Source organism: Bombus terrestris, chromosome 8 (genome assembly GCF_910591885.1).
Source record: "Bombus terrestris chromosome 8, iyBomTerr1.2, whole genome shotgun sequence".
Taxonomy (NCBI): domain Eukaryota; kingdom Metazoa; phylum Arthropoda; class Insecta; order Hymenoptera; family Apidae; genus Bombus; species Bombus terrestris.
The window spans coordinates 10,200,623-10,488,980 of record NC_063276.1 but is presented as its reverse complement, the minus strand read 5'-3'; the positions used below and the strand labels follow the sequence as shown (position 1 = coordinate 10,488,980).

General features: G+C 31.3%; 2 protein-coding genes and 2 long non-coding RNA genes across 11 annotated transcripts in view; 2 read left to right on the top strand and 2 right to left on the bottom strand.

Moving 5' to 3' along the window:
* LOC125385534 overlaps positions 1-695 on the bottom strand; it is a 7,229-nt gene extending 6,534 nt beyond the window's left edge. Inside the window, exon 1 of the long non-coding RNA XR_007224922.1 lies at positions 1-695. This exon is cut by the window's left edge and continues 1,900 nt beyond it. This is a non-coding gene — a long non-coding RNA (uncharacterized LOC125385534).
* A 16,646-nt stretch (positions 696-17,341) lies between these two features.
* LOC125385531 lies at positions 17,342-27,676 on the top strand. Of its 3 annotated transcripts, none has more exons than XR_007224918.1 (4): positions 17,342-17,521; positions 25,279-25,460; positions 25,670-25,717; positions 26,713-27,676. It is a non-coding gene; the product is annotated as an uncharacterized LOC125385531 (long non-coding RNA). The 3 variants fall into 3 exon arrangements; XR_007224919.1 differs by lacking the exon at positions 26,713-27,676 and adding an exon at positions 25,812-26,269 and having other exon boundaries at positions 17,344-17,521; XR_007224917.1 differs by lacking the exon at positions 26,713-27,676 and having other exon boundaries at positions 17,360-17,521; positions 25,670-26,269.
* A 2,239-nt stretch (positions 27,677-29,915) lies between these two features.
* Positions 29,916-47,626, bottom strand: LOC100644661 (facilitated trehalose transporter Tret1). The gene is made up of 7 exons (XM_020867657.2): positions 47,523-47,626; positions 46,390-46,628; positions 44,480-44,733; positions 41,253-41,455; positions 38,538-38,736; positions 35,368-35,656; positions 29,916-30,762 (listed from the first exon to the last, which is right to left on the bottom strand). The coding sequence occupies exons 2-7, from the start codon at positions 46,460-46,462 to the stop codon at positions 30,365-30,367; spliced, it is 1,416 nt and encodes a 471-aa protein (XP_020723316.1). The 5' UTR covers positions 46,463-46,628; positions 47,523-47,626; the 3' UTR covers positions 29,916-30,364.
* Positions 47,627-87,830: 40,204 nt separating this feature from the next.
* Positions 87,831-261,415, top strand: LOC100647004 (octopamine receptor beta-2R). Of its 6 annotated transcripts, none has more exons than XM_020867655.2 (6): positions 87,831-88,480; positions 141,471-141,477; positions 192,096-192,136; positions 242,034-243,354; positions 245,464-245,694; positions 256,746-261,415. In XM_020867655.2, exons 4-6 carry the CDS (start codon positions 242,363-242,365, stop codon positions 256,834-256,836), a joined length of 1,314 nt encoding a protein of 437 aa, XP_020723314.1. In that variant the 5' UTR covers positions 87,831-88,480; positions 141,471-141,477; positions 192,096-192,136; positions 242,034-242,362; the 3' UTR covers positions 256,837-261,415. The 6 variants fall into 6 exon arrangements, with proteins under 6 accessions (XP_020723314.1, XP_003402376.1, XP_048264244.1 ...); XM_003402328.4 differs by having other exon boundaries at positions 141,471-141,535; XM_012318605.3 differs by having other exon boundaries at positions 87,832-88,480; positions 141,471-141,535; positions 245,464-245,719.
* Positions 261,416-288,358: the final 26,943 nt, after the last annotated feature.

Here is a 288,358-nt window from a genome sequence, read left to right as displayed (position 1 = left end):
GCAACCGCTCGTGGCCAGGGTCACGCAGGCCTTTTCCACGAAAGTATTCGATCGAAGGACCGACAATACATTGTTAGGTCTGTCGGCACTTTGGCTTTCTCGCGACATTGTTTATAGTTCGCCCGATATCTCTTAGGCCTTTCGTCCACGATACTACACAATCTTATTTTTATTTCGATAAACAGAAAGACTTCTAATGTTTTTAGAAAATGTTTAAACAATGAAACAGAAAATCGTGTATATCAATAACAACTCCTTTATATTTTTATTTGAGAAATACGATTGGACCGATAATGGCCATTTTATGTAAAACCTACAAACTTCTTAAAAAGCTTCTAAAAACCAATCACTAGAATGTCCGATAGAAATTAAAGAGCTAATTTGATCAAGGAAAAGTACATAGCATATGTGAGTTATTTTTTCCAATCTAATAACTAATTTCTTTATGACTTCGTACTTGACTCTGCACGGAATTTCACAGTGGATCATTTAATCGGAATCGTACATCAATCCCACTCGAAGTGGCAGTCCTCTATTTCCAGCGTCATTCATTTTGCGTCGTGAAAGGATATCGAACGTGGAAGAGGTCGCGGGATAAAGGTTGGTCCTCTAGCCATTCAGGCCACGAAACAAAGATTGAAAAGCGATACAGCCAGCCAGTTATGCTTTGACGTTTTCCAATTTCTGTACCCCTTCACGACAGGGGATTTATTGAAAAAAAAAAAAAAGAAAAACAAGGGCCATGATCTTTGTTTCGTTGAAGATGAATAACCAAAGTAATGATCGAAGCGTTTACATCGATGAAGATTAAATATACATATGTATATATCATTTCGTAAACCCAATCATATAATTTTTAATGCACCAATTGATTGTAACTTGTTATTTCATAGAAATGAAGAAACTATTTTATTATTATTTATTACATTAGATAGTAAGCATATTTACTTCTTTGCAATGGCACATTTTTTTTGAAAAATGATAGAGAATAGCGAGCGAAAGGTAATGAATTTAGTTAAATGTTTATGTGATCTTCAGCATTAGTCAATACTTGTATTTTCTTAAAATAATTGTACATGGCATCTATATTATATATATATATATATATATAATATTTCTGATATAATATCGCGAAATGTATTTCTAATCCCATATGTTCTGTGAAAAGATGAAAATATGTCACTATACAAATGTCATGTATTTTTCTTAACTCTACAATTTTCATACGTAATATTCTCTTTTATCATCTCCGATATAAAAAATATTTTAAATGAACAAAGTTAATGAAATACTTAGATGTATAACATCTTAATGTCTGATCATTATTTTTCGATAAGTAGGAACAAGATTCATATTCCGAAGACCGAGGTATAGAAACGTAATTTCTAACTATCTTTTTATCAAACTTATAACATGTACATTTCACACCAAGTGTATTTTCAAATTTTTTCTATGTCGAAAATCGATTAGTGAAACGATAATGTTGGACGAAAGCGCGTACATTATCCCATCCCTATGATTTCCGTTTGAACCCCAAACCTTATCTGAAAGCTACCTAATTACACGTAATCGCTACTTATCCTGTTACCATCAAATCCCTTAACCTTCTAGTTCCTCAGGCACCTCCAATGCTCATCAATATATCGATATCTACGAACCGGTAATTTGCATGAAACTTTGATTGCTTAACGTTGGCATCATCTTACGTTAACTTGCTCAGAAATGCGTTTCGTAAATTACGAAAGTTAAATCCGCTCATTAATTTATTCAATGATTTTCGAAATAAAATAAAGAGGAAAAATATGGAAAATCTTTAAGCATCTTTAGTGTATCAAATAATAAGCGAAAAGAATTTTAACTTCGGAAACTCGTATGTTTGTTGGTTTGACACGGTTGGAATAGCTTTTTATAGCTTTTTTTACTTTTTTTCCCTTAGCAATGCTAGGGTAATTATTTATTACTATTACTACCAGTTTTTTTATACCTTCCCAAGTAATAAAAGCTATGAAACTGTAAAGTACGAACATTATAAAATTATAGAAGCTATGCTTCAGGCTAAGAAATATGGAACTGGTGAAAAAGGCCATAAAAGTCATACTCTAAACTCTATAATGAAAATTATAAATAAAAATAAAACTATTAAAACTATATTGATTAACCCGTTAAGGACTAAGGGAGAGGCAACGCGTAAAAATTCCATAAACATGGTTAAAAAATATAAAGTAATTTACATATCATTTTATCACACGGTACGGAAAATGTATTAAAATAGTATATACTTTAAAAAAAGTTTTTAAAGAGAGTCCACTATACAAAATATAAATATAAACAAAATTTCTAAGATTAAAAAAAGTTCTTTGAACAATTAACCAATTAAAATACTTCCTAATCTTCATAAGATTATAAGATCTAGATGGATGAAACGATGAATAAAATAGTGATGAAAAAAATATTAGGCAAATTCTTGAAATCCTTTGTTATAATCACAATATTAAACATCAGAATTCAATGACGTGAGTTAACAGAAAAAATTGCGCATGTAACGCGATTATGATACTGCAATGTTAATCCTTAGTAGGTTAATGTATACTAAAATATCGAATCATATTATTAATACATATAAGTATATTTAATACATTTTTTGTGCAATATTGGAATCTTCTACATGAAAATTAAAAAAGTGTATTCATTTGTTTCGAGCATTATTTGGATCTGAAATATGTAATTTGTAATGGGTGGAAGTTAATATTTTAGAATAAAGTACTTACATAATTTTTTTGAAGAGATAAAAGTTGTCTGTTTGCAGATTTTGAAATAATATAGATAGTTCGGAAGATTGATATAATTAAATTTATATTATGGAAGGAGAAAAATTATTCTGCGAATCAGTATATAATATTTTACCTTAGAAATAAAACAAAATATATTTTGCACAGCATATGAAATAACTACGTCGATATAAATTCATTATTTTTTTAGATATTTCTAATACTTTTCATCAATGAGATATCAAGCTTAAAGCCTGGAAAAGAGGCATATTTATGGTAAAGCAATTTTTGTTTGTCTGTTTGCCGTATTCGTGGTAACTGTTGGGTTACACTTTTCTGTGGACCGATCCTTTTATCCACGTAAAGGATAACACGCATGTAAACAGCTAACGTGGAGCTCCTTTATCAACGTCTATACATCAAAACCGTCGGTAGTGTCTCGATAAGTGAAATATGGCTTATAAGTTAAAGCGTCTAGATTTGTCAAGCAGATAATTTTACCGACGAGATTTCTTCAAGATTGATAGGAAATATATTAGGTTGCTCGAACATGATCGAAACTTCACATTGTATTATTTCGCAAGAAAAGAAGTCAAGGAGAGTTTTACCGTTATTTGAATCGTAATATAGGTTGCTCTATAAAATATTTTGTAATTTTAGCTATTTTGTTTGTATATTGTTTTCCGATTTCCAAGTTGAGATACAGTAGAACCTCGATTTTTCGAACAGAGGTGGATTTATATTGTCCGTTTCGACAGCGGTTTGTGCAAAAAATACAAGTAAGTAATGTTTTGAAAATGTTTTGTCGTTGGTTATAAAAATATATAGAACAAAAAAACATAATTCCCAACTAAAAATGCAAGCGGTATCTTCGCTGGGTATATTTTCGACGCGGTCACGAGAAAACGCGTCAACGGAAGTCGTAAATTCTCGTTACGATTGTAATAATTGACACCACGAATAGATCGATCCCCTTATTTCGGTTAGGATAATAAGGGTGGTTGTTGTAGTATAACACTGCGATTAACAGGGTTATAAAATTTATATTTCCAACACTTAATACACCAATGAGTTACACCGTTACGTATGATATAAAGGGCGTAGACGAGATTTTGAGATACGACACTCTGAGAGATGAAGGCCCTCGTGTTGTAATAGAAGTAGCGATTGAACAGACTGAACAGACTGCCTCTTTGATCTCATGCAATTACGGAGGAAAGCTCGGTGTGGGTGTGATTTTTTTTTTTTTTTTTTTTTTTTTATATTTATTTATTAAAATTCACAATTTGTCCAATTTGGACATTTGGTGGAATTTTTTAACGGTTAAATTAGCATGTTGGTGGCTACCCCCAGCGGGGTACCATCCTCGTGTTTCTTAGGTTGTGTCCTTTATAAGGTCTGCTGGGTGCTTCCTTTTTAGTCTTCTGTCCATATTTGTGATTTTGTATGTTTCCGCAGCTAGCCGGTTTATGTGTGTTGCTATTCTTAATTTGTATTTCTCGGAGTATCTGTTGATTTCTTCCTTGACCGTTGGCATTCCCAGGTCCCTTCGTATATCTTCGTTTCTGACGTACCAAGGTCCGTTTACTATTGTCCTGAGGATTTTAGCCTGTATTACCTCTATTTTGTTTATATGGCTCATTGCTGCCGTCCCCCATAGTGGTATTCCGTACGTCCAGATTGGTTTTATGATCGTTTTATATATTTTTAACTTGTTTTCTGTGCTTAGTTTGGATTTTCGGCTTGTTAGCCAATGCATTTGTCTTCTTGTTTTCTGTATTTTTTCTACTATTGATTTGATGTGTAGTTTCCAGGTGAGTTTTTGATCTAAGTGGAGTCCTAGGTATTTGACATGCTTTGTTTGCGTTATATGCGTGCCGTTCAATAGGATGTTTGGTGGTGTCTTTTTCCGTAGCGTGAATGTAATATGGTTGCATTTATTGGGGTTTGCTTTTATTTGTTTTTCTTGTAGCCAATTTTCTATTTTTACGATGTGTTCTTGTAGTATTTTGACTGCCGTTTCTGGGTTAGTATGCCTGACTAGTATAGCTGTGTCGTCCGCGAATGTCAATACTGTGCTGTTGGTAGTTGTTGGTATGTTCGCCGTGTATAATGTGTATAGTATTGGGCCTAGGACGCTTCCTTGTGGTACCCCGGCCTTGATGTCTTTAACTTGAGAATGTGTGTCCTTGATTTTTATTACGAAGGTTCTGCAGCTTAGGTAGGATTTTATTAAGTGGTGTATTTGCTCCGGGAATTGTTTCCTAATTGTTTGTAGTAGACTTTCATGGTTAATTTTATCGAATGCTTTCTCTATGTCTATGAAGAGGGCTGTGCAGTATTCCTTGTTTTCTAGTGCTACTATTATTTCGTTTATAAGCCTGTGCATTTGCTCTATCGTGGAGTGTTTGTTTCTGAAACCAAATTGGTGATCCGGTATTAGTTTTTTTGTCTCTATTATTGGTTTTATGCGGTCGTATATTATCTTTTCCAGTATTTTGGAAAATACTGGAAGCAGTGATATTGGTCTGTAAGATGCAGTTTGGTGCGGGTCTTTGCCTGGTTTATGTAACATTTTGATCTGTGCTAATTTCCATGGTTTGGGGAAGTATTGAATTCTTAGAATTGCATTGAATATTACTGTTATTAGTCTTATTGCTTTTGGCGGAAGGTTTTTTAAGATTTTACCATTAATTAGGTCGATTCCTGGCGCTTTGTTGTTTTTTGTTTTATCAATTATGTTTCTAATTTCTTGTGCCGATGTTTTAGGTATGGTGTATTCCTTGTCGGCTGTGGTAGCAGTGGTTTGTGGATCCTCCTCCGTATGACTTTTGAGGTTGCTGTTGTTGGTAATGTGTGGTGTGAATGTGTTGTAGAGGTGGTTGGAGAATTCTTCAGCTTGTTCTTCGTTGCTTCTTGCCCATGTGTTATCTGCTTTTCTGATTGCCGGGACGGGTATTATTGGCTTCCTTATTTTTTTCGTGGCTTTCCATAGTGAATAGTTGGTGTTCTCGTGTGTGGAGAGTGTCCCTATGAACTTTGAGAATTCGTTATCGTTGTGCTCCTTTATTTTGTTTTTTATTTCCTTTGCAAGTTTGTTTAAGTGTTTTTGTTTTCTCGGGTTCTGTATTTTTGCCATTTTGCTTTTGCTTTTCTTTTTTCTTTGATTTTGTCGAGTATTTCTTGCGGGATTGTTATTGTTTGTCTGCTGGTTGGTTCGGGAGTAGTGGTTGTCCTTGCTGCTTCCTGAATAGTTGCTGTCAATGTTGCTACTGCCTGTTCTATGTGTTCAGGAGTTTTTAACGGGATGTTGCAGTTTATTTTGCTTTCTATTATTTCTTTGAAAGTTTGCCAATTGGTGGTTTTATTGTATAGTGTTTCTGGTTTGCTATAGTGAATTGGTTTGTTTCTGTATTCAATTATTATGGGTGTATGATCGGAGCTGAGCTCGAGGTTGGGTGTTATTTTTAGTTTATTTGTGTTTAGTCCCCTTGTAACTGCAAAGTCCAGAAGATCTGGTTTTTTGTTCAGGTCAGTCGGCCAATGTGTCGGTGTTCCTGTGGATAATATATTGAGGTTATTATTTCTAATGTATTTTTCTAGTGTTCTACCTCGAGGTGTAATGTTTCTTGATCCCCAGAGCGTGTGCTTTGAGTTGTAGTCTCCCGCTGCGATGTACTTGTCCCCTAGGTCATGGAAGTATTCTTCCCACATTTGTGTTGTTATTTTGTGTCGCGGAGGCACGTATACTGCTGACAACTGGAAGTGGTTGCTGCTAGTTTGAACTGTAACAGTGGTTGCTTGTAAATATTCTTTGTTAACTTGGCTGTGAAGATAATGTTTGATATCGTTTCTGACTATCACTGCTGTCCCTCCGTGAGCTTTTCCTGAGGGGTGTTTGGTATCATATATGGTGTAGTATGGTATTTTCAAATAGCTTTTTGTAGTGAAGTGTGTTTCTGAGACAAGTAATATGTCTATATTATTATTGTATATGAATGTTTTAGTTTCGAGGGCCCGTTGTTGTAGGCCGTTTGAGTTCCAGGCTGCTATTTTTAGAGTGTCCGTTTTTATTTTTTGCTTAGCACGTTTGTAATTAGTTGTAGCATGACTGTGATTTGTTGGGTTTGCTGTTTGAGTACTGCATTTTGTTCGCTTATCATTCTGGTTAGCATTTCGGTGTTCTTTATGGATTGTTTGAGCAGTTCTTTGATTTCTGCAGTGTCGTTGTTACTATTGCTGTGGTATTGGTTATGTGTGTGTGTTGGTTGGCTGGTTACTTGAGCATAGCTTAGACCACCAATGGTGTTGGTGCTGATAGGTTTGGTGTTTATTGCTTGCTCTGTATTTGGTAATGTTTCAGGTTTTGTGCTGTCATGATGGGCTTGTGTGTTAGTGCTTGTCCTGCTTCGTAGGGGCGGGAACAGTTTTCGTTGTAGTTGTTTTCTTACTTCACAGCCTTTATAGCTGGCTGGGTGGTTACCGTTACAGTTGAAGCATTTAACTTTTTCTATTTTTCCTGAATATGGGCAGTGTGCAGTTAAGTGATTTTTTGCGCACTTGACGCAGGCTGGGCTTCTGTTGCAGTAGTTTTTAGTGTGTCCGTATTGTTGACACCGCATGCATTGAGGTATATCTTTTTTGTGTCGTGGTGGTTCGACTGTTACTATTGTGTTTAGTATTTGTTTGATATCGTATATTTCCTTGTTATTGATTCTGGGTTCAAGTTCTATTAAGAATAGTGGTAGTGGTTGCTTAGTGTCGAATCTTGTTATATTGTTTATTGTTCTAGTTTGATGTCCAATTTTAGCTAACTCATCGCTTAATTTATGTACGTTGGTTTTAGGATGCAATCCTCTTATGACAATTTTATAGCTCCTTTCAGTTTTAAGCTGATAAGTGTGGTAGATGGCATTTTTTTCTTTTAATGCTTTTGTAACTTTCCTAAATGATTCTGGTGTGTTTGTTTGAATTTTTACTTGATCCAATTTTGTTTGCTTTATTGTGTAATTGTTTTTCTCTTCTAGGTTATTTAGTAGATCAATGAGCGGGTCTATTATTTGGGCCTCGACAAAGATTGGTGGTGGTTTTGTAATATGGTTTGTTTGGGTAATGGTTTTACTTACGGGGTCAGAGTCTATTTCTTCAGTTAGTGAGTTGAAGGAGTTACTTAGTGGTAATTCTTGCAGCCATCGCTGCTTTTCTGTGACTGGGTTTCCTATGGCACTTGTGTCTGTGGTTGTTTTACGTTTTTTGCTAGCCTTCACTGGCTTCCAGCTTTCATCCTGGTAGTATCCTTCATGTTCTGTATTGCTATCTTCCTGTCCCCGATGCTCTTTTGTTTCTTTTGTCTCCATGTTGGTTTGTTTGGTTTTTATATAATATGTTTCTCCTTTTGTTGCTATGTTTATAGTTGGTATCTGCATTGTTATTTTATTTCCTCCTCACTATCACTTTGCAGCACTATTACTTTGGAGCACTTTTTCACTATTCACTTATACCTGGAGAGGACGACCGTCTAGACACGTCCGTCCTCCTCGGCTGTCCGAGCAGGAGTGCGTGTGATTTTTGAGCGCAGAAAACGGATTCCTTGCTCACACTTTTCGTTAGTAAGGTGAGCGACAACGATCTGCGATGTCCATTGGTTAGTCGATATTAATGAGTGATGAGAGGGGACGGAACCTCCTACCAATGTTGCTAGTTGATGTCTTTGTTTAAGGGGAAACCCGGATTTTCCGTTAGGTACATCTCCGCTTTTTGTGTTAGGTCACTACCCGCTTTCTCCGGAATTCTTAAGTGCGCACAATAAACCTAAGGACCTTTCTAAAAACCAGCCGAAAACACTTCTAGGATTAGAAAGTCTTTCCAGGCAAACAGATTGATTTAACCATATGTGAGAACGATGAATTTAGAAGTTCAAGTTTATGGTGGGAGTTTGCTGTTGAGTGTCGAAGCGTGCAGATGTGTGTCTAGTGCCCTGTGAAGTTCTCAAAACAACACATAACGCCCATCTGTCGAAAGCGAATCTAACAAACCTAGCCAAGTATTCTCAAACGTGCTAGTGGAAAATCCAACGCTACTAATTTCTGATCCGAATCACAGTCTCTCGACTAGTTATTTCAAATTGAATTAACTAGCTCGATGATGGCCCAAACATCTTAAACGGGCTCTGCGGAGCTAAGTTATAACAGCGCCGCTCTTCCTCCCCCGTGGCAAAGGGGCAATACATCCCTCTTTACAAACGACCCGCACACGAAAAAGCCCAAACGCAAGCTGGAAGCAATCAAAACTAATGTGAACAAGAGTCAAACTAAACTACCAGCTGGCCAAGTGACCACCTACAACAGGTTCTCAATACTGGAGATTACAGAAGAATCCATGAACACGACCGAAACGGTAAATAAACTACATACCCAAAGAATTCCTCCTCCCCCGCCAATCTTCATTGACGATGTCATCGACATTCAAACAATGATAAAGTCTATCGAGAGAGATATAGCAAAATAAGCAAAATAAAATCAATACGTATAGTTCCATGGAACGCCAACGGTCTAACTCAGTACAAATTTGAATTAGAATTCTTCTTAAATCAACAACAAATCGACGTAATGCTCATATCTGAAACCCACTTCACCGACAAAACCTATCTCAAACTAAACGGCTATAACTTCTATCATACCCAACATACCAGTGGAAAGACCCACGGCGGCACCGGAATCATTATCAAATCCAGCATTAAGCATTACGAGCTTCCATTATTCCAGAAAGACTACCTTCAAGCTACAAACGTAGCAATAGAAGACTGCCATGGTGCAATCACCACTTCAGCAGTATATTGCCCTCCCAGACACTCAATTGCTAAAGAAAACTTTGATAACTTCTTTGACGCTCTGGGTAATAGATTCATAGAGGAGACTATAACGTCAAACATACCCAATGGGGCAGCAAACTTGTTACAGTAAGAGACAAAAACCTCTTGAATAGATTAATCACCAAGAATCTAAAACTATCTCACCACATATGAACCCACATACTGGCCCACTGACACTAACAAAATTCCTGATTTACTTGACTTCTTCATAACTAAAAATATCTTGCCTAGATATGTCCAAATCAACTCCTCGCCGGAACTCTTTTCTGACCATTCCCTCGTTATAGCGACAGTCAGTTCAGCAATAATCGAGAACCCACCTAATGGCTTTATTCATAACCAACTCACCAACTGGCAGCTCATTAGAGAAGTCTTTAATCACTCAACTTCTGCTTCAATTTCACTAAAAACAAAGGAAGATATCGAAACAGCTACAGAATTCTTAAACACGAGCATAATAAACGCTATCCGCTCCTCAACACCTACTAAGACTTCTATCAGTAAACACAAATATCCCCATTACATACTAAAAAAAATCACAGAAAAACGAAGACTAAGAAGAGTATGGCAGACCCATAGAACACCGGGCGACAAACGCAAACTAAACAACGTAACCAGGAAGTTAACCAAAATCATCAAAAAATATAAAAATGGCTGTTTTCAAAAATATCTCGCCAATTTGTCCCCTACAGCCGACTCCAACTACTCACTATGGGTGGCTTCCAGGAAACTCACGCGTCCCCCGCAAATAATCCCTCCAATTCGCTGTCCGCAAGGCGGATGGGCACGAAGCCCTAAAGAAAAAGCCAACCTGTTCGCTAAATACCTATCCAACATCTTTAAACCTCATTCCTCCAATATCGCCCCATAAATAACAGAATACCTGCACTCTTCCTTCCAAATGTCTTCTTTAGAAGGTACAGAATTAATTCATCGTCTGAATCCCAGGAAAGCATCGAGGCATGACCAAATAAGTAATAAAGCAATTAAGGAACTACCCGTAAAAGGGATTGCACTCATGTCTTCAATCTTTAACGCAATTCTTCGCCTTGAATACTATCCCAAAACCTGGAAAACGTCATTGATTACGCTTATCCTTAAACCCGGAAAACCAATACACGAAACTAGCTCCTATTGCCCAATTAGTCTTCTACCTACTATGTCAAAACTATTCGAGAAGTTGCTAACGAATCAACTCCTTCCACTCCTAGAGGATCTGAAAACACTGTCAGATCATCAATTTGGTTTTCGGAAGCAACATTCCGCAATAGAACAAATCCATCGAATAACACACAATATCAGCCAAACCCTTGAAAAGAAAAAATACTGCTCAGCAGTATTCCTTGATATTCAACAGGCATTCGACAAAGTATGGCATGAAGGGCTTCTTTACAAACTTAAAAAAATCCTATCACATACTTACTACTCCATCCTAAAGTTCTACCCGACCAAAAGACAATTCATGATTAAATACTTAGACGCCATTACCACAATATTCCCAATAGAAGCCGCCATACCCCAAGGTAATGTCCTCGGACCCCTGCTGCTCTCCATCTACACTGCCGATTTACCAATATCAACAGAAATAACTATAGCAACATTTGCTGACGACACAGCGCTATTAGCATCCCACGCCAACCCGATAATTGCCTCATCCACTCTCCAACGAGGTCTCGACTCTATGGAAAAGTGGTTCCATAAATGGGGCTTCAAAATTAATGAAAAAAAAAATCCACACATGTAACCTTCACGCTGCGAAAACAGGCCTGTCCACAGGTTTCCATTAACAATATAACAATTCCTAACAAGGACACAGTCAGATACCTGGGCATGACTCTGGACAGGAGATTAACATGGAAACAACACATCATGGAAAAATCGAAGCAACTCAGGGACAAACTCAAAATATTTTATTGGCTCATTGGCCGTCGCTCCAACCTAAACACGCAGAACAAAATTACTCTCTATAAGATCGTAATAAAACCTGTCTGGACATACGGCATCCAACTATGGGGAACAGCAAGTAATTCCAACATTGAAATACTCCAACGCTTCCAATCGAAAACGCTAAGATCCCTAATAAATGCACCCTGATATGTTACCAACGAAGTAATCCACCGCGACCTCAAAATACCCACAGTCAAAGATGAAATATATAAGTTTAGAGGCAGATATAACGCAAGAGTCAGCAATCACCACAACTCATTAGTCACCCAACTACTTGACACGACGGACCAGATCCGCAGACTAAAAAGAAAATACCCTTTAGATTAAATCCTTAGATCCTACTAGAACCAACAATACAAAATTATTATAAACCATGTCATTGTATCACGTCAAATGAAGTTACTGAAAATTCTTAACAAGAATTGATTGTAAATATTCTAACAAATAATAAAAAGAAAAAGAAGATGCTGGGTCCTTGGACCTATTGAGGGTCGGAAGGACATAACACAGGGCTTTTCAAGATCATTTCAAGGTTAAATAAGTATCGACATGATATGCTTCTCTGGAAATCCTACATTTATTCCAAACATTTTTTTTGCATCATCCATAGTTTTTGAGATATTTACGTGTTTCCAGAGGAAACGGACATACCGTATATGTATCTCCTTAAACAGATACTGAAATCTGTATTATTAATTATCACCACCTTATTCACTTATACATTCATACCTTTCTGGCAACGATATTTCTAGCGACGGCCAAAGGAACTATCCGCTAATCGTCGCAAGACGCTGATGGGATAGAGATGTTTACCGTTGCATTGCACCGTGGGTACGACAGAACATTGAAACGTACGGTTTAACGAGACTGTCTACGCGCTATTCGTCACCAACCGGTACGTCATGCTGCCTTTACGTGACAGTCCGTGCCGTATAGTATAAACCCATCTTAATTCTTACTCCAACATGCGACTATTATCCGAACAATATTGGGTGGTAAAAGAAAATAAATATTCTAAATATGCTTCTCTCTTCTATCATTCAAATATGCTTCTATCATTCTCTCTGTATATTCCTTAATTTGGTTCTCAATTCATCATCAGACATGTATGTAAGTGATGAAGAGATCATATATTGAGAAAATTAAAGAGAAATTTAACGATAACAAGAACAACGATGACCCGTGAATCAGAAGCATTCATATAAGCGCAAAAATAAGTCCGCAGAACTACTAATTTAAAGTAAAACTATTAATTTGTTATTTTGGAAAGATTGAAAAATCAGATTAGAAGGCCAAGATGAAAATAATTGAGACATACTTGCGCGATAAATTATCATTTTTCATATAAAACGCAGTCTCAATTACAGTTGTTGGATTATCCGAAAAATTCGTTTATCAGCTTTTCTGTAATTAATTAATTCGGATAATTGAGCTCTTATTGTATTAACCATAGAATCTTCTATATTTTTCACCACCTTGTTTGTATATTGATCTTCGATGTTTTAGAGATAAATATATACACTATTACATTTTAGGGAAAAGGGAATTAATTTCATTATTATACTTATATATTAATTATTATTTAACGGATCAAGCAATTTTCCTGACAGTTATATAATCGACGACACACTTTCGAAACAGTCTTTGTTCACAATGTTGCACGTGCAAGTACAAACGTCAGAAAAGCAACTCTCGCGCTTCCATTTTATTCATATTGCTTCACGTGGACCTAACCTTAAATATTCCTCTGTATTATTCTCATGATGCAGGTGTCGGCGGTAGTTCAACCACAAACTCGCATCGAACAAACGTTTCGTCAACTTGACCTAACTGTGCTGCGAGGCTTGTAATTGATAAACGAGCCGATCGTGCGAATATTCGCGACATCCCTCGATCTCGACGTAGAAACCGCCTCCATCGACCTTTGAACTCCAAGTATATACAAGAGACGTAACTTATGGCGATTGATATGTGGCTACAGGAGAGTTAACCCTTTACTGATTGATTCTGTATAATACATACGTTGCATATACAATATAGACGAAATATTTAACTCTAGAACTATCGATCTGTAACGCGCGTATTCAAAGACATTTTAGGTTGCATATTGGTAGAAAGTTGCGGAAGGGTTTGCAATAATTATTACTTCAAAAATATTTGATTACAAATTTATTTTATATTAAAATAATAAAATATACTTCATGGGGATATTTTCGAAACAGAGACAAAGCAAAGTGTTATGAGCGTTGAAAGTGTTTGTATAATAATAAATACAAATGGGTTTGTATAAATTTGTATAAATCCTATATAACATTGATTTTGTCCCTTCAAAATTAGCTGTGCAGAATCTCTTTATTATATAACTTATATACAAAAATTGAGCTTCTTAAAGTCATTATTTTATGATTTTATCTCGATCACCAACGAGTTTTGAATTAAATCTTGTATTAATTTGCAACAACTGAAATTTCATGCTTCGCTAAAACCAATTTATTACGTTCTACAAAAAAAGTTAATAAAGAATTGTATTACATAGAATAACTTCGTCTGTGCTAATACGTTTGTTCATTAGTCTGCACGTATGCATATACATATACATATATATAATCATAATTTTATTTCAATAAAAGCTCATATTTTTTAAATTTTAGCAAAAGCATCTACGGATATTTTTGGTAATTTCAAAAACAGGAAGTTTACAATTCGTCGTTTTGATAGATTTGGAAGTTCTTATTTTAAAGCAGCAAGGTATGTTCTTGACCTAAATACACTTTTGATTTCTTTAGAAAGATTGTGAGAAAAAGAATGTAAAAGTCAACAGAAGTACATAGTATAATAAAACGAACAACGCAGATATAAATAGCGATCTACTAATTTGTTTTGAGATAACAACAAATTATTACAGACCTCGAATACATATAAACGTCCATAAATCTCAACAGGAAAGGAATATTTTTCAACATATACGTATAAATGTTCTTACTTAAGTCAGAAAATAGATTTTGTTCAATGCATATAGTTCGTAGGGTCGAAATGATTAATCGTACTTACTAGCATAAATATTTGTGAGATTAAAATTTTTAAAATTCTTTCGATCTTAATTTCTTCGAATTAAATTGAAACATCAATTCCTATATCCAGAGATAATAATCACATTTACTAGTTAAATCTATTATATTTTTTAATTTATCGTTAACTCCGAATTTTTTCAATAAAGATAATGACTAATGATAAAAGCTGTTACATATACTTTTACTTTAATTTAATCATCAAGTTATTCAACAGAAGTAGGTTACAGTTATTATTCATAGAAATTGAGAATGTAGATTTTAGATGGAGATTCTAAATTATATGTATATGTATAACATATTATATTATATCGGGTTCACAAGAAATAAAGACTGTTTGTCCCTTTGAAAGATCTTAGTTAACAAAATCCTAAGATTTTAGCGGGTCCTCGGGCTAGCTAAACATATACTGTGGAGATGCATCGACATCTGGTAATCATCTTGCCCGAAGAATAGGATTTGTGTGTGGCGAACCTGTTATTAAATATAGGTTTGGGGTTGATATTCAATTGATCCACACTAATTGAATATTACTCTTTATATTTCACCTCCTCGTACAAAAACGTCTGAACACACCGGATACGCTTAGGCAATTAACACGTGATCGACTTCTAAGACAAAAGAAGTCGTACCAACTTAGATTATAGGAACTAGGGGTCGAAACTAGGGTTTACTGTCGAGTGTCGCTACAACTATTTCTTTTTAAGGAGAGCTATACAATTACTCTATGCCTCTATTAGATAAAAACGCTCATCCCGTGACCGCAGCTATGTTCGGCGACTAGTTGTCGCCTTGAGCCCAAGCTTACCATCACAAATCTCGGATAATTATAATCGAGTTCAATTATGCAGGTATCGGGGATTTTCCGAAGAATTCCGAAGGGAAGGCCCCGGTGTCCTTCCATCTCCGACATATATATAGAGAGAGAAATAATAATAATAAATAACAATACATATAAATAATAATAATAATAATAATAATAATAATAATAATAATAATAATAAAAGAAAAATAAATGAAAAAAAATAAAAACTATGTAAATACCATACAGTGTTAAAAGAAGATGTTAACAAATTTTTAAAATAAATTTATTGACAACTTTCTTCTTAATTTCGGATAACTAGTCATTCTTAGTTACAGGGGATTCGATTAATAACTTCTACAAATAGTAATTTAGCAACTTTATGACTTAATCCGATTTGACAGATACAAGGAGCAGATTAGCACAGAATGTCATTTTCTAGATCAAATTTCCGTCAGTCATTTGCTTCTTTCTTTTATTTTCAGCTATTTGCTAGTTTTAGTGGGCGTTCTATTAAACCAGCGCAAGAATTAGAAATGTTCTAGATTTTATCGGTAGCGAATCTTTTTTTCCATTACAGTGAGAGCAATGTTAAAAGATCTCTCGCAATTCAAATATTAATAGACTTAGGCAAATACAGAAAACATGATTTTTCCACAAAAAAAAGAAATGCTAAAAATAATTGGAAACTAAATCAAACTAAAATTTCTAATAGCAGTATCATGGACAAGTTTATGCATTATTTATATAATATATTTGAAAAATGATTATTTGAATAACATGTTATCTTATTTAGCTATACATCATTTTGAACTAGTTATGAATATGAAATGATTTTTCTCTGGATTATTTCATTATTTTGTATTTGAATAAATTTTGATTTAAGTAATTTATTAAATATTTTCTAATGCTTTTATATTAACATTTTAAATTGCGGCAGAAATACAAATTACCTTACAGTGCCTCACGAAGACAAACAAATTTACCACAATATGGATATTTTTCAAGAACAATTTTGAGTATATTATTTTGAAAATTTGATATTGTAAAAATTCAAGTAGAAATTAGTACGTCTAAATAGAATAACAGATAATCTCACCACAACCTTCTTATGTCAGATTACTTTTTATATTATTTGAATGATTTAATTAATTTAAGTATGAAATCATTCCAAAATGATTTATTTGAATTTTATGCAAAATGAAGTTACAGCAAAATAATAGCAAAATAATTAATTATTTTACATTGTTACTTTTTATTTCATTCCAAATAAAATGTGCCTAAGCCTGATTATGAATTTACATTACAGTTCTAATGCATTCGAATCTATAAACTATTATCTGGCTTATGTTATAATATATGTATAATTTATAGAATATATAAATCGTGAGAGCTACAGACACTTATAGAAATAGGGCAGTTGAAATTTCATTTTTTGCTAAACCATCCACTTTGATCATTTTATTCACAAACTCTAAATTCATTAAACGATTCATTCCTAACCTAAAATCTCAATCGACCCGTAAATCCATTATTTGCCCCTTGTTACACGTTCCTTGTCCAAACTTGACTCACTCAACCTTTTTAGTTAACGGAACAAGATAGAACAAGAAAAGCAGCATTCGAAGAACAAACAACGAAGAAGCACGGAGCGGGAGCTAAATAACAGCGGTGAGAACTTGGTCGAAGGTGGAAAAATTCGTGGCACGTCGGAAGCTGAGGATTCGATAAATTCATGGGCTTTCGAGGAGGGTAAATGACGAGGCGTGCCAACAGCGCGATGCTGGAATCGCTTGGAGCCGCGTGCGTGCTCGACCCGACGATAAATTAATTCTTGCCAGTGAACGACGCGATGCCTTTTGAACACACGCCAGTGGCTTGGATCGATTCGAACCACCCCTTTAAGGAAACGCTTTGAACTCACCTTCTCAGTAGGATACTAGACCATGGAGTGGACAGGTGTCGGATGTACATACAGTGTAGGACAAAATAATAAGAGGCTTTACATACGATGAGCCATTCAGAAAAGATATTGATCAACTCCAAAATTGAAAAATAAAGAAAGGTGATTATATTATAAACATTATTCTTTAAACTTATCTTGGACTTTACTATCTATTATTTATATCATCTCCTTACAACGAATTTATGGAGGTAAGTCATTTGTTTTTTACGGATCGAACATCAATCCTGTGAATATCTTAACATCAACCGGTTGGACATTGAAATTAAGAAATTGACTTGAAGTGGAGTTGACCAGTTGGTCTTCTGAGAAACTTATATGTAAAGATGAACACAATACGTTTACATGATGTAGAAGTATCGCGCTAGCTAAGATTACTAAACCAATTAAAATAAATCGTGTCAGACTTTGTTGTTTTTGGAAAGTGTTTGCCAGTATTTTTGATGAAATTAATGTTTACTTTTATTGAGACATGATTACATGCGATAGATCACAATTGTGGAACCTGTTATGAATATGTTATGCTTGTTATATGAGACACATTGTTTCATTAGTACTGTGATAAGATCCGACTATCGTGATTATATCGGTAATATTTGAAACAAATAAGAAAATGCACATACACAATACAAGATAATATATATATATTAGTAATATAAATGTATATTTCATAGAGGTTACAAAAGTACTTAAATAATCAATTATCCACTATATATGGTTATCTTTAACACTTATTATGTGTTTAATATAATGTTACATAATATGATCATAACAGCCATACACTTTCATTTCCTCTCCAATTTTTACTTTTCATTCATTTTCATTCATTTTATGAACATTTCATAAAAAGTCCATTCTTTTTCCTTCATATTCAAGTACTCTTTATTTCTTTCTTTTCTGTACGAACGTTTACTTCGTTGCAATTCGACGTAAAACGGACGTGATCTGTAGAATTCATAAAACGCGTAAGACAATCGAACGGAAAAATGTCGAATCGTTCGATGGAAGTTCTTAAAAGCGATTTTCAGTACCCATATCATGATGGATGAATACACCGAACCACGAGATCTGATGAAAGTTTATGAAATGTTGTTTCGGAACGACTGCCGGGCGAAAATTGATAAATCCTTGCTGGTAATTGCTATACTTAATCGTTGCGTGTTTACCCCATCAAAGATCGATACTGAATAGTTTAATCAACGATAAATTTGTTCTGAGTAGATGTAATTTAATTTGGTTTACATAATTAGAAAAGTTGAAGGAAGTAAAGTGTTGTGGTTTTACCAAACACGAAAAAAGTAGAAAAATTATCTTCTCTGTAGAAATGGAATCTAACGCAAATAAATATCTGTATATTAATATGAGAATTAGAATTCATTAATAAAATAAATTTTAAATACTTCTTGTTTTACTTTATTAAATGATTTTCTTTCATTTCGTAAATTTTTATTTCCTTTAATAACGATCATTGTGTATTAGAATTAAGGAGATAAATAAATATTATAATATTATTTTCAAATAATTAAAATATTTAACTCCACTTAATGAAGCCGTAAAAAATTAGAATTTGTTATAACGTAAAATTTAAAATACTTATTCCTTTACTCTACTAAGTAATTTCCTTTCATTTTATACATTTCAATTTTTCTTATATAGTCATTATATTCATATATAATAGCCATTACATAATTAATGAGATAAATAAATATTATTTTCTAATATTTGAAATATTTCTCTCCTCTTTCTGAAATTATTAGAAATATAATTTTAATTTTCATTACTTCTCTCAAGGCTATGAATTTATAAGAAATTTATAGATTCCTATAAATTCATGTATGGAAAAATATATAATCGTCAACTTATGAATCTATGTGTGTATATGTGCGCGCGCGCACGCGTGTATCGTATAAATACTTGTCATTCAATGTTTGTTGTAAGATTTTAATAGGAAATATATTAGAATAATTTTAAAAAATTATCTAATCCAGGGCGACACATAGCAAAAAATTTAAAATACACATATTGCCTATTTTCATCCATGGTTCGCATACGAAATTTCAAACTTAATCGATAAGAATCAATTAATATTTGACAATGAAAATAAAAACATGTTTCTAAAGTTCAAATTTGATATATATTATTTATTATAAAAAATTTACAGGATATCATTTTTCGATAAAAAATTTAAACAAAAATTTTTTCCTACGATCGACATTTTTCAAGATATTTAAAAGATATGCTTTTAATTTTTAACTTTGAAAGTTGTTTTTATTTCTTTAATATCGATGTTTGTAAATAAAGAAAGGAGAGTACCATTTTATTATTCATTGAACTCTGTGAGTAACGACTAACGAAACATTTCTCTTTGCATTATCTCTCAAACAAATTTTGCTAAAATCGGTACGTGTGGACTGACTATATTCTCTCGTTAGAACTGAAAGTGTTATATGATATACTAAGACATTTAATTTTTAGTAACTGACACAATAGATAAAAAATGGAAAGTATGAAACTTTATTATATTGGGTCGCTATTGGAAAGTTTGTGCCGATTTTCAATAGGTGGCTAAGGAGGATAGGTCTAAATATATCAGAATAATCGAAAACAAATGATATGTGTACATATTTTGAAAGGTGATATTTCAGGCATCTTTAGAAAAAAGTTTGATTAGGATACATTAATTTTTGTTAGTTTTATACGTTCTTAAATATGAAGGAAAACAAATTGCACTATAGGTATTTGATGCCGGAAAGGCAAAAATGCCACAAAAGTAGCCACTTCAAAAGCCGGTCTTTATCAGAATGTTATGCTCTGTGTCTGGTGGGACCGGAAAGAAATCCTGTATCATGAGCTTTTATAAAATAACCAGATGATAAATTTGAAAAAGTATTGCTCGCAATTAAACAAATTACAGACAGCAATTGAACAAAAACGTTCAGAACTGGCGAATCGAAAAGGTGTCGTGATTCATCAGGACAATGCGTAGCCTCGTGTGTCTTTGATTACTCAACAAAAGCTGTTGGAGCTTGGTTGGGATGTGCTTCCACACCCACCGTATTCACCAGACATTGTACCCTCAGATTTTCACTTATTTAGGTCATTACAAAATTCCCTTAATGGTAAAAACTTTAATTCTTTGAACGACGTAAAAAAATCACAGTGAAAAGTTTTTCTCCGAAAATGCTGAGAGGTTCTGAAAGGAAGGACTCATCAAGTTACGTGAAAGATAGAGAAAGGTTGTAGGACAAAATAGTACCTATATAATTCAATAAATGGATATCAGAATTTAAATGTGCTACGATTAAATTTTCTTTAAAAATCGGAACGAATTTTCCGAGCAAGCCAATAGAAGAGCTCGTTCTCAGAAATTCATGGATTATATGTTCTTTTGTTTTCTATCACGAAACAGGAGGGATTGTACAATATGTGAAGCAGGAAAATGAAGCGGAAGATTTCAAAAGAGAACATTATTGACAGTCACTGCTCACAGAGTTTAATAACTAATAAAATGATATTTTCTTCCTTTTCTTTCAACATTATAATGCTAACACATGATTGGCTATAATGTTCAATGCAAAAGAGTTTATTCTCCTGAAAATAATGGATCACCGATTCTGTTACCTTCGACTCTTTCGAAATTATTGACTTACAAATTATAAACGATCGAGAATAAAACTTAACAATGTTCAGTCCTCAAATCAAGTAGTAGTAGTAGTTCACTATCAAACTGCATATTTTGATAGAAAAAGAACATTTTAAACAATCTTCATTATTTTATATTATCTATGAATTCCATTTAAAGTTTATAAATGCTAAACGATATAGATATTAATGGACTGTTAATGTAATTGCATAGAGTTGTAATTTTTGGAATACAAGAGATTATATAGGGTGTCAGATTCATTTCATAAAACATTGTTAAGATATTCCGTGAGTAAAGATAAAAATAAAATGTTATGATCTTACACAGACTTTATGGAAAAGTTATAATAAAAATACGCATTACTATCGGGCTTGCTTTTTGTCCAATAAAACGTAGAGGTGTTGAAATGTTTTTCCATATGTAAATTTCTGGTGGCGTAATATCTGGTGATCTTAGATACCAAAAAACCAAACCACCTCGACCTATATCGTTGAGATTTATTCCGTTATAACCCAAAACCAATCTGTTAAAACAAATTTGTTGTCATTTCATATTTTTATTATAACTTTTTAATAAACCTCTTATGAGTCTATTTTAACATGACATTTTCTTCTTATTTTTATTTATAGAATACATTGACGTCATTTTGCAGGAAGAGAACACTTTGTAACGACTTAGGAAGTGAACATAACGTTATTCGTAAAAGATAGGAAATGTTCACGCGCTTGTGAATTTATGTTATCGTCAAGATATGCAAATTCGTGTAACTTAAAAATTCGCAATGCGTTAAATATGTAAAATATACGCGTATCAAATATATAATAACCATAAAAATAGGTGAAATATTTTTTTTCACAACATATTCCGGTTTATCTAAGTATTTATTTATATTCTTGCATATCTCTGCATAATTTTACGTAATTAAGCATATTTTAACGCACTACACATGGTTTATTATATAGAATAAATTTTACAAAGAACTTAGAAAAACCACTATCTTTTAACAATCTTACACAATAAGTGTTAAATCAAATCATATAAACTATGGTTTACCTTGATACGTACTGTGATTAATTTATACGTAGTTTCCTGTGCAGCTAATCTTAAGATTGCGATATTTTTAAAACGATTATATTATGGATAGAAAAAAATATTTGAGAAAAATTTAATGCTTCGAAATCAGTATATATATATATGAATATAGGAGTAATATATGATATATGAATGAAGGATCATTGAACCATATCAACCAACAAATATCTTCATCTTCTATAAGTACGTATGCCAAAAATTACTAGTGTAAAATTTATTTAAAATATGATTAATAAGAATTAATTTATTAAAATTGATATAATAAAAATTGAAAACTTTATTATGACTTGTAATTTACGAAATTATTCTAGCATACTATGTTAGCAAATATAAAGATGACAACGGTTCAATGGTTCAATGGTTCAATTATCCTTCATTCCACTTTAGGCACGTTACTATCTCCTTTAGATTGTTGTATGGAAGATTTACTTTTATTTGTCATTACACTGAAATAATTTAGTAAATTTCAAATTGTAATAACTTTTAAACTAACAATTTTAAGATACATTATGTGTGGCTACCCTAATACCTGTTTTGCAGAGGAAATAAAAATGCATCAATCCAGTGTATGTAAGAATATAATATCTATTGTATGTAGGAGGTCATGTTGCTTTTTTTAAATATTACGATGGACAAAAATACAAAAAATGTTTCAACAAAAATGTTTTATCATGAATCTTGTTATGCACGGGAATTTACTAGTATGAATTACTTGTAACTTATGGCTTTTTAAATTTCATTAGTAACAGTATCAGCTTAATTTTGCAAAAGTGTACTGTACGCTTACCCATATTAATATTCGAATATGCACACTACGTCTGTATTTGTTGCTTTGTAGAATTGTACAATTAAACGTTATTGTTAAGAAAACGTTATTTACTATTTAAGCTGCGATAAATGAGTCATATCCTCGTAAAGTAGCAATACGATATTTAATTTATCCTCTCTTATACAAAGCTATAAATACAAACATAATGCTGTATCTGAATATTTACGCGAGTAATGTACATATGTGAACCATTTAATTTCATCCTATAATATTCCATGTCTTCATCTATTCGTGGGTACAATACAGGGATAAAATAAAAAAATATATAAAAATACATCGGGCAGATCAAACTGTCATATTTCTCTAGAATTAACGAGGTTCTTGAATAATTAGAGTCTACGAAAGAACAAAGAACCGTTTGGTAAGAAGCAAACGTTCTAGTATACAGATACGTGCCTTCATGCAAGTTTGCCGCCGCTTTCACGGGAAGTTCAACATTCTTAATTACACGGGCTGTAGAACTTTAAAGACGCCGTTGGAGGTAAGCCCATCCTCCATAGTTCGCCGAGAATCCTAATTCTCAGGTAGACACAATGATCGCGTTCGCGGCATTAATTTTATAGGGGAACTTTCGTAATTTGACGCAACAACGTCGGTGAGAATGCGATAGTATCATCATGCTACCACCACCCTCGAAACTTAATATTACACTTCGTATAAGTAATACCAAAATTTGTCATTAAGCGGGATCCTCAGCTTTCGTTTCACTTGGATTACGTGCTATCGATTTATCGTATTTGAATTAGATTATTTTACAAGGTAAAACTTTCATCTGGAAATGGTATTTAATCTTCCGTAGACCGATTCACGATCCAAAGTCTGAACGAAATCTTACATTTAATTTTCATTTACAAAATTTTTACTTCTTTAAATAAAATTTTAACAAAAAGAGAAAGGATTAATAACAGCATGTAATCAACATTAGCTATATGTTACATATCAATGTATTTAGAATATTGGATTGTTGATTATACATTAGGTTTAGTAGATTGTATTTCGAACTGAAGTAAAGTTTAGTCTGATTAAGTTGTTAAGTTTGTCGTATTGTTACTTACAACGTAAGTTGTGTGACAAACAATCGTACACGAAAGGTTTTCTTAAATTTTTATAAAAATGCTGAATATCCAAAAAGACAGGCAGACATTATATCTTACACATAAACGTAAAAAACTGAGCCTAGAAAAATTCACAAACCGTCAGCGAAGATGAATGGATTACAGTTGACGAAAAAAAGTAGGTCACACATGTAAGTAGTAAACAGAAGGAAAACAAAAGAAAAGTAGAGTATTCACGATACGTAAAGAAATGCTGACTTTGCGTCTGCCGATTACTTCTGCTTGGCTGAACACGGCCCGGAGCGTGGACACCAGTTAAAGAGTGATATAACCGATACATTTTTCAAGGGGATGTGCTGTTTCCCGTTACGGGGTTGCAAAATCAGATGTAACTTGCTTCCTCGCTTGTTTTTACATCATATACTGCAATTACTATTACTGCAGTTAATACTGCAGTTACTATTGGGTTGGCAACTAAGTGATTGTAGATTTTGTCATTAGGAGGTATTGACAAAGTCCGTAAACACTTAGTTGCTAATCTAATACAATGTATAAGTTCGAATCCACTTCGAATATTCACGTTATTTTCAAATATAAAAAATTTAAAGAGTGAAACATACAACCTTTTAAAATAACTTAGTGTAAATAATAAACTGAATAATCAAGAGATATTTATTTATAATATAATTTCATTATAATCCAAATTTTAAACGATAATTGTAGATTAAAATAATACCATTTGTGTAAACATATCAAGGAATTAAAAATTATCATTTAGTATTAATCTAAAATAATAAGTTAAGCGACTTAAAAACATTTATTCATGATACGATTCCAGTATAATTTGAATACTTATGAAATACTTATGAAGTAATCATTACAGTTCCATTTACATAAACCTGTCCTCAACTAAGAGAATATTGTCCAATAGAATTCCTCGTATTTATCATTTTCTTCTTTTTATATTTGCGTGTAAAATTTATTTCTTTGGTTTGCTGGTATTGCAATGATTATATCAATTACTAACAATATCAAGTTTAGCTTAATTTTAAATCGTGTATTAAATTCATATTCGTGAACCAGGTCTATGCGAATTTTTAAACTGTTGAAGATTCAAAGAAATTACTATAATGATGCATATTCGAATAATTCCATAAATGTGAAATGCATGCTAAATGTAAGGAAAATATCTTCTTTCTGCCACGTTTCCTGTATTTTTGAACGGTAAAATTAATTACAGGACGAATATAAATGCTTCTGCGGTAATGCGAAATTGAAATAAATTAAGAGCGTTAATGAGATTAATGATAATGTATTAACAAAGCAAATTGAAAGGAAAGAATTAATTAAAGCTCGGCCATAAATAAAAGTCGAAATGAAAGTCATAGAAGATTTGAACGTATTTATAAAAAGTAACAGCAGGTAATTAATTTAAGAAATTGCATCATTTCTTTTCTGAATATTTTCTGTATTTTTAGATAGAAACTTCAGTACTTTTCAATAATATACTGTCCTGATATTTATTCTCCTTCTTTGGCGAAATTGAAATATAGAATTTACTGTAATTAATTTTCTATTGTTGCAATGACGAAAAAGGTTGGTAATAATATACTTCGTTTCATTCGTTTCAGATTCAACGATATAAAATTTCATATCTGCTCGCAAAAGAATTTTTCAAGGTGAGTAAAAAATGCAATTTAATTCAGTTTTTTATTTCAAATAATAGGATTATTTTAAATTTTGATTTTTAAAGAAGTTAAATTAATTAATTAGGGGAACGAAACAAAATATCGAAACTAATGAAACAGATCGATTATTTAATATAGGAGGCACTCTGTAGCAGATTGCAGAAACTATAGAGCGTCAATTAAATTGTAGATAATAATATAATTAAGGATAATAATGTACTCTAGACAACAAAGTAATAAAAACAATTAATTTGCATTTTAGATATTAACAGAATGTTAATCAATAATTCAAAAACAAAATGATATGTTAAATAATTAACGTTTATACGTCATTTTGAACCGATTCAATCGACAAAATTAAAATTTGAACAGTTTAAAACCACAAACGATGTATGGTGATAGATCTATTTAGTATCTCGTCTATGTTAAAATATTAGGTCATCCCATAAGTTCGTTCCGCTTTTCGAGCGGTTATATATGTTAAGGTTGTTTACATACCTTTCAGTTTCATGAAAAAATGTAATCCCCCTCTCGTTGTACAACTTCTTCCCATTTTTCAAGTGCATTGATCTCTTATCGCCGTATGTTTATAAATCGACACATGAAATGTATACACAAAAGTCGGCACGAACTTATGGGATGACCTAATATATTAATATCTTAACTGAAATTTGTTAAAGAAGTCGGTGAATAAATTAAATTTTTTAGAACGTCAAGTATTTGCATACTTTTTGTATTTTACGCTTAAAGGAATAGGATTGTGCTATAGTGTACTTATACTACATATGTACTACACATGTACTACATACTTAAAAATGAAAGGCCTATTTAAAGATAAGATTGATTATCGAACGGTAATGTTCCTTCATTTCTATTTACGATTAATGCAAAAAAACTTGACTATTGTTAGTTTGAGAAAGATTGTTAGTTCATTTAGACTATTGATGAAAATTCTTATTCTTATTAAAGAATATAATTATTTGCAGATTTTGACTTTTAAAGGGAAATAATTGGTTTTCATATCTCGTTTAAAATAATAGTGGGTTATTTTCTAGCTTTTATTTCTAAGGTATAAGAAAAGGAATATCAGAAACCTGGAAAGTGTAGTATTTCTAGCATCAAATAATTTTTTCTTATTTCATCAATCTTGAAAGAAATAGAGACACGAGAACAAAGAAACTTTGAATAGCAACCTCGTCATTAATAAAGGAACGAGATTATACACTGTCGGCGAATAGCATGAAATGTCTTGGATTAATGAAAGAAAATTTGAATATATTTCAGAAATACAACTGTATTAGAATGATTCATTAAATGCTTATAAGTACAATAAGCTGAAAAACAATCGTAAGAGTTAACCTTTTTACCCTCGAAATCGATATTGTGTATACGCAATTGTATTTGTATATGCTACTAATTAACTAAAGGGGAAATGTAAACTGTGTCCGATAAAACTCATTTTAAAATATAATACATTACGTCTCTCTCACGAAGCCATTCGAAAAATTTGTTTCTATTATGAATATCACACAAGAAATCATTTTTCTCAGAGAGTTAAAAGAATCGACCTTGAAAGGATTAAATAGTAATGGCATAATAAAAATTCACGTAATAATGCTTCAAAATATAATTAAATTTCACTTTATTTAAAATAACACCTAAGTTTTAAAACAATAATAAAGCATTCATTTCTTTAGATTTTGAAAAATTTAATATTTTGCTTGTATTGGAAAAGGTGAATAGAAAATAAGAAGGATAGAAAAGGCGTATATATGAGAAAAATAGAAGGCTATTGAAAGAAAACATAAAAGGAATGGGACGTAAAAATTTGGAGTCATGTTGCAGTCAAAGTTCTATGTGCCATTGCATATCAACATTTATTTGCCATTCGTACCATTCTATGAGTATAAATATATTTATGGTTTGAATAAAGTCATCTATTGCATTCAATGTCGTTGTCAGCAAATTTATACTTATCCCGCAACTTATAGATCAGTAAATTCAATTTTCAAATTATATAGAGTTCAAATTAATTACAGTTTCTGGTACTTGCAATTTGTATTATAAATTCAATCTTTATAAGCTATACTATATCGTAAGTAATACTATACTTTTTATAAATAATAATAACAAAAATTAATCTATTAATTGTACGATTAAAGTCACCAGCCATTATTTCGAACGAAACATTTTCCAATTCATATTTCCTTTTTACAAAAATAGTTTCATTCTCAGTTCCTTTTACTCGCTTATACATTTCGAAGAGACTGACGGAACATATAGATTTCGACGTAAAACTCGCGTCTCATATCGTCAATTACAGGCGTCGGGGGTAAATATAAAAGGGGCGCTTAATGAAATCGTTCAGCGACTCGAACGATCGCCTTCGCTGTGTTATTTTTGTCAAAAGGTTGCACGAGGATTCGTTGCATCTGTTTGCAATATATCAGATCCGAAACAAAATACGTCCGCGAATCTTCTTTGGCGTCTTTTTGGACGACGGCCAACAAACGCAAGCCATTCCATTCGATACAGAGCCCGATAAGTGTTCTCGTTAACCTATTGAGACCGTACGACTGACAAACTCGAGACCAGGAATCGAGAATATCACAATTCGAAACTAACCGTTGAATACGTAGTTGAATCTACTATTAGTTGAAATATATGTACTGCCTGATTGTTGTTAGACTGTGGGTTGTTATGTATTTACAAAAAATGTAAAAGCACAACAATACATAGAATGCGTATACAATACTAATACTAATGGAAAATATATAAGGTGTACGATGTAAGGATCAACATTTTTGTAGATACCTATTTTTCTGTCCTATGAAGCGTTCGAGCCACATTGATCAACTTTATAAGTTGGAAAGTACAGAAAAATAATGATGTGACAAACACTATTTTTTAAATTTACCTTGTCATTTATTATTATTTGTGTTAACCTTTTTCACAGTGTAAATTTATGAAAATAAGTTATTTGTTTCTTGAAAATTAAACATTAATGGTGTATTTGTATAATGAAATTAAGAAACTTAACAAAAGGTTAAGTTGATCAGTTTGGCTCTTGAGAGCCTTATATAATAACAAAAAATTTGATTATCTCTCAAGATGAAATTCTATTTTCATTTATATCAATCAATTATTATATAATAACAAAATCAATCTTTTTACAATTCTAAATAATGCGCTGAACAAAAGAACGAAACTGAAAGATGAAAATGAAAGTTGAGTTTATTATCCATTACAATATGTTAATGTTGGACAAGAAATTCGAGAATTTGTCAGAAATATTTTTTACGAATTGTTTAATTTACCAGTTTTCGATAAAATTATTGTATCGAATAGAAAGTCATTTTCGTTTATTTTCTCGTATTACAATTTACATTATCGGTACTTTCTGTTATTATCATTATTTCGTAGTATTGGCGTCGCAATTAATTAAAGAAAAAACTGAACGAGTTTACGTTGAACCGAACCGTATAATTTGAATAAATTCTATGAAGAAATCCAACAATGGCAAGTTACAATTACAAGCAAACAATCAAATAATTGCTTGCAAGTTTTACGATTCAGCAGCGTTCAAAGTAACGGTATGTAGTTCCCTCAGTTTGAAACGTTTTACGGCTTGAAGTGTAGAAACTAGAGAAAATACAATAAAAATGACGGGAATTGTTTACGTCATGCGTATTATCAACACTTCCACAGTATTTCTGCTATTTCTTGCTAGTTTATGTGCAAATGCTTTTAACACTTTACCGAATTTATTGCCGAAAGTTTCGTAAAGGTAAGATTGAGTTAATATATCTTTTTGTGCCAAAGGAGGCAGATAAGTAATTTAGGTCGCCATTAATTATATGTCTTTCTGGATGAAAGTTCAGTAAAATTTAGTGAAAAAAAGGAATAGAAAGAGATAGATATATTTTTTTATTAAAATTATATAGATACTGTTACAACGAAAGGAAGCAAAAATGAAGAAAAAATTGGGTAATTTGGATCATAGAAAATAGAGAAATATTATGTTAATTAATATTATACATTGAAATTGCTTCAAGCGCTTATAAAAGGTATAAAAATGGTAGAATTATATATTTTTAGCAATTTTTACGAAATAAAAAAATTAAATTATCGTTGGCCACGAGTAAGTAAATTGGAAGTGTAAAAGGCATGAAAAAATAATCCGAGAGTGTCAAATTAAACAGTAACGTCTTCGCGGTTTATTTGAACCAATAATTATTATGTGTCCATTATACATATTTTTTTATAAAGCAATCACCAGACTACGAATGTTTATGCATTTATAGGAAATCCGAAGATGCAGTAATACATATAATATATAAATATGTATAAAAATATCCGAAGTATAGTACTCATAATAATATCTAATGGGTGAAATAAATCTATTGAGTTCCGTTTCTTCAATTGTGTTCCTAAAACTGTAAAACTGGATAAAAAATCCGCAATCCATCTCTATTTGCTTTAATTACAAAATGTCTTTAAAGATAGTTAAAAACGCGTAATTTCTTGACCGAATCTGAATAAAGTACAAAAAAGGCGGGTTATCATCTTGTTCAAGATTCAAAATACGAAATACCACTGAAAGAAATCCTAATTGTAATAAAAATTAGAGAACAACTGTCAGGTTCTCGCTAGTTCTCTGTTAGACTCGATACGAAAGTTTTCTTGGATTTCTATTAGACTTTTGCCAGTGTTGTCTTTAGCCACGATGGCACAGAATAGGCCTGTTAACCAGCATATGGCGGCAGAAAGCCACATGACTTTCGTACCACCTAGGGAAATGATCATTTCGTCGAAAGTCAGTGTGGCCATCAGCGAGATTAACCATCCGAAAGCAACTGCAACGGAGACCACTGGTGTCTTCAGTTGTTCCGGAAGCGTGTCGCCTAACAGAGACCAGGAAATTGGTCCAAGACCTAGATTGAACGAGGCAAAGATCAGAGTGATCCATGTGGGCGACATCCAGAAGTAAATGTCGTCATTTTCGGGGTCAGCGTCGCGTAGGCTAAAGAACCAACCTGGAATAGACAGAAGAAAGGATGTAAAAAGTAACGAGATATCGATTGGTAATTTAATGTTGATTGTAGATTGTTTGTTACGGTTCGTTCAATCAGGCTGAGCTAAATTAAATACATTTGATCGCTTTATATAATACAACTGTATATATACAAAAAGCAATTTATATACAAATACTCTTATTTTCCACTGAACCATTTCTTTAGCGGATCATATAATTGCCATATATAGTGGCGGACAAAGAAAACTTTGAAATTGACACAGTATAAATTTTAGTAATTTTTGTACTATAAATTTGTTACCATATTGGGAACAGTCATCCATTTTACAGTAGGTATGTACTATATTTATTCATTAACCATATTAAATATAAATTCATGTTGTAAAATCATGGTGTTTATTTATACTTCCTGTTTTATAAACTTTCTTTTGTCCGCCATTATAGTATGCATAGTGTGGCAGAGCGCGTGATGTAATTAACCAAGAGATTATTTTAGATGTAAAAGTAAGTGGAAAATTTGAAATAAAAATGGTTCATTCGTTTTAAGATTTCAAACTGGAAAACTTGTCAAATACGTATGAACGTTGTCGGATTTGATTGAACGCAATTATACAATCGGAAGGAGGTTACTCTATATGCAAAAATAAATCGAAGACATAGAATAAAATTTTAGTATTTAAGTCTCATTTTCAAGAAAATCGAGCTCGAAAATTCTTCAAATACTAATTTCTATTAAGCGTGGCCAAGCTCGATTTTTTCGAAAATAAAGCATCAACCAAAGAGAGTTTGTTCTACATTTTTTATTTACTTTTGAATGTACAATAATCCTTCTCCGATTATAACACATATCCTGTCATATTCTGTATGGCACATTATGGATTTAAAAAATATATATAATACCAATACGTGTTTTAAATACTAAAATCTAGCTCGTTGATTGTTTTTTGTTGAATCGTGTTGACAAGTTGAATTGAGAAGAAGTATCATTTAACTGCTTCATGATTTGCTATACTGTGAACATATTCTAAACTTATATACGTGTATTACAACTATTTCTTTAAACAATCAATGGGTTTCCTCCTACGTGGATCTAAACTGTTGATTGTTGTTTATCGAACGTTTATAAGTCCCCAATTAAGTGCAAATAATATTTAAAACCAATATCTCATTTTTTATTTTTATAAAATTAATGGGCTTTTTGTTGAAAATAACAACGTGAGTTCTCGCTCGCCATCTATATGCTGACGGCTAGTTACAAAAGGAGTAACTAGAAGTTGTTCCTAGACACGGTCGATAGACCTGATCGATAGTTTTAGGACCTCTCTTGCCTTTTTTCTTTCATTCGTTTGTGACCCTTCTAAGTGTGTGCAATAAAGGTTTTTCTGCTCCGAGAAGTGTGGATTTATTATCTATATAACATAATAATAACTAACGCGATCCTACCTCTAAAACATAAAATAACAACACTTTTCCTTATACTGATTGTTGGATATATTTATTATCTATTGAAATATGCAGGATGATGCCAGACATTTGGTACAACTGGGCGACTCTACGTGAAAAAAGAAGTCAAAAATACTCGAAAATATAGAATACAATTTTTTCATATATTGTTTCGTCTTCAAGAAAATAGAGTTTGAAGATCTAATGAATAAACTTAAATTGGGCTAATTTGGACTGAACAGAAGTAAATAATCAACGTAATATTGTTGACTTATTTTTTTACGTAAATTCATCCACCTACTCGGTTGTACTACCGTCTGACCTTATTCTGTACGCGTAGATTACGGAATTCGGAAATATGGTGATGTATAACGATTGAATTGAATGTAGACAACGTCGAATAAAAGATATTCCTTTTTGGAAAGAATGAATATTTTTACCCCGGTTTTAAATTGTTGTAAGTTCTTTAACACGTTAATGAGTTGCGGCGAGGGTAAAGCATACAATATATGATTATCCAAAGAATATTTTTTTTAAATGGATGTCTTCATCAACATGTAGGTGTTTGATCATATACTTTGTATACTTGAATTGTGTGTAAAGAATGGTCAATTAATCTTAAAAAATTAATACAAATATTTAAAATTTTCGAAAATAATGTAATATTTTGTTTTCTAAATCTGTAATTGTGTTTAAGCAAAAGATTCTATTGTTTCCGATATTTAATTACAAAAGAGTACAATCTTGAACCATCACTTTAAATACCATTCCTGTTAAGAATTATATTCATCATTTTAAATATTCTGAACAAATTTTATAGCATACACAAAATAAGAGCATAACACAAAAGAATGAAAACGTATAATAAATATATTATATAATGGATACAAAAGCAACACAGAATACGGTTGTTGTTCAATGTCAGAGTTGAAATACGTTTTTTTTTTTTTTAATTTTCTATGAACGATTGAACCAACAATCGATACACGGTCTATTTTAATTTCTTAATACGCGTTGTGTAGCTTGCTCCGGAAGTATTGCAGAAGAGATCGTATTTTAAGCTGGACCGAAGCCAGCCAGCATCATAGATGCGACCATTGAACGAGTCAATTTTTCTTAAGAAACTCCATCAGCTATGAATAAATAAAATCACGCGGAACAATATTTATCAGTTGTATATTTATACCAAATAGGCTAAAACGATTTAAACGAAATTGTACAAGTACGTAATAAGCATCGATTATTCAAGGCAACTATTACTAATTAAATCACGCATCGGTCTAATTAATTTAGAACAAGTAATAATTATAGAATCGATCGGTGAAAATAACGTAGTGTGAATATGATTCATTCGGCCTTATATTATTCAGAGTTCCATTCGTGTTTTGATATATATCGAAAATTTCTCAATTATTCAATGAAAAGAATGACATATTTGATTCAATAAATTTAGATGATTCTTTCAGTTCGACATTTATTTACGATATAATATCGTATTGATAAAGCGTAATTGCATCCAATGAAAATAAAATTAATATGTAAAATAACGTCGAAAATTCTACATTATTAATTTATAAATTATCTTTTATTTATCAAAAATATAACAAATTATATTATCAAGTAGAATATTCTACTCTAAAAGGGGTAAGTATATACTGTGCAATAATTCATGGTATAGGTATAGTTACGGAAATTCTATGTTTCGAAATAAGAATAGTAAGAATAATTAGAATATCAAAAATGACAAAATTGTGTTGGAGGTTACGTTTTTGACAAAATCATGTTTCAAAGGCAATGTCACTTTACTACAGACAAATAAATAGATATATTTTCTAAATCTCTCTCGAGTCAGAAATAAGAAAAAACAAATAAAAAATACACAGGGCACATAACTTTATCACCTGAAATATTTCCGTTGTAATACAACATTTGAAAAAATGTTTTCTACAAAAGTTGCATAGTTTGACAAGCAGCAATGTATGATAAAAATAGTTTTATTGTGTTGAAAAAAATTAATGAGAAAAAAGATCAACTTAGTTTTTTTTTAAATAGAATGTTACATTTTGTTTATTTGCAAATGATAGCCATTTTGAAGATAAATTCAACAACCTATGTGTAACACTCAGTACTTTAGTGTCAGCGAATGTTATATATACAATTTCTATTTAATTTCATATACATATAGTTTCTATTTAACTTGTGGTAGCAACGGTAGTCAGCAGTGGCAGTTCTGCTACTTTAAAAGCCAGAAGGTTATACCAAAATGAAGTACATATTTGTGAAACGCCGACTTTAATGCAATGTGCGTGATGTGGCGAATATTTTTGTTTCAAATTCAAATAATTTTATGAGGAATATGATTATTGTAACAATTACAAACAATGATTTTTATTATTTTTGTCGTTTGCTACCTAAGTAACTCTTTGGTATCTAAAAATATACAAAATGAAAATGAAAATATTTATTCATTTCATTAATGGAACTGTTATTACTGTTATAATTAAACTTAATATTAATAATTTTCATGTAGATGAACTTCACGAAGTTATTTACAGGTATGAAGAGAGAGCAGATAGAAGAGGGTAGATAGAAGTATTTCAGCATGTATAGCAAGAAAAAATTTTGTTAGCAGATGTTGGGGGAGATTAACTCGAAAATAATGGATGTTTCAAAATCTTTTTTTTTAATTTAGTAAATAGAAGAAAACAATGTAATTCCTGTTTAAACTCTCTTTAACTATTTTTCACCGTTTTTCAGATACTTCTCGAAAGTTCGAAAGAAATTCAGAATTTCCTTTTTTTGTAAAATATCTTAAGAACGGTGAAAGATATCTAAGGAGAATTTAGGCAATTATTTTATTGTATTTACTAAATTAAACGTAAGTAGTAAATTTCGAGTTACTTCAATAATTTATCTTATGTATAAAGATAATAAAAAATATTATTTATCTAAGTGAAATAACAATAAAAATTAATTAATTACAACAAAAGAAGAATCAAAGTCCCGAAAAATTATCCCTCTGAATGAAATATCATGAATGGAATTACAATTATAAAGTAGTGCTAGTAGATTATGATATTTCGAGTAGCATGCATTACAAAATGCTGTTCTATCAAGGATATTTCCGATTTCGCTACATCATGCATTTGAGAATGGTATTTACCTAGCAATATAAGGAACAATCCCATGAGAAGGGAGGAGAGGGTGAGGAGAATTCGACGTCCAAGTACGTCGACGAGGAACGCAGCCAAGAGAGATACCAATATTTGAACGGCACCGATGACCAACGTCTGTTCGCTTCCGGTTAGTTCACCGGAACCGCTGGTGTCGAAGAGGATCAGGGCGTAGAAAATCATCATGTTGACGCCACACAAGTGTTGAGCCAGGATTACTCCAAAGCAAGTTGCGATGGAACGAAGTACTCGGCGATTTCTTACCAACTTCAAGCTAAACTGATATATCGAAAAAATCAAGTAATAATTACTTAATAATTAATCATAGAATTTAAAAATAATTCAAATCTTAGCATCGGAAATAGCGAGTGGTGTTATGCTCGAGTATGTTTGGATATTAATTTACATGAATAAAATGATTCATTATTATGAACTGAAATTAAAAGATTGCAAAAAATATATGAATAACTAATCTAGGAATTTGAGAGAGCAAGATATTGTAAAAATTGAGTCGCATAAATATATGTCTTATTTAGATTAGAAAATCTTCTATTGTTTGAGATTAATATACAAAGTCAGTTTTAAAATATCAACTATTTTTGTGACATATCCAATAATCTAAGAAAAAGATACTTGACATAATAATTAATTAGCCATGATTTGCATTTTCAATAATAAGTTAAGATTAACCTGATTTTTTTAAATAGCACTGTGTATTTGGGAAATGGATAAGATTGTAGCTGACGCCAAGTGGAATTCATCGATCTACTACACTATGACTTTCACGTGACCTCGACTTCAGAAACATTGGCTTAAATAAAATAATTTTCTATATTAGCGTTTCTATTCATTGAATTAAAGTTTCTGAAGTCAAGATCATGTGAAGGTCATAGCGCAGTACATCGTTGAATTCATCTTGGTGTTAGCTACAACTCTATCAAATCACAAATACATAGTGCAATTTGCAAAAATCGAGATGACTGACTTTTTATTAGAAAAGGAAATTTTGGAAAACATTTTTTATTGTAACTTGTAGCCAAGTCGAAGCTAATTAACTTTTCTTTCAGAGACATTTTTTTGTTAAATTATAGGAAATGCGACAAAAACCTGGTATGTATTCTTAACACTTTGACTGCCACGTTGATCATATATGACCGGTCATGGTTTCTCCTGTGACGCCACAGTGATCATTGATGACTGACGCGCTTGAACTTCTTACAATTGTAAAAATTGAATGAAAATCGAATATAACCGATAAATAGAAGATGCTTTGAAATGAAAAGTGCCCCATTAAACAATTAAACATTTTTATTAAAACATCAATAAAAAAAAAATGAGAACAAATCTTGCATCTAACAGTGCACTGTGTTAAAACACTTTAAATATAAATGTGGCTCATCAATACAATCTGGACAATAGATGGTCACCTTTTTGGTCCGATTCTTAGCAATTTTTGATCCTAATTGTTTAAAATTTTTTTTATAGCACTTTGCAAAATTTTCGTGTCAGTTACCCTTGCTCTTCTTTCTTCTGCATTTCGTGTCGCAACACTTGCCGAATAAGTATATTTGACGGCTCTGGTGAATGGCACTGTGTAACATGCATTGCGAGTGCCATTCTAAAAGCTGACACCTTGATTTTTGTTCTTGTTGCTTGTTTATACAGTATCATTGCATTTGAAATTGATGTATTTAACAATAACTCTAAAGCTAATTTCATATACCACTTGAGAGTTCTTCTATATGATGTAGAATATGTTATCATTTGATCAGATAAATCTATAGCACATTTTCATCTGTTGTAATCTACTACTACCATTAGTTTATTACAAACATAATTTTTTTTGCGGACCTCTACCATTTCAGCCGAATGTTTCGTCGAAATCATAAAAATGTCACGCTTGTCTCTCCACCTTGCTATTATATATAGAATGAACAAATACTGTTTACTAATATCTTCTACACGTTTCAACAATATATTCTGGACGTTTTGCTTACGACGAAATAACGAATGCGAATAGCTTATTGAAATAAACGAAGCTTTATTATAATATGTCGCTATCAATTGTTACCAAGGTGCCACGGTGGTCACCCGTGATCACCAATAAGATAAACGGTCCATTAGGAAAGAGTGTTGTCTTACATTATGAATTTATTATTATTTTGCTATTATATGCTTTGAATAATAAAAATACTCCCGTGGCGTCCTAAGCGAAATATGTGATTTCGGCGTGGCAGTCAAAGTGACTGTATATCTTGTCAAAAATAAACAAGTGTTTGGTACATATCGTATATACAATAGTTAATCATGAAAGTCTATATATATTTACCGAATTTTGCGTATCTCACTTATCAAAGGAACTAAAAAACTGCTGACGATAATTAATATTGGTACTTTCGACAATATTATTTTTAATTACATATCAATACAACTATCATTAATGTATGTCTGAAAGCAATTAGACAAGCTAACACATTTACCTCGCAAAAATGTTAGGATGAAACTACATCAGAAATGTTGTGTTGTAAAATATTTAATAGACTTTTACAATAAAAGTTATACATGCCCTGTCTTACGATTCCTTTAACGTATTAGGTTGTGATATTAAAAATTTGTATTTGTTTCAATTAACACCAAGGGCATAGCAAGCACTATTGACATTGACTTACAATATATTAATATAATATTAAGCTGATTTGTATGAGTTCATGTAAATAGAACAGATGTAAGTAATATCTGTAACATCGTATCTTATATTCTTTTACTTCGTCGTTTTTAATATAGGTGAAAATAAATAAATTGCGTTACCTTTTAACAATACGTGTTGTAATATGCCAAACAAATTTGTAGAACTGACATTTTTATCATAAATTTCAATACTGTATATAGATTTTTAACTAATTGTATATACATTGTGGTTTATGGAATCGCTAAAATAGTCGCAAATGTAATAAAGTCAAATAACAAAATATTTCTATCAAATAATGTTATTGTAATGTGTTAATAATGTATTAAAATTTATTATTTCTAAAAAAAAAAATTTAGTCGAGGAACGGATTGTGCCTATTTTCAACTTTCCACAAAAAGTAGATCTCAATCTATTTCATTTGTTATTCCACAAAATGATTGGCTTACATAAGAAGAAATCGATTGTTTGTACCTTTTTCGAGCTAGTCGCAAGAATGAGACGCTTCGTTTCGCTGATTTCGTGCTGGACATCGTAAGTATCGCCGCGATACCATCTCAAGGATTTTTCTGCATTGATCTCGTCGTTCCTCGACAAATAGTAGAGCGGACTCTCAGGTAATAATTTTACTGGCGCGATCGAAAGACACGCGAGCCCACAAATTGCGCTGTACCTTTACGAGAAAAAGAATTAATTTACATGTAGTTCTCAGAGAAATCGAACCGCTCAGATTAACCTTGATTTAATAAAACATGTCCCGATTGAGAGGAAGAAATCTTGGATTGTTTGAAGAACTAATTTGAAAGAAACAAGAAGAATTTATTTCTAATATTTTTATTATTGTTCTTGTGAATATACAATGGCTCGCAAAAGTATTTAAACATTGACAAAAACTTCTATGAATATACTACGTATGTTACACAAATCATTTTTAAATTTCACTTAACGTAGCACTGTAATAAGATACGACTATCATAATTATCGGTAAAATTTGAAACCATGTGAACATGTATATTGAAATTGTAAAATATTTATTGGAAGCATACGCAATGCAGAAATTCTCGAAGTATTTAAACAATCAATTATTCAATAAATTAATACGACACAATATTTAATGGAATCATCTGTAACACTTATTATGTGCTTAAGATGTCTGATGCATTTTCATATAGTATACTAATTTTTTACTAAATATATGTTTGTAGTAAATATTTTGTAACTCCTGTAAACATTTTCAAATTTGAGCAATATGCTTATGCTAGTTGTCTCACATTATAACGTTAAAAAATGCTAAAAGTAACCGGAGTGCTAGTAACCGGAGTTATTAATGCAACTTTAAACCGACAATTTAAAAGAAACCTTAAAAATGTTTTATTTAACACTCACAATTATATACATAAAAGTTTTGTATGTTAATTGTTCCAAACCTTTCTTGAGTCACTATATAAATTTGAACAAAATAGTTAGTGTAGTAGAATTATGGACACATTTTTAACAAAGTCACGTTCTAAAGATTCGACATTGATTAATTAATCGATTCGTTCATAGGTAATTAGTATTTTAGTTTACAAAAATTATTATTACTGAAATATTTACTGTGCCGGATATATTAATTGTATTTCAACCAACAAAAAGATAATATTAAAATGGATTATTTGACCAATTAATTAATCCTAATAATCATTATCAGGAAACAGACAATTAACTATTCATTTTTAGTAAAAAGAGGTTAAGAAATTAGTTTTTTTTTTTTTTTGTGCAGTAACGTATATAAGTTTTCGACAAACCGATTTTTTTAGAATTTTTAATATTTGAAATAATTGAAGAATAATTATTAACAGTTTCTATTAATAATATGCCAATTCTCTGATATTCATAATGAAATGCAAACATTTAGTATGAAGTATTAACTTCAACATGATTTCCTTGTTTATTTTCTCAATAAAAACAAGTTTCTATAAAATAATTTATATATTTTTGTGATTTATAAATATCTTATATATTTTAACGAATCAATTGATGTATAATATGTTATATTCCGAGCTAATAAAGTTATTCTTATGGTGTTTTGTGACTAAATTGCATAAATCGTGAAAAATAATTTGCATGAATAAACTTTAAAACGAATAATAAAGAAAACAAAAAATCAATTAACATTTTTTAAGCTCGTTCATCTTACAGTCATATATTTTTAAAGGTTTTTAAATATCAGATATTACGAAAATACTACACTTCCGAAACAACGTTGACCAGTAAAGCATAGCATAATTCGCATAATCGTGCGTTATATAATCGTGCAACTTAGGCTTCGATTTAATTAAACTTTGTCAATTAAAATCGCGAATAAACCACTTAATTTTACTTATCGCAGTGTTAAATTGAGGCAAAATGAAATTGCATCAATGTTACACAACTAACTACGTTGGAACGAGTTTTCATAAAATAGGTGAAAATAAACTTGTTGTAAAAAATATTGATATAAAAGGAATAAAACACTTTTGAATCATATAGCATTGCAGAGAATTAATTCTACCTCTGGCAATAAGTTTTCAAGCAAACGTAACAACATTGAACTAACTAAATCTACTGAAATTTGTGTATGATAAATATAAAGTTTATGTATATGAAATATAAAATAGAACGATATGAAAATAAAACATGTAGGAAAGTTAACTCAGTGATATGAAATAAAAAAATCACGATTTTCATTTATCTTTCAATAGAAAATAGTAAACAAACAAAATATTATTGAGGAAAAAAGTAATTCTGAATAGAGTTTTCGTTCGTGATATACAATAATCATTTGAAGACGTGCCAGGTTTTATTAACAATTATTTTCTTCTTGGTAATAAATGAAAATTTTGATTATTTGTTTTGTTGACCGATTAAAGTTCTCCCGCATTTTAGGTTTATACCATCAAATTTTACATTTTATACGCAAATTTTAGTATTTCTGGTTTACAAGTAGGTACTATCGCGTGTGATCGAAACTCTATTGCCAGGGATAGTGCACTGTTGAAAAATTTATGAATCAGCATAGTGACACAAATGTAATAACAAGCATGGATATAAAAAATTACTGATAAATGAAATGTAACGATGTCATAAATTTAAAAAAAGAATTATGCTAATTATAAAAGTATCACATTTTTTTTATTACAGATAAAATATTGTGTAATATTCGTATACCTCCACACAGTTTCAACTTCAGTGATTGCGTGAGCTACGTAGAAAGCGTACATCACACCACAGTTAATAAGAAGTTGAAAGAACGCGAGCAAACGCCCTCGAGTTTCTTTGCTTGCTATTTCGGCCACGTATATCGGCGTTAGAACACAGAATACACCGCCACAGATGCCACAAATAAATCTTCCAATAAGGAATAATACAACCTAGAAACATAATTTTATTAATATTGCAAACGTAATATCCCAAAAAGTTTGAAAGAAAAATATTATTTTATTGCGAGTTATCAAAAAGAATGATAAAACAAAGGATTTGGTGTACACATCTTCAGTGGTGTATGTACTATTTATTTCGAAATCTTTTTGCAATGAGTAACCTTACGGAAGTAAAACATTTGTTTATTGAGAATTGAATATTATTCGTGTACATATCGAATGAAATCAAGAAATTAAAAATGAGTTGAGCTTAGTTTAGCCTCTAAGAGGCTGATATATGAAATATGTACAAAATATAGTTTCAGTTAAATAGACACAAGTACCTATCCATATGTTTTCCACTGCCTATGCAGTATTCCATTTTATATAATATAGTTTTTATTCTTTCTTATCACTAAATTATTCCTGTATGTTTAGCAATTACTTTTATTTTGAACAAATTAAAAAGTTATTTAATTCTTCAATTTAAATTATTGTAAAATATACAACTCGTATAGTTGGAGTAATAATTAAAGTACTGTAGTATCGTTATTCATTAAGAATAATGTAGTATCGGAAAAGAATAGGATTAGGATAATTTAGATTTGTAAAATTCTCCTAATACTATTTATTTAAGATAAATAAAAATAACAGAGATTAATTGGACAGAGAACGATAAATGTTCACCTTGAACTAAACGCAAAAATCTTATTCTACTCAAATCACTCTCGCAACTCTATAACTCTAACAACTCGATCTCTTTACAACGCTAGCAACTCTACACCCCGCAACTCTCACTGACTCTCTCAACTCTACAACTCTAGTCTTCGGCTTCTGCACTCGCACGCTCTCGCTTCTCAACTCACACTGTACGCCTTTTGCATTCGTTCTCGCCGGCGTCTCAGCTAACACTGCCTTTAGCGTCTCTTTGTCTTTTCCCGTCCTATCGGACACGTGTCCCGAAACGCCCGTGGCCAGGGTCACGCAGACCCTTTCCACGAAACTATCCACTTGAAAGGACCGACGACACATTGATGTACCCGACGATGTCGTGGCTCTCGCGACATTGTTTACGGTTCGGCCGATATCTTAGGCCTTTTGTCCACGATACTACAGTAATTATAATTCGCCATTGATATATACGTTACGTTGCTATGATTATGTTATTTTAAGTATACTGTTGGCGCAATTGTGTTTTTGTTCTTGTGCGTCCCGAAGAAATAATTTATGTTAGAAGATATTTATATAATATTATATGATATAATACAAGATATTAATTTAACATTAAACCTATTATTTTTCTCCTTTTATTTCATGTAAATATACACGTATACGTAATTTTTTAAATATTATATTTGATATCTCTTAATTTCTTTTTCCTTATTAAAAATGAAAATAAATAAATTGTGTTACATTTCAAAAACATGTATCTTAATGTGTCAAAGAATTCGCAGAGCTTACGTTTTTTTATAATATTTTATATTTGAGGGCTATATTATTTGTTAGTAAATTATTATGCAAGAGGACGTAGATAATGGAATTTACAAAATAGAATCTTACATACATATTTACACAGAATGTCTTTAATTTATAGTATAAACAGTACCAGGTAGATATGATTCGAAATAGTATCAAAATCAGGAATTGCTAAATTGCGTTGAAAGCTTCACTTTTAAGAAAATTGAGATCGAAAATTTCGAGTACACGTGAATGTGCCAAATTTTCTACTAGATAAAAGTGAACAATCAGCAAGAGGTTATTTTACATGTGAAAATAAATCAAAAACATAGAATAAAATTGTTTTATTTAGAGTTATGTTTTAGAAAAAAAGTGTACACATCCCTGACAAAGTTTCGTGTTACTTGACAAAATCGATTTTTTCCAAAACGAAACTTGAAATGAAAAAATGTCATTCTACATTTTCGACTTTTTTTCGATTTGTAAAATAATCTGCCAATTGTCTACTCCCGTTCAGTGAAGAATTATTCAAATACAGGTACATTTGACAAGTCTTCAAAATATATCTTTGATTTGATTGATTTTCATCTTATTTTAAACTATAGAATTTCCTTAACTACATTCGTGTCATAAATTGTGGTCCACTCTATAGATATTTTCTTTTTGAAACATATCTTTCGAGCTAAAATTTAGCAGGTAGATTTCATTATGAACCCTTAACTTTTATAAAACTCGGAAAATTCCAAAACGCAGTAGTGACAGATAGTTCTCTTTGTTATAATAATTATTATTATATGTAAAACTGAAACTGCAAATGAAAATGATAAGAATTCCTCATGCTGAAGATTTATGTACAAACTACATTTAAAAAAACTATTGGAAATTAAATATTAAAGTAAACTGGCAACTTCTTTGATTTCTATCTTTGATCTTTATCTTTGATCTCTATCTTTGATCTCTGTGTCTATTCGAACAAGTGAAATTTAATATCAGAAAAGTGATTGTTCTTTTAGGCTACGGTTATATCGGATACCGTCGTATACGCCGTCCGTATACGTTCGTATATACACGAACAAACCAAAGTCTTCAAAATAAATGAAAATGGTTGTACTGCACTATCTGTACAATGTACACATTGGTCTTCTGATCAATTTGATTTCCTCGCCCGACTTCTTGCGACTAAGGATAGGTTTTTCGAACGAACGATTATTTCATTTATTAATTGTTCCTTTAGTTTCATGACGTAGAATATAAAACTATGTTTCAGAAATTATCTGATTAATTCAACAAATTTTGGAACAAGCTACAATAGTTTTCTTCTAAATTCCTTTTTCCTTCTTATAAAGAAGCCATTTTATTTTCTTGTTTTAATTTTCTATTTATTGATACGAATTTTTAATAAGAGCCTATCCAAGAAACAGTAAAAATTTGTTAAATCCGTGTCCAATACGTACAATGTGCATCACAAAACTGATCGGCCGAATACGCATCTAGTATAATAATATATATTATACTATATATCATATATAATAAAGGAATCTTTATTGCACTTTTGAAATGAGATCATCGTACACTAACCTTCTGTCCACGATGGCTGATTATTAGAATCCATGTGAGAAGAAGAACCGGCATCGTCCAGAACATGATTTTCGTTCTAGAGACTCGTCCTGCAATAAACATCATCGATATCGCTCCTATACAGATGCCACCATTTAAAATGCCTCCGATCAATCCGATTTCAGTTGCAGTGGCATCGAAATAATTCCTCAGTACAACACTAGCCTTTGAATTCCAACCTAGTGAGATGCCAAGCGCAAAACCACCCAGGGACGCTGAAATTTTACCAAAAAACACAATTTTCAACTCTCTCATTCCCCTTTTCTCTTTTTTTTCGTCCCTCAAGTTTTCTTTCCTTTCTTCCCTTTGTTTTCCCGTTCATCGCGCTAATTATGTGTTTTGCGGTTAATTTACTCGCGAATCTTGACAGGGACTGCATTCGTAAAAGAAAAATGTGTTTCTTTCTATCATTTTTAATTTTTCTACAGTCGAGGAGAAAAGGGAAAATTGGATAACGAGCACCGTGGGTTTTGTGCACGCGTGTTCCTTTGTTGACAAAGTCGGTTGTATCTGACGGACGTTAGGTGGTTAAGCATATACAGTTCTTCTCATGCATATGTTAAGTTTATACGTGATGAGCAGATTGCGGATGTTTATGTATTTATGCAAAATTTACTAAAATTATATAAATGTCACAAAATGCATGTAATGTGAAAAATATATGGAATATTTAAGGCAAGTTATTCGTAATAATAATTGTTATTAAATGAAGCGAATATTTATTTAGGTGCTATTATTTTAGTTAAGTCTACAAGAATATGAATTTGCATAATTCTCTGCAGTATAGTAACGAACTTGGAAGTCGTCTGGTATAAGTATGATAATGAGCTATTTAGTTAGCATGAGTTAAACTGTGAAATATGGAATTTCTTGTATTAAATATTAGAACAGACGATTCAATTAAGAAAACCGATTTACTAGTGGAAGATAAAGGGACATCTTATTCTTTATATAGCTTTTTTTACCAGAAAGTTTCAAAAGAAAATACGAACAGCTTTTTACAAATATTTACATTACTATTCATATCGTAACATACAATAGTAGATTTCAAGGAAATGAAAAACCAAAAACATAATTTGAACCACGAATAAAAAAGTTGTATTGTACAAGTTGAAAAATATTATAAAATAAAATGTACAATAAGATATTGCAATAAAATAATTATGTGTTTAATATAAGATCTTTATGAATTTCTCTAGCAAGACCAAATATATTTTTTAAAAAATGATCTTTCCTTATTCTTCAATCTGATGAATCATTTTACAAGTTACAGATTCTGTTATTTGTAATTCACAGACATGTGTCCATAGAGGCTTCTATATAAAGGTATAATATACAAAGTACCACAATTGTGATAAGTAAACAAATGAGGTATATCAAAATATATGCTAACACGTAGTTAGGTACCATATTGTGTGAATTCTTAAAATACCTATATAAAAATAAGAAAGAACTTAATTCTGATAATACATAATTTAATCATTTGTTCCTATCGTTATTTTTTCGTCTATTCCAAAATCTTTAATACAACTGTTAGACAGAGTATTTAAAAGTTTACTAACAAGTACGTATAATCAAAAATTGGAGAAAACAATACTTTCAACCTTTTTTATAATTTTTATAAGAAATATAAAAGCTATAAATAGTTAATAATACAAATAAATCTAGATAAAGAATTAACAACTGACATTTGTATTGTGAAATTTAAAGAATTATTTATTGTTTCGACAAATCAAATCAAGAAAACTAACTTTCAATGATTTAAAACAAATTTCTTACAATTTTAATAGATGATCGAAAGCTTCTTTAATTTAAAAGATTGTTATATTAGGAATTTGAATTTGACAAAGATGAAAAAGAGGTTAGCTCACCTACGAAGGCTCCGAGATATTGGTTTAATTTTCGGATCTCGACCAGGTTGTCGTTGATCGATGCGGTGGTCATGATCTGTTGAGAATGATATTTCTTTTTAAATAATTTTGCGTCGTCGACGATGGAAAAACAAGTCGGCTCTATGAAATGAGATCGTGGTCGAGCCGAGTTCCGATTTCGACGTGGCACAATATCGACTTGGGATCTCGTAAAATCAATCGTAGTCGCCGTTCGTTTTCTGAAACAAAACATAAATCGTGTTATGCCATTTGATCGAAGATTTAATCAGGGTTATATACTCGTGAGCAACAGTTTCTTCCGAAATATTTCAATAGTTTTTTTTCTTTTAATAACAGTATTTATTTACCATTTATACTTTATTAGTACATTAATATTTCGTCAATACTTTCTTAGAGAAAGTTCTATTTTTTCTTATTATAGCCACTCAAATGAGATTAGACTCCATCGAGGTTAATTGTTGATTTTCGAAAAATTAAACCGTTAACATACAAATGTACATACATAGAAGTTCATAGAAACTTACAAATTATAATATAGTATGACATATTTCTTATATTTCTTATATTGATTTGTTATGTTTTAGTATTTCTGTCATTGTCCTTCATTGTATTTTTTTCATTTTTTCTGGAAGGCAAAAGTATAAGTCTTTTCTTAAATCATCATCGACATTTCAATAAATTTTATAAAATTCTTCATCTAATATATTATCAATCTCTTTCGCAGGATATTTATTGCTTGTGGAAATTTCTATAAATAATTTCATATGCTCTTTACAATTATTCTTTTGTATTCTTTATGGGTATATATTATATTATATTATATGTATATACTTTTCAGATCCATATATGTTTCTCATATACTTTTATATTATATATACATATATTATTTAATTATCTTATGATATATATGTATATATAATATTATTTTTATATTATTTCCTCTTTGTTATACTATTTATGCATTTGAAAATATATTTATATTTGTTTACTTCAAACTTCTATTTGAAAATTTCTTTCTATTATTGTTATATATTTACTGTTTATTATTCCTGAATAACAATTGTGTATACTAGTGATATTGAACTTGTGTAATAAAAAGATTCCATATTTACCCGATTATTTTGAAGATTTGTATACGGAGATTCGTTTCGGTGCCTTTTAATAATGCGCAATATGGGACGTTTCATTCGAAAACAAAACGGTTTCAGAGATAATTATAATGATCAACAGTCGTAGAATTTATCACGTGATACTCGCGCGTTTGTATTATACGCGTACACACATATTAAAATTAACTGTGCTTATGCGTATAATTCATTAAAATTTATTTTGAAATTGATCGCCACTCCACAGTCCCACGTACGCGCGTGAGAACTCCATTAAAATTTATGTCAATGTCAAAACCCTACTCTACACAATTAACAAATACTACGCATTGCGTTGCTTGTATGCTTTTACAACGCAAGCGGAAAATTTATCGCTGACGATCGGATTTTTAAATTTTTAATCAACTTTGTTACAAATGATGCTAAACGAAAGATGTGCATTCAGTTAAAAGAGCGCTGGAACGTTTAACCTTGCATAATTATTTTATCAAATGTGGAAATATTATTTATAATTATCTTAAATTTTAGTGAGTAAATTTATATTGTATTTGTTTGATTTATGGCGTTTTATGTAGGGTGTTACGTTCAGTTCTAAATAATATAAATGTAATTCTGTCAAGTCGCTCATGATCTTAGTGGTCAATGCGACTATAGATCTGAAATAAAAAAAATTCTAGACAATGTCGTTCTTTGAGATAAATTTTTAGACACGGTTTTAAGAAAAGTGTACTATTTATCTATTGCGATATACAGAACGCGACAAAACAAAAAATTACTCTACATAAAAAGGTAAGTTGAAAAACCAAAATAAAATTTTGCCATTCGGAGCTTCGTTTTCAAGAAAATCGAATTTGAATACTCATTAAGTACATACGAATTTGAACAATCATGATTAAATCTGCATGGCATGACATGGGGTATTCTGCATGACAAAATAAGTCGAAAATGTACAATACAATTCCCTTATTCATAAGATCACATTTCCTAAAGAATCAGTATACGCGTTGTCAATGAACTTTCGAATTTGGCTTTAAACTAAACAATTGTATACTACATTGTATTGTATACTACATTAATTATGTTTACATATAGAATAATCTCTTGCCTGACTATATCACGCACGTGATATAATCTTGATACATCTAGTATTGTGTTTTGTAATATATATTGTTATTTATTTATTTCACATACGGGGGATTTTTATCTCATTAGTATACAAAGATTAATGTAAAATACATAGAAAAATATAAGTGTATAAAAAAAGATGTTTAAACATAAGATTTATGAAACTTTATGAATGGAATCCGGAATATATGAGTAGAACCAAAGAAAAAATCCAATACATTGCCAAATGTATTTACGACATTGCAGTTGTGATTAAATGACAATAAAATATAATCTTCAGTCTACACAAGCATTTTTAATCCATCTCTTATCAATACGTCTTTAATTTTTATTAGTTTTTAATTTTGAAATTGTTTATATATGTAATTGGACAGTTCTATTCTCGAAAAGTGTCAATATAGCATTAGTAAAACATATAGTAAAACATAAGAAGAATGCATTAATTTCCGAATTATTAAAATTAAATAAAACTATATACACATGCCATAATACAAGATAATTAGTGAGAGAAAGATTAGTGAATTATTATTGTTAATACATTTCAGTTAAACGGTTATTGAAAACCATTTTCATTAAGCGTTAGTATACAAAATTACATAAAAAGAGGAAAAAGAGTTTTGTTATAATTCATTTGGTATATTTCTCACAGCTGCAACTATGTCTAAAAATTCACCTTCCTGCAGCGTAGAGTATATAACTAGGATAAGTCATATTTATTTTCCGGTTGCAAATCTCGTTTTGTTTTCAAAAGTACTTTACACAAACTGTTACTAACAACACATATATATTACGCAAATGAATATTATTATAATTTCGTATAACAATATTTTTTAACATACATAAATTGTCCTACAGCTGTGTATCAATAGATATATATTATATCAATACAGGGTATCTCAGTATTAACGGTACAACCGTGGAGGAGATGATTGCACATGAGGAAATAAGTCGGAAATATAGAATACGTTTTTTACATTTGAGGCTTTGTTTTCGGGAAAATCGATATTGAATTTCCTCCGACTACGCATGCACTTCACTAAGTCGTGGTTCAATGGAACACGATACAAACTATATCCGTGGGTTTATGAATAATAATAAAATATGTCATTCTTAAGATTTACTTTTTTAATGGAAATATTTTTTAAAGTGCTGGCCATCATACTGCATACACAGGTGTGCTCTCCGAATTACATTTGGTACGGTAACTTGGTGTCCGCGATCACCGGATTTGCCACCCTTTGATTTTTATCTATGGGATCATATTAAATCAACAGTTTATTCCGAAGACAACAAAAGTCTCCCACAATTAAAAGCGAGGATCATTTTGGCCTACGAAGGACGAAAAACCAAAAATACGTAGAAAAGCGTGCATGAAAATTTAATTCGGAGAATATACTTGTGTATGTAGTATGGTGGCCAGCATTTTCAACAATTTTTCCATTAATGAAATAAATCTTAAGAGTTCATGCTTTATTATTACTCATAAATCAACGACATATAGTTTGTATCGTGATCCACGATAATAATCACGATAAGAGTAATCCAGGTTTAACCACGACATAATCAAGTGCATGCATAGTCGGAGGAAATTCAAAGTTGAATTCCTCAAAAATGAAGCTTCAAATGAAAAAAATTTATTACATATCTCCGACTTATTTTCTAATATACCTCCACATTTGTACCATCAATACTGGGACACCGTGTATATTATCAACTAAGATGGTTGAAAAGTGATTAGTTCGATTAAAATATTTCAAGTAAATATCTTTACTGAAGGAGATGGTTAACTGCATTTTTATTGTGTTTGTTATTAATTTTTCATTGTTTTCATGGAGCTGAAGTTAATTTTTAATTATTGCTGTACAATTTATTGTTCCCTCTGATTCAATGTTTCAGGTTTTTTTAAAGAATAAAATGGATGCGAGTACTATATCTTACTTCTTACAAAAAAGTGAAAGAGACGCAAGGTAGATAAACGTAATATGACCATTAAATTATTTACCTAATATCTTTTTATGAAGAATAATGAAAGGATTCGATTCATGCAAAAATAAAATATATTTTATTTGTTTTATAATAATTATGCAATTACACGATGCATATACAACTTTACATTTGTAAAAATATTCTGTTTAAACCATTCCTGTTTCTTCTAACAATATCCTACTATTGTACTGTTCGCTGTGCTTAATCCGCGAAGGGGAGTCACGAACGACAAAGAAAATGATTTTTATTTTATTAGTGATCCAAAAGATATAAATCTTTCTGAATAATTCGATGTAAACTTTTTAAATTCCGAGTACAAGAGGCACATAATTTTTAATTTTTTTAATTGATTTAAATAAATCTCTGCTCCATTTTCATCCATTTTTATACATCGTTTTAAAATCTAAAATAGCAAATCAAATACAACTTTTTACAATGATTCTTAACACATTATCAGAACTTATGAAAGGAAAAACTTTGGGAACCCAGGTTGAAAAAATCAATGTTCATAGTTTTTCAATAACACTTTATTCAAAATTCAAAATATAATTATTTTTCTAAAAAATTTAAACAAACATTATGTTTCCAATTTATTCACTGTTGCATATTAACTAAGTACTTAGCCAACGAAAATTTAATTAAAAGAGCTTCAGTGATTTGGAAGAAAATGGGTCATGTAGCAAGAAATTTTCCTATGTTAGCTGGTTATGTGTTCCCTTAACGTACGCCTCTCTAATGTTACATAAGATGAAAGCTTCGGTTTTTGCAAGAAAAAATGCACAGATGCAACCTTCTACAAAATATATTTATTTAATACAAATTATTTTGTCTTATAGTAAAAACATCTCATTACGTTGATAAAGTGTTCAAGTTTTTAAACAATTTATAATATTTACTATCCTACGTTCATCTTAGAAACGCTTAAAACTCTAAAGGGTAGTTAGGTTATCGAGCTTTCTTCGTTTGCACAGAAACAGTTCATGCGACAGGAAATAGAAGATTGGCAAGCAATTGGATTACCAATTACTCTGCGCAGCATTTCCGTGTACGGCCTATAGTTTACAAGCAATTAAGTGGGCCGCACAACAGTAAATGCAAACCCTTGATTATACTCCATTTATCAACGCTGTGCTCTTAACCAGAACCCATCAAGTCGTAGGTGTGCTCTCAATTGGCTCACTGGATGCAGAAGGATTACGCTTGCCATCAGGATGGCCAATTATGTCGTCAGACTGACCACGTAGGTACTACGAACGTATCAACTCTGATTGAGACATGTCTGATAAAGACCGTTTTCTATCGATTTTCTCAAATTAGTTTAATCTTCAAATGTTGATTTTAGAATCTACAACCTAGGTACATTATTGTTATGACATTTCATCTATTTATTTAATTTTCTTAGAAAGTAAATAATTTGCATTCGTTAATTATTTAGTAATCTCCGGAATTTTTAATATCTTTATCTTCTTTTCCTTTCATTTTTAATTAGATTAAACCGCTGTGAGTTAATAATAGATTTATCTTTTGAAGTGAAACGTAACAGTTTGTTGCGAATCTATTAATTTCTAAGGATATTTCCAAATTTTCCTACGTTCCGTTTCTAATTTTTAAATTAGAAGAAATTGTTGCATATTAACAGTAAAGCTATGTCGCTAATCTCCTATAATCAGAATTTTAATTGCTTAAGAAAGACAAATATTGTAACACATTATAGTTTCTCAATTTAATCTGAAATTTAAAAATTCATAACCGTTACATCTCATTTAATTTTAATAAAATAATATAGTGCAGTAAACTAAAATGTAATAAATACAAATACATGAATATAAACATAAGGGTTATAAAGGGCTAATTAATATAACTAATTACATAGTATTTTAAATCTCGGATGCTTTTTATCATATAGACTAATTTTCCTCAAACAAATTCTGAAACTTTCCCAATCAGTTATTTTTATTTTTATCGCAATTCACATTTTTTATATCGAGAATAGAATAAAGTATATTCATATTATTCAAATACACAAGCGGAGCATAAATGTTTTTGCTCTTCTAACGTTCTAACTTATAAGTTGCTCCGTTCCATCCTGTTGTCGCTTTGAGCCATCAAATAAAGCCGTGTCGACGCAACCAATTTTCGCATCAGTGCCACTTCAAGATTATCGGTGCAAGAAGGCAATTTTATACCGGACGTCAGGCCATTTCTATGTGTTGTCTGCAAAGTCGCGCGACACCTGACGAAAAAGAACGCTTTAACCTTTAGGATTACTTTATCAATATACTCTTCAAAACAGACATTTGCTTGAATAACGAACGAGCTTCTCGATATTTTTGGCAAAGTAAATTCAATAAAAATATGTAAATAAGAAAATTATATTCCTTTTATGCTTATATAGGTTGTAAAATCTTTCTGTAATATCGTGCAACTTCAAAACAGTATATATAGATTGCCATTCACAAGTATCAAAACATTCATTTGTTATGTTTATTCAAAGACTCTAACAAAGTTTATTGTTGAAAATGACAACGTGAGTTCATGCTCGCCCTCCACATGCGGATGCGCTAGTTACAAAAGGCAGTAACTAGAAGATTGTTTTAGATGCAATCGATAGACTCGATCGATATTTTTAGATGCTCATTTTTTCCCTCTAGTCTGTGTAAGCACGTGCAATAAAGGCTTTTTCGGCTCAGAACGGTGTGATAGATTTATCCGTGCAATATTGTAATACTAACTAATGTGATCCTACCTCTGAACATAAAAATAACAACATTTATTTTACTTAATATACTCTATTATAAGATACATATTGCGCGAATGGTATATTAGATTTACAAACTTGATAATTGGCCTCTAAATACAGCATTACAAAATATTTCTAAAATATAAAATCATTATAAGGGAAAAGAGACAAATGTTTCGCTATCTGAGAATTCACTTAGTTTGATAATCATGACTTTCTATTAGTTGCTTCCAAATGTTGGGAAATTGAACAAAAATATTTACGTATTAAATTTCACGTAATGATTCCTAAAGAATAGCCGTACGATTAAACATACATACATATATATATATGTATCGTGGGCAAAAAGGCCTAAGATATCGGCCGAACCATAAACAATGTCGCGAGAGCCGCGGCATTGTCGGGTTCATCAATGTGTCGTCGGTCCTTTTAAGTGAATAGTTTCATGGAAAAGGCCTGCATGGCCACGGGCGTTTGCGGAACATGTGCGCGATAGGGCGGGAAAAGACAAAGGAATGCTAAAGACAGTGTTAGTCAGTTGAGAAGTCGGACACAGTGTTAGTTGAGAAGCGAGAGTGAGCAAATGCAGAAGCCGGAGAGTGTGAATCGGAAAGTCGAGAGCCGAGTATGATAATAAGACGTGCGACAATATTGTAATCAGTTCGTTGTTTTGAATATTATTTATTAAACCAAAACATCATTACTTGTCCGTCCTCTAAAGACCCGTTTAAGTTACTACATATATATGTCGGAGATGAAAGGATACCGAAGCCTTTCCTTTGGAACCTTGGGAAAATCCCTTAACATTATAATCTAGATTCTAATCATAGCCGTAATTAAGCAATTGTCGTCATTCAATCCGATTGTATTTGTTCGAGATTTGTGATAATAAGCTTAGGCTCGAGGCGACAACTAGTCGCCGAACGTAGCCGCGGGTAATAGTATAGCTTTCCTCGTTTTATAACTTATTGACTATTTCTGAGATTTGGGGATCGCGGCGTTGTTCCGCTAACAGCCAATCTTCGGAGATTTCGGTCAGATTGTTTTCTTTCTCTGTAACTTTGTTGATCGTACGGTGATCCGAGTCTACGGGATTCCGCAAAAAGAAGTTTACGTGGGCCATTCGTTTGCCTTCCCGATACATAATGTCAAAGGTAAAAGTTTGTAGGTAAGCATACCACCTGTAAACCCTGTCATTTAAATATACTTTATTACTGGATGCCTTCAAGGAGTTACAATCAGTGACGACAAGAAATTCCCGTCCATGTAGATAGTGACGAAAATGCTTGACGGCGTTTACAACTGTTAACGTTTTTAGTTCGTAGGAATGATACCTAGATTCCGCAGTTCTTTTACTGTAATATTCTACTACTCTATTTTTACCTTCAACCTTATGCATTAAAATAGCCCCATATCCCTCCGAACTAGCGTCAGTATGTAGTTTTATCGGGTAATTGGGGTCGAATATCATTAACACCGGCGCGTCAGTCAGGACGGAAATTACTTTTTGCCTTATTTTTGTATCCTATCTGTCCAAGTTATATTTTTGTTACCGGAAGTAAGCGCATACAGGGGTTTCATTGCCTGTGAAAATTTAGGAACGAATTTTCGGAAGTAAGAAGCTAAACCTATGAACTGTCTAAGCTGTGTGACGGTCGTTGGCGCAGGTAAAGAACTCAAGGCTTGTATTTTACCCGGGTTTGGACGAATTTCTCCGTTATGAATTACATATCCCAAATAGAGTATCGACGTCTATGGAAAAGAGCATTTAGACAAATTAAAAGAAAATCCGGTGTTTACGAGGGTATTTAATACGATGTCCAATCTTTTTAAAGCTTGATCTATCGAGTCGGCAGTAATTAGGACGTCATCCAAATAAACAACAACGTATGAATAAGCGAGGTCGCCTAAGGCATTGAGAATGGCCCTCTGAAAAACGGACGGTGCATTTTTCAATCCAAACGGCATCATTATGTACTCATATTGTTCGTCGAAATCTCATTTCACTTAGAAATTGGTCCGCGGTCTGGATATCTTTCTCAAGTGCTACTTGTTCAATGCGCTGATCATGTGGGCTCACTCGATGAAGGATGATAACGTTGATTACTTCCGCCATAGTTACATTTTGTCACTTCGTCTTCAGGAGGGAGCGGAGACGAATGGCAAAAGCTGCCATGTTTTCGCCCTTCCGTGGTTGTTCTCCGAATACATTCATTAGCGTCGAGGTTGCTGTATCTTTGCTATCAAAAAGCATAGTAAAGATTTCCTTAAATATTGGTCAGGTAAGCTCTTCGTCGGTTACTATTTGCGTAAACTAATGCGCTGCGGAACTCTTTAGAGCACTATTTAAAGCAGAAACTAGCGCGCTGTCTTGTAGAGAGTTGCTCTTCATAAGCAGATTAGCAGCAAGGCACCATGCGGCTGGATCGGCGCCTGTGATTTCGGGATTAAAATATGACAGTACTATTTTTATAGGTTTCGCACTCGGCTTCGGCGCCAGCGTCTGAATTAACTCGCGCATGATAGTCATATGCTCTTGCATTGTTATAACCGGCACTGATCCCACTTCTGATGTCGGGTTGTCGTTAAGATTGGGGTTGTGGGCGTTTGATGAATCTCCACTGGAATTAGCCATCGTTGTGGTACAATGAAAATAGAGTTTATTAACACAAGTATGGATACAACAGATTTGACAATTAATTGCGGCGATTAGGCACTCGTAACACTAATGACAATGGCCTCGGGTTTGATAACGAATCCGCGGTTAACGGGATGGCGAATGTATTATTTTCGTCAAAGTCTAAGTTGGACTACATGTTGCGGTGTCGCTGCGGAGGAAAACTATGATGGGGTGTGTCTAAGGGCACGAGATCATCGGATTCGAGGAGAAAAGTCTTCCTTCGGAAAGTGAGGGAAATTGACGTTGCTGTTAATTGGTCAATTTCCATGTTGGTCGTTAGAGAAAGATGCTTGCCGCCCTTGAGGGAAAGTTGATAGCGGGAAGCGTCATTCGTGAGAAAAATAGATTTCTCCTATATTCTCGTAGTTGGGACAAAGACTGTTTGTCTGTTTGAAGGACTTTAGTTAACTAAAATTTAAGATTTATAACGGGTCCTCAGGCTAGCTGAACATGTACTGTGGAAATGCATCGACATCTGATCATCTCACCCGAAGAATAGGGTCTGCGTGTGGCGAGCCACGGCACAGAAACCGTTGGAATGTTTACAGTCGCGTGCCGCTACAACTATTTCTTTTAAGGAGAGCTATAGAATTACTTCATGCCTTTGTTAGGCAAAACGTTCATCCCTTGACTGCGGCTACGTTCGGTGACTGGTTGTCGCCTCGAGCCTAAGCTTATTATCACAAATCTCGAACAAATACAATCGGATTGAATGACGACAATTGCTTAATTACGGCCATGAGTAGAATGAGAGATTCTAATGATAAGGGATTTTCCTAAGGTTCCAAAGGGAAGGCTTCGGTGTCCTTTCATCTCCGATATATATAATTATATATATATAATTTTGTATCTTTAATCGTGCGCCTATTATAAGATATACATATATAAATTATTATTATTATATTATTCATATAAATTATTGTTCAATTTGCGTAAAACCGGGGAATTTATTATTTCACGTTCATATTTTATAACAAAAGTTTCAGTTATTCGATTCAAGGTAGGATGAAAATAAAATTCTCTTCACGCAGGATGTGTCGAATCATTTCATAATCGAAGAGGACAATAAACAATTACGTACGATAGAGAGCGAAGCTAACAAACAATTCAATTTATTCGTTTAATGAATAGCTTTGCAATTTGTCGAAGAAGTTATTTAATTATTCTACTACTTCTATTCTTCGTTCTGCTTTGTTATTTAAATATCTTGTTGTTGAGATAGTTTTGTAACGTACACAAATATTCTTTTATATCTATTTTATCGAAGATTATTCTTTTGCACTTACAAATTTTCGATTTTTCGCATAACTTTTTAATACGTTCTTTTATCGAATTATATTTGGATAAAAATATTTGGATAAAAATCTTTAACTCCATAGTTCTACGTCGAACACTATTCAATTTTTTCAATTGTGACATTGAAATGTATTGATCTTATAGTGGTATATCAACCTAAATTTGTTACAAGATATGAAACTATAACAATACATTTTAATTACGAATAACATTTAAAAATAATATGTTAATTCCAGATACATTCGTGATGCCCATTTACATTATGTAAGTAAGTTCAAAATTAGATTCAAAGTACAATGAACATTTCAGCTGATGTTTTATACCTTAATAGATGAAGTCGATCAGTCGTTTTTTGTTCCCGATGGCGATGAAGAACGCGGCACAATAATTTTGTAACGAAACAAACTAATACGCTGTCCAAAGGTGAAATAAAGGTACAAAATCTCAACTCTCGATTAACTCAATTAAACTTCAACTACACAATTCGAATTATAACATGAATTGTATATATGAGCCATATACAGCAATTGTATAGAGCTATATTAGAGCAATTATGTTTTCGTCTTTTTTGTTGAGATAAAAGACTGTAGGAGGAAAAAATTGGTTGGGCGAATATCGTAATTCATGTTTTCTCCCTTCAAAGGAGATTCTATTCTTCCCGAGTTTTCAAGAGCCTCGATGATTTTTCAATAATGATGCCATATTTTCATCATCGCATTAGTATGGTTGATAAAAAACGGATAGTAAACATGTACATATTGCTCTTGAAATGACCTTGAGTAAAAATTTCATGATAATTTGGAATTAATGAATTTATGTAAGATATTAAGCATTTTCTTATTTTTGCCCAAAATTCTTATTGTTTTATAAAAAAGGTTTGATATCAGCTTCATCATTTTCAAGAACCCAATAAATTATGTCCTTAAGAATGAACTTCGTTTGATGACACTTTTGGTGTTATTAATTCTAACGTTTATAAAGATCATACAAATCGAAACATAATCCTTATCAAGGCAATCGAAGATTTCCCTGCCTTATTTGTCTCACTATCGTCGACTATCGTAACTAATAGTCAATAAGAAAAGATTGAAATGATGCTAATTTATGGAGACGTCGGTAGGAATTCTGTGGATGCACAGCAGCTTTACCATTGCTCCAACTATGATCGTACGTGCCAGATCATCATTCCACTGTACCATATATGAAAATGTCTCGGAAATAATGGAGATCATTTCGAATATATCTTGTATAATAATACAAATTTGGGGAATAAATAAGAAAATGTTCGATTTCTTACTTCCCTTTAAATTATCATGAAACTTCTACTCAATGTTATTCTAGAGTCAACTTCTATATTTTTGAAATCTTTTTTTTATTAGCTACTATAATACCGTGGTAAAAATACGTCATTATTATTTAAAAATCATCGATAACTTTGAGAACTCTAAAAAAATTACCTTGATGCAGAATAATTACGATATTCGCTGTTCCTTCCAAAAAGTGTTCCTCGTACATTTTTTTGTATCTGCACAAATAACAAAGATATAAAAGTGTACAAGATAAACGGAACATTTTGTATACTACTCTATAATTTTCCATTCTCTTGCATTGCCAATAACCTATGTAAAATAGCAAAAATAAAAATAAAGAAATATAAAAAAAATTGACAGTTTGATTCCACGCTTATTTTCATCAATATTCGGTCGTTTATTCGTCAAAGCGAAAAGCATCGTCGAAACAATAGCCGTCGACCAGTCATGTTCATTGTCGACGTTATTTGTCAGCATAACGAATATCATCGATGTCGATAGAGCAGATATCTCTCAACTGATGCTAGCTGTCACGCGATTTGCCGGCGTAACGACGCGTTTGCGAGGGACACCTGTCGTCGGCATGTACTTGCTTGCAAAACTATTCCTGTGGACAAACCGCGAAACGGGCATCCGCGTTATGCTCTTTTATTACCGCTGTCCTCGTTATGTTTTGTCCGGTGCACGAGAATGATTATAAACTCGTTGATTGCCCTGGTTGATCCTGATTCGACATTAAATTCGGCTACTTTCCGTTTCCGAACCGTTTGCCTGATTGTAATCTAGAACATGAGGCGTATTGGATATTTGAGAGAAAATGTTTGGCGTAATTTTGAAGCAAGCCCTAATCGTTTCGAGCAATGAATTTATAAAGGTATAAATCTACATAATTTAAAAAATCTATAACGATTGTGTAAGATAACAAGTATGGAGCTTTACGAAGTAGAAGATTCGAACACTCACCGCAAGGATCAAATTCCAAAGAGGAAAAACGTGAGGACGTAATGGGACAATTATCAAAGGGAGAAGTTATGAAATTCGTTACAGTTCATAAGAATAATCCAATAGCGATATGATTTTCTCATTAACCTTCCTGCGGCAGGTGTCTCTGGCTGATGATCAAAAGCAATTACGCTCGTGTAGATGACACAACGTCGAAAGAATCTCCATCCTATGACGTCCATTAAATTAACATGTTACTGGAAGTTATAAATGAATTTGTCATCTGTTCTCTGTCGGGACATTTTGTCACACGAATTATTATTATATTATTTCTTTATATCAGCGAATTGTCATCTCTGATAATTTGTACACTACCGCTTAAAAGATTGGATTCACTTACAATATTTATGATTTATGAAAAGAGAACGAAGAATAATGTAGTTCACCATGTCTTTGATATATTTATTAAAGATCTTTCTATTGTATCCATTGTATCGTCATGTTCGTATTTTATTTCCGCAAGCCCTTATTTTATTACTTTATTCTTCAATTGATATATGTAACTCCTGCGCAATAATTTACTTAATAATATTAGTAAATTGACACGTTGTAAATTGTAAATTATAGATTTCTCTTTTACGATCTTGCAATGTTATATTATATTTATAAATATAAGAAAAAAGTAAACAAGAAAATGATGAAGAAATAATTATAGGTTAACCCTTACAATTTACTGGTCTAAACCCCAATGACAGAATTTAGACTGAAATAGATAAAAAATCTCCAATTCTGTATAGAATTTGAATCTGATTTATTGAATCATTATAGGATATATATAATCGTTAGCACAATGGGTAAAAGATTGATAAGTTTCCAAAAAAACTCAATAACATAATAGGAGAATTAATAAAACGAATGCTAAAAGAAATTAAGGCAATGGTCGAAAGCGATACATAAATGGGAGATAGATTGTATTTTATTAAACATAGTTGGTCAGATTGTTATTATATTGAGTAGTATAATACTTTCGTCTACAGTTTTAAATGATCATAATTTTACAAATACTTTCGTCTACAGTTTTAAATGATCATAATTTTACAAAGTTTTAATTATTTTCTAATAATTTTTTTCGTTATATTTAATTATCTTTAAGTATTCTAACATTTACTTATGTATAGAGATATATCCATCTCGAGTAATTTCAATTACAAGACTTTTCAGTGCAAAATTATTCTAAAACATTTTAATTTATAAGAGACAATTAGCATGAATACAATCTAGATTTGAGGAAAGCGAATCTATCTAAATAAATGTAGATTTCGCTCAAAGTGTAATCCTTGCATGGAATTTAAAGTGAATACTGCATAAACTGTATAAACGCAAATCAAACTGAATAAAGATAATATATATGAGCTAAAACTAGATCAAATTAAACAATGAATGATAAACTCGAAACATCCTGATCCCATAATCGACATTCAACCCTAATTCAATTTAATTCAGTATTATCCTTCTGTACTATTCGATTTAGTACTATATAGAAAAATCCATAATCGAAATATATCGATTGCAACAACAATTTCTCATAATTTGTTGCGAGCTTAATTGAATTTAAACAAAGCATTATGTTGTGGGTTGTAGAAAATTTCCAATTTACTATAATTGTTCTGATTTTCAATCTTATTTTATACACGAGAGTAATAGATATAGTAATTAATAATGTAGAAATAATTTTTGGAAAGTTTTAAAGAACAGGGATATTATAAAGCATATTTATATGTATATTCAGAAATTCAAAAAGTAGCTAAATTACATTACTGCATAAAAAATGTCATTTAGAGATTCAGTCTTATTAATATTATAACTTGCTTAAAAAATAAAAATAAAAATTTATTTGATGCAACATCATATGATTCGCTACATTTCTATTCTTCTACAAATATATTGCTGGATAGTATAGATAGTTAGTTACGGAATTCTACATGCACTCGCCGCATTTTATATATCTAATTTAGTGGGAGAAAGTAAAAGCATATGTATTTTGTTATAGTATCCTATGTCATATGCTTTTACATGCGCACAAAATAAGTTTGAATTCGCTTAGTATATTACTCCATTTTCAGATGAAATTAAAAAAATGTAAATTTTTAGTTTGTGAAGGTCCTGAAATGAAATTATACAAAATTTCATTATATTCAGGTATTTGTAGGTCTATAATATATATATATAATTTTAAATATACCTTTTTTTATTACTTTATGGAACTATAATAAATGTATACATATACACTTTTGTAAACTTGTATTTTGTATTTTTGTACTTCTTCTGCTTAATATGTGTCATCCTAAAAACATGGTATCGATAAATATAACTTATTTTGAAATGAAAATTTCTAATCAATTTAAAAACCATAGGAACTAATACTTTTAATGCAATGAATACTTCACTCAATATAATCAACATTCTCAATATCTTTTTTAAAATTTTATAAATTTGTTAATTCAGTTTTGGGAACCTGCTACTCGTGGTCTTTCAAGGTAATTTTGCCACGTTTATATTCATAAAGAAAAATGGACCGAAAGCTGTATTTCTGTATGTTGCATTTTAAAAGCAAAACAACATAATTAAGAATGTCATGAAACCAGTGAGTCGAATAATATAGTATCTGCTGAATTCTTTCGAACGAAATAATACCCAAATAGAAACGATTGTCGAATGTTTTATAATCTAAAATAACTGAAATACGATTTGCATGAAAAGTCGCGTTTATCATACGACATAATAAAGGTTGAAGATGCATTAATTTAGAAGACAAAATTAAGATTGTAAGATATGACAGAAACGATCTTTGTATATATTTTCTTTTCTGCAGTAGATTAAATGATATTGTAACTGTTTAATTTTTGTTCAATATATTTCAATGTTTGAAAATAAAATATTCGTTATGTTATATAATTCTTATAACTATACTTGCAATTATAACGCAGAATAATTATATGTAATTAAATTTTAAAGTTATGAATCTTCTGGCAGAGACTTTTTAAGAACCATATAATTTTCATTTTAGAATAAATCAAGATACAAATAATTTTCATATTATCGATTTCATCATGCTGTGAGTTTAACTTCCGATTATCATTACAGTGCATTATCTAAAAAGTAAAAAAAAAATAACTTGAATTGCTTTTGTTATAAGCCTTCCAGTTACATTCGATCATCGATTCATTGAGCATTCATTCAGGAGAGAATATCACGTCATTTCATGAGTTTTATTTCTGTTAATATCTCTATCTAAAATTATAGAAGGGCATTATGTTCAATCATAAACATATTTTCTTTCCTTTTGTATTACTTGTCTTTAATTAAAAACTCTTGTTTATCCCTAATTTTAAAATTTATGTGATTAAAATTTTGTACATAATTCCCTTCTTGAAAACTCGAAAGTTTCCTTCACGTGTTCTTATAGCCAAAGATTTCGGTTATTATCTTTCTCTACTGCAAATCTCCTCAAAATTAGCTTCTATTAAAGATTAAATCTTCAAGATTAAACGCTAGTGACAAACATATAATAAATAAATAAGTATTAATAAAGAAATAATGACAAAATAATCCAATACGTTCACAGAAAATATGCAGCGCAGAAAAGGTGGTTCACAGTTAATTCAATTACAATGAAAAATCGAACAGAGCCAACTACAGCGAGCCAAAAACCGCATCTCCTGTAAAAGAAAACCTTGGATGCGGATTTATTCGCAAGTCAGCATTTCCCTTCAATGTTCCAACTCGACGACCTCCATCAATCGAGCCTCAGAATGTGAATGTACAACCTTTTCCTCTTCTGCGCGTGCATATTTACATTCCACGTGAAAATTTAAGAAGGCGGACCACTGTAAAGCACGCGATCGTCTGATGCAGAGTCGATTCAACAGCTGCGCTCGCGCAGAAATTTATGTGGCCGAGAAAAATATCCGTGGAAAGGAGGAAAGCGACATTTGGATGGCTCGAAATAAACGGTGAAAAGAAGGTTCCTGTTGCGTGGCAGCTGTTGCGGCCGTCGACTTGAATGAGGAAGTTTCGCCTTTTCCCGCGACCATTCACCAATTCTCATTGTGGTTTTCCAATATAAAATCGAGATAAGGTGATCGGAAGTACAATTTGCCAGCGAATTTTATCATGGCAGATTAATCTAGCATTTCAAATTCCATTAGGAAAAAATGCCGTTTCTCAAGAAAAACATAAAGTAGAGCCTCGATTATCCGAACCGATTACTTATAGAAAAATTGGATAATCAAATTTTTCGGATAATCAACCGACTGAAATTTTATTGTAAATGCGTTTCATATTGAAAATAATATAGATCGTTTACTACATCTTACTACGTACATATGTACTTACATAGTATATCTTAATCATTCTCTTCTTGATCTTTTAATCTGTCTTTTCAATCTCTCTAAAGTGACGAAATATATATGTTTTGTTTAAATCAGTAGTTCTGTAGGATTAACTTTCTTGCTATTTCACACCAATTACTGTTGTTATGAATGCTTCTGATTTATGTCCATCGTTGTTTTTGCTATTGTGAAATTTCCTTTTTATTCGTTCAATAGTTTCTTCATAACTGACATATCTAACGATGAATTGGAAACGATAATCTAATTGATATAGTTAAGCATATTTAAAATATCTATTTTATTTTACTGTTCGATATTGTTCGGATAATCGAATATTCAAGTAAGAGATGTTCGAATGTTCAAACGTTAAAACAGTTATAAACTGTTCGGAAAATCGAGATTCTATTCCAATAATACTGAATTTCTTCTCAATCACTAATGTTGTCAGCGAAACACAATACACGACAAAAATTCAATTTTCTTACTCGAATTCTTAAACATCTGATATCCATATATTTGCAGCGCTTTCGTGCGAGCAGCATTCCGAATTATTGATTTTTTCTCGGTTGAAAGCCGCAAAAGTACACTTTGCCGTTAGTCTATAAATTGTCGTTTTCTATTCTCGCGAGTACATGAATATTCACGAGCGGCTCGCGGTAGCTTTTTACTCGAGAAACTTTTTTCCTGACCATGATGCGGCAGACTAGAGGCCTGTTGACACTAATAAATATGTCAGCTGTTGATTAGGATTATACAGTCGTTTCTTTGTTGTTATGGCCGATTTTAGTGACCCGAAATGTAATTGTTCGATGATGCAACGAACGGTACGGCGACTGCTTTTTTCCCGATCCAATAGTTTTATCGTGGTCTCAGCTGTGATAATTATACTCATAATGTCGTTAGAGAAAATATCGTGGTCATGCACGATAATGCATGGATGCTGTTGCATAGTCGACACCATTAATTGTTTCTTACTTTTTATTAATAATTTGATATAAAATTACAAAAATACATTATGAGGTCAATTCCCAATATTCATTCATTTTCCATTACTTTTTCTCATTTAAAAATAAACTCTTGTATGCTTAATAAAATTTCTGCATTTTAGGATTTGATCAAAATTTTCCGATAAAAATTTTACGTATAGAACTCGCAAATCTATCGAATTAATATTTTTAGTTGTCACTGTTGTTTTATCTTTTTTATTAAATTCGCGACACTACAGCAACATACTTTTACAAAAAAACCATTCTACTAACCTGCTTGCAATTTACACTTATTAAAAATTAAATACTAATTAAGAAAATAAGTAACTAAAAGAGAATGTGGTTTCGACAGATAGAAAATAGTTCTTCATTGAAAATTGATTATGAAATAAGGATAAGACTTATGTAGCTACGTAAAATATACTACACTTCCTATAATACTTGATTCCATTGCATGCTATGTCTATTCCTAGATTATGACTATCTATATAAATGTATATTTTGATGGGAAATTGATAATGATGTGAAACTAAGGACTTTTTGGATTAAATCGCACTAATATCATATATTGTTGTTGTTGTTTTTTTTAGTTGCTCAAATTATAAATTACAAATTACGTATCAGTATAAATACATTTTTCTGCACAATAGGAACAATAGCACAAATGAAACTTCACAAGTAAATTTTATAAATTACGAATTAACTGACTATTTCAGGTTACTGCAACGATAATCATAAACAATTATTGAATAATTATAGATTAATTAGATAGATAGAGACAAATTACAAGTTATGTATTATAGAATTATATTGCTTGTAACTTGCATAATCGTAACAATTACTTGTACAAAAATTCTATAAGCCACGACAATTCAAAGGTTGCAGAATCATCTTGATGTAATATTCATTATTAGGGTAATATTAATAGTTTAACTTCTAACTTGTAAGATTCTAGAAATTATTTATGTAACAGAATGTTATACTCCTAAAATTGTTGCAGCTTATAGAATCTTGTTACAGAAACAGTTGTTACTATTGCACAAAGCACAGGTTAAACCACTAATATTATTAGCAAACTTCAGATTTTTAAGCAAAATGATAATAATATCACTAACTTCTATTAAATATATTAACAAAAATAATATTACTTAAAAAATGCAATTTCAATAGAGATGTGTCTCATCTACTAAATATTACAACGTATGCTTTGATTTTGATACCTTACATATTTTTTTATGATACGTACATTCTGCAAATTTTTGCTTCTGCAAAGTTTCCATAAATGTATAAATATCCATAGTCTGATTATGGCGCAAGATTATAACTTGTTTCACTGTGAAACAAAAAATGTTTGAGACTTGTACAATTTGAATACATAATTCGTATTCTCAGAATTTTCATACACAGCATTACTGCTAATGTAAATACACCGATACTAGTGAATCCTCTATATTTTAAGCACGTAAACATCCGCAGTCTAATTATACGTCGTAATTTTTGAAAAAAGTTTGCAACAAAATACAGTCCTTTTATCAATAACGTCGATTAAAAGTCATTATTCACTGGGCCACGATATCTCTTCCTTTCAAGATTGAAGCGACTAGCAAAGGACGATAGCATTGCAACGAGCAATTTCTGAAAGTTGGCAATCGGCCGTTGCTTCCTGCCAAAACGAAACACCAATATGCTCGAGTTTCGTGGCGATATATCGAACGGCGTTTCTCTGCTCGCGTTCTTTCCAGTTACCCTGGATTTAGAAGATTTAAAGGTTGCTTGAGTTATAACATCTCGTTTGCAAATTGTTTGTTCAATATTTTATAGAAGAACAAGAGCAACGTATGGAAAGTATATTTTAATTATTGTTGTGACGTAGTTGGATATTACTTTATTTTGTTAGATGTTCAAAATATGGGCCAAGGACGTCAAAACATCTCTACACACAGTAAGTGAACGAAAAAATGTACAAAATATGTGAAATATTCAAAATATAATATTTATTATAATATTGATAATATTAATAATGAAATGAGAAAATAATTTTTGACATAGGTTCCATTTTTTTAATTATTCATAAAAATATGAGTTTAAGTAAATATTCACAGTCTGCTTATGGTATTTCAGCAGTCACCAATAATGTGTACAAAGTATATTAAATTACATGTTTTCAAAACGATGATGGATAGAGCATAATGTAAACATTACCTAAGCAGTTCGGACATCCATCTTATCACAACTATATTATTTTTTGTGGAGGGCATTAAAATCTGCTGCTTATAATGAAATTTCTGCAACACTAGGTGATACGAAAGAACAAATTTAAAATATATGTGTCGCAGTATGAACTGCGGGGGTGCCATAAGAGTGCATGTAGAATGTGTGAATGTGATTGCATGTGTGAACATCGGACAGAATAAGGTAATTTAAATTTACATGTATCGTAAAAAGCAAGTCTTAATATGCAAGAAAATTTAACTTAAAGTTTTTTATTGACAAGACTTCTTAAATTTCTGGTAATTGAAAGCTTATACAAAAATTTATAGTTTTTTACAAATTCTGTTAGGAGAATCAAGTAGTAATTATCAATTTAGTAATATTTCAATATGTCTTATTGCATAAATTTATTATAATTTTATAATTACATTAAAATATGATGATTAAATTCTACAATAATTCGACAACCATGTCTTTGAACCTAACAAATTCCTTTCATCTTTAGCTACTTTATATTAAAAATATTTTCTTCTAGTCATAATATTATATTGAAGTCAGAAAATCGACAAAAATATATTTGTTAAAATTTGTTTTGTACGATCTTCATATATTATTTATATTAATATATGTGATATTTACAGTATTTAAAAAGATATATTAATATTGAAATCTCTACCGATAACAATTTGAAGAACAATACAATATAAAAGAGGCCTCTTCAATATTTAAGGAAATAACATGTTTACATCCATATTACAGCATTATAATTATTATATTTTATTTACATGTAAGAAAAATACTGATATCCTAACACCTCAACTTGTATATATTAATTTCACGTAATTAATTTCATACTTTGATTCGATCAATGAGACTTATACATATAATTCTCTTAATTACATACAATTTATATAAAATACTTTAATCGACAACTTGTCTTACTGGTTTTTGTCGTGACTAGTGGGTCATTGTCATTAATAAGACTGGGTGATAAGAATTGTAACCGTTGACAAGTTAGTGCCAGCGAAGAATGTTCTACTTATTGGCAAATGGAAACAGCAAAACAAGTTGTTTCCCAGTTATTCTAATAATAGCTGCTATTGATTTATTGTATACATAAAACATAGACTAAGCAGTCTCATATTCGATGCAATACCAAAAGGAAGATAGATTAAAGGTTAAGTTAATAAACTTTACTTAATAAACTATGGTAATAAATTAAATTTATCTGTATATTTTGTAAGACGTGTAATTGTCTTGATAAATAGAGAAAATTGACATTAGAGAATAACAGTCATGTGAGTGCGGATATTCATTTGAACTTTCCGATTTGGGGAATCGATTTCGATAACTAGCTAGCTGACTAGAAAATTTCTTTTGTTGATGCTATTAATTTGGTAGATGAGTTACGTTTTTAAAAAATCATCAATTTCTAGATGTCCATAAAAATTAAGCTTAAAAATGAATTATTTATTCAATTATATTTATATCATTCTTAATTGAAACAAGAATATTATAGAAAGTATGCCAATAGTTATAGTACAATCGGCAATAGTGCAATTCTGTGCAAAGAAACAAGTCGAAAAGGTAGAATACATTTTTCTTTGTTTTCGAGAAAATCGAGTTTGAAAAGTTGTCAAGTATTCTTAAATTTGGTTAATTATCGATTTGGTATGCAGGACCTGAATAACAAAGATAATGGCATATAGAAAGAATATTTTACTCTGGACCATCAAAACCTAAAGACTATTAAAGGTTAAATAAAAGAGAATAAATTTTTTCGTTGTTAAATTATGGAAGAATTGGTAATTTTCCATAACATTTTAAATTCTTGTCTAAATCTTATTATTTGGCTCTTATAGTAAATTGATGGCATGACAAAAGTTAAAAATAAATAGAATAGACTTAATGTTGATGAGCGTAAGATTAACTGAGTCGCTACTCACAGATTTTGCTCGTTTGCATAGCAGCACTGTCCAGGTTAAGCTCCTAAGCTTAGAGAGCTTTCTCCTCTCTATCCGGGTTAACATGGTACAGGAACGCCATAAAGTTAATGTCATCTGTGAGAAATACGTATTACTGAACATAATTGTCTCTTACCAAAATTTGTCGATTTCTGTCCCTTAAATATAAATGTATAAAATCTTTTTACATTTAGTAAAACACTAATTAAAACATTTAATTTTTTTAAGTACCAAAATACCTTTAATTTATACATTAAAGAGTTGCAAAAAGATTATTTTTCATCTTTTTAGCATTTATGTCATTATTTCACCTGAATATAATACGTAGTAAATGTTGGGAGAATAATTTATTTTAGCGTCTATGGTTACAAAATAGAAATAAAATCTTAAATCCGCTGTATCTACGTAATATGGAGACTTCGCTCAATAGATATTAATAATACGTGAATGTTATTAAAATACAGGAATTAATGGCAAACTAATGATCAAAAGCGATACATAGTATATTCTTTTGGAAGCAATAAATACATGCAAGATATATATAATATACACAGATTGAAGTTTTGAAGTTGTAAACGCAATCATCTCACGACTGTTCACTACTCAAAACAATGTTTCAGGCAAAACTTACCGTGTTTCAAGGAGAATATCGTGTTACGATCACAACTGTGTTCTAGGTGGACGTGTCTCCAATATTTCAAGGTGACTGACATATGTTTTCACTTCAGTAGACGTGTAGTCCGTTCAATGACGAATTCATCAATGTTCATCTTACAATGTCATTCAAGGTCATCTATTATTTTTCAGAACTTACCTTTACTGAAGTAAGTAAAAAATCTAGATTCTAGATAATAGTTCCATTCTCTTGAAAACTATAAACTTTATTTGTTGGTAAGCAACCCTAATACAATTCTTTATATTATTAAGAGTAGTCGGTTTCTCCCGACTAACTTAACCTTTCATAAAGCTGCAAAGAAAAGTCTAGGCTGTCAGGTTTTGGTGCGAAGGGTCCTCATCCTCTTTCTACCCAAAAATTCAGAAATCCAGCCTAACTATAGATATCCACTGTTCACAAACAAGAGTGACGATAAATCGCATCATTAGTGTGACTTAGATTCATATTTATTGCTAAATTGATGATATATTCAGGTATACCAAATCTTGTTGACGTTCAACGGAGATAAGTTTCGAATGAATAAATGACTTCGAATGACCTTCAAGGACCAATATTACAGATCGATGAATTCGTCATGAAATAGACTACACATCTATTTAGGTGAAAACATATAACTTTAATTAAAAAGAACAGAGGTCGTTGTAAAATGACAGGGACATGTCCACTCACATAAGATTTGTGACCATCGCAAGATATAAGTTTTGCTCGAAACATTTCTTTGAATAATGATTAGTTTAGTAGATAATATAATTATGCGTATAATGCTTCAAATAGAACATCTGTCATCTGTATAACGTATGAAATTTATATATATGTCGGATTGAAGTCAGGATTAAGGAGAGGGGCGTTTAATGAATTTTCATTAGGGTTGGCCATTGCCGCGATACAATGAAGAGTTTATTAGCACAGACTTATTAACAAGATTAGGCACTCGTAGCACTAGTGATAATGACCTTAGGTTCGAAACGAATCCGCGGTCACGGGATGATAAACGTATGTACTCGCACAGTTCAAGTCTAATTCTTTGTTAACTAAACGTGAGGTATTCGCTGATTGTAAGACAGTACTTTCACTCGTCAATGAGATCGCACGAAAGAACGACTCTCCGTCTCGATGATGCCGTCGAGGAAAACTATAATGGGTGTGTCTAAGGGTACGAGGTCATCGGATTCGTGGAGAAAAGCCTTCGTTCGGAAAGTGAGGGAAATTGACGTTACTGTTAATTGGTCAATTTCCATGTTGGTGGTTAGGGAAGGGTGCCAGCCGCCCTTAAGAGAAAAAAATAGATTTCTCCAAGTCCCCGTAGTCGGAACAAAGACTATTTGTCGGTCTGAAGGACTTTCGTTAAATAAATCTTAAGATTTGTAGCGGGCCTTCGAGCTAGCTGAACATGTGGTGTGAAGATGCGTCAACATCTGGCAATTGTCTTACTCGAAGAATAGAGTCTGCGTGTGGCGGGCCACGGGACGGAAATCGTTGCAGCGCTTACCGTCGTGCCCTGTCCGAAGTATTTCTTTTAAGGAGAGTTATGGATTTACTTCATGCCTTTATTAGACAAAACGTTCATATATATATATGTCGGAGATGAAAGAACACCGGAACTCCTCCTTGGATTCGCTGGAATACCGCAACTCTGTAACTTAGATTAAACAAATGCCGCACCGATTATTCGAGATTTATGATCATGAGCTTGGGCTCGAGGCGACAATCAGTCGCCGAACGTAGCCGCGGTCAAAGGGATGAACGTTTTATCTAACAAAGGCACAGAGTAACTCTATACCTCTCCTTAAAAGAAATAGTCGTAGCGATACGTGGCAGTAAATACTTCAATAGTTTCTATCCCGCGGCCCGCCACACGCAGATTTTGTCCTCCGGGTAAGATGATCGCCGGGTGTCGGCATGCCTTTGTGGCGTATGTTTAGCTAACGTGAGGACCCGCTATAGATCTTAAGATTTAGTCAAGCGAAGTCCGTCAAATAGACTTTGTTGCAACTACGGGAAGATAGGAGAAACCTATCTTCCACGAGCGTTGCCCCCCGTCAACAACCTCCCCTCAAGGGCGGCCAGCATCTCTTTCAAAACACCGATATGGAGATCGACCAATTAACAACAGCGCTAATTTCCCTCTCCTTTGGAACGAAAGCTTTCTTTGACGAATCCGAGGATCTCATATCCTTAGACCCACCCAATATAGTTTTCCTCGACGACATCGTCGAGACGGAGAGTCATTCTTTCGTACGATCTCATCGACGAATGACAGTGCCACCTTACAACCAGTGAATACCTCACGTCTAGTTAACAAAGAGTTAGACTTGAACTGTGCGAGAACATACGTTTATCATCTCGTGACCGCGGATTCGTTTCGAACCTAAGATCATTATCACTAGTGCTACGAGTGCCTAATCTTGTTAATAAGCCTGTGCTAATAAACTCTTCATTGTATCACGGTAATGGCTAATTCTAATGAGAATTCATTAAACGCCAATCTCCATAATCCTGACTTCAATCCGACATCAGAAGTGGGATCAGGGCCATACGTAACGATGGAACAACTCATGGCCATCGTGCGCCAGATAGCTCAGCCGCGAGAACAAAGACCGAGTGAAACATCTAGGAACGTATCGCTTCCACGTTTTAACCCCGAAATCTCGGGTTCCGACCCAGTCGCATGGTGTGCGACTGTTGACTTGATCATGGAAGAAAAACTTTTACAAGGCAGTGCGCTACTTTGTGCCTTGAGTGCCGCTCTAGAAAGTTCGGCAGCGCAGTGGCTTACGCAAGTACCTGCTACCCAAGTTTCCTCCTGGCCAAAGTTTAAAGACCGTTTCCTTACACGCTTTGGTGGGAAAGAAACAGCTGCCATGGCGCTATGGAAGGTGAAAAATGGGGCACCACTGGAGGGTGAAACCATGAGGGATTACGGTAGCCGTTTACGTTCCTTCCTGATGGCGAGGTGGGAAAGGTGTATCAAGGACGAGATAGTCAACGCTGCCGTGCTCCTTCAAATGGGTTCACTGGACCAGCGCATCCAACGGATGGCACTTACAAGCGATATCAAGACCGAGGACCAGTTCGCAAGTGAAATGGCAGTGCTCTCCTACCTGGTGAAGAGGTCGGCGTCTTCGTTAAGCAACTTCTCCGCGGGTCTTGAAGCTAAACGGCATAAGCCTCTCGACTCCCGACACTGTGGTAGACACGGACATAAAGCATCTGAGTGCCGCGAGAGGACAAGACTGGAGGCGGAGAAACGCAATCGAAAACCAGGGGAAAACCGGGCTGTCACGTCCTCGAAGGTGTCCTGCTACAGGTGTAACGAGGAGGGGCACATCGCGCCTAACTGCCCAACCTTGCGTGGAGGAAACCCTGCTACGAAAGAGGAGCGCCAGGTTAATTCCTGTGTGGTGGAGGCCCCGACCGGTAAATTAAGTCACCAGGATGAGTCGTTCCTGTTTTGCTTCTATTCCGAAGCCGAATGTTCATTAATCAAAGAATCGGTAGCTTCAAAATTTTCCGGCAAGAGAACGAGATAGTAGTAATGCAAGGAATTGGGAACACTTGCGTTAAGAGTACGACCCAAATTCTGTCCGCCGTATGTATCAGTGGTCTTACACTGGAGATAACTTTTCACGTCCTTGCCGACAATTACTTAAAACACGATATCATTATTGGGTGCAAAATTTTAAGCCAAGGCTTCGACGTACACATTACGTGCAATAGCCTCGATATTTGTAAATAGAAAACGGTTAATGTCTGTAATAATATCGCCGAACCTGCGATCGATCTCAATGATGTGGACACCGAGGTACTCGGCGACGATAAAGGCCGATTGATTTTCATTCTCGACAGATTCAAAAACTCGTTCATTACGGGTTTCCCACGTATCCGCGTAAATACGGGCCAATTAGAAATACGGTTGATTGACCCTAACATCACCGTCCAAAAAAGCCCCTATAGACTTAGCGAGGAAGAGCGGAGAATCGTACGAGAGCGAATCAGCGAACTACTTAGAGCTAACATTATAAGACCTAGCAATTCACCGTTCGCGAGTCCCATACTACTCGTGAAGAAAAAGGACGGTTCGGATAGACTGTGCGTAGATTTTCGAGCGTTAAATAAAAATACGGTCGCGGATCGGTACCCCCTATCCCTTATCGCGGATTAAATCGCGAGGTTACAAACGGCGAAATACTTCATTAGCCTGGACATGGCCAGCGGGTTCCATCAAATTCCTATACACCCCAATTCGACAGAATACACAGCGTTCGTTACACCCGACGGGCAGTACGAGTACGTAACGATGCCGTTCGGATTGAAAAATGCACCGTCCGTTTTTCAGAGGGCCATTCTCAATGCCCTGGGCGACCTTGCGTATTCCTACGTCGTTGTCTATTTGGATGACGTCCTAATTATTGCCGACTCAATAGATCAAGCCTTAGAGAGGTTGGACATCGTGTTAAGTACCCTTGTAAACGCCGGGTTTTCGTTTAACTTTTCTAAGTGCTCTTTCCTGAAGACGTCGATACTCTATTTGGGATATGTAATTCAGAACGGAGAAGTCCGTCCCAACCCGGGTAAAGTATATGCCTTAAGCTCTCTACCTGCGCCGACGACCGTCACACAGCTCAGGCAGTTCATAGGGCTAGCCTCGTACTTCCGGAAGTTCATCCCTAAATTTTCACAATTGTTAAAACCCTTGTACGCGCTTACGTCCGGCAATAAATATATAGCATGGACGGACAGGCACGAAAAAATAAGACAAGAGGTAATCTCCGTTCTTACCGACGCGCCGGTGTTAATGCTATTTGACCCCAATTACCCAATAGAATTACATACCGACGCTAGTTCCGAAGGGTTTGGGGCTATTTTGATGCACAAGGTGGAAGGTAAAAATCGAGTAGTGGAGTACTATAGTAAAAGAACCAGCCCCGCGGAATCCAGATATCACTCCTATGAACTCGAAACATTAGCTGTCGTAAACGCCATAAAACATTTCCGCCACTACCTGCATGGACGCGGATTCGTTTCGAACCTAAGGTCATTATCACTAGTGCTACAAATGTCTAATCTTGTTAATAAGCCTGTGCTAATAAACTCTTCATTGTATCACGGCAATGGCTAATTATAATGAGAATTCATTAAACGCCCCTCTCCATAATCCTGACTTCAATCTGACATATATATATATATATATATAAAATCTCTTCAATGATGTATCAGAACAATGTACGCTTCGTTGAGATATTAATCAGTTTTAGATATCATTGCTCGAATTAATCACAATCATCAAACGAACTGATGCCAATAAATTTCTTAAATAATAATATCTTACAAATGTCAATTATTTTATCACATATTAAGATTTAAAATTAAATTTTATCGGATGAATGATTACTAAAGCATAAAATAATTCTGAACCGTTCTATTAATAATTGGACCGTTTAGTTTAATAGTGGTATGAATCCATTTTTTAAAAAATTGAGAAGACGAAAAATTTGCATATACTTTAATATGAATTTTTTAATTATAGGCAATGTATGATTTAAATCTTAAAATATTTGTTTGTTTCAATGAATTGAAATTTCGTTAATAAATAGAATTGCATAATCTTTTATTGTGGTTTAAGTCCATTTCCTGTAGTCTTTACTTTGTTCAAACCATAGAGATATACAGATAGAATGCTTGAACCGATAGCTGAAAAAATAATATAGGAATAGAAAGGGAATGTTGCATAGAGACCTCTTGTGTCCTTATCTAATAACGCATGTACATTCATGTAGTAAATATGGAAGTGTAACGTTGATTAACGAGCAGTGTTAGTGTGCATGCTTGATTAAACTCTGACAGAAAGGACGCTTCTACGCGTGTTCTGCTTCTAATCTCGTGTCGCATCCACTTACACGGTAATATATGATTCGCGCACTCTATTTTGCTTTATATCTCAATGGTCCAAACCGTCGAGGGAAGCACCAATAATCAAACACAGATGATAGCAAATGTAACCTTAATCTCTGCATGTGGCATAATATTGCATGTACGGATGTAAACAAGTTTAAATGTGATTCAGCGATATGTTCATAAATTATTATTACATTTATTAAATTATTATTATTATTATAAATTACATTGCTTAGTTTGTTTATTAAATGAATGATAATTTTATTTATATCGGGTCGTATCGAAGTGCAAACCTAAGATTCAAAAAAGTATTATGTGATGTTTTATCTTAGTTTCTTTTCTCAATGGATAATCACGTATTAAAATTTGATAGTAAAACAGACGTGTTTATTGAGTTTAATATAATAACATTATAATAATTTTAATTTATTTAGCTTTATTTTATATGTTTTCAAATATCTTATAGATATTTATAAACAAAAGTGAATTAAAGCATGAAACATAAATTATAAATAATTTATATTTAGTGAATCGTATAATTCACTAATTTTGGATGTAATGCAAGTTCATTCATGACTCTGAAAAAAGATATTAGCCTAGTTAATTCTCAAAACAATCATTTGTATAATGAATTTATATCTACTTAAACACATAGAGACGTGGATATACTAAATGAATTTTACCAGGATTTTTTAATGGACGAAAACGTAAGCATTTCAATATTTCGAAACAAAGGAAAATGGACTTATTTACCTATATACCTATATTAATAATAAATTACATTCTATCAAACATAAGCAAATGTTTACATATTTTGGAGCCGTAGTATATATGTAGCACGTGACATGACGCTCCAAGTCATTAAATTCTACTCATTGAAATATTCTTTTCTGAAATTTCCCTTGTATCCTTCCTAATCTAGTACTTGGTCCAGCCATATTGAACGTTCTATATATTCTGTAAAAATTTCGCACAAGTAACAACATCCAAAAATGATTATATTTTACTATCATTCCTTGCCCAGGATCTAATACTGAAACATCCTGTACAATGTTCAAACAATGCTGGCTGTGTTTCGCATTCGCATCACAGCAAGACTACTTTATTGATCCCGGACCAGGACAGCACGTGACGGTGCCATTATCAATTCGTTGTGACCGATTCGATCGGTCGTTTATCGATGGAGAAAAATCGTCCGGTGTGCTCGTTAATTCGCTCTCTCGTCGGATGGAAATCGGTCGAACGGGGACGAGAGAATTGCATCACGATCGGTGCTCGCGCGTCGCGATTCAACTAGCACCAAAATGTAATTATGCGAAACTTAATTACAATCTGCAGATACGCGAGCTATTTGCCGACGTTGACACGTAGCCGCGGCTCACGCTGGCTGCGTGTCTGATAATTCGCCGAGATCGCTTCGACGACCTCCGATAAGGCCGATTTTCGCTGTGTGGTGCTGATCGTGTTGTTTATACATATAATCATTTTGAGGGAAATGGAGGTGTATGTTTCAACGTATTTCGAGGCTTGTTCAATTTTGCCGTGTTTTCTCTTTTGTTTGCATTTTGCAAGATTATTTGCGATTCGCGGGCGGTTGATGATATGAGTTGATGATTGTTGGTATAGTAGAACCTACAGTATTCTGATTCAAAATTAATGAGGAAGGGTTCAAACAAGAAAACTTTCCATCAGTATAGTGGGATATAGTAATATACAAATAATAGTTTTATAATTAGAAAAGAACCTTCACTTGTATGAACTACTTTACAGATAAAAAAGTTCGGATTAGAGATTTTCCGCATAATCAAACAAGAAGTGTTTAGCATTGAGTTTTACATACAATAGTCAAGATGAAAAGATGAATTTGTTTTGTATGCAATTTTATAAATTGTACAAAAAATCAAGAAGCATCTGCTTTGTTCAATTCCATTTATTTTTTCGTGAAATTTGTAGCAGATCAAACTTATGAATCATAAATTTTGTTTAGCAGTAAATCATATGATTTTTTCAATACCATTAATATGTTATATTCATTTTAAACTTCAAATTATTTAAACCTTATTTCCAAAGCTGTAAATACATGAAAATAAGGTGGTACATCTTTCTCACTACTGTCACTGCTTGTTTCATCCATAATACTTCTTGGCTATTATAATTTAATGTGTTTTGCGATATAATATCGTCGGATGAATGTGCTTGATTATTATAATTATTATCGAAGTGAGGAATTCTCCGGGAGAAAAAATGCAATATATATATTTACATAGAGTATTCTAACAGGAAATATGCTGTTCGGATAATACAACGTTCAGATAACGGATATTCGGATAAAGGAAGTTCTATTCCACACATGGTATTCAGTAATATTCTATGGATATAATTAAGCAAGAAATATTATACATACACGTATGGTTCATTTAAAACCTTCTTAAACAAATATGAAACAAATGTGAAATAAAAGTATGAAATACAAAGAAAACAACACTGTCGTCTCGAATTTCAACGTCACTCGACTTGTATATATTGTTAATTATCAAAAAGAAAGGAGCAGCGTTAGTACGCATGGTTAACTAGTACAAAGAATTGATTATTTCATTAAGATATAATGAAATTAAGATGCGCTACATAGGATAGTAAATTCAGTTCGTTATGAGTTTTGCACAAGTAGAAACATGAATATTTTTAAATGGAGTATTAACAACTAATAATTGTGTTAAATCTATTCTTGTCTTGTAATATAATATAGCGTACATTTGTTACTCTTCCCTTCATATTTCGTATTTTTATTTTAATTTTTCACGGATGCTGTAAATGATCTGTGTCTGTATTATAACATGTTTATGGTTGTACCTACAGAATATACTAACAAAGTTTGGTTGTTAAACGTTGAGGCATCCTATCTATAATTCAATTTGATATTGTAGAAAAACCTTCAAGGTATGAATAACTTACTTCATAATTATAGTATAGTGTACAAATTTATACTTATTTGATATAAAAAATCATTATTTTGGTAACAATTCCGAAAGATAATATCTAATATAAATGTAACTTCATTTTATACATCTCACATAAATGTTGCTGACAAATTAAACAAATTTCTTGCTATATACGACATATTATGTACTCTGTGCAAAAACAGAATAATTTCAAAGTTCGAGAGATGACGAAAGCAGAAGAAATTTACATTTGTGTATTGTAATAATTTATAATATACTATTGCTATTATATAAAACAAAATGTTTTCTACACTATAATGTAACCACACCGTTTCCACAATAAACTCCAAAAGCTATAATAAGATACTTCCAAACAATCCAAGATTTTCTTTTTACTTTACTTTTGCATTTACAACCCAAATAAGCTAAACAAACTCAAAAAATTATACATTATTTTGTACACTCTCTCTTTCTGTTCTCTATTTTTAATGGGTTTTTAGCTTACCTTTCTGTTTGCCTGTCTATTTGGGTAGAATTTTGTAAGCGAAATTTCACTTACTTCCCAACTAAAAAGCTAAAATTTAGATCATATGCTCATTTCCGATGACGCTACAATATAAATAAAAAAATTGATAATTTTTTGATTAGAAATAATTAGTCTGGTTATCTAAGGTGAAATCTAAAAAAAATCTTTTTATGCATCTATAGAGTTCAATTATTTATTGCCGGATGATAGTTAAAGCTAAGAAGTAGAAAATGAAATATATACATTGAAAAAGTAAGAAAAGATGGTTTTTATTTAAAAGTGTACTAAAAAGAAGAAAACAATTTTCTTAAATATAATAATAATATAATTACAGGGAAACCTGTATACGTTGAGCACACACGGTAATGATATAATAAGATATCAATCATCATAAGATAACACTTTAACTCATGTTACTAAAAATACAAATCCGACAAGCTCATATTAGTTCTAAAATTTTTAGAATTTTAATGCTTTCGGAGACCCTCTGTTTGATTAGATAAATCTCTAGTTATGATTTGAATCAAATATTCTTCCAATTTTACCTCCTCATCATTGAAGAATTGTTTTCCTTGGCTTTATTAGAAATTTGTTCATTCAAGAAGTTCGTCCAAGAGAACAGAAGAGATGTTGGCTAAATGGAAGATGCATCGCAAGATTAATGCAGTGAGCCTGTTAGATTTTTATTTTTAGTAATATGAGTTCATTAATTGACCGGTACCTTTATTATATGATTGCCGCGTGTGCTCAACATATATAGGTTTCCTATATATTATTATTAAACTCAATTACTTAATAATACCTAATTACGAATATTATTTTCTTCTCTTTAATGCGTTTGTAAATAAAAAACATTTTTAAATGCTTTGTTTAATCTATATATTCTTTCTATTCATTCTTTTTCGACAACAGACTCGTCGCTTGAAAAACGTGTGTGCAATCGGTTTTTCATGCTGAGCTCGTGTATGTTGGCGTTTATGGCCTTTCACGAACAGTAACATAATGCACATCATGGGGATCGAGTATCGTTACAAGTTCATCTATTATGGGAATCTCGATAATCGAACGTTTTCCCGGGATAAGTAGCGCCGAACGTTTGTTGTCAGCTATTGACTCGTGAGTACTAACAATTAATAATGGCGAATCCTTTGGATCTACTCTAGAAGCATTTCGTAGTTGTGGGGTTAAATGTTCCTTGCAATCCTTTGGAATGTCTGAGAATTTAAAAAATTATTATCGAATAAGAATTGGGATAGAATATTGTATGGATATTTATTTTCCATAGATTGTCTTTTTTGTTTCTTTATTTGCTTTTTCGACATACTACATGTTAATTCGTAAAAAAATATCTGTGATTCTTCTGTATTTATTTCTTATACAGAGGCTCACTAAAGTATTCGAATACTTGTAAATATCTTTTATGAATATATTATGTGTGTGATACGAAACATTTTGAAATTTCACTGACTTCGTAATGACATCCAACTACCATGATTTTATTGGTAAAAATTTCAAGGATTCTGAAAATCTACATACACGGTAAATCACCTGATAAGAGCTGAAGCTGAAATATTTTAGATACTATTAATTATATCGAAAAATGTTTCGGATAAAAGTTAAATGACTTCAAGGGAGGTATATTTTGACGTTACTAGATTCTCTGTAAGTATGTGTGTAGAGATCATGTGAAGGGCAATTTAGTTTTTTTCAATGGAATCATATATTTTTTAAATACATTAGTCGATGCAGCTTGAAATTATCTATACAAAATTATAAACCTATTTGTCGAGTAGATATGCCAGAAAATTATTGGTTTAGTAAATATTTTAACTTTTATTTTGTAAAACTTATCCTCAAATAGATTATCTTCATCAAGAGATTCACCATCAGATTTATCAATAGATAGACAATTCTCAATATTCCGCGAGACCATCTTTAACCTTTATTATATGCTTAAGGTGACCATTTATGTTATATAATAAGCTTTTATTAAATATACGTTTACAATAAATATCTCGTAATTTCCATATACAGTTTCAGTTCAGTTTCATATTTTATAAATATAATCATAGCAGTCGTGTCTCATTACAGTATTAATGGATATTTCGAAATGCTCTATATAACATACAATATATGTGTACAGATACAATTTTTCTATGGTAAATGTCTAAATACTTTCATGCGTCAGTTTAAATCATGTATTTTTATAACATTGATTTGATTGGGGTATTTATCGATTCAATTCACTTAACTATATATAATAAATTTCCTATATAGTGTAATTACATTCTGTTAATAATAGTTCGTATAATAGCTTTCTATTTGCAATATGTTTCTTTATTTCATCGATATATTTTAAAACTTTTGGCAGATGTAATATTTGGCTTGAATTTAATTTCATAATGGAAGAAATAAAATTAATGTAGAATGAATAATCTATTCTAATTCTGCAAATAATTACAACCGGGTCCTGCGTTGAAGAAAAGCTTAAGGATTTGTTTTTATAAAGATATTTTTCATAGTTAGTAAATATATATTTCCATTCCTTGCTTCAATCACTTAGGGACATATTAAAAAGGAGAAGAACTGTTATCCCTGATAAGAATATTAAGTGTATTGGCTAAGTTTTATTTTTAGTCCGATTCAATTTTGTCACTATCACTATCCGTAAGTGCTGAACGTAAACTGAAAACAAGAAGAATAAAAGAAAGAATTATCTTTGCTGTTTCTTTCATGTTGCTTTTCTAATCCAATTTTTAAGATTCAAGTTATTTCGAGCTTTTAAAGTAATTAGATCATTTAAATTGTTATAACAAAACACATAGAATTTGGAATTTCCATAACATATAGAAATTGAAATATTAAGATCTACATGTGAAATTTCGAAATATTATTTCATTTCATATAATATCATTTTTTAAATATCCTTTAACTGCTTAACAGTCAATTCTAATTTTTATAATCTATAATTATAGATTTCTTCTAGGTTCATCGAAGATATTGCTCTTTTCAATTTGGCTACGCTTATCTACTTATAGCTTTCATCGAAACGCTTCTTTGCATTTTATTTCCTTTCCTTTTAGCTTCTTTATATTATTACCGTATCTAAATCCCCGCAATTCCCCTTCTTTCTTGTTCATCTTCTACCCTTGTACCTTTTGAAAGTATAGTCACTCTTTTTCTGTTAAACGTTACTTTTTTCCCTTTGTTTCCATTAAATTTTTGCCTTTCATTCTAGATTCTTCTTTAGCTTATCGTACCCGACATCACTGTTTTCTTTACTGTATTCGTTGCTCTGCGGATATTCCCATATTTTTTATTATTGTTGTATTATAGTCTTGGTTTCTTTCAGATTATAGAATAGACTATTTGTTCCATTTTTCATTACTATATTAGTATTATTTCTACTTTCTCCTTTCTCTCATATTATTTTGTTCGTTTATTCTTTTCAAAGCTATTCTCGAATATTACAAAATTTCTTTTTCTTATCTTTTACGGTGCTTCTTTCATTTATTTTGTACAGATTTCTTTCCCACTGCAATTTTGTTTAATTCTTTTCATGTATTTTACACTTTTTTGATGAACTTCTATTATGTATTTTTTATTACTGTTATAACGCTGTTTCGTGTATTTTTCGTAAGACTAGGTATATTCCTTCAAGCTTTTATTGGCATCCTATATGTTTCTTTCTATCTGCCGTTTTAAGCTCATATTTGTCAAATATCACATCATCATAGGTTTCTTCACAGACGAGTTTCTAACTTAGCTATTCTCTTTTTTGTTTCCACAATTTTCTTCATATTTCTTGCAGTGCATCGTCTTTCTGATGCTCACGTCTTCGTATTCATTCAATGCATAAAAAGTTATTTATGCTAGTAATAAATTATACTAAAAAAAACAGTGCAGTACATTGAGTATGCATTTACAACGTTTCGAATATACCAGGTTGTGCATTAATTACCAATAGAGTATGGATATTTATGCATGTTAAATATGTAAGAAGCATATGACATGCATACATCTAACCTATGCAAAATATATCAAAAGTATACTTGATATCAATTTTAAAAATCGAATATTTTCTATAATACATTACTTATTTAAGAATAATTTTGTAGCCATTCTAATATATTATAATTTGCGTCGCAATAAATTTTAAGTGTTTTCTAAATTTACAGTTGTTTATTGTTGATATTTACATGTAAAATATAACACTTATTTGCCTTGTGATATTTTCAAAAAAATGATAAGAATTTTTAAAAGTATTAACATTCTTATTAATATTCAAGAAAACTTTTCGTATATTTGCTTATCAGTCACATAAATCATGATACTCATGTTAATCATGTTACTCATGTTAATGATACGATAAACTTAATAAAATTGAACTACTTTAGCTAGTAAACCTAACAGATGACAATCAGTGATTAGTTAACATTGATTACATATTATTGTTTTTTAGTTTTTTATATAATTATAATAAATTATATCATTTTGATAGGTTACGTGAGTTATTTGAAATTTTCGCGGCTTTACCTACCCCAAATTATGATAATGTCTCAATTCTATTTACACATACCGAAGTTGCATCTATCTTATTCATAATTTTTAAGTTTGACATTGATCTATCGTATAGTTTCTCGGAAAAATTAATTTAAAGAAAGCTTTCTCGTTGCCTGCCGTAAAGTGAATAACTTTGAGCACCGTACCGTAATTAAATTTATCGTTAAAAAAGACAACGCCAATAGAAATTTTTAATGAAATGAAAAATGTGTTGGATGATAGTACACCATTACATACTGCAATAAAGAAATGGATGGCAGAATTTAAACGTGATCGTACCAGTTTGGAAGATGACCCGCGTAGTGGACATCCGAAAACTCCATCAACAGAAGAGATTGTGAAAAAAATGTACAATATTGCTTTGTAAGATCGATGAATGGAAATTACCGAATTGCTAAGATTAAAAAATGAAAGTAATTTGAGTCTCAAAATAGTATGTTTTCATTTTAAAGCCGTAAACTTTTCAAAGGACCCTACTAAGTATGCCACATAAGCATGAAATATATAAGATATTTCTGTATATATTCTCAAACATAATTATATGAAATCTATGCAAAGTATTGAAGTGAAATATTAGAATCATGTAAGGAAAGTAATAAAGAAAGAAAGCAATATATATATATGTCGGCTTGACGTTAAGATTAGAGTTAGGGTTAAGGGCGTGAAACGAATCCCCATTTGCATTAGACGTTATCATTATGCAATAGAGGAGATATTTACTGGTGCAAATATGATTATGATAGAATTTGACAAGTAATCGCGATAATTAGATACTTGAGAAGCTAATGACAATAATCCTAGGCTCAATAACGAATCCGCGGTCGACGGGATGATAGATGTACGTTCTCACAAAGTCCAAGTCTGACTCTTTGTTAACAAAACGTGAAATATTCACTGATCGTAAAGACGTTACTCTTTTCGTCGATGAGATCGCACGAAAAAATGACTTTCCATCCCGATGATGCCACCGAGGAAAAACTATATAGGGTGTATCTAACGACACGAGATCCTCGGATTCGTCGAGGAAAGTCTTCGTTCGGAAGGTGAGGGAAATTGACGTTGCTGCTAATTGGTCAATCTCCATATCAGTAGTTAGAAAAGGATGCTAACACCCCTCTTCCCGTAGTTTGGACAAAGACTATTTGTCTGTTTGAAGGATTTTATAGAACTGAAACTTAAGATTTATAACGGGTCCTCGGCCAGCTAAACATATTGTGAAGATGCGTTGACATCTGGCAATCATCTTACCCGAAGGACAAAGACTGCGTGTGGCGAGCCACGGGACAGAAATCGTTGAAATGTTTACTGTCGTGCACCGTCCCAACTATTTCTTTTAAGGAGAGCTATAGAGTTACTTTATGCCTTTGTTAGACAAAACGTTCATCCCTTGACTGCGGCTACGTTCGGCGACCGGTTGTCGCTTCGAACCCGAGTTCACTATCATAAATCTCAAATAAATACAGTTAGATCGAATGACAATTTCTTAATTACAGCTATGGTGGAATCTAGATTACAGTATTAAGGGATCTTCCCAAAGTTCCAAAGGGAAGGTTCTGATGTTCTTTCATCTCCGACATATATAACATATAATAATAATAATATATTACATATTATATTATATATAATTTATGCATTATGCAAAAAGTATAGAATGAGGAACGTATAACAAATTTCTATGCAGGTTTCATTTCTCTACTCATTGTAGGAAATATATATGCATTTTAAGGAAATATATCGTCATTGTTATTAATGTTATTTAAAATCGCATTAACTGCCGAGATAATTAGCGACTACTCTATGTTAAACTCACCTGTATCTTGTGGCACTCGTGCACGAGGTTCTAGTATTCGAAGGCGCAGGGCCATCTGTTTCCGGCATTAAAACAGCAGTATTCTAATGCCTGAATGCGTACATGCAGAGTAAGTAGCAATCATTTTTGGGAATAGTTGGAGACATGTGGGACCTACAATATTAGGTAGATTCCCAACTGCCAGAGACTGTGCTGAAAGAAACCAAATACAATTACAAATAAGAAATGCACAAATATCAGAATTCTTGAGTGAAACATTCAATAATATTTCATAAAAACATTCAGTAAACAATCAGTAAAATTACAGTAGAATCTCACTTATATGAAATCTCTAATATCCAAGCACGTCTCGTATGTATTAAGCAGTTCAATGTAAATATACAACACGATGTTCTGTACAAATCAGTAAAGATTCAGCCTCTAGCATATTAACTAGTTACAACACAGTGTAATGTTGTCGCGACGAAAATGTGTGGTACTATGAGCGCACAACACAAATTAATGAAAGAACTTAAGAATGCTAAAAGTGCAGCGTTAACGCGATATAATGGTTTCCATATAATAAAACTTCTTTAATTAACTATGATGCTAGTATTATGTGTGCTTCAAATAACAAATTGGAACATAAATAGAATGGTAATGGTGACTATTTTAACATTTTAAAGCATTTAAGTTTTTAGAAGTAGGACTAAAATGGTACAAAGTACGAAAAGAATACAACTTTATCGAATTAAATCTGCTGAAAGAATTATGTGATTCAGAAACTCAACAATTTTCATCCAAAATCATATTTAATTTTGTTATTTGTGATTGTTATTATTAATGTCTATGTTTTTTAAAATACATAAACATATGTATAACTGTTCTATTATTGGAAAATTCCTTTGTCAGAACATCAATCACATGATCCTCGATTAATTCGAGCACCCAAATTTGTACTGTATGTACATCTATTTAAATAAAGCATACTAGAAATATATATTAGCAACAGAATTTGTAAAAAAGACATATTTTGATATCGATAGTTTATATTTCAAGGCGAAATATGATCGGAAATAATAAAGTGGTATTTCTGAATAATAAGTTGTCACTATTGTATCATAATTTTTCGATATCATGCCTAAATTAAAAGAAACGGTTTTAAAAGGAAGGCTTTAAGGATTTTGACATAGGCTAGTTTCACTGAATGAATCGTACATTCGTCGAATATTCAATGGTACATAAATTAGCAGCTCATTCGTCGAATATTCAATAGTACATAAATATTGGTTTTACATTGACGAAGGTGGACACTACTTTGGTACGAAACAATGTACTTAAATGCGTATTATATAAGAAAATTTACTATTACTGATAATTTTTGACTTGCAAAATTTCGCTCATAATATTAGTTCAACCGAGTGCAGGAAGATTTTGATCTATTCAATGTAAAATTATTAAATTATTAAATTATAGGAATTATTTGTGTAATAGAAATCTATGACCTAAAACCTCCATCTTCTTAATACAGCCTTTCGAAAATTAAACTAATCAATCCAATTTCTTACAAACTTCTCAATTTTATTATATAATAAGCAAATGTAATTACAAGTATTACACGCAATACAGCATATGAGAGTATATTAAATAAATAAATGTCCAGTTCTCACAAAAAAAATGACTTCTATAAGTTTATTTGTGATAAGATTGCATAAGCAACAGAGAAAGAAAATCTGGAACAAAATAATGATTCTAATATCATTATTTCTCTGTGTTTTCCAAGTTCTGATATTGATAGATGTTCCGAACATCTTAATTCGTAAATATTATTAGTACCGTCATATTATAGTTATTCTAAACAGTTACGCGTGAATTTATCTCTTCATTATGTCCAGATTTTATTTTGTTAGGGAGCATTATACATTTTTAATAATCTTATACATTTCAATAATCATAATTTTGTATTGAGAATAAGATTTAGAAGCATTAAATCAAACATCTGATAATTGATACAAAGATCACGCACGCCGAAAGTTACCAAGTTTTTGCGTAAAACGATTTTGATAAGTGAACAATATTTCGTTTGTATGAGCACGGCACTACAAATTTTCTTCCTCTGTTTCTTTTCTTCTCTCTTTCCATCCCTCACCAGTATCATCATCCATCTCCCTCTTTCTACTACCCTATCCCCACTTCGTTGCCCCACTCCAACCCCAATCGCGGCACTGTTCGTCTCTCTCAGGCGCACTTCGGGCATCTCCGTTGCTCAGCCACGCTCATTCAAGCCCGACGCGTTCCGAGTCGACTTGGCTCGATTCAGTCGCGGCCGACCCGCCACGCTGGGAGCTTTGTCTATTACGTGTATGTTCGTGCTTCCGTTCGACGCGTCTTTGACTCAGTTACGTCTCCTTCGTGTTCAACCCCCTTTTAAAAACGATTCTCGGAATTTCCCAATTTAAAACTACCCTCTGCACAAACCTAAACAAAAGAATTGTCCAAAAAGCGTAGAAAAGAATAATCGGTGTGTTAATTTATTTTACTCTCCCGAGTTTTCATCCTCTGAGAAGATCGTGAAATAAAGTTTCAAATATAGTTGACATTCACTGCTGTCCACAAGTCTCGTGCATCTTTAACCCGTGCATCTTTAACCCGTGCAGAAAAAGGAAAACAGGTGTCTCGCTCGGGGAATAAAAAGGGTGAACATCTGTTGGGTGCGGTATAATAAGGGTTTACGAAGCTCTCTTCGAGGGGTGTTTGAACGAATGAGTGTAGTGAAATGAGACGTTCAGGGTCCACGGTGTTTGCGGTGTTCGACCGACATCGCAACAAGCAGGGATTCGTGAACGGTGGTATTTTGTGAACCAGCGACGCGTGTGAAGTAGTGTAGAAACAAAGTGAATTCTCCTTCATACCGGTGTTTTCTGCTCTTCTAAGGGAATCAGAAAGTAAGTGAATTCATTCTCGTGTTTATCTACAGAACAGTAGTGAGATTACAGTTTTGAAATGTTTTATGTTATTACAAGACAGTCCTGTCGGATTGGAAAGCTTTTGCACTTTTTATGGGGCGCCTCAGTAATATGAAGGAAATACATAAATACAAACATTCCCGGGGGAAACGATAAATATTTTCATTCATCATTTAATCTAGAAATTTCGAAAGGAAAATTGTCAACAATAAAACTATCGTTAATTTTCACCGATTTATCGTATAGATTTAATTTTAGAATACAAGTGTTTATAATTTTATCGATGAAGCTTTCTTCATGTAGTACAAGTAATATATTTGATTATCGATTATCCAATTATATGTTAAGCTACTAACGAAACAAGAAATTTGTGATATTACGTTATATGAATAAAAATGTTTAAAATGTGAAGTATTATGAGCATAATAACTTTCACGATTAACGTTTACGAAATTTACAAAATAATGTTTGTGTCTCTAACGTTGAAGCTAATGAATTTTTATTTCCATGTAAGTACTTAATAATTATATAAATGTGACTCCTTTTTTCCTTCATTCGAAAGATTTTGAAATTTCTAAATGATTTGGTTCATGCAAAAGAAACTATTTTCGCGGATTTAGTGAAGAAGATTGAAATAGGAAACGGATAATATGTACATGCTTATTCAGTTTAATTGAACTACTTAGAGCAAAAGTGATATAAGCGATAAAATATTTAGTGAAACGAATTGTGGATAGAATTAAACTTTAATTTCATATATAAACCATAAAATAATTATAAAAGACATAATCCTTTAGATATCTATGAATCTTGCGTAGATACTGATTTTATCTCGCTTTCTTTTGCAGAAAGATGTACCACTATCTCTTTTCTAAAGTGCCCCACAATTTCTAAGAAAAAATGAAAAACAACCAATTATCACTCCGATAAAATAAAGATTAGATTACGTTAAGAATGATCTAAAAATCTGAGATTTTCTTATCTGATAAGTAACTGAATTATCAAAAAATCCGTTTTGGATGTTATATGGATGTTTGAGCTATGACTTTTAGGATTTAGATTTGTGTAGTGTTAAATTATCTGAAACGCCTGTTCAGAGGTGTGGTTAGAATATCTGGCTACAGGAAGGGTAACTGCAGGTTTCTACGTGATGTATTACGAATCTGCCATTGATTTATTTAATTAGGGAAAATTTGTATGAGTTACTGTGTTTAAGATTCCAAAAATATTAAATAAGCATGTTGTGAATGGTAATTAGAACACAGAAGATTTTAACTTTTGAGTCATTTATTGTGGATACGTACTTATCAGAGCTTCGATGATTTATGTTAACTGAGTAGGATTTTTACTGTCTATTTGTTGTAAAATTTAAATAATATAAATTGCTTCATTATTTTTATAGCATTTATATTCAAATCAGGATATTTTGAACTCGGAGCATTTTTACAGTTAATTTGCTTAAATTATTTAGAATGTTTAAAATCCTTTTCGTTATTTATTCTATATAATAATATTATTAGAATTGTTAGAGTCAAAATCATATGAAACTTTGTGGTTTATTGTCCATATGCGCAATTCGAAAAATGCCATAGATATTGAAAATTGTGCTTGAGATATTTCTAGTCCAGATGTTTTCGTTTCTATTATGAATACTATTTAGAGTTTAGATATGTGTAGTTTCGTCGTGCTAAATTTCTCCTCATTCGGTCGCTGTATTCAAAGTTGTGACGAGGTCATTCAAATTCGTAGAGCTTGCGTTATTTACTTTGAATTTGTTTCTAACATCTACTGCCTTCAAGGCTTTCAGTGTTTCATCCAGATTTATCTAAGCTTGAAATATACTTAAAATCATTCGGCTTTACATGTATTTTGTATTTCAAAATTTGTATATAATATATTACAAGTATGTATTTTTTGTTTTATATATGTGCGACAACTACATAAAATGGAAATGGATATGATTCAATGGTATTTTTTTTTAATAATTTTTAAAAATGTTCTATCCGATTATATTAGATATATTTGAATTTTGTTATTATCATTTGAAGAACGAAATGTATTACATAATATTGCTGTTTGGAAACATTTATATTTCCTAATGTAATAGGTGTATGACATTTATCAAGTATGGATATGAGTGAATAAGTAGATAGTAGTTATTTGTTCACGAATAAATTAGTTTTTCTTTCATTAGCGTATTACAATTCAAACGTTTCATGTTATTATTATTCGTAGTTCTTGTTCGTAACACTTCTTTTAGATATATTTAGAAATAAAATATTTAATATTCGGTTAAAATTCTTTAAAAATTGTATTGTGCAACCAATAATATAAAATAAATTATTGTATTTATTGTAGTTTGTGACACTGTATCTGAATAAAAAAATGTTTGAAATATGGCACGAATAGTTTTGTAATACATACATGGGAGTAACTTGATATATTTAAAATATTTTATCATATTTAGCGAAATTACGTATTTAAGAATTAAATTTCTATAATTTATTTTCCTTACCGACATTTTAAATATTCCCTTCTAGAAGTTATACACAGTTAAATATTCGTATATTTTACACATATACATTTCAACAAGTATTACTACTGCATTTATTCTTAACTATAGTTATTCTAATATCAGTATCTCAGTTAACGAAATTTAAAGTTTAATGATTAATTTTGTACATCCATCCATCTTATAGGTTAATTAAAACGAAGAAAAAATCTTATATCATGAAACATATTGTTTAGCAATGTTATCATTTTAGAGGAAAAATTATATCATATATAAATATTAAAAAATATATTAATTTAGCTATATTTATTCCTTCGTATAAGTATCTTAAAAAGCTAGAATATATTATGGCAGCACTTATACTTTTTTGTACCTTATTCCACTAAAAAAATCGTTCTATTTTAGCATGTACTTTGTTTGTCATCTTAGCTTCTAATTAATATAGAGTTTACACCAACAGCTAATTTCAGCACTAAAATTATGAACATTCGGCATGAAGAACGGACGAGATCGTTTTCACGATTTAATTATCGCGTTAAGGAACGGAGGAACGCAGGTTGGTCTATCGATCGACACCGATTAGAGGAATTGGGCTGTTTTAGGGAAGCTTTCCGTGAGAAATGTGATCGAGTTCTGACCAGTAATTCAGTCGCTGATGTGGAATTCAGCTGGTTTTAGGAATAGATCCACAGTGAAGACAAGTTTCGGTGGTAAAGCGATGAATCCGAACCATTCATTCGGTTTTCCAATGGTCGAAAGCTTTTTGGTCAACGGTTTGCCTACTGGCAGAGATGATTTCACGTCGAGGGCAAAATTTCGGGGGTACTTCGACGAATCGCTTAGTCAATGTGAAAGGTTTAATTTATTTCTCTTTATTGAGGGAGGATCGAATGAATGGGAACGTAAAATCTACAGAAAATTGAATATTTAAACACGTCTTACTATTGTAAATATAGATGTACTAAAAATAATGTAAAGTAAAAATATGCAATGATATACGAAAATATTCTGCCTAAGGGAATTCATACGTCTTCTTCGATAAATATGAGACGAAATAAAAGAGTAAAGGGAGAAGAGTTAGAAAATGAAAGAAGTGCCAAAGAAAATATATAAATATTTGATAAATTTTATTACATTTGACAAAGATATGCTCATCCAAGGGCTTTTATGCATCACTATCGATTTATTAAATATATAGATATATAAATAATGTTCTATCAGGGATGAAGAAACATTTGTCAGTAAAGAAAAATGATTCTGAATAGAAAATATTATGTAGACATATAATATTTGAAATTAATAAATGAAGAAATATCACTTTCAAAAGTATACAAAGTAAAGTTGCTAATTTTCATCGATGTCGATTTGTTTCGTTGACATAATAAATTCTTATTATGGAACTATTAATTGTATAAATATGATATGTATTTTATTCCATTGAATAGGATTTGAAATTTTTAAATGTAGAAGTTTGAATATTAAATAATTTGTGTATACGAATTATAAACAAAAGAATGAAATTTTGGCGGAATCATTACATATAAATATAATTTATACCAAGCACGAAAAGTTATTTTTACAAACTTGTTGAAGGATATAAAATGAAAAACATAAGCTGAATTCAATTTCTAGAAAAAATGGAAAATCTGCAATCAAAAGATCAATGAGATTAAAATCCATAGATCTATTTTATTTAACAACCGAATTACTGACTGCTCTTTGTGGAAAAGAAAAAAAATTGAATATTTCGTCAATGAAAAGTTGTCAATCAAGATTTCTGTAAAGAATCGAGTTTCATTCATTTTGTCAATTCAAAATTCTCTTAATTAAAAAATGAAGCGAATTTGATTTCAAAGGGAGCTGAATAATTTCACTGGAATCACGGAATTTTAGTACTAGTTGCAATGACTTTAAGTAGATTGATTCAAGTTGTTAATGCAGTTAGAAGGAATACGCACGTTTCAAGTGGAAGAACTATACGAGAATGAAACTCGATCAATGGTTCAATTTCAACGAGGTCAAATTGAATGAAGTTCGATTTATTAGTAGAAGCAATCGATTTTGCTCTATTTCTTGGAGAAAAAGGATTCGCAACGTCGACAGATTTCGAAACGCAATTAATTCTCGATTATCTCCCCAGATTTACTGAGTTCTGCCATTCTATGTTCGAAGCGTTTCTGATGTCACTAAGCGATATTTCCATTTTTATTAAAGAAATTTACAAAATAATGTCTATTGAGATTTCTATTATGTCGTAAAAATATTTATAAGGAAAAGGAAACGTTTTATTACCATATAGTTGAAATATTATTATAAATTCTTATAATGTAGATTTATTCAATTATACTTACTTTTTGTAATATTTGCATAGTTATTCTGGTGACATTTTTTAATTTTTATTTCGTTGCAACTCTATTTTTTAGTTGGCTTTAACGTTGCCTCAACATCCAAGATTTAAATTCGTTTGTATCTAAATCGGTAATTAAAAATTTTGTAATTTACAACCTTTGGCACAGTTCTGATGTGAATAGAGATCGTGTGCAATTTATTAAGTTTTTAATCTGAATTCTGTCTGAATTCGCTCTCAATTTAATAGGCTATTCATATTGTTCGGCAGATTCACTATTCCTCTCACAGCGTCGCATCGCATCGTAGTTTTTGCGTTCGTTGCATATGAAATTTTCAATTTCAGAAATATATAAGTAAATCATTCAGAATTCATGGTTATAAAGTGCTGTTAAATAATATTTGTATTACATATCAATTTGAAGTTTGAAGCTGGCAGAGTACAATATGGTCGGAATTTTACAAAGTATGTTACAGTAGTACAATAGTTAACCATAATAGCAATAGAATAGTTAAATACAATTTTTATAGAATGAAATTAACGCGTATATTTATTATTATACGAATTTATCAACTAATAATATATGAAAAAAATGAGAATGAATAAACACAGCTTTCAACAGATGCGAGAAATCTATAATTTATTGATGAACAAATTTATTGGTGGATTATAAAATACGCCAAAAAATTCATATAAATAAACGTAATTTTTAGAGAATACGAGAAACCTACGATTTATTAACAAATAAATTTATCAACAGAAAATGAAATACGAGTTAAATTAATATTAAAGCTCAGTTAATATAATATGTTGTAAGTACCGTATTTTATATATTGTTTCATTCCTTTGTTTTTCAATATTTCTGCATAATAAAAATCAGTTTGATATTCTATACGTAGAATACATTATCAGAATCGTGTTTTACCGTTATTAAATGAAACAAATTGTACCCCATCCTAAATAAGTCGCATGAAATTTGTTCAACCGGAATCGCGTGAAGCTTTATTCGAAATAATCCAGTGATATTTGCTTTTTAGAGGAAATTCCCGTCCCTCACTCATACGCGCGCATATTTTTCAGCCTGGAAACGTGAATTCATTCCTCGCGGTGCTTCTGAAATTATGGGGCGACGAGAATTCGAACAATAAAATTGCTATGGAACATTGAAACCGTATACGCCGTTTATATTTACATTTTGAGCTTCGTAGACGTCACAGTTCCATGGGGAAGGATTTCCGTTTATTTCTATTATTCGCTGGATCTTCCGTCATCGAAACAGTGAATTCGAAGTGTTTATTGTGTATTTGATATACAAATGCTTTGGTTTATCGTTTAAATAAACATTGAAGCTACAGAAATTTTCATCTATAATATATCTTAAACGCCTTATTGATTATTTTAAGACATTTTGAAATATTTGACTGTTCTAGGAATGATTTTGGACTAGTATTGTTGGTGGAAAAATACAATATTATTCATATTATTAATACATTATTTTCCCAGTTCAATCTAATATTATATAACATTGATACGTCATATTTATCAAGATTTATAGTAGTAGAAATGTGAAGAAATAATTAGCAAAGGGTATTTAAATCGTTTAATCGAGCAAGCAATTACTTGTAGAAGATTCTTGCTTTCTTTATTATATTGTGCATTATACTGTGTGGATCTTTTTAAAAATCGTTTTCGTAATAGAAAAAGCTTATAGTAATATTGTAGAATAAACAAAAATGCGAGATTCAAAATGGCAGATATTTTACAGTAAATTGCCGAAACATTAATTCTCACATTGCAAGAAGATATCTACTTTCCACTTACATAAAACTTTGAATAGGACTAACGTTCTTTTATCAAGGTAATCTTTTCAATCAGTACAACGGTTAGTCGTATAAAACGAGTCGTATAAATCGTTGAAATACTACCGGTTCAATTAACGAGTTTGCTCAGTGCCCGATTAAGGATGTTCAGCTGTAATTTTTTATTCCATTATAAAATTAAATTATATTGTTTTGACTTGCTGGTGGGAGTATTTAAGTTTTCATGATTTTAAAACGACTGTTTCGATTACCGATAAAAATATTGAAGTATTTTAGTAATTTATTTTATCGTTGAGCTTCTGATAATTTCAAATATAAAATTATTTTGTAATATTTGCTTTATAAAATATCAATTGCGCATTTGGGATTGAACAAGTTTAACCCCCGATAGGAAGAAAATAATATTTCGATTGTATATAACTGTAATACATGATAATGCAGAAATAAATAAGAAATAGGACCAATAGAGTAGCAAAATATAAATATATGACAAACAATTATTAAATTATTATAATTTTAATTTTATCATGAGTTAACAAGCAAACAATGAAAATATTGTAATATATTGAAATATGTAATGGATATTTAATGTCAAATTCTAATTACAGATCACAATCCGATAATTTTATAGCCTTTATGATTGTAATGATGCATGATTTCATAATTTCATAATCTTGTGCTTAAACCCCATAGACTCGCGGTTTCATGACTTCATAATTCTTATGGCCTCATAGCCTTAAGGTTTCATAATTTCATACCTTCACGACCCCATTGTTTTATAGTTTTCAGTTTCATGGTCCCATAATTGCTTCGTTTTAGAATCTCATAATCTCGTAATTTCATTGTTCTATTGTATAATTTCATACATAAGTCTACAATATTACGCTCAACATCGTCTCATAATTTTATAGTTCCTTATTTTTTTATAGTTTTATAATTCCAAAGTTCCACAGTCTTACAGTGTTGTAATTCAAAAGGCTCATAGTCTCGTAACCCTATAAACCAGCAGTTTTCAAGCTGTGATATGCATATGAGAAATAGTTGAGTGATATGTGGATAATAAAATGTATGAAATATACGCTATAAAAATGTTATCTAAAACTTTATGAATGTTCATTGTACGGTTGTCTCAGTATTAAATAACTATGGTAGAGTTCAGTTTAAGTATTCAATTATTTTATTAGAAATGAAATAAAAATATATGACATGAGTAATATAAATATATGACGGTAACCCTATTAAATGTATAGTCTTCAATTCCTACATACAAGATGTATCTTCCTTAGTAACACTGAAATTTGTTGTGGTTTTGGTTTTAGTGATATGCATTTATGAGATGGTTGGGAACCTCTGTTATAATCTCATGATCTCGGAATATACCTTATTGTAGTCTCCCTGGTTTGATGATTCTGTAATCTCATGGTACCATAATCCCTTTTCCCATTCATATTCCGTACGTCAGCAGGTGACGTCCAACTATCTCACAAGTCACATCGTCGACCGATGCCATCCTAATAGCGAAAAATGATGACATTGATTCGGTGTCGTGTCGGCAAACAATTTTGTTTACCGAGCGGACTCAGGAAAATTCTGTTTAGCAAATAAGATCGTATCACACGATGCGATACTGTTTCGCGTGACAACTGGAACAAGCGTTCCCAGCCATTTGTCCGAGCGCACCTGTTCTATATTTCTTTTGCGGCCCGTAATGCGGCAGTCGATGTGTCCTGTTGCGAATCATCGTTAACCTTTTAGCTGTGACCACCTCTAAATCGAAATTATTTTCCATGTGTGACACGATATTTGCGCATCAGTCGATCAAGTACATTAGAGCTGTTAAATTTCCCGTCACATTTGATGATCCGCGCAAACAATGAATTTTTTACAATGATCCAATCTCTTCTGAATTTATTATGTAACACGTGTGAATACAGTGATCGACATTAATATTCGGACACTCTCTGATACAATAAGCTATTTTTTGGACCAAACGACCTGAGTATTTTTAAGAAATTAGACGAATTAGTTTACTGGATGACACGTAACAGAGTCTTGAAAATATTTCAACTGGTTGAAATCGCAAGGGAAAATGTAAAAGTCTCTTTTTACTGCTTTTTTATCTGAGCCTGCGATGAAAATTTATTAAACAGTGCTTCTAAAATTAATTGGTAATATTAAGTAACAAAAATTACTAGTGAAATACTAATAAATAGAATACTAACAATATGTTCTATTATATTCTCCACGATAATTACTGCAATAAATAGCTTTGATGTGACTTTAATTTGTTTAATATGGTACCTTTTGATTTGGAAAGAGAAAGATTTATGAATAAAATGTTTGTGTGTCGTATTCTATATTTCTTAGGATTAATTTCAACTTCCTCAGTTATTGAAGTCTGAAAATATTATATGATAAGTGTTAGAGGTAAAAATTTTCAGTATAAACAAATACAGTTAGTTATGTTAATTTTGATATTCACATCGTTTATTATCTAAAACGCTATAGACTTTTAATTACCTTTATAAATCTAAGAGGAAATTAAATGATAAAAAATGTATAAAATTTGCTTAAATTTGTTTACTTGTAACACTATTCATAATATATTACTTTTGCATCTACATATGTACATTGTTTATTATTCGAAGTCTGTAAACAAGTTATGTTATGATGTATAATAGTAGCGACAAATGGTAAAACTTTCCAAGTAAATTCCAAGTTTTAACAACTTAATTATTTTTCTAAATATTCCAAATGTACCTGCATGTGCCAAACGTGCAACTTTTATTACGCTATAGACATCTTTTACGAATGTATTATGTGTATTATATGAAATATTTTGAAATTTTATTAACATCGTAATAAGATAACATGAATGTCAATAGTCAATTTTTAAAGAAAGCTGAAAATTTACATGAGCATGGTATTCATTGCACGTATACGATCTATTCAAAGTGTCAATTATCCATTATATGAATAAAATATTTTAGACCATTTGGGATTATTTTCAGAAATAAATGTATGGTTACAACAACTGTTCATGCTATGCACTAATCTTTTCTGAAACGAGTGTTCGTATATATGTAGTAAATAACATGTATTTCCTACATATATTTTCGAATTGGTTTCAAATTTTACGAGTATAATCATGACAATCACATTTCATCACGCTAATGAAATTTCAAAAAGTGTCATATTACACATAATATATTCATAACAATTTTCGTGGTAAGTGTTCAATTATTTTTGTGAGTCACTGTACATATGACACATTGAGAGCAAAAGTGCATTAACCCCAATATTCAGCAGACTGAGGTATTCGTTGATTAAAATAGATGAACAGAAAATATTCAGTGCAAGGACTGATTTCGCTACATTATTTAAATTTGATTTGGAAAAAATAAATTTTTCCACATTTGACTGATATTTAGATTAATTAATTAATTAGAATAATTAATGCTTTTATCTCACAATCAGAAAAAATATGGTTTTGCCTATTTTTTCTTGTAATACCTCATAGTTTAGTATTCTGTTTAGTATTCGGAACAATATTATAATCATTGTGAATATCCAAGCTTCTTAAAGCTTAAACCTTACCGTATTAAATACTTTCATTCGAACCTTCCTCTTCACGAAAACTTATGACTGCTAGAAAATTTCTGTTTAATGGAATACACATATAGCGAGGGACAAAAAAATCTGTGCAATTCGTTTATCGCAGGAATAAAAGGAGAAATATTTTCCATATTACTAAATATGTTCAAATGTTCTGTCTTGATACAATGTTACAATTATGTGAATCTTGTCTCATAATTATACTACATAAATACACTATAAATTATAATACCAAATAATTTAATTGACATTTGTTATTTTTATTCATTATCGAAAGAGTCTCTATAATATACAGTTAGATATTTTTTATTTATTTATATTTGGATATTTTTAATGACATAGTATACTCCAGCTATAGGTATATTTTTGTCTGGCACTATCATGAAATAAATTATAATAGTAACTTTTATTTAACGAAAATTTGTTTTACGGAACCTGTTTAGATTGCTTGGAACATTGTTTTCCTCGTAAGAAACATGGTGCTCTTTTAAAGTGGTCGATTTATCAAGAAGTTATCGTTGAAGAACCTCCTTCACAGCTCAAAATTACTGAACGTGTGGTATTTAAAGGAAGATCGTATAGACGATTTGGTGTAAGCTCGATTAAATCGACGTGACATTTTTCTTCGCCCCTATTGCCAACTTATTTCGCGCTTTCCACGCTAGAAGGAATAAATAAAACGCGCAATTCAATGTTCTTTGCTTCATTCAGTCAAGTGTGACGATGTAGATTACTTCTTTGAGGGTATTTCATCGATTGCAAGGTATTGTTCTCCTTTCCTACTCGTATAACAAGCCATCATGCCTTTATTTTCTTCTTTTTTTTTTTAGTCTCTGTCGTTCCTTTGAGTCTGTTCAGTGGATGCGGGAGTAGAATGGGGAATTGTAAGTGGATCTTGTGTTAACTGTACTGTCACTAAATAAAACTTGGAAATTTGCAACTTGTATTTTTTTTATAACATTCAACGTTTCTTTCATTTTTGTGAGACTAGATAAAAAATTTGTTAGTTAGGTTTAAGTATTAGGTTGTCCGAAAAGTTTCTTTCGTTTTATGACGAAATAACAGACGCACAACGTTTTTTATTTTATATTATTTTGTCGAATTATGTACGATCCATTTTGTTCTGTTGAGATAAATATCGCAACATTTCACGGACTTGGTTTCACGTTTGTATGAAGTGTTGTTTCACGTCTGTTTCACTGTTGTAAAAAACACGTTTGCGAAAGAAAGACACTTTCCAGACAACCTAATAGCTATTAAGACTGTTTTAAACTATTTTGGGATCATTTTTACGAAAATAATTGCAAATTATATTATGAATAAATACAAATTTTGTAATTAATAATACAGTTTTATTTGTGAAATGAATATTTTGATATAGCTTACATATTGTAGTCACGGTTTCGAGTTTTTGTACTTTTCTATGAATTGTTTTCTTTCTCGGAAAATGTTTATTCGTAGATCTTTTCCTTTCCTTTGTAAATCTTATTAATCTGAACAATGCAATATACCAATTTCTTAAGTATATGTGTGGATATAATTAACTCAAGGTTACAACTGCTAAACTATACATCTTACATTGTGTTTTTCCACTATGCGACAAACTGAAATTGATGTTGAATAGTACAAAATGAAACTCGAATCCCATTAGATACGTTTTGGTTTATTCAATTTTAAAAAATTTTTGAATTATCAACTATAGATACTAACGTTGTTTCTATAATACATTGTCTGTAAAATAATATATGAAATCTTTTTTAATTTCATTAAATTTTGTAGTTGCTGACACATGTAATAAATAAAGCTACATACATATATTGATTCTTATTGATTCGAATTTCAGATGTTTATTGATTAAAGATATTTGTATCTTCGATTGTTGATATAACTTCTTGAAAATGATTAAATTTATACACTTTACTGTTCGCGTGTGTTTCATCATTATTACAAAAAATAATTATTTAATTCAATAATGTAACCAGCAAGTGCACTAAAAGACTGATAAAATGCATCTTAAGCCATCAGATATAATAGGCAGATTTTCAAAGAGTAATATTAAAGTGATACATAACGGGGGAGGCAATAAGTTCATAATTCGCTGATAATTATCAAATCAAGAAAAACGGTTCTTCATATTAAGCCAAACAAAAGTAAAGAAGGGAGAAATGTAAGGTAATGAATGTCTTTTGTTATTCTCACTAAATTGTAATAAAATCGCAAATCTTCTAGCATTAAATACTTCATTATAATTTCCAAAAGGTCAGCAACATACTTAAATTTAATGATCTTCCATATTATATAAAGTTTCGAAACAATTCGAAGCTATTGCTTTAAACGACTCGTTTTACATTTCTCGATCTCAACGATAGTCCGACTGATTTAATGTCTCGTACCGTTCTTTTTTTCCCATTAGCCTCGAGGATGTTCTAGGATAGAGAAACGCGATTTACATTCTAAGACGTAGCCAAGATTGATGCACCGTGCAAGGTTAACGTAATTTCGATTGTGTAACGATATGTACATGTTATAAGTAAGAAATTGAAAATACGTACTGTGAATTAACTGATTTCAGATAAAAATGTTATGGATGTTTCAATACGTGTATTGAATAATCGATCGATAATATTTTAAAGTTCTATTTTTAATTTCTAACAAGTATACTAATAACTATAACAAGTGTACTAATAACTATAACAAGTTACCTTCGTAATAACACATAAATATTCTATTATTGCCATAATGAAATCTTAAGATTAATAAAAAAGTCTTTGGAAAATTCAAAGAGGCATAAAAAATTGTTAATTTTTATTACAGTGGTATTTTCCTTTTCTTTCTTTTGTCTTAATATAAGTATAATAAGATAAATTAGACATAACGTAACTATAATATTCTTCATTTATTTATGAAATTCTTTTATGTAATTAAATACTAACATCAGATTAATTGCATGATTATTAGCAACAGGATCGAATATTGTTATACTTGTTATGTTATTTTGTCAATTACTCTGATTCCTTTAATGAATTGAAGAAAGTTATGAATCTTGTATGAAAGTAATATAAATATTTTAATATAATTCATTTGTGTTGAATGTAAGTGTCTCTTCTATCAACGTAAATGTTTCGAAGCGAGAATATTCCACCAACGTTGTACATTCTCGCGACTCTTGCCGTATACTTAGCATTTTTTAGCTTTTGAAGTAATATATTTTCTGTTTTAGTAGTTAGTATTGTATGTTTCTATTTTTATGCTACTATACTATGTGGCGATATTGGAACGTAAAGTCAATGTCATGCCAAAGTGATAAAGGAAACATTGTTCAAATAATAGAGCATTGGGATGTTAGATGTTCAAATGCGGAAAGTTATGCTGTAATTCAATGAATTGCATAATTCCTGTGAGCTACGATTCAACGATGGAAAAAAGCGGAGAAAAACTGAGATTGTTTTAAGAAGCAAAAAGTCGACATTATCTCTAGCATTATGCATAAGCTACTAACGTATATCAATATAGCATGCACATGATAGATCGAATAGAGTAAAATGTTTGAGAAGCGAAAGAGTTTAACATAGAAATGTTTGAATAGTAAAACATTCAAATAGTGAAATATTTGAACAACGAAACATTAAATTAAATTATATTAAACATTAGAACGTTTGAATTTGAATCGAATATTAAAATAGAACTAGTAGATGTAATAAAAGATATAAGATACATAATAAAAATAGTAGAACTTTTAGACAGGATGGGCATTATTAGAATGAATTTTTATTCAAATAATTATACAGGTAACATGTTTATTTTATTTGTTATCTGCTTTGCTATTTTAACTTAAATAACGTTATTTAAATAACAATGTATTTGGAAAATAAACTGTTTGAATATTTGTTATTTTACTTGATATATAGATATTCTTTATTTGATTTCATCAAGAAAATATAAAGATATTTATCTATGATATACGGAATTCCAACTCTAAAGTTCTAATACGTAAGTCTAGTGTGTATATTCTTTCTTGAAATTCTTATCTTTTACGTTGGTTGATCTAATGAAATATTTCAATACACAGTTGTCCCTAAGGTAAGGATTTCATGCGAATGAATATATATTGCATATAAACGAAAAACAATTATTTATTTTCGTTTATAAATTTATTCGTTATTCTGCTTGGGATAATTAATTGGTCTTTTTATGTATTATTCCTCATTTGAAGTAAAAAGGGCCCAATTCCGCTGTCAGACAGTAGAATATTTACATAATGAAACGTCTGAACAGTAAAAGGTTGGAGAATTATCCGAGAAATAGGAGAACGTTCGACTGTGAAATTTGAATAATATGTAGGACATTTAAACGGTATAATATTCGAATAATAGAAAATTTGAATAGTGGAACAATTAAACAATGCAATACTAATACGAAAATATCAGAATATTTGATAACGTAACGTCAAAATAGTAAAACATTGAGATAATTAAATATTCGAATAGCGAAACGTTTGAACAGTAAGGCCTTGATCATACAGAGAGCGGCGAGCGGAAAGAGCGGCCAAACATGTGATGACAAAGCTGTAGAAAATAAATCAAACTCATAGATTTATAGGAAATAATTTATACAGCAACTGAGCGGCAGAGTTCACCTCTCGCCACTTTTTGTATGATCAAGGTCTAAGATGTTCAAATAATGAAATATTTAAGTACTGGAAGGCCAAAACAGTAAAACATTTGCACAATAAAATATTCAAGTAGCGAAGTATTTAAATGGTACAATATTAGAATAGTGGAATTTTCATATAGTAAAACGTTTCATTAGTGCATTACAACAACATCTGCATAGTAGAATGTTCGAATGGTACAACGCTCGAATAGAAGAACGTCAGAATGATAAAACGTTTGCATGGTATAACATTGAAATAATGAAATATTTGCTCAGTACAATTTCCAAATAGTGAAACATTATAAGATGTTTGGACAATAATAGATATTCGAATAGAAACCATGCCCTATTATTCTAAAATTCAAGTAATCCCTGTACTCTCCATTCACTTTTAAAATTTAATGTATAACCTCTCCCAAAAACTAGTGATTCGTTCAAGTGCGTAAGATAGGGCGTAAGTACGTAAATTGCCCAACTAAATTCGAACACTAAATATTTCAAAAAACAGACGCAGTACTCTCAAATAGATTCGAATCCTATGTGAGTACACCTATGTGAGTGACGAAAGAAATGAAGGAAGTAGGGCAGAGTGGGGTATAATGGAACACGTAACTTTGAATTGTAATTACAAAAAATCAGAAGGCAATAGAACCATAGGGTTTCAAAAGGAGTTTTAAGTTGGCATTAGGCTAAAACAATTAAACACTTTGTTAAGAAAAGTATTTGACTACGAAGGAAAATAAGATTTTTCGGATATCTAGGAATATCCGCTTTGCTCAAGTGGTCTGGCAAAACGGAACACTCATTTAAAACCATTTAAAAGTGCGAAACCTTTATTCTTATCAATTAAAAGCACTTAATTTATATACATACGTGTTTTTGTTTTGTTCTTTTATGAGCAAAAGTCACAGATAAATACATCATCTTCTTTCTCAGCATTGGTACAAATCTTACGGGCTCATCTTTGACATTCCATGCATTGTTTCAATTTTATGGGAAACTATGACAGCAATTAAAATTTTACTCTACAATCCAATAATTGCAAGAAATAATAATAAAAGCTAAAAGATATTTCTATTTTTTCGTATAGGTACGTAGACATTTCGTTTTCACCAAATGAGATATTTTAATAAACATTTAATGTCAGTGAACTAAAGACCAGGTAAAACATCAAATATAAAGATTACATAATTATAATATATAAAGATTACAGAATTCAGTACTGTACGTATTGTTCTAAATCTTAAAAATACAAATTAAAAAAGATGGCAGAAAGATCAACACAAAATAGAAAATTCGATACCGTAAATTTTTTCAATTCTATAAATTTAGTCTATTTCATTTTGTACTCCTTAGCTTTAACTATCATTCGACAATAAATAATTGAACTCTGTGGTTGCATAAAAAGATTTTTTCAGATTTCACCTTAGATAACCAGACTAATTATTTCTAATCAAAAAATTATCAATTTTTTTTATTTATATTGTAGCGTCATCGGAAATGAACAAATGATCCAAATTTCAGCTTTTTAGTTGGGGAGCAAGTGAAATTTCACTTACAAAATTCTACCCAGATAGACAGGCAAACAGAAAGGTAAGCTAAAAACCCATTAAAAACAGAGAACAGAAAGAGAGAATGTGCAAAATAATGTATAATTTTTTAAGTTTGTTTAGGTTATTTGGATTGTAAATGGATTGTAAAAGAAGTAAAGTAAGAAGAAAATCTTGGATTGTTTGGAAGTATCTTATTATATATATATATATATAAATCATATAATCATAAACTCCGAGATTAACAAATTATAACAAAAACTCAAAATAACGGCGAGGTTTTCGTTCCATACAGTAGAAAAACAGATTGGCGATATTTACCTACGTCCCATTTCAAAGCGTTGGCCATTCTTACAAATAGGGAACTGATATGTATCAAAAATTTAATTCATTACATTGCGATTTTCTTGTTGATTTCTTTCAATTTCAGCGAATTATATATGTATATATGGCATAACGTAATAATATATATATATTTATATATTATTATAAATATGTATTTATAATATAAACTTAGACTCAAAAATGTACACACACATACAGACACATATATAAATCATATACAAAAAATATATATTTTTTATTCTAGTAGAATATACTGGTGTTGTTTTACGGAAAAGAGTAAAGACAGTAAAAATATGTTACGAGTAATATTCGAACTCTCTGAAGTGAACCTTGGGTATCGGATTTCATTCGGATATATAACATTGAACTTAAATATTAAATTTCGTCTCATTATTAATTCTAACGCTCTTCTAACAAATATTTAGGCCAAATTATGGGTTACTATATATTTTGAAGATCATCCATAGTTTTCTTTTATCAATCTCAAACTGGGAAGCTAATCGCGAGAGGCATCGCTCTTTCCAATTAATCCGCGTGATTCCACGCTGTTCTGCTCTCGGCCATTCAATTTGCCAACTGGAACGATATGTCAATCATAAGTTTATTACTCCCAAGATTATTTCCCGGTCTCGCGATGAAAGGATACAAAAACTGGGAAAAGAAGAAAGAACGAAAAGATGCAGAAGTTTTCGCGAAAACGACTCAATGAACTGCATGTTATCGAATAATTACAGAGCTCGCGGAAACCGATATTGCATACGTATGTGAGTCATACTTCATGCGCCATTACCAGGGGCGGACTGCGACTTAAATTTTTACTTGGAGATTTTACTTGGAGCGATACGATCGGCCCTCCATTTTTAATTCATTAATTAAATTTTACGTAGAATGACCCCAAATTCCTATTGGTTCATCTGAAATTTTTTCAAACTTTTCGATGACCAGTCTACCCCTGATGTCTAGCATATATGTCTTTTCATTATTTACGACAATTAAAAAGAATTTACGACTATAATTTTATTCACACTGTTTCTGGTATAAAAATTAAATTGTACATAAAGCGACCGCAAATTTCTATCGACACATCGGCAATCTTTTTAAGCTTAGTAGTCCGCCCCTGATCGTTGCTGAATAATAAGTTGGCAAAACAGCGGTTTATCGCCGGTTGCCAGGCAAAGCTGACCGAATGGCAAACACGTGTCGAATCGTTCGACTCCTTCTCTGCCGATCTTTCAATTTTCCATTCTAATAAAAAGGGTTCTTTAGAGACATCTTGTATATCTTTGCATTTTGTTTTAGCTTCAATCTTCCTGTATTTCTTGGCTTTCTTACGTCTCCAACATACCTTAGATCATTAGATGGGTTCAGTTGGATTAAATTTTCGAGTTTGATAGGAAATATTATAGATCCTTTGGATTTTTTAATTTCTTGGACTTCTATATTTTACGGTTTTCGCATTTTGTTTTAGCTTCAAGAATTTTCTGTATTTCTTGGGTTTCTTACGTCCCAAGAATTTCTTATATTAATCCTCTGGATTCCTTGTTTTTCTAGATACCCATGACATTTTATATTTTTTGTAATTTCTTGAGTTTTAAGAGCTTTTTTCTCGTTTCTTAATCCACTAAGGATCAAGCAACGAAATAATATGTAAAAGTTACGTGAGCTGAACTTTACCAAGTAAACGTAAATAAAACGTGTCACGAATTAGAGGCAAAAAAGGAAGTTCTATGACTTGAAAGAAGAACAGTTTATCATTATATTACAAGATACTTCAATTTCTTTAAACTTTATAAAATCATAGGCTTTAAGCGGAAGAAAAAGTAGCAATGTAAAAATGTATCGAGTAAAGTTCTCAGAATTCCTCTTCGTAATCACAACACGAATTGAATAAAACTCATAATGTTAGTCCTTAGTAGATTGTGTCACTTGCGTTGCTAGAATTCTTTAGATTTTTACTAGATTTGGATTAGGTTAAACTATTCAATTAAATAAAAACTAAATCTTATAGATTTTGTGGCTTTATGTATATCTGTAAAATTTACATTTCTGGAATTTTCCGGATTTTTAGAATTTCTAGGATTCTTTAAGAAGCCTTGTCACACTTTTTATACTGATTTCGTATAGTGTTTCTTCAGCTGTATTTATAAATTTTCGTCGATCATTCTCAATGATTTTTTATGTTCTGAAAGTTTCTGAATCTTATGCCTTTTGGATTTTCTTCGGATCTTTTATGGTGTTGCACCTGCACAGAGTTTCTTGTCTTTTTTATCTCTTTTGAGATTTTTCAGGTATATGAAGTTTCTTGCATTTCTCTGAATTTTTACAATTTATTTAGACTTCCGAAGCGTTCTGAATTTTGAAGATTTCTTTACGTTTTGAGGCGAAAAAGGTGATTGAAATTTTTTTTAGCGTTTATCGAGATTCTTACAATTTTTAGGATGTCTTCTGCTTTGTCTAATCCTCAATTTTTTTTTTTAATTTTCTTGAATTCTTTAGGTTTCTTTGGATTTTTATGAAACTTCTTACATCTTACGTAATCTTAAGAAGCTTTCTGAACCTTTTAGGTTCTTTTTTATCTTTTATGCAGTTGATATTTCTGGAATTACTCTTCGAATTTTGACTATTTTCTTAATTACATAAAAGTTTTATGAATTCTTGAGATTCTGGAGAGCGAGTATATTTCTTTGAACATGCTGTTTCGACTCTGTGAATTTTTAGTGTTTTGGACTTCTGAAATTTGAAATTTTCTTGCGTACTTAAAGCTTTTTTAAGTTTCTTCATTTTTCTGAAGTTTTGTCATTTATGTTTTATATTTTATGTTATTTAGGTTTTCTCGTGCATTGTACAAATCGTAAGTTTCTTAAATTTTCCCGAAGACTGACGATGGCGGCTGGGGAATTGAAATGTTCGAAGAGAATGAGAAAGTTTTCGTTACTTTTGGCAAAGATGGTGATAAAGAGATCTCTGCACGTGTCTTAGACCTTTAACTTCGCTTTTTATGTAATTTTCCTTTTCTTAGTAATATATTGCATTTTGGGGAATAGAGGCAAAGTAGAAATATCCAAGTTTGGTACATGGATTTCGTTCGAACTGGCCTGTAGTCGGGAGATTTAATTTGTTGAAATTATAGATTTATCAAAATTGTTATAACTCGAAAAGAATTTTCACAGTAGATATAATAGAATTCTGAGAGAGTAGTCAAGTTATGCTACTATTTACACTCATAAGTTCAATTAATCATTTGTGTTAAAAAAATTGTAATATTATCATATTTAATTGATTTTTCATTTATTAATTCGCGATGAAATATATTAGGTAATCCCATAAGTTCGTGCCGTTTTTCGAGCGGTTATATATGTTAAGATTGTTTACATACCTTTCAGTTTCATGAAAAAATGTAATCCCCCTCTCGTTGTACAACCTCTTCCCATTTTTCATTATTCCGTCTCCATAAAAGTTTTCTTGTTTTTCTTTAAAATATGAAATGTATACACAAAGGTCGGCACGAACTTATGGGATTATCTAATATTTTGAGCGGTCGATTATTACAGCTGTTTTTAATTTTATAAAAGAAAATTTACTTGGATATGTAATTACAATCTTTTTATTGATGATGGATTTCTAAAACTGAAATTCAACCAAAAATTGATTAAATATTTTGTAACGTTATTATTTAATATCAATCAATTTTATCAGTTACATTCGTAGCATTATTATAATTTGTAAAGTATAGAAAATAGGTTAGATCAGCTTATTAACCTTCCCACGCTTTTACTTATCCCACTAAAAGATTAAGATCTTGAGAAATAATAATTAACACGTCATATAAGATTTATGATATGAGAGACTGTGTAGGATAAATATGGCAAGCCCATTTTTGGTGATTTAATGAATTTTATGTAGTAGGAAGTATTTTAATCTGAAATAATTGAAAGATACAAAGGTTTTGAAAACAGATGATAAAACTACGATATTTTTTTTAGCAATACCTACATCTAAAAAGATTTGTTTCTTTTTAACTGAAAGTGGCAAATGACTAGAGTGCAGATTTTTATGCATTTATAGGAAATCAGAAAGTTAGTATAGGATGTTAGTATGAAAAATATATACAAAATATTCAAAATATAGTGCTTTCTACAATATTTAGTACATGAAACATCTTTTTTTTATCGGAATTCTGCTTTCTAACTTATATTTTCAAAAATATGAATTCGTATAAGAATCCGCAATCCAGTTATAGCTCATTTCGTGCTTATAATTCGCAAGCTCCGATTTTATAACTCATTGTTAAATTGCTAACGACGATGAAATTTATTTTCAAAATTGATCACAAGTGTCTGCATACATGTGAAATACGTATAGCCTTAGCTACTGCTAGATCAGCTCATGCGTAAATCCAAACACGAAGATTAGAAAGTGTATGTTCATCTCGAACTTTAAATTTTTGGACTAACGCAATCCACTACAGCTAGTTAGCTATCCACTACAGCTATAGTTAATGCATTGAATTTATCGCCGTTCTCCAGTTTCCGTCAAGACGCTGTTTTTGGCTAGTGTTCGGTGAATGGATGTATAATATATTTACTAACCGAAGCTATTTAGATATATTGCACGACTTAGGGAATGTTGTTGGAAGTAAAAAACAACCTTGCCGCCGTACTTGACGTGGGTTTTTAGCAGGCTAAAGCGTCTATTTATCGCTGCTCTTAGTTTTTGTTGGAAATTAAGACGCAAAATACCATTCACTGAGAGCTGATGTTTTATTTAAGGATCGAACTTACTTGGATGTATTTTCAGGTGTTGAAATTATTCAACTTGTGTAAGTTTAATCCAAATCTGACCTAAATCTTGTAAACAAATATATTGATTTTTCATTTAATTTGTTTGAAAGAATAACATTTTTTTCGAGGTATGAAACTTCTGTTTCTGTTCAGGTTTGTATTATTAAATCCGAAATATACTCCACACATAATAACAACGTAGAAGAATTGAAGCAAACATTGTTTTGGCTTTCGAAAATTTAAAGGTATACATAATATATTACAAGAACTGCATAACAATTTAGCTCAAAAAGTACAGCTGTGTGTGCAACAACATGGTCAAGATTACGAACACTTGTTACATTAGTCGAAGGATTCTTATAAAGTACTAATTTTATACTTATTTATAGAATTATTCAAATTAAATACAAAATAAAAGAAAGTAATATTACCTACAAACCGATATCGCAGAAATAAGATAACAGCAATAACAGGAAGCACATCGTGACATTGTTCGTGTTCAATAATACAAACACGAACAGAAACAGAAATGTCTTACTTCGAAACGTCCAATTAATACACGGTTACCCGACAGATTTTCAAACTCTTTTTTTTCGAAAACGAAGCCTTCAATGAAAAAATGTTATTCTTTCTTTCGACTTATTTTTGCATATGAAATCACCCGGTCTGTTGTACCACGATTTTGAGGACCAAGTTTCCAAGATTTTATCTTGTTTTAGGTTTCTCCCATTTAATGAACGAACCAGAAAGAAAAAAACGGAAAATATTGAAAGCATAGATCATCCATAATATCAAGTCTTATCTTCATTAATACCATCTTTTGCCAATTTTCATTTCCAATGTACGGTTTTATCAAATCTGTTAATTCTCAATCGAAAAAGGTGATCGGAATTCGCGTGGAAACATCTTTTGACGAAACCTTTTCAAGAAATATATTCTTAACCCTATTATCATCATCCTCTCATATATCAAGGTCCAACATCGAATTTCGACGTATGTCATCTGTGATGTGTCAGGCACATTAGATGCGAGACATCGATGCAGAACCTTCGACAAAGCTCAAAATAACAATAACGCAGTGACGACACTTCTTCTTCCTCGCGTGCTCCGTTTGTCTTCGCAATGCATGCCAAAACAAAAACAGCTGAGTGCTATCAATAAACATTGCCATGCGAATTTAATTTGGGAGCTTCGTTTATGAGCTTGGAGCTGGTCTAGACCGGTGAAACGTTTCCAACAATTTCCGGTTGGATTTTCGCTGTACGCGATAAAGGGGAGCGATGATGGAAAGATTGAGTGTTTTGAATGATGCGATATTTAAATAGCTTTGTACTCGAAGTTCGTCTTGAAAGACATACGTAATTGGGTAATTTCTGACGTTTTGTTGGAAGCTTTACTTTCTTTGGTTGCAGATGATTGAATTCATTACTCGATTGACGAGTCCTTTTCAAGAAAAGTTCGACAAAAGGATTATATTTATTTTGTACGAATTTTATGTCTCTTTATTGTTGCATCGGGTAAATAATTCTTTTATGATTTTCCTCTATAAATTTTGGAATATTATTCAATAGATTGAATAGGTTATTATGAATAGATTTTATGAACTTTAGAATGCACTACTAAATTCTGTGTTCTACTTGAATTTTTGAACTATAATATAACTCTTGATGCATATTTGCAATTTTTTCCATTTTTCATAAATTACAGCATTTTTCGTGCTTTTTCATGGAATTTTGAAATTCTGTTCCCTTCAATCTTTTCCTTTCATCTTTTCTATCATAATTTTCAAACTTTTTCATATTTCTTTATAGAATTTATATCTTACGCATTTAAGCACTTGACCTTTTTCATTTCCTTTCTTTGAAATTCCCAAATTTTTAAGGAATTTTCTTATGAGATTTATTACCTTGCTTTTACTAATAGCTAATTTCTTTAGCGAATTAAAAGCTTATTGCCTCCCCCATTCCATACCCTTTTATATACTTATTATTATTACGTTTTGAAGATTATTATTTCTGATGGCTTCGGATAATTTTTATCAGATACACTCTTCAGTTATCATGATGCACTTCAAGCATCATTTTGAAATTGACAAAAGAAATGTTTCTTTTGTGATTTTAGTAAAGAATTAAATCAAAATATTTTTTCCTTTTTTTCGTATTCATAATCCGTGATATTTAAGCTTTAACGTTCTGAAGTTCTTCTTACACTTGCTTATGTGTGATTTTAGAAAAATGATAACATTTTTTAATTCTTATTGGTCGAATACCAATGCTTTTCAGATTTCACACGGCTTGTAAATGAAATTACAAAATTTATTTACTATGTTCACTCTTGACTTTTGATACCAAAATATAAGCCAATGTCAATTACCCACTGTTCTTGAAACACAGCAAAAGACAAGAAATAAAGCAATAAAGTAGGTATGTTATTGCTAAGTTGAAAACTTACTCACACTTCGTCTCAGTTATCATGATATATGATCCTTCAACAATGCTACAGTGCCATGTTGTATGTCTATTAACGAAAATGATTGTTTTCACTCAGTATGTATTAATATTTTTGTATGAAGGTCAGAGTTCACTGACTTTCCTAACAAATTTTTCTTATAAAATCATGTGAATTGAAAAAAACGTAAATGAGGTATAAAAAGACTTTTGTAGGGTTGATATTGAAAAAATATACTTTTGAGCTAATATTAATACAAGCATTATTAATGAAGTATAAAAAATGCAATATAAAATATAACAATATAACATTTCTAACATTATTAAATTGAAGAAAAATTTTGTTGTACTGATATATGTAAGTAATGTTGTGCAATATATACATATATATGCACATATGCAATAAGTGTTCAGTTTCACAAAAACCAAATTACTTACTTTCTGGAGGTTATTTATCGGAAATAAATGAGTCATAAATAATCCCAAATTCCAAAGTAAATTTAAGAGAATTATTTGTAGTATCATTATGTTTCTCCACTTTTTTATTTATGGAGTTGATCAATACAGTTTTTTAATGTCTCATACGTATCTGATAATTCATCTGGGATATCTCAAAAATTTTATAACGCTTTACAACGAAGAGTTGCTATAAAAAACTACGAAATTCACATAAATCAAACTTTCTGTCAATGATAAACGATAGTCGTCACGTGAGTTCCTCGGTATCAATTTCACAAATCCCCAACAAATGCCACGAAAATACCATTTCTCTCTAAAAATAATCCTCAGCCCAATAATAATCTCGACCGTCGTTTATCACAAAACAAGGAATAGCTACCACTGCCAACAGACTGACTTCACAGCTAAATATTTCCGTGTCCCCTTTTCCTGATGGTCAATTAACGAATCGTAGTACCGCAACTTTTACCAGCCGAATCACTTAGTAAATTTGTTATTTCTAAAATAAACCGTGTTCAATTATCTGTACTCGGTCGTATGCAGATAAAATGGCCCAGAAATAAGTAACTCTGGACAGTGGAAGCTGCCAATTCGTTCGTGGCTCGATATCAATTCCTACAAGATGACATGGCCCGCTTAATTGTGGCGCTATGTTCCGTGAAATATTCCTCATCAAGATTTCCTAGCTTTGTCCTCCACCGCTTTGAAATTATCTTACTTTGTCGCTCTTATTTCATCGTTAAGCTCTAGCGTTTCGAGAGAGAAACTTACGACTTTCGTGTTTGATTTTTCTTCCACACGAGAGACACTTCGTCTGTAAATTTGTATAACCCAAAAAAATGATCTGCCTTTATTCATAATTCGTGAAACACGAGCAGTCTCGAACAAATTTTTGATGTTATTAATTTTTCTAATTTGTAACACTGTAAGCGCATATTTTGAAATTTAAATTCCATTAACGAATAAATTATTTATCAATGAAATTTTACTCTGTATTTATCTGTTTTGAACTACTTTCTTAGGATGTGAAAAGACTAATTCAATCGAAGTTCATATGATGAAGAATTCTTAATTCAATCTGTAATCAAATAACAATTTAAAAAAGATTTATAAACAATTCTTCTGCAAAATTGAATTTATCACTCGTTACTTCAGAATTTAAAATTATACGTTCATTAAAATTTTTTATTGTAATTTCCAATAAATTATTCAGTATGTCGAATAAAAGAAATTGAAAATACCTTGTCGGAGGGTAATTGTTCTCATTTATCAAATTTTATATTGAATTACCGTTCAACCATCAGAAAATTTCCTTTGTGGTACAAATATCAAAATTTTTTTACGACGGTAAAGCTCATTTCCTCTTAAACCAAACTTTCATTTCACTTTTTTCTTTCTTAGCGAGGATATATTTTGGATTTAATTTTTAATTATTGACGGAACCTTCAATTTTCATGTATGAATATAATTCATAAATTTCTTTTTCTATCTCTGCTTTTATATGTAGATATTCTCTATAATTGAATCCGTAAGTTAGTCTTTTAATTATTTGCACAGTATCGGATTTGTATTTTTAAACCATGAGCTTTTCTACCTCTATTTCATATTTTCCGTTTGAAATTTCTAACTTTAATTGTTCTTATTATATTCTGCCATAATTCTTCATTTTTATTTTTTAATCTCAACTTTTCGCTGAGTCTACTTAGAAATTCCATCATAATTTCTCATCGTCGTTCTTCTCTCTTTCAATAGAAATTTCTGCTTCGACTTTCGAATTTTTATCAAATTTTTACACGTTAATTTTACGCCCTTTTATCAAATCCTTTCACGCTCGCTAGTTATCAATTTTCCATTGAAACTTTTTTAACTTTCGTTCCCCAATCTCTGTTCGTAGAGATACTATTTTAATTTTCCGTATGTTCTATCACTTTCGTTTTTCAATAAAGATTTCTACTCCGATTCTACAACCTTTTCATGGGAATTTTTGTACATTCATTTCTCTCTGTTGCATAAAAATTCCTCATTTTCATTTTGCAATTTTATCGGAGATTTTCTGTGATACAGTGAACTCTATTTTATCATGTTGCTATTTTATTGTGGTTTGTCCTGTAATTTTCTTCTCACAGTTTTACCGAATATGACAGTAATTATTTATAAAATAGATACTATGAATTGACGTCCACAAAAGCTCTTCTTGAATATGAATTATTTGGTGATGATTCATAATATGTTGTGAAAAGTGTCTTAACATTAAAACTTTGAAACTCAGAATGAGTTTTAAATCATTTGTTTTTACGGCTAGTGGAAACAGATATTTTTTACAAAATTGATATTGATTTATATTGATTGCGTATTACTGACTTTATTATATACAGTACCATTCACAACTATTCGAAGATTTTAATGGAGTTATGATAATATTATGTATATGAATTTTATTAAGATGTATGAATTAATTGAGAATTAATGATCGCATGATATATAATATGTGCAATACTTAGCACTTTCTTATAGAATTAACATATTATATATTTAGCAATGGTATGTATGTATATAGTAGGTACACGCAGTTCACAAAAGTATTTGAACACTTACGGAAAGTTTTCATAGATACATTCTATGTGTAATACGAAATTTTCTAACTTCATTAGCACTGCAATGACTCATCAATAACAGGATTTTCGTGATTACACGAGCAAAATTTGTATATTTTCAAGATCTGTAGAATATTTATTGAAAATGTACTCTTCGCAAAGATCCCAAAGTGTTTACTTTGTTCATTATATTAATTGCAAAAAGTAGTAAAAATGAGTAACCCCGATCACCTTCATGCTACGGGGAGAACATGTTTGAATTGCGCATCTCGGGCCATGATGGTGAATAAGGGCTGCTGATATCGCGATTGATAGTTCGTTCCGGTATAGCACAGCGAAATGTGAAGTAAATGCCCTTAAGGGGGTAAGTCTACAAATTTGAAAATATCGAAATTTTTTTTTTCATATTTCCAAAGTTGACATTCAAGAATATGCCCTTAAAAGAATTTTTCAAAATTTCAATAATTTTATGAGTTACAGTCATTTTTGTGACGCGGCATCTGCTCCGGTCCGATCGGAACAAATGAACGGTAGACTCTGCCCGAGTACCTACGTATGAATACCCTCGTGAAATCTTTATTGTATTTTATCCCTTTTTATAGACTTTATATGAATTTATCAAAGTTGTACCTTTCACAACTGAAGCATGTTATTTCGTTATGAAGTATATTTTTACAACATAATTTTTGACAACATGAATTTTGGAATAATATTTATGTCGAACATTAATTATGTTATATAATAATATATAATTGACTCATCATTGTCTTAAAAACATACACAACAGTATGGAACGTGAAGCAATAATTAATTTGATTAATTAGAATTAATTATTATATTAGAGGAGGAGTTGATGCTTAATGGAGGTAAATATGCCGACATCTATTAATATTGATTTCTGAAAATTTTTAATGTTAATATGATACTGTGATTTATATTCACGTCTAATAAACCATCAACTGATTACTCATAGTAATTTTAAATAATATTTGAGGATACTGGAGTTTAGTGGGTGTATTTTCGAGCTATTGTAAGGAGGTCGCGAGAAGACGCGTCAACGGGAGTCGTAAATTCCAGTTACGACACTCTGATAGATGATAACTAAAGGTGCTTTCGTAATAGAGTAAGGCCCTCGTGATGTAATAGAAGTAGCGATTGAACAGACTGACTTTTCGCCCTCATGCAATTATGGAGGAAAGCTCGGTATGGGTGCGGTTTTTTGAACGAAGAAAACGGATTCGTTGCTCACACTTTTCATTAATAAGGTGAGGGTAACGATCTGCGATGTCCATTGATTCTAGTCGATGAGAAGGGACGAAACCTGCTACCAATGTTGCTAGTTGATGTCTTTGTTTAAGGAAAAACCCGGATTTTCCGTTAGATAAATCTCCGCTTTTTGCGTTAGGCCACTACCCGCTTTCTCCGTAATTTTTAAGAGCGCACAATAAACCTAAGGACCTTTCTAAAACCGGCCATAGGCAGAAAATATATGTCGAAATAATGACGTTAAAAGTTAACGTTTTACGGTGGATCCTTGGATTTATTGAAGATCGGAAGGACGGTAGGTGGACCATTGGCTGTCAAGCAGCGCGGGATAGAGTGCAGATGTCTTGCGTGACATAACAGTGGGTATGTAATATGATAGTTTATTAGCTTGATAATAAGTGTATATATTTATAGGCAACTATAAGTACATCTTATAATAAAGGCAAGCTAGTAAGTGAAACAGGATCATCGTTAGTCAGACATACCTTGGAACGAATATCGCGATAATAATCAATATTCATTGCAAAATGTTGTTCTGTAGTAATTACTTTCTCTTTTAATATAAATTTATTCTTGAAATCGCAGTGCAATGAATCTTCCATACATTAAAAAAATTCTGTAGCTTAACATGTATTGTAATTCATGCAACATTTCGTAAACATAATTGAACATTTTGAAATTGCCAATTTATGTATCACAAAGTCAGAGAATAATGGTATTTAATGGTATCTTATTGCGTTGTTGTTATATTTATTCTATTATGTTTATATGTTTTGTATCTTTCTAATTAAAAGAGGAAGCTATAATATACACGCAACATATAAATAAGTTAAATATACTTAATACTTAAATATTATGCAAACACAATAGCTACTTGTCTTGTTAGTTATATAACATAATTTCTAAAAACCTTCAACATAATAATAGATATATTAGAAATATACAAAAAAACAATATTTGCAAATAAAATTAAAATATTCGAGTTCCAAAAATAATAAGACAGTAAAGTAAAAGATAGTATAGCTTATAGATGAGAAGCTTATCTATTTATTTACATTACTTTAAACTTATAAAACTTACTTTAAACATATAAAAATATGTTTGGAAATATTATGCAATAGGAATTATGTGTTTATTATACACATATATAGTAAGAAATATAGATTTATTGGTAAATGACAACACAATATATTTGAGGGTCAATAGCATAATTGATAATATAGTGGTATAAGAGATAATTCTAATTATTCATGCTAATCCCAACGTTACCGTCATTAATATTCAATATTAATCTTGAGATATTACGAATGAATATCGTCATTCATTTTCAATCCAATATCAACACCTCTAATACAATATACTCTTACATATCAACCACGATATTATACTGTAACGAAAATTTGATATTAATTACAAGATTTACGATGGCGGATTAATTTAAGATGGCGTATGATGCCATGTTCAATCGAATAGCCATGCTTTTAATAGAAGTCTTCATATTGTTCGTATTAACTTCTGTATCATATTATCATTAAAATGTAATGATAATGGAAAAATTTGCAAATTAGTCTCAAAACTTTCTTTTGCACGAATCACAGTATCATATCATTACCGGAATTCAATATTAATCCCAAAATTTTCGAATCAATGTCATTTGTCAATCTATGTCACGACTTTCTCCCTATATTATTTATATTAATTAGAGTATTATATTGCAATCAAAATTGAATATCAATTCCAAAATTTGCAAATCAGTATCAAAATTTGTCTTTATTTGTAATAAAATATTATAATTTTGATAAAATTTAAGAAAAACAATCAGTTTTAAATTTGAGAATCACAAACAAAACGACAGATGTTATAGTTCTTTTTCATTATTACATTCTTAAACTTATTTCAAAATAGGATTATACTACCCCTAAGATTTAATAATATTACAATTATTACGATTGAAAAATTTAGTAATAAATATCGACCTTCTTTATTGCTCAAACTAATCATAACATAGCATTACATTTCAAGTAAAATTTAATACTAACCTCAAATAATACAAATCAGTATATCGAGTTTCTCTCGTCATATATTCTCAATCAAACTTCAACTATCACAATTCACTACACTACCACTAAAATTCAATACCAATTAGAAGATTCATCAATTAACTTTAACCTTGTATATTGTTCATGTTAACCATAATCATTACGTTACAATCAATACATTACAATCAAAATTCAATTGCCCTTGCAATATTTAAAGATCAACCTTCGTTCTTCATTCTTAAATCCATTGCTTATTACCACTAAAACTTTACAGTAGTTACAAAATTTGTTAATATCCTTCATTAAGGTTTCTTCAATAAAAACGTATTAATTGCTACATTGTTCGTATTAATGACAATGTTATTTTCCCCAAGTGGCATACCAGCCAACGAAGAATTTTTCAACAAAGACCTACGACTGCAAATCTTAATTATAAATAACAAATAACATTAGACAGACATAGAATTGATTCACACATGCATATCTAATTTAATTTACATATAACCCACCAGTTGATGTAACTACTTGTAATATTTCTAATTACTAAATTACTATTAAACTCATCTTTTTCGACTGCCTTAAATATACAGGGTCTGCTCTTACATTTCAGATTAAAGAAAGAGATATCCTAGTAACAGAAAACAAATTTCAAAAGATCTCTTTCTTTCGAAAAATACGGTATTATATAAGAAAACTATTTCCTATAATATTTTCAATTCTCATTATTAGACTGTATTCCTGGATCTTTATGAACGTATGTAAAGAGATACATTTCACCTACTAAACATCGTAATAAATATTCTACTACTTTTTATATTTCTGTATATTACATGCATTGGGTACATTCCTGCTACATTCTTGGGTATATTCAAGTTTCCTGTAAATGTATAAAAATCTACTGAATATCGTCGCTAATAACTACATACGTGCATTTGATGCGACGTTAAAATCTATTTTTTAAAAAAACTTCAAATTTTTCTCGATATCCAGATATTAACTTTACCTTTTATTCACTTTTAATTCCGAATACCGATCATTGTAATAAAATCGTCATTGTTCCCCTCACCAGCGTCATAAAGCTTTTGTTTTCATTCTTCTAACGGTGTAGTTCTTTGATATGGTCTAAAAATTTATTCCTTGACCTTATCAGCGATTTTGCACGAGGGTTCCGCCACCTTTGTAGGAGCATGAAATTCAATTCCATCCGATTCTGGCAGGCTGTGGCCGTGTTATTACCGTTGCCTTCCTGGTGCGGATTAGGGTTGGATTAAAGGTGTTGGAGTTAGGGGTTAAGGCTCGCGGATGCACAGCCTGTTCCAGCTTAACGGTAGAACTTGGTTTATCTCGTGCAACCACGAAGAACCGGAGAAATTTGGCGAACACCGAAGAATTGAGGATTTCTCTTGCTCCTCTCTCCTCATTTCCTTTTATTAAACATGTTCGCCTTGGTTATCGCTTTTCATTATTATTTATTATTATGGTAAGAGGATTTGGAAATGTAGAATTCGCTGCTAAAAGACTTCTATAAAATTTCATTCCGGTTAAATTTATTTTAGAATGAAAGCTGAAATGAAAGTATAATTTTGGGGATGAGTTTTGAGAAAATCGGGGAAATAAAATTTTTGGAAATGTGCGATATTGTTTTGATATTTGCTTAAAATTCATTGAGTCAATTTGTCGAAATTTTTATCTTTGTTATGATAGGTAGGTTGAAAAATGGAATAATTGAAAGATCTCTATAAAATTTCGTTTCAGCTGAATTTCCTCTGGAATGGAATTTGGAATGGAAGCGTGACTGCGGGAATGAAGTTTGAAAAAACCAGTACAACATATTTTACTTTATATTTACTTGGAATTTATTGAATTTATCTATGGAAATTTTTGTGTTGCGTGGTTAGTGGATTTGTAAATGTAGAGTTTACTGCTGAAAGACTTCTATTAAATTTTTGTTCGGTTAAATTCACTTCAGGATAGAATTGGAACTAGAGACAGGTTTCTGTATAAGAGGATCAATTTTGAGAAAATTGAGAAATTTGTATTTTTGTTGTGGCAGATACATTTAGAGATACAACATTCGCTGAAAGATTTTTATGAAATTCCATTTCAGTCCTTGCTTTAAAATGGTAGTTGCTATGAAAATATGTAGTATGACATTGGGGATGAATTTTAAAGTATTCTGTTTGATATTTATTTGGAATGTATTGAATTTTCATTCTTATTATAGTAAATAGATTTGAAATATATGATCCTCTACTGCAAGATTTCTGTAACAGGATGTGGAATAAAAATGAGATTCTACGGATGAATTTTGAATAAGGCGAATATAAGGTATTTGCTTAGAATATACTTCGTCACTGTTTATTTACTTTTATAAGATATATTTATCCATGTTTGTTTTCATTCGCTTTTATCCTTGCTGTTTTCAGTATGCAATGGAACTATACTTGATAAGGATTCACCTGTACCCATATACTCGTACTTTGCGACCTTTTATCTATTGCTCTCGAATACACTTTCTGAAATATTTCTTTTAACCGTTATTAACAGACTACGTATTTTTATGAAAATTAGTATTTATGATTATGTAATTAATAAAACAGAAAAAAAGGCAAAAGATCGTTTTACCTACCAAATATTATAAAAAGCACTATACTTTAGGTATTTTAGACATTTTCTCATATTATGTGCATTTTGTGCAATATTGTACGTCCAAATTTCCTACAGATGCATAATCTGGTGCGCAATCCAATTATTAATATGCAATAAAAATCTTATTGTATTATAACTACTATAGTTTATAGTATGAATTAAAGTTCGATTAAATAGAGTAACACGACATTTTCCCGTACCTGTAAAAAGAAAACAGGAAACAAAGCTTTATTTCACAAATGAACATCGTTCATTTTTAAGTGCTTTTAAAACGTACTATGAACAACCGATCGTTCCTAACTCAGTCGGCGATTGTTTGTTTTGAAAAGCAGTCAGTAATAAAGGAATTATTGTAAACAACGAGTGGCTCGTTCATGGCGATTCAACCAGCTGAAAATAACTAACAAAAATAGATTTCGCAGGCCAGTTTACCATGCATATTCGCGGCGGAAAATTCAAATAGTGCTACGATGATCTTGTATACCCGTTATCTCCATTTACCTATCTATCTATCTCTCTATCTTTTTCTCTTTCGTTATTTAAATTTATGATTCGGTTTGTTCTCGAGATATGCTGATTTTGCATTTCTTGTAAGTCAATTTTTCAGCCAACTAGGGCGCGACAATATCCAACGAAGAACGATCCAATTTTTAATCATTTTGCCAACTTCTTTCAGGCTACTTACTAGTTTTGGTCGGTTTCTCGTTTCCCGAAAAATTTAGTGGAAAAATTGAAATGATGCTGATCGAAATTGCGAAGGATCGAATTTCAAAGAAATTTTTAGTGTATTTTCCTACAAGATGTTTGGATGTTTTGGTTTCAAAGGATGGTGTGCTCCAAAACACAAATAATCAAAGTTAAGTAGTCAAATAATCTTAATTAATTAATTATTAACAAATTCTATATTTAATTGTATTCTCACGTCGCATTACGCTTTTAACTTCCGCTGACTTATCTGCTGTCGCCTTACGTCTACTTGTGCTAGATACACTCGTTACCTAGTCACTTAACATTCGTTTGCTAGTCATTTAACATTCGTTAGCTAGTCAGTGCTGTCAGTCTTAATCTTTTGTTTTTAAAAATAATAGAGCTCTCGTAGAAAAATAATAAAAATCTCTCGGAACAACAATACCTATTTAAACCTTCACTTCCAACAAATATTCCATAACTTCCAATATACCATTATGTCGATAAGCAATTGAGTTCGATACCAATCGAGGAATAGATTGTAGTAACTAACAGGAAATACAGTGCAGTTTATAATTTAGAGATAGTTTTAGAGTAGGCTTGGGCTTTATTTGGAAGAAAAAGAGATAACCAATTTTCGATAGTGAGTCTTCTGTGTTTTAGTAACCCTTTGAGTGCTGTGGGCGCATATAGGTGTCTGGCGAAAGCTATCGGTGTGGACTAAGGACATATATATGCGCTTTCTGTAAGTGCCCGGCATGGGCAAAGGACGCATGTATGGGTTTTTCAATTTTTCCGAACACCTACGCAGAAGTAATACTATTACGTTTTTTATTTAGTCAGATTATTTTTAAATAATTTTGTATTAGTTAATTCTTCTGGATAAAATAAGAATGGGGTTATTATATTTTGAATACATTTACGTCATCAACAACATAGTAGAATTATTTTGCAATATAACGGTATTTGCCATGAGAACTGATTTTAATTCCAGTTACTCTTATCTACAATTACGTACCTGGGCTTGTATGCAAAATGTATCTTAATGAAATTTTTATTTATGCAGTTCACAATATTGACAATAGAATTAGAAACTATTCCAGAAATTATTTCAGGCAACATTATTCAAATACAAAATACTAAATAGAATGAAAAATTAGTTTGTTTAAGAATTAAATAATAAAAGAATTAAAAAGATCATTGGCTTATTTAAATAAAAGAACGTATAATTATTTTAAAATAACATATAACTGAATAAGATCATATACGATATTTAAACAATCATTTTTCAAACATTTTATAAATAATGACTGAGCCTGGTTCAAAAAATGTGGTTTTATTTTTCTTAAATAAAATTTGGAAATTTAAATTTAAGGACGTCAAATTTTTAGATAAAATAGATTAAAATCGAATAATTAATCAATGAAAAATATATTTTTATAGAAGGTTTGTAAAGTGTTAATAATTACCATCGATTTTCGTCAAAGGTTTCGCTGACTTTGAAGTTTTGGAATTTGATGTATTAATTTAGTGAAATTCCTGTTTTTATGATGGAAATTTTTGTGGAAAACGTTTATGAAAAATTATAGCACACATACACTGCGAAATATCAGAAGATAATTTTGAAGCTAGAGATATCAGATTTTGAGAAACAAATCCCAAAATTCCTTTTTCAGAAAAATGTGCTAAATATATCAGTAAAATTTATCTGAAAAAGATGTAACAAATTTCTTATGGAGTTTGAAACTTCAATTTAAAAGAATGATTCTAAAAATTCATGTAGTAATATTAACATCTTCTGAAAATTATACAATAATAACTCACTAAATGTAGAAGATTTTTGCAATTCTAAATTTTCAAATAGTTTAAAAATTTTATGTATAATCGTTGCTACAGTTATTCTAAAAATTCAATTTTTATAAATATTCGTTTTTATTTAAAACTGAGAGCTGATTTCAATACGCCGCTGAAAAGAGAAAGAAAGGAAACGAAAATATAAGAATTACCATGACATTTACCAAAATATTTGTAAAAAAACGTGGTCATGTATAAAAATTTTCAACCAAAGTCGTTATATTTTTATGATGCAATTTAAATATTCACTTACTAATTTTCTTGGAGCATCTAGAAAAATTCAATTTTCGCTCGAAACTGTTATTGATTCGACATGGAAAATTGTCGCGGTTCTAATTTTGCTATAATTTCGATTGCATATTCGCGACGAATTTCATGATTAAAAGCCTGCTGACCAGCAACGAAAATTTCGTTGATCTCACGTCTGGAAATTCGCTACGGTATTTTCGTAACGTGAACGTTACCTTGTTACAGGAATTTACTTAAAAAATTAGTAAAGTAGAATTGATTTTACCAAAGAATTTTACCAAATAAATTTGGCATTTCTAGATAGAAATACCCAGTCTTTTGATTATTTTAATTCTATTTTTTACAGTATTTTTTATATTTATTTTTTATCTCGTTTATGCTTAAGTACAATAAAATCAGTATACAAATCGATAATTTTGATAAGAGAACTTTTTCATTGCAAAACACTTATCTTTACTTATAAAAATTATTCGAGGATAATATCGATAACAGAGGTACTTCAGAAAAAGCAATAATAACAACAAAGAAAAAGAATTGTTTTTGATAAAAATGTCATATTTGTATTTGCTTATGAATTTCAAGATGTCACTGCAGCTGAAATAATTCAAACTCTTTTACTAAGTTAAACTCAATTATTTCAATATGTTGTTACGTTGAATTGCAATCTGCTTGTACGAGAGCAAATTGAAAAGTTTCCGAAATGACAATAACAATAACGAATAAAACAACTAGCTGCGTTTCTGGAAACTTTTCAATCTGTCCTCTACTGTATGTTACACTAGAGCTACACATAAAACCCATTAAAATGAAGAATTTGAGATTTTTTCTTTTCATAATTGATGATATCGTATTTGTGGTCGAAGAGCCTGCAGTTCGAGTCTCAGTTGATTTTCGACTGGCACTTGTGTGACTCGCCTTATAGTCCGGTCAAAATAGACATTTCAAATAACAAAAATTCCGACAGAGCTAAATGTTGGTAGATACCTTGGGTACGGTTACAGACTTCTCACTTCTCAGATAATCAACAAACTCATCGCCTCTTTCGATACTTGCATCGATCAAAGTTTTCATTCCACGACTAACTGTAACAGTTTCACCTTCCGTCAAAAGTTTATTGCAAATAAAACACAATTGCGATATTTTTTAAAAATATAAATGGGTACAAACTGTAATAGTAGACGCTAGCAATAAATACATGTATTCATTCGAAAGGAACGTTTAACACTAAAAGTATTTCACTTAAGCCACTTCAGGAAAGCAGGTATATGAACGTCGCCACGTGGACAATAGAACTGCAACTTTTAGAATGGCGATATCTTAGGAATGGTGATTCTTAGGAAAAAAGTGTGAGAAACATTTTTGTAGATAATTTTATGATCTACATTTTTTGTCTGGGCTATATTTTCGATAAAACGTACCGTTTTCAAGAAAAATTTAAAAAATCCGAAAATTTTGACTTTGACCTTGAATAACTTTTTTAGCACACATGGAATCAATGGGGACTTTTGGCACTTTATTTCTACTGGCGTACCCAAGGTATCTACCAATATTTAGCTCTGTCGGAATTTTTGTTATTTGAAATGTCTATTTTGACCGGACTATTATTTGTAATTGTATGTGGTTGGAATTACGACCATTTAAAACTGTAGATTCCTCATGTTTAACTATTCCGTGTTACTTATTCTGCATGTAACTACTGACATATGAGATTACTAACACCTTAGTGCTAACTATATAATATCCCTGCGCCTTGAGTACTAGAACCTCGTACGCGAGGGCCATAATAATTATGTCAAAAGAAGACACTACATTGCTAGCAGTACTATCTAATAGAAACGAGAATATACAATGTCCTATTTAAATTGATTCCCGTGAATATTCCCGAAACTGTCCACAATATCTCACCCACCGTTCAAGAGGGAAATTCAAACCATGTCAATGCTCAACCAAACAAAATGAAAAATCACATGAACCTATTAGCGAAAACTATTCGGACATCTCCAGAAAACTTAGAAGAAAGCGCACGATTGATTTACTTACGAATATAATCAGAATATTGATTGATTCTAGTGATTGCCTGTAAATGTACAGAAATCGACACGCCCAATAAAATTCAATTAAAAGAGATGTAACTAATTGTACCGAACAATTAGGAATTAGAATTTATAAAGGAGATATAAAAAATATATTTGTACATACAGATGTTTTTGGCAAAATTAATGTGAACTTTATTGAGGCTCATTATCCACGAAATGTCGCTTCATGGAAGCGTAAGCGTTGTCTATTATACATGACAATACGTTTACGCCGGTGTTCAGTCTACAATTAGTAAAATATAGAAAGATAAAATTTGCCTGATTATTAAAATATCAAGCTATGAAGAAAACGCTTTCATCTTATATCACTACATTCGTTTATATATAATGCTCGATGTACGAGAGCGTGCTTGTTGTTGTTATTGTCAATGTTCATTATTGTTATTGTTAAGCGTACTTATTGTTAGTTTCATAGTATTACTTGAATTATAAATTCATGTTATGTATATAATGTAACATGATTTGCTATATATTGCAAGCTGATCTAGTATTAAACTTACTTGAAGCGAGAATACCTTCAATATTATACAGGGTTCAAAATAACATGTACAAGCGGGCATGAGGTGACATCTTACGAAAAAATAAGAAAATACATGTGAGAACAACACTCTATCGTTCGACGCTTATAATTAGTCTTTGAGATAATCGAGTTTGAAAATTTGTGAAGCATACTTGAACTTAACTAATTACCGACTGGGTATGAGTAAACAATCAGCAGAAGATTGTTACATGCGAAGATAAGTAAGAAATAAAATTTGTCCGTTCAAGCCTTCATTTTCAAGAAAATAAAGTTTGAACGTGTTTAGTTAAGGATTGGCATAGTATACTCGTGTGCGAAATTCTCAAATTTATTTTTCCATCGGAAAAAAGGCGTCGTGAAAAAATTTTATTCTACATTTTTGACTTATTCCTCGTTCCTTTACTTGTGTTCAGTCCGCCATTACTCACGTTCAGGTATACTCATGTATAATAGATTTTTCATTTCGATTTTCTGGAAAACGAAATATTTTATTCTCACTTTGATAAGGAATCACCTTATGTTACATGTTATGCTAATTCTATATGTTATTCGGCTGCATCCTATATATTTCTATATTTTATTGCTACATTATTACCATTTTCTATATTGTCTATTTCCAGTCTAGATTTTCTATTTTCTGAATTGGTTTAACAATTACATTATAATTAATTTAACCGTATTATTATAGGTGATATACGCACGCACGTACACACGCACACATGCACACATATATTATATTATATTATAGCTATGTAATATCAGAAATAAAATATTATTGATGATGATTTATTTACAATAAATGGATTGTACAGATGTTAAACAGAAAAATGATGGTTGTTTAACGTGAACTAATCACAATAACGGACTATAATTTAGACAACTCAATAGTTAATTTGCAACTCTTGTTACCACGGATCCAACGCTCTCTCTTTCACGCGAACCACATTCTCCCGACGACGCAACTCGAACTCTCTGACCTCTTGATTCACACTGTCTGGCTTCTCCACTGACACTGACTATTCTACCATCCCTTTGTCTTTTCTTAGGCCCACCACGCACGTGTTCCGCAACCGTTCGTGGCTAGGGTCACGTAGGCCTTTTCTACGGAACTATTCAATTGAAGGACCGACGACACATTGATGGGCCCGACGAAGTCTCGACTTTCACGTCATTGTTTATGGTTTATCCGATATCTCTTAGGGCTTTTTGTTCACGTTACTGACACGACCGGCTCAGTTCAAAACCGGAAATAAAGATGTGGTGGCACTCGGTAACAATATATATCGCCGAAGCGAAGTGCCTAATGAACCATCAATATTCCAACGGTGCTTCCGCCGAATGTTCGAGAAGAAGGTGTGTGTGGCAACAGTCGCGGACGCCTAACAAACTCGAGAATAGTGGAGATATTGAGGAGTGACAAAAGAAAAATAACCGATTCCGATCGGAAGTCGAGTTGTAAGAGTCAGTCTTGAAAAGTCACCTCTAGATGTCGGAAGTAAATTGTAAATCAAATGTTAGAAAAAAATGAAGTTTCTTTTTTTTATTTTTCATCTTAAATTTCTTTTTTTATTTTTTTGTTATTTTACGTGACAATACTACAGTTATATATATATATAACTATAATATAACTGTAAATATCATTATAATACATATAATATCAACTTTTATACTAAGAAAAGGATAAAAATAATAAAATGTTTATATGATGTTAGAATAACAAGTACTCTGACAATAGAGGTTCTATTGTATTGTGATATGCAATTATATACTTTTATGATTGTAACTATAATATATAATAAAATATACATATATTTTATTATCTTATGGAAGAATATTCTTAACATTACACAATTATATATATGCGTTTGTTCATAAAATCGTCTGATACTTTAAGGATTAATTAATCACGAATGAGATAAGCATTTTGTACAATAAATTTATACGTTCAATGTGATTAATTTCGTTGAATAATCACGAAAGCTTATTTTATGTTGGCGTACGAATATTTTCATAATTGTTATTTACTTATTGAAATTTCCAGTTTCCGATATATTTACGGACGTAGCGAATTTGTTCCGCAATCGTGCATGATCTCCCCAATTTTATCCAGAATTACTTGAAAATATTATATATATGAAATGGAAAAATCGTGAAATTTTTCAGAAATTCAATTTTTGCGTCGCATTAAAACCATCGAAATTCTTATGCGCTCTCAACGGATTTCACGATTTTCACTAGCAAATACATGAAATTATTTATTGCCCTATTTTAAAGTTCTACTTGAAAAAGGTTGTTATTAGAACCTTTTACTGTTTCTTCTGTGGCACTATTCGCTAATTTTTATGACTGAACAGATTTGTTAAATGTCCAATTGTATGAATTACTAATCTATAAATATAATATAATGATCTATCAGCGTTATTTTGTATTGGAGGAATTATTTTTAAAAAATATGAAGGAGCGTCGAAATATGCATAAATGGTTATTGTATAGTTTAGATTAAACAAAATTCGATACATGTATTATTTTAAAGCCCTTTATTTGAATTTTGTGTCTTTGCTTTTTAATATAGATGTTATGTTCTTTATGAGAAAGTTTATAGGTTTTCAAAGCATTTTATTGAATTCTTTGCAAGATCTTTAGGTCAGCATTTAATTTGTTGCTTTCACTTGAAACACGTGTATTGTATTCGAAGACTTGTTTATTATAAAGGGTGGTTGGTAACTGGTGGTACAAGCGGAAAGGGGGTGATTTTACGCGAAAAAATATGTCGAAAATATGGAATAAAAATTTTTCGTTTGAGGCGTTGTTTTCGAGAAAATCGACTTTGAATTTTCGCTCGGTACGCGTACACTTTATCACGTCTCGTTATAACGGATCTTACTGTAGATCGTCTGTCAGGATGTCGACGATTGGGATACCGGTGTCTGTAATGATCAACTGCGGCTGATGCGTTACCACCACACGCACCTAACGGAGGTATCATGTCCGTATATTCCAGATTGCTGTATGTAGCGATAGGGTAGCGATAAAAGTCGGGTAGTAAGTTAATAGGTAGGAAAACACTTTGGTCACATTGGAAGTGTTTATCAACATAACGTCAATCGATACAACGATCTACAGTGAGATCCGTAATAACGAGACGTAATAAAGTGCACGCGTACCGAGCGAAAATTCAAAGTCGATTTTCTTGAAAACAAAGCCTCAAACGAAAAATTTTTATTCTATATTTTCGACATATTTTTTCGCATAGAATCACCCCCTTTCCGCTTGCACCACTAGTTACTGGAGTTTGGAACTTTGAACAACTCCTTAATACTGTAATCTAGATTCTACCATAGCCGTAATTAAGCAATTGTCGTCATTCAACCCGATTGTATTTGTTCGAGATTTATGATAGTGAGCTTGGGCTCGAGGCGACAACCAGTCGCCGAACGTAGCCGCGGTCAAGGGATGAACGTTTTGCCTAACAAAGGCGTGGAGTAATTCTATAGCTCTCCTTAAAAGAAATAGTTGTAGCGGCACGCGACAGTAAACATTCTAACGGTTTCTGTCCTGTGGCTCGCCACACGCAGACTGTATTCTTCGGGTAAGATGATTGCCAGATGTCAACGCATCTCCACAGTTTGTTTAGCTAGCCCGAGGACCTGTTATAAATCTTAAGTTTCAGTTATCTAAAGTCCTTCAAACGGACAGTCTTTGTACCAACTACGGGAAGATAGGAGAAATCTATTTTTCAACGAATGACGCTTCCCGCTAGCAACTTTCCCTCAAGGGCGGCTAGCATCCTTCTCTAACCACCAACATGGAAATTGATCAATTAACAGTAACGTCAATTTCCCTCACCCTCCGAACGAATACTTTTCTTTACGAATCCGATGATCTCGTGCCCTTAGACACACCCATCATAGTTTTCCTCGACTGCGTCACCGTGACGAAGAGACACTCTCGTACGATCTCATCAACGATTGAAGTATCGTTCTTACATGTAGTGATTACACCACGTTTTAATATTGAGTATAACTTAGACGTTGACGAAAAGTAAAGTTCGCTATCCCGCTGACCGCAAATTCGTTATTGAACCTAGGATCATTGTCATTAGCTTCTCGAGTATCTAATTATCGCGATTACTTGTCAAATTCTGTAATAATCATATTTGCACTAATAAATATCTCCTCTATTGCATAACAACAACGACTAATCCAAACGAGGATTCGTTTCACGTCCCTAACTCTAGCCCTAATCTTAACGCCAACCCGAAATATATATATATATATTGTATATGCATGTTTTAAATTTATAATAGATATTCATAATAATTATAATAAATATATTTATAATAAATTTTCATAGCCTAACTCTATGTTAATTTCTCATTTAAATATAAATTTTGCAGATTTACTTATTTAACTAGTATTAACATATTTCGAAGCTTCTATATAGTTTTCACGTTTTGGAACTAACTTAGATTAGGACACCGATTTTTGGGTTAATATCTTTGACTTCTCACAGGTCCAAGAAAATTCTTCTTATTTCCATTGCTTTTTGTGTAAATTTGTGTAGCTATATTACATCTTCTTTATCGATTTTGAGTGTGTAGATTATGTGTGTTCCTACACTCTCTTGCCCTAAAATTTTGATATATAGAACAGTTCCTTGTTAGGAATGTTCAATCGTTTTAGGTCTGTTTTTATTGCATAGTTTACCAATGTCCTTTTGCATTTAATTGGAATATTTGTTTTTGTATATCCTTTCGCTTTTATATAACAGAAGTCTTTATTCTCTTTGTACTCAGCATTGTACGAAGATGCAGTGAATCTACTTACGTCTTCCTATATTAAGTTTATTTTATGTATCTTTAATTAATTACTTATATTACTATATATTATATATACTATTATATATAATAATATTTATTTAATATGTTCCTTAATATAACAATATTTGTTAATGCCGTACTTATAATAATAAAATAAATTCAAAGTCGTACATAGCATTCATTTGATTAATAATACAAGAGTCTGATAACTAACTTTAGTAAGTTTGTTTGCTTTTAATAAACACATCGTCTTTTTATATCGAGAAATTCTTTTTTCAGACGATCCGGAATATTTAAAGATCGAATTTATTTTCAAATCACGACCAGCAGCAATTTTCGCGTACGACTGCTGCCAAAATCGCATTAAAGTCCGGCCACAGCATTCAGAGACACTCGTGTCATTAAAATGATGCATGGCTGACGTCCAAAAACCTGGTTGCTCTGTACCAACTTAAAATATGCTTCCACGATCTGTCAGATTTTTATTCTCTCAATCGCATGATTTAGTTTGATTATAATTAAATTCTTTCCATATAAAAATACGTCGATGAAGGTTAACCAAAAAACATGTCTATTATATATTTAAAATTTTTGGTCGCAGCGCGTCAAGTTTGGTGCGGATATACAAATTTATTCGTTATGATTCCATTGTGAAATGAAACTTATGTTTTCACGTGAATTACACGCGTAAATTAATTTCCATGATTTACGTTTAGCAATTGTTAGTTTAAATTTGAATAGTTCTGTTTTATGAACGTTTCAAAAAGGGACAGTGATTATAATGACAGACATTGTAACCTCTGCAAAATTGAATCCATAAAATTGCAATTACACTACGTCTTATTTAGATTATAATTCGTCGGATAAGGGGAAGCAGATTTTTTTTCGAAGCGCCATCCTCGATATACAATACAAAGAACTATTATTAGTGATCACCGCTATCATAGTTTGTGACACGGCCATGGTATATTTCGAGTCTCTTAGGGACTTGAATGAGAGAGCACTTGAAACTTAGAAAAGTCGCGTGCCACACACACCTACAGTATAAATCCGAAGGGTCTTGACTGGCGTTAAACACTGGCATCAATTGTCGGAATTTGGAGGGAATTTCCTAGAATTTAGAGACCATTTCCAATGATTCCTGGAACGGATTTCTGGAAGAAAATCGTGAAGTTTCGCAGAGATGCTGATTGGCCGTTGTTTTTAGAGAAGTAGGCCAATAAGTGGCCTTGAAGATTCTTGATCAGAGTTTGAAGCTAGGATGATTCCTGGAGGGGGCGAGGGTCACTGAGAGGAGAGTTTAGTTGTCGCAGTTTAGAGTTGCGTTGTGCTAAAATAGAAAGAACCGCCGTCAGAGAAGTGAAGAAACGACTATCAAGAACAGAAGTAAGTAGTTCTCGCAAGTCAGAATAGTATTCAGATACCAATCAATTCAGTAAAGCTTACTAAATTTCAAAGTTCAGTGAGTTCAGTCAGAAGGCTCAATTAACACAACGTTCCCAATAACGTAAATTGGGTAGTCCTTCGGGAAGAGGCAACAGATATTGTTCAATGTTGAAGACCAGAAGAAATTGCTTAAAAATTTGTTGAGCGAAGCAGCCCTTTGGTTCAAACAACTGTAGTCCGCTTGAGAAACCTTATACCACATATTACTAATATGAAATGATTGTAAAATGTTATATTATCGTTATCATTAATACATAAGGAACGAAGTATGCCATGTTTGAAATCATTCCTCGAAAAGAATGAATTGCATTCATTGGAGAAAGGATGCATTCGATGGAAGATAAGCTTATTTCTTGTTTCATAATTGTAAAACCAACATAATAGAATATTTTATTACCCAAAAATTGAATTCTGGATACAAGAAAATGTAATTGTAACAGTTATGTAGTTAGTAATGTCCCTCTATTTTCAATAAGTTGAACTATTGAGTATTTGAGCGAAAGCTCATAAGACTATTCGATTTTGCTATAAAGAAATTGAAAATTTTAAGATGATTTTATAGATGGTAAAATGAATTGAAATAAAATGTAAGATGATAAATTTAAATTTCTTAAGTAATTTTAAACATTCCTAAAATGCTTCATCATAATCAAAAAGTATCAACATCTCAGAGAAAAAGAGTTCTCAGGTCCATCTTCATGTGACCTTTTTTCATCTTTAGGAACAACAGAATGTGGACCAAAGTTTGATCACCTATTTGCTTGCCACTCCGTATAATAAAATAAAATCTCTGCCCGAGTCCTACTTTTAAAATTATTTTCACAAGAATATGAAATATAGGAAGTAAGCTAATTGAAATAAGAATATAAAAATTCAGTTTAGTTATAGGTATTGGAGAAAAAAAATGTTTTTTCATGTAAAAGTAGATCTACAATTAGTATATTTTTCCATATGAGGCTTTACTTTCAAAAAAATCGATTTTGAATATTCATTAAATAAGCATGTATTTAAATAACAATAACCTTCATGCACATATTTAATCTTTCTCTTTAACAAATCTGGGTAGTGGACACTATTTCTAATTGTATTTACAAACAATGCGAATCAAAGCTTGGTACGATTTTCAAGAATTCAGTAGTTTCAATAATTTATTCGCTTTAATAATTTACAGAATGCTGAAAATGTCGGCTCTGATGCCGTAGACAGATTTTTCCTGAACGAATAATTGATGTACTTAAATTCTTCGCTCCCTTGAGTGTCCGTATCCATTAATTTATGATAATTTTGAGTATTTTTAGTCTGAATTATTTCCGTGCTGTAGGAAGAATGAATAAAACAGTAAAACCATGCTTCTTTACTTCACTGAACACGAATGTATCTGCGATATCAAGGGTGATGTTTTCAATGCTCTGTAAATTATTCGAGCAATTCGATTCTATATGTATTTATGCAACGTTAGAAAATAAGAAGAGAGAAAGATAAAATGATAGAAATTATTACATTATTAAAAATTGTACCAAATTCATGCTGACATTGTCTATAAACAAATATATTCCAGTTTCATAATTTCGTTCAATTTTGTAGAAAATTAGAAGAAATGACCTGAAAAATTATCAGGAATATATTACAAAATTATTATTTCATTTTATATATTGAGCTACAAAAAATCCATAGATATTTTGTATTCTAATACAAAAGTCATTAGTTAAATAGTTCTTCTGAATAATAAAATTAAATTCTTTTCTATATCTATTTATTTTTCTCTGCATCACATTTACGTATACCATCATTATTTTTACTATTTTCTAATTCCATGCAATGTGTCAATCCTTAGCAGAATTTTTGGAATATTCTAACTAATTCATCTACAATCTTCTCAAAGCAAAACATTATGTGTCAATACACAAATATTAATCCATTACCAATCTATAACTTTCTATGTATGTAAATGGCTTTAAAAAAATTTTGAAGTCGTACTTTTACATGAACAGAATTTTTTAATCAATCGTTTCCTTGAAGATCTTGGTCAATTATTACATTTTAACATTGTAACAGAATAATGAGATAGATACAGGTGATAATTAGATTTAATCAATGCAACTTTGTGTACAATGTTTCATCTCTCCAATCATAATTATAATTTATGACAATTATATACTCCCCTCGACCCCAACCTAACCCTCGACTACTTTCCTCCTCGTAACCACATTCAGGAAGTTCGCTCACTCTATACTCATGTAACATTTATTTATTAAATCAGTAATCTATACTTACATTGTTCACTTCTTATTAAATATCATAAGTAACATTTGTTAATATATATGAGCGAAAATTACTCCTGCAGGAAAATCTAAGTTAAGTGAATTGTGATGTTAAAGCAACTAAAATACGTGTTTCTTTCTGAAAATTCATATGAATTTACTGAAATATCAGTTACTCATTACAGACAAATATGTAACTTGCATGACGCAGATTGTTTCAGATTAAATTTTATTAAGTATTTTATTTCAATTACGATTGGAAGTAAGGAATGAACTATAGAAAAAGTATTGTTAAATCATAATTTTGAACAAAAACTTACAAAAATATCAAGATTTTGATGTTGATGCATTAGGCGTTTAAATACTTGTGCACTGTACTGTCTGTCTTTCAGTAGCAGTACAGTATACAGTAAAGAATAATTTTTTTAAATTATAGGCGCATATGACAAAATGTTATTCCATATTTTTAATTTACTCTTAATAAAGAATTATTTTATTTCTTGTTGTGCCACAATTTGAGAACCATTTAAATTAAATCGAAAAGTGTTAGAAAATTAATGATATAAAGTAAACGAAAATGCGTAGAGAAATTTCTTTGATAAATCCTGAATTCCATTTGACGTAATATTTCAACTATTTCATTTCAGTAAAATCACAAGCCGGTTGTTGATGATCATAGCTTTGAATATTACATGAAAGAGTGGTGTCTGAAGTGATGGAAAGAGTCTCTGAGGAATCATGCAGGCTAAGTTGGCTCCATCGTTCGGGATGGAGAATTTTGTAGGAAATGGAAACTGGAGAAGTATTTGTTCAAAGAATGCATGTTGAAAAGAAGGGCATTAAATAACGCAAAAATCGAAAACGAATGGTAAAAGCGATAGAAAATCTGATGGAAATAAAACCTTCTCTTCAAATCTGATGTAAAATAAATGTTTAGAGTATAATAAATCGAATATTTTGCTAAAATATTTATTATATATTTCAGAAAGGATAGTAGATATCACTATATTATTTATAAGGTAACTACTATCTATTATTATGAATTATTATTTATTCTTCTGTTATAGAAATTATTTAATACCCTTACTCAGCTTTTTCTTAAAACTTCTATATCTTGTAATTGAAAAGACTGCAAAAAACATATTTTTTTGTAATCAATTTTGAAAATATGAATCTTTCTAAATATCTTAATTTAATAATTTTGAATAATTCAATGTTTTTTAAAATTTCTAATACAATGGCTACATAAACCTTTATTTCGAAGATTGAATTACATTAGCAAAGCAATTATTCTAGACAATGTATGTATCATAAGTAGGTTTATTTTTTCCTTATTCCGAGAACACGTTTCTCAATTTTCTTCTCTCTCGTGATCTTCCCTCTCTTACCTGTTGATAAATTTTTGCCGCTGTTCTTATTGAATATCTTATTCAAATAAATTCTTATTTAAATTAGTTAATAAATGAATAATCGCTGTTTCTCAGAGAACTGTTTTTCCTGTAGAATTGTACGTTTTGTTCATTCTGATTCATTTTTTCAAGATTTCAAGAAACATATTCACTGAAATTTCTTGCGATGATTTTTAACAAGTTGCTGAATATACTAAACGGAGAAGTTTGAAAAGCAGCACATATATACATTGAGGAAAATATCATTTAATAGTGTCTGAATAATTCTTCATTAATTACTTAACCTTTTCTACTTTAAGGTTTATGTATCTGTACACGTATCAAAAATGTCTATAATTTATTTATTAGCAGAATCAAATTTTTATCGGAGTTATTTAAGTAGTTAAAAACCACAATTGGTGGGCTCCTTCAAATTTCAAATAACTGCTTAAATTGTGATAAGTTTGGAAATTAAATACAATTTTTCAAAAAGTTTTAAAACCTATTGTCTAATAGATAAATATATATAATTGTTCTGGGAAATCTTTAATTACATCCTTCTATCTTTCAGTGTCCATAATCTGTTACTTTCTAATACCTATTTTTTTTATAATGGAATCGAATCCTTAACATTTTTAATTATCTTAATGTTTTTTATTTTATGTATACTTTCATTTTCAACAACGTAAAGTTTAACATACACGCGCCAATACATTGTACTGTATCATGTTATAATGAAGTGTATAGAAAATACTTCTGTTTCAAAAAATAGCAAAACATATCGTTGTAAAATAAAATACGTTCAGATAATAATACGTTTGAATAGCAGAGATAAAATCGTATTAGGACAATGGGAGCACGGATAATGGAATTTCTACTATAGCTGGAAAAAGTTGTGTAGTAAACGAAAATCAATTTTCTGCGGAAGAGAGGATCTCAGAGAGTAGTTCTGGAAATTATGAGGAAAAAATGTTAATGTTTTGGGTATTCTCAATTAGAAACCACGAGATTGGGAAATTCGAAGATCAACATGTTTAAGTATGAAACTTTAAAATTTAAATTTCAATATTTTTAAAGGTTACAGTTACAATCTGAAAATTTTGAAACTTTGAAGTAGATTTTTATTCCTGACCATTGTTTTTTCACAATTAAAGGTCAGTGCATTAAACTATTTCTTACACTAGTTACTATATTTATTACTTCCGCATAGGTCTGCGGTAAATACGTAGACGTTGAGTGTATTTTATAGACAAATAATTAAATTACTTTGAAATTTACAAGTATTTTATAAATATAAAAAAACATTTTCTTAAGAACTGTTGTAGTTAAAAATACAAATGTAAATGATGTGAAGAAATTAGAGCTAAAACGATGTGTTCTACTCGATTCACCATTTCATCTAATGAAAATCATCGTATTTGTGTTCCCAATTTTTAAATTGAGTAAAAAGAATGTAAGAGACAAGCAATTGAAGTCTGTGTAGATCGAATATTTTACAAATACAGCGAATAAAATTTTATTTTTTTAACAAAAACCGTATTATATGCGCTTTATTCATTTGAATATTTGAAGTCAGTATGTACATATTAAACTTAATTTTATCTATTTATTCCATAAATTAGTATTATTCTATAGACTATTTTTTCCAATTCAACATCTCTGTTGACAGATGGGCATTTCAATGTTACGGAAAGTAATCACCAAATAGCCGTTGTATATTTTGAATTATTCATTCATATATGTATAGAAATTTCGTATATATTACACAGAGTATATTCAGAAAAATTATCCGTAAGTATTCGAATATTTTCGTAATAGTATTATCAACAAACTGCAGATTTTTATGCAAATTCGTATTTTTATTACAGAAACGAAATGTAGAAATGTATTTCATTCACTGAATATTATAATAAGTTCTATACTTTTGATATTTTATGTAGTTTTGCATGTTACGTGCAGTTTGTGCACTTTTGCAATTTTAAATTTCCTACAAATGTATAAAAATCGAAAAATTATATTTATGTTTTTGTTTATCTCATCAGTGGTCCTTTGTTTCTTCTATTTCAAATTTTCGGCATTTAATGGTTATTAGTGGTTGTTTTACATTATCAGTATGTAACATGTTATCTTATATTAGGTAGGAAGTTCAATAATTTTCAGGAACGCCAACATTTTTTTTTAGAGTAGTTCTCTTTTTGTAAAATATTCAATGAATTGGACGAAAAGTCTTATTATGTTCATTTAGTTCCATATTACAGTTTACAAGGATGATTTCTTTTCTTTTTCCCATTCCAACGATGAGTAATAACAATGGTTTATTTCTAGAAAATAATACTTGAAAATATTAAGGATTTCTTAGCAAGCAAAACATACAGATGATTACTAAAAGTATCGCATATTACCTGGAAACAGCTGCTCGAATACCAAAAGTGAAAGCACAGCAATGACGAAAGGTGTACCGACTGACGGAACGCGTAATAGATTCCGGTAATTAATTTGAACACCGTGTGTCAGGTACTGGGAATGCCAGACAGGCAATTAACAATAGCACAGTGCCGGCTCGTCCATGATTGAAGAGCGATTCTCGATGTTAGAGCTGCACGGTGCATTTCGGTAGACAAAAGGAAACATGAATGTGAAATAGAATTGAAACGGGAGTTTCAATACAAAAACATTAAAAATTTTGGTAGTTTCTTTCATGATGCTGCTAATGGGCATAGTTTTTTATTTGAATTTAGACGGAAGACATTAACTTTGCTGTGATTTTCGAATTTTCATATTTCAATTTTTATGTTAGTTCATATGTTAGCAAACATAAAAAACTTGATCAGTCATATCCTAATCATCTGTCCTATGTATAGTATGAGAAAAGTACGACATCAAATTCACTAAACATAAACAAAAGGACTCCTGTAGTCTTCCTATAGGATGTTAATTTTTACTATCTAGTATAGATACGTATTTGTTTTATTGATATCCTGATCATGGACACGAACAACGTTGAAAGATGTATGTATCTTATATCTCTAATTAGAGAAAAAATAATTTCGTTTATTTTGCGATATTGCGATATTTCACGAAATCGAATTGTAAAATCATTGCCATCACAGTACCAGCAGCAATTTTATCATACTTTGCTCAAATTTGAGATACTCTTTAATGTTACAAAAATGCAACCGAACGAAAATGATCGAATGAACGTAACAGGATTAGGAAACGAAGAGTTACAAGATAAATCATTTGATCTATGTATTTGAATAATTTCTAAATTATGTGTTGATTGATAAATTTTACACAAAAATTGCAGCATCTCGGGGAAAATACAATGTAATATACAGTCAGCCACGAAAACCTACATACATCTATATACTTTTTAAATTAGATAAATTATAACAAAGACGTTAGATATAGTATTCCTTTCAGCATCAAATTTCGTATTCATTAAATTGTCACATACGTTTAAAAAGATAACATAATCTATTATATTTTTATAAAGGAAAAATAAAAGAAAAGAAAATGCGATGTCAGAAAAGACATTAGGTATAATAATACCTAAAAGGTTATACATATCAATACATTACACTAATATGTTAATATCTTATGTTAATTTCTTCTAGGCATGTGGATTTCTTTTGTAGGTATTAATAACAGTTTGTAATATTTTTGGTGCAGATGAAGATCATGGAATTATTAACATGGAATTAACAAAAATGTATTAACAATTATTCGTCCTCAATTGTCTAATATCAGCAAAGACTACGTGTTTCACGGAGATTTTGTTGGTGTTGTTTTATTTATAATTAAAGGGCTATTTTTTTCATTAAAAACACAGTATTTGAAACATTTTCACCTTTTCCCAATGTGAGCGGTATGTTATTATATAGATTTATTTGGAAAATTTGTTGTATTATATATCATATACTATTATTATTGACATCTCCAATAATACTCATGTTGTTCTATGCGACAAAATCGTAAAGCAGTACATAAGGTATAAAAGTAAAGAAATTACAGGAAAATAACACGAAAATTAGCAAAATCACACAGGGAATTTCAAAAAATTTTCCCAAACTTAATATTGTACAAGAATAAATAGCCTTGATTCACACATAATCAATACAACACAAAAATATCTGATAGTTCCAAAAATATTTCCCTAGTATATTAAATTTATTGATTTATAGGATGGCTAGATTTTAATACCGAACATCTTCTTCCGAACATCATCTTCCACTTTATTTTAGTTATAATAAACAATAATGAAAAGAATATACGAATGAATAGTTTTCTTCCATATTATATTTCATAATGAAAACAGAATATTATAATATTTATAGTATTTCATTAGAATTCTTAGCGTTAATTAATTCTTCATTTCGATAATTATTCGAATTAACGTTATCTTTTAATTCTTTTATTCTATATCACATATATTTATTAAATAATAAATATTTGTTCAAATCGAATATGTCATATAATGATGGAAATTTTTCGATAATTATATAAAATGCTAAACTACTTCTCAATCGAATAATAATATTTGGTCTAATATTTTTTATTGTGTATTTTCAGGTACTACGTAGGTACTCAGATGATAAATCGGATAGTGTGTGGATAATAACCATTCTACAGCTTTAGTAAGTTAATCAATTCGTTAAATGATTAAAAATATTTTCTCATAAAAACAAATATGCATATTAGTTTCTAAGAATGAAACTTTATACATTTTTATTCCATGAAAATATTACTGCTATCTTTTCCTTATTTTTGCATATCTTACTTTGTACATAGATGTTTCTATGAGTTATTAAAAATACAAGAATAATAAAATAATAAAATGTATAAAAGATAACGTAACCTCGATAAATAATATTCAGACGAGAAAGACATATGTCGTACCTACGATTATGCGAGTTCATTGTCTCAACATAGACATATGTAAATTATCTCGTAGAAATTACGATTACGACGAGGTAGCATAACATAAATTAGGACAAATCATTAGAAATCTTGTATTAATTTTGTTTAAAGCTTTTGAATCTTGAGATAAAGTTTAAGAAATTTATTTTCGGAAAAAAGCATCAAAAATTTTAAAAAATTTGATAACTTGGTAAATTGTAGTGCGTTAAATTTTATATACAAAAGGCGATTTAAAATTTATTATATATTATTCGAAGATATCTTATTTGACAAGAGTAAATTGAAATTCGAAAAATAGGTTTAAAAATTCTCGAGAATACTGATTACTAATATAGTGAAATGTTAAAATAAAAAAATTTAATAAGTTGAGGTGAATTATGTTTCGAAAAAAACAAAATAAATAAGAATAAAAAGATGAATAAAATTAGGTACAAAGTACAAAAGAATTAACAATATTATATTAAAAGTCGAATGGTTAAATATGAAAATAAAGAATTAATAATATTGTCAGTAAACCACACATTTTACTCTAATAATGTACACATGCCAATTTAAAATATATAAAACTTAATTGTCTATTTATAAATATAAGAACATATATATAAGAATAGTCACTTATACGTTTGTCATTAAACAATCCAATTCGTTTCTCTGATACACTGAGGATACAATACTAAACTTTTAAGCAGCAGATATATATTATGATATTCACAAATAAAAGATATCATTGAAAACTTTACTCTGTCTACAATCAGCTCTCGAGAACAATTGAATTAAATAGCAGAGCGAAAGTTATCGTAACAAAGCAAATGTATCGAACGAACATTCTGGAAATACAGAAAACTGATAAGAAATAATGCACGTGTTCAGTATCCGGGTATAACACATGCGATTATGCGATTTTAAATTAACTATATACATACTTAATGCTAGTCAACGTTTAGTTGTTTTATCAGAAATGTTGGCGAAGAACGTTCGGGAATTATCGAAAACATGTTTTCGTTAGTAAGTTACAGAGAATTAATGTTTCGCTGTTCGTTATTGCGAGGAAAATGTTATTCAATAATATCGTGCAGCGGCGTTCATGCGATGTTGCGTGATTTAACGGAAGTATTAGTATACTTTGGGAATTTGTTCGAAGCATGATGTTATTGAATTCTGGGAAATTAACGTTCTACGATACAATGTTGCAGTCTTAAAGGAATAACGATGAATGATTATTAAGATGTTATATGTCATGTGCTTTTAAATGGGGAAAAAATTAAAGACAAGTAATAAAATTATCTAGTAAGAATAAGTTGATAGTATTCTGTAAATAGTATTCTGTATGTATATATACTGGAAAGAAATTAACGATAAATGTTAATATTGATAGTAAATTGTAGTGTACACAGTATTTTATATGCAAAATATATTTTTAAGTTGAAATTAGAGGTAGTGAATAAGATTTAATAACTTTTAATATCTGAATTAATGTCTTTTAATGGAAGCCATAAAAAAGTTGACAGAACATATATTTTGGAAATAACATTCTATAAGTATGCATAAAGAGTGTAAATATATTTAAAGAAAAAATTTGATTATATTATACGATTGAAAATCACTATATCGAATATTTACTATTTTTCCAAGTTACCTAGGCTTTTTGAACAGATCTCAGTTTATTAAAAGATTGCATTCTTTAAGGTCCGTCACGTTTCAGATTTTTAGAAATGTATCTTAATTTAAAGAATATGTAGACTATGTAATTTCCACTTTCACATTTTTTATTACTACTCAATTTGTAGATTGTTAAATTCCCAAGAAACATGTTTTTCTACTTTCCGAGATTTGTTGTTATATATAGATATATTTCTTAGCATTTACCTTAAATTTCGATACAACTTTTTATTTCGCTTATCTTAATGCTAAGATATTATGCAGTTATTTCAAATTATCCGTATTTGAAAAATGTGTGGCTTTAAAGGTCGCGAAACCTAGGTATTTAAAATTTCCAAATTCGTAGTTTTCAAACTCTTTTCCCTCAAAATATCACAACCCCAATTCAGTGATAACGAAATTCTAGATTTCCAAGTATCCTGAAAATTTCCGATTTAAAATGTCCGAATATTTGCATTTTCGCAATTTAAATTTTCTGTGTTCTCCAAAAATCTGAAAATGACATACATGATAAATTATTATTTTCTATGACCATCGGTTCAATTTCAGAAAACCTGAATTTTAAGATTTCCAACTTTATATTAAGAAATTTCCAAACTTTTCACATGAAATTTTAATTTCCTGAAGTTCCGGAAACATTTTTTTAAACGAGTTATATCCAATTGTTCCTTGTATGTTATAATTTTTCACTTACAATGGCCATCCTTTCAATTATGTAACTCTATAAAAAATTCCTATGATTCATATCGAAAAATTTTTTAACTTATTCTCGAAAAGTTAAAAACTAATTACCTCCGATTGTTCTCCATATATTAGAACTTCTCATTTTACAAGGTCATTCGCTCAATTCCGTACTCTCAATTTTAATATTATCAGGCTTCACATTAGAAATGTTTAATTATATACATATAAAGATATTTAATTATCTCCCATATGTTATGATTTGTTACCTTCTGCCACTATCCATTTAAGATCGCACCCTCAATTGAAAAATTCTCGAATTTCATATTCATGCATGATTTATGTACCATAAAACTATACTAAAATAATTTCAACAGTATCCTACTTTATCATACTTACTACTCAGGAAAAGAATTTACTACTACATGTCTGACATGCATAAAACATATAAGCGAATCGTAAATGATATCGTGAAAACACAACAATTTTTTTATTCGTTATATGACAAGCAGTTTTTAAAATATTTGTCATTCTTCGATTTTCGATCGCATCTCTAATAGTACATTGCATTATGTTCCGACGTTTCGCGAATAAACCAGTTCACTTCTTGAACGCAGACCTGAAACTATTCCGACCAGACGTTCCGGACACTGAATTAGACAGTTTCAAGTTTGCTCTGAAGAAGTGAACAGAAATGTTTCACGAAATAGAGAGCAACGTACTACTAGAAATACCATCGAAACCCGAAGAACCACAAATGTGTCATTAAATACACATTGTAGAAGTTTGGAATCTAAAATTTTAAAAATACATTCACATAATATGATCTTAGATATAGAAGGACAATATGTATGCATGTAAACATAAATAATTTTAGGATATTCAGGTTATAGTGTAACTTAATAAAACCTATTGCCTATTTGAGGATGGCGGGTTAATCCATATTCGCTTACACCAACGTTTTGTACATTAATAGTATGAATGCATTCGACATATCACGCAATAAATGTTGTGACTGTGCTATATTAGGAAACATACAGTAATACATGAAAGTATTCGGATACTTACTACAGGATCTTTTTATCAATATGTTATGTACATTATTCGAAACTTTTTGAAATTTTATTAGCACTGTAATGAGATACGAGTATCGTGATTAGAATAGTAAAATTTGAAATCAATCCGAAAATGCAAATATGCACTTAGTAAAGTAGTATGCAACAGGAACAGTCTTAAACATACAATTAATTCTAAATATAATTTCACTGTATACTGTGGTTTAATATGTAGTGAATATATATGGTAAATAATATAGTGAATAGTCGACTGTTCAAATACTTTGCTGATCTCTGTGAGATGTATAATATCCAATAAATAACTTTCATATATGTTTTTAAATTCGTTTTAAATTTTATCAATATAGTTATGATGGCCATATTTTGTGATAGTGTTAACAGAGTTTCAAAAGTTTTATATAATATTCAAGGTGTCCTGCAATTTAGTCTATAAACTTTGCCAGTATATTCTATGAATAAAAATAAGACTAAAATGATATATAACAAAAAGTCCATAAATATTTTCTTAAAAAGTTATAATAAAAACATGAAACTATATATATTGTACTTATGTGTGCATTTTGAAGTGTCGTTTGGTTTTATCAACGCAAGATTTATATCAAATTTCATAGCGATTATGTCTTATTTCTTTATAGTGTACATTCATCGTTGTATAATTCGATAGAATTAGGTATAGAAATATTAAACAGGTGTATCTTCTATCAACACGTATCATGAACATTATGTATCTTGTTTCTTTCTATGAAGCATTTATCGACTTTTTGCTATATGACATTTTATTTTTAAGTTTACCTATAAAATACACTGGCAAAGATTATCTATTAAATGTGTCTGTGGGATACTCTGTATAGATACATAACAAGTTTTCGACAGCGTTCGAATATTTTTATGAACCACTCTAGGTGCGTTACTAAATGACATCAGCATGCACTTTAGAGTTGCAAAATTACGTAATTTTATTCTCGAAATATTTCAAAACAGACTATCTTCGGTTATTCTTCGATTTTCCATTTTCCATTCTATTATCCACTCAGCATCAAAATATAAATCTCTGGGACAAGCCAGGATCGGAGGTGTCGTCTTCGAAGCGTCAAAACGCAACGTCGCGTCGCATCGTTTCGATTCAAGTGCCGTATATACATAGAAGAGAGTTAGTATTCCTCTCAAGTGAATAATAGCCAATCGAATAGTCATAGGTCATAATAAAACGAGCAGTTGGTCGTGGCGGTGTTAGCGCCTCTTTAGCACACGTCGCTGCGCTCTTTAAACTTCGGCATTAACTTGTTATTTCGTGGTCGACGGTTCAATCTTAAATAGCATTCTGCTTGTAGATCAGTGTTTATTTAATGAAACACCGGCATAGGCTATGAATAATATGATTACGAACGATAATCTGGGAAAATAAATTCCCGATACGCGGATTCGAAGACGCATGTATCGAAATTTATGCGATTACGGCAAGTTTGAATCAAATGGTTTATTTATCTACCAATGGATTGCCAGTGTTTAACGATTCTGGTCCAAAATGTTACAAATAAATGGTGGTTTAAATAGAGATCTTTAGGTTTACGATTTGCTTTTCTTTTTATTGAATGTTCTCTTTTAAAGGATCATCCTTTTCGTTCATAATCTTTACGTTGTCAATTTCCGCATTATACGGAACAAGAGATTTGAACTTTCTTAACTCTGTTGCGTTCTTCCGATCATTTTCAATTCAATTAAATTCTTCTAATATTATAAAATATTTCAAATTTGAGCAAAATATGGAAGAATTATCAATGTAGGGACGAATCGTACAGTATCAACCAATCTAAGTCTTTTTGTTATAGCTTAAGCTAGAGGTGTTAAAAATCAAACTTTTTTTAATTAGTTTATAGTACAAATAGTAATTTGCAAGAGTAAAAATGTTATAATTTGTAGAAAACGAAAAATTGTCGTCCAATACCGACAGATATTTAATTAATAAACTTTTCAGTCTAAATGGTCAATAACGTTAAAAAAAGAACATTTAGATGTTAGAATACACATGTTTATTCGAGTTTTATTTTTACATTATATTACAAGTAGAATAATTAATATTTTCTTGATTTGTGTATTCAATACGTACGCCGTCTTCACATAGTTGGTTTTTGGAACGTTGAAAGCCTCAGCGGCCTCTGTCCATTTTCCTTCTCTTTGCTTTGGAATTTCAGACATTTTTCTACAGAAAAAGATAAAAGAAAGATTAAATGAATATCTCTTAATTTAATTGCAATTGTCAGTAAACAGATTTAATTTGCAAATAAAAAAATTTAGTCTGTACCAGTCCACGACTGATAGGCGGTAGTGGATGACAAACACATAGGAACACAAAGAACATGTACGTTATAATATATATAATATACAAAGAAAATTGCAAAACTGAAACTGGTAATTACACCTAATAAATTGGATATACGTAATAGAGAAAGATCATTTACTCACTTGAGAAACAAGATACCAGGCCTAGAAAATAGTTTTTAATATGAACATATACGTTTAATGTGTCACAAGAGCAAAAATCCTACATGATTTATCATTATATTTACATTAAATAAATTAATTAATTATTTTCCTAAAATATTAGAAACTTGCTTTATTTACGGGAAATATAAAAATTCAAGGATCGTAATAACGTTAGGGAAAACTGTTATGATGATTACATTGTTTTATTATCTTTCTCGGATTTTTATAATTTGTAAATTTGACATTTTTGTCAAAAATTTGGTAAATAAATTGGCTAATAGATCAACTTTATGTGTGATGTGCTGAAAGTTATTCATTTTGAAAGTTATTGCGAACTGAAAATTTCCAATATACAAGTAGGTACGGGGATGTTCAAGTTCGAAGTTCGGTTTTCTTTTCATCGGAAATGCTGTTTTGAACGAATACAGTTTGCTAATATTTTGTATATTATCTACCTATCTACTTTGTTTGTTGTGTATAGGAGAAGAAAATAGGAACTTTTTTAAACGGGTGAGAATGTTTTTCTGTTTGTTTTTCTGTAAATCATCTTTCATCAGAGGACAAAGCTATTACTTGTACTACTATCTTCACTTGTTTTGTGACGCTCCATGGGAATACGCGCGAAAAGTCAACCTTATAATGTCATTGAAATAACTTACGAAGATTTCTGTGTAAATTTTAAAAAGCCACTTTTTTAAAACTTACATCTTTTATGTTAGGTTACTATCAATGCCAGAATTAGAATGTCTACACAATATGCCAGTCTTTCCTGCTTGTTTTCTTGTTGGAAAATATTTTCGTTGATATATTTTAACTTTTCTAACTCAGACATACATACAAATATTTCTGTTTCACGGAAATACGTAGATTGGTTGCATCAAATCATGCAATGAAAATTATTCGTTTCAAAATTAGTTAGAAATGAAAATTTCTCAAATATAATGAGTATAATGAAATTTATGTTCATATTGTTGTAACTGTTGGATGATCTCAGAAGTTGGAAACTTTAGTTTCCACGATATTATTATAGTGAATTTACAGTGTTAATGTAATGCAAATTATAGTACTTTGAATAGTATCTAAATACATACTTTATAATGAATATAATAATAATATAATATATTAATATATTAATAATAACTGTATTAATAATATTTTTAAATATTGATATTTCTCTCTCCATGTATAGATCTATGTATTTCTCGCATATCAAATATTTTCTCATCATCAGAGAATTAAAAACTTTTTCATATCGCACAAAAAACTTAACAAAGAACTACAACTCAAAAAATTTGTTTACAGTTTTAATAATTATTTAATTACTTTTATATTCAACATTTATATAAAACATATATAACACAAATTTCTGAAATTACTAAGAAACAGTGGTACTTTCAAATTCTAAATTAACCTACTAAACTCAGATTCTGTGCTTGTCACAGAACTTGTTACAAGTAACTCTAATCAAGAATGCTTAACGTAACATATAGAAGTTCGTCACGGTGAATACTAATAGATTTCGTGATCATTTGAGCAGTCAGACAAGTTTTGATCTTCAGAATTGAATTTTCCTTCTGAGTGGCAAATATACGTAGAAATAAACAAGATCAGAGACCTTCAACAGCGTGATTATATTCTTATCCGTGTCCCTTTGTCGACTAACTTGATTTGTCTGCATCTCCTGCGGACGATAATGGATCTGACTTACGCGATGCTTAAAGTAATTACCACTTCGTTTCTAACATAGATCCATTGTCCGTGGAAACAGCAAACGTCACGGACTTGTAGTAACCGCCTTTTGAATTATAAAAATTGGTTTGACTTGTATTTAATTTATTTTCCGATTGTAACAGTTTATTTAATTTATTTGCTTTGTTTGCTTGATTAAATGCCAAGAATTAATGTTTTCTTTTCTGTCTTTGATCTATCGCAAAAACACTAATTTTGTTTTTAGAAAAGATATTCAATTAAATATTAGGGAAAAATAATATGGTGGTACTTGTGTGAAGATTGAGGATTGTGAATGGAAAGAGATTGTGTTAACAAATTTTCAAATTTTTACAAGTAACAAAGTAGTGGTTTTGGCGATGGTTTTAAATGAAGTTCCGTTTGTGTAATTTGTATAGAAACTTAAATTATAAGAAGAATACATATACAGAAACATTCGATAATTGCACAAAAAGATCTGCTTTTTTTGCTTAGTTGTTATCCCTACCACAGAGATAGGTTACCCTGATGCGCCGCGAAACTTGCCGGTCCGCCTCGATCGAGTTGTGTAACATGATTCAATGTCAGGTATTGCTAAAAAAATACGTATGTAGATACTAATTTAAAAATAAAACATTTTTATTTGTGTCATTATTTAAATTAAACTTCTATTGATGTATTTGTGTAATTTTTCCGATTAAAATGAGTTCAAACACGGTATAATTTTCATTATCATTCATCAGTTATCATTCATCAGGTAAACAAATATGCTCCAAATTATATCGTGTTTGGTACTATTTTAATCAGAAAAATATAATAAAACATCTCGGTAAAGTCTCTATTGATCAGAAATCAAAAATAAAAACCTTCAATGTTTGCTGAACGCTTCGACTCTCTTTCTCTCTCTTTCACTCGCGTTATCCTTTTCTACGTTCGGCATATTTAAGTTCTCAGTTTTGAGGAATAGAACCGTTTCTATATCTCCATAATTGTAACACTTGAGCCCCGATTTTTGTGCAATTATCGAATGTTTCCTGTATTGTATGTATCTAATATTTGTTTTATCGTTTTCTGGTTATTATTAAATATTTGTTTAAGGAATAATTAAGACTTTGAGGTATTTATAATTGTAATAAAATTAATATTGAAAATATGATAATTATTCTAATTTAATCAAATTAGAATAAAGATTAATGTAAATAAAGATGGCACTAAAGAGTATATGCACTGTAATATAATACAATAATAATATTACTTTACCGGTCTACAATATTGAACAAATCGTGGGTGTTATTTTATTACAAATAAGCTGTCTAATTAATATCTGTAACGTAGTTATCACCACTGTTCTGTAAAATCATGGAAACAAGCACTAGGAGAAAATTCTAGAAATCCAAATGAAGACGTCTGCTCTGCCACGTTAGTTATACAAAATTTCCAACGAAACCATCATACGTGTGTTTGCATTCGAGCTTTAAAGCTTTGAAGCAAAAACCACTTTTGCACGCGCTCGGACGCCACGCTGTCGCATCGTTCGCCATAAAAGCAAGCTTAACGATCGTTCAAAACCCAACGTTTTCCCAATGTGTCGGTCTTTTGTATTAATCGATCGATTACTAACGAATCGTAGTTGGAATTCGAATCGCTACAAAGAGACTCTTTAAAAGTGGCAACGACTAGGAAGAATCCGATTCTGGATCGATAGTTTGTTCAACGAGAAAAATCCGATGGTATTGGCGACTTCTGATATCAACGATGAGTGATGTTGCTTTGAGAGATTTCATACAGTAAAGGATTTGTGAGCGTGTATACTGATGGAAAATTAGAGAAAACATATATTTTGTCAAAAGATGTTTTCGCTAAAACTTATTTCTCGATATTTAAATGTACATTGCTGGTCAAGAATTTAGAGTCACTTTTGCGGTTGGACTTGTACAAAATTAAAACAAATACAGCAAATATCAGTAAGAATTTCTTCCATTTGGCCAGATATCCTAAAAGAGCTTTCTAACGTTTTTAAACATCTATCGCACATACAGGGTGAGTCAATAAGAAGTATCTAAAACATCTGTCTAAAATAACTCCTTACATATTGGCTTTATCGAAAAATGTATTAAATGAATTATATTGTATTTTAAGGGAACCATTGGATGAATATAAATTCATTTTCTAATATCTTATATTTTCTACGATATTAAAATGAGTTTGCATTTTTTAAATGGCACCGAGTTTATTGTTAATCGATCCAACTGGACATTTGCTGCAAAAGAGTATTAACCTATTTATACCGAAAAACTATTAGTTTAGAAGATATTTTAACTTTAATTTGTCGAAATTTAATATACGAGAGACAAGGAAAGACGTAAAGCGGTATTCTTGTGCTTATCTTTGTTTTACATGCGTTATACTTGATAAATTTAAAATTTAAATATCTGCCAAACTAATGGTTTTTTTTAGTGTAAATAAATTAATACTTTTTTATAGAAAATATCCAGCTGAATCGACTAATAATAAAAGCGATGCCATTTAAAAAGCTCCAAATCACTAATATCTTAAAAAATAAAATTACATTCTTCCGATGAGACGTTAGAAACGCAACATACTTTATCTAAGACATTTTTCGATAAAACCAATAGATAACGAGTTATTCTAGATAGTATTTTTTATTGATTCAACCTGTATGTAAGTACTGTAATTTGTTTAGTTTAATCACTTATTTCAGTTCTTGATTTTTGTGAACACAACGTACAACTTCGTATGCTAGAATATCTATATGTCTTATAAAACTGATTTCTACTTTGTGTTTTATTATAAAAAAGTTTATTATACCTAGTACCTAGATATGAGAAAAATTCGAAATTAAATTTTTGCTAGAGGATTAAATTATTGGATTGTATAGCATATGTATACAACATGACTCGGGCAACTAGGACAAGCTATAACTTTGGAACTGTGTTGCATCCAATTTGATAAAATTAAGATTGAAATATCTTTTAAACTAGAAATAAACATTTTCAGGTAGAAATATCCTAATATTTTTGAATCGAGAAACGTATTGATTGATGTGTAAAAAAGTGTATGACTGTCTGAAAAAATAGAGGTGATTTCAAAATATTCAAAATGCAACCACTTTCGGAGTAAGCATCTACGTTAGATCATACACCATTTGAAACCTTTCAATTTTACCTAGCAAAATTATTTTTTATCTTCTAGCGTTTCAGTTTCAGCAATTGAGTAGGTTACCTCGTGTACTGATACTTTCGCATGTATAGAATCAGCACAGTAATTCACATCTGTATTGTATAAATTAAAAAAAAAGTTCAAACTCGTCGAACATTAGACAAAAAAGAACAGCTCCAAAATATGTAGAGCTGGTTGCAGATTTAACGTTTCGAAATTGTAGATAACAAAGATAACTTCTTGCGAGGACAAAATTATCGCGGGAGTCTGGGGGAATCACAACAGGTGTTCAGGAGTTGCAATGGTCGTTGTAATGCCTTTGAAATCAAGTCAGAAGCTCGGCTTTTCTGCGCGTTCACATGCAAATGCGTCCTTCCGATGGACGGATCGCGTGTAAACATCGCGCGAGCGGATTACTCGCGTGTTATGAACCTGTCATCGCCGTTAATCGATTTTTCCATCATAGCATCGAGTCCGCTTCCTTTGACGAGTCGACCTCCACCGAGGTTTATTTCTCCTTCGGAATTCATTGACAGAGTCCTTCAGCATTCTTAATGGGATATCTTAACGAGATTTTAAATAAGCTCCCGTTTGTTAGTCAATCTGTAGTTGTTATTAGGGAATAATAACAGTTTCAATGAGAATAATAGTAGGGGTGTTATTAGCATTGTTCCATGATAGGCTTAAAGCACGCAGAATTTGAAAGATTTTCATGAATAGTTAGAAGCTCGAAAATTTATTAGATATATGTTAGGAAGTGTTCAATTTCATAAATGTAAAAAATTAGATGACAGTGGATCATTAAGAAATTATTAATATCATTTAGAACTACTGTTTTATTTGAATTTCTAGCCGAAAGAACCCATAAATTCAATACATATTACCATAATAAACCCATTAGTTATGTATTATTAAATTTCTTCCACATCTGTATTCATTGATTCTTTTGATAACTGTTTCAACCAATTTTAAGACTCGTATCATAAACGTTCCCGTAGACTTCTTTGTTATTTAGTTTGGTGAATACTGTGGATGATTCCATAAATCAGATTCAAATTTTAGGTAGAATCTTCATCTTAATTTTGCTTCAAAATTTTTCAATGAATTTAGATCAGGATATGCTACATTGATATTTTTTTTATTGGTATTCTATTATTATACATTGATTATTTTTACCTTCACTTTTCTAAACTTTTAATTATTCTTTAAGAAATTTTACTCTTAAAACACAAATTACAAGTTTTAATGTTAGAGCAAAAACAATTTTACAGATCTGTTAAAAGGTATGCTTCTCAAAAAATACATTGTTAAAAATAAGTAAGAACCAAAACCTAAAATATTGTATTAGTGATACAATATTTAACTAATTTTGCGTTACTAACAAATTAATACATTATTTTGCTTTGTATTAATAATAAATGCTACACTTTTAAATAAAATAAAATATTTAAATACTCTTTATCTAGTCTGTTGAGCTAGTTTATTGAAACTATAAAATGTTGGTAGTAATACTCAGTTAATTTACCAGTACTTTTAAGGAGTGAATTTCTCAATCAATTGATACCACTCGTCAATTGAAAAGTGTCCACAATTTTTCGTTTTGACGCGTATGATTTCTCAGGGTCAAAAAACAACACCAATCAATGAAAGCGTCTGACCATAACGCAGTGGAATTTCCAGCCTTATTATTGTCGTCTCGTTGGTGAAATATGTGTCCTTGACGTAGAAAAAAATTTAATACCGTTCGCCGGGAGAATTTCATTGCGAACGAAAGGCGAAGAAACGAGGAAGTCGCGAGACTACACTGCGTTCAGTTCCAAGAAAGCTATTTCCCCACGTGTCTTCCGGGTGATTTCTATTTCGAATTTTATTTCATCACTGCACTTTATCGTATTCTACAAAGGTAGCAATTTAATCGCAAGCTATACATACACATTTATCGAACTACAATTTCTTAAATCTGAATTACAGTTACAGTAGAATTTCCATGATATCAGAGAATTGATCGATCAACGAAAATGGGGATTGCCTACTGTAAGAAGTGTTAGAAAAGAAAAATAGAACCTGCAAAAATTATTATATTTCGATTTAACCATTTTTCGTTTAGCTTCGATATTTATAAAATAATTCAGAAAATTATTCGATTATTGAAACAGCGTATAATATAATTAATTTGAATGATTAAAGTTCTCTTTCATTTTACATTCCACGTCTGTAGAAATGTTTCAACAAGCGAATTTCTTGATTACATTATATTCAAAACTCTTTCTTTCTTATTCAGTTAGGCTTTTCACCTTTCTTCAGACAATTAAAATCACCCATATCTTAAAGGTTTTTGAATAATATTAAAAAATCATCATCATAAATTAATTTTCTTTCAATAGTAATTTGATTGGAATGAAATTTTTTCCAGTATGAGCCTTTTGACATATTATTCCTCATACTTGATGCTTAATAAACGCTTGTTGAAGAATTACAATTAACATATTTTTTAATCCTAACAATCATGGTAATAATCTTCTAGGAAAGTGAGTCTAGTGTCTTTTATTCTAATCATCTAGTTGTACTGTTCAAACACACTAACGTTATATACATAGCGCAAAATACTTTTAAGAAATTTAATGTAATTATAAAAGAGTTATAGTTAATATACTTTTTGAATATAAACCAAATGTTACGAAATATTTAACTGTAACAATCAAAACAATTATATAGAAAAATAAGTTTCATTTTAAACATCTTATAACGTGAATATGTACAGAATGAAAAAGGGTTTAAAAACTTTTGTTCTTATAACTATTCACTTCTTAGATAATTGTAATTAACATATCATTTAATCATGACAATCATAATATATTATTAACCCTTTTCATTCGAGAAATGCGTCTCACTTACCATGTGGTGTAATGCCGTAACTCGAGAGGTGAGTCTCGCTCAACGCTTGGTTTGCTGCGGTAAAATGGTGGCGTAAACTGTTTTTTTGGGGTTTAGAAATTTGTTCAATAAATTCATATATTCTATATAAAGCCACTAAACAACAGAGAAGCGAACAGAAGCTATTAATCACTTGCGATATTTGAAAACCACCAATTGACTGGAGATTTTCGCCAACCACGCGATCGAGTCTCTACTTCAACCTCAGATTCCGAACATATCCGCTTGAATAGAAAGCTACACAATATTCTAACAGGAGTTACGAAGGATTGCAAAGTCTGTTCTCAGAGAAAAAAACCGAAGAAAGGCATTAAACGACATATTATTCTAATACTTGCCCCGACAAGCCGGGGATGCATCTTGGGAATTGTTACATGAAATATCATACACAGAAAAATTACAGAGACCAATATTTAAGAAATTATGTTTATAAAGGTGTAAAGATATGTAAAATGTTAAAATATAAAAATTTTCTACATTAATTTGTGTGTGTAATGATTTTAAGTTACTGGTAAGAAATGCGTCAAAAAGGTTGCGAAACGTTTCGAGTTGCTGGTGCGCCGAGCGAGAAAGGTCCCGAGTGCAATGGGTTAATTAATTACAATGTATACTGGAAAGAATTCCAATGTCCTTTATTTCGATCTAAAACTAAATTTCAGTCAACGATAATTAAGATCAATAAATTTAAATTAAACTAAACTGTCGTGAAAATTATCTCATTGAACTATACAATTTTCTCCTCATTGAAAATTACGCATTGAAAAAGCATAATTAACGAATACATGATTGAAAATTTTCCTTCCACATAGAATACTGTATTTGTACTTTAAATATTACTTTCAATCTGTTTACCTATAGTAAATATTATAAGACCAACGAATATTTCTTTATTGTAGTGCACCTTCTCAATCACTTCATCAGCTTTTTCAATAAAACATGTTCCAATGTTTACAACTGTTCGTGAAGGCTACTTTGATTTTTCATTGGATAGGAGTTCCTATAATAACTACAGAAGGTCAAGGTAGTACTCTTTATAAAACGTTCTTATAGCCCATCTTGTATATATACTCATTCAGTCAATTGCCTATTTACGGAATTCTCGTGACTGATAACGTTTAAATATTTAGAAGTTGCTAGTTCAGTGTGTGAATTTAAAGTAGACATAACCACGTAACAGAGATATGTATTTAATAAAAAATTTTACTACGATGCGATGCCTGTCTTTGCGAATGTTCTATCAATCTATTTAAGAAAATAATCGTAATAACCGTAATAAATTCTTATTATTATCGATAAGCTACTTTCCTTTCGTTCTACGTATACAGTTCTCTGTCTACAGTCTTTTATTTAGCAAGAATAGATTTTAATTGGAAGTGATTCATAAATAATTTTAGATGAGTGTATTTATTTATTCAATAAATATATTAAAGTCTATATAAATATGTATATCTAAAAGATATAGATTGTATGATGTAAGAATTTTAATGGCAATTCTGTGAGATTAGTATTTTTAGCCAAATTGTAACATAATCCTTTTAATGAAAATGTGTTATATATAGATCTTTTATTGCAAATTTTTTTCTAATTACAAGGTGAAGGTTATTACAAGTACAAATCACCATTAAATTTTCGACTGTTTTTCAGAACACAATGATTCATACATTCAAAGATATCCTTCAATTTCCTCAAAGCAACAACCCGAAATTACACTTTTAAATCGGGCTTCGAGAGTTGCGTGTACGACGTGGTCGATTCGCTAGAAATCGATATTCAGAGCAATTCAGGGCGAACACCGATTGTTTCGCCTGCGAATTGATTTTCCGCGTTAACTGCTTCCCAACGAATCGTTCGATGATTCGATTCCAAGCACCATGGTATTGTTTCACCAAATTCACTTCATCAATCTACGCTCCTTTTCTGCACGATTAGAGTTCTTTCTTTCCTTTCTTACCGTTTTCAGATAAATAAATTAACCCATTAAAGTTTGCTTGTGATTCCATCTATGGAAGTTAAAATCCTTTTTAACGTTATGTCAGTTTCCTAATTCAATTCTTTTAATGAATTGCAAAGAAGAAAAGTATGAATTACACAAATAAAGTTGACTTCAACATATCTGAAAATATGTTTAGAAATTGCAAGATATTTACTGCAAACTTATGTGATCGATTGATGTATAGTATGAATAGTCACCTTAAGTTTCTAATAAGTGTCAAAGATAAACTCACTGAATTATGATTCATTAACATTGTGGATAATTGTCTGTTTAAATGCCTTTGTGATCTCTGCAAAATACATATATACTTGCACTAAATAACTTGTAATTTTTGTATACATTCTCATATTTTTTTATACATTTTTTTATACATTTTTATACATTCTCAGAATCGCTTAAATTTTTACTAATGTAATCGTAATATTTGAGTATCATTGCGGTGCTAATGAAATCTCAAAATGTTTCGTATAATACACCTAACATGTTCGTAAAAAATGTCAAGTGTGCAAGTACTTTCGTGAAGAAACTATAGATAGATCTGTACAACACAAGGTAAGAAAGAAAATAAATATCAAAAACAGCACAAAAGGAGAACAAATATTTTTAGAAACGTACTAGCAATGGCACGACGATGATATCGTAGCTGTTACAATCTTGCATACTTTAATGAAAACTCGCGATTTGTTGCAGGGGGTTAACGAGAAAATGGATTAAAAGAATAGTGCTGGCGTAGGTAATTCACGAATAATTACCGTTATCTTTGGTGCCCGAGGGAACAGCCATGATAATGTAATAAAAAACGACGGACCGTTCCGTTTAGAACCCTCGAAAGAGGCAATAACAATAAAATATTATGCCTTCGAGGAAGACAATCTCATAAAGAGCTGCGTTTACGTAGGTTTAGTTTCACTGAGAAAGTGGAACGAATCACGATTCTTATCGCGATTTATGCATGAAACTTTGGAATCGCGTTTAACGATTTTTTGAAACCAAAGGAACAAAAGGGAGAAGGAGAGAAGAAAGGGAACAGACGGTTAGAGAAAGGAAACGTTCACGGTAATGGAGTTGACGTAACTTTGTTTGCATTAAAGAATTACTTCCATGAAGGAAAGGATGATATTTAGAAGAATTTATATCTGACGAATTTATTTGAAAATTTTCATGGGTGTAACGTATATGTTGAACATGGGTGTCTTAAGATTAATTTAATAACAATTGTTTTTAAAGTAGAATGTTGTATGTCTTTTATTTTTATCTTCTCTCACTTCTATATATTTCTATGATAAGGGAAAACATTTTTAGAATATATATGTATATTTTGTAAGTTTTGTTCAAAAGGCGTCTTTGTGAATAAAATTCTAGGTACAAGTATTGATTTTTCCGACAAATTTTAGAGAGAAGTAAAACGTTAGGAGTTCTGCATATCTTATTTCAATATCAATAAGCCAAGAAAACATTGTAAGTTAAAATTACAATTTTTTAATTCTCCTAACCAAAATCTAAATTGGAAATTGTAATATTTTCATAGCTATTCCGTTCTTTTAACTTTTTTTTTTATTAATATATTACATTTTCATCATTTCATATATTTAGAGTTCAAATGAAAGTTATAAATTATCTTGACGGAACTAGACAGAGAACGAAAACAAAATATTTCAAATAGGAATGTTGGAATATTGTCTAAGTAACGGAAACAAAATATCAAAAAGGATAAAGAAATATAAAAATTTCTTTGATATACGAAAAAATTCACAAAAATTATAAAGTAAATTAGAAAATTTGAAATCTAAAAGTATTACTAAAAGATCTAACATAATATTGCTACGAATTCAACCACAAAATAAAGAGGAAATATTGAAAAAACTAATTTTACCTAGCAATTTATAGACGTGACAAATTAAAATTAACACAAATTTATTTCACTTTTCTTAAGGAGGTATTCTAGTCTAGAGGTATGAATTTCGGGCGGTTTTTGATGCTCTGTACAAACGAAACAAAAAATATTTTTATTATCCATTTTTTTTATCATTTGTTTATTGATATTTTAAGATTACATAAAAAATTAACCAAAAAAACTTAAAATTCATAAAGCTATGAGCTGGCAAAATGGGGGGTCCTGGCGTGCATGATTTCAACCCTTCTGGTCATCTGAAGCAAAAAAGCCGAACGGATTCTTAATTAGTGTATAGATGCGGCTATAGCATGAACCTTGGAAGAGTCAAAAAAATATTTTTTCACAAAATGGCGGCCGTTTGAAAAAAATTTCCCTTTTTAGTGTTTTTTTGACAATTCCGAATTTTTTAAAAATAGTAAAATTAAAAATTTTGATCTGAGCGTGATTGAGGCGATAGAGGAATGTATAAAAAATATTCACACCAAATTTCAAATAAATCGGTTCATTAGAATTTGAGATATCGTGCATGCCAACTCGAAAAAAGTAGTTTCGAGAAAAACGCATTTAAAGTTTTGAGAGAAGTTTACTCGGACAACGTCTACCGTCTACTGTTCATTTGTTCCGGTCGGACCGGAGCAGATGCCGCGTCACAAAAATGGCTGTAACTCATAAAATAATTGAAATTTTGAAAAATCCTTTTAAGGGCATATTCTTGAATGTTTAAACTTTGGAAATGTGAAAAAAATTTTCAATTTTTTCAAATTTGTAGACTAAAATACCCCGTTAATCCATTTGTATCATGGCTCTACTTAAGAGGACTGGTCCCTGTCACCGCGCGCGGTCGGTCGTAGGTGCAGTAAATGACATCCGAATTCTTCAGGGAGCTGATCGAAAATTTACTGCTCAAAACGATTGGTAGACAATGTTACTTCGCAAACATCGCATCTTACATTCTTTATAACAGAGGAAAATAAAAAAATTATTTATTTAAAAAAATAGAAGAAATAAGAAATTAAATCATATTATTTCGTGGAATTCTTTGAAATGGTCAATACAATGAACTGATATAGGCGAGATGCTGACAAAGGAGTCAAACGTGAACTCTCACATCTGAAGAATACTTAGCGACTGAAATAAAAAGCAGTCGCAGCGCACGTAATAATCCGCGCTTGGTGATAGAAGAAAGTCGCAGCGCGCGGATTAATCCGCGCTTGAATACAAATGGGTTAATACATATGTATACAGGAAAGAAAGCATAAGAAATTACAAAATAATTCGTCTAACATAACAAATCAAAGAAATATAATGAAACCCGCCTATATAATAGTAATAACATATTATATAATAAATATAATAATGACTTAAAGAAATTTTTCTCAAATTTATTTTAATTTTATAATAACAAGTACAATCTCGTCATTATGTAGACATGGACATCTGGACTAAAGTTTTGTAGACTCTCATCACTGACCGGGACAGAAAGATATATGAAAATTCGTGAATTTCCTGAACTAAATTGATAGCTGCACTAGCGACAATGAATAACTACCCAGAAAGTAATTCAATCTAGCTCTTACTTCATCAAGGTGCTTCTAGGTGCAATCTTGCGTTACAGGGTCATTGTCGTAGAATGCTTCACACTGCAAAATCGGACACACGGTTTCTTCTTCCATTAGTCGTTCTAATCATGACCAATCGGTGAATGGAACTCTGTGTTCAATCAGTTAAAATGACTGAGATCCAATGAAATCTTAGTGGTTCCAAATTGTATAATTGTCGTTACCCTCAGAGCTCGTCACTACTTTTACAGATTTTGTTCTCACCTTCAATACTTTTAGAAGCGAAGAATTTTCTAAGTCATGAAGGTAAGCTTGTTTTTTTTGTAACTACATATTAGACTTCGAACATTTTTGCATTTACGAGAAATTAAAGTACTCCTTATAATAATATTTAATGAATGAAACAAATATTTAGTCAAATTTCACTTCTTTAGCCATATTGTCAAAAATGTGATTTTGTGTAAACATACATAATTTACTAGTGATTAATAGTAGAAACACATATTTTTATAGTTTTGTACAGAATACATAAAGCAATAAAATTTAAAACAAGTTTTATCGAAGGCAAATAAACTAGGTTCAACGATACGTATGAAGGATACAGAGAGAAATAATGAATGTCACGAATTAGCTTAAAATAATTATTGGATATTTATGATCCTATACTTACGTATGTATAAGAATTTACTTTCATTATAAGTAGACCGCAGATTTTTACACAAAGTCATATTTTTATAAACATGATTAAAGAAATGGAATGTAAAGAAAAATTCATTTTCATTCTCTAAATATTATAACGAATATTTTATTGGATATTTTTTATATTATAGCACATAATTTATATATATTCTATACATTTCTGAATGTTTAAGGTATCCATAATGTCACTCAATTATTTTAATGTGCATATCCATTCAGTATTTAAAATATGTTGTTAGGAACATGATTTTCTTATACTTTTCTTATACATATAACCACCGCTCGGTCTTTGTTTCCAAGATATTTGAAAGACCACTAGTACCACACAGTAAATTCTGCCTATAATTGTGCGTCTGTGACAGAGTATGCGTTAGTATTGGCTGACGGCCGTCTCACAAGGACCGGATAAAATGACACCTAACCCAAACTTAATTCTTATCTTTTTATAGCTCATATAGATTTGAGTTAGGTGTCACTTTATTCGACCCTCGTGAAGCGACCGGCTACCAATACTAACATATATACGCTATCATAAATGCACAATTATAGGCAGAATTTACTATAATGATACCAACAGTTTTTTGCAAAAATCTCGAAAATTAAAAGAGTTCAGCGATAACATGCAATGCAAAAAATTGCTCAAAATGTTGATCTACAACATATTAAACAATCATCAAAATCCAAGATGGCAAGAGCTTTCTAAATAATTACATTCATCCTGTAATAAACACGACAAATTGCATCTTTCGTTTAACTTGTCAATACAGTCATTTTAGACGATTTTCTAACAATACTTTGTTAATTTTTATTACTGTTAAAGATATTCTTTTTCTCATTAAAATAATCTTTGTGTCACATAAAGGCAAAGGAGTGGCTCGTGTACTAAATTCAACTTAATTTACTTTCTAGTTGTTATTTAAAATAAAAATTTTGGAATTATCCTATATTTATAGCGTTACAAACTGTAATAAACGTATTTTTAAATTCTATATTATAGCAACAAAAATAAAAATAGAACTTCTGATAATATATTTGGATGAATTCATGAATAAGTATTTTCCTATCTACAAGCTCGTATCGATCTTCCAAAACGAATGCCTCTATGTCGCAATTTTAACTACAAACAGTTACGTATCAGTTGATCTTCAATAAATTGCAGATCCATGTCCTGAATTATTGACATTTACTCGTGGCTTATTCGGATAATTTATGGTGACAACTAACCCAGCTTGTAACTATCATTGATATATTTTGCAGTTTACATGCATGTCACTCATACTGTTTGGACAAGTATCGTTTGTATTGGAATTCCAACTTACAATACTTATCAACGTATTCATCAATACTCCGTGTCCTTATAATCGCTCTGTGTTCTGATAATAGATAGATATTAATGCAGTAGAATCTCTACAGTAGGACAAGGTAATTCGGATAACCGAGCAGTTCTGATAATAGAGGTCTGGGAGATAATTATCCTGATCAGCTTTTCTTGTTAGTTCAGTTACAATGGTTTATGTATTATGATCTCAAATGTTCCTTCATTGATACGTAGAATAAATATTGAACAAGAACAAATGATATATAAATATATTCGATGTAAGAATAACTGTACGTATTACGAAATTACGGTCCATCGTAGTTCGAATAGCAGATTCAGCATTAACTTGTTCGTGTAAAATGAAAAGTCATAAGAGGTATATATATGCATATATAGATAAAGAATTTTTTGAGAAAGTAGACATTTGTGACATTGTTTTAGAATTCAGCATTTGATCAGTATGGTTTAGCAGAAGGCTAATGTTATCAGCAACGTAGAAAAGTCTAGTCTAGCACTCTCCTACGCACAGTAGGAATGAGTAACACACAGTCACGCAATCAAGAAAAGAAGCAGCCATCTTATCTGACAGTGTTGAAGGATTATGCCATTATCATTGGTAGACTAATGGGAAGGCAGGTTATCTGCTTTATTTCCCGAATCTCTAACGATCGCATTTGTGTATACGTTGATAGTAAACAGACATCCCATCAACTCCTGTCAAATCGTAGCTCGATCATCGTTGCGAATATCAGTACTGTAATAAGGTCATGCATCTCCCCGTCTAAATGAATAATATTATCTAACATAGCCGTGTGCATTTCCAATGTTCACATAGACAAATTTTTTATTGAAAACAACATTGAAATGAATTCCAAGTTAACCTATCTAAGAGCAGCAATCGAAGATCGGCCATGTCTTGATTTTTAGAAAGCTGTGCGTAAGCCCAGAAGACGTATCAAAGGTTCTAAGATTCTTCAAGATAATCTATGATATCACTAGTACCGCATATTCACGCCTACAAAGAACCTCGATGTATCATATATAAAAAGGAAGGACATGTAGACGAAGAATGTAACATCTACAGAAAAGTCTCACCTGTCACCAGTCCATCGCAGAAACAAAAGAAGCAAACAAAATCAATAACCTATTCCCACGAAATCCGAAAGTGGTCCCCACCTCCCATCTTGGAGTCAAAATTAGAAATTATGAAACAGATCAGCGATCCAAACTTAGTTACCAAAAGAACGCACTATACATGCACACTAAACTCCGCAGATCCGAAAATAAAGAATAACTCTATTGCCTCACCAATTCCAATACCATTCAAAACTAATCCAATCAAAGTATACAACTATACAAATATATAAGAAACGAAACAGACGACTTGACGCAGAAAAATATCACTAAACTTAATCCAAACCACTGACTTCGATTGAAACCGCAAAAGATATGGTAAACAACCTGAAATGAAACTTTTCATTAAACTGGACATAACTAGTTAGTTTCTTTGAAAATGCAATTGGAGTTGATGACCCTATAGAAGTAGCTCAAAACTATATCCACGACAAATCCGCTTTAATCAAAATGATGACTGAAATTTTAATGTTATACCAGTCTCGACAGACTGCGACTTAGATCTTGAATATACAGGACTACCTATATCCTGTATCCGACATTGTATCCGACCTGTATTGGAGACATAACTTTAGAAGATCACAAACAAACTTAAGTAACATCATACACAATCGTACAGTGGACTTTAAACAACTACATTTCCCAACTACCTCATCTACAATTATTACTAGACCAATATGATCCTGACATTGTATGGCTCTAAAAAAGCCAAGATTTCAAGATACAACAAACCATAAAACTGCACAACACACTACCAACCGCAAGTCTCAAATCGTAACGGAAGTATAGCTGTATTAGTCAAGAACACAGTACATGGCGAATAGGTCGAAATAACATCAAACATGGGATAATTCGATAAATTCTACAACGGAACAACCCACAGTAACTAGAACAGAAGATCTCACTTCAACTAACGAACCTTTACAATAGGAGAACTAACAGATAAAGTAAAGAACTACAAAAATATTCGGTGCCAATAGCATCCCGAACATACTTTAATAACCTAACATACTAACTGAACATACTTTAATACCTACTATTTAATACCACTTTGGGGCAAAAACGCCATAAAGTTCGTTAGTTGAAGTGAAATCTTCTGTTCTAATTACTGTGGGTTGTTCCGTTGTAGAAGTTATCTAATTTTGTTTTCTATAATTTCTTCTTGCATCGATTTTCTCTGAGGCTTATGGCTCTTATAACTGAGGCAAAAACGCCCCAAAGGGGTATTAAATGGTAGGTATTAAACTGCTAACAATTACCTACTTGACATGGGTTTACGATTTGAAATGGTTTATTTCCAGACATGCCGAGGTGAAGTATCATTGATTCAATCATCGAACTGGAAAAAAGATCCTATGAAATCAGACAGTTATCGACCAATGTTACTTACGAATATTCTGTGTAAGCTAATGAAAAAAACGATAAATAATAGGATTTGATGAACATTCAGAACTAATAACATTATACCGCCCTAACAAAGTGATTATACACCCTTTCACTCAACAATGAACGAATTAATTACCATTCAAATGCAAATTTGACTCAATAATCTATGCGTCAGCGCAGAAAACCAGCCTGATGAAACTAGACACAATGCATAACACAGCCTTAAGAATTATAACAGGAACGTTCAAAACCAACCCCATTGCTGCTATCCTTCAAAAAGTAAACACATTTCTCATATATAGCTACCTCCACAAATTAGTCTGTGACCAAATATACTTAATTCAAAACCTCAATCTTTATACTACAAAGTACATCAATGCAAGCACGAATTAAATCCAAAACGACTTTCCACTATGCTAATAGATTAGCAAGAAGATTACCAAGAATACTACTCTGGAAAATTCCCCAATCGAAATAAGTATAAGTCTAGCACAAGTCTAACACTAGACCAGGAACTTACCGCGGCTTAATAGTAATATTCTACACAACTACAAAGATGATAGACACATTACAGAGTTAGCTCAGAGTCTGATCCGGGTACTGGATATTCGATCGTTTTCCCTTTCCTCACTCCACATTTAGAATCAAACTTCCGAATGAACCACAGAATGAAACCTCAATCTATTGAGGCGAACTAATGACTATGCAACGTGCCTCCCAAATCGCATACACTAAACCCTACCAACAGATTTATGCCATATTTATGGACTCAAAAAATGCAATAACGGCGGTACACAATAGCACATTAAATATTCTATAAGTTATAGATTTTATAAATCTAAGTATTCTATAAATCCTAGAAACACATCAACGAAAAATATTGCATGACAATAAAATTAAAATTATATGGATCTCGAGCCACATAGGAATCCCTGGCAACGAAAACGTTGACCAAGCTGTCAAAGAAGCTATTAATTCCCCGATTATCGACTGCTATAACAAATTAAACCTAGAAGACATGTTAAATACGCTCAAAAACAGACTATGACTACAATGGGAAACAGGATGGAAACAAACTGCATCTTTTCGCACCATAGATATCGACGACAGCTTCTTCCAAAAACACAAGACAACTACTACATGGCTAGTTTTATTAGTCGAATTCAAAAAGGCCACCCACTCATATTAAAAGAGTCATGTGAGAAACATCCATTGCAGCTACCCCTCGAGGAAAATCTAGAGGATGAAAAAATACACGACTTATTAAAATTCATCAAGGAAAGCGGGTTAGCCAATAGAATATTTAAATGTGAAACTCTACACTTCATCACCCTCTCTGCTGAGTCGCTAATAACCACGCTGATGATGCGACATTAAACCTTAATAAAAAATAGGGAAAACAGAAAGTTTTTTTTTAAACGAAGTTGACATGTCTGGATCTGTTGTGACAAGCACGCCACTACTACCTACAGACAGGTGCTGCGTTATTTCATTTTTGATATGCGTTATTTTATTTTTCATATATATCATAATTCTTATAAAATTTCATGTTTTATTTATTCCATATTATAATAAATATTAGCAATCCGGTATGTCGACTTTATTAAAGTTTGTACCAATGTCAATTGTATAAAGCTGACAATTTTCATGAAATAAAAATTACAAAAAAAAATTATTTGAAAAAATAGCACCTCTATTTCTAGTTTGAAATTTATTACCAATGTTAAATTTGAATACTCTTATTCTATATAAATGCTTTAAACCAAAATATAATAATTTTTAATCATTCCCCGTCCTAAACTCATTTCAAATACATAATAGTAGTTAATAGCATTTTTATGCATTTACAGGAAATTTGGAAGTAAAAAATATTGCATAGAATGCATATAATGTGAAAAAATATATAAAATATCAAAAGTATGGTACTTTCCATAATATTTGGTAGGTAATATAATTTTCTACCGAGTCTGTATTTTTTTTGTGCGAACGTGCGAATTTTCAGTTTATTAGAAATAAATAAACATTATAATAGAAGACCTCTATACGATAAATAAATAAAAACTATAATAGAATATTCTATTACTAGGAAATGATAAAAATATGCATTAAATTTTCCATCATTACCCATTGATTTCGATTCACGGATCTATTTTGATATCTTAATGCATCTGTTTTCGATAATCTTCAGAAAAGAAAAAAATGCGAATCTCAAATTCCTCGATAGAAGAAGATACCTCTATTCCTGTATTGAAATTCACAATCAAACCAGTTGCTGATAAGTATATTATTCCGCGCTTCAGACATGTCTTATTTTTTTAAGAATGACTTTTACTTCCTTTAGACATACTTCATTCATAGATGCACCATTCTTACGGAGCATCCGTACGATACCTGTAAAAGTTTCAATTGAATGTAGGATTCCCGTGGAAAGATCACCCAGATGTACTCACCACTTGTTACGATTAAAAATATTTAAACCAAGGAATATTTATATACATATTCTTGTATTATAAAGAAAGTGTTTGTCATTTCTTTGTTTTTCTTTCTTTTTTTGGTCCTTCGTTTTCCAAAGATGAATTAAAATAAAATCTTAGATCAAGTATATTATAATTTTATTATTAACTACTACTGTTTCAATATTTTATATTGCTATCTTAAATATTAAAAATATCATGTATTTTCTAGTTATCTTTTTTAAGGCGTAGTTGCTTTCATGGTAAATCATATGCTTCTAAGTATATTTCATATTTCTGAAATTAATGGTAATTTTTTATATCTTCTAACAATAACAAAAATTTTTCGAAAAGATGTGAAATAGTATGTTAGGGCTAGACTCCGTGAGATATTCGAATTCCTACATACTGCAACAATATATAATACACAGCGTCTTGTAATTATAAAATTGCTTTAAAATCTTCACCTTTTATATATTGCATTTATTATGACAACTCATCATAAAGCAGATATGAAAACATATAAAAAAATAATGTTTCTTCAAAAACGTATAGAATATATTCATTGATATTATTAATATAATATTCATGGCAAAAGGCGAACTTATTCTCGTTTCATAATCATAAAATTAGCGTAATTGAATGTTTCATTAAGTAAACATTGAACTCAGAATATAATGAAATAGAATATTAACAATAACGAATGTAAGTCTAACTGCCAGGTTTCGCAGATTTTTAGTCAGATATTGTCGTAATATATTTTGTACCTTGTATCTATGTGTATAAGAATTGATAATTTTAGGTTAGTTTCATAGTTATGAAACACAACTTATAATATAGTAATAAATGACAAGAATAAGGATATGTTTTTTTTTTTTTTAATAAAAAATGATCTTCTCTTAAGATAAAGTAACATAACCTAAGTCTATTTTAACCTTAACCCAGATCAGTATGGTTACCTATGATTCATCAATATCACTAAAGAATTAATAATTTAACTATCGATTATAATTATTTCTCAATGAATCAACCATTTTACGCATTTGATCATACCGATTATCATAAATGAGCAATTATCTCGAAACGCGAATTGAAGAGATCTATCAATAAAATTTTATCTTTTACCGTCTCGGTCGCTTGAGCACTTGAAAGAAACTTGTTAAGCGCTTTATAAAGGAAAAGTTGCCGGTAAGATCATACACTAAGAACAATATCAATCCTGAATACAACGATGAGAATTGTAAAATCGAGGGAAAGTAATAAGTTCTGAGCTTCGTGGCGCGTTCATTCGATCGATAGGAGTTTGCACCAGTGGAAAAGTTGGCAAAGTTGGGGAACGTTATTATAGCGCGAATAACGTTTCAGCATAGTTGGATCGATCTTCCAAACTTTTATTGCGACTTACCTTTGTTTAATCGTTACCTCATCGCGTACATCTTGCCGCGAATTTCCATGAAGTAGAAAATTCACGTTCAAGAAATTTAACGCTGCGCTTACTGTGCCTTTGTACCATGGAAACAATCGATAAATCAACAGGTATCTATTATTTATTAGGTATATGTATATATTTAAAATATTACTTATAACAATTGAAAAGATCATAACAAAATGACCTCTGTTTGCTTGTTTTCTAGGAAAACTGAAAAATACTCCTGCATCTTTAATTTCGGTTTATTACGTTTTAATTTTTTTCAATATTATTGCATATTACACAGTTATAATTACTAAACTGCGGATTGTTGTGCAAATTTATAATTTTGTGAGTATAATTAAGAAGATAGGATCTCAGTAGAAAATGACTAAACATAAAATAAAAAAAAGCACTATACTTTTGATATTTTATATATTTTTGCATCTTACGCGGATTTTGTACAATTTTGCGCTTCCAAATTTCCTATCAATGCGTAAAACTATGCAGTCTAATAATTACAGTGAGCAACGAAATTATTCGGGCGGTGTGATAGGAAATAATATAATACATCAATCAAATATGTACGTATGCACAGCAGTGTGAGTTATGAACGTCCAAAATTATTGCAAATACAGTAATGAAATTATTCGAGTGACAATTTATGTTTCTTGCTAACGTACGGCTTTCATAAAACTCTACTATGGATATTGTTTTTCCAGAAAATATTTTGGCATAATATATGTACAAATACTTTTTTTAACAAAAAACTGTCACAATAACTGATGGCAATTTCAGTGTATCTCTGTTCATGGTTAACAACTTTTGTCTAGATCGTGACTCATTTGCAATATTTCTGATCCTGTTGTATTTTCTTATTATATAATAAATTGTTGATTTATTTCTATTTAGAAGAGCCGTAATTTCTTTATACAATTTTCCTTTAAGCACTGTATGTAATATAACAGCAATTCATTTAGGTTTACTTGTTATCGATTTCTTTTCACTCGTGATCCTCAATTATATAGGAAAACGTCAAATTTCCACTTGCATTTACTTTCAAGTACTTTTAGGATCATACTGAAAATCATTTCTCTATATGTATGTGTTTAGCTTTGGCTAGAACACATAGCATTCGAATACTTTTGTTATGTGTTATTTGTACCTAATTGTAATAAATATTATGTAATTTGCTTACAGGTTGTTGAATTTTTCTTTAATTCAACATGCATTTTGTGAATGTATAAATATAATTTGTTTCAACAATTTGTATATAATGTATTATTTCCTAACGCGCCGTTGGAATATTCTTCATTCATTGCAGGTATCTAGATCATAGAAAAGGTTATGTTAAGTTAAATCATGGAGTTGTAGGACCTTAGTAAAATTTGTAAAGTTATTTTATAATATAATAAAGTTTACTTTCTTTGTTACTTGTTTTCAAGAAAGTAAATGAATAGTAATCCAGTAACTTTAATTTTTGTTCAATACAGCGCAATTTTTTTAAACAAAATATTCATCATGTTCTATAATTTTTATGAGTATATCTGTTATATCGCAAAAGAATTATATCTAATTAAAGCATGAAGTTGCTATTAATAAAAGGTTTAAAAAATTGGCAAGCTTGAAAACAAAGATTGGGGAGGTTGATAACTGTTGTTTTGTTATAAGTCCCTTAATTATAAGATTTAATACTGCACATAGTCCTTTTATTTCATTTAGTGCATATAGAACATTAAAAAATATTTATATACTGTATTTATACAATACAATATCTGCTGAGCTCATACAAAATAACATAACTGAGACAAATTATTGAGGAAATTATTAATTGATGAAAATGTAAAATAAAATGCAAAGTCATAGAAGATAACAATTTCAAGCATGTAGTAAAGTTTATAAAAATTGTAGTAGCTATACAAAATACTTGTATACCATTATTTTATAATAAATAATTTTCTATACTAATTAAATCAAAGTATATCTTACAAATCTAATCTAATAAAGGACGCTAAGAATCTAATAAAAAACGCTTTACTGTAAAATAAAGATATTTACAAATATTTTTTATATCCATTGAATTTGCAAGAATTATAGGAAAATAAATCCTCTAATCAAAAAATTCCACTGAAACAATGGAAACAATCGAAAATGGCGTGCGAATATAAATCTGCTTTAAATCTAACAAATTTCGAATGTCAAAAACACTCTGAAGCTGATTTATAGAATTATTTATAGTATGCACGAAAGCAAATAATAGATATAAAAAAACCTACTGATATGAATATCAAAATAGGTTTATATGTGGGGATAATAGAAGAGTGAACCATTAATAATATTATGCACTCGAAAATATTACAACTAGAAAAGATATTAAGTTAAACTTTCAGAAGCTAATAAAGAAACAAAATTCAAGAATCATATTACGAAAAGAACTCTGTCTAATTATATGTATATATATGAATATGATAACAAGTAAAATTAAACAGGAGATCAAATTCACTTTGTATTTTATTAAGAAAACTTCGAAGAAATCCAACAATTCTATGATCAAATTTCTAAAGCTTTTTCAATTGTAGAATAATTCTGAGAAATATCCACATTTCTTATCTATCTTCTTCTGAACAAACATAGACATTATTCCTCCTAGAAAATAAAGAACTGACTCTAAATCTTCATAAATCAATAAAGCTATATAACCATTTCGATTCGAAGTAACCTTTAAATGAAATAAAATAGAGAAGGCAAGGTAAGAATGTTAAAGAAACTCCGAAGTAATCGTAAACCAACCAATAATTTCGAGACCTCGTTTTCGCAACGACCTAAACATTTAATTTCCCCTCAAAAGAACGGATCAAAAGGGGGAATTGGACGAGAATGAATGGCCAAAAACAATAAATTCCGTTTTCACATTTCGTGATTCAGTTTCACGAACTCGCGTAGTAGCCAGAATGGAATGTATTAAACGAGAAAAAAAGTCGGAACAGTTGTATAAACGTGAATCAACGGAAGGAAATGCCGTGTATTCAGTTTAATAAATGACGATAAAGGCCGATGTTGGATCATGGAGGGCGTTTGATTTCATGCAGGATGGCCGAATTAATTATAATCCAATGGAACGTCTACAACGACGCGTTGAATTTTAATGAAAGTCTGTTCAATGGATAAACCAAATGATTCAAAAAACTTCAAATAAAACGTAATTTTCTCATATATAGTATTCTACATTTTAAATATACAGGTTTTATAGTAAAAGTAAAATTCGAGGAATAGTAAATATAAGAGTAAAATTCGAATATCGCGTAACGTTCATGTAATACATTTGTATGATATTATAAGTAATCTAATAATCATTTTAATTAAAAGGGAGAGTGTTGTTTCTTAAATGCGTCTATAATTATATTATAGATGGACTGTACTTAACTAAATCATGAAGTTATGAAATCTTAAGAAAGGTTGTTTTTGTAGAAGTGTTTCATTCTCATTACATTATAAGTTAATTCTATTTAAGTAGTCGAAAAGATTAAAAATGTCATTTCTGCTATAAATTCCTCAATTATAATTTAGTATTTTTAACTTCAGTGCAGGACAAAATAACGCCAAATTAAAGATTTGTTCGCTTATGGTTTATAATATTTCCTTTCTAAACGCGTTAATTGCTCTAAGTGTAGTAACAATAATCCTTAGATTCATCTTATCTTCATTTTGAGATTATATTTCTACAAAAGACTGATCTTGCAAAGGATCTCCGCTTCCTTTAATCAACCGTGCTGTATCTCTTCAGGTATTTCCATTCGAATCGTATTTTTATATTCTTAGAAGATTTGTCAAGTTTGAGGAAGATCAGAAAGACCTATTTCTAATATGCGCGATTTTTCATTTCAATTGTGTATTAAAATTTCTCTAAAACACCAATAGTTTTCTTCTCTATAAGAAAGAAATTAAGATATACGGAAGGTACTTATATAAGATATTATATTTATATAAGAAAACCAGAGCAGAATTAAAACAAATCCAGCCATTCCCTAAATAAAACATAAGATAAAATAAAATAGGATGAAGAAATGAAAAAATGAAGGAAGGATATTTGAATAAAAGAAAAATATAAAAGATGCAAGAAAGAGGCAAAGAATACAAGAGATAAAAAACTCGAGAATCGGGACAGGATCAAAACAAATTTAACAACAGTTTCCTAAATAAAAGATCGAATTGAATAAAAAGTAAATAATAAAATAAAGTAGTAGAAAAGAAGCAAAAAAATGAAGATAGGACATTTAAATAAACGACAAATGCGAGAGGTGCAACAAAGAAATAGACAATAAACGTCATTAGCGATTTCGCTGACCATCGCAAAACTGATACGGAAGAAACGGTGGCGGGGTGATGGTGTGCGCGGCTTCGGAACGAGGTTTTCCGGTCTGACGATCCTTCCGGTAGCTTCTTGCATAACCGGCGACGGCGTTGCTCGTCGTTGTACCGTCTCAAGGTTTCCGCGCTGGATCCATTTCCTGACCATCATTGGAGAGAATATTACGCTGACGGCAATCATTAAATCGATCGTGGACGTGTTTCGACGATATGGAAAGGAAAAGTATGCGTCACATCGCGTCGTTCCCTTGCTCTTTGGAACGTCTTCTTTGTGGAAAACGTTTCTTCTAAACGTGCCTCGTTGGTTGTATGCTTGTTTGCTATTCTGAAATCACTTCACACTTTTGCCATTCCTTCAGGGACTAATTCTTTTTACTGTGTTAGCTTGCCACCATTTCGCAATTTTTTTTATTCGCAACGGTCGTTCGATTTTCTTTGACGTCTTACTCATTTGTTCATTTTTGGTTCCATCGTTTAATGGAAACTGAAGCATTTTTTGTTTAATTGTCAGCCAAAGAGGTAAATATTGAAATAATTGATGTATCGTGAAAAAATTTTAGATAAGGAATTACGTGATGAATGTTTAGCCACATACAGAATTAAATGCATTAAAAATGAAATGATCTTGGTCTCTTTTATAATGGTTATGAACAGTTATTAGTAACTGGAAGGATTTATGCATTTGTAAACTGCACAATTTTGTAAAAAACAAATGCACAAAATTGTGAACTTTCTTTTATCCGCCATTGTAATTATTTCCTATTTCTAAGTTTCATCATCTTTTTCTCGACCAGAAAACAATATTCATCGCTTTACATTTGAACTCTCCTGAAAATCACAATTTCCAAGGTGACTAAGTACAAAACAGTGGTACGTATAGTTTAATAAATTGCGCCATTAGTAATAATAATAATTATCAGTCAACGAGTAAAAGAAGTCATGCAAGTATAATTAATCGGCAAATTGTCGCTTACCAGATGCTGCAAAACACTATTATTACTTTATGTTTTATGTCCTATCATTTGCACTGACTTGTAAATACAAAATCCGTAGAAACATGTATTTACATAAACGTCAGTCGTACCATGCAATTCATGGAATTACAATCACCAGCTTTCAATGCGTACGTGGTGATTCGGTTTTTATAATTATAAACAAATGAAATCAGTATCCTTGTATTGTGGACAAAGTAACGATCACTAGAAGTAGTCGATTGTTAATTGCTACAAAATATAGATTATATTACTTTTTTACCATCTATTATCCGAGTAATTTGTAAAAATTTATAATAGAATATTTATTAAAAGAAATGCGTTTTTCGACTATTTTTAAATTGCTAATTGAAATTGCCTATTATTTCTTGTAAAACTTAATGCTTGGAATTTGAATTAATTTCAAGAATCGCTTTTGTAGATATTCCTTATAAAATATTAACTATCAAATTTCTACACTTCATTTTTATTTACGATATGAAATACTTCAAGAGATTGCTTCATAGATCATTTCAAATGTGAAAACTCTTGTGGATGCATTCTATGCTCAATATTTAATATAATAGTCACGATAGTTAAAAATTTTACATGTAGCAAAATCACACCGTTTCGAGAAAATAAAAGTCAAAAGAATATAAAATATCAAAGGTAATAAAGGTAAAGGAAGATAAATGTATAAAACCTATGTCCGGATTGTATTATTTACTCAAAATGATTTCGTAATTTTATTAGACAAGCAATTAGCTATTCTTTGACCAAATATATTCATACATATACGAAAAATTTATTTTTCGTCTTCGATTCATTATTTTTGGAAAGAGCAAATTTGCTTCAACAGATAAAATGCAACCAATCATTCAATAAACCAATTATTTCAAAGATATAATAAAACGATTGAACTGTTTTCGATACGTATGTATCTCTTAAACATATAACTCTAAATCAGCGGCAAGCAATCAGAAAGACCTGTATCTATACAGCTCTAACAAGTTTCCAATAATTACAGCTGTGCCATACGTACAACTCAGAATTGAACCAATTAAGTAGGTAACAATACAGTAACAATCTCAAAAACACATTCTCTATTCTGTCTGGCGTTCATTAATTTATTGGAGGTTCGTCTCGGTGCAATTGTAATTAAACAACTAAAACTTCGTTTGAATAAAGCGTTAAAATTATTAATTAATCAAAGCTAAACAAGAAAAGATTATTAGACAACAGTATACACATTACGTTAAACATTTTTACGTTTTATATTATATTAATATTCATGATTTATGCGTTTAAGGAATGTTGAGAAGTTTATCTGATTTCTAGTACTTATCTTTCATTAGATACTCTTTTAAAGTCATGTTACTTGATGTTGAATGATTTCAAGTAATGTAATTTCATTTTAAGCAAGTATCTAATGAAAAATAGGTAGTTCAAGTAAGTAAAATTGAAACAATCTCACTTGTTTAATTCGAACGAAGCTTGTGGAATAAATTGTTAAATTATTTTACTATATCATTTTATGTGTCCTGTAATAATATCATAATGGTTTTTAATAATTTTACACAGGGGTTGGCCGAATAACATGTGTAAGCTGACATGAAATGATTCCTTATGAAAAAATAAGGAGGAAATATAAAATAAAATGTATGCACATGATACTTCGTCTTCGAGAAAATCGTGTTTGAAACTTTATCAAGCATACTTGAATATGGCTAATTCTAGACTGAGAGAATGTAGAATAAAATTTACTGACAAAATGCTTTGTGTTCAGAAACTTAAATCTGAAAATGTATCATACATCCGTACTAAGCCAATTCTTAACTAAACATGTCTTAACTTTATCTTTTTAAAAATGAAGCCTTGAACGGAAAAATTTTATTCCACGTTTTTTTTTACTTGTTTTCGCATGTGCAAGTTCAAGTATGTTATATGTGACAAATTTTGAAACTCGATTTTTCTGAGGACTAAACTTATTTGATTGGTTCTACATATCAGCAGAATGATCTTTCAAATCCGCCTTTCTATCAATATCAGCGATAGATAAATAAAATTTCCATACCCATGATTTTAGTATCAGAAATCAAAATATATTAATAGTGCTGATTTCTCACAAATCAACCAATTAACCTCGATACAGCTAATTAATTGCATTTTTTTTTTATCCCTACCACATTTCATTCATAATTATTTTGTCTCTGAGGATGGAAGTCATACGCATAAATTAAACTAAATAATTGGCTCCAGTCGTCTCGTATCCAAAAACAATAATTAATTAATGATTAGTAATTACACATAAAGATTACCTCTCAGCCACTGTTTGGCTGAGAAGTTATTCATCTGTGAGAGTTCAGAGAAATCTGCTGACCTTTATAACCAATATAATAGTTCGAAATAGCATGAAGATTTCTTTGAATTACTTTATTTCACTATAGGTCAACTCCAATCTAATAATTTGCCGTGAAAACATAACGCAATACATACAAGAAAGTAATCGAGAACATAACCCGAATTAAATTCAGGTCTCAATAATCCTCTGAAATCTATGTAGCTTGGGTAGGATGGAAGGCGGATTATGATCAGACAGTTTTAAGATCCTAACGAGTGCTAGCTACGTACATACATTTTAGGTACAGTGATTCGCAAAAGTATAAATTTTATGTGTATATTGAGCGTATAAAATCTTTTAAAATTTCATTACCATTACAATGAGACGCGATTGCTATGACTATATTCACAAAATTTGAACGTAATCTGAGAATATATGGACAAGTAGCGAGATATTCTCTGCAATCTTATATCTAGTAAAAAAGTTAACATAAGGTATGAATAATAATATAAATAAAAATTAAATATAAGTATAATATAAATAATATGATATAAATATAAATTAATATAAGAATATGAATAATAATATTAACTAATGAATAGTAATATAAAGTATGAATATTGCGGATGATTGCTTATTTAAATACTTTTGTGATTTTTGCAAAATATATAGTTATAAATATGTTGCAACTTCTGTATACATTTCTAGAATCGCTAAAAAATTTACTCATTATAACCATAATAGTTGGGTGACGTTACAGCGCCAATGAAATTTCAAAATGTTTCGTATAATTCACATAATATATTCATAAAAGAAGAAAACATGTGCATGAATACTTTCACAATTTATGTTAACAAGATACAAATTCTGTCACCAGAATATGACAAACTAATATGTTTTTACGCACACAGCGGTCACAGTGTTCTATGGTTAGCAGTCGATTTGTAAATCACATCTTATGACTTCTGATTTATGAAATTATAAGCCTTATCTCCACCAAGAGACCTATTGTATACGACCGTGATGTGAAGATAATGTAAAGTGACCACGGAAGTGATTTTCTGGAAAACAAATGAAATCTCATTTATTGTCGTTGCTAAGATGAATGTCGGAATTTAACTAGATAAGTATGTATATGGTCTAATGCACAACACCGACGCGATCTCGCAGCGGTGTCGCTGTACGATTCGGCAGGTCCTTCTTTTTAATTATGCAATGCACACGGGCGTGCGATTCCGCTACGATATCGCAACTGACAAGAGATTACCGCTATGGTTGTACGTCATTTACCGAATCGCAGAATTGTCGTACATTGCAAAGACCAAACATTGCTTTGGATATTGGATACTTTGAACATTCGGATTATGGATTGTTTGGCCATGGAATCATTTATTGAGGAAATTTGATATAGTCAGTTATAATTTATTATAGTTGGTTCTAATTAGTTAGTAGTTAAATGTAATAATAGATACAATGGTATACAAATACCTTTTATAACCACTGTATATTATATTGAAATCGTTTGTTTAGAACCTTATCAGTAATGCAATGTAAATCCATATACAAGTCCTTGAAACATTGACCGGTTTTTAATATTACTGTCAGAATTATTTACGATATTCTCTTTATCAGTTTGGAAAAACCCTTGCAACTTTATTTAGAATTCGGCAAACAACCAAGAATAATGATATCTATAAATAACACATCGTTTAACACTTACAGATGATAAGATTTAATTTAAAAAATTAGTATGCAGTAAAAAGATTGACATCTGTATCATAATATTCTATAAAAACTTTAATAAAGGCTATTTGTAATTTTGTAATTAAAGTACATTTTATAAATATAAACAGGCGCCTACATACTTTTCTATGAAGATTAGGATACTCACAGAGAATGAGATAAATTTCAAATATCGTTAGGGATTTTTTATAAGCTTTATGATTATTTCCATTTGGATTATGGAGAATCAACATATTATATGATGCATATTTTATCATAATATTAGGTTGATTTATATGTTGGTTCGTTCACATTTTTTTAAATAAATATGATGTATCTAATCAAGAAATAACTTACCTATATAAATACATATATCTCTCTATAAATACATATCTTCCATCAAAAATTCAGAAAAAGTGTATTTTTATATTCTGCAAATAATTTTTATATTATTTTTTAAATCCATGCGCTTGTGAAAGACGAACGAATTTATTACTCAACTCAATAGGAATCTCATAAATAATAATATCAACTCCTTTCTCGTACACCTTTTCAAATTTCATTCCTGCTATATTCGGTTTACGGAGTTTGATTCGGTTCTTTATTGCTTCCAAGGTTATTTTGCGAATGATTTTACGATACAATTTTTTTCAGAACCAATATATAATATACAAATATACAATCTTTATTATTTCTCTATAAATCTTGCAAATGACTCTTTCAAGCTATCATTGAATATTCCGAATCTTTATCCTTTAATAAGGATAAAGTTATAATCGTTCCTTTAATAATGTAGATTATCATTACATTCTGTATGAGGCAAGTAAATGTTGTAATACCTTTGAACAGAGATGTACGTTCGACTAATCTTCAAACCTAGTTATACGAAACGGACAAAGTCGTAACTAATTATTTATTGTTAGTTATATTATATGTAGTATCTTAATGGGTCTAGAGGAAGGATAAGTAAAGGATGCTTTATTTGGTAACAAGTTGGTATAGTTCGTGTATTTAATAACGATGAATATAATAATAAAGAGTGACAGATTATTCAGTAATAAACAACGTTAACGTGTTCGTTCAGCTTAGCGGCTTTATACATCTGATTTCTCGACGTATGCTCTTAGAATCTTCAACAAGGACTACTTTTCTTAGATCATTTCTTGGTCTTCTCGGGGAGACGACCCCCACAACGCTCGGATTACGCCATCGTTCGCGTCTATGATTACATATGTCGCATTCGTTTTAAACAAGCGGCCGAAATCGACGTTTCTGGACGTAGCTGCTTGGATGCGCTCGTTGATACATTGTATGTCCCTCGTCGGGCAGACAAGGCGATCCGCCTGCGACATTGTATGACCGCGAGCGACGACCAGAAACGCGACCTATACTAAAACCTCGCAGCGTAACAGAACGTACACTTCCCTCTTTTCGATACTACATATATAATATACATATATATAATTTATGATTAACATAATTAACCCTTTGAGTGCTGTGGGCGCATATAGGTGTCTGGCGAAAGCTATCGTTGTGGACTAAGGACATATATATGCGTTTTCTGTAAGTGCTCGGCATGGACTAAGGACGCATGTATGGGTTTTTCAATTTTTCCGAACACCTACGCAGAAGTAATACTATTACGTTTGTGTAAAATAAATATAAATGCATTCCTTACGGCAGTAAACAAATGCTAATAGTGCCTCGTTATTGTTGAAGTGGTCACCACTTGTAAGAAAACTCTACATCTGGTTTTTTTAGTTTTCTCAAGCACTGAATTTTTCACACACAACTAAATTATTAACTTGTGTTATATTTACTAAATTTAATTTTCTAGTTTATTGTTTTTTAGTTTATTACCCAAATTCTAGTTAACTGTAAATTTCAATGTTTATAATAAGTAATTAAAAATAACTAAAAAATAACGCTCTTGAATCATTTAATCTCGTGCAAAAGAATTACTATAACTTATTACGATTTGCACTTTGAATAGTCAATCAACAGAGTTCAGTCTAACGAAAAAGTATTCCGTCCACAGCGATCGTCAGCGCTAGACGTGCGCCGTCCGTACGGACGGCATAGGCCGCGAGTATTCAGCACTCAAAGGGTTAAGAATTCTTCATCATATGAACTTTGATTGAATTAGTCTTTTCACATCCTAAGAAAGAAATATATGTAATGACTCTATAATATACCAAAAAAATCACATCATTCACAAGTACTCTAATTTCTTTGTTAACGTATTTGAACAGTAACGAAAAACTTACTTCGGCTGTGAAAAGACTCACGATCACGATCACGCGCGATCGCGTGATAATAAGTGGCGTTGCTCGTTGAAAATGTCTGATCGGATCTAGTGAACAGAGGGACCAGACACACGTGTATCTTTACAACGGCGACGGGTTCGAGCTAGTCTATTTGCCGGCCCGTGAAAAAGTCCCGGCACAGTTGAAAATCATTGGTTCGGTAGCGAGAGCCATCGATGCACCGGAACGACTTCTGCACGGCCTTATGCATCGCGCGCATTAGATCGATCGCGGCCCTACAGAGGAAACTGCATTGCAGCTGCCGAACTCGCGGCCGAATCCGAAGTTTCCAATTTCGAATTCGATGGCGAACGTGCCCGTGATTTTAGTCGTTTAATTGCTGACTGCATTCAAACTGAATATCTGTCCAGGATTTTTTATTTATTCGTTTTTTTCTCTTTCCTTTTTAGTAGGTTTTAACTCACGTCAACTACGCTACGCTATTAGTAACGATAATGAGCATTGAAAATGTTATGAGGATTTGATTTTATTTTTAATACTCTGCTTGAAAACGGTTTTCTGCATTTATAGAAGAAATTTAGATTTTCCAAAATAAGACTTTTCAATATTTGGATTATTATTTATTATATTATATATGTATTATATATCATTGTTCCTTCACAATCGTTGTTTCACTACGCAAGTGAAACACGATGAAGTGTTGTACTAAAATTAATTTTGTCTTAATTAATTAATGTTTGAGTCGTGGTATTGCGTATTGTATTAAAAAGATTGTCTAAAAGCTAATCAGTTTGTATGGTACTATGTTTAGATAGTTCTTTAAGAGGGGTAATTAAAATATTTAATTTGAATTTGTATTCTTTCTATTAAGTTATTCAGTATCTGCTATGTATTTTATGTTTAGGAATCTTAGGATACTTTCTGTTGCTGGTAGAACTTGATAGTATTTGAGGTAAATTATGAATCTCAAATTACAGTTGAGCCACACTAAAGTTCTGTTATCCAAATATAATATTTCCCAATAACAAGTACTTTTTTCAATCCCAGATATGTGCATATTTTATTACTGTTCACATATAATGTATTCTTCCCCTTATTCCACTGAGTAAATTCTGTTGATCAGAATTTAGTATGAAATTAATAGCGTTTTAACTATCAAAGAAGGAAAAGAAAGAAAAATACGACATAAATGAAAAACTCGAAAGTGACGAAAGTGCAACAGAATTAATAAAAATACATGTCGTTGAAAAAATCACAATCATAGACATTAAAAGACAAACACAATGAAATGGTTTCATTGCAATAAAGACGATAACAATGACGACTTTATAAAAATGAAAACAGAAATGAAGATGTTTTTCAACGCCGACACATTTATCACTTTTGGAAAAGGGTTTGGATGGTTCAAAGTGAAGAAAGTAACTGTATGCGGTTACTTATGTTGAAAAAATTATGTGACTGGGCAGCGAAATAGGTATGGGATCCATAAATATTTAAAGAGACAGAGAAGTAATCTGTATTTGGATAAATGAAATTTCATATCAAACAAGTGATTGTTTCTATTACCTGAAAATTCCATTAGTCGAGCAGTTTTATTTCCCCGTTAGTTTGGATAAGGGATGCTCTACTATACACGTATCTCCTAGTAAAAGTTTTAATAGTCATCAGTCACAATCAGTTACTTTCATTGTATAAAATATTGAACTAAATGATATTCCACATACAATTGTATATCTATATGTATGTCTATATTGACATTTATTATATTTATAGCTTTTTAAGATTACTTAAACATTTGATATTTAATATTTAATATTTAAATATTAGTTTCGAGATAAACATGACAATCGTTATAGACTTTTATGTAGATAGGTATAATAATGGTATAAACAAATCCGTAGCTTCCACTAGAATAACCAAAAAGTGATATGTATGGAAATATGCTATCAACAAGTAATTATATTTAATGTGCTATGGTGGTGTATGCGAACAAATAATCTTCTTTCACTCGTGTTGAAAGTTACATTAATTTTGCTTTCGATTTTATAATTTGTCATTTTTACAGTATTTTGTAATGTCACGGCAGATCAGAATATTTTAATGTCATGAGTAGAAAAATATCGAATGAATTTCGAGAGACTACGATTGCAAAATATGTACCTGCGGATACAAGAGAATTTATTTACTATGAAATTCCCAGTGGCATGATGAAAAATTGCGAACAATACTCATCAGTCAAAGATGATTAAATTTGATATAACGCACTGGAAATAAATACATTTCTTTATTACATATTTATTATTCATATAATTTCTTTTAGAGCGTAATACGGATTTCTGATATACATAAGGAAACTAATAATTGTAAAAGACATAGAAGCGTTCTTTTATCTAAATTGATACAATCATGGTACACATGTGTATAAATTGTATACATATATGTGCTTTATAAATCTGCGAAATTTACGTTTACAAGATTGTTTGGACAGAAAATTTAGCAGATAATTGTCTGCAATATATTAGGAGCTTTAAAGCTGTATCAAGAATGGAGGACAAACACTCATGCTTTGAACCTAAAAAACTATATAAGAGTTTGCTTTGTAGAAACAGAATAAATAAATCAACGTCTGAGAACAAGTGCCAAGAAAGCAACGTACATATGTAGAATATAAGACAAAAGAGTATGATTTAGTGTACGAAAATTCATGTTGCAGATGTTTTTAAGTTCGTTGAAATAAATTTTCGTCATCTCTAATTATATTTAACTATAAAACAAGAAGAAAAGGTCTCAACGTCATTAAAAAATGCACGTAAGACATAACATTGTCAGATGTATCCGTAACAAAATTTCACAGACTCGTTTTAAGTAGATACTTTCAGGAAAAGAAAAGTTTCAGCCATTTTAATATATATGCAAAAAGATAAAACATATAATATTTATATATATATATAACAATGTTATCAGAAATATTTAATGAGAATTCCCAACATCATTAAAAATATCTACTCATAAAAAGGGAAGAACTTTTGTCATCATCATTTATGCTCAGAACGAAAGAGAAGAAGAAATTCTCGAGCTAAAATATTCACGAGAAAGAAAGAATTTCAGCTATCGTCATTTATATTTACCTCGCGAGAAGAAGAGAAAAACTAATTTCTGCTCCTTCCTTACTAGAAATATGAACAAACCAAGGAAATTGTTAACATTTTTAAAAATATACAGAATATAAGAACTTTGGCATTTCAAAAATATTAATAAAAAAGACAGGAAATCTTTGCTGTCAAAAATAAATATAACAAAATTTATTTATTATCCGAAATATTCACAAAATTCCCCCCAAAAAAAGAGAAAGAAAAATTCCTTTTTAAAAGTATTGACAAAACCTGTCAAAAATATTCATAAACCAAGGAAAAACGCCAGGATCATGGAACACATTTTCTACAAGGTGAAAACTGAGAGAAAACAAAATAATTTTAATCAACGTCTCGAAGAAGAAGTTGCTGTCCTATGCGAATGCAACTCGAGGGAGAATCGAATTCGCGGCGTTGCATTAAACTTCGCGAAACTTCCGTCTTTGATGCAATCAAACGTCCTAGCTGAATAAATAAAATATCAGCTTCTTTTCGCGAAAAGCGCGTATGCATTCCTTTTCTTCTTTTGAAGTTGGTCGAAGTGAATCCAATAGCGGCGCGGCCACTCAGGAAAATTACCTCTTTCGCCTACTCGCTTCTGCTGAAAAGTCAACAAACTTGCACAATCCTGTTGCTTTGGAACGAAGCGGATTAATCCAACGTAATGAAGTTCGTTACCGGCTCGTGTTGATTAACGAGTCGCATGCGAAAATATGGAAAAACGTCATCGAGGGAAACGTAAGCTTGTGTTTCTATGATCGTGGAAGGATAAAATCGAGTTAGCGGTGCCGGGAATTATTTGTGATTTTATTTGATATCTGCTACGTTAGAATATACAGTCGATTAAAGTTTCATACTAGTACCTTTTTTATATCTTTTTGATATCTTTATATTACTACTTTCTAATTATATAACTAATTTATAGATACAATAATTAATCATGGAAGAGTTAAAGTTCTCCTCTCTTCACAATTCGTTTGTTCATATATAGCTTCTTAATATCAAAGATAGAATTAATTTCACAATATCAAATAAATATCTTTTATTAACTATCTAAGCGCAATAAAAGTCCCAGAAATGATTGATTATAAACATATCAGATGTATTTCCTAAGAGAAAATTATTTTTCTAACGTTGACTAACTTTGATTGAAGAGGATTAGTCGCAGAACGTCAACGGAGGTTTAATTGAAAAATATGACGTCCTTTCTATAGCTTGCAATGATTGGTAATTGAAATCTCGAGAAACTAAATATATTTCCAACCAATGTAACTGAAACGGTAATGGATTAAACGAAAGGAGCAATGGGAAAATCTGTGATAGATATGTCTATAAGGTATATCTCGAAGAAGGGTATGCTTTAAGAAAAATACAGTAATTTGATATTTTGGAAAATATATAGCAATATTTTATCAATTATGTACCTAGTATTTCTGATACACAGATTCTCAATAGTAACTTCTTAATTGGACTTTTATAACATTCTTTTGCTCTTTATTATTAAAATCTATTGTTTATTATTAATTATTAACGAAATTTCGTTCAATGTGTACTGAATATTACTACCATCATTATGAAATTTTATTATATATTTTCTTATGGAAAATTGTAGGTGGAGAATTCAAATAAAGAATGGAGATTTGATATATCGAAATATATACATAGTGAAATTTTATTAATTTGTATTCTTCTTAATATCTTGCAATCAATTATGATGTATTCTTTTGCTCTTTATTGTTGGAACCTTGTTCGGCGTACACGTACGTTGGACATTACCATCATTGTTATGAAATTTTATTTTATACTTTTGTACAAATTAGCGAGGGAACACTTAAATAGAAAGTAATGACTTTGACACTTCTTTGTTTGGAATAGTGCGAAATGTTCTATTCTTTATTGTTGAAATATCGTTCGACTGGACATTATTTTTATCATAAAATCTTATTCTATATTATTTTTGTCATAAAGTTTTATTTTATACACCAACTTATAGTTTTAAAGCATTTAAAATTCCTCTAAAATGAATCGAACCACCTTCCTAAATTTGTATATTATCAAGGAACATTATTTCATCTATAAATATGAAAAAAGCATTCTTTATAATTTTTATAAAGAAGATATTAAACGATTTGTATAAATAGATAATAAACAATTTCTTGTGTAAAGAAAATATTCAATATTTTCGAATTAAATGTTATTTATGTTAAAATCAAGTAACAGATCAAATCCATTTCATTCGGAGTTAATAAATTGTTAGCAAAATTAGCAAAAAATACCTATTAAGAATAGGAATGAAATTAAAAATGCTATTAAAACTAAAATAAATATATCGAACTAGCTACACACGTAAACAATCATTTACTGCTCAAATAATGATGAACAATAATCTGTGAAATAAACTTTTGTGTCAAATTTCTTATTTCTTGTACCATCAGTAATAAATTCGCGAGGAATTCTTTAAAACAGGAAAGGAGATAGACCTTGAACCACATCAGCACGTAACAATTTCGTTGATCAACGCAGAAACATGAATGTTTATCGGGGTTACTGATTGTTAGAAATGTATGGCACGACGAGAAGGAACTTTTACGTTTGTTTATCACAGACATCGTCTAATGACGAGCATCGAGCGAATAGTAGTTGAAAAAGTTTTACTGTTCCGAGTTCATAAGTTTTCCAATCAGCGAAACGTTTCGACTGACGACAGTCGTTCCCAAACAGCTGCATTCGAGTAGAGTCGCGCTAAAAATTGATAGATTTCAACTTGATCGTCGCAAGTTTGTCGTTGATTGTAATCGGAAGATTCGCAAGTGAAACAGTGTATCTAACAGTTTCGTAAACAGTTTCAACATTTATTTGCTTCTCTATTTTAGAATCTCTAATTTTGAGTGTTTGAAACGTCGATATTTGAAATTTGCGTGAATTACATTGCTCTTTTCATTTTGGTCGTAAAACATTCTAAAGATCGCAGCTTTGCTATTTCTGGTTTCTTTTTTTCTGCAAATTTTCGCTATCGAAATTTCCAAATCCTAGCTTTTCAAACTGTAAATACTTTAACTCTCAAAATTTCCAATCTCTGAATTTTTCAACGCTTAAAACCTCCGCACTTTTAACCTTTCAAGCTTCGAATTTTTCAACTCTTGAAAATTTAAGATTTTCACATTACGATTTCCAGATAAGCTTTTACGATAGAAACGAGTTTCAATTCTAAGTTTTCCAAATAGCAAAATTTACGTTCGCAAACTAGGCTGAACAGCTGCTTTGCACGCGAAAGCATGAGAGGCAGAATTTGCTAGCAGTTTAAGAATTGGCATATCATTTGAAAGCTTCCTCTGCCTTGTCTGTGGATACGGCTGATCGAAGGTCAATGTCGCAATCACACGTTGCAGCAAGCTGCATTATTTGCGGAAACTCTGGGACATTCTAAAAGTGAGTGTCGTGGTAATCTTCAATTACGAAATTGTCGATTGCATCGGCCGAGAAAATAGACAACACCCAGCTCTTCCACGAATTTTCATTTCTACTCAACTCTCGAGTCCAATTGGCTTGTGTGCTTTAATAAACGTTAGCTTACCAAAGGGAGAGAGAGAGGGAGAGAGAGAGAGAGAGAGAGAGAGAACACTTTTACTCCTCATTTAATACCCATTTATTTTAATTGGGGAACGTACTACCGATCAGAAATTTGGAATGATTTTCGCAATTTTGGCTATGCCAAATCTCCTACTAATGTTCTCAGAACTTCCAAACTATCCTTTTTTCAAAAGAATTCTCTAAGATAGCAGAATTCTAAGCTTCTTTAAATTCTTGACTTTTATGATATATATAGTAATTCCAAACATTGATAATATATGTATGTTTAGATACTTTATTATTGTTTAGTTAAATATTCCTTTAACAAAGAGGATGGTCCACTTAAATTGAATGAAATATTTTTATAATGCTGAAAGACAAATACAAATTTCATATAATATAACATATAAATTATATTACAAAACTGAATTAAAATATTTTGAAATTAAATATTTTGCATTTACATTTTAGGCAGAAATACTTTTTGAAGGATAAAAGAAGGCACGGTATATAAAAGAACATTCAGTTTTGTTTGGACACATTATATTAATTATTATAAAATTTGGCTCACTTATCGTTTAACGTCCATTGTTTTTCAATGTCTATTAAGTTTTAATAATTAAGATATAAATACATAAAATATTAAACATATATGTATATATAGTTAATAATAATTAATTAGTTTGTGATTATATTAAACTAATCAGTGCAAAAACTAATTACACAATAAAATACATAAAAATTTAAAAAATGAATAAGTTAAGCATTGACAAAGATAAATTTAAATACTGATGTGACATCAGATTAGTATAATGTTGATTGTTATTACACCTTAAATTATGTCATACTTGTAGTAGAGTAACGAAAGATATACTTTTACAATGAAATCTTACGAAGTATTATGAAAACCTGAGAATGCATTTGCCAATGTATGTTCCATGTACACATTCTTCTTTCCTACTAGTAACATTTTATCACAATTTTTTAGTCTGCTTTTCACTTCTTATTATTCATACATATGTACATATTTTTCTTCATTACCTCACATCACTCCGTCGGATTTTCCACTAAAGATACAATAATTATTCACCATCCCACGTGCTGGAATTTTTCCTCGCTCGTCATTGTTTCAACAAAGTCAGATTCTCATCATAATTCCACGTAAAACGCGCTTTATTCACGTAACGTGACGTGATTAAGTAACTTGCCCGGCAGAACTTTGTAAACCAGCGGGCGAAGAATTAATCGAAGTCTAATTAACCGTTTATTCCCAGCTCATTTAACACGAAACCGTAATGGTGACTTTTTCCCATGTACCAATGGGCGAACCAGCGCCACTTTCTGCCTCGCGATCGTTAATTTCGGTCTCAGGAAGATTTAATTGCTGGCCACCGAAGTTCTGGCCCGTTCCCATGGAGCCTTGCGTCACGAAACCGCACAAATTGAAAGATTCCTATTTTGTCGAGTAAAGGTTTTCTTCCAAATTGAAATTCCGAAATGTTATAGATGGAAGATGTGAAAATGTTAAAGAATTAAATATTTGAGTATAACTAAAGTGCACATTTTTATGCATTTGTGGGAAATTTGAAGTAAATTGCGTACAATGAAGAAAATGAAACAAAATGAAGAAAATCAAGAGAAATGCGTAGAATGTACATAGTATGTAAAAATATAGAACATTTAACATGTTTGCTTATAGTATTATAATATAATACGATTGTGTTATTATAATATAACACATGATTATTTATAATACTAGTAGACAATTATTATATGTCCATAATATGACGAGAAAAATACAGTCTAGAATTAATTCTTTAGTTTATTATATTCGCAAAGATATAAATTTGAATAAACATCCAAAGTCTAGTTATGTAACATATGAAATATCTGAAATATCTCAAATTTCTAATTAACCAATTTCAAAAATAAATATCATATATGATAGAAAAAATTCTTAGTTGCAAGCGAAATATAAAATTATTCGCAAACAGGCGAAAATTGATGATTAATGCGTACAATTCTAACATCACAGGATCACATAAGGAATACAATAAACTATATTAAAGAAACAAGCATATACACTCCAAAATGTAACCCATTTAAAACCAATATCACCGACAATGAGCTCGTACTTGATGCAACATGAAATACAGGATAAGACGAAGAAGGAAAATTTAAATATTTTATATGTTATAAGTAAAATAATGTCCGAAAATCTTTGGCTTTCTTACTAATTAAATGATACTTTTTAGTTTTGATCTTATGTTAATTATTACTAAAAAGTAGAAAATTGAAAAAAATTGGGAAAAATTAAAATAATATAGATATTAAACTAATCATTATTAAACATTAGCTATTTTATTGTCGCCATTTGGGAATTTTAAGCACAAAACATAAACTTCATGTCAACAATCATAAAATTTAAACAAGAATATTCTTAGATATAAAAGATATATGCGGTTGGATATATAATATTCTGGAAATATGTCTTCACTCTCTAAGATACAATTAAACTTTATAAAATTATGTTAGAAATCAAAGAAAGATTGCAATTTGTGAATTTAAAATAATTTACTGTTATGTATTAAATGATTCAGGTCAAAAAAATAAAAAAAAATATAAAAATAGGAAAATGTTTTTGTAATTTTTATGTAGTTATGTTTATTATATGTTCCATGTATCTGATGCTATAAATTTATAAGACATATCTGCACTTTTAATTCAGGTTTTTCGGACAAATCCTTGAACATGCACAATTTTTTAGAATCGAAATTGTTTATGCATGATCTTGTAATTATATAAACGTTATAAACAACATATTATACTTACGTTTAGAAGTATACATTTATATTCCATAGTAATTCGTAGTTATATTCGATTAAGTGGAATCACAAATTCATTTGCGAAAATAAGAAAACATCTTCTTGGAATTAAGATATAAACTGTTACAATATGCATAACGTAAGACAACATATAGTACATAAACATATATGTATATGTACATATGTATATATTATTTTTCCTATCGGTAATTTATCTTCGAAATCTCAAATCATTCTGTTTTTGCTTTTCAATCATCACATCCTCGCTATTGCAGCAACGCGCTGACTTACGCAAACTCAATTCAATTACTTTTAATAATCGATAATTAAATATGCCAATAAATTAATAACAAACAATATTATGTAACTATTCTGTTTTTAAAAATTATATTTATTCTTATATTTGTCTTCATTTTGCTACTTTCTGATTTGTTCAAAAAATAAATCTACAAATTAGTACGAAAAAATACAAATCAAAATAATAATTAAAAAAACGTAACGTGAGGGATTTATAAGTAAATATTTGTCTTCAATTTCTTAATTCCTGTTTGTTTCGTGATTGTTATTACTAACCAAATTTTTTAAAATAAATCCTTAATTATTCTAAGACCTAGAAAACTACACTTCTTAATAAATGTAATTTATCTTCATCTTAACTATATTTGTTTACACAGAAACATGACATGGTTATAATTTTTCCGTGCACTGAATGTTATTTGCTTGGCCTCGACAACACATGCGGAATCACTGATCTATGGATAGATAAATAACAGCGCGACGTACGGCATTAATTAAGCGTAACTTAACAAGTGTACTGTGTCACTGCCAAGAGACCATATGACTGGTTCATTGTCACGGTTCAAGGTGCTGATCGTTGCATCACTTATCGGATGGAAATCACGTTTTATGTGAATATTTTTTTGTCTATATTTGGCAAATCAGTACCTGAATCTTTGTTTTCCATCGTACGGTTATTCTAGAAGGCAGTCGATATTATTTGAGAGTGAATACGTCTTTGGTGTAAAATTAAGGACCTCTCTTATGAATTTGATATGTTCTCAATTTTTTAATTTGTTTTTAAGCAACTTCCAAATTTTGTACTATCTTAATACTTCAGTTTCAGCTAGTTTAATCTTAATTTCCTGTGGAATTTTAAATTTCTTTCTCTCTAATTGTATGTTCCATTTTTATGTTTTTGATGACCTAAATTCTCTTATTTCCGATTAAGCATTTTGCCAGATCATACTTTAATCTTAATTTCTCTTTTACATAATTTAACTAAAATTAATAAAATATCGTAATTGCTAAAATTTGTGAAACAGAACAATCTTCTTAAAAATTTTAAAACTCGACTTATGATTTTAACTGAATAACCTATACATATAATAATTCATGCAACTGCAAACTATTAGAGAAAAATATATTGAACTTTACATAATTTTCTCAGTTTCCTATTTCTCAATATTTTAGTATTATAATTTTCTAAGTTTTTAATGTTTCATTTTTTTTATTTTTAGGATTCACTCTGGGATTTCATTATAAACTCACAGCGTTGAATGTAAGTTGATTTTGATAATTCTGAATATTTTCCTACTTTTCCGTTTATTATTTACATAATTATGAAATTCTATTTCTTCATTTATCTAAACATTTAACTTTCTATTTTTTGTAATTCTGTTACTTTTTGTACTTTTACTTATCAATTCGATAAATTTACAATTTTTTATCTTTGTTTTTTTATTTTTTCATAAAATATATCTTAATTTCATCTAACATGTGACTTATTTGTGTTTCCAACATCGTGATCTCTTCTAACTTTCTAAGTTCCCCCTTTCTAAACTTCCTGATCTGAATCATCCCGTTAATTTCTCAACCTAACCACTTTCTTACTTCCGTAAGACTAACAAACATCCGCCATAAATTAAGGAACCAACACTATAAAGAAGTAACTCTAACTTCCAATTCCTCGAACCACATCCCTTCTTCACTATTTTCTGTGTATCCGTACTATCCTATCTTTAAACTTTAGATTAATGCAGTCTTTTCTCAATTTAAAGGTATTAGGATGTTTTCTTTATCAAAATTTCTTTTTAAATTTAGCGAAGATTTAAATATTTTTTTTCCATTTTTCTTTGCATATTAAAATTTCCATCCTTTTCAGTTCTATTTCCAAATTCAACGTCAATTTAAATATTTTCATTTTCTATCTTTATTTCTAAAGAGTGACAAGTCGCCTGTTTTTAGTTCCACGATTTTGAAACTGAATTTGGTGCCAAATAATACCTTATGATGAGACATCAATCACCACTAATTTTCAGGTTGAGCTGACAATTAGTTTCTGAGATATAGTTGGTTAAAAATGCGAAGATTCATTAACTTAGATCATACACTTGGATGTACGAATTTTGAGGTCAGTTTAATAACTTTAGAAATTGTTGGCAGTAGTTTTGCCAACAATTAAGAACGAATTTCCTTTCTAAACAGGAAGGGTATTACAGTCAATTCTCACAGATAATTTTTAGTAATTATGATATTATGTTACTATAGCATGAGATGTAACCTCAAAATGAAGGTACTTCATTTTAATATATATCTTAGTATCTTTAGTAGATATAAAATACTTTGTGAGTTTAATTTGTTGTGTAGATACAATGTATAACGTCTTTCTAGTCTTCGATTTTGCTCTATTAAGAAACTGGGACTAGAAAATTGGTATAATTGGTCAAGCATGCGTTGACCAATGAACATTATTAAATTTCGATATTGCTTCTTTAACTGTAGATATTTTTAAGTCTCTGTAGTTTAGTATAGTATAGTATACTCTGTAGTATAGTTTCATTGATTACGTATCAAGGAGCATTACTGACAAACCTCAATGCTTTTTGCTGAGATTGCTAGACGAACTCAATGTTAAAATTGCTGACTGTGTTCTACAATTGAGTCCCATAGATTCATACACATTTTAGAGTGACTTTATATAAGATGAGATGCTTTCTAAGGATCACTTTGAACGCTTACGTAGGGGCCATAGAACTGTCTCACTCTTCCTTTCAAGAAGGTGCTTTTGGTCTTGATGTGCTATTTCCAAGTGAATCTTCTTTGTAGTGGCATTCCCAGGTACTTTATCGCGTGTTTAGCAGGGATTTCTGTGTTATTCAATGTTACCGGTAGATACGCGTGTTTACATAAGGAGAAAGTAATATACGTAAATTTGCTTCCATTTGATGCGCCATTTATGGGACCACTTCTCGATATTGTTTAGATGCTTTTTGAAGAGCTGTAGAAGGTACTTAGGGATTTTCATGAACTTTACTATATACTTTATATACCTTCTTTTCATCGTCTCCATTATCATATATCTTTATTTGTTAACAATACATGTGGCTGTGATAGTGTTGGTTATAGTGGGTAAGTTTGCCCTATAGATATAGAAGTATAAGAGTGGTCCAAGGACACTGTCCTGTGATACACCAGTGTCAATAGGGAAGTCTTGAATTGTCTATTGTTTAACCCTTTGAGTGCTGTGGGCGCATATAGGTGTCTGGCGAAAGCTATCGGTGTGGACTAAGGACATATATATGCGTTTTCTATAAGTGCCCGGCATGGATTAAGAACGCATGTATGGGTTTTTCAATTTTTATTCATCAATACATGATTAAATAGTAAGGCACCAAGGCAACATCTTTTTGAGCTTGTATAATAATCCAGCCTTGTTATACCTTGTCGAACAATTGTTTATTGTTCAGAAATACTGCTGCATAATATTCTTTCTTCTCCAATTTCCGACGGAATATTAGGTGTAATTCGATGTACTTATTCTGTTGTTGAATGTCATTTCCAAATTCCGAACTGATGGTGAGTCATCATTGCCTCTTCTAGTAGAGTATGTAAGCGTTTGTTTAACATTTCTGCAAGAAGCTTAGATAGAATTGGCAATAGGTTAATTGATTAGTATGATTCCATTTCCTTGAAGTACAGATTTTCTTGGTCTGTGGATGCGTGTGATAATTGACAGTTCGCGTAAGAACGGATAATATCCAATACGAAGAATAGTATTAAATATGCATGTAACAAGTAACCCTTTCTTTGGTTACTCTTTGATCATTTCATCACTTACCAAATCGTGTCCTGAAACCTTCTTCCGATTTAGGTTTTTGTCAATGGTTGCTTTGATTTCTTAGAGGAAAAATAGTTTAATAGAAGAGAAGAAAAAGTTTAATAGAAGAAAATGGCGACTGGAAATATGTAAATGTTTTGGTTTCACGAGAAATGGATTTGGAAGGAAATGGTTTGGATACAGTAGCTAGGTAGAAAGCAAATAAGTTGTTCTTGTCTGTGGGACTCATTGAGTCTCTTGGCAACTCTTCAAAGAGAGTAATTTGCATCAGGTGTAGAAGACAAATTCTCCGAGCATCTTTGGAAACAATCATTTTTTAAATTTTGGAGAAATCTTTTGAGTTTTCTGATTGTCCTGTTCTATTTCTACTTGTCTTCAGGGTATCTACTATTTTTCCATAACTTCCGTAATTTTCGTAACTTCTTCAACTTTTTTCTCCATAACGTCTGGGTACTCATGTCAGATTAGATATTCTAGTTTAGGAATAGAAGAAGGGATCTCAACATTGCAGCAACTATATCTTCGTTCGGTTTTAAAGATACTAATGCTATTATTGAAACGTTAGGTCTTCACATTAATGTGATATATAAAAAGTTCAACGTTATCGAAATTCCGTAAAGTAAAACTAATCGGTTGGAGTTCTATACTGAGCTAATCCGTTAGCGTAATCCCTAGTCTGTTGAAGTTTCCTGTAGTTTGCACATTAGTTGTATGAATATCGTTAGTACCATCATGTAGAAGTGTACTGTTTATATTTCCTAGAGCTACCTGTGAGTAGAAAGCAAAAGGAGAGACAAAATCTGAGATTTAAGTTGTATTTGATTTCGACTTTAAAGAACATTTTTCTGTGAAATTATTTGTGCGCTGGGCAGCCTTAGCAATTTACCAAATTGTCACTTCCGCAACGAATGCGTTTTGTAGGAGTATCTCCTGGTTTTGTGTATTCAGTTTTCGGGTGTATGGTTGTGCATTTTACACAGAGAAATTGATGATTATAGTATCTCTGAATATACCTATATCTTTAACACCATTGAATTATTTTTATGCGGTGATTCGATATTAACCATGGAGTTCATAAGTTGGTCAATGTCATAATCAATTTCGTTATTTGGCTCCTGCTTCAGATCTATAAAAAACAAGGACAAAGTATTTTGTGTAATTCTCTTTTCTATATTACTAATATCGGTTGCTTCGAATTTATGCCACAGTAATTCTTCCTTTAATTCTTTCACGTTTGCTGAATGTTGCAAGTTGAGTAAAGCTGCACGAAAGGATCTCCCCTGTTTTAGTTAAAACGTGTAAAAGTTTGCATTCTGCATTTTTAGAAGTTCTGTTATTTTTCGGCATGGATCAGAGTTGACTGGTATTATCTTGACCTGGCCATTATTTATGCTCTACTTGAAATCGTCTTTGTTGATGACATTTTCTAGAGTTTACATCATCGTTTGTACGTCAATGACGCCATTAAAATAGATTAGAGGAGTTAAAATTTCTTTCTATGGTGGTCTTTCGATCTGATGTGTCTAATAATGCAAATTTATTGGGAATTGTTATCGCATCTATTGCAGGATCATCTCTGGGCCCTCCATACCTTCCTGTGCATTCAGGACCTCTTTTTGTTTAGTCTTAAACAGTTCTTTAATTCAATCATCTTTGTACTACGGAGGTGGCATGCCGCTTGTCTGAAAGATTGGGGAATGTCTTGATTGTTTAAGTCATTTTCGTATAAAGCCATCTTCGAGCCAGGTATGACCGATTAAAGAGAAAAATCGCTACATCTCATCGAGTAACTCAATGCAATACCTATTAGGTCATCCCATAAGTTCGTGCCGACTTTTGTGTATACATTTCATGTGTCGATTTATAAACATACGGCGATAAGGGACCAATGCACTTGAAAAATGGGAAGAAGTTGTATAATGAGAGGGGTATTTTTTTTTCATGAAACTGAAAGGTATGTAAACAATCTTAACATATATAACTGCTCGGAAAACAGCACGAACTTATGGGATAACCTAATAGTTCAATTTTCGATTCTCAATACAGTTACAGTTGTCCTTATCTAATGGTAATATACATATATTCGCTATTTATAAACTCGCAGAGCACATGTCTGTCTGCTACAGTAACTAGATCACGACCAACAACGAGTTTAAGCTTATATTTTCAAAATCTGCAACGGCAGATTCACTGTAGCAATCCATATGTCAAAAAATGTTCTAATTTTCATAATACTTTCATTTAATTATTTGTAAAGTAAAAATTTATAAAGTAAATTTTGTATTCAATATTAGTATAATATTATTAATAATATTAATATTAATAAGTAATATCTATTACTTTAATAATAATTTATTTTATTGAATAATAAGTGTTTTATTATAGTGGAAGTTATCAGCACATTTTCATGCTTGCCGATATGGTTAAAACCGATAAGAATCAATCGGAGAGTACATATTACTGCACATACAGAAGTGGGTATAAGAACTATTAGCTGTTATAGTCACATCGCGTATAAGTCATGACAGTTGTCCATCTATCTCTAAGGATCAGAACCAGGAAAAAAATATCGTTGTAATAGGTGTCTTTTAAATATATTGTGAGAAAGTACAAAATGCAATTTTATTATGGAATTGTCAGATGTGTGGCGTCTAATCGCCAAGCGAATTGTCCACAGAATGTCGTAGAACTCTTTTTTGCTCCACTCGTTACCTCTCCGAACCTTCTCTTGTTGGGAAGATTCGCTGTCACCAACCAGTCCGCTGTAAAGACCGGTGCTCGCACAGTGGGTCAAGATATGCGTTTCCGCCATAGACGTACAAAAATAAAGCGCGTGAGCGAGCTAAGAAAATAATATAGAAATAAAAAGAAAACGCTGCACAGAGGCCACTTGTGTTCCTGTCTAACAACGCGCCCGCATTCGTATACTAAGTATGTTAGTGTAACAACGATCAATGAGCGGCGTGTGTATGCTTCTCATTAAACAAGGATAGAAAAGGTACCTCTATGCAGTGTTCTCTTTCTATTCCCATATCGCGTTCATCTATATGGTAACATATGCTTGTGTGCTCTATCTTTACATGTATTTCTATGGTTTCGGCGACAATCAACAAACGACATACACATTGCAACGTATACAATAGTACAATGTATTCATATTTCCTATAATATCGTTCAACATATTGAATCGGCCATTGTGAATTTTGAAAATCTAAGTTCAAATGCGCTGTTAGCAGTTGGAAAAATCTCTGGGAACAATGTTTTAAATAATCAGACTGACATAAGAATCTGTACATCGTATGTATGAGCATTAATGAATTTTAAAACTAATTCAACTTGAAAATTTGTGGTGCCTGATGTCTCGCTATAAGGTATCCTTTGGTATAAAATTTAGTTGCAAAATGGTGAAAGCAGAAACGGGCGAAAACTCCTCACATTTTTAGGTCAAATTCAAATATTTAAATTCTTCCCCCTTACTTCTAAATTCAACGATGATTCAAATATTTGAATTTTGCGTAATTTGAAATTCAGTGGCCATTCATAAATTTCCATTCTTAATTTTTACAAACTAAATTCTGAGATGAGTAAAAAAATTACTTTCTTTAACTTCATCTTTAAAGCGACAATTTCAATATTTTCGCCATTCAATCGTATCTCCTAATCTAGAACTACTTAAAATTTCAAACATTGTTTTGTTCTTATTTAGTTCCTGATACAAATATTCTCTTTCTCCAACTTTCGAATTCTATATCTATTTGAATATTTTCATTTCTCGGTTCCAAAGTTATTATCAATTCAATTCCTCATTTAAAAGGAGTATAAAACTCTGGAGGCCTAAAAAAATAGTAATTTTTTTCGCCTACAAGTATTTGCTAAAGGATCAAGATTTTTATAAGAAACTTTAAAGAGTATTTTATCTGTGCTCATATACTTTTTCGTACATAAAATTACAACATGACGGAGTGGTGCAACGTTAACTGGCTCTATATCTAGCGGTACTTTGTTTACGTATAACCAGCGGCAAATGTGGATTGCAAAAAATAAAAGATCTTTGTGCAAGCTTATACAAAAATATATTATTTTCAATGAAATGTACGATCTTTCTAATTTTGAAAAATAAGGAAATGGCGGTTTGATAAAGATAAAATTTTATTTTTTGCTGAAAAAAGTTAGCTTTAAACATTTATAAAAATTCAACAGATTAAGATATCAAACAAATCTTACGCTGCGTTATAGATAATGTAACGCAAAATAATGCGTAAAAATGTTAAGTTAATCGAATTAAGGGTTTCAGAGATCTACTGGGTGCAAAGTCGAAAAGTATAGTTGTGAGAAAAATGCGTTTAAAGTTTCAAGTTAATCTTTCTCTAAAATAAAACAATACACTCGCATTCAGTGTTGTAATCTCGCCATTTTTTAGAATTTGAAAATACCGTTTTACAACAATATTCCATACATATCAAGCTTCGAGAAAAAAATCTAAAAAAAGAAATTTCAGCTTTTGAAGCAGACGTGATTGCGTCCCCTCTTAATAACGCTGAAAGATTTAACTAGTATTTGTCCAAATCTAGCGATTTAGATGACTCGAATTTTTTCATTTTTCATTCTCACATATTTTCAGATTCAACGATGATTCGAATATTTTTGTCCTTGATCCCTATAATTTAAATTTAGCGACGAACATATCCTTCATCCAAATTTCGACTTTCAAAATTCGTATATCTTCTGTATTCAACTTTCTCTTTAAATCCAATGGCAATTCAATGTCTAACTTCATTTCCAGACTCAACAATAGATCAAATAATTTTTCCGTTCTCGATATTCAAATTTAATGAAGATTTAAATTGTCTTCCTCCTTGAAACTTGTTTCTAAATTCACCAAAGCTTTGTATATTTCATTCCTTCACTCTTATTTCTAAATTCAACGACGACTCGAATATTTTCCTCGTTCAACGTCTCGAAGTTGTGGAATAAAGTGTCCATGTTTCACGAGCGACACTTCCGCCACCGCATTTCCCCTTGAAAATATCGCGAACGGACTCTGGCGAGTTCTATCGTCGAAGAATAATATCGCAGCACGAGTGTCCATGACAAACTTCATATCTGCCGGATGTCCTGCGTTCACCGGTCGCAAGTAAGTTGGACGTGTAGCTCGAATGGCGGAAAAAGGCCGAAATATTGGTCTATCAGTCTACATGTAATAAGTATATCTGAAGCTAAGTTATGGACAACTGTCTTCTTTTTCTTATTGTCCATAAATGCATGATTCAATATATTTATTTTTGGAAAAATTCTTGAAACTTTAAGAAATATCTTATAGAAATGCTGTAGAACTTTGTGCAAACGCAAACGTAATGTAATGAACATATAGTGGTTCGAAAAAGAATTCGTACATTTGCCACGGGAAACTCTTATGTCTATATTGTGCATGTTACATAAAATATATTGAAATTGTATTAACATTGTAATAAAATGCGATTGCAATGATTATGTTGGCAAAATTTAAACCCAATCTGATGATATACAAAAAATTCAAGATATTTACTGTAAACTTATATTTAGTAAAAACTTAGTAGATATATAGTATGAATAATCATCAACTTTAAGCATGTAATATTAGAAATGGTCCCATTAAACACTGATATCATTGGACGCCTGCCTGTTTTGGCACTTCTGCGATCTTTGCAAAACATGTATGGATTAAATATCTTGCAACTTGTGTATACATTTTCAGAATCGCTAACATTTTTACTAGTTACACTAATGATGAACAACAAATTGAGAGTCATTACAACACTAATAAAATTAAAAAATATTTTGCATAACACATTTATTATGTTCATAAAAAGTATACAACTTTTGCAAGCAATTGTATGTATGCAATCAATTTTTCGTATTGAGAGTAAATTCGATGTATATTGTTGAAAATGACAACGTGAGTTCATGCTCGCCCTCCACATGCGGATGCGTTAGTTACAAAAAACAGTAACTAGAAGATTGCCCTAGATGTAACCGATAGACTCGATCGATAGTTTTTAGGTGCTCCTTTGTTTTTTTCCCCTCCTAGTCCATGTAAGCGTGTGCAATAAAGGTTTTTCGGCTCAGAACGGTGTGATAGATTTATCCGTGCAATATTGTAATAACTATTGTGATCCTACCTCTGAATATAGAAATAACAACATATATATATTTTTTTATTTATTATATATACTATCAATATCTACCAATATCTATATATGATTACTTGAGATAAGATCAAAGATGAAAAGGTAGATAAAAATTCTGTATTTGAAGTACGTATATTTTATATATTTGCTTTAATTTGGAAGCGTCCAATCATTTTCTTTTTGATCTTCTAATGAGCTTCCCAGTCTCTTTGAAACGACAAATTACAAACTTCTCTTTTACGGGATTACTTTCCTTCTATTCTGTATTTCATACCATCTACTGGTTGTTTCTGTTGCTACAAATGCTTTTGATTCACAAATCAGTGCTGTTTTCGGTATCGTTCAACTTTCCCTTAATACTTTGACTAATTCCTTCGTCACTTACGTGTCTTATGATGAATACAAAACGATAACTTGATCGAGGAATGTGCAGAGAGTACATATGATATAGTTCAGTATGGCTGGAATAGTTGTTTCCTTTTACTGAATCGATATTGTTCGGGTAATCAAATGTTCGAACAAAAGAATATTTGGATAAAAGGTGTTCAGAAAATTCTATTGTAGTAGTTGTATTTAGCTTCTATTAGTAAAATGTGGATGTATTTAGTCTAATATTACTATACTACAGTATATAAGGCTTGACGGATGACTTTTTAGTCTTTCATATTATGTTAAAAAGATATGCACGATAACTTACTCACGACTAATCTGGGAATGTCTATGCAAATTCATATTTTTTTAAATAATTATAAACAAAATTCGTGCCGCTCCGTAAATATTATAACGAACAGTTTGTTTAGATATTTTTTTATATTAAGCACATTCTGTGTATTTTTGCACATTTCAATTTCACGTAAATGCAGAAATATCCATAATATATTGAGAACGAATTATCATAAGATTTATTTTGATGCTATCTATATGTAAAATTGTAACTGAAGCACGAACAAACTAAATCATTATGCAAATTGATAATATTCTGAATTTGATTATCTTTTTACATAGATTGACATAAATTTAGATTAGGTAGATTTTTCAACGCGTGATTACATGGTATCGTCACAGAATATCATTGTCTGGATGAGAAATACATTGTCGTATTTGCATGAGCTAAAGTGAATTAATTCACCTTTATTATACTCTAGTTATTAAACTCCCTAAGGGGAGTTTCTGATTTAGGTTCTGAAAGATTCAATTAACAGGTGAACTGCTAAGTATGCCCTTATTGTAGAGTATTAATCTTGAAGTATTGGAGAGATTTCTCGTGCTGGGAAGAAATAAACTTGATAAATTTAGTGACACCGTTAGTATCATTATATCATATGAGTGGCATCATTCTAGATAATAGGAAAGTGCTTCATTCAATTATTTTTTAATATTCGATAGTATCGTATGCACATGTTAACAAAATTAATTCACATATTAAGAAATAAAAAATTAAAATAATTTATAAATTAAATATGAATATTTAATACATTTCATCTTGATATTGTTGATATACCCACTTATAGAAGTGAATTAAAATATCATCATAATAAAATGTATAATAATAAAATCACCAAATATATAAGAGAATAAATGAAACCTTTATCGACGCCTGTCAGGGAAAGGACCTGTTATTTTTATGTTCAGAGGTAGGATCACATTAGTTATTACAATATTTCACGGATAAATCTATCACACCGTTCTGAGCAGAAAGAAACCCTTTTTGCACGCGCTTACATAGACTAGGGAGAAAAAAAATATAAGCATCTAAAAATATCGATTGAGTCTATCGATTGCATCTAGAACAATCTTCTAGTTACTGCCTTTTGTATCTAGCGCATCCCCATGTGGAGGGCAAGCACAAACTCACGTTGTTATTTTCAACAGGACCTTTGTCGAAAAAATTCCTACTTAAATAATCCTTCCACATTAATCACCACCTACAGTTTCACATAAAGAGTAAAGAGATTACAGAGCGCAAAGCATGCGTAACCCGCAAAACAGTTACAAGATAATTCTACACGCGCATTTCACCCTCAGTGTCGCACGACTTTACCGTAATAAGATTTCAGTTTTAGTATGGCGGACGAAGATGATATTCAACCCTCGTTGTTAATACGCCGCTCATGTTTTCTCGTATTAAGTTCGTCTTATTACGTAATTATTAAATGGCTACGGGCACAAACTAATATTGGAGTTGCGTTACAACTTCAATATTGCAACAGAGTTTGGTGTTATGCACAACTAACGGTTTGCCAATATAGGCGAAACCGAAAACTTTAAAACGATACCTACAACCTGTTAATGAATTCGCCGGATTGGATTTTCCCCGTCCGTTGTCCAGTTTTCATAAACAATTTGAGCGGAACGTTCGTTAAAAGTTGCGTAAATACACAGTCTCCCGGTATGATATAATTTAATATGTCTAAAACAAGGGTTGAGAACAATTGAGCTGCACCTAAAAATGTTGATGAAAGGTACGATACGTTAATTTAAATGGTATTGTAACATATCGGATCTTTATATTTAATCTATCTTTCGACTTTATTGGACTGGAGCCTGATTTACTCGCGAAAAGCTGTAGCTCTGTAATGGTAGAGGATAACGTAATTTTATTAAGCAAAATTAAAAGGTTCCGAATGATATAGATATAATCTAATGTAGATGTCTACTCCAAAAGTAGTGGCGTTTTGAATATTTTAAGATTATCTATATTTTTTTTCAAATGGGATTATGAATTGCTTACGTATACAATCAATGAATCCCTGTATTCTGTACAAAAAAGTATTAAGGCGGCTAAATAAAAGATCGATTAATTTAAAAGATATTTTAACTTTAATTTTGTAAAATCTCTCGTATTCATATTTTCTTTACCTTTCATATATTCAATTTGATGAAATTGAAATTGAGATATCTTTTGAACTAAACATTTTCATACAGGTAACTACCTTAATATAGGGAATTAAAATACGTATCGATTGGTGTATAAAAAGATTCATAGTTGTATTTAAAAAATGAAGACGCTCTTTAAAACGCTGTTATTGTCCAAATGATCACGATGCGCCATATGAAATCTTTTAATTTTGTCTAGTAAAATTTTTACTAGACAAAATAAATTTTACTAGACAAAATTTTAGAATATAAATTAAAATAAAATAATAATATTCTCCAAGAAGATATAATCCAAGTTGTATAAAAAATATTATCGAACTTAGATATCCGTTACAATAGCGCAAAAAAATATTGTGCTTAATAATCTCCAAAAATTACGAAATTCAAATGATGATTTCAGCCGCGTCGTTAATAACTATACTGTATATTTCTATGTACGTAGTAAAAGAAATAAAGCCTAAATAGAGATTTGTTTCATCATCAAAATGTTACAAGCACTTTGAATACTTTACATCTTTTTAGATATGATACACATCCTGTACATTTTTGCACATTTAAATATCCTATAAATGTTCGAATATTCAGAGTTAATAATCCATTATAAGTTTCAATGCTTTTGTAAACAATCAATTAAGAAAAAAAAAAGAATTCTCAAGACAAAAAAGAGTAACAAAATTTTAAATCTCATTCTTGTTTAACGCTATTATATGGAAGTTATTAACACATGCAATCTTCTAACTAAAATAACGAAGGAAACGTGTTATTCAGGTAACAATTATTCAGATACGAATTTCAAAGCAACTTTTTTTATCCTTAATGCCAATGGACTTCATTCTAATGACGAAAAAACAAAAGAAAAACAAACTTAGTGTCTGTCTATCGCGAATTTGGCGGGGAAATGTACATTTAAACGGTGGAAAACGGCAAAGTGAAATAATTCCGCCTTATCGCTGGCTATTAACCGCGAGAGCCACGTTTTTAGGACAAAGTCGAAACGGTGCCGTGGTTCGCTCATTAGAGCCGTTATTGTTCGCCGGTTCGTGCTCATTATGGAGTCGTTTCACTTGGAATTTGAGGTTCCGCCGTTGGTTGCCCGTTGCAGGTGCGACAAAAGCACCGAAATTTTGACAGAGCTGCATGGATAGCGCAGTTAATTCGAATAGGGCGTGTGGAACGATAAACCACAAACATACATTGATCAGAGTTCTTGTCATAAAATTGTCTCATGGGAAAACATGCTACGTACGACGAAACGAGAAGTTTTTAGATAGATTTATGAATTTCGATGTGGTATGTGAAAACTATTTTGGCCCGACAATTTTTGAAAATTAATTTTGTACTTAGTAGCGAATGTTTAAAATGTTACTTGATTGAAGCTTGGATGCTATTTTGAATATCATTCGATTTTTATCTAAAAGATGATGCTTCGAATATTATTCGATCTTTATGTAAAATATTTTATTTAAATATAATATTTTTATAAAGGGACGTTATAAATAATAGGTTTTCACAACTTTCTTTTATATGTACATATCTATTTTTTATTATTTTTGACAACAAATTTCTCTTATAATAATATTACGTAACATTTTTCAACTATTATTTTAATTGACTTCATCAGCTGCACATATTCATTGGGATCATAACTTTCGTATATTTTTCTGTTTATATTGTAAAAGAGAATAAAGTACGAAGTATTTAATAAAACTTGAAATGGAGGCACTTGTCATGCGCCATATCTTAACGGAACATGTATTTCTATTTTGATATTTTGTGTAATTACTGATTTGTGAGCATAGTAATTTACATTTCCAATCCCTTTAATTAAATCAATAGTTAGATTCAACATGTTATAACACATGAACCGTTATAGTTATCTTCATAGTAAATATACACATGCTGATGATATAATAGGCATTGCAACTCATTGAAATCCGCATAGAATATTTCTGTTTGAAAAACAGATAGAATATAGGCATTTATATAATAGAATATTCATACATCAGAATGCTTTTGCAATGAGGTATTCATTATAATTCAATTAGTACCAAACTGAATAGGGGATATTATTGTATAAAATATGAAAGATATATCGTATAACAGAATCAGAAAATAGAATTTTTTAACAATTTCAAAAATTAGTACAAATATTGCGTCGTTAATTTTAATAACATTTAAAACTTTCAAATTATTTATTATTCTAGACAATACATTTAATAATATATGTTCATATATTCATTCACTAGAAATAGTGTCACATCAGAAATAGTAGTATAATCTCTCACTCAATAGTATTTAATATAATCTTATCACTTGATAAAATAAATTAAGTTTATTTTCACAGATCAGAAAATGCTATAATTAATTTTCTAAATGCAAGGGACAACCATAATTAGTTATGAAAATCTTTATATCGGATTTTCTGTATCTGACGTGCCAAATAAACTAAAAATGCACTTTCTCACAAAGTTATTCATACTTGCATAGCAGCAAAATTATTATTAATGTATCACTAAAAGGAATTTAAAAAATTTAAACACTCTCATAAAAATATTGCCATGAAATTACATCAGAAGTGATATAAAACTATAACTTTTTCAACGCAAAGGAGATAGCAGAATATTATATTATTGGTGTTTACGTAACAAAGGGGAACGGAGCTATTCGATATTATTATAATATTAAATCTACTATTTTTATGATTTCATGCAGATATAACAGGTGTATATAATTTCTACAACACTGTATTTTATTTTATTTTTTGCTTCTGTGTTCTCGAGAAAGATGAATAAATTGTGTCATATCTTAACAATATGTATCTTGATGAGTTAACAAAATTCGTAGGCCTAATATTTTTACCTATAATAATTTATACTTAAAGCGTGTATATAAACTTTTGTAATCGACTAATTTATATGCAAAAAAGAAAAAAAAATATTGTTTTCATTTGAGAGAAATAATTCAGATTGAAAAGGGTTAGTTTTTTACAAACCTTTTCCGACATTCCTTCAAATTTCATTTTCGTACAGTCGTGTAATTACCTATCGATCTTCGCTATCGGACTGTTGACACACTTCCTAACAAACCAACGCAGAAGTTGTACGCGATGCACGAGCGGGAGAAGCCGAATTTCCATCCGATCGATACCGCGGCATCGCGCCATTTCGAAAACTACGCGCACATGGCGTTGTGCATATTTCAAACGATCGTCAAGCAGATTTCAAAAGCCATTCGAATTCGAAATACAGATATCGGATTCGCTTCGCGAGAGGGGGATGCATAAAACGTATAAATGTTTTCGCGCAAACCGCGATTTTTCATATCTGTGTCCCAAAGGAAACGGGGTTGTCAGCGGCGTTGAAATAGCAACGAAAATGTGATAGAAAAATTGTGTACTGCGCGAGATTGGAAAAAAATATGAATGGTAGTTTTTCTTCTTTCTTTCTTTGCCATTTTATTCTCCGTGTTTTTAATTGGCTTCCAAATTTTTTTTAATCAAAGTTTTAAAACGTAGAGACTCAGGTTTTTGTGTTTTATATGTGTTTTTAGATTAACTGATGCATTATACTGTACATTGTAGCGTGAAAAAGAGAAAATTAGATGGTTATTACAATTCAATAGAATTTTTAATAATTTATTAATATTTAATTTGTTTTTTAATTTAAATAACCATTTAAATGAATTTCCTGAAATTGTGCAATACACTATTATTATGTTAGAAATAAATGTGTTCACTGATTCGTTGGAAAGACTAAGCATAAGTTCAAAAATAGTTTGACCTCGTTCTTAGAATTTTTTAGATTGTTTCCAAATATTTGAAATAAAATTTTAGACACAATGTGATATAAAAGTACAATTTTTTGTTTTAATCAAAAATCTGGAGACTAATAATTAAGAACCTCATTCTCATACAACATGAAATCAAATGAATCTTTTATCGCAAAAGGAATCAGTATATACCATATTTATGTAGGAGATTTTTCAGCGAATCTCTAAGTCTATACTATTACGTATAATAATATGTTTATTGTTGTATTATATTTGAAAGCATACAGATTTTTTGTTCATAGTTTGTTAGTATAGTATGTTATGTTATTGGTCATAGTATGTTATAGACCATCTCGATTGTTACAGAAAATTTCGCGATAGTATACTAGCAAAATATCACAACAAAACAAAATAAGATTTAAAAAATATATAAAATGAGTCAAGTAAAGCTGTTTTCTCTAAAACCATTGTAATAAATCTTAATTTTATTAGAGCCATAAATTTAGTTGAATTGAATTTAATAACACTTATTTTAAACATTTTTATCTTATTTTGCATGGAACGCCAAATGATAATAGAATAAAAGTTTTCAAGTTGAAAATCATTTTATAAGATATTTAGAAAACTGTCTTGGATTTCTAGCTACTTATTAATAGCTATCAATAATTAACGTTATCATTGAAATCACACTGTTTGGTTTAAGTATGTACATATACCTGTATAAGTTGTGCATAAGCCAAGAAAAATAAACAAAAGTTCAGGAATGTAATTTTAACTCTGAATAAAAATACGGCTATCTGACCCTATCTTGTGCTTCGTTAAATTGCAAATGCCTAAACCACCCATATCTCGTGTTCTTGTCGATACTAACCAGGTCGCTAGAAAATAGTTGTTGAGAAAACAAGGCACGTTTTCGATAGAAACACAACAGGATCTATTCTCGAACAGCTGTAAACTCCCCTAAGATGGCTCGAGGATGGTTTCCCTCGGAACGGCATCCTCTTTTTTCGTTATCGCGGATCCATCGCGACTAAAGACAACTTGAAAAATTTCTAAAAGACTTCACTTATGTCATGCCAGCTCAATAACAGTCAATGATATCGGATTTAAATCCACGATCACCAAATTTCCATGCGTCACATGAAAAGATTACGAGGGAAAGATATTAAGAACAAAACATCTTCTTGAAATGGATCAGAAAATGGAAGTATAGTATAATAAATATTAGAATATATGTAAAAAAATTTCCTTGGCTAGTTATAAGATTAGCTCTAACAAGAAACGTAAAATCACAGGATCGTAATTTAATTCTTAAGGAAGTATTATTCTATTATTGAATTGTACTATTTTCAGTGATGTAAATATGGAAAAATGAATGGAAAATTTAATTTGTAATTTTTAAAGATCATCATTTCCAAACAAAGTTGACATTTTATCTTTACTTTTTAATTAGATCTAACTAACTTCATCTTTACCAATTATTTTTGTTTCATTTGTTCAACATACAGTGTATTTGTTGTAAATTTATAATGGTGTAAAATAAATCGCATTCAATCAATCTTTTTGTTTTGTATTTTCTTTGGAATGAAAGGAATATCTTGTTGCACGTTAAAATTATAAAATGTCCAAATTTTTCAAAAATATTTTATAAAAGTATTTCGGTAAAGATGCTTTAAAAGATTGGACGATGTCATTTTGAATTTTCGAAAATAAAATTTCATTCAACACTATGCAACACAGAAACATTACAACTTTGGTTATGGAAACTAATTTTTAGGAAGAAAACTTTTCAGAGAACTAGAAAACGAAAGTTCCAAAGTTAAAAAGATCTAAACTATTATATTTAGAGATAAATAAAAATTTATTTCTTTAGTTAACAATCTCTTGACTAATTAAACTTTCCTGAAGAAAAAGATATTTTACACGCACGGTAGATAAACCAGGCCATATTCAAGTTTATGTAATTCTTTTTTTGGTCTAGGGTTTCCAAAATATAAGAAAAAGTTGAGATGCGTATCAAATTCTCCATTGCATTAAATCATTCCATAAAATCATTTAATAAATCATTTCGTTTAATAAAAATAAAAATTCTAAAAGAATTTAATGATTGCCTATAGAGGGCTGAATTACAAATTAAAAATATAATCACATAGAAACTTTCAACCTAAAGTTAGTCGGATATTTATTAGCACATTTACTTACACAAATCAGAGAAAGCTACAGAAAATTTTCTCTTAGGATACCTTTCTGGTATTTATTATGTACTTACGTTTCTACGTAATGGTTACTTTGAACCTTCTAAAGCCGAGTTACGGTCTACTGTACCTCGTCTGCGCAATGCCAGAGGTCCACTTAAGTTTTATCGATACGGAGGAATAGGAATTAACATCACTTTAAAGTTTCGAAAGGAGTTTATCCAAGTATTTATAATGCGTTTAATAATTAACGATGTCCGTGTTATTTTTAGTCTCACCTTCTACTTAGCTGTTAATCATCCTTGAAAATCTTACACGCAGTTTTAAATGTCCCTGTTTTAGAACTTTACTTTCGTTTAAAAATAATAGTCATTTAATAATAGTAAATGATCAACGCTTACTAGTTTGCGGATTTTTATGCAAACGTGCAAAAATGTACAGAATATATTTAATATACAAAAATATATAAAATATCTAAAGTAAAGTGTTCTTTATAATATTTACTGGATTCTGTCATTATTATAATTGGGTTCATAAACATATGGTTTTGCATAAAAATATGCAATCTAGTGATAAAAGTTTTCAAAGTTTATTACACCATTGTTATAATTATATTTGAAATTGATTTAACGACACTGCGTTCTTAGCAAATTTTCTATCACAATTAATTTCATTTTACACAATACTACACGTTTTATTACATTACTTTGATTGATAATCGGTATTATCTATTATAATGTTAAATTATGATTTCAATAATGTCAGATAAGTAAAATAGATATATAACCTTGAGATGTAAATAGTTCTTTGTGTAACTCTAATAAGGTTTTATATCTATCTTTATGAGATCTTGGTTTAAGTTCAAAATGATATTTTCCATTCTGATTTCCCCTGTAACTGACATACATCAATCTCATTGGCATACGTCAAGTGATGTGTATCAGTATTAATCAGATGCTTTATGACTTGCTATCATCTTAATGTATTAAAAAGATAAGATACGATATTACAAAAAAAATGTATTATTATATGATCAAAAAACAATTTTACTAATAGAAAGTGTAGGTTAGTGGATTAATATCTGCGAATGATCCGATGATCGTTCGAAACTTTCCATGTTATATGTCTTCTACAGAAAAATTCAAAAAATCACTTCGACAAGAAAAATACACATATAAACTCCCAAATGCAGTTTATGAAGCTACGTATATAGTGTGACTTTCGTTACATAATGACTTGAAATAATTCGCAAATTATTTGCAATACGAAAAAGATGTTTCAAACAAAAGTTGCATGGTATCTAAGCAAGCAGTGTTATAAAATCAATTTGCCGTTATTTTTCTTTTTTATACATAAAAAATAGTTCTGTTTGTCGAACACTTTCAAGTACAATATATGCTAATAATACACATAATAATAATTCTCACATATCTTCAACCATTTTACACTAATACATGTACTGAATAAAGCTAATGCTACATATTAAATAGAAGATTTGCATGAAACTGACGTGGCTCAAACAGTTTATAGTGTAAACAAACAGTATAAAGTTTGTATAAAATTTAAAAGGATAGTTGTATCAGGCATCCATGCCATTAACCTGGGCAACTTAAATGAAAAGATGTATCAATGATAAATACAATTTTTTAAAAATGATTTGATCTTCTTGGCCGACTAATAGTATGTATATCGCTAGTTTACGTATAGAAGCTTCGCAGTTTACAGACAACGAAGATACAAGAACGGCTGTAATAAAAGTGCATCATCTTCTGCCATAGTATTTTTATCCCCGTGGAGGAACGGTGCTACGAGCTTTCGATTACTTATTCATGAACGCGTGCCCGTAATCGACTCGAGGGAAAGCCGCAGAGTCGATATTAACTCCGGCCAGGAATCAGCTCCGGCCTTCGAATGGGCTAATTAATATTCACTTTGCCAGGAATTAGCGCGTTCCGCCATCGAGACCTCGTAATTGACGACTTAACCGAGTCCATAACTTGAAAGTTAAGTTTCGAAGCTCGAACCGTTTCAACCGTCCTCGGGTTTCTTCGATTAATCATGGATCGCCTGAGAACTCGATATGGTTTTCCTCGGTTTCAGTTACTTCTGTTGAGAGATATTCGTCCTATACTTTTGATTTATTATGTTATTAAGGCATTAAATTTTCGTTTTAATTATTCCTTAGGTTATCGTTTCTGTTCCATTTAGATAATTTTATTGGTTCTCCAGTCTTGTTTAATCCCTTGTCTTGTAATAGTATTATATTTAAGATACCGTAAAATAAGAAATATATTCAGGTTAAATCTCCATTCTAATTTTAAATTGGTAATTACAGTATTTTCTCTATAATTGATTGCCATTATGTTCTTCATAATTAATCGGTTGATATCAGTAATCGGTAATGTTCGTCGGCTGAATAGTGTAACCCGATCCGAATTCAATTGTGCATGAAAAAATACTAATTAGCCATAAGGCAATAATTAAACTTTTCTATTTCTAATTTTTTTTTAATTTAGTTTTTACCAACGTATTTGTAAAAGTTCTGCAATGAAGCCAAACAGGATATAGTTTAAATCGCATTTAAATGTATATGTAATAGACGAAACTGAATCAGCAAATATGGTACAAATTACTTCGTGTTTGTTTGCGGACTGTTAGTTTGTGAGATATTTGCAAAAAGCTGTTGGTACCGCTGTAGTGAATTCTGCCTATATGTATGTATGTGTGACACAGTCCCACGTTCGCTACCTCTTTCTTCGCCGCTTGGCGATCTGTTTAGATCATCAACAATTGATCTCTGTATCCCTGCGCTATATACTTTACGAATCTAAATAATCATTCACAACTGCACATGCGAGACTGCAAAAAATGTCTTCAAAAATTTGTTCCGATGACATCACGATTTTAATAGTCGGATAGTTAAATTCTTTGATATCATGACTGATATGTTCTTAATTTCAAATATAGAAATAAAATATAAAGCTTAATATGTATTACAATTGTTATTATTTATTACACAAACCCATGACCGGGCGCCTCGCGGCGACTGCATTTAGAAAGGTTAATCAAAACCTAAGCCAGACCATTTAATGGTAATCATTTTTAATATGCAGTTGTGCATGGAACTGTAATCCGAAAGATCCGTGAAATACTCAAGCTCGTTTATAAACATGTACTATATTTAAACAACAGGTAAGAGTTACGTTTGGATTAGCTTATTAAATCCGGCCTCCATGGGGCGGCCGGCAACCAATACTGACGCATACCTACGTTGCTACGAACGTACAAATGTAGGCAGAATTCTCTGTACTAGTACCAATAGTTCTTTGCGAATATCTCTGAAACTAAAACTGAGCAACGATCACATGTATAGGAAAAATATTGTTCAAAATTATGCCGTCGACGATATATTGAGAAATCTTCGAAATTTAAGATGACAGAGCTTTCTAAATAATTTTCGTAACAACCTCCGAGATTTCTACGAGTTCTTTTTAGTATTGTAACAAAATAAACTAGGCATTAAGTAACAGTACGGAAATGATGTTCGTGAAATAAAATGTGTAACATATACTTAATAATTAAATAATAGTAATAATAACATTTTAACAATACAACGATTATTACTTTCGATTCCTTCAAAATTTTATATTTTTCCGTTTGTCTATTTCTCTTTATCCCTCTTTTTCATCTCTTGACTTTTTATACTTAACCATGGCTCTGCATCCCTGTCATACCCACAATAGATATGCACAATAAAATGCTATGGTCGATTAATTATTTTATTGATGATCTGGGTCAATTATCACGTTTTGTATGGGATCATAACCTGCTCTAATACATATAAATGGGTATGATTGAGAATGGGGAGTGTATACATATATGTAAACATTAAATATTAGATTCATATACATGAAATGTCGTTTTCTCAAATGAAACTTCAATCACACGTAATTCAGTTAAAATAATTTCTACATGATTGCATATACAAATTGTTTTCAAATATTGTTTCCAAATAAAGTGAACTAATGAGATATTTGTCAGTCTTCGAATCTAAGTCGTGTTTTAATAGTATTATGCGCTCTGTTGTAGTTACTCTATACTATATAATATATACTATATAATATGCACTATATCATACACTGTATAATATATTCTACATAATATATGTACGATTTAGTCATTCCGGAACGTTTTATTTCTAAAGAATTGTCTAAATATTAAAATGCCTATTCTAATCATTGAAGTTCTTCATACCCATTTTTCATATTTAATATACATATTCCTCTATATTATCTATTTCTATTTATTATCTATTATATATCTATTACGTATCTATTACTTCAATGTCTCCATATGTATTTAGCATTCTTATTAACTATTATAAATATACATTACGCCTTCATATTAAAGTTCCATAAAAGCTATATTTCTATTCTGCAGATTTTTCTGCATCTAAGAAAGAGTGAGAAATACAAAAATTTCTAGAATATACGTAATATGTAAAAGTATAAAAAATATTTGAAGTAAAGTAATCCACTCTAAAGTCTAGATAGCGATTCAAATCTCTATCTTAATTCTATTTCTTTAATTATCTCCATAAAAATATATGTTTATATAAAAGTCCGTAGTCTAGATATTCCATATGTATTAATTTAATGCATAATATGCATCGTGATAGTTGATGACGAATAATCTCGACCAGCCAACACATTAGGCTTCTGCCTTAATCTCTACATTTAGATCAATTTGCAAAAACCCGTAACCTTCTTTTAGCGAAACTGCACGATGAAGCGATGTCTTTGTCCGATCTTAATCGCTGAATGCTAGGTTTGTTATCGTACACAACGAAGATAAGCTCGAGGTCTCGAATCAACTCACGGTTGCCGCAGGTCGCGTACTTGTACATGAAGGTGAGCTCATAACGTGTTATCGCGCGTTACGCTTAGCCCGTTTACATTACCGGCGGAGACGTGAGCCATAAAAGTTGTGAATCATATATCGTTTCTTGGGTTCAAAACTGCACTTTTGGACGAAACGAAATGCGATCGAGACGAAGAATTCAAACAATTGTTGTAAATTCTGCACGCTATAAGCTCGCTATCAAGGTCTGTATCGACCTTATAAGTTTCGAGAATTTATTGGATTCGAGAAACCTAGCAAGTATGCATAAAGTCTATGCTGGCATGAGTTACTGTTTCTCAGTTTGATATACAGTGATGTCGCTGTTACATAGAGTTTGTATAATATATGTGTGTGTTGTATACTTAGGTAAGGAAATGTGGAGAAAATTACATACTCGTAGATGCCAGCGGATGCTCTATATCTTACAATAAGTTCTATTCTCTATCGGATATCGCTACACATTACATACTTTCAGTAGTTTGCATTATATTCTAATTATTGTCATTTACGCGACCCTCGCGATTCTCAGTTGCCACACTTTTGGACGCTTATACATATAAAATATTGTTCTTCTGTAAAGTCGATGAAGAAGTTTAATGGTCACTCTTGTTGAGTGTGTGTTATAAACGTGATTCGTTGGTTCGTTGTGATATTTTGAAGGGGATATTCGTTGTGATATTTTGTCAGCATTCGACAATCCATTTTTAGCAAACCGTTATATGTATTTCATCTCTATTCATCAAGTACTATCAGAAAATACAAAAAAAATTTTTTTAATTAAATTTAACCTTGGATGGTATTTTTTCTTTTAGATTATTGGGGTTTGATTGCCCGTTTTTATCATTCTTTTTTTCGTTATATGTTCGTCACAAAGTCTCGTTGTAGTATACAAGTATCCAACATCGTCACAGGTTCACACGAATGATTTATAATTATAATACTATAATTGTAATTATAACAATTTTATAATATGCGAAGAGATAATATTCATTTCAAAATAAACAGTATAACGAGCAAACAAAATCGTACATTCCGATAAATCTCGTGAAACGAGGCAATAGGTCCATTTATTAAACGAATCGCCGCACTGTCGGTGTACGTTTCATTCATTCGAGATCTGGCTTGATTTATTGTGCTCTTATCAACGAATGGTGGTGGGGAGGTTCCATCCAGCTCCAATCGTCGACTGTTGACCGTGAAAAAGGAATTACTCGAAATCAGCAGGGGTGAGGAGGAGAACCAAGTCTTCTGTGATTGGATATTTTTTTCGATTTCCGAAGACATATTGGACGATCACCCAGCAATCTCCTAGGAGCGATTTGTTTTATAACACTCGATAAAATTGTAATCTCCCGAGCACGATGAAACACGAAATTGATATACAAATATTGGTCCATTACGATACAACGAATTTTAATGTCTCTGCAGACATTTTCAGTGGGTAATATTCATGTATTTTGTAATTTCAGTTGATTAGTTGCAGTATTGAAGTATATTAATGGTTAAAGACCGGTTATTTTATTCCGTTTCAATGTGCAGTTGAATATTTGAGTAATATAGTCTATTAATTAACAGTTCCAAATATTACTGTTTTACCAAGAGCAGTATGTAAATGTCGTTTAGCTTTAGTTGCCCACAAAAGTTTTCATTACAGTATATCAAACGGCTACTTTTATTCAAGCAAAACGCTGGAAAGTACACTGTAAGTTTATTAAAAATAAGTTTTATATTGAGACAATTAACATAAATATTAAGAAATAAATATGATAGGGGCTTTAGAATATTGAAGCTTAAAATTTAAATTATGAGCATAAAAATTTTTAATATACACGGTGTCACAGATTTGAATAGTGAAATTTTGTGACCATTCTATGGATTTAAGTAGCAAAAAGGTATTGTATAAACACAGGGTCGTTAAAAAGTTTATTGAAAAATTATGGCAAAAATATGGCATGCAAAGGGAACAGTGATGAATTTGGGGTTAGGTACTGAAATACAATCTAAGAATAGATCAGCGATATTTATCTTCAGTTTATTTATGCTAACTATAATGACCATCTGAGCAGTACATCTCTCTTTCCTTCCGATGCTTTTTTTTTATTTTATGAATCAATCTGTTTCATTTCGGCCATCTTACTATTGGTCCAAGCAATATCAGATTATAATAGGAATTGTTTCAATTCCAAATAGCTCAAAGAACGTTATTATACCATTGCTGTTAGTAAATATTCTTATCCAAATTATATAAATTACCATAATTATACCATACCATAATTATATAAATTATTATATTATTATATAAAATTGTATAAATATTCTATTGTCGTGAAAATATATCAAAATGTATTTGTGGTCTAATTTACGCTAGTATGTTTAACGCACATGCTATCTACAGGTATGAATAGGTGGAAGACAAATCACGGAATATTTCTATAATTAGGTTACAAATATTTGTATAAATTCATATTTTCTGAAATATAACTAGAAAAATAGAACCTATGTACTGACTTTTTTTATCTATTAAATATTGTAACTAAATGTGCTTTCGATACGACATATATATGTCGGAGATGAAAAGACACCGGAGCTTTTTCTTTGGAATTTTGAGAAAATCCCTTAACACTTTAATCTAGATTCTACCATAGCCGTAATTAAGCAATTGTCGTCATTCAATCCGATTGTATTTGTTCGAGATTTGTGATAATGACCTTGGGCTCGAGGCGACAACCAGCCGCCGAACGTAACCGCGGTCAAGGGATGAACGTTTTTACCTAACAGAGATATAGAGTAACTCTATAGCTCTCCTTAAAAGAAATAGTTGTAGCGGCACGCGACGGTAAACATTCCAACGGTTTCTGTCCCGTGGTTCGCCACACACAGACCCTATTATTCGGGCAAGATGATTACCAGATATCGATACATCTCCACAGTACGTGTGTACAACTACGGAAAGATAGGCGAAATCTATTTTTCTCACGGACGATGCTTCCCGCTAGCAACTTTCCCTCAAGGGCGACTAGCATCTTTCTCTAACCACCAACATAGAGATTAACCAATTAACAGGTACGTCTATTTCCCTCACTTTTCGAACGAAGGCTTTCCTCGACGAATCCGATGATCTCGTGTCTTTAGACACACCCCATCATAGTTTTCCTATGCAGTATCATCGTGACGGAAAGTCATTCTCTCGTGAGGTCTCGTTAGCGAGTTACATAACGTCTTTACGCTCGGTGGATATTCTATGTTTTAACAAAGAGTTAGTCCAGTAATACTTGTACCGTAGGTAAGCAAGTTGAGTACAACTTGGACTTTGGAAGAAAGCGCATTTTGTTGTCCCGTTGACCGCGGATTGGTTATTGAACCTAGGATCACTGTCATTAGCAGTTTGAGCATCTAATTATCACGGTTACTTGTCAAATTATGTAATAATCATATTTGCACCTGTCAATATCTTCTCTATTGCATAACAACAATGTCTAATCAAAATGGAGATTCGTTTTACGCCCCTAACCCTAATTATAATGTGAACCCGACATATATATATCCACTATATTATATATACAATAGGTATATGTATCATTTGTACATTTTCTATGCATATTTCCATATTTATATTTCCCATAAATTCACAAATGTACAAGTAGAATCAGTACAAAATTATTCAAGACTTTGAAATAGCGTCATTAATTCCTCTGACAACTTGTTGGTGCTCTTGTTGGAGAATTTAATAATTATCAATTAAATTCGATGCCATTGTAACTTCCTACCGACGATTCCTCAAGCAAACAACAAGAATCATAAATTGCCTCCGTATTCAATTTTTCATCTCGTATCTGTCCACAATTTCTATCTCGTTTTCATGAAAATCGAGGACCATCAAACAAACATCAACGTGCTCGCATGTCGACGAATCGTAAAATTGTGTTTCACGTCGAATCAGAAGACGGGCGTCTTCTTCGCATTGTGATTTATCCAATACAATGAATTGAACGATACAAGCCGAAAGTTCTACAGAGGACAATAAATCGCACCATTTTTAATCCGTAAGAGATAAAGATAGACAGCGTCATTTCGCTACGTCTCGTAGTGCTTCGTTCAATTTCGATAAAGGTACCCCTAGCCAATTTTTTTCTTCGAACAATCGAGATACATGCGATTAAGGTGAAGGGGAGGATCAACAGTGATAACGTCGATGGAAGAGGAGAGTTCTTGCTCTTCTCATAATTCACTTTTTATACCTCCATTTCTCAACGTTCTTTTTTTAGATTGCCACTGAGAAATTTTAATTGAGTGATTTGTTATTTTCATATGGCGATTAAAATGACCTATTTTCAGAAGATTCTGCTATGAATAATTCATTCGAGTTTTGACAATCGTTTTTATTTATTACTGGGCAAATACAAAAGTTTTAGCGGCTTTTATCCATAAAAGGTTTGGAAAATTATTACTCGGAAAAAGCAATATAAATTTAAAAAAGTGCTGTTTACTTTGCTTTGTACTACTTTCTGTACATTTTTACAAGTCAAAAATGGAGACAAAGGATATCAAAAGATATATTTTACCGAGCTTTCCATTTGCAAGTCATATTTCATTTAACACGACGTTTGGCCATTTAGATTTATGAACCCAGTGGTATACTATGGCCTCATGTAAATTGTTTGCAATCTTGTTATTCTGTCTTGTAGGTCAACAAGCGTTAGAAATTATGCAAACAAGATCAAGGTGTAAACGAGAGCAACCTAGTCAATCCTTAAGCTTGTGTCCTAGGATAATTAGAAACTTACACAAATCCTTGTTTAAGGATATAACGACTAACCATTACTGAGATACCTTACTAGAAAGGAAAAAATTGATAATTTTAATCTTCATCGTTAATTTGATATCGAAGAAGTCACTGTCTTTAAGATTCAACTGTACTTTTCAGATTCAACTTTTACTTCAACTGTAATAATACCTCTGATTCGTTGCAAAATGTAAAAAGTAAATATTCAATATGTTAACAAATAAATCTCGTAAGAAATTATATAGTAAGAAATTGTAATTATAAAGCTATATACAATAAAGGCTAATAGTAGAAGACTATTTTTGATATAGACATTTAATTTAGAATAATTGTATTTAATATTACGACAATAAAATTACGACAATAAAACAAGGAAGAAGAAATGTTGAAGATACTGTTTATATTACTTTTCTATAAAATTATTCTGAATACATGTTATTACAACACAAAAACAGACTTATAACGACATTATAACAATTTTAGTCTAGACATGCAGGAGAACTAGAATTGAACGTTACTGTAACAATTAAAGGCATAGTGCGGATTGCCTGCCAAAATCTACTGTACAGAACATGAAGGTATGTGATATATAGGACATAGTATACGCCACTTGAGTAGGTAAACCTGCCCACAATCCCGTAGTTTCTGTACTTGGCGTTCTCATGGATTTGCGGTACATTGATCCTTGAGAAAGAAATTTCTAGTTCTACAAAGTACACAGCAAGTTTGAGATATTTTTTAATCACCAATAGGAATTTAGACTGATTTAATTTAACGTTACAGAAACAATATTGAATGTTATTCTAATTATTAGAAATTCAAACGTTAATCGGGGTCATTCATAAAATTTATTGCTAGAAATTATTAGGGATTAACTGCAGTTATATATATATATTTTTAAATAGATAACTTTTCAATTATTTTAAATGAAATTTCGAATTTTAAGGAATATATGCATTTAACCAGAAAGATTTCGCCAACCAAAAGATAGAATAAATATAATTACATTATCTAAAAACTGAAACTAATTTTCATATTTTCGTTTTATTGTTTACAGAATAAAATACTACAAACCAAACATTTTATAACATAAAATGTTCTCAAGGAAGAATTTTTGATTATTAGAGAGTAATGAGAGTAATTGAAATAGTTGTTCGTTTAAGGAACCTTAAAATTTTCACTGAATTGCGCTTTGATGGTGTTAAATTCAAATCTTCCTGTTACACATTCTTAATTGTTAAAAAGGGTGGCCAATATTTATATAAATTTTATATTTATATTTATATAAAATATAATTGTAAAAATTTATACATATAATTATATAAAATTGAAATGAACCTTGTACAAAATTAACGCGACGTGAGAATGAATGGTATTGAGAAAATGTTGGGATTAATAAGAATGACTAGAAACGATAATTCTGCTCTGCTGTATCTGAATCCTTATTATCAAAATACCTTATATCTATAAATACCTTAATATCTGAATGTTATACAATGCTTAAACCGCCTACCCGAACAGAATATCTGTGAACAACAGGTGTATTTTTCTGTTGCAAATAGCGCCAAATTTCGATTATCTGAACAGTTAACGGAACGATCAATTAACGGAACATCGATTAATAGAAAATTTAACTATGATCCCTTGTAGGAAAGATTGGGAAATAAAAATAGAAAATATGATTGTTACATAATTACTGAAGACATTTTATTCGTATTTGATGCTAGTTTTTGTCTAATAGTTTAAATAGTAAAATATTTCACGTTATTTGAAATTTAAGTGACTTGACTAATGAAGATAGGCGTAGAAACTTGAAAGGATATTTCAAGTCGAGCAACTGATAACTTTATGCTGAAGAAGTTTCAAGTTACTCAAAATTAATTACTGAACCCAAATAACTTGACAAATTTGAACGAAGGTTTACAGCCGTTGTATGTTCTATGTATTATACATACATAATTCGAAAACTTCCATAAGTCTATAATTTTGTTCAATCTTTAATACTCCTCCGTAGAAATCGTTACAAATCGAAATAATAGACTTATTTTGCTTCGAAATATTGATGGCATATTTATTGTAGGTGTGTTATTTCATCTCTGAAAGTCGAATCCACACAAAGAAGTCCAATTTCTGTTGATCAAAGCTTCTTTATAACTCAAAGTTTGATCGCCGCTTTCTCTATAATTCGACGTAATTTATTTGTATTTATATTCATCTATTTATTTTCTGTGCGGGAAAGAATCCTTATTAAAATACAAATAGTCAGTGCATAATAATACGCTAGTAATACGCAACAACAAAAGTATAAAGAAAAAATTAAGAAAAACAGATGCGAAGCTTCTAAAAAAAGGAAAGAAAGAAAAGAAGAAGAAAGAAGGAATGTAAATAAATAATTGTAACCTAATTCAAAACATATTAATCCTTGTACAAGGTCTTTTTATGTCATTTTCGTTTATCGCACTTTTATATGATGGAACCTTCGTAATACGAAGATTTTTATCCCCTTCAGATTTGAGTTACCAAGGTTCAACTGTATTGTAAACGAATAAAACAAGGAGAGGAAATAAGTATGAGGAGAGCTTCAGAATGTTGAAGATAAATTATCGTGAATTATGAGCATAAAAGAAAAGTTTAATAGAAATAAAGAAAAGATATTTAGTTTTGTTTAATTCTTTGTTAAAGTCATCAAATATACTAACATTATTTATGTCTTTGAAATGATTTATAAAATCTTAATTCTATTAAATTTTGTAATTACTGCTATATATAATAAATAAATATTTATAGCTTCGAATGTTATGTGTACTGATACAAACATTAGTTCATCGTTTCGGACTGAAGAGATCTATATCTTCGAGTTCAAATGAAATGTAATGAACACATTAAGCCTACAGTATGCATTTGATTCATTTATAGTCGTTGCTGTAGTTTCTTCAAAACCACTGAACTTCTATTCTTTGCTATTTTTCATTTCATTATTTTCAGTATTTCATTAAATAGTAATAATATCATTATTTGTCAAAAATAGCTACTATTAACTCACGAATGTAACCAGAAAATGGACTAGAAGATTGATGAAATCCATCCCAAGCCACCAGACATGATACTACATAATCTTTCAAAGAGCTGTATACAAATTTTCAAGTTGTATATGTAGAAATAAGTGAAAATTGAATTACAAGACTTTTTTACATACAAATAAAGCTAAATAGAAGCGTGTAAAATGGTATGAAACGGAGGAGACAATACGCTCATAATTTGCTAAAAAATAGACGAAGAGAAGGAAAAACTAAGCACACGAGAAGATATTCCACGAAAAGAAATCAACGTCCGGAAGCATGACGCAGCCAACAAGAAGTGTCGCCGGAATTCCATTCGGAGACCGGGAACCGACAGCCAGAATTCCCTCGTCTCCATTCCGTGGCGCATCGGCTAAATGGATTTATGGGGGTCGTGATGGTAGGAGAATTAGCGACGATACAAAAGCGGTCGACTCGTAGACGATCGGAAATGCGAGAAATTCTCATTAAGCGTCGCCGAACAAGACGGCACGAAGCCGAGGCTTCGTCATTGATCTTGCAAATTCCGCAAGCCTTTTCACTGTCCTTGCCTTTTTCCTCGGCACCCTCTAACTTCTTAGACTCTACGAGAATTCTACTTATATTTGAGACGCTTCGAGGTCAGACTTTTGTAAGTATATGGTTACTGCATCTTACGTGATGTGATTTACGGTTCTGATTGACTTCTTTTGAGTTTCTTTTAAATTTCGAGAACTTCCTAACACAATGATTTGTATTAATTTATTCTGATGGAATAGGAAATTGAGATACAAAGCTATCGATTGCCAACACTTTAACAATATCATTACTGAATATCATCACGTAAATCACAGTATCTATATTAAAATTTACCCTCCAGTGTTTAGGGTAAGATTTTGTAAATGAATTTACCATTATCATTTTGATAAATAAACAGATAAACAGATAAAATGTTAAATATAAATTACTAAATACATAGAAATGAATAGGTAAAGGAAGGATAAACGAGGGAAAATCTGTTCCGAATATTACATTTGTTGTGCCTTTTTATCTACCTGATACATATTACACATTATAAATAAAATATGTAGATTAATAATACATATGTAAAATATGTACATTAGAAATAAAATATGTAAAATTTGTTTACGAATTAAAGATGATTTTATTCATATTTTCTCATATCTTATTCTAATATTGTTTTGATATTAATAATATTAATTTTATTTCTAATATGAAATTTATGTACTGTGTGTTATAAAAATCACGTTAATTTTCTTTTATTAATGTCAAGAATTGATAATGCGAAAACAAATGTGTTCAAATGGCGATAGGAAAATATTCTTGACTTGTATTATTAGTTCACAAATATTTATGCAAATTTATACTTTTATAAACACAATAAAGAAATAGAAAAATATTTGCTTCGTTCCCTAAATATTATATTAAACACTGAATATATTTTATATTTTGTACATTTAGATACCTTGTAAATACATAGCTTTATTTATGGTAAACGCAAAAGGATTATGCAAAAAATCTTAATTTTAAAGAAAAATATTTGTTATCGAAATGACGGGAATAGTAACAAAATCGTTAACCGTTTTACTAATGCATGAAATAGTAACATATTCAATCTACCGATTTACCATGCGTTCAATAAACGATTTTAGAGTGCGATCAATCATGAGATATACATCAAATCCATTGATGCAATTATTAACTGAAATCGCCACCGGTTATTGTCAGGTTGACTCATCGCTAATCCGTGCGATCAATTTGTTTGGTGCGATGTCGATTCATTAATAAATAGCCTGTCCGGTGCGGTTATCCAGGCAGCCGAGTAAACCCTTAAACGATGTCCAAATGTTATTTATTCACGAATCTCATCGGAATTTTTCAGATCAATGGTAGATCGATTTTGATTCAATATATAACTCTTTTCAATCGATTACTAATCATCTATTATTGCGGGTTGAGATTAGAAATAGGATTACACTACGTTAAAAAATATACGTTACACTTTTGGTAAATAGTAATTGAGATTGGTGTAAAGAACAGAGTATAGAATTTATTGTTTTGTAACAAGCTACACATTACGATTAATAAATTTAATATTACAAGTAATACATTTGATTCACTCTAAAAAAGATGAATTACGTTAGTTTCTATTAGATTCATAATTAAAAGAAATTATGATAAAAAATTTTTCATTATTGGCTAATATCTCACTATACAAAGATCCAAGATTCAGTTTAATAAATTATTATATTCAAATTTTAGCTCTACCAGTTCATCGATATATTATGTGCAACTTGATATATTATGAATTTGTTAATTAATATTCCATTTTTCTTAGAATTTTTTCCAAGAGAACAAATCGGTTACGTTAATATAATTAATTAATTGTACCTATACCATGCGTGTTAAGGAACATTCAATCAACGTAAAAAGTAAAGAGTCTACGCAACATAATGGGAAAGATATACACGTACATTTTCGTTAACTGAAAGAAATATTGGCATATTCAACTCTGAAGAGAAATGGTATTGCAACATGAAAGAAAGATAGAGACACGTAAAGCTTATACATCACTCGTAATTACTGTTGTAGAGTGAAATATACAAATCTGTGATAACGCCATAACCTCTTAATTACAAATAATAGTATAAACAAATAAGTCTTATATAAAAATTATTATTACATATCATTATACAAAAAGAAGATTTTATCATAATAAAGGCATTGAAACACACAATAAATTTTAATACTAATCATAATTAATCTACGAATTTGTATACACTTTTATATTTTTGTGAAGAGAACTAAAGAAATGGAACCTACATTATTTGTTTCAGCTACTAAAGATCATGAGTAGTCCAATTTCGATAATTTATCTTATATTTTTGTACATTATATGCCCTGTGGGGTTAGGTTCCGCATCTGTAATTTTATCATAAATACGTAGAAAACCGTAGTCCAGTTATAACATAATAATACCGTTTAGTTATTTTATATAAACATTTAACACACAAATGACACATTGAAATTTATATACGTATCAGAACATGGAAGTATTTGCAAACATTAAAGTTACAATAAATTTCGCTCTTCCTTTTGAAACTTTGGAACGATTTCGAGAGGAGGGCGCATATCGATTTTAATGGAAACTTGTTCCCCATTCTCTTTGACTCGCGTAGTATTCTGAAAATGTTCTCCACAGCTATATGAAATCGATAAAATAAGAGTTTATATTTTTAACGTAGCATGCGTGGTATGCTACGTAACGAGTTCACAATTCGCGTTATACTAAACCCGGTATTCCAGTGGTGTATACGCGAGCACTCCCATTATTTATATCTAAATCGAGTTGCAGTGTGTAATATAAACTTTGATAAAGATATACGCGAAGCAGGCCTGCGTATAACTTGAAACGCGTTTAAAATTCAAATAACAGTTTTCCATAATCGACCGGATGAATTTCGGCGTGATAAAAGTTTGTCGCCATCACGAACACTGATAAGATTCTTCGTAGAAGGTACACTTCGGAAAAGTTTGATGAGCCATGAGGACGATGTTATTTAATGGGAAAAAATTAGATTTCCACATTTAGCCCGGAATTCTATTTTTTTTCTTTTTTCTTTTTTTTTTAGCAAACGAAGAAATAGAAGTTATTCGGTTGATTCCGTTAAAAATAAAAAGATCTATTTGTTAAAAGATGAAATATTACATGAATGTGTTGTTGTATCTATATGAAATTTTTCTTCACTTTAAATTAGAAATAGTATTATAGCATAAGGACATATATTTGATGAGAAAAGATAAGAAATGGTTGATAGTTTATGTATGTAAACTAATGACTTTTTCTTTCAAAGTACATCTTTTAAAACAGACAGTATTGGTACATATATGTCTGTTTTTTATGATCCATATAACTTTTACAATGCTTCTTCGTAGAGTCTTCTATAATGTAGACGTGTAGTGAAGCACTTCGAAAAAAATTTTTTTTTTGGTTTGATATATTTTTCCATAATTTTGCGTTAAATTCGTACTTTTATTAATACATTTAAAGAAATGTAACCTAACTCTCCTTTTATTCACATTGTATAATGACGGTCGTTTAAGTCCATGCAGTCTTTTTATGCTTTTGCGTTTTAAAAAATCCCCCAAAATCCCAAAATTCTCTTGCAAGTTACTAGAATATCATCCACTAAATTTTATTGCCAAGATGTTACTTTAATTTTTTTAAGCAAAGCAATACTTAAACAAAATATAGAAAAATTACTTAAAATTACCGGTCGAAAACGAAATATACTATACTAAATATGTATATTGTAACAAATATTCCATTTTAGATATTTTTGCATATTATAAATTATTCTGGGCATTTTTACATCTTTAAATTTTCCACAAATATATAAAACTCCATAATATATTCATAAATAATGTAAACAACATATCAATTTATTCTAATTCTAATAAGATAGATTTAAATTGTAACGATAATGTAAGAAATAAAGAGTTTCATAACTACTTTTATTAAAGAAAATTCTGTACAGAATAACGTGAAAAATTCAAGTATCACACTTTTTAAGATAAAATTGAGAAATAAATATGTATTTACTAAGAAAAAGCAAGAAAAACGTGATAGTACATATACATAAACTAATAATGTTCTTCTCATAGTAACTTTATCTGGAACTAATTTTAAACAATTTAGAAATGTAACTTTCCAACTTGATTTATTTGTCAACTCCCAATGTGTGATATACTGAAAGAAATAAAATAAAGAAATATTAGCATATGCTACAGTACACTATCATGAAACTTATATAAAAAAATAATGTTGTTTCATCTATCTTTATCTGCAACTGTCCCTAAAGATTTAATTCCTTGATATGTATCCCATTTTACGATCTTGCATTATTATATAAGATTCACGCACATACGGGTGGTTGGTAACTGGTGGTACAAGCGGAAAAGTCGAAAAAAGTCGAAAATATAGAATAAAAATTTCTCATTTGAGGTTTTGTTTTCGAGAAAATCGACTTTGAATTTTCGCTCGGTACACATGCACTTTATCATGTCTCGTTATAACGGATCTCACTATAGATCGTTGTCTCGATGGATTATATCGCAGTTTAAGTTTGTTTTTGCCGTAACGGAAAATTAGGAATACATAATGAAATAATATGAAGTAATCATAAAGTTTATTATTACAAAAATTACTGAAAATGTTGCCCATTCTGCCGAACACATACAAATGTAAATGTTGAAGAGCAAATACTAAAGGACGTTTTGGAACATCCTGACATAAGTGCAAGAAACCTTTCTTTGCGGTATAATCTTAGTTGCTTCATTTATTGTCACTTTTTATTTTGCTTCTTTTACTTAAGAACTAATAAAACCTAATTATAATTAGGACGAATAAGTTATTATTAACTAAGTAACTGTGGCGGCACTCGACAACAAATATCGCCACTCGACACTAAGTAGTAACGGGCACAGTAGCGCAGTTGTTAGCGCCAGTTGTCCTGTTTTGCGACCAAGTTTTCAGGACAGAAGTGGAAAGAAAAAAACAATATCGTACATAAGCACCGCTCTACAGCGACTTACTACACAACTACACAACTACACAACTACACAAAAACTGGTAAAAATAAACAAAAAAAGCAGTTGTTAGCGTCTTAGGTTACGAACGTTCGGGACCCTGGTTCGATTCCCGGTGATCCGATTTTTCTTCCACACATCGAAATAGAAGAATAATTAACAGTACCTTAGCAACGACATCTACAGCCGGCAACTACAATCATCACGGACAACATAATACCACCTCATAACGAATAAGAAACTCATCGTATATAATAGCGCACGTTATTTAGGATGTTCCATAGAGAATCTAAATTCTATAAGTTTAAGAAATATAAGGAATAAAAATAAGTGGACAAGGAACAAAAGTAAGTACATACTAATAAAGTTTAATCAAACAAGTGCTAATGTTATAGGTATTAAAGTTCTAGTTATTATATATCTTTTTAATACATAAATTATCTAGTAAATGATTGAAATTAATATTTATATGTTTGTGTAAACAAGCTGTATTTAACGAAACTTTGTTCGCTTAGTTTTGTCTTTCACTGTATGTATTAATAATTTATAGCAAATTTTGTGGCGGTAAAAGCTTATTTAAAAAGAGGGTGTGAAAAATAGTGTCATCAGAGACATGCTATACATTTTTAAACAAGATGCAATCAAATCACCCAAAATATTCTGAACACATTTACCGTACCTAAATTTCCGAAACGCCTAAGGTATCGCAAACTTTTTTCAAATCTTGGAGGACATAGTTGATATGGAAGATAGGGAGTCACAAGAAGGAATATAAAAGGAAAGAAATGAATGTTGCACAGGTTGGCGTAGCTGAAGTGCGATCATTTTTTATGAACAAGTCCCGCGACTTATGTCGTACGAAGCGTAGTAAGCTACAAGTCTCGATATAGCGAAACTTGAATAAATTGGGTGGCGTTACGAACCAGACACTGCGAATTTATCACGTCGATGTATGTACTTTATCAAATAAAATTAGATTGTAAACGTCGCTGATTTTCGTGTTATGAGCATTCCGTGTAATCTTCGCGCGGATCATTGTGGACTTGGAACGTATTTTCACGACTAGAATGAACAAAGTAAAATAGATAAATATAATGGCAAGCAACCGAGCTAGGAGAAAGCTTGAAAATGAAACAGAATATACATAGTGAAAATTGTATATCGACTGAGAATACTTGTCTACTTGCGAAAAATTTAAATGTGCAAAAATGTAAAATATGTATTTGAATACTTACTGTAGAAAGCTTTCATGAATTTATGATATGTGTTACATAAACCTTTTTGAAATTTCATAGCCATTGAAATGAGATGAGGTCATGATTGTTTGGTAAAATTTGAATCCAGTCTGAAAATATGTGTACTTATAGAAGTTACTAGTTATATACTTGTATTTAGTGAATATACGTTTAGTAAAAAGTTAATATACAACACGAGTACATAGTCTTGAATGTATAATTAGTCCTAAAGGTTTGAATTGAGGCTTTTAAATTGAGTTCTATTAATATAATGTATAATTGATCGTTTATAAATATCTGCTTGTGTGACTACTGCCAAGTGTTTGTAGTTTTTATGTACATTTTCTTATTTGTTTCACAGTTTACCAATACAATCACGATAATCGTGTCTTACTAAAGTGTTACTGAAATTTCAAAATGCTTTGTATAATTTTGTATAAATTACAAATTGTTTGTATATTTATACAAAATTTTCACGTATTCAAATAGTTTCATGAAGCATCATATGTACATAATATAGAAAAGTACATATATATACAGTACCTAACGTAAAATACTCATTACATAATAATATTAGATTGTACAATAAATTTATTGGCATTTCTTGAAAAAACCGTCAAAGTTTGTTACTTTTATATAATATTTACTTAGTCAACAATGTACGTATATTTTTATTCTGTTAACCTTTTGCAAGGAATTGAGTAACTTATTTATTTTATCACTCCATAGCTTTTGTATTTATATGAAAAAATTCCGATATATATATATATTTTTACATGCTTTCAATTATTTAATGATTATTTGTTAAAAAATAATTACTAGGTACTCCAATATTTGCATTACGGCAAATATTCCAATAATCTGAAATGTAGGTATATCGAAAATCTTAAACATATATTTTCGCTGTGTCATAAAAGAAAAATCCGTAATCTCATGTGTATAGCGTAATAAATAGTTCTTTTGTTTTTCTTCCAGTGCCATTACTAAATGATGCTTGTAAGCAATATCTATCCATTATTTATGTATGTTATTTATCCTATATTGTCTATTGGAACTAACATAAGCAATGATTTAATAATACTCAAAATATGACATAAATGTGCGAATAAGCTCACTGCATATACTAATTCTTTGCGCTGGAGGACTTTTTCTACTGGAGTTGCAGCACGGAATGCCGTGGCGACTGAGAGCGCAAAGGGCTCATTACCATCCCTTTTTTAAAATTGCGTTCATTGTGTTTAATTTCAATAAAAGTATACATACTGATTAAGAAATTCCATAAGATACCATATGTATATTCCTAAAATACTAATTAATGCGATTGTACCCTGTACATATAAGGAAAGCATTAACGTATTTATATGTCATATGGAAACAAATATTTTGAAATATAGTTTAATATTAATTTTGTAATATCCAATATATGAAAACTATGACAAAAAAGAAAAATGTTCTGTATTCTAGTTGTGTATAGTTGTTTCTGGAGAAACGATAAATGAGAATGCGAGACAGAATCAGATTTCGCGAAATGCAGCCAGGCGATTGGGTACGTTTCGAGAAAATCGAATTGCACGCCGCGCGAAATGGAGCAAACGGATCACGTGTTGCGGACGTTGCATCCTGCAATTGCAGCAATGAATCGCGTTTCAATCGGAAGATAAATTGGTATCGATCGCGGCCTTTCCCGCAGGGTGACATTATCAAATTTTTCCTGTCCGTAGCAACGATCCATTTTTTTCCTTGGCACCGGTCGCGTTAGCGGTTTATCGGTCTATCGCGGGAATCGAAACCAATGGCGGATCAATTGGAGAAATATTACAGTGGAACGTGTACTGTTTTCTCTTGTTCGATTCGCTTCAGTTTGATCCACTTCAGTTCGATTCGATATTGATTTGATCTAGAGTGCACCAAATTTTTCTAACGCAACTGTTTCGAATAAAAAAAACAATCAGATATTTTGATAGTATAACCAGTTCCGTGGGGTTCTGGAATATCCCGTTATGTTATAAATATGTATTGTCGTAATTACAATCTGAAATGAGACGTTATATAGTGCCTTATTAATATACATTATATTAACACCAAGTGCCTTATTAATAGATTGCAGATTTTTATAGATTTATGATAGAAGATATATAAATGTACAGTATAATGCATATAGTAAACAGAAATATGTAAAATATCTAAAAGCCGTACCATAATATTGAATGATGGAAATAAATTTTCAATTATATCAGATTTCTTTAAATATTTTAACAGAAATATGAATTTGCACAATTATTAAGAATTTCATATCAATTTTCGATTAGATTTAAGAAAAATGCAGCGATTGCGTCAACAGCATTACATACATTTTATGTTAGGTCATTATTAATTAAAGGAATGCCATAAAATAATTATGGAATGATAAAAGGAAGAAAATTAATATTAAGGACTAAAGAAAAGATATTCGTGTATTTGTTATAAATGAAATACAATATTTTAATGTGTAGTATAACAAAAATTTGGACAGGAACAGACTTTTGAATGAATAGAAGAAACATGAGAATTATAATAGTAATTCCTTTTTAAACCAATCAAATCCATGTGTAATAAAGATTAATACGACTTTCTTAAACGGTTCTACACTTCTTTCTTTTTATAAAGATGCAACGATTTTCTATTGATTTATAGAAATAGCTTTATTGTTAAGGGTATTGTTATTGTCACTGTCATGTATATATGTCACGTTACTTTACACCCAGTTGCAAACTCAGTCCTTTGGGGTATAATTTTTCTTTTTCTTTTTCTGAACTGTTCTCCACGGCCCAATTAATTTTTACAATGAATAGAATGAGAGATAACGGATGATATACGAGAGAACTTCACTTATTGAATATATATATATGTTTTATATTTTAATCTATTGATTGCAAGAGAATATTATACAATACCTGATTTCAATTAATGTTAGCATTAAATATCGATAATACTTATATCAATGTTACATATTATAAACTGCATGCTGCAATATTCAGTTTAAAGGTGTAAACTACGGCTTTAGATATATGGTAATATTGTCTTGTGTTAAGTCCAAAGTAAGGCTGTAAAAGATAAAATGGTAGAGAGAGAAAATTCGAACAGAAATAACAAGTGAAGAAGAAAACACTGAATAGAAACAGTATAGTACAGTATAGAACAGTACAGTAATAGAAATAGTAGAAGAATTTGGATAGAGATAAATGTGTTTCATATGTTCTTTAAAGTAAGAGTGCTTTCCCTTACATGGAATGAAAACAGAATATGAAAATCAGGAAAGTTGGAATGAGTTATGCATATTGGGATTTGGAGAGAGAGATTCTGTCATGTCAATGGAATGGACAAAAAATGGTAGTAGGAAAAGTTATTTATACATTATAAATATTATCATTGTTACTAGTACTTAAAAAATAAGTTAAAAGCTAATTTGAGACAAATAATCAGACGATTAAAATTTTCTAACCGAAATTAAAAAACATAGTGTCCTAAAGGTTCAAAATATTGATTGTATTATTGTTGCAATCACTATTTTTGATTATCAAATGTGTGACTACTGCAACTTCATTAAAGCTACGAAGCTAAACCTCCTGAACAGAACAGGTATTTAAAGATCACTCGGTATTGCATCAAATTCCACAATAGGAAATCACTATTTTGTTTCTTGCCAAACGTGCAGCAATATTATTGGCACATATCGTTAGTTTTCAATGAAGCATCTTTTTATCAAATTCTATTCATTTCACTTTCATAGTATTGATCTTTGGTAGTCATATGAGAGAGCTGCTTAGTAAATGGTATGAAATCTAATATACTTCAATTAAATCAGTTAGGATGTAAATATTTCATAACAGATATGTATAATGCTATAACAGATATGTACAATGCTATAACAAATATGTACAGTTTGCTAATACATCTTGTAGTTACAGTAAAGATTCTTTACCAAATATTTTTCTTTATCAAATAAAGAGCTGAATGCCTAAACATTTCCTTCGTTCTATTTCTTTCCATAGGTAAACTCTCCAATTTTCTCCAATTTATTAAATTTTTTCTATTACAGTTAAAATTTTGTCTTATTCAATCTTCAATTTATATAACTATGATAGAAACAGCGAGAACAGAAATGTCGGCAAGCAAACCTAGCTTAGACCTAGCACTGTCTGATACGTGGTCTAATCTTAGCTCGACGCTCTTTTAATCGTTCTAAATGAGGGTTATGATTTTCCTCGTGTGCAGCATACGAAGAGAGGTGGCACCCTCAAGCTTCGTTTTCGTCGACATCTTGTCAAGGCCACGTTCTCCAATGTCGCCCCAGGTGGCGCGTATTACGGTCACCGTATTAGAATGACTGTCAGCGTTATTTCTTGGACCGCCGGAAGAAAGAGACTTCGTGGGGAATATGGCGGCTTGATGGCACGTCTTGGAGAAGATAAATGGACACTCGAGCGACACTCCGTTTCTGTGTTTTCGTTTCAGTAGATTACGTCGAGAACAGCTATCCAGTTTGAGAAGCAAATAATATACAGAGAAACGTTACTCGATCCTTGTTATGTGTACGTACACGAGTAGTTGATAATTTATCTGCTTTTATTTGGACATTTATGTGTGGAATATTTTAGTAGGATATTTGTATTAGTACGCAATAGTAACTTAAAACTTTGCATTTATATATTATAAGATTCCGGAAATTTTGGATGATTCATTATTTCCATTATTTAATTTGGATGTTTAATTTATCTATTATAAATTTTCAAAAATCTTAAGCGATTAATTGTTTTGGTTATTTAATTTTTATCTTTAAAGATCCTATAGCAGATACTTGTTAATATATTTTATTTTCAATAATATGATTTCGAATCTGATTTTAATATTAATGAAGAAAGAAACTTATATATTACTGTTTAGTTTAGTAACTGTATATTTTAATTTCGGTTGAAATAACAAGAATAATTAATGTTAATATGATAATAATATGTTTTAGGTATGTTCATATAATTTTAAAGAAATTTACCAAATTAAATAACTTTTCGTTTATTTAGATAAGATAAAAAGAATACAAATTATTTAGACAGACCTTTCAAAATATTAACTTCGGAAATTTTAGTAACATACACTAAATACATTAAATGTATGTTTAACAATGCATTAAATATATACTTGAATAGAAAGATCACAGTCGATCTTCGATTCTTAAATGTCATGAAAACGATTGAAGACAATCGATGCAGTAACGAAACTACTCAAACAATAAACTATATGACAACTTAAGTATTTGGATGATAGCCAATTTCCATTATATAACATTGTCTACAACAATACAAACAATATGTAAGGTGTACTTACTTATAAATACTTTGTCATGGTGCGTAATATGTGAAAGTATGCGACGATATTATTTAGTACATCTTACAACATTTGTTTCTATTATTGCAATAATATTCCATTAATGCATTCTATTAATGCTTTAATGGAATAATATCATAGTACTAATATTACTAATCTGATATAAATAAAGTGAATACAAAAAATGGTATAGGATATCCGATATATCAGATATGTATGTAATTGCAATCGATTAATATAACAATGTTATTACGACAAACAACTACTAAATGTTTAAGCTAGTTATTTACATATAAGTTACATATAAATTACATATAAGTTAGTTACATATAAATGTTTAAACTATGTTATATATCATAAAGTATTTTATGTTATATAAACTGAAGTTGGAATCTACGATTAAAGTTCATGATCTAATTCCACTGGTATGTGTTATAGGTATATATGCGTGTACAGGGTGTCCCAAAAATCGCGGTACAACAACAAAATCAGGTGGTGTTCCTACATGCAAAATAGGTCGAAAAGAAAGAGTAACATTTTTCCATTTAAGGCTTTGCTTTTGAAAACCCATCAGGTAACCGTGTATTAACTGAATGTTTCAAAATATGAAACTTTTGTTTCTACTCGTGTCATTCTCGCATCATTAAACATGAAGAATGCCACGATTTGCTTCCTGTTCTTGTTTTTATCTTATCTCCGCGATATAGATTATTGATTTCTTTTATTTAATTTGAATGGTTTCATAAATAAGGATAAGATTGGTACTTTTTAAGATTCATTTTATTAATCAAAAAGCAAATTATTACATTTTCCTTATTTAATAATACAGACACGAGCAGAAATCGAAGTTTTGTAATTCGAAACTTCCTGTCAAAACATGGATACCTGATGGGTTTTTAAATTCACGTTCTTCGAAAACAAAGGCCTAAATGAAAAAATGTTATTCATCTTCTTTCGACTTAGTTCTGCGTGTAAAATCAAAGCCGACCGGTTACATCATGATTTTTGGGGTAGTCTGTATAGAAAATTTTACAAATTATAATTCAAATAATCACTTTATTTAGTTGTAAAAATTATATAAAATCGTAAGAACCGTTTTTGCAATAATGTTAATAATAATTATTAAATTGCGGATTATTTTAATATATAATTATAATAATGTTTTTTTTAGGTAATTGTAATAAAAATAAAAAATTAAGGTAATTGTAATAGTGGCGTTAAGATTATAAATTATTTGGTATGGAACGTTTCTTTTTGTTTAGGAATGGTAAATATCTGAAAAGGTAGACAAGTACATTATATTATATTTTAATAAATAAATATGCATACTTATGGATATACTTATTATATAAAATTTATATATATATTATATAAATATATATTATATAATACTTATTATATAACAGTTTATATGAAAAATAAAAATGTGCAGGAAAATTATAATTCATTATAATGCAAATTAGAAAATGTCAGAGTGACCACAAAAGTATTATTAAATATTTGCTATTCTATATCGTATATCGTATCGTAGAAAATATTCAATTTTTAAACCTTATATCAAACACATTGCTGACATACTTTGTATATTTTGCATGTATAAAAATCAGTGATTTAGAAATAATAATAATTATTATATATCACTTTACTATACTATTTTGGTAATTGTAACATAGTAGGAGAAAGATATATATTTAGTTACACTACTAATTATGTACTATTATTAAGAAAATTACTTTACATGAGGAATTAATATTACTAAACATCTTTACTCTCATTACTAAACATAATTTTCTTTGAAAAGGATGTCCCATTTTAATATATAAGTGAAAATTGTTGGTAAACTACCTGCTGTATAAAAAAGATGTTCAGGCAGGCATTAAATGGTTTCGAAGGAGACATAATGTGGTCTAATTTTTCTGGAAAAATAAAGGTCATATGATGTTGACATACGTTCAAACACAATCATATAAATTTTAATGTACCAATTGATCTGTTTTCGCAATCCCCATAAAAAATTATTAATCTATCGTATCGAAAGACATTTTCCTTGTAATTTATATCATAGGTTTTACAAAATGAAAATTAAGGTATCTGGTATAATCTAATGGTTTTTCGCTTAAATAAATTAATATCTTTGTAAGGCTAATAATTTTTTATATGGAATGCCAAGATGGAACGATTTATATATTAAAAACTGTACTATTAATACATTTAAGGAAACGTGTGTCACTATCATGCGACTTTTACGTATCCATTTACAGAGAAACTAATTATGTGGATTGAAATGGGACACCCTGTATGTAGCAAGGCGCTCCAGTCATCTTTATCTTTATTCTAAAATAAGCGACGGCAATCGTATCACGAAAATCATATCACCATTACTTCAGTTCTTACTCACCACCCCTGATCACTATCCGGCGACCTATTACGCGAGGATCCTTGCTCAAAACTATCGTAAAACTCGCGAGAAACGTGACCCGGTAGAAGGCCAACAGACAGGATGTCGCATCGAAGGTCAAAACCGTAATCGAAGCTGTTGGTCGCGAATCCCTGGCGGGGTTGTCGATTTCACGGAGAAATAAAAGTGGCGTTCTCCAGGCTTTCGGCGTAATGACGGTGGTTGGGCAGGAGGAGGGTGTTGTTTATCATCGGTAGTACCGGCTCCACGGCGCTAGCACGGCCACTGTCGGAATAATTGACCCAAATATACCGCAAAAATAGCGGATCATAAATTACATGGACGGAACGGGAGTGCACTTGACACGGCCCTGTCGCGACACAGTCAACGAAGCCGGAGACGACAGACGACGGCAGCAGAAAAAGAGGGTCCCATTCAAGGTTACTCATTCTTCCGGCGCGTCCTCGTTTCGAGTGGTGATAGTCGGGAAACTAGCGCCGCAATGGATGCAAAGGGAAAATCGGGGAAATGGTTGTTGATTCTTTATCGATTGTGTCTTCAAGGATTTTCAGACAGCAATTCAGAAACTTAGGAAAATTATCGTCGTTTTTGGAGATAAATTAAAGTTTTAAGTTACGTGATCGATTGTTTAGCATATTATAATCTTATTGTCACCCGCTTTTTACCAGTTTAATGTTGCTGTTCAAGAAAGTTTTCATTATTGCTATGATTCGGAATGGTTTTCATAATCTGATAAAGTGAATGTGTTTATATTCTTTAGATACCATTAGATTGCAGATTTTTATACATTTATAGGAAATTTGAAACTAGAAAATTGCACAGAATGCGCATGATATTAAAAGATATACAAAATATTCAAAGTATAGTGCTTTCTATAATATTTGATACTGTATTCTTAATTATATTTATTTTTAGAAATATGAATTTGCATAAAAATTTGCAATCTAGTTATCACGATGTCCTTCGAGTATCATTTCGGATTAATATAATAAATCAAAGTGTTTTTTTGCGACTTTAATAAATTAAATAAATCAAAATATCTTTTTTTTTATTATATATTAAAACTTATTTGTGTTTATAATTCGTGAAATTTTGAAGCTCTCCTCATATTCGTTTTTAAATAGAGAGAATGATTGTTTATTCTCTATTGATTACATATCAGTGATTTTGAGAGAGTATCTAATTAAGTAATTTAGGAATCTTTTAATAAAAGGTGTGGCATTTCTTAACAAAGAAATAAACTTTTAACGATTGATGAATTCTTTTAAATTATTATTGATTCCATAACATAATAATTTTATGTACGTAGAAAGTTTACTCTTACTGAAAATTAGAAGGAAGTACTAAATTTTAATAAAATCTATTCTGTAATAATACGAAGATCGTTTATCCAAATTGATACATATGCTATTCTAAGAAAAAAGTGAGTCACTATATTAAATATAATTTATGATTGGTTCAGGTATTATAATAGTTTTATAGTTTTATAGAGTTTTGTGTCTAATTATTCATCAATCTATACTCTTGTTATTATTTATAAAACACTTTGGAAAATTATATTTGATAATTTCAATATGTTTGATTTACCTCAATCCAGTGACGATTTATTGTTTTGCTAAAATCAGTACCACTAATTAAGAATTTAGGACATTCATTCGTCCTTATTCTTCGATATAGGTAAAAGTGATTGTTGAACTAAACAACGTAATAGTACATTATATTCAAATAATATCATATATTTCGATTTATAGATAATAATGTTTTTATAATATCATTAATTTATGATTTGATCTTCGATAGTAGTTAATTTGAATGTTTTATATGATATAAAATCTTCCATTTCATAATTTGCTTACTAAATTTTACAAAAATTTAATAAACATATATACATAAAACTCAAATTCTTTGACCTCATCATGTTTTAAGAAAAGATTCAATTGTAAACGAGAAGCTGTTTTGATAATATAATAATTTTGCAAAACATAGAAAAATAGTATAATTAGAAATTAAATGGCGGCAAATGTATCTATTAAAAAGTTTTAATTCATACATAATTTTTTTAGAGCATTATATATTTAATGAATGTAATTTTCACGTGTTAACTGATAAACATTTTGAATATCTAATTATTTCATTATATTAGATTTTATAAGAATAAATTCTTGAAATAGAATTGTTTAAGTAAAATAAAGAACATTTTAATTTTTTCTAAATGTTACTTAAACTAAAAGTTATAGGAAAAAATGATTCACATATTTTGATCATTCATGTCAATACTTAAATTTTAATATTAATGCACCTGATTGATAATTGAGGATAGAACAAAATTTGATAATAATATTTCATATATATTGATTTAATAAGTAAGTAAATAGCAATATATAAAACTCGGACGTCTTCCAAACGCGACGCTTTAAAAAAACCTTCTATGGAAAACAAAACATTTTTGAGCATATCTATTATTGTGTAAAGATGTAACAAAATAATATAATTGAAAATTTCCTATCGAATAATACCAAATATTTCTTAAGTGAAAAGTTTTCAAGATTTAAATTTCTATCAACGATTTTACAGAGATGATATTCCGTGAAAACATTCGAAACAATGCAAGCAATTTTATCGAACGCCATCATAGAACTCGAAGAATACAAAACTTGGAGCAAATAGATCTGCTGGCACTGTATTAGTGCCATATAGATGAATAAATTGAATAGTCCGAATGATTGTAATGGATTGAGTAGATTAAGCAAGTAGTACAAACAAATCGAATAAAGTGGGTCGTCTAGTGTGCTTGATATCTCTCTTGTGTCGAATACCTCAATCGAGTCGACAAGAACTTCAATATCACGTTAAAATACCGTGAAACCGTTCCATTCAATTCGCTATTCGTGTTACGAAAGTCGTGAGAGCTATGTACACATAAATCCTAAAAAACGATTACTTTCATCAAAATTTCTTCTCTATAAAAATGCAATTCAATCAATTGGATAGATTGAAAGGATGGATTTTCATTCATAATATTTGTAAAACCATAAAAATGCCGAAAATTTGAAATAATTGGAGACAGAAATGAGAATTACTCATGTTTGATATATTAAACTTTAGAAATTTGTTGTAGTCACGTATACAGAATATTAAAAAGTAAGGTCTGACATTTTAAGATCTTACTATTAGAATGCTCTTTGAGTGAAATGAAAAATTCTTAGTTAACATCGAATTTAAAGCCAATTTTTTTTACAACTGATCTTAGTTATCTAATATTGAAACTAAATCAATTTTTTTTGCAATAAAATTTAATTTTATATTTGAAAGCAATTTATGTAAGTCTGATAACAATGCATAAGGTGTAAATGAAGTAAATGTGAAAATACAGTCATTAATCATCAACAAATATAAATACTACGGAAGAATCTAAGTATTAAATAGATATTTCCTTCGGACGGCGCGCGTCTAGCGCTGACGATCGCTGTGGATGGAATACTTTTTCGTTAGACTGAACTCTGTTGATTGACTATTCAAAGCTCAAATCGTAATAAGTTATAGTAATTCTTTTGCACGAGATTAAATGATTCAAGAGCGTTATTTTTTAGTTATTTTTAATTATTTATTATAAACATTGAAATTTACAGTTAACTAGAATTTGGGTAATAAACTAGAAAACAATAAACTAGAAAACTAAATTTAGTAAATATAACACAAGTTAATAATTTAGTTGTGTGTGAAAAATTCAGTGCTTGAGAAAACTAAAAAAACCAGATATAGAGTTTTCTTACAAGTGGTGACCATTTCAACAATAACGAGGCACTATTGGCATTTGTTTACTGCCGTAAGGAATGCATTTATATTTATTTCACACAAACGTAATAGTATTACTTCTGCGTAGGTGTTCGGAAAACTTGAAAAACCCATACATGCGTCCTTAGCCCATGCCGGGCACTTACAAAAAACGCATATATATGTCTTTAGCCCACACCGATAGCTTTCGCCAGACACCTATATGCGCCCACAGCACTCAAAGGGTTAAATATTTGGACGACTATTTCATTCTGGATATTTCATGTACTTTATGTACATTCTATATACTTATCCATTTTATATATTTTATATCGCGGAAATTTTTGCATATTTAAGTTTCTCATAAATGCTTAAACATTCGTAATCTATCACCAATATCAGAAGAAATCGTAGAAACAATAGTAAATTATGAACTTTTGAATTTTATTAAACTTATTAATTGTATAATAATTTTAAACACACTTTATTATAATATATTTTAATAAAAGTATTAATCTTAAAATCTATGTTAATTAAACATATTTCATCTTTCTTGGTGAATATTACAAGGTTTTAAACTCCTAACTTTTAATCACTCTATTTCCTTTTTATTATGAAAAGGCAGTTTTACATAATGTAAAATCTGAAGTCGTGTTCAATACAATAATTTAGTTATTAAATTAAAAATTAAATCAAAATTAAATTTTTCATAAATAATAATAATACATAAAATAAATAAGAATACTTGAGAATATTTTGAAAAAAAATTCAATATGGAACGAGAATTTTTCTTAACAATATTACGATCTGAAAAATGTATCAAAATAATATAATTAAAATTTGTCTATTAAATGGTATTAGATATATTTCAAGTAATTTCTAATGTTTGATCTCCATATTATTATTAATAGAATGATTACTAGATTGCGGATTCTTGAGAAATATAATTTTTTATATTTTATTGAGAATATAATTTAAAAAGTAGAATCTCGCGGTAGAAAATTATCCTACTTACTGAGTATCATAGAAAACACTATACCTTGGATATTTTATACATTTTTTCATATTATGAGCATTGTACGTTTTTGCAACTTTTAATCTTCTATAAACGCATAAAAATCCGCAGTCTAATAATTACAATTGAACATTCATTGAATATAATACTTATCAAAATTATCGCTAATTCTGTATTTAATCTCAATTTTCCAGGTAACCACTAACAGAAGCCTCGTGGAATGTGAAACAGAGGTACTAAGCTCCCAGGCCACCGTACACGATTCTGATTAACTCTCGAAGCCAAACTATTCAGGAAAAAACCTTGGAAGAAGCAAACGGTGCACCCGCGTATCAGCGATTAACGCTGGCAAACGTCCCAGGGTACAAGGAACTTGGCAAGAGGCATCGCCCTTTCCCCGTCGGGAAGATGAAGGCTAGCCTGGTACGTCGGCTGGTTGGCACGTCCGTGACCTAAGGCCACCCGCCGAGAAGAAGAGGAACAAGGTCAAGGGAAAACGTACGGTTTCGTGCGGTGGTCGAATATGACGACGATCGTGACGAGCTCCGAGTCGACGGAGGTGGTGTCCTCGATGGACGTGACGACCATCTTGAACGCCATCTCGACTGAGGACAACCAATTCGCGAACAGCAGTTACTCGAACTATCAAAAGTGGTCCGTACCTATAACGATCGCCAAAGGGTGCGTCTTAGGCTCCATCATCGTAACCGCGGTATTTGGCAACCTGCTGGTGATGGTGTCCGTGATGCGGCACCGGAAGCTACGAATTATCACCAACTACTTCGTAGTTTCGTTAGCCTTGGCCGACATGTTAGTTGCGATGTTCGCCATGACGTTCAACGCGAGCGTTCAAATAACCGGCAAATGGATGTTCAGCTATTTCATGTGTGATGTCTGGAACTCGTTGGATGTGTACTTTAGCACCAGTTCCATCCTCCATTTGATGTGCATCTCGGTCGATCGTTACTGGGCGATCGTGAAGCCGCTCAAATACCCTATCATCATGACCAAGAGGCTAGCTGCTTACATGCTACTCGCTTGTTGGATTATGCCCGCGTTCATCTCGTTCATGCCTATCTTTATGGGCTGGTATACCACAGAAGAGAATAATATGCATCGACAGAAGCATCCTGAATTATGCGAGTTCAAAGTGAACAAGGTGTACGTAATATTCTCGTCGAGTATCTCGTTCTGGATACCATGCAGTATTATGACCCTTACGTACTTCGCCGTGTTCAAGGAGGCGAGTAGGCAAGAAAAACAGATGCACAGCCGTATGGGTAACGTGATGCTGTTGAGTCACAGGCCGAGTAAAGATTTGAATAATTTGAACGGGGAACTAAATAGTGCTGGTTCCTCAAAGACGCTGACATTGAACGAGATCAGCACCGATCATCTGCATACTCCCACCAAAGATAAGAATATCATGAAGATGAAAAGAGAGCACAAGGCTGCCAGAACGTTAGGCATCATCATGGGTACCTTCATAATTTGCTGGTTGCCGTTCTTCTTGTGGTGCGTGTAAGAAATCAGGAATCCAGAATTTCTAAAGGATAACACTATTTCTTAATCTTCTACGGGCGAACATATTTTCATACTGCCCATAGGAAAGCTGAATTATTTATGTCCTTAATCTTTCCAATGTTCTAGATTTTCAAAAAATGTGAGAAAATATTGGAATACTTATTCAAATTCTTGTTATATCGTATAATCAGTTTTAGGTCAATTGTTTAAAACTTGCTCCGGGAAAATTTTCATGAGTGAAATTATGGAGGGTTAAAATTTAATCTTTATTATTTTGTGTTTTTCTTTTGTTTCCTTTGGGCAGAAGCACTTAGAACGATCTTAGAGTTTACGGAATTGTTGGTTTCTGTAAAATTGGTTATATTTTTGTACGGTTTCTTGATTTAATTATATCGTGCAAACTGAGAAAGATAGCGACGTGCATCGCGCTCAATTAATGGGTTTAATTACTCTTGTTAGGATAAGAAAACACAACTAAGTGAATACAATAGGAGTGACAGGTCTAGGTGAAACAAAGTTTGTTTCCGTTTTGTTAGTAGTCTGATAATGAATATTTTTATATTTATTTACTTCATCTTATTGTTTTTAGAATCACTTTGCTTTATCAAATTAAACAAGATAAACTGATATCTTTTTTTAGAAATATATATTATTGGATTGTAAGGATTATCTTTTCATCTTTGAAAATCATGTTAAAACCATAATACTATGTTAGCAGTAGAGAATAAAAAAAAATATACGTATACTCTTTATATGATAAACGATCAGTCTTTTGAAAAATAAACATTTGTATTACATTGTGCTTCCCTTTCGAGATCATTGATATTAGGTTTCACAGTTGTTAAAATATTGAAAAATTATAAAATAATATAGAATCGAAGAAAGTATTTAGGTTTTTTTATTCTTCACCCCCTCTGTGTATTTTCCATTTAATTCTTTAAAAGTTATCAAATAACACGTTCCACGATAACAGGAAAATCGTTTTTGCAGTACTTTTAGTTCAGATGAAGAATTGAAATCAAGTAAAGACAAACAGTTAATCGGCTAACGTTACTATAAAGAACGAATAGTTAAAAATTATGAAAATCGCAGTTTTTCATTCGGCCTATATACATAATAAATCTAAAAATTCTTACCTACATATTTCGATGCCTATCGCTTGTTTCTGCATCAACCGATTTCGATGAAGTTTTCAGTATGTACATATATACCATGTTGGGTCAAACTTCAGAATAGAATTTGAGAAAGAAATAACTTCCATGCTTGTTTGATTTCATGTTATAAGTTCATACATATGTTGGAACTGAGGCTTAGGATATGGATTATGATGAGTTACACAAAGGACCAACGCGTAAAAATTGTAGAGTTTTGTTATCAAAATAATAAGTCCATTATTAGCTGTCACGTTCGTCCTATCTTTCGATCTCTGATTACTTCCTGTGGGACCATATAAAACAGCGGGTATAGTAGAATAAACCAGGAAGACATGAATAGCTGAAGAAAAACGTTCGTGCAGAAATTCGAACATTAGAACCTCAGACATTAACCATTGTTATGAAACATGCTATCGAAAGAGCCTGACGTACCCAGGCAATAAGTGGAAGGCATTTGAAGGATGTTATCTTCCACACATAAACTTTATATTATAAGCTTTAAATATTGAACGATATCCTTATTCTGAATTTTGACTCAATCTGTTTATAATTTACATAAATCTACAAAATGTATTGTTTAAATTTCCATTAGGTACAGATTGAGACCAAAAAATTGTAAAAAGTGATCTTTATTTTCTTCGCGATTCCAACTGATTGGAATTGTTTCAACATACTTGCTACTTTTTATCTAATAAACTAATTCTTTTAATTTCTCGAACAAAAAACGTCGTCGTTTAGTCCAAATTAAAAAAATTATTCTGGAAAAAAAATTCTTTTTTCGATTGAAACGAAATCCAAATTGAGAAATTCGGGACTCGCAGCAGGGTTAATATATTATTTCTGTTTCTAGTGTCTTAATTTTCCAGTTTGTTCAAGGTTCACCGAACGTGTTAATTCAATCATTACGAACGAAATCTTCGCTGAATCCTGAAATCTTTGTTCACAGGTACGTTATTACGACTCTGTGCGGAGAATCCTGCCCATGTCCCGATATCGTTATCGCAATACTTTTCTGGATCGGGTACACAAACTCAGCATTGAACCCGCTGATCTACGCGTATTTCAATCGGGACTTCCGAGAAGCCTTCAAAAATACGCTGCAGTGCGCGTTCTGTTCGCTCTGCAGACGAGAGCCGTCCGACCTCGAGGCGCTCGATTTCCGTCGGCCGTCCCTAAGGTACGATCTGGTCTGACACGTTGAGGTACGCACTATATTCTATCGCTTTTTTCCCTCTTTCCCCTTTTTCGTCTATTTAATCCTTGATCGAACAAAACCTTTTCGAGTCTTTATTTTTGTATGAATGAGATGATTGTCTGGATGATTTGACGAGTGATTTACGAAAGAACAGTGACTTACGAAAGTATTCGAACATTTCTAGGAACTTTTTATGTATGTATTATACAAAACATTTCAAAATTTTATAAACCCCTTAACTAAATACAACCATCGTGATTCTATTGCTAAAATTTGAAACAAATCTGAAAATGTATATATATATGTCGGATTAGAGTCAGGATTAAGGAGATGGGCGTTTAATGGATTTTCATTAGAATTAGCCATTGTTGTGATACAATGGAGAGTTTATTAGCACAGGCTTATTAACCAGATTAAGCACTCGTAGCACTAGTGATAATGACCTTAGGTTCGAAACGAATCCGCGGTCACGGGATGGTAAACGTATGTTCTCGCACAGCTCAAGTCTAACTCTTTGTTAACTAGATGTGAGGTATTCACTGGTTGTAAGGTGGCACTGTCATTCGTCGATGAGATCGTACGAAAAGAATGACTCTCCGTCTCGACGATGTCGTCGAGGAAAACTATATTGGGTGGGTCTAAGGATATGAGATCCTCGGATTCGTCAAAGAAAGCTTTCGTTCCAAAGGAGAGGGAAATTAGCGCTGTTGCTAATTGGTCGATCTCCATATCGGCGTTTTGAAAGAGATGCTGGCCGCCCTTGAGGGGAGGTTGTTGACGGGGGGCAACGCTCGTGGAAGATAGGTTTCTCCTATCTTTCCGTAGTTGCAACAAAGTCTATTTGACGGACTTCGCCTGACTAAATCTTAAGATCTATAGCGGGTCCTCACGTTAGCTAAACATACGCCGCAAAGGCATGCCGACACCCGGCGATCATCTTACCCGGAGGACAAAATCTGCGTGTGGCGGGCCGCGGGATAGAAACTATTGAAGTATTTACTGCCACGTGTCGCTACGACTATTTCTTTTAAGGAGAGGTATAGAGTTACTCTGTGCCTTTGTTAGATAAAACGTTCATCCCTTTGACCGCGGCTACGTTCGGCGACTGATTGTCGCCTCGAGCCCAAGCTCATGATCATAAATCTCGAACAATCGGAGCGGCATTTGTTTAATCTAAGTTACAGAGTTGCGGTATTCCCGCGAATCCAAGGAGGAGCTCCGGCGTTCTTTCATCTCCGACATATAAATATAAAAGTTATAAGATATTTATTAGATGTATTAAATTATATGTGTGTACTATACATTTATTGGATGTATATATTTCGCCAGAGATCACTAAAGTAATATTTGAGCAGTCAATTATTTACTATATTAACAAGCTATAATTCATTTATCCCTCAATTTATGTGCATTATTCGTTCCATGTGATATTTTTTTGCATGGAAGAAAATTGCGTAAATGAAGTCTGTCAAAACGGAAAAGATTGTTGCTCAGTCGCAAGAATGGCATCTTACATCTAATTTTATCTTACATCTAAAATACATCCTTTTCTACATCTTGTCATTTCATATTTGCAGTATTTGCAAGTAGAATGGGAAAGTACCGTTGTTATTGCTCAAGCGATCAAGTTCAAACATGCTCTCTACAAACCATAAAAAATCAAAATAACGTCATTAGTACAATTAAATAAGAATTTGCGTCTCACTGATATGTAGTAAATTCAATGAAGATTATAGAGACATATATTTGCTTCCCGCGTAAAATGAGATCACATAGATTAATACCGCATATAAAAACTCTAAAAATAATAAAACTCGTAGATAAAAATTATAGCGTAAATTAAGGGATGAATGTGTAATATATATAGCGAGATTATCTTTTGTTGTTGTTGTTTGTTTGAATTGATTGTTGTTGATGTTTGAATTGAAGATTCAATGTTTGAAATTGAAGATCCTAGTATTCATGACGTTTATTAATTTTTCAGTAAGTGTATGTTCACAATAAATATCCTGTGACATATTCTACATTTTCAGTTCGCTATGTATTGTATTATATATCATATATTGTTTCACATATTATTGTATCCTACTACAGTGATAACGAAATTTAAAAAATTTTCGTATAATACATATAATATATTCATAAAAAGACTCTGAGAAAAGTACAAAATTACTGTTTATATGAGAAATCCACTTATGAAGAGAGACGGTAATTTTAAAATTGTCTGGAATAAGATCCTTTTTATTTTTAAATACTTATGAACATTTTAGTATTGATTTAGTGCTAAATTGGAGTAAAATATAGTATTCTGTTAAAAAAATTAGCTGTTAAACAAAATGTAATGACATAAACTATGATTGAAAATATAAAAATTGAATATACAAGTTAATAAATGTAACTAATCTGATATATTTTTTATCAGTTATTCTTTAAATTTGTAATGCTGGTAAACGCTGCTTTCAAGTAATAAAAGATGCAAATTATAAAATTGAGACAATTGAAATGTTAACTACTAATTGTTAAATGTACGTTGATGGTAAACGAAGATTTAGAACATAATTGATCTATAACAGATTAAGGGCGGTAAAGAGTGAATCATTTCCAAAGTTATCATCAAAGTTGAAAGGAACCATAATACCTCTATTTCTACCTCTATTCGAATATTCAATTTACTAAATTTACTCAACCCAATTCTAAGTCTGCATTCAATCTTTACTACATATTACTTCCTAAAAGAGTTGTCGTGAATTATAGAACTTGTTTAAAACTTTAAGTACATATTTCAAAACCATTTTGCATTCATAAAATAAATAAATAAACGTAATCGTTTTCGCTAGAATCTTGCAGAATAATTTCAGTAAAAAGGCTCATAAATCAATTAAGTACACGAATATAATCTAAAATTGAAATAGCAAGGAAATTTCATGCAAACATTTGCTTAATGAATTTCTTTTGAGTCTACGTGCATCTTATGCCGATGACGACTGATTCAACACAACATTTCAGACCTTGTTTGTATTTCAACCAGTCACAGTCGAACTCGCGACGATGTAGAACTGTCCGTAACTTGTTTGTGTCTAAGAAGTTTATCACGCAATGCTTGTTTTTCAACGTCATAGTTTGATGTACTTCCAAAGATCTGTGGTACATTCAATCCGATAAACGCGAAACAAAATTCTGGAAACTAACATTATCATTTCAAGGGTGAACAAACGGGAAATTCGAATAATTAATTTAATGTAATATCTCGAATAATTAATTTTATATTATTGTCAGATACGGAACGTCTAAGTTTTCGTTGTAAGAATAAAATTTCATATTCCTTATGATGATGATGATGAATTTTAGTTGATTCTAATGTTTTATTCGCCTTCTAAAGTCACATTATATACCTCGTCTATAAATATTAGAACACTGATGGTTTCATACAAAAGGTAATATCTGATCTACATTAACAAAGTAACGATTAGTCGACCAGAATTACTTAGTTCATGCAAGATAACGATTCGGGACATATGTGTAATAAAACATTTGAGAAGTTATTTCTAATATATAGAGAGAAATAGTGGATTATGGACTGTAATATTGAGGCCGATAACCTTTGATCTAAATTTTATTCAGAAAATTGCAAATAGATTAGTTAGAAAATTCAATGAGGTCTGTAAAAATTTGAATGTAATGAAAAACCTAATGATACAAATATAAAGATTACTTTCATATTCTAATGTTAAGTATCGCAAAGCTGTAACGCTGTAAAGTTCTATCAATTTTATTATGACTTGCCATAATATTCACTACTCATGATCGGTGGTGTTTAGCACGTATAATGCAAAATACAAAATACAAAATAAAGTACTTTAAATACTTCTAAGTAACTTTGTATGTTGTCTACAATCCAATGATTTTGAAAACGTACACCATTAACTCTTAGAGTGCTATGGGCGCATATACGCGTCTGGCGAAAGCTATCGGTGTGAACTAAGGACACATATATGCGTTTCCTGTAAGTGCCCGGCGTGAACTGAGGATGCATGTATGCGTTTGTTAATTTTTCCGAACACCTACACATTTTTTTAATAGTATTTATAATTAGTGTTTTCTCTTTTACATAATATGTGTATAGTAGTATTTTCGGTATTCGAATTAAGAATCAATTGATTGAATAAAGAAATTTTTGAATAGTACAAATCATTTGCTATGCGTAATGGGTTATAAATTTGATAACTTGTCTGTAAATATATTTGTATAACATCATGATTCATTGTATTGTTAGTACTACAATCTACTACTACAAATCTTTAGATTTACAATTTCTCAAGACAGTTTATTTTTATTAATTTATATTCTTCTTCTCGTAAATTCTCTATATAATTTCGTAAGTTCTCTACCATTCTTTTAATAATAAACCTATTAACTTATAGTGTGTATTTAGATATACTATATGTATGTAATGATTATAATTATAATAACATAATAAATATATATAGAGAAATAGATTACATATGAGTGATTCTACAGAAGTGAGAACTATTTGACAGTGATTTTGTCCACAAATTTTTTCATTTAATTTATGAATTGTAATAAGCTTCAGGTATGGTAGAGGACATATTGGTATTGCGACAAAAACGACCAAATAAATAAATAACTATATGTGATCTGTAGGGGACTGACAAGTTATCATGTAATCAACTGTATTTAAAACTTTTAATAAAAAAAACTTCATTTTTATCAAAGAATTAGATAAAAGATAATTAATTTTCTCAAGAATTATTTATATCTATATCTAATATCATACATTAATAATTTCCATAACTTCCAATCTTATCCTAATATCGGTCTTGATAATAATCTGTCAGTTAAACTTGAAAATGAGAACAAAAGTAGTTAAACATAAAACAAAATTAATATTTATTAATCATAAATTACTTAGTTATCAGTCTTGTCAAATGCTAGTTAAACTTAAAACAAAAATCATTAAATTTTTAAAACTAACGAATATTTATTCCCTACATATATAAACAAATAATCAGTCTTGCGTTCTTTATTATAAACTAAAACAAATAAATAGTACATTTTATTTTCTAACCTTTAGGACTAAATTATAACTTTACCTAAAAAATGCAAGGCATTCTTTAAATATCTATGTGACATAGATACAATCGACATAGACTTTTATCTTCTGGTCCTCTTAGAATACTTCTAATCCTCTATCATATTTTTTGACTGGAGACCGAAATCAGGGAACTGAGAATTTTGAGGTTAAATATTAAGTTCTCGCACGGTTTACTATTTCATTCATTAAAAATGAAGTTGAATACCAATATTATATTTATGTTACGTTAAATAAAATTTAGTAAAAATAGTAAACTTAGAATATAATACGAGCCAGGGGACTAAAAAGCTAATTGCAACAGGTGATTGTCAACGATTTTACAATCTTAAGTAATCCAAAATGGCCACTTGTTATGAAACTAAAGAGGAGCACTAATTCGCTTGATTAGTTTTGACTTACTTCGCGTGATTTCTTTCTTAATACCGCAGATATCGTTTCTTTTAAAAATAATTTCACGGAGAGAGAACTGAGACGTAAAAGGGGTGACAAAAATTGTAGATGTTTTTTGCCGATAAAATGAAGTCAATTAAAGTAAAAGATAAATTTGAATGATAAATATAACTATTGTAAAATATATATAAAAAGATTAATAAATCATTTGAAATTCATGCTCTGGAGATAGATTGTAGAGTAAATTTTGTAGGCATGGAACTTCCATGTTAACATGGCAGGGAACTGAGAACTTCACGCATAAAGGTTAATTTTTTAATATAAATAAATTAAATTGGTAATTCTTCATAGCTCGCCTATGAATTTACAGTTGTTATCTTTCTCTGTCATGCAAATATAATGCGATTTAACGTTTTTAAGAGCTTAAAAATGTGAAAGCCACAGAAAATCTCCATTTTTGTAAAATCACCCACATGTATATAATTATAATATATATATAATATATTATGTACTTGCTCATATATAATTATATTTTTATCTCAATAAAAGTTAACATTCGTTTTTCCAAAAGCATTTACTTTTTAGTGATTCCAAAAAGAAAAACAAACATAAAAACTTCGGCATTCAACATTTTGACGTGTTTGATTATTGATGTTGGTATACTGTCACTCATAAATATCACAATTAGAGTTAATAAATCATAAACTTAAATTATCTTTTGAAAAGATATTGGTAGTAATGTATTTCAACTCTTTAGTATATATATCATACAGTATATATACATGTCCTTACTGTTTATAAACATTGTTATTTGTATTAAGTTCGAAACTCTTTCGGTTAGTTTTATATTTCAGAAATGGAAGAATCTGAAGATAAAGAGATTGTCTAATTATAAACTGATTCTCCAAAATTTAATAATTACAAACGTCGATGTGACATCATTTGTTTATATACTTTTGTGCAGTACATATATGTATAAGTGTATATATATAACTACAGAGACTATAAAAAGTATTTGTAAACCATTATACGTATATATTTACATATCATTTTTATATTAATTAATTAGCTCCAGCTATATTAAATTCTGTATTATTTAGTAGTACTTTCATATAACTGCAAAAAATTGATACTGTGAAAATGAAATGTAGGATATGCTAAAGAAATGCTTCATTAAAAAGCAATGGCATGCGCAAGTACTTTTTTATAGCCACTTTGTAATGACTCTACACTTTTTAAATCACAATTTTTAGTATATTTCTTGTAGTAATAATTTACTATATTTATTGATAACTTGGTAAGTCATAGAAAGAAAAATGCAATATTCTGTCTTTACTGGCATTAACATAATTTTAATATTTTTTAATATGTAGTACTTACTTATAGGCACATATTTATGTGTAGCATAATTATTACATAAAAGATTCAAAATAATAATTAGTATTTATTGAAATAAATTAAATAAGTACCAATTAATTAATTAGGTACTTTGGTCATTATTTCTTCATTTTATCGTAACAAAAACTTTTTAAAACGAAAAATAAGCTATAATAAAATAAATATAATAAACAATGTTCGAAAGTTTTTTCTTTGGGTCCGTAACACTAAACAATCATAAACCTGACGAGTTTTGTAGCGTTATTTGAAAATAATCGGTAAAGACAAGTAGTCGGCCGACAAGCCAGCTTCTTGAAAGCTGATCATTCGGTTAGTCGGTTAGTCGGCCAAAATTCTACTGGGTACATCTCTACTATTCACAAAATTATGAAATAAGACCAAGTTGCATAAACTAAAAATATTTTCAAATTATAATGTATAATCTAAAATAGTAAAACAAAAGGAATATTGACTAAAATTGCTGTCTTCAAACAGAAAGTTGCTTTAATATACACGGACTACCTCGTTTCTAAGAAAAGCAGTCTCGTCGATGTCTTACCCTTTTTTAACTATTCATCCGGATTATTTAGAGCTTGGAAATCACTACAGAAATCTTCAATGCCATTCAAGTCCCTGGCGCAAAGGGCCACCATAAAATGGGGTGATTAGATGCGGCCAGGAAAGAAAGGGGAGGACATTACTTTTAATTTCGTGCGGTGAAAGTAGAACGAGTTGAGAACCGGATGCTCGACTTTTTCACACGAATGCCAGCGTAACTCGAGGAACGCGTACTTTTTCCTATCTAGCGCATCTCTCTAACCCGCTCTTAAAGTGAATTTTCTCGAAACATGAAAAGGAAAAGAGAAACGAGAACAGCCTCGAGCTTTTTCGAGCATTAAAGGCTCGATCACGAAATTTCTGCTTGATATTTTAATAACCCTGAAACGAACGCACGATTTCAGCAATGTATTTCTCTGTATTCTTCGAATTTTTTTTTCTATTCTGTCCTTATTCTCGATGAAGTCTTTTTATCTATTCTTATTTTAAATTATATTCGTTCCAAACATGCTATTAATAATTAATAGACTATAATTAATGCGGATGTTTATACATTTACGGAGGATTTAAAGATAGAGAACTGTATAACATTTACATAATTCGTTATAATATTTGATGGATGAAATAAATTTTTCTATACTTAACATTTCTTTTAACTGTATTCATGAAAATACGAATTTGCATAAATATCCGGTCTAGCAATTTGGTTGTTTAAAATAATTTCGATCTACAGTTTAAAACAAGTGATGAAAGAAAAGAATACTTGTATAGAAATGCTTTTTCTTGGCCGGTTCCTTATCATCAATTTCATTTAATACCAATTCTACTTTCTTGAATGAACTTTTTTATTAAACGTTATGCAGATTGATATACTTCGTGTACTTAATGTAATTGAAAGCTTAAACTCCTAACTAAATTAGATTTAGTTTTATATAAATAAAATTTAATATATTTGTTCGATTTTTATTTCCATAAAAGCAATATTTAGAGGTTTTTACGCAGTGCTAAAGCTAAATTTGTTTAACACGTGTAATTTCTTTCGTCAAACCATTTTTAATACTGGCAAACCTTGAAAATATCTTCTTAAAAATATGTTTGAAACTGAAACAGTAGATTTTTTTCATTCATGTTATATAATGATGTGGCATTTTGCATCAGATACTACAGCAATAAATAGCCAATTCTGATTTAAATAGGTGTTAATGGAATCGTAATCAAAAAGGTAGATTATTATTTACAAATTGATATTATTGAATAGTATTAAATACTGTTAAGATAAACGAATTAAAACAGGTGCTTCGGTGTAAAATTAATGAAACGATATTAATGGTAAAATATTTACGGCTAATACTTCATTAGGTTCTAACGACCATTTAAAATTCTACTGTAAAACAACTGCAGTATAAAATAAACTATTCGGGAGCTGCGCGTAACGCGAACACATATCAGCAATTTGCATTGGCGGAAGTAGATCGCGTTTTATGTTCCGCCTGGTTGTCATAAACTTAATTAAATGTACTTTATGAATTTTACTTGAGTCCAACATTGTTAGAATTGTAAAATCTTCCTTCCAACTAAATTGTATCTTCTTTTAAGATTATGATATAAAGAAAGTAATAATTATGAAAGTATTAGATGTTATATAAATGAATCGATTAGAAGTTAATAAAATCTCTAAATATATTTGATTAAATTTAATTTAGAGTTAGTAATTAAAGAGATCGGTAATGTAAATAAAGAACAAATAAGACGATTCAAATATTATCAAACCTATCATTCTATCACTCAATGTTACTACATAGATATACGTATAATCAGGACAAATTAAGTTAGATAGAATCAAGTTAATGTAATGAAACATATTCGTATATATAAAAAGACTACAAATGATAATTTTTATAATTTATACTAATTTAAAGCATTAATGCTATGATGCGATTAATTTATGAAAGAAGAAATTTAACTTAATTAAAATATTGATTAATAGTTATTAAAAAGTTCTTTGAATTTAAAAAGACATTTCACAGATAATTTCCACTATTTGCATAATTACGTTAATTGATTCTGATACAATTCGAATGACATTGATAGTTTTATCAATAAAGCAGAATATCAAAGAAAAATATCAAAATATAGTGGAAGTACGTGCCTATCAGATATAATCAATCAAAATTTCAGCTTTTTATTTTTTGCGATTGCAAGTCAATTACAAGACATGACGAAGATAATTTAATTAAGGTCCAAGTAACGTGATCAAAGTACACCAAAGTGCATATCATGTGCATAACAGGATTCATATACGTTTGTTTTATCTTTTTGTATGACATGTGCATAATTTGTATGCTATTCAAATTTGTAAATGAAATCATACAGCCAAATTTAAATAACAAACATAACTATAACATCTATATTATTTATACATATATTATATTTGTATATTACATATATTTAATATTTATATCTTATGTACATTATAGGAATAGTTCGGATAATGCATTGATGTAATTTTGAAGATGCAAAAATTAAAGAGCGAAAACAATGTGATGTATGCATGTATGTGTATGTATGTTGTAATAACTTACAATATTTTCCTCCTTTTAGAATAACATGTTTTCTTTTCTTTGCAAATGTTTCTATATGCGCATAAAAGTTCTAGTTCTCAAAAATGTATTTTAGGAAAGAATATCATTTTTCTTCAAAATATTTGTACAATATTCTCTTATGAAATTAAAGAATAGTTAATATAAAATGTAACTTCTAGGTATAGTTAATAATATGAAGACGACAGATAAAATGTATTATATAATTTTCTTTGTGGAAATTTCCTAATTTTTATGTTATTTGGTGGTTGAATGAAGTGCTTCAATACAGTAGTACTTCATCTATTTAAACTTGTCGGGAAACAAACAGCTTATATAATTGGAATTTATACAATAGGAGCTCACCAATTTTGCCGACTACCTAATATTTTGCCGTCACATAATAGGGGCTCATATTCAAATAACTAAATTCAGCCAATAAAAATTCAGTTAATCAAGCATTAACTAAAATTTCAACAAATGAAGTACTATTGTATGATATAATTAAAAAAGAGAACAGTCATTTAGGCTTGAAGATATAAACTTAAACGATAAATCTACGAATTTTTATATACAAAAATTATGGAAAATTGTTAGCAAATAAAAAAAGACGATACTTTATGCAGTAATTTACAGGCTAATAATATTAATAGTTCATAGATTTCTGTTATATGAACTATTAGCTACAATTTGATAATTTTATGTAAAATTTATCTACTAAGTTAGTTTAGTTATATAAGAGGAAAACTGAGATTGGTTAACAATATATTAAATTTCAAAACTGCTCCCATATATAAAAAGCGAAAAATATAACCTTTTCCCCTGTGGTCTTCATATAAATTTAGTCTATGTTACAAAGAAACAAAAAGAACAACTAAAATTCTCTTGATTCCGTCAACCCAAAATCCCAAACAATAATTGTTTGTTTGCAAACAAACTATCCCAAACCTGGAACCGCATGAACATCGTCGAAGCGAACAAAACGTATTAGTGCCACTGTCTTTTTTTGCTTGCAGGTACGACGACCGCACTAAGAGCATGTACTCGGAGACGTACATAAAGCACATCGACCGACGAAGATCGAGCGAGTACGGTAGCAGCCTCTGAGAGGAGAGCGAGTTTATACTGTGAATTGCAAATGGAAAACAAAAAGAAGAAAACAAAAAGACACGCATAGATACGTACACACTCACCTAATTACACATCCGCATCGTCGCCTACACATGCAACAAATAAAACGACGCGTATAATCGTCGACTATATATGTAACGTGTAGCCCGCATCGAGAGATTCTTCGCCATCTTGCCAAAAACTCACGGAAGACGAATCTCATCAAGTAACTCGCGCTTTTAAACATATTTGGCTAGCTCGCGTGCTTACGGTTTCAACACAGTACTCGTATATTAAATCATGTGCATTTTGGATTGCTTGGTAATGGATAAAAGACTTTTCAAAGGTTTGCTTTAAGCCCGGTGCACGCATGTTTATTTAGTCAGTTGAAGAAACATTTAAAAATATATTCAAAAAAGAGACATTTGTATGTAATAAATCTGGCAAGGATTATGGGAATGGATGATCAAAAACGTAAATCAAACACGATCAATCAGCAGTTAGTAATGGTGCGTACATACCGCCAGCCATAAGTATTAAGACATCAACTGATACGTAGTACAAATTGTATATTTCTCATTGTTTTTCATTTTCTAAATATTTTGTTATAGATCTATTATTTTATTTATATTGTGTGTGTCCTCTAATATAAAGTAGAATAATATTTGATAGAGCTTTTCAATAGATATAGTGACATAGGTGTCCTGGTGTTGAAGTATATAGTAATTAATATTTTTATAACTGATACTTGTGGCTGGCAGTATATATTATTATTTTTAAACCTTAAAGTTTCCTACGAAACTATTTATTGAAACGTTAACATATTTATATTTTGGTCACATCTTAGGTTCCATTATTTTCTAATTTACTTTAAAATTTGTCATATATGAGACTATGCCGAAGCCATGCAGAAAATAGTAGCCAGTTCCTTCGAAAGAGTCACAATAACAATAAAATACCGTTTGAAACATCGAAACCTTAAAACTTCCTAAAAAAGCAGTGATAGAGGAAGAAACTAAATTTAAATATTTATCACGCCAGAAAGGAGACATTACTATACAAGACGGCTGAAGAAACCGGTAGCACGCGTGGCCAGAGAATACAGAGACACGAAGATCATATACTATCGCGAAACGATCACAGAGATGCACACAGAGGGCAGATAGACGCGCATGAAACGCGTAGGTCACATCGCATTGCCAATACTATCGATATTATTATACTTCTAAGCGACATTCTCGTGAAAAGAAAGGCACGCGCTTCACGCTGGTATCGATCGATCGATGGGTCAGGGAACGATCTTGGAGAAACTTACAAGAAACCATGTTTTGAAAAACATGCGAGAAAGAAAGAACGAAGATTTTCTTCAAAAAGATGTCTTGTCGATTCGTTAACCTCGTCAAGACACCTTCGCCTAATTTTTTTTTCAATTCTTGAAAATATTCTGTGTCGTATTGGGTGGCCAAGTGTGCTGTTCGATTCGTAGATAACTCGAGTTCCACATGAAATCGTTTATCGATAAGATTGAAGAAGTTATAAGAGAGATAAACTATAAAGAATAATGAATTATCGAAACTTCGAAGCAAGTAAATGTTTATTAATGTAATGGATTTGATTGGCAGCTCGAGAGTTAATATGTAATATATTTAGATAACCAATGAAGTCGACTACGCGATTTCCTAACCATTTAATCGAAGGCAAAGTGAATAGAATCGTTTTTAATAGTGAGAGCTCGCTGTGCCTGATATTTGGTGGTTGATAGTGAGATTCAAGGTTCGATGTTAAGTAATAGTCGACTTTAGTGTCGTTTCTGACCTGTATTCAAAGAAAAGACAAAAGAAATGAACACTGTAATCTTTGTTATTTTTAATGCAATTAGTATTATTGCTCACCGATAATGTTATTACATGACACGTTGCATGACATGATCCCGACGTTTCAACGGTATTGCGTATTTTCTTTTTCTTAAAAGAAAATTATGATGTGATATATAATTCCAAAGTGATCGTCGTTATTGTTATCGTTGTTGTTTGATTAGTGCTATTAATCGTCGAGAAGCTATTTATTTTGTTGTTTACGCTTTGGAAAAACGCCGCGTTTTAATATCATTGGTAGTAGATGATCGAGATAATGTTGATAACCGATAATATCGGAAAAATTGTTTTTTAATTCTTTTCTGTATTTTATTGTACGTTTTATCATTCATTGTTGTTATATGATTTTATGTAGAGAATTTATAACATGTTGCGAAGATTTTTATAGATTTTGTGATATTTTTATTTTTTCTTCATTTTATAGTTGAAATATGTCTTCCTTCGAGGAAAGTATAATGGCTGCTTTTAAAATTAAAACGCAATACAGAAATAATTATAGCTCGTTGAACTTTCCTTCCGATTATTTATCTAATCTTATTCGAAAAAAATATTAACTTGTTTAATTATGTATATATTGGACTTAACAATCAAATTTTTGCAATAGCATCTTTATAATCGGACCATGAATGCAATTCATTTTAATATTAGTTTAAATAACGAATATTTATGTACAAAAAATATATATTTTTTATCGTCGCAAATTTTATTTAAATATTAAGTGTTATGTAGATAATTAAGTAATTAGATGATATGATTATAGTCTGTTTTTCTGTCAGGAGTATTTATTTATTTTTCTTGTACGGTTAATAATATTTGTTTAGCTCCTAGTCATCTAAAAAATAGCAACAGCACAATTTTACAATTATATTAAACTATCCAAATATTCATACATTCAAAAATAATAAAATTTCCATTCGGCGAATGTAACGATTTATGTTTCAAGACGTTTAGGGTAAAACATGAATAAGATTTAAAAGATTAGTAATAATAATAAACATATGACCATCTATTGGTAAATCAAAGCAGCGAAATCCTATAAACGTTTAATAAAGCTCTAAATATTTAATAAAAGGCAAACAAATTACGCTTTATCCAAAATAAATTCACCAATAATGTAATACCATTTCAATTCGTACATTTTGATATTATAAAATATTAATATTTAACTCTCTGTGATCAATATTTCCTGTTAATTTTAAAAGGATAAGAGTTTATAAATATCTAAATAGATCAAATCGTTATGTCATAAACATTCGAATCTTAATAAAATTTTCGTTTCTCGAAATTTTCGAGAAGAATGGCCCAACTTTTACGCAGGACGTAAAATGAGTCACAAATCAATTAAAAAGCCATTCCCTATTGTGGACTGAATAATTCACACTGCAAATTAGCAAAGGCACCTTGAAAACCCCGCGCGAAATTCTATTCGAATTAATTACGTGCATCTACGCCATTTCCATGTTCCGAAAAATAGTTTGAATAAGGAATCGTGAACGATTAAATCGATAGTAAAGTGTGCCATTTAATCGATAGAAGGAGGTCGATTTGAAATGATCGAAAGCTCGTACTAACATAATCAAAGGAGCTTTTAATAATAAAGATAAAGTCGAGAGATATTGTACAATGCAATAACCTTTTTTATTAGAGTATGGTTAGGTAAGATTTCATTATATTTTAATTCGTCGATGTGCGTGTCCTTTAGTTGTTAATTAATATTAACTCATTGTCAGTGGAATATTTCGTTTAATTTATGCTTCGTTAATAGTCACGTCGATTGATCAGCAATAAATCAAAGTCTGATAATCTTATCTTATATTGTACGAATTTTTTGTCTTTTGTCTCTTCTAATGTTTCTTCCCTTCTCTTTTTTTTTTTTTTAATTTTGATTCATCGTTTCTCTGTGATAAAATTCGCGTGTTAACGTCCGCTGTAAATAATTTGTAAATATATGTACGTCGTTTCAGTAACGCGATAATCGATAGCCAGAAAAAAGTTTTTCTCTCATATAAACGACTAGTGTTTAGTTTGTAAAAATGATGGGCTACGTGTCAACAATCGCATATGTAAAATAAATCAGCGATGAACAATGTGTCGGAAGAAAATTCTGTATCTAATATTAATTCGCGAATTTAGTACGTTATCTAATGTTCGTTACTTTATGATGTTGAGATGCGTTTTCGTTTATTTTTTGTTATGGAGTTAATGCTCCAGATACGATTATTTCTCAATTGTAAGATCGCGAGATAATTTAATTTTATTTCATGTATGAATTTATAATAAATTGTCGTTTTTTTACAATGTTTCGATGTATTTAGAAAACTTTATTACTTTGCTTCTTGTTAGTTTTGTTAATCTTAAAAACAATTAAAGTTAATAAAAAGAAGTAGGAAAATTTGCGTTATGAACGAAGTTTCAATTTGTTTTATTAAGTACTTTTAATTTGATAATCTATGCTAATCATGCTCATGTTGCATTTTTTGTAAATTTTGATCACCATTTGTTTTTGAAATATCTGAAAGGTTTAATATTATAAGAGAAATTCGCTGCATACCTATGCATACATATCTCACATGTACGTGAAATCATTTTTAGTGAAGAAAAGAAGAAATGTGTTCTGAAAAAATACGTTCTGGAATCTTTTTATAGTTTCATATTAATTTTTTGTATTAGCCTGCCAGAAATAAAACTTGATTATATTTCAACTGTCGAATATTGTTTTTCTTCTTTTTATTGAAGTAATATACTACGTATGTTACGAACTAATCTAAATAAGATAATATTAATATTACAAGCAATATAATTAAATTTAATCATTTTTAATTAATCTCAATTCGTAATAAAAATATGCCAACGTTGATAATTTTAATGATATACAGCTCATTATTAAAATAAATTAAATAAAAAGAAAATAATTGTTCATAAGGATTTGAACAATTTTAATTAATTATTAAATTAATAAATAAAATAAGCATTCTGTTATTATTTCTGTTATAATCAGAATACAGTTCTTTTATTCGACAATATTAATAGCAATCTTTATTCCGTAAAAATTGCAGGAGTTTAATCAATTATCGGTTCTACTGCTATGAAGAATTAAAATCGCAGTTGAATAAGACACGCAGATATTTAAGAGTAATATAAAATGGACTATAAAAATAGCCTTACTTCCATAAAATAATAAAGCGATTTGGAGAACGCCTCGCAAATATCCATTAATTAATGATTAACTCCCTTATTAGTGAAATTTCTAAAAAGAGAAAGATTGTCTCAATACAATCATTTAAATATTTAATTAACTACCTATTCATCGATCTCCATTTTCGTAAAAGACTCATGAGATAAAGGAAACGAAAAGGATAAAAAACATTATACAATTTTTCATATTTCTTTAAAACTTGTTAAAAAATTGTTTAATTCGCAATAATAAAATACTCGACGAATCGAATTTCTCAAAGAAATAAATTTTTTGGTAACTTGATTATTATCGTTCCTTTTTTAATCAAAAATTTGACATAAACAAAATTTTATTCAAAATTTTGATATAGTTTGTTACTTAAGTCTTGGTGGTTCATATTCTTTCATTTATGATAATAAAACACACGACAAATGTAACTTTTTTTAGCATTCTCTTTTCTAACAATTCTTACAAGCATTCATTTTTTTCACCAATTAAAATACAAGAATTTTTATTTATAAATTTGATATAATAAAACGTCTGGTTATTTAAAATTTTAATATGATTTGTTTTTCTTATTTTTAAAACCTTTGTCCGGAAATTTATTTTGCCTGAAATCGTGGTGCATATAATAAGCTTACAGCGATTCCTTGTTTAATATATATTAATGAAACGGGTGACAATTTTCCAAGGGATTGCGACGCGTAACGTACCCTCACGGATCAAACAATCAAGTTCGCTGACTGGCCTCATAAACGAATAGACGCAATGCGACGTTGTCTTTTATGAGATCTTTACGACTGTATATTACACATTTTATACCCGTTATTGGACAAAATTTACACTGTAGTATTTCATATAATTACTGATTGACCGGAAAGGAAGAAAAGATTTGCAAGTCGTGTTTGTTGAATATTTGAGTCAAAACTATTTTGGTCTGAAATTAAAGACTAACCAGTTGAAGTGTGATTTCGTATATATAAAACAAATATATCTATGTTTTTGAATTATTCATATATCTCTTTATTCATTAATTGAAGTTTTCAGCTTTACAGATTTGAAAATTTCTTTCGAATTTTACTTAATTTCAAACGAAATAACAGATATTCTCTAAACGGTAAAATCTTAATTTTCCATTTACTTTGTGTTATATCATAATTTTTCCAATATATCATATATCTTTTATGAAATTAGGTAAAGATTTGTTTAGGACGACTGAATGTTCTAAAAATTAATCTAAAAATTAATCTAAAGTTTTCAGTACCTGATATATAAATATTTTATGAAAAAATTATTTTTAAAATTTTTAATTCTATTTCAAAATTTTAGTTCTATGATAATTTTCCCAATTTTTATAATCGAAAGGACAACGAATGTATACTTGCAAGTTTTTATAAATTGCTTTTAGTTTAATATTTTAATTAAAAAAGCTCGAAAAATTAGTAGAAATAAATGTTATTGAATTTAAAAAGAATTGTAAATATTCGATAAAACATAATTTGTCAATTTTTTAATTTAATTTCAATTTACTTTAATTTCTTTTCACTCTCACCTTAATTTTTTCAACTTTTTAAGGCCAAAGAAAATTTAGAAATATATGTGATACTTGTAAGTTACATGTGTTAAATCGTTCTAGTTCAACATTTTAATCTAAAAAAACATCGAATATTTTAGACTTGAAAAAATTTTCTCGAAAGTCTGTTCAAAAACAAATATAGAACTCGATGAACGATAATTTTCTAATTTTCTAATTTAATTTCGAAATTTTAATTCCATAGCAATTTTTAAGGCCAAATTCATCGTTTAACATAACTAAAAGACTACACAAGAAATACTTCAACTACCTTCTCCGATCTATTGCGACTGCAATTTACGTTGTAAAGTTGCACCTAATGTACACGTACTTCATATTGGTGAAACATGTACGTGATATGAATACACTCACTGCTATAACAATTTACCGAATGTCCCTTCTGGACAAACTGCAAAAATACTCGGAGTTAGTAAAAAAATCTAATAAAACAACGTAAACGACCAAAAATAGATTCGTTATAATACGTATATGCCAAAAAATTTACTATGTTTTTGTGAATAAACTATTTTTAGCAACTACTTTTCACAAATCTTCCATTAGAGAAAACTGTTGACGAAGTTCAATTGTCAAAGAGAAAACTATGGTTCACAACATTAAAATACATCAGTAGACTGCGGATGTTTATACAATATTTATGGCAAATGTGTAAGTGAAAAACTGCAAACGTACACAGGATATCCAGTAATTAAAGGCATAACCAAGAAAAAGATGATTCGTCATGAGAAAATAAATAAGAAAATGAAGAATAAAGTTTCTGTCTATGAGGCTTCAATTTCGAAAAAAACCATTTTGAAAATCTGCTATTAAGAACACGTGTATTTCAAACATATATATAATTCCTAAAATATTAATAAATTATTTATATTTATAAATACAAAAGTAACGAAAAAGTTACGTGATTTTAACCATTGCAAAATTAATAAAAAATCCTAGTTATCTATACAAAAAAATACAAATATACACTTTCTGCAAAGAAAAAGTTAAACAAAGAACTAACCTCAAACTTTAAAGAAATTAATAGATACACCAATAATTTATTTCCTCTAACCTAACCTCAAAGAACCGTATTTTTAGTACTTAAACACAAAATCAAAATATAAGTATAGATGTCATTTAATTAGTACAGAATAAGTCATCACCTTAATGCTGATTATTACAGGCGACGCTAGTATAAGTATAAAGTTGAAAAGATGATTAGGTAATGATTAAAAGAAGGAATGCCAGTCTGACTGGTTATTTCTGATAGACTTAATACAATTATAAAGATAAGCATATTTATTGGTCGAAAGTGTCACAGTGTCACATATACCAATAAGACCCAGAAGGAGACATTGTTCGAATAAACCTTTATCTAGATAATTATTCGAATAAATAATAAATTAATAATTAATTAATTAATTAAATGATTCGAAACTTTTATTCGCGAATATCTTATTCTTCGCTATTTGCTATTAAAGCTTATTAATTCCTATTTATCTGTAAATAGCGCAAATATTTATGTTCACACGCTTTTGTTCTCTCTACGCATTGGTTTGCTAAAGATTGATTGCAAATTTAATAATTATGTTCAGCGAGTTATCTTTATTCGCTCCACGGATACAAATAAATCGTAGTATTGGTGAAGACGAATAAATTCTGTAAATGAATAAAATTATTCATGATTCGCGAGTAATGATCACTTTGTTCATCTTTATTTGCTATTCGTTATTCGAATAAATTTTGACTTTTTTTGTGTGGCTAGAAAATTTCTTAAGTTTGAGGAAATTAAGTACGAATTTTTATTAATATATGTGATTTCTCGTTTCAATTTTATGCTAAAAATAGTTTCAAAACTTTAAAAGACTTTTTTCGATCGAAATAAAAACGAAATTGAAACACAGAAGGTTCAAGGACCATAGCTGAATTAATCATTTTTCCAGCTCTTCACGATTCATTATATAGACGCAATATTGTCTACAGTTGACATTCGTATTCACTGATCCTTGCATAAACGGCGACTATAGGTATCGTTAGAAATGGGAGGATTAAATTAATCAGAACTCGATCGGTCCACGAATATTTCTAAAAAAATCAGAAAGAAAGGAACCATCAAGTTACATGAATTGAACATAATTTTCTTTTACGGTCATAAGATAGGAAAGATTAAACGGATCGATAAGCGCAACAAGCCCCCAATACAGATAATTCTAAGTGTTAATTAGAACCATCAGTCGGATCTAGGCGACGAGGACTGGTGCGGGCGAAATTCAATTGCTGAAGAGCTGAGAAAAAAAGAAACAAGTACGCTTCAATTCTTCAGAAACCTGACCGACAGATTGCGTAAAGCGTGAAGTAATATCTTGATAGAGTAAATTGACGAAGGCGTAGATTAATTTCGCCGTACGTACATCTGCGTTCGTCGAATTCAAGTTTTCTCTTTCCGGTTTCTCTCGTAGGTGTAACAATGCGAGTGTTGATGGGAATGTGATTAAGTTGGTAGAATTGCGGTTACGGTGGAAGGAAAGTAATTTGGTGATTGATTAATCTTTGGAACCTCAACAGAATAGAGTATTCTTTATTTCGTGTTTGAATTTATTTGAAAAATGAAAAGGAGATCGTAGAGATTTTGTTGAATTATTTATCATGAGATTGAACGAACGAACTTTGCAAAATTCTTTTATTTTTTCTTATGCTTCTCGAAATGTAATTTAACAAACAGAGAATTTTTTAACTGTAAAATTGAGTGGACCAATTTTATGGAATATTTCTATTTCTCTCGTTTCTCTGAATGTAAAATTGACTCAATGAGCTTCATAGAATTTTCATGTTTTCTTTTGTATCTTTATAAACGTATAGATACCAAATATGGATTTAGTTCGACAACTGGGAAACTGCTTGATGAGCGAGTTTTATGAATTTTTTCTTTTTTTTCTTATACTCCTCTAAATGTTCTTTAGTAAAGAGCTTTTATTGGGCGCTGAACTATAAAATTTAATGAATGAGCTAAATGAAACTTTTTTATTTTTTCTCGTGCTTTTTTAAATGGACACAAGATTAAAACACAGATTTTACTCGGCATACTTCTGTGGAAATCAATAAACGAATAGTATGAAATTTCCTTATCTTTTTGTATTTTCTTTATATTTTTTGTATTTTGTACTTTGAAAGTGGAGAAAGACAAACAAAATTCTACTTTTAGTATTTTATAGGGCCTTTCCAATACCTCATTTCGTGGGTTGAATTCCAAACATGTGAGATATCAAATAATAGAGATTTATTTATTTAACGCAAAAAATCCGTCAAAATAAGTTTTAGATTTTTTATTTTTTCAATTACTGAAAGTGGAGAAGTAATTTTGACACAATTAGCGCCGTTTTTTTATTGAAATGGAAATATTATATACTATATCATCTGTTTATTATATATTTCGATTCATATTACAGGTCGATAGTTTTAGCATTAATAATTATTATAAATTTACAAAAGTGGGAAATCAAAATTTCAAACAAAACGTGGTTAAATATGTAAATATTGATAAATACAAACTTCTTCAAAGTTGGAAAGAAATATTTAAAGAATTGAACCTAAATATAGGGACAAAGATTCTTGTTTTATATTTTTCAAATCTAATTACGCTTAACTAATAAATTTTAGTGGTTTAAATTAAGTTGATAAATTTTTGTAGTTCATAAAAAATAAAGGTGTTAAAACAAACTATTTTTTACACGTTGGTTGCCAAGTTACTAAATTTATTATAATGATTAAAATAAGATAAACTTTATAAATTAATGAATTTTCTAAGATGTGACTGACAGATAGATAACATTGTCAGACAAAAGTGCGCAAGGGCAATATAATATTTTACAAAAATTAAATGTTGTGGCGTAGTATATTTCGATGTATCGCAACTCCCAGGGTAAAATACATAGATATATAAAATTTGCGTGGAAGCCAACGTGTTAAAAGATGAAGCAAAGCTGAAAATTAGAGAGCGAGTTACCAACTTCCACCGTAGCTATCATCGAAGTAATACATGTATATAGCAATCATTTTCTCGTTCACGCTGAATCTTCATGATTCAGAATGATGAGCAAGCAATAATAAGCGATAATTATGTGTGATAAATAAAATAAAATGTGTCGAATCGTCGTGAGGTAATCGTTCATAATTGTTCCTTCGTATGCTAAGAGTGCGACAAATCGTAAAAAGAGAGAAGAGAATAGAATGCTTCGCGAATACAACAGACTTTTCACTAATATACAAAAGGTGAGTACGGTATCGCAAAAAAGAAATGCAGAGACAGGCTGTAATTCTTTTTGTTTTAATTTTTTTCCCCTTGGGGCAGTCGACCAGATCTCGACATCTAAAACATACTTTCTAGTATAGGTATTTTAAATGTGTCACAATAAATACATTGTACGAGACGAGAAAGTTACGAGATGGTGGCCAAAAGTTTTGTAATGATGGAGAGTCACGGGTCGAGAAGAATGAAGTTTTATCACCGCTAAATTATACAGAATTAAAGTTCAAGGGGATCATAGAAAAATGTCATTTAAATTATGCTATTTAATGAATTTACTTCGTGTTGAGACCAATAAGTGTTAATTTGTTACGATATGTGGCGTTGAAAAATTGGCAAGTGATTGTCTGGATAAATTTTAAATTATGAAATTATATAAATTTTTAGACATAAAAATATTTCTTAACTAACGATTTCTGTAGAATCTTCCAATTATCTTCTTTTTCTGTGCTAAAGAAAGATTACTTTTAATTGGACTTTTAACTTTCTGCAATTAAAATCTTTCTTTTGCACACCGATGATTATACGTTTTTTAATTTGAAACCTAGAAACTTTTAACTGTTACCAAGGTACATAAATTGTTTAATGCAGATGTACTTATACAAATGAAGGAGTATTAAAACTCAAAGGAAGGATACATGTGGGTATTTTTGAGTCATACAGTGTTATGAAGGAATTAGTTTAGTAAAGAATTATTATTGTATTTTTTTATATGGCCCATAAAATTGTTTGATAGCATACTCTTAAACATATTATTAAATTCTTAGTTACTGTATGTATAATGTTTAGAGTTGTGATACATTATTTCAAACATTTTACTTCTGTTTCTTTCGCTTTTACGTTACATGGATACCCATACTACATACCACTGAAGATAATTCTTCTTGACATGTGACATAATTAAAGAGTACGCACATCAAACTGCAGAAATTGCAAGCTCTCAATACAAAAATCATTCGTTCTCATATAAATTCTTATCGAAATAAATTACGCTGATATTTTGACACTATTACGCTAGATATTTAATATGAAAAGCATAACAAATAAATAAACCTTATTCTGACGTCAAAATTCAACATTTTATAATTTCTTACCAATTCAAACAATCATATTTATTTTAAATATCATCTGAGACCAAATTTTAAATAAAATTTTTGTTACCCATCAGAATTCTATAATTTCCTTTAAAAAATTTGTAATTTTGAAATCTTGCAGTTTCTCTATATTTAAAAAATCGCGTGCTTTCGCCAATACTGCGTGAAAAAAGCGATAGAAATGATAATAGGAGGAAAGAAATTTAGATGTAATCGTACGAAATACATACTATAGACAATCAAACGTGCGTCACAAAACAAACAAAACATGTTTATGTGACGTGCGATTTTCACATCGCGGAATTTCGCCTGCATCGCGTCGTTCAATTTCGTGTGTACAAGCGTCAATGTGCTACGTTTACGATATAAAGATAATAATGATAATTGTAACGATAACGATAATTGATAATAATAACCGTAACGATTGATGAATATTATCGCAATAAAACGAGGACTAAATCAAGGATAAGAAAGGACGAAGATAATATAAAAAATAAAAAGCATGTCAATGTCTTGTATGTAAATAGTAAGTGTATAAATTGTCATTGTATAGCGATCACGGTATTGTAGCTGGATGTACGATTGTATTTTAAATGTCCATTATTTCTTTTTGTTATAACTTATTTCAATGAAGATTAGTCGAAATAAAAATTGTTTCTTCGAAATCTACTCGATTGCGATTTTTATCGTATATAGTGAAACGAATGGTTGGACGAATTTCAGTTTTTCGGAATACAGGTACGTACATATATAAAATTCCAGTGAGCTGTGAAGAGAGAACTTATGTTTTTAAAAATATAGGAGCATATAGAATTGCAAATACTATTAGATGGAAGTTATTGCAGCGTTTCAACGTTTATCATTACTGGATATTAAGTTTTGGTTTAAATACAGATATTACTTTTAAAAGCTATGTCAGAAGGATTGGGATTCCTCAGAAGGAAGAAAACAAGCAAAGGAACTTTAAGAATAGTATAATCAAAAAATGTTATAATAAGATAGACTTTCTCGTCGTGTGCCAATCGAAGACCGCCGCTTTTCCCCGTTGGCCGCACGATCGCGCACGCGATCATATAAACAAGTCTCGACGCTCATATACCGAAGCCTAGGGAAAATCACCTCAAGATTGAGTCGGGAAAAATCAACATGGGAAACAAGATTCTCGTTCCCCATGTGCGTACTACAAATGTCTCCCACAGAGACAAAGACACTCCACTCATCTCTTTCTGTCTCACAAGAACGTGAACTTTGTTGTCTTCTATGTTGATCTCTCACGATTAGTTACGACTCAATTTTCGGATGTTTTTCCCCAGAGATTTGTTTAACTGATCGTAATCGCAGACACAGTCACGATTTAACCGTTATCGTTGGTTCAAATTCCTAGACTCATTAAATCTCTTTTTCTGAAATAAATGTAAATCTTGTATTATGTTATTTTATTATCGTTTTTTCGCGCATTTCTTAATTTTGTGTTTACAGTAGGCGAAACGTTTATTGATTTTGGAATTGTTAGAAACATTATATGTTCGTAAAACTGTAGAAATAATATTGCATTGTATTAACATATTTCGGATATCTGATTGAATGATCAAAACCTACTCATATTCGATTCGAACAGTGAAACTATCTTAAAAATTTATTACAATTCTTGTGAGTGAAAATTCTAGAAAGTGAACTTTTATGTGTGCACTGTACATACATATATGTATATCATTCCCTATATTAATTCCTCCTTATGTACATTTGTATATCACTTCCCTACTTAGTTTCTTATTTTATATATAGAATGATATTTCTTCAAATGATTTGTTATTTTTCCAAGGTGTCACATGTCCGCTTTTACATGTTATTCAGCGGAATCCTGTATATTTAGATGCATATCACAAAGTAACGATCACTGTCATATGTGCGACAATTGTATATAATGTATACAAATGTATATACATATATTTACCGCGAGCGGGCGATGATTTTTATTTGTCGCGAGTATGTAATTCTCTGTGCAGAATTCGAACAAATAACATGTACAAGCAGACATGAGTTGATTCGTTATGAAAAAATAAGAAGAAAATGGGGAACAAAATTTTTGTATAGGATATGTATCCGAGAAAATGGAGATTTTATGGAAAATAGAAAATGGAAACTAAAAATTTATCAAGTGAACTGAAACATTCCTCGAATGAAAAAATTTTATTACATATCTTTTTCCTTTTTTACTTTTTCTTTTTTCTTATAAGGAATCACCTTATGCTCATTTGTACATATTATTCAACAGGACCCTGAATAATCTAATGGGGTAGTAAGATATTCGTTCGACAAAACTCGTTTCTTTGCATCAAGTTTAAAAAAATGAATCGGATGATTCAATAATACGGAAACCATAAACGTAATAATTTTGGTCTTATTAAAGCAGAATGTTCGTGTGCTTATCTATTGTTCGTTATAAATTAATATCATTTGATAATGTTCCAGAATTCCTACATTCCATTACACTCCATTAAACGCGTAATATAATCTTAAGATTACAAACAGAATATCTTCACATCATATTGTATTCCTTTTTGCAGATTGGCTCAAAATATATCTTGGAAATGGTGGATTATATAGTCTCTTTTCTGTTATTACACTTCTAATCATTACGTAATACATACAAATTGCTGAAAATTTGCTCATATTTTTCTAAAAAAATAAAATGCATTTTTAAAATTTAGTAAATCCACTTCTTGCAATTATTTTCAATAATTCAACCCAGTCATAAAGAAAACTATCTACTAAAAAATATCCGTTATTAGAATTCTTCTTTATATTTGTACACAATACACATAAATATTTTTTCTAGAAATACATTTCTTTTACTCCTTACCACTTGTACCGTAAGAAACCTCTGCCCTACTATTCCTTAGAATTGTATACGACAACCAGATATCGATTTCCATGAAATGTCCGGTTATTCATACAACTACACACTTCATTGTATAAACTATGATATATATATCTACAAAAATTTTCCTATCACATTTTTATTTTCAATAATTCAAACTAAGGGGCAAGGAAGCTATATCTTAAAAGTTCACATTTTTCTAGAAAATATCCTGAATGACAATTTGGACAATACACGCTTCTCCATTCTCGGCCTTTTTTCTTCAAATTTACTTTTTTCACTCGTCAAGATATAGCATCATAAGAAATCGTTTCCCTCGTTTCGAAGGCTTATAAAACTGTCTTAATTACCAACCTACCCCTCGTCCTTCCTTCCATTCTACTCATCTCAAGAGGCTAATTCGTCATATGAAACGTTTAATGAAATTCCTAAACACGCTGGGTAAAACGGTGTGGTCCTGGCGTGGTCGTTGCGCATTGCAGCAACCCCACTACAAATGCCCAGCCGCTACGAGCTGCATGTAGCTAATGCAGCAGCTGGCATGCGGTGCAGTTACAATTCCGCGAAACCAGCCTCTTTGATTGCAGGCCGTACCGAGGACACTTAATTGCGAACTGCATTCTTTTTTACCTTTTGCCTCAATTTTTTCTCCTTTACGTCCATTTTTTCGTTGCCGAGTACTTTTTACGGACGAGGAGATAAAAACGAGTTTCTTTTCTTGTGTTTGGTTGTTGTGTCGAGGAATTTGTGATGTTGTAGGCTGAGTTTTTAGGTGTTCTTTTATGGTATAGGTTATGTCTGGTATGTTGAATTTGAAAGAGTGTAAAGATTCTGTGATGTTTAGGTAGAATGGAGTATATTTGATTATTTAAGTAAAAGGGGATATTTTTGAGCGAACTATTGTTGTTTCACGGGATTTTCCGAAGTTGTTGGCTTCTGTTTCTAGAGGTAGACCTATGGCTAAAACTTATAAAGACAGAAAATGGATAATATATCAATAGTTAAAAGGAGAAAAACAAAATACAAAAGGAAATAAGAGAAAAACATAATATGAAAGAGAATAATAAAAAGAGCATATTATTATAAGTATACTATGTATTGATGTTTTACGAAACTTCTCAAAATATTTATTTATTTTGGTTTAACAGATAGAAAATGGATAAAATAGCAGTAGTAAGGGAAAAAGCAAGATATCAATAAAAAGGAAAGAAAGAGAAGAGAATTGAATTAAAGAATATGGGAATTGGAATGTGGATATATGAATGTTTATAATCTTAAGTAATTCTGAGTGTGAAAGGTAGAAAGAGGAGTTGAAATTTGAAATTAGGCTCTGAAAGAGGAATTCTGGGCAAACGTGACTGTATCTGTCTTAGGAATGTCTTCATACGTTGTCTGAAGTGAGTGAAAAAGAACGTGAAATGAAAAAAATGTGAGGACGTGAGTAAATAAATATTGTATTGAAAATTCGTCACAGTCTACAGAGTCATTTGTGTTGTGAAATTATATACAGTTACATTATACAGGGTAGTTGGTAACTGGTGGTACAAGCGAAAAGGGGGTGATTCTACGCGAAAAAAGAAGTCGAAAATATAGAATACAAATTTTTCGTTTGAGGCTTTGTTTTCGAGAAAATCGACTTTCAATTTTCGCTCGGTATGCGTGCGCTTTATCACGTCTCGTTATAACGGATCTCACTATAGATCGTTGTCTCGATTGACGTTATGTTGATAAACACTTCCTATGTGACCGAAGTGTTTTCCTACCTATTAACTTACTACCCGACTTTTATCGCTATCCACTATCAGTACCTATTAGTCTACCATCATGTCTACATACAGCAATCGGGAATGTACGGACATGATACCTCCGTTAGGTGCGTGTGGTGGTAACGCATCAGCCGCAGCTGATCATTATAGACACCGGTATCCCAATCGTCGACATCCTGACAGACGTGTTATTCAAAGAGCAGAACGAACCCTCGGCGAATACGGTTCTTTTGAAAAACTTAAATGATATGGTGGTCGTCGACGACGCGTTAGTGTAAATGTTGAAGAGCAAATACTAAAGGACGTTTTGGAATATCCTGACATAAGTGCACCTTTCTTTGCGGTATGGAAATGTAACGTCAGCAGGATATTTCGATTTCTTACAAAACAAACTACCGGAATTATTAGAATTATTAGGCCTTTAGGAAAGGCTTCCGAACGAAGGCTTTCCTCGATGAATCCGAGGGTCTCGTGTCCTTAGACACACCTCATATAGTTTTTCCTCGGTGGCATCATTGGGACGAAGAGTCATTCTCTTGTGCGATCTTATCGACAAAAAGAGTAACGTCTTTACGATCAGTGAGTATTTCACGTTTTGTTAACAAAGAGTCAGACTTGGACTTTATGAGAACGTACATTTATCATCCCGTTGACCGCGGATTCGTTATTGAACCTAGGAGCATTGTCATTAGCTTCTCGAGTATCTAATTATCGCGATTGCTTGTCAAATTCTGTCATCATATTTGCACTAGTAAATATCTCTTCTATTGCATAACGACAACGTTTAATTCAAATGAAGATTCGTTTCACGCCCCTAATCCTATTCATAATATAAATGCAACATATATATAGTCAAGAGTATACAATGGCATGTATGGCTGACAAGATGAGCTATTAATAGAATACCTTAGAGTATAACAAAAGGGATATACATCAAAGATACTATTAGTCAAAGTTCCGTTACATTTCTGAATGTGAAGTAAATTAGAGATAAATAGATAGATAGATAGATAGATAGATAGATAGATAGATAGATAGATAGATAGAGAGAGAGAGAGAGAGAGAGATTAGCGAAACTTTGATGAGGCAAGCAAATACATAGTAATGAGAAAATGTCGTTAAGTTGTGAGACAGACGAAGGGGGTAGAAGATTAATGAACAAACAAAAGAGACAGTATTCATCTCTTGTAACAGCTCGCTGACAATACTGGTATAATTACGTGGCTCCGATACATGCAGTTTTCGTGAAGGTAATCATATTACGTAGTAATGCTGAATGTTATTAAGTTCCAAGTGGTCTGATGAGAAAGCATCAACTGGCTTGTTTGTTGCCCAAGGATGCATTCAATTCTCTTTGTACCTTGGTAGTCAACCTTCTCCGCCGGCTAATTTTTATTTTCAGGAACATTTCTCGACCATAGAGATCCTCGTTAATATGCAGGGTTGCTCGAAATTAAATGGTGAAGCTGTGAAAGGGGCAATTTTGCGAGTCGAAATATTTCAAAATGAAAGAATAAATTTCCCTTGGACAAACTTTTTCCTGGGTACGTCTCCGTGGAAAAATGTGTATGCTCATCTGACCTTTAGTTGTAATTTCATAACTAAATTGCGAATGCTTTTGCACGTTAAATACTTAACGTTAATTGATGAAAATTTAATATTCATTATAGAAATAATTTGTAATATATGTCGACTTCCACGGTTTTCTAATTTAAATTCTTTGTAACTTCAAGTAGTCTATAAGATCAATGTCTGTATTGTGCACTTGTTCGTAACATACGTAGAACTGAATAGCAACAAATATAATAATAATTATACAATTGCAAATATTGGTAAAAATTATTATCGACAAATAAGTATATGCAAGATGGAAATTAATTGTGTCATATCAAAAAAACTGATGAGATTATTATAATAATATAGTATAATATTATATCTTTTCATATGAGAGAATGATCTTTAAGGCTTGTTAAAGTCTTCATAACTTGTTAATAATTTACTTATGTTGTAACTGTTTACACAGTCGTAAATAAGAGTGTACATGTATTTCGTACATATGTAGAATAACAGTAGATATTCTTGAAAAGTTGTCAAAAAAGTCACATTTGGGTTAAGTCTTATAATTATTAGAAAGAAAGAGCATATAGATTTGATTCTAGTCAAACACCTTATATATAATACATTCTTTCTAACAATTACCAGTTAACACGTTTCATCATAAACAAAATATAAATATTCTAATGGTACTATAGTTTTAAAGAAAGAAGGAAATGCAAAATGAAACTTCATTGCACTGAATTTAGATAATATTGTTACATCAGGATCCTCTTGCATAATAATTTGCTAACAAATGTTATTATATAAATATTACTAACAAATATAACACATATTATGTAATAAATATTAGTGAATCGACAAATGTTGAGTTATAAATTGTAGGCTTCTCTGTTGAAATGTTACAACTTTATGTCAGATAGTATAGAGAAATTAAAATTTCACTTGTTTCGGGGTCAAACTTGTCCTGATTACGTAAGAGAATCTTCATATCACTAGTAATTTGTAAGTTGTGACTTATAAAATTTCATTATTAATATTAATGAATTAAAGAAGACTACCCAGATATTCGTAATTTATATTTTCGACTACCCAGACATTCGTAATTTATATTTTCATGATTTTTTCATCAGTGTCATATTTCAACGTATGTAGTTTAACAATAAAAATCCTGAATATTCTTACTTAGCACCTTTTACACGTTACCTTCTATTACTCCTTTCATGCGAAAGATCGATAAACGTTATTTCAACGCCATTTTCTCGACATTGAAAGTCAAGACCCGATTAAATGACTTGAAGAATCGTCGAAGCTCGAAGAGACAAGCTGGCCAGATCGATACCGAACATCGAAAACTCAGAATACTTAAGTAAGAAGCTCATTTACGTCAGTAGAAAGCCGATGAGGCTGAAATATGTGACCTTGGTGAAGCGGAGAGGGTTGATTCCTCGCACTGATTAACATGCAAAACTACCTCTTCTGCGAAGGTCTCGTTGCACATATCGTAAAACGCATTTCAAGCTCGAACGCTATGGAAAAATGTTAAATGACAGTTATTTTCAGCAACGCGATCTTAAACTTTATCGAAGCAATCTTGCTGCGCGATACCCGAGGAATTTTCTAAAGGTGTTCCTCTCGAAAAATTTCTCCAATAGATAAAAGGTCGAACGCGTTACGAAGAAAAAGGGCAAATGGAAGTAAGCCAAACGTCACCCCTTTTCTATGGAAACAAAAGTTTTTTGCATGATGATTATGGTAATTATCCGGATATTATAGAAGTTATAGAAGACGTAATAAAATAATATACGAGAGTTTTAGACTATCTACTAAGTGACTGCTTCACTTTTAATGACTAATACCAAAATATTTGCTGTTATCTTAATTTTTATGTCCCTGGCTTGGATTGACATTATTTATTATATTATTTATTATATTATTTATGATATTATTTATCTCTGACATAATACGATTTACTTAAAAAATTACAAATAAAAGACCTAGAGTGATTTTATTAGGTATTTACTAGAGCTGTTGCAAAATATAATGACACGATAAAATTTATTTTTAGAAGTCGCTGTGCAAACTCACAATAAACGAGCATCGTAATTATCAATTATTCAACAAATAAATAGTACAAGCGGATAAAACACGCGTTGCATCGTTATGACCGAAATTCCTGTTCGAGTAAATATTCTGCGAAAGATTTTATCAAAATTTTCCCATCTCGTCTTCTGTTTATCTTCCCAAGGTATAACTTGTAGCGGGTAGACGGAATTCTGGAGATTTGCGCACGAGAAACGCAAAAAAGGCATCTCAGCAACCGCGAGAATCCTTTTGGTTTGAAACCAGGTCGTCTATGAAGAGAAACGAAAAGAATTCCGTGTTGGAGACGGAAACGAATGAATCTGAGTCAGTCGATTTTCGAGCAACGTTTCAAGTAAGGCTATTGAAAACGGATAGAAGCGCGAAATTCTGGAGAATGTATTGTATATGATAATTGCATTTTATGTTTACGTAGGAGATCGAATTCTTGATCTTATTTCTATTCAACAATCTGTTTATGTGAATATCATATCTTTCTTCTTACAGCTTCAAGGATTCATTATATTAAAGCATTGCAGTTATACGGGACGACTTACCTACTGGTAGTTTGAAGTTTTGTATATACGGTGAGGAATAAAAGTGTTGGTGCAGTTGGAATGTGGAAATAAAAAGAGAAATATTTTCTATATATTAAATGTATTTAAATATATGTAGCAATATATTATTCATAGATATTTACAATAATAACTTTACAGTACTTACTACAGTAATTACAGTAATTAACTATAGTAATTGACTTCTATTTATGTATATTTGTTATCGTAAATATCTGTGACTATATAAATATAATGTAGGACTACTATCATCTATTCACAGAGATATAATATAGGATTATATAGGCGACTATAAATAATAATATAGGAAATACTGCTTTCATTATTTCTATATTCTAACTGTACGAATACTTTTGTCTCTCACTGTATATATGAAACTTCCAACTATCAGCAGGTAGATCGTCCCGTATAACTGCAATGCTTTAAAATAACGAATCCTTAAAGCTGTAAGAAAAAATATATAATAGATATTCACAGAAATATAAGACTGAGAATTCGATTGTATATAATTTCAGAAAATCAAATCAAATTGCAAAAAATGTCTAAAACAAATCAATTCTTTCTAAACATTATAACATACAATCTATTCTAGTGATTTACACCATTATAAATAATCAATTAAGACACAAAAAGATTGCAAATTTCGAAATAAATTTCTGGAAACAATTATCACTTTCTTATAAGTATTTGAATTAACTATAACAGTCTGTATATCAATCTAAATTTGTATAGGTATATTCAATATATTATAATCTTTTTGATCTATACTTAACTTAAAAGGAAACATCTTGAATGTAGAACATATCGATTTTGATGGAACGTATCTAAATATACGAAAAATAGATCTCGAAAAAATATTCTTCACGCATTTTTTTACATCCGCTGTCATCTACATTAAAGGAATAATAATATTCCTGAAAATTGAGGATGGAATATATATTTTTTGGAATACCATAACTCCTGCTAGATTCTTGCAATGGTTCATAGGTTCATATATAACATTAATAAATGTTCTATCCGAAGGAACATACGCGAAGATATTTGTAAGTATTTTTGTAACACACGTATTCGAATACAAGAGACATTTTTGAGTAAGAGCACTAGTTTAATTCTAGCTATTGCTAACGCTTTCTAACAATGCTTTTTATACTTTCAATATTTGTTCCGTCCCAATAGTCGAAAGTGTCATAAACCCGATCTTTAGAAACTGATCGGTAGTAATTAGCGTAGCGAATAACAAACGAAATTTCGCAACCTTTTCCTAATTATTCAGCGCAGGTATCTCACACCCGCTACAAGAAAAGGGAGTAAGTGACAATTAACGGGCATGCTGATTGGAATTTTGTACGATCAGTAAAAATCAATCCGGAATAATCAGAATGCATAATTCCAGAAACGCTCTTATATGATCTTTGTGAGATCGCCGCGTGGGTCTCACAAGATCAGAATTGTTTCAGTCGTCAAATAGAACATCAGAATACCGCAAAATACAATTTACCTGAAGACATTAGAATTCAAAAAGTTAAGACCTGGGGAATTGAATATGCTAAAAAGAATACTGAACGTACAAGACAGATGAAAAGAATTAATGGTAAATGTGGCAAAGGAGAATTCATTCTTATTTGTAACACGATAAAGCATATAGCAGCACGACAGTAGAGAAATTCAGCGGAGATATTTTTGATTAATTGGAGGACAATGGAGAGAAAGAAGCCAACCTTGGGTTCCTTACTGAGCCTCTGTTAAAAGGCCCTGTTATTCCGAGCCGCATAACTCCTAAATGCACTATATAGCTGCAAAAGGGGGACAATATCAAGTTCTAATGCTAAGCATTTCTCAGAAAACGAAAATTTATCTTTCAATATATAGTATAACGTCAAAACATCATATTTTCTCATATACCAAAATTATAGGGAGAGCGCTTAATGGTTAAAAAAAACGAATCGCGTTCATTTGCTCAGCTATTTAATGTGACGAAGGCAACGGAATGTCGGATTTGGACCATTTGACATTTGCTCGTCGACTAACCGAAACTGATCATTAACAGTTCGATGATGGAGAGTGATCAGATTATCGGCGCCCAATCCATCGCGAAAACCAATGACTGACACAGATCCTCAAGGAAGGTTTTCACGTTTTATCACCTACAGTTCGGCCAGTCCTGATACTCGTGAGGTGTAAGTGTTGTCCGTGGTAATTGTAGCTGCTGGCTGTAGATGTCGCTGCTGGGATACTACTGTTTTTCTTTTAATTTAGATGGATGGAAAAAAAATCGGATTTCAGTCGCCGGAATTTGAACCCGGGTCCCGAACGTTCATAACCTAAGGCGCCAACCACTGCGCTGCCGTCGTCCGGTACTAGTTATTGTCGAGTGGTGGTGTATTTGTTTGTCGAGTGTCGCCACGCTTGTGACTGACCGCGGGCACGGACAGATGATGACGAAATCTACACAATACTTAAATTTACGCAACTTACTTATTAATGCTTAAATCTAAATGTAACGTATACCTTAATACGTACTATAACTACTCACAAGACAATTCACGTAACGTTACCAATTGACACTTAATTCTAAATACACTAATTTGTTAATAACAGCTTTAGGTTATATCACAAGACCAACGTTTGATTTGGCCAGGGCCGATAATTCCGATAAATAGTACGCGCGCCTCTTGAAAACTTGCAATATCGTTGACGACATCTATCGTTGTCGAGTACTTTTATCATGACGTAAGGCGCTTTAAATTTTAGTAATAATTTCTTATTTACCCCAGGTGCAACAACATGACTTGAAATGACGACGTAATCCCCAACTTGATATTTTAGCGCCGGTTTGCGTTTCCGATCATACAATTTCTCGTTCCCAGTTTGTTTAAATGACGGAATGTACTCGAAAGTGTTTGGTTTTAAGTTAAGGATACTGCCGCAACGGCACAATGCGTCAACGTATGACATTTTCGTTCCGGCCCAATGTTCGATATCGTAATCGCATAAAGATAAATATTAAACCTTTTATTAAACCAACTTAAATATTAAACCAACTGTCAAAAAGGATATTGTACAACATATCACGAAGAACTAACGGGCGCAGAAGGAACGGTACGACAAGAGTAGAGGAGACGCCCAGACGTGTACTGTAGGAGAACTAGTACTGGTATTGCGGACCAGTGAACTTGCCACGGGCGCAAGGGACCGTTCCGGATTCGGACCATTTAGCTGAATGACCTAAAGGATATGCGGAAAGGGGTAAGACGGTACTGGATAGTTGTCGCTGCTGATCGGATCAAGCCGTAGGTCACGATGCAAGGTAACGACCACAACGGCTCGGAGTAATCCGTTCCTTGGAGGAATTGATAGCCGAAGAAACTATCAAGGGTACGATCATGATACATAGTATGAATGTCGTTACATGTATTTTTTGTTCTGTGTGTAGAAAAAATGCTAAAGAAAGCAAGATGGGATCCAGGAGTCGCTTGCCCCTAGAGCCGGCTCAGATCACGGAACCGTCGAGCAGGATGGACGTCGAACAGGATGAACGTCGAGCAAGATGGAGGCCGTCGGCCCGGAGGAGGCTATGGAAACGGAGCCTTCCCCTACGTAAGCGGAAGAAGAGGAGGACAACTGCTCCTGCAATGCAATCTGAACCGCGTTCGCCGGACCCAGGACTTAATGTTCCAGAGCCTGGTGGAGCGGCGGATTGGTCTGGAAGCGGTGGCCGAGCCATACAGCATCCCCGACACGTCACGGGGTGCTGTGGACCTAATCGGCTCGGTTGCCATATTCTGGAACGTCAGCGCGGGAAGCCCTTCCTGTTCGGTGATCGAGCGGGGACGGGCTCCGTGATCGCGAAATGGGGCGACCTGGCCCTGGTGGCAGTATACGTGTCGCCCAACATCAGCCGGACGGAGTACGCCTCCTTCCTGAACGGGCTCCCGACTTGTGTGAGACGCCTGGGCGCCTGTCCGTCACTGGTCCTCGGGGACTTCAACGCTCACTCAACGGCGTGGGGCTCCCGTAGGACCAACGGAAGGGGGCGAGACGTGCAGGACTGGACGGCCGCGCTCGACCTCCGGTTTATGAACCGAGGGTCGACCAGCACGTGTGTGGCGTGGCAGGGGAGAGTCCATAGTGGACCTCACGTGGGCAAGTCCAGCCGCTTCCCGCCGTGTTTCCTGATGGGGCGTGTCCCCGGAGGAGACCCTCTCGGACCACCTCTACATTTTGATGGAGGTGGCGGTTAGCGAGCGGACCAACTGGCCCACTGGGAAGGAGAAGAAGATTCCCGCGGTGGGCGGTGACCCACCGCGATGAGGACTTCATGGCGGCGGCCGCTGTAGCCATCGCCTGGTCGGAAGAATTTCCGACCGACGAGGACGCGGAGGCGGGAGCGACCCGGCTGAGACGCGACTTGCATGCGATCTGCGATTCATGTATGCTGCGGTCCGGAGCCCCGCGCCGTGCTGGCGCGGTGTACTGATGGTCCGAGGGGATCGCTAGTCTCCGCGAGGCGTGCATCCGTGCTCGGCGCCGTTACACCAGATTCCGCCGTAGGCGGCGAGAGGACGAAGCCACGGTGGCTCGACTGTATGAAGTCTACCGCGAAGCGCGGAGGCCCCTGCAGCGAGCCATCAAGGAGGCGAAGAGGCGGCCGTGGGGCGAGCTTCTGGCCAGCCTCGACGCCGACTCCTGGGGGCGCCCTTATAAGATGGTACTGAATAAACTTCGTCCATGAGTCCCTCCCACAACGGAGAGCATGGATCCCCGGCTCCTAGAGGAGGTTGTCGGCACCCTGTTCCCGGGAGCGACGGACGAGGAAAATAACAGGTCCACCAATGAGGAGGAGCGGAAACCCCAACCGTCGGAAGAAGAGCCACGAGATCCCGCGGGAAGTTGGAGCCCGGAATCGAAAGTCACCGAGGAAGAATTGGCCGAGGCTGTCGGGAGGATCGGAGCACGGAAAGCTCCGGGCTCCGACGGAGTCCCGACCCGCCTGTGGAAGGACGTCGCCGGGGTCTTGGCCCCGAGATTAATGCGTCTATTTGACAGATGCCTGTCTCGGGGCTAATTCCCCGCCTTGTGGAAAGAGGCACGAATGGTCTTGCTGCCGAAGCCGGGACGCTCTCCGGACTTCTGCCTATCGGCCGGTGCACCTTTTGGACGGGGTTGGTAAACTACTGGAAAGAGTAGTGGCGACCCGTCTAGAGTCGCACCTGTCCCGGAGTGTTCTCGGACTGCACGACAGCCAGTTTGGCTTCCGGAGGGGACGGTCTACGGCCGACGCTGTGGCCCGTGTCCGCTCCCTGGTCGACGGGGCCGAACGGCGCGTTTACGTGGCGTTGGCCGTGTCGCTGGACGTGGTCAACGCCTTCAACAGCATCCCCTGGGACAGGATACGCCAGGCCCTCAAGTTTCATTGGGCACCCGCATATCTGCGGGGTGTGGTCCGGGCATTTCTCTGGGACCGAAGCATCGCCTACACCGTCCGTGGCGGGGGGATGATTGAGAGGGCGGTCATCATGGTAGTGAGGGGCTTCCGCACCATTTCGGCGGCAGCAGCGGCGGCGCTCGCCGGGTCCCCCCCGCTCGAACTGCAGGCACTGAGGTGTCTCCACCTCCACACGCGGGGTCTGTCGGATTGGGTCGAGCCGGTGGGCGACGACGTTGAGGGTCGGGCTCGACGGGCCCTGCTCGACAGATGGCGTGTCAGCCTCGACATGAGGACGGGCGCGCCGTGGCTAAGGGTTCTCGAGACCGTCCTTCCTAACTGGGACGTTTGGTTGGATGGGGCCGGGCCCCTCCTGACTTACAGGGTGACGCAGGTGCTCACCGGGCACGGATGCTTTGGCGAATACTTGCACCGAATCAGGAAGGAAGCGACCTCGCGTTGCCACCACGCGATGCGAATGTGGATTCGGCGCAGCACACGTTAGGGCGTTAGAGGATAGGGAGCCAATAATGATGGCATAGTGGTTACGGAAGCGCACATGAGCATGCGTGGTCTCGCGTAGATATTACTTCATTTCAATTCGTTACAATTATAGCAACGAACTTCCCTTGTAGACGCTGGTGTATCCGCTGCACGTACAGGCGCTTCCCTTGTGGATGTAAACGTTCCCTCCTTTTGCAAAGTCTTTGAAATCCACAAGTTTGTCACCTCCTTGCGGTCTCGATTGTTTCTAGGTGACTCTAGGTGACGAAATGTTTTTGTATAAACGATGCGTTCTTACCTGATCTCTTAACCGGATATCTGGGTTCTTCTTGGTGGATGGTGACTTCATTCATCAGCATAATTTTGTCGAAATAATATTCGCAAAAAGATTCGTCTTTCGAACTCTTTGCGACACGGTTGCTTTACTTGGGCGATTATCAAAAACGCGTACAACTTGTCAAGGAGATCCGTAACCATCATTCTCAAATGGTCGGGTTTCGAATGAAACCATTTTGCCGCTTTTCCACGTAAGCATAAATCCATTAAAATTCTGACACTATTGTCTTCCAGATGGTAAGTATCTCGCAGTAATTTCAACTGTTACTTCCAATTACGAAAATTATCTTTAGGTCCGCCAGAAAATTCAACCAAAAGATCAGCGATCGTCTTGATTCTGATCGTCGAAAGCATGGAAAGAGTAATAGCACCCTCTATAGGTTGTGTAAATTGCAACTCTTGCCCATGTTGTGAGTTTCACTCTCGCTTTTTTGCGCTTTGAGCCTCTTGCTCGCGTTGCATGGCTGTCATTTCTGCACGCGTCATTTCCATCATTTATAGCAAAATTTACGTATCTAAGTTACTTATAGAACTTTCGGCTGCTGTATCTTCCAAAGGTCTTGCATAAACTTCCTCTGTACTTTACAATATCCGGATTAGCTTGTAATAAACACGCAATCAGTTCAATCTTACTACCAGTCACAACCAAATTATGTTCGCGTAGTAATTTTTCTAATTGGTAATCCTTAATTCTTGCAATTTTCTCTTCTGCCCACTTGGCATCTTGATAAAAAGAAAAAGAAATACTTATGTGTACAAAGCTAAACGTCTAACAAAAAGTTCAATACAAAACTTGCACAATAAACGGGCTGCGAAATTAACTGTACAGATCTTCAGATTGTCATCATTATCATTCGGACTGTTATCATTAGTTACAAACTATTTTGAAATAGAATCCGCAGATGGCAATCGATGGCACATAAATGGCAGTCGCAGTTAAAACGAAAAATCGCGAATCCCACTAATATTTTCGATTATCCCACTTTTAAATTTGTAGGGAAAAAACTGAATGGTTTCAAAAGAACGAGTCACCTTTATTTGCTTACCTATTTAATGTGTTATGGGATTATTACAAGTCAGGCTTTCGAGCAGTGAGAGAAGTTGGCGAGGATATTTTAAACTGCAAAGGAATACGATTGTAATGTGTTGGCAAGTATAATGCTTGTACATTGGATCAGTTCGAGAAATTCCTGCGATGCGAGAAATTGCAAGTGGCTGAAAGGCAGGAGAACACCGGATGTGTCCATCATTGAATTCCCCACAATGATGTTTTTAATTAGTAAGGGTAAAAACATAGCGAGCAGGTTTATGTCACAGTGAATGTTACGTCATTGCTGAATATTCAGCTGACTGAGAGAACATATCAAGTAAAACAAATGCAACGTCATACAGAGAGGCGACTCAATTAAGTAATAGCTTTAACTAACCTCAAATAATCTTGTTTCGTCAGTTTGGTAGTTAGGTGATATGCGTAGTGTTCTACACTGCACATGGATTAAGGAAATGTAGTTCCATCCTAGTGCAAGAAACAGTGAATGTCTTTTAACACTTATTTGCCAAACATCATTTATATTTATCTAGACATAGTTAATGTTGCTAGTTAATGAATCAATAGTTTGGCTATTCATTTCCGATAGGTCAAAAATATAAGTGCGTTGCATCTCTTTTCGCAAGGACGAAATTTGACATACTAATCAATACTATCGTAAAACTCAGAAAAAAAGCAGTCTGGCTAGTTTCCGATTATGGAACCTTCAGTCTGGTAACATTCCTTAGATGTTCCCGATTTTTTAAAATTCGGGTCGATTTCAAAACGGGCTGCACTTATTTTCGCAATAATGAAAATTTTTATACTAATTAATGTTATTATGAAAGAAGTAAAAAAGCTGTCTGGTTGATATACAATCATATAATTATACATAATGAAATGATAATTTACATTATGAAATCAGGAAAAAACAGAGCTTGCCTCTTGTTAGAAGTCATTAAAGTATTTCTAGACTAACTGAAAGGCACACAACCCATAAATATCTAAAAATACTAAAAAATATTTTAGATTTTGCATTTTTGAAGCCGTTAGTTTCACAATGTAATTAAATGTATCTGAGTTGATTCTTAAATATTCAAAAACTTTTCAGAACAATTTCTTATTTTCTTATATGTGGCGGCACTCGATGACGGAACTTTCCGACGGCTTCGCGACACAGAGCTTAACATTACCAAAGCGAAAGGCCGACATGCCTGATGTACCATCCACATCCCTACGGTCCTTCCGCCGAATATTCGGAAGAATGCGTATGCGGCAACGGTCACGGTCATCTAATGAACGCGTGCGCAGTGGGGTTATCGAAGGGCAACAAAAGAAAAGAATCTGTCCAAAGATTCATTCGACTTTGAACAGCGAAGTGCGAAGGGTCAAGTGTAACAGCGAAGCAAACAGTCGAAAAAAGAGGATTGTTGATTGTTGGTTGTTAAATAAATTATATTATTGAACATCGAGAGTATTTCTTGGGCACTTACATTTAACACCACCTCATATATAAGTAGTAAAACTCGCTAAAATCCCGCCTTCCGCGTTAATTGAATGACCTCTATATTGATTCATTCAAACAGTATTTGTTAAAAATCATGATTTAACTCCTGAACTATTATTCTCACTATCATTACTATCCTAGCCTCTCGTTCGAAGCGAAGTAAATTCTAATCGACGGAACAATCGCGCTATGTACATTTTACCCAAACTTAACTTGACAGTCAGCTGAATAATCAGATACACCGCGACCTAAACCGGTACGCTATGTTTTTAGCCTAAGCAATAAAATAGGTAAAGAGATAAAGTAACATAATAGTGCCGCGAACTGATTAGTCAGTTGTCTCTCTGTGTGATGTCACATTTGTTTTACTTGCTTTGTTCTCTCAGTTAATCAATCGGAATAACCAGTTCTCTCTGAATAATCAACTATAACATGACCTATGGCCCCGTCACTATGTCTAAGAGTCTCACACTACGCTCCCATGGACTCTAGAGTGTCATTTTAAGATTCACACCACGTAAAAAAAGCTTATTGTGAAATTAAAGGTCACTTATGATATTAATATACATGGAAAATTTTTAAATATATTACTAAATAAAATGTGAATAGCTCCCTGCAATATAACTGATGACTTATGTTTCAGATACTGCTTAATATGGAACGGAGGAAATGTTTAAAAAATTTACCCAAAGAACATTAAATGGAAAACATTATCGTGAAACAAGAGTCACCTCGAAGGCGTTACGGCGCCGGTCCTAGTTATCATTTATTTTCCATTTAGCCACCCTTGACAGCCGCGGAATGAAGAGCAGCTCATTAGGATTCTTGCAGCGTTCAGGTATTTCTCACTCGCCAAGGGATTACATAGAGTAGCATGGACGTCGTCTCTTCCGGTTTTCTTCGCCTTTTTCGCTCATTCTTGTTGCGTGCGGGCATGACGCATCGAATTTACGTGAGCTGACAGAACGCGACATGCGACAAGAAAAGAAAATATGTAAATCGAGTTTGTTTATGCAGCTGGAAAGCTGGCGTGGTAATCGAATTTTCATGGACCATCTCATATTTGCAAGTACAGTCTGGCCAATGTAACAGCCGCGAATGAATCGACGTGATCGCGTGAGGAAACCTGATTTTCGAACGATGGCAACGACAACGACGACGAAGACGAAGACGACAGCGACGATTGCTACGATGCTACGATGTAGCAGAGGAAAGAAGGATGAATATGTAATCAACAATGAATTGAGTGGCATGATTGTGAGCTAACAGAACGGTAGAAAAATGACGCGGCAAGTAGGGACAGAATGTTGGAACTGATTGCCAATTGTTGATTTGAATGAAATTTCTATAAGGATATATTTATTTTTGCACAGCATAGGGTAATGACCAGGTTCAATATGTGCTTATAAATCCGAATCAAGCACGATATCCAAGGTTCACTTTGTAAGATTAGAATCATTGTATTTGCAAAATATTCGATCTTCAGAGACCCTTTTCAAATCTCCGAATGAGTACTAACGTTTCGAAAATATCTTTACAAATACTTCGATATTAAAATGAATCGATACCCCTACAAATATTTGTCGAATCATGAAAGTCAGAAAGCACTCTATATCTTATAAATTTGATTTGTGTTGGTTGGTTTTACGGCTGTTTATTACAATAATGTTATTATAAGTGTGTGGCGGTACTCGGCAACAAATACTCGCCACTCGACACTTATTACGAAACAGCACGGTAGCGCAATTGTTAGTGCGACTTGACCGTGAACCTCCGAGCAGTAAGGTCCTCGCAGCCCAAAAGGGATACCAGGCGTAGGTCCTGACAGTGAGCGCGTCATCTACAC

Excerpts from the sequence above, each read along its gene's own strand:
- LOC100644661 (XM_020867657.2), bottom strand. The coding sequence starts at position 46,462 with ATGACCACCGCATCGATCAACGACAACCTGGTCGAGATCCGAAAATTA. Across the intron at positions 38,737-41,252 it reads GAAGTTGAAACTGTGTGGAG|GTACAGCGCAATTTGTGGGC; the intron begins GTATACGAATAT and ends TTTCTCGTAAAG. Across the intron at positions 30,763-35,367 it reads ATTGTTCCTTATATTGCTAG|GTTGGTTCTTTAGCCTACGC; the intron begins GTAAATACCATT and ends TGTCTATTCCAG.
- LOC100647004 (XM_048408287.1), top strand. The coding sequence starts at position 242,363 with ATGACGACGATCGTGACGAGCTCCGAGTCGACGGAGGTGGTGTCCTCG. Across the intron at positions 243,355-245,463 it reads TGGTTGCCGTTCTTCTTGTG|GTACGTTATTACGACTCTGT; the intron begins GTGCGTGTAAGA and ends CTTTGTTCACAG. Across the intron at positions 245,695-256,745 it reads TTCCGTCGGCCGTCCCTAAG|GTACGACGACCGCACTAAGA; the intron begins GTACGATCTGGT and ends TTTTGCTTGCAG.